Raw genomic sequence first — 252,469 nt, 5'->3', positions numbered from 1 at the left:
AGCCTAAATTAGATACATGAAAGGGATCGGAGCCAAAAGGACCAGATGGACTTTTACAAAAACACCGGTTAAAAGTATATATCATGACTTATGTGAGAGTTATTCATAAGAGGTTATCATAAATTTTAGATTTTGTCATCTCTTCACATAAGCTTATGAGTTTTCACAGCAAGAGACAGATGAGAGGAGCAGTTAATTCATTCCAAAAGACATATGAGAAATAGAAAAGGAGAATTGATCGTCTAAAAATAGTGTGCAGGTAATTGAATGAAGTTGGAAGAATGAGGTTACACCACTGCCACATGGGTACAGTCTGTCATTGCGTATGCATTAGAGAGGCTTGCTACGTTGCAATCATTTTGGGGGGGTTTTGGCGTTTTTGAATAAAGTCACATATCACTGCAAAATATACTGTCAACCAAAAACAAAATCAAAAATGTGTTCAGTGATCATTATTGAAAGGTATTGAAAGTGGTGTTTCAATTAGACTTCATGGACGCCGCTCTGTCCTGTGGTAATTTCTGGGAAAGCATTTTGTGGGGTGTACCTAAGATTTTCTCCATGCATGGAAAAGACTGGAATGTGCTCAGATTACTGAGCAGCAACAGTGCCAGGATGCCCACAGAGACATACAAAAGCACAACGCAACACACCACGGGGGACATTTCTCATCCACGACAGTGCCTGTTTGCAAGATCAACCCAAAGAATCCCAAAGAAGGACCATTTGCCATTTTCACTTAATTCCAATTATTTTTCCCCGCTCCTGTTCACTGAAAGTTCTCTATTTCTTCTATTTCCTGCACTTTATCCTCACCATTCTGAATGCAAATCCCTCCCTGCCGCTTTCTCCCCTCAGCTCACTTCTCTGTCATTTTCCCTAAGTCATCCATCATCATATTCTCTCCCCTCCTTATCTTGCCTCATAAGCTCACCCACCCCCCTTCACAGTTTCCTTCCCTATTTCTCATTTTTCTCTACAATATAATCTGTCTACCCTTTGCACTAACCATCAACATTTCTCCTTTTTCTGTCATCATCTGTCTTTGGCAACTGTGGAGGGCTCCGTGTTTGGAGATGGGCAAATCTAGGTTTTTCTGGAAGCTACATGTGCACAGACAGATGCTGGGTAAATGTGATCAAGGGGACAATAAAGTAGATCAAAATGGCAATGCAAAATGGCTAGCAAGAAGAAAAAACAAGCTTTAAAACAACTCAAACTTTTGTTTTTTAAAGTGTTTAAACGTGTAAGGATGTAGGTATGATCGTTTGGACTCGCCACACTCGTACAAGAGAGGAAAAAAATGGCAAAGCAGAGAGAAAATGTAAATGAAACTGACTGATGCAAAGAGGCAATGACTAAGAAACAAGAAAGGAGGGAGACAGATCAAGTGAGTGATGCGTACACACTTGAGCACTCCAGTGAATGTGCTGAACTCTGGCTAATGGTTGACATAAAAACCCAGAGAGGATGCAGAATCGATGCTATCTGCAAGAGCCTGGGATGAGACTGGTTTTAGGAAGAGGACACAATGATCTCTCTCTAAAGGCCGATTACATCTGTTGAAACAGCACACTTATATTTACATAAAAACCATGCTGAGGCCTGGCCGGGAGCCCTGTACACTGGCCACTGCTGCAGCTCCTTCACTACATCGCATTTTGTCAGGGGTGTGTGTTTGTGTCTGTCTGTGTGTGCCTTTTATCAGATCTGGCTTTAACCTGCTCTTTCTGTCTTTAATGTCTTCATAAAACTCTATTAGAGGGTGCGATGAGAGCGCCGGTAACATATGTAAGCTGACTTTCAGCAGAAGGACGATATTGCCTATTTGTGTATATACTTGAAAATATATGGAAATTGCATGCTGTAGAAGCGCAATATAACTATGGACACAGTCAGTAATACAAAGAAGCCATAAGAAATGAATAGGCAATACATAATAAGAGATTTTGCCACTGTTCGCCTCTTGCATCAGCGTCTGTTTTTTCTGTCTCTCAAGCAATGTTTTAACCCCTTTGAGACCCGAGTGCACTCACACTGTTGAAATCTAGATGTGGTTTCAAGAACAACTTTCCACTCCTTTAGTTTTCATTTTCAGAAGGTGCCACGCAATGGAGACATTCCAGTCAATGGGGAATTTCCCAGAAAACCTGACATTAACATGTGCAGGTTTCATAATTACGTTTCTTATACAAACAATGAAACTAAATTGGAAAACACAGAGGCCTTGCATTTGACAGCAATGAATTTCAGCACGCGCATTTCAGTCCAGTTATTAAGAGGCAGAAAGCAGAAACCTTGTACAGTAATCTAAAGGCTGCTGTGGGGAAATAAAATTACAATTTAAGTTTATTCCAAACCATTTTATATAAAATTCCTTTCCTAAATATTAATATTTATACAAGGCAAAGCCATTTTCTTTAATTACTGCAAATGAGTCAGTTTCAAAGTGATTTATTACCCAGTGTTTCCCTTCAAATTACAGTTCTGTTTATTGATCTTTTGTTAGGCAATGCAGTGAGAGAATGACTTGTTAAAGCCCCAGAGGTGAGCTTAATAATGCTTAGTATCACATTTCAACATGGCTATCCCTAACGAAAACAAACTGGTCCCACTGTAAATCTGTTGCAATGACAAAGTCAAAGGAGGAGAGGAAGTACTGACAACAGCGCTTCTGATAACCCTTGAGTTGGGGGTCAGGGTTACTGTTGCTGCAACTGGGTGGACAAAAAATGGATTAGTGGAGTCCCAATGAACTCTGTAATGGATCAACTGTCTTAAAAGTACAAACTACTGTGATTTATTCATACTCTTATAAACTGCAGTAACCTTTTAAATGGCCAATTTACTGATAACTATTAACAGTTTATTACACAGTATATGAACAAAAGTACTACAGGAGCTGCTTGCTGTGGAAATCCACACCATGCAGCTCCTGGTACTCAGTGTTCGTGCTGATGTTAAAGTGAAATGGGGCTTGGAACTATGCAGTTACTGAGCCAGAAGAGCGTTGGCAACGTTTATGCACTACGCGCTTCAGCAGCTGGCAACCCCCCCTTTGTAACTTTATGTGGTCTAAAATTTTGTGGCTGAGTTGATGTGGTTCCTAAATCCTTCCCGTTGCACTTACAGCTGATGGTGGAATGTCTAGAAAGGAAGAAACTTCACAAACTGTCTTGTTGCCACAATGGATGCCACAATCCTATTAACACACCGTGCTTGAATTCGGTAAGCTTCTTAGGGTGACTCATTCTTGCACGTGTGCTTGCAAAGACAGACTGCACGGCTAGGTGCTTGACTTTATAATCATGTGACAACAAGACCGAAAACACCTGAATTCAAAGATTAAGATATTTGGCCCAATACTTTTCTCCGCATAGTTTATTTATACTATGCTATGTCTTTTACACGAAAAGACATTTAATTTGCTGCAAGTTTTCTCTGAAGGAAAGCGTAAGAATTTCCCTTTAAAACTATCCAGTTTCGAACCAAGCGCGAGGGTTTTTTTCTCGGAAGATGTAGTCTAACAACTATAGTATTTCTGTAGAGACGCAATTGTAATTTTCACTATAAACCCCCTTTGCGCCCTGAAAATGCTCACCACATAATTACTGCACAAGTAGGCTAAAATGAGTGGCCTCTCACCCCATGCTCTCTTCTTTCTTTGCTACCATTCTGCCTCCCCTCATCTGCTCTCCCCAGTCTCCTCAACTTCCCCCAGCATCCTGCTCTTCATTAGGAGGCCTTTCATGGTCAGAGCCAATAAAACTTCAATGAGAGGCAGCCTGAAGAAAACATGGCTGTTCTGTGGCTTTACTGAGCATTAATTACATAATCTCGATGCCAGACAGTAGAGGGCCAATCAGTTCTCCGACAGCTCTGCCGACCTATGGCCACATGTGGGTCCCAGTCAGACACATAAACTCACATTACACACACCAACCGCCTTTGACACAGACACATATACACATAAAGGTCATGCATACACAAACCCATATATAATACTGGCTGACATATTATTGCTGACACACTTTGAGCCCACCAGACTTATTAACCTCTGGCCACATGTGCTTAGCGCTGCCTGCTTTTTCCCTTGGAGCAACAAGAAAAGTGAAGCAACATTATTACACATAATTAGCGAGTGGGTTCGGTCTGCTGTGTGGCACAGAGCTGCACATTCCTGAACTTCTAGCAGACTAACTGCAATAGTGATTTTCCAAAAAAAAAAAAAAAAAAAACTCCACACATGAGCAAATATGAGGAAGACACTTGACATTGCAGAGCGAAGGTGTAATTCATGCCCACTCACTTTAGAGCTGCAATAATGGGCAGCGAGCGCAGCCATTTGTCAGTCGGTGATATGCGAGATTCTGTCCTTTTTGTTTGGACTCATCCAGTGATGAGGAACAGACTAATTATAGAGTCACATTTCCTAATGGATTCATAAACATAGTCAGTCTACATAAATAGAATGATTTAGAGGCAGGAAATGACTGTGCATGCCATGTGGCTCTCTCTCATTCTTTCTCTCTCTGCCTTTCAGTTCGGTTTTTCTATCTGTCAAACGATGCCCACTTACTGCACGGACTGCACGGGAGTGTTTTTTTCCCCCATGTGTCGGTGAGATGATTTGCAGAGGCATCTTCTTGTGCAAACAAGCCTTTAAAAAGCATCTCCCACGGGACTGACACCATTAAACACTGTCTGATTCAGTTTCACGCACTGAAATGACTAATGGGATATTATTTTAAGTAAGGAAACTGCATATGTCTCTTAATTTATGTGACACAATGTAAATCCAGACATCCATATCCTTGACTAAGTTGAAGGCTTTTTGAAAAAGTTGTGTATTGCATTAAAACACCCCACAATGGGGTTTTTTTTTTCAAACTTCATCTTATGCCCACGTGCGTGGTTATTAGGTGTGGTATGAGGTTTGCACTCTTCTAACAGCCCTTTCTATTCCTGGCTCTCTGAAGGAAGGAAGGAAGGAAGGAAGGAAGGAAGGAAGGAAGGAAGAAACACTGCCTGCAGTGTTTGAAGTCACCGATCCTATTAAATCTAATGAATAAACTTAAAATGTAGATTATCTTTTCAACTTCTTTTTGTTATTTTGACATCTATGCTACCAATAGGGCGTGAAGGGTCATTACTTGACATATAATAAAGGCGTTGTTGATGCCCAAAAGGTCACATGAGGCTTAAAAGCAATTTAAAAACATTCTCGGGCTTGTTCATGGATATTAACACGTACAGAAAATGAAGTTAACGAAGGCATTCAGCGGGTGACAGGTAAGCCGGGAACGGCATCAAGGCAGGTAATGACTTGCTGGCGGAGTAATTGCACCTTGAGGAGTGATGTACACAGATGCTCTGCAGACTGGAGGAGACGCTTCTCAGGGTTGACCTGTATTGTGGGTGGGCACCTGGGCTCAAGGGCGGGCCCACAATTCATCTGTGACACCCGGTCGGTGGCTAACAAGCTGTCAGAGGCGTAGAGGACGTTCTTTAACTCACCTTATCGTGCACAGACTACCAGGATGCCCCGGAGGCTTCACGAAGCTAAACAAACCTGTTAAACTGTAAGTTTACTCTGAAACGTGTCCAAAAATAACTAATAGATACAACAGAATGAAACAAAAATTGGAAGAGTATCATGAAACCTATGCGCTCCCCCTCCTCTCTCTCTCTCTCTCTCTCCCTCGCTCTCTCCCCCTTTCTCCCTCTCTCCGCCTCCTTCTCATTCCACAGAGTGGCAGCGCTGGCACAGCATCGTCCAGAAACCCCTGAGCTGCGGTATTTGCCTCTGTACATCTCTTTACACAGCTCGTCACCGGTAGGTATGAATCAACACAACATAGCTGCGTGGTTTTTAACCAGCACGATGCAATTTTGACTATTTTTTTTGTTTGTTTCTTTGTTTTTAAAAGCTGCTAACGCGTAACCTGTTTTCTTTCGCCTCTCTCCGAGCAGGTAAGCCAAAAAAGAAAAAAAAATTAAAAAGAAAAGACAAGAAAATCATTGGATATACGAGAAAAGAGACCCGCGCTCATTTTGGCGATCTGCATGAGAAGATTAATTGAGGGGGAAAAAAAGAAAAAGCTCCTGCCCTCTTCACATCGGCCAGCTTTAGAAGTGAGAAGAGACGGGACCTCTGCGCTTGGAGGAATCGCTCCTGTGCCGGCAGCAGTGTGCGGAGTGCAGACACAGACTTAGCAGACGCACTGAAGGGGCAGAGGGAAGACAGGAAGGTGGAGGATATTTTACGCACAACAGGGCCAAGCAACCCCAATTTAAAGAAGCCGGGAGTCTGCTACTCGGAGTAGAACTCGGTGTTTGGTCGGATTTGCACTTGACTGAGTCCATAGACACAATTAGACTATGTGGTCGGCCGGCATGGATTCCTTCATTATAGCGGCGCTGGCAGTGTGCTCTCTAACGGCACCAGCTTATGGGGACAAAGGGACGAGCAAAGCCCGGAGTTGTTCTGATATCAAGGTGTTTTACAAAGGAAAGGGGTTCCTTGTGGAAGATGTCCCTCAGTTTGAAATATCAGGTAAGCTTTTGTTCGTGTTGTGCGCACTACACCTCATCTTTACCCCTAAAACTGTAAATGACACGCAAAAACACGTTAATTATACCCGTAAGAGCCACACAGCTGCTTTAAACAGTATCATATTCTCTTTGCAAAATCCCTCTAAGAATGGTAGACTGATTGGGACAAAGTCACCACTAGGTTGTCTATATCCAAGTTGTGTATAAATGACATTGGTTCACAAACTCTTAATTTTGTGCTCACAGAGGATCTACAGGAAATTGTAACTCAACGGTGCCTTCATCAAAAAGTTTTTCGTTTTTTTTCTGGTGTAACTGAAAGCAGAGAAGACATCCATCTTTCATGTCACATGGTAAAGCACAAGGGCTCTGTATCTCTTAAGATGAAACACCGCTTTGAAAAGATAGTAAGACAGCCCAGGCAATCTGTCTATTTGATTCCTGATCAAAACTATGAGAAATCATCCCACACTCAGCATTTTGGAAACACAGATATATGATATGCGCTTCACTTTCAGTTTTCCTTCATTAGAAAAACAAACAAAAAAAGCTGCTAACTCCTGAAGACACTCCCTAATTCTGCCTCTTCTTTAAACAGTGTCATCCTCTTGTGGGGAACTGCCAGCCTATAAATTGCCAGTCACTTGACCATGTGCTGTAACCATGCAAATATGATGCTGCTCACTGTGTCATTCAGGGGCTGATGTAAGGCAGTCACAAGCCTCTTTGCAGTTTAGATGATTGCATGTTTGCCTCCCCTGGAATTCAGTGCAATGCTTTCAAGCATATAAACACACGCACACACACACACACACACACACACACACTTTTCTGCTCTACAGTTACAGTATCACACATGCAAGGACAGGACATCTATGCTCATGGCCCCGTTTTTTATGCAGATTCAAATGGAACATCACTCACTTTTAAACTCTTTTTGAACTTTTTCCATTTCCGCAGACTCTGAATGCAGCGAGTGCCTTTCAAAAAAAAGTTTGTAAAAAAAAAAAAGAAGAAGTAGATGGCAACACATACAAAGCAATCTACTCAATTTACATTTGGATTTTGCAGAAACACACCTTTTCCTATCCCAGATTGACATACACTATATATTTTTTCCTCCACTGTCCAATTCCCCATCCTGAGAGCCAGCAGCAGCAGATAAACTCACCTCCCCTGTGAAGATTGAGAGGTTGGTCAGCACAGACTGAACAGTTCTGAGACAAGAGTGTCACACATCTCACACCATTGACCCTTGCACAAAACTGTGATCTGTTTTCCTGTTAAGTTCTAACACAACACAGTGTGGTTGCAGAAAAAAAAGGGGGTGATGTGATTTAGAGAACTCAGATATTCTTTTTAATCTCTCTTAGTTTTCTACTTAATGTTGAGCTCTCTCTGAGAGGCAACAGAATGAGTGTGAATGGGGAGCACGATAACGCAAAGTAGGTCCTTTCAAGTGATTACACTCTTAGGTAGGGTAGTTGAAATGATCAAATTTGACAGTGCTGTAGTAAGCAGATGAAACTGTAAAAAAAACATCATCACTCCATTTATCTTTAGTTAGCAGTGAAGGCCAAGTGGTAAGTGGACACTTCTCATTTACTTGACAGACACACTGAATAAATCAATTGACGGAATTAACACCAGCCCTGGTTCCTTAGAGATACCCCCTTCTTCTAAATGTCTGTAATCCATAATGCTTTAAAGAGGGAATCTGTCTTGTCATGACATTAACTGTATCACTTGTTTCAATCAATGACGTGGAGCTTACTTAAGTTTGGGGTCAATGCCTCCTCAGTGAGAGAGGAGAGGGAGACACAGAAGGATGAGAAAAAAGACAGATGAGACAATGGATAGGCTTTGCACATCAGCAATACTTTCCTTGTGTTTCTATGTCTTTGTTCTCTAGCATAAAATACACTTCAGATGCTCCATTGAGGCATTTTAAAAATCTTGTAAAAAAAAACCCCCCAAAAAGTAGGATTTAATTTATTCCTCCAAAACATGAGCCGCTCGAATGCTGCAGTTGATCTCTGACATTTGCAGAGTTTGTTTCCTGCTGTGACACCGGGGTTCGATCAGCGTAAAGTATTGGCTGGGCCTGACTCAAGGTCACATGCTGAGTGACTCAGTTTTGGGAGGAAGAGTTGCATTCCAACTCTGAAAATGATGTCCACTTTCAGTACTTTCAAATCGTTTTTTCATGGCCACTGCACAGTTTATGAAATAATTATTACTCAGGCACAGAAAGCAGCTCGTGGAGTTACGAGCCAAACACCAAATTTCTTTTTTAAGATGCATAAATCTTGAGCATGGAGTGTGGACATCTAAGTAAATCAAATTTGAACAAGATAGACAAGTTCATTTCTGTTAATTTGACTTTTTTAAGGCATTAAGTATACATGTGCAGTAAATCTGACCTCATATCACAGGCTCCATCTGATTATCCTCAGTCAGCAGTGAATAAAGATTCCTAGATATCACATGGATGTGCCTCCTTTAACATCTTGGATAGTCCCCTATTCTTAAGTAATTTGCCCTGCAGAAAAAGCCACGAGGAGGAGAGCTATTGAGTTAAGGGTGAGCTGTTTGTTATCACTGTGTTGACGTAATGCTTACTGGACCATGGGGGAACTATAATTTGAGCTCCTTAAACAAGTTCACAGGGGCTAAAGTGAGCTGATTGATGCTTTTAAATGAGCATGATGATGCTATTTCGGCTCTGTAGAGTGTAATCAGTTTTGGAAACAGCTTTTTTTTTTCATCCATGTTTACCAAAAATGGATGATTGATTTTTATGTCTCCTCGCTGCGCTGCCCCCTCCCTGTCCCACCCCATCATTACAGTCTTGATGACTTATCCTGTTGTCTTTCAGGGGATGACATTCTTCATCTCTCTGTGTTTCTCTCTCATCGGCTCTTAAAGAGAGAGGCGCCAGGCACTCTTTGAAAGCAGTTGGCAGCCACCGAGCGTTAGATCCTCAATGTCACATAAGCCTATACAAAGAGACAAGCTGTATGAGACATCTGCAGGAAGGCTGGTAACATTTTGGTATGCCATTGATTTTCCCATGCTGTATTTGTGTTGTTGGTTGCTGGTTGCTACACACTGACTGTGAGTTGCACAGTGCTCTGGAGTGTCATTATAACCAGTGTTTGGCTAATGATACAGTAGGACTGCTATTTACCAAGGCTGCTAGGAACTCTTCTTGACTAAAGACTGGCTTGTGGCTGGAAATATGGACTGGTCTGTATGGCAGCCCACCATGAGAAGTATGAGAATGTTTTGAACTCAACAGCTTCACTCAGAATTTAGGGGGAAAAAGTAGCACTGTAGTTAAAAGCTGGCCACTCCTCTCATCTCTTTGACTGAGGCTAATATTAAAATACTGGCTGCTAAGAGTGTTTGCTTCCCCTTACTCCTCTTTTCAGCCAGAGGTTAAATGTAGAAGAAGTCCATTGCCAGTAAAAAAAAAGAAAGAAGAAGAAGCTGGCAAGCCACAGAAAGGCTGCAAAATCAACTCCACAACAGCAAACGAATAGTAAATGGTGAAATTATGGGTGCTAGTATTGCTTACTATCTTGAGCAGCACTATTTTTTGTATGGCTATTGCAGAGGCCCATGTTCAAATCTGCTCTGGGGTTTTTATGATAGGACTTTAAATTGTCCTATCATAATAAAGCCTAAAAAGCCTCCCAAAGTAAATGGGTTTTTTATTAAAATATAGATTATATTTGGAAAGTTGCAGTAAGACGCTTGTGGTGGTGTATCATTTATGCACCCTCAGCAATGTACTCTCATGCCAGTAAGGATAATAAAAAAATAATTTGACAGTCTTACAGATTATTTGGACATCATTGTCCCACTGTGTTCTTATTAGCTTGCTCTCAAGTGGATGCATTATGTTATTGTAACAGCAAAGAGCTATACTATAATGAAAGTGCGTTTGCAGGAAATGAAGACAAGCTTTGTTAAGCACTTTTAGTACTTACTTCGCACTATTGAAATATTAGTTTTACATTTTACATTTTCTTTGTTAGTTTCCTTCGCTGTGAAGTTTATAATGAAACCACACTCAGCCAGAGCAGTTATAGGGACTCTGTTCTCAGTCTCTATACATATAGCCATCAAAATAATTGCACTGTGATTTCATTTTTACGGAGTGCAATCAGACCACATTTTGTTCAAGATATTTTTTGTTTTGTATGGTTAATATTTGTGGAAATAATTCTTTAAATGCAACATCTCAGCTTAAATACACGTGTTGCATAGATGTGGCTGCAGGTGGACGTATTCTTGTCACGTCCATGTCCACGCAGGATTGTCAAAAAAAATAAAAAAATCGGTACTCAGACACTGATGGATTCTAAAAAAAGGCAATCAGATTACATTAGTCATTTGCAAAAGTGTCAATACCAGCAGTGCAGCCTTTAGCGTTTCCAGTTTGCACACTTCACAAATGCACGCAGGCAGGCCTGTCTCTTCACTACCAGCTGAAGTAGTTGATGTTCACAACACTGAACAACACTTTATGTGGAAATTCTAGATTAAAGTCAGTAAAGCTTCGGTTTTAACAACACTGAAGTATTGAATAGTTCCCATAAATGTTAACTGAGCTGGCACACGGGTTTAACTGTTAGCTCTTTAACTGTTAGCAGTTACCCCATAGCCACATTAGCCATCTGTTATCATTAAGGCAGTGGCTAGCAGCTAAGGCTAATAATAAAATGGCAATGTTAATGTTGGTGCTAGGTACCAAATGTCTGTTCTGTCTGTCTGTTGATGGCAATTTAACACTATCACACTCGTCATTTTTTTCCCTTGGTACTGACAGTGGTATTAAATAGGTTGTATTGTTCTGAGTATCTGTATTGAGTTTGAAATTCTACTAATATGACAACCTAATATCTTAAGTTACATGTTTTTTAGGTGTATTTGGCTCATTTTTGCCTTAAGTATCCTTACGTAGTAGAAAAAGAAAAAAATATCGTTTTTTTCTTAAATTATTGATGGTAATCTCACTAGGTTGAATTTCATTACACTTTAACACTAACACATCCAACATTGCAAGTCTGCAATGCACAAGTTATACTAGCATGGAAGCCGGATGGATAAATGATCACATGTGTAGTCCCTTTTCTATAAAGGACTCTTTGTAGATAAAGGGACTCAGCAAACTTAAACATAAATAGAAAATACTGTGTGTGTTGAGATAAGTGTTAGCCCTATCTCTAGCCCTTATCCCCACTGATGTGGTGTTCTTATTCTCCTTATGCTGGATAACTAATTGATCACACAGAATTACATATGAATGGAACTCATTAACTGACTCGAAGATAAGAGAGCTGAAGCTTATTTGAAGGTTGATGTCAGCATAAAGCCCCATGCTTCTGTTGGTCTTCCTCTTCAAACAGATTAAAGCAAAAGCAACAGTTGTTTCAGTATCACAGCGTGCAGGCTCATAACTCTGCTGCAGTTTAAAGTCTGTCAATTCCTGCATCTGGGCTCCTGTCTGTGCTTGTTTGTGTGTAGCACTGGAGTGTTTGTGAGCGTGCATTTCTGTGTGTGTGTGTGTGTGTGTGTGTGTGTGCTAGTGTACCAACTGAAAACACCAAAGTTGTTAAATGCTGAAGTCAGTAAGAAGCCTCTTGAAGCATTAAGCCATAATGGGCTGCAGGGAGCATGAAACAGACCACAGCATGTTTGAAGTTCACAGAGGGAGAGAGAGAGAGAGAGAGATGGACTGCTGACTGCTGACTGACTTGGCCTGCCCTGGTTGGTCTGCTTGGTTTTTCTTGTCCTGCCCCGCCCTCTTAACTGACTGTAAGAAAACTAAATAAATAAATATAACACACAAAAAAAATGATAAATTATGACAAGGAAAACGGTTAAAGGAAAACAACCTCTTTTAAAAAAGTCCTTATGTAATCACTGTTTATTCTCAAAAAGCCTGTTAGAAACATGCAAATCTGCCGGAGGAAAGCATCAACTACTTAATTTGACTCATTTTTTTGGCAGACTGGTATAACAGCTGACCAACCTACCGTTATTTTTGCTTTCATTCCTATGACTAATGTCAGAAAATTACAACTATTTCCCACACCTTGTAAAAGGTAAGAAATTGAGGTGCTCTGAGAGACTGGCGGCTGGCTTTTAGAATGTGATGTACTACCTTGACAAGCATCATCTGCTTCCTCTCTGACCTACATGAGTTTCACTGACAGCCACCACTTCCTCTTCTCTCATCTTGGGCTCCCCTTGTCTTATGTTCACTGTCACATATCAAATGCGAGAGAAGGGCTTCACATGTAGAGCCCTCTATATGAAAGCACACACAGAAACAGCAGACACACAGATGACAGCACAGATAACAGGGGGTCTCTTTGCATCAGGCATGTGTGTGTGTGTGTGTGGAATCAGGGGCTTGTGTGTTGCTTCCCTCAGAGGGCTGCAGTGTGTCGGTGTATGATTCCTCGTTTGTCTTCAGAGGAATTGGTTGTGTCAAAAGGAGAATTATTCCCTCATCACAACAAGCTCCTTCAGTGTCTCTAGTTGTGTGTATGTGTGTGTGTTTCTGTGTGTGGAAGCGAGTGGGGGTTAGTGGAGCAGGGAAAGGGGAAGGTTGGTTGCAGATGTGTGTGCACATGTGTACCCGGTGTCTCCACGAGCCTAGAAGTGAATCTTCATTTGTGGGTGTGCCTTGAATGTGTGCACCGTGCACGGCTCCTAGAGTTTAAAAACTGCTTTCTTTTCATTTTCTGTCCTCATGTGCAGAACTGTGTTTGTTCATGACTGCAGACATTTTTATTTTGCTTTTTCTTCATTTGCGTTAATGCGCATGTGTACCATTGCCATGCTGCTGCGACTCATGTCCCCTCCAGCGGTGCTTTCTTTAGTTTAGGCGAGAATTTGAAGTGTCAAGGATCTTGCTCCGGCTGTATGAGAGCGTGCTTTCTGTTACTCCAGCTGCTTCAAACACAAACCAATGGCTACTGCCGTTTCAACTGAGGTCGTGCAGTATGATTTTCTTTCTTTTTTTTGCAATGTGACACACCCTAGAAAACACATATATTCCGTCTGCAGGTGTGAACCACAGGATATGCTGGGAGATCTTTGTACTTCAGCTAAGACACTCCTCAGAGGGGAAATCCTATGCCTATACAGCATTAGAGCAACAAATTTAGTAGATGCAAACGCATGTATGGAGTTGGAGTATTCATTTGACTGTTTGATTGTGATTACCAATTTATTTGTCCTGATGATACATTTATCTGTTTATTGGATATTTGGAGCAGATTTCTTCACAAATAGTGATTTCTGAAGAAAGAAAAATCTTCAGCTTGTATTTAATTTTATATTTTATTGATTGATTTGTTTTCCTGAGTTTAGAAATCTCACAGGCTGTGCATGAATCCCTGAAATAAATAATCAATGAAACCTATGAAAAAATGCAGATTCGAGATTACAACAGCCCAAGATGATGATCAAATTATTGTTTTTTCCTACAGACCATCCCACTCCCCAAGATGTTAGTTTTAAAGCAGAGAAAGAATGCACATGTGACTATCAGCTAAGTGTTGAGCCATATGACTAGGAAATGCTTTGTATTCCCCTGCTTGAAATGATTTGTGTGTGGCAGCTACATTTTCTCACTAATGCTTCTTGTGAAGCTTCGGCACACTCCTAAGCGCTTCCTTCACAGCAGATCCAGTTCTGTATACGCAGTATAATTAAAAGAATCCATGGAAACAGCTGTCAGGCTTATATCTACAAACATATTGAAAAAGCTGAAATGGGCGTTTAAGAGAGATTGTGCCAGTGAATAAAAAGAGAAAATAAAAAGTTGGTAAAAAAAAAAAGAAGAAAGAAGTGAATACCTAAAATCTGTCCAGTGACATCTGTCATGCACAGTAGAAACTGAATTAATATTGCGCACACACAGGTATAGCAGTATGCATATCCCACAACTGCACACCTCCTTTTTATTAGCGCACTGAGGAAAACATAGGCGACGTCTTTGTGGAATGAAAATAGGGAGAAACATGACTGCAAGTTATTAAACCTTCAGCAAGTGCACATGTTTCTGAATCAGTGTGTGTGAGACGCAGGCTTCCCAGGTGTTTCTCGAGTTGTGAATATCCTCTTTGTCTTCGTTTTCTCATCCTCTCCCCCGAGGTGTAAACATCATTCTCTGTAATCCCTTCCACGGAGCGTGTTTCCGTACTTTGGATGCAGACGCGTTGCCGCATTCTCTTCTGCTCTATCAAATCTCCAGCTCTGACCTTTTAAAAAAAATTTTAATTGGTCATTTGGAGGATTTTTTTTAGCTGCTATAGGCAACTGCCTGCACACAATAGCTATTACTGCTTTTTTTTTGGCATTCATAATTTCCTGAAGATTTTCTCTCAGCGAGATAAACTGTTTCACACTATTTTCTATTACTCTAATTATTTCCTCCCGCTGCATACTTCCTCTTTCCCAAAGTCTTTTCTGGCTTTGAGCTTTTATCGCTCTCATTCTTTCCATATCTGCTCCTGCAGAGGAAGTTGTGAATTCATTTATTTTTCATTGCAAATTTACTGCATGTTCGCAGATGCGCTGCAAAAACATCGCTGGTTTGCTTCTGTTGCTCGTTTGTGATTTTCATGGCTCCATATGGCTATATGGTTGGCTCTATAGAAAGTCAAGAGCTGCGTTTGAGTTGTCTGTCCTCCAAGCTTTAGTAGAGAGATGCATAAACAATGTGAGAAGAAGTACAACATGTACTTTCTTAAACATTTCATTTGAATCTTTTTATATTGAGGCGAAGATTTTACAATATTTTAGAGAGAAACCCAACAATCAAACCAGTTGTGAAAAAACAACAACAACTTTTTAACATCTTAAAGAGAACCCGGCCTGTGCTTCGACTGGTTGATGAGAGGAGAGTGGAGAGAGAAGAGACGTGTATTTAGAAGCAACAAACAGTAAACGGTGGACAGTGGGTTGGCCCAGTAATAACAGATTATTAGCATGCAGCTTAGCTGGCAAAGGCAGATGGACACATAAGAAAAATGACTAGATAGGAGTTAGGAAACCAGAAACTATGAGGGAGAGACAATAAGACTTATCACATGCAATAATGGCCTATAAATTCATAAAGAGCAGAAAAGTAGAGTGTCTCATTTTGAGTTCCTGGTAGTCAAATCTATAGAAGTGTAGCATTTATCAAAAGGTCAGTAATATAGTAACTGTCACACATAGCACGCATGCTGGGAAGATTTCAGCTCTGAAGGATGTATAGATTTTTCATGAGTTATTTCAAATTTTTGTCAATAATGTTGTAGGAGGGACTGCCACTACCATGGGTTCTGCAACACAGATAAAGGTTATTTGCCACTGTGCACACACACACACGCACACACACACACACACACTCACACACTCACAAATGTAAAAAAAAGCACAAAGAAACTGTGTGCTTGCCCTGCACACTGAACTTTAAACAACTCAAGGAAATTTGTCTTCTTAGCTCAGTGCACAGCACAGCGTCAGCCGTGAAGTCTCACTGTGTGTGCCATCCGGCCCCAGCACGCGACTGCATAAAAGGGAGAAGTTGATTAGCAAAGTCGCAGGAGGAGTGCCAATCACACCACAAGGTGCTGCTCCCCGCACTACTGTGGCCCAGTGCTCTTCCTGCACCTTAACTAAAAGGCACACCTGCAGTGTAAAAAACAGTCATGTGGTTTTCTTGCACATGATCAGATTTTTTTTTAAAGTGTGTGTAAATTTTTATTTATTTCCTTTTATTTCTTAAGGAATAGATAAATATATGGTGCAATATAAGTTCCTCCTTTTTTTAAAGTAAAAGTGGAAAGTGCAGAGGGCGTCTGTCTGCCCGACAGAGACTGGGAGCTGGTACTACAGAAGGGGAGAGCCTGATAACTAAAAGGCTCTGCTTCACATTCTACTTTTGGAAACTCTAACAACCACAAGTAAGCCTGAATTCTGAGAGCAAAGTGCTCTGTTGGGATAATATGGTACTAAGAGGTCTTTTTATATGATGGAGCTTGGCCATTAAGGGCTTTGAATGTAAGGAGGAGAATTTTAAAACCTTTTCAGACTGTTACTGGGAGCCACTGAGCAGAACTTAATATGGGAGAAAAATGATCTCTTTTTCTAATTTCTGTCAGTACTCCTGCAGTCGTGTTTTAGATCAGATGGAGGGCTTTTATAGGGCTATTGGAACATCCTGATAATAAGGAACCACAATGGTCCAACTTGGAAGTAACAAATGCATAGGCTAGATTTTCAGCATGGCTCTGACAAAGTGTGCTCCTAATGAATAAAGGCCATGCGATGATTTTTTAAAATAAACTAAAGATCTGGCTATGGCTGATCAACGACTTCTTTATTTAAAAAAAGTATTAATGCCATTTTGATTCTTCCTGTAAATCTATTTTCCCACATGCACTTTAAACATCTTCCTTTGCTCTTAGTTTGAACGTGTTTACAGTGGAAACTTTCAGTTTAGCAGTTTTAACAGACTTTCAAACTCCATGATCCCACAGCATGTCTGCCTCTCCATCTGGTACATTTTTGGAACCTCAACTTTCTAATTGCAATGAACTGCAAAGATCACTGGCCTTTCATGGCATTAGTTCTTGCAGCAAACAGGATACTCAACTAAGTTCTTCTAAATGTGCACTTCAGTCTTTTTAAGATCTTTGTCTTCTAGTTTCTGGTAAAGCAGTTTCTTCCATTAAAAAAAAAAAAAAAAATCAGAGTCCACTCCAACTCTCATCTTCTGTCAGATTTAGTGCTTTCTAAGCACATTCTTCTCCATTTAAATAGTGAGATCTGATTCCATGTGACATCATTTGTCAAGCATTATTTGTGGCCAAGAAAGGCCTGAGTAGTTCATGGTGGTTTGCTTATTTGGCTTGACCAGCCCTTGCGATTTAATTTTGGAGGTGGAGTGACTGTCTGAAGATGGAGGAGCGGGAAATGACCGGAGGATTACTAAGACCTTGTGAGAAGAGGGTCGCATAAAAAAGCTCATAATTACAGGGGGAAAATGTGCAATTACTGTCAATTGTCATCCTGGTTGCTAGTATAAGATTAGTTTTTATTACCCAAAGCTTTACCTCTATGGCTCCCCCTCCCCACACACACACATATCACCACCACCACCACTTTTCTGACTCACTATTCATTTCTTCTTCTTCTTCTCTTTCCCGTCTGTCCACTCCCTTTACCAGCCAATTTTACAAACTCTGGTCAGTTTCTCAGTGTGTCTCCCTTTTCTTTGCCTGTTTATGAGCATCGTAACCTCCAAATAGACATGCCATATGAACCACTTAATTGCTAGTAGTGCTCCTGTATATCTGTCTGCCTAAAAATAAGAGTAGGAGAAAGCCAGTTTGGAACACGTGTAAGGAAATACTGATATGTTTTCATGCTATGTTATAGCTGCTTGGCTCTATGCAACTTGGCAGCACATGACTGAACAAAATGCTGGAAAAGGGCTTCCTCTACTGTACCCTGTCAACACCCCCTTTTTACTCTTCTCTGCTTGTTTATTGAGGAGGGCAAGCAGTGAACAAATGAACTTGCCAATTACAATGACTGATTTAGCTTTCCCCAGCTTCTCTTCAGCTCTAACACCCAACATTATAGTTGGAATCACTCATTAGTGTTTCATTTGTCTTATTTCTTGTCCTTTGCAGTCTTCATCTCTTCTTCCCACCCTGCAGAGTATTCTTGCATAAATATTTTACATCTTCCCAGTGAACTCTGTCAACCCTTAGCGCATGCCTAAATCACCTATTATAACATATAAAATGTTGTTAAATCCGAGTGTATATCAATTTTATAAGCACTCATGTTAGACAACACATACTAAACTAATTTGTGGCAATAGAAAGTTTAAAAATAGCATTATTGACATGGCAGAAAGAAAATGCTTTACATATAAAATAACTGTACCGTCCGTATAAGTCAAGCTAAATCGGACATATTTCTAAATGATGGATGATGGAGCATGAGTACAAAGATAAAAAGTCAAACAAGTAAAGTAAAAAAAACATGTTAAAGCATGTATTAAAGACAGTTGTATATGGTACGTTCTCTTACCTTACGGTAGCATTCTGGACCACCTGAAGTTTGGAAAGGTTGTGTTGAAAGAAACAGGAACACAGCCAGTTTTAAAGCTGACTGGAATGTAATAAAGGCATGGCAGTAGGAGGCACGGATAGACACAGTCTTTCATCTTACGCTGTTCTCCTCTGCAGCCTGTCTGAAACTCTCAGCTGACTGAAAATATGCAGAACGTGATACAGTGAGTTCGGTATCTTGCAGCAGTGTATTTCGGCTGAAATCCCTGACTCATCAGTGTCGTATTTGACACCTTGAGGGAAGCTCAACTGTCTTGCACCATTTGTGTCCAGTGACTTTATTGGTGATTGTAACAGAAAGCTTTGTCAGAGATAGTCTAGCATCTCTGCTCTTCATTTTGTGCCTGAGTGTGCGTATTTAGTCCAGGATCTGGTTTAAACTAAAAGCCTTCTCTTTAAATCTTTCATGCTCCTGCTACCGTCCTACTGAGATAAAAAGAGAAGCTGAGAGATGATTCAAAGGACTTATAAATCATTACTTTTTCACACACGTTCAGTTTCATTATGTCATTCTTCATGTGTGCCATTTTTGCATTTTAACTAAGAATCACGTCTTTTATAGCCACTTGATCTTATTATCTGTCTTGTTACAAAGAAAAGTTGCATGCTGCATCATTTTTTCATCTTATATACGTGTGTATGTCTTTGTATTTGTCTGCTTTGTGTGTCCTCTTAAAAAAATGTTATGAACAGCAACACTGTGTTGGTAAATCTAGCTGTGAAGCAGCAGTAGTGGCAGCGCTCTGTCATACAGTCTGTCCTTTGCGTGTCCCTATACCGTGCACCCTACTTTCCCAGCAAGCCCTAGCAGACTCAGTCCCAGCCCTGAGGCCCAGGGCATCACTCAGTCAAATTGAATCACAAATCCTTTTGGGCAGAAGAGGCTGTGGCTCAGGATGAATGGTTTTGGTTTGTCATGTCATGTCTGCTGATGAATGGCCAGGGCCTAGAGGACTGAAAGGGCTGAACCAAGGTAAGTGGGACTTGTGTAGGTCATTTCCCAGGCAGATTTTGGTCATCATATATTCTCCTTCTACAGACTGAATTCTTTCATTCTTCAAAACTAACTTCTATATATCTATAATTACTAGTTATTATAGTAATATATATTTAATAACACAATTTTAGATTACTTTCCTGTTTAAAATGAACTCCTTGGAGAAAGTACATTAGGCTGGGGGAAAAGGCAACAAAAGAAAAAGCAATGTTCCTGTTTTTTTACTTTTCTTTGCAATAAGAGAAACACAAAGAGAAGTTCTGATGTTTCATATTGTGATGCTTTCTCAAGAGAGTTGTGCTTTTACTAGGATCAACTCTATTACTGTAGGAAGACACTTTCTTCTTAAAGCTTCCATTCATTTTTAGGCTCCTAGTGTTTTCAGATATGACTTTAGAAATTAAACTTACCTTTTTTTCACCCCTCGGGCTCTCACTTCCTCTTGTCAGCTTTCCTCGCCTTCTTTTACTCTTTGCTCTCTTCACATCTCTCTTGGTTAGCTTGCCATGATTAAGCACAGCTGTCACACTTATCCAGAAGTCACTCTTTTTTGAATTTTTATATAAATGTGGTCCGCTATCTTTCTCATTCCCTGGCCCTGCTCACTTTGAATGATGTCTAAATAAATGAAAAAATGAAGAAAAAAAAAAGAATAAATAAATGACTAAATTAAAAAAACAAAAACAGAAAAAACCCAGACTACAAAATAACTAATAATAACCTAACTCCTCTGTATTACTCTCTGAGGTAGTGATGTGTAGCCTCGGGTTACTGAGGCGGCTCAGACTATGGGAAACTGGGCTGTGACACTGAGCTGATAGAAACTTAAATTATTTGCCAATGTCTGTGTTTCACCTCAGCTAGCTGGGTAGGCAGTAAACTCACACACAGTACCTTGACGCATACAATTTGCCCTTTGCCTTCAGTTTTCCTTTCTGTAAATTCAGGAACCACACTGTATACTTTAATCACTCCATGGCTGATGAATAATAATACGAAACACTCTGCTAACATTAAATGAGTGGTTATCATACTGCTAATTAGCAGCTTTAGACTATAGCAGTATAAATGAGGGATACTTCAGGGTCACCTGATCCAGCCTTAACTATAATCTTTATCAAAAAAGGCTGTTTTAACTCTAATCTTAAAAGCAGAGAGGGTGTCTGTCTCCTGAATCCAAACTGGGAGCTGGTTCCAAAGGACAGGAGACTGAGAGCTGAAGGCTCTGCCTCCGATTCTACTTTAAGACACTCTAGGAGCCAAATGTAAGCCTGGAGTCTGAGAGCAACGTGCTCTTTGAGATTAATATGCTACTGGGAGGTCTTTAAGATGTGACAGAGTATGATTATAAAGACTATATGTGAAGAGAAGGAATTCTGGATTTACAGTAATAGGAAGCCAATTAAGAGAAGCTAATATTGGAGACATAAGGAGAAATATGATCTCTCTTTCTAGTCCCTGTCAGTACTTGCTGCACCATTTTTTTGATTAATTAAAGGCTTTTTAGGAAACAGTCTGATAAAAATGAATTACAGTAGTCTATCCTAGAAGCAGGGAATGCATGAACTAATGTTTCACCATCACTCTGGGACAAAATGCTATTCAGTCCTACTTATTTGTGTAAAATGCGTGTTGAAGGAAATATCCTGAGCAATGATGACTCCAAAAGTCCTCAAAGTGCTACTGTAGGTCAAGGTAATCTGGTTAGACACCATGTTTTTAACATTTTCAGGACCAAATGCAGTAACCTTGACTTTGTCTGAATTTAGAAGTAAGAAATTACAGGTCATCTAGGTATTACAGACATGCCTGTAGTTTAATGAATTTGTTATCTGGCTTCATAGATAAATGTAACTGGGTATCACTTATATAGAAATGAAAATGTATGCAGTGTTTTATAATAATATTACTTCAGGGAAATGCACATAATATAAAAAGTATTGGTTCCAGCACAGAACCCTGTGGAACTCCGTTTCATGTGTGATGATAATTTCCCATTTACATGCACAAAGTCTCTCATTGCATGTGCTCTTTGACATTACATAGACTTTGTTCTACTGAGTAGTGTGACAGTTAAAAGACCACATAATATGTGCTCTTACATAAAACTCAACAGGGTATTATCTGGAAAACAACTTAGCTGAAGAACAAAAATTTGTGTATATTACAAAATAATACCCACAATAACTTTTTAGAAAGTAAAACCATCAGCCTTTTTCTCTTAAATTTTGCATCTCTTAAATTCATGTAATTTGGAAGTAGTTATTACTAATTTTTAAAACACCACAGAATGACAAATGGGGCCAAAATCTGTGTTTGTATAGAACATTAATCTACATTCAAACTAAACTGATTGTGTTTAAAAATGCTATATTTCATATTAACCTAAATGACTTAATGATATTTTTGTGCATACTCTGTTGAAAGTTGTCCTTCAGTGATGAGAAACCTGCTGCCGCTTCTCTGTGATCATCAAATCAATATTTTAATCAGTCTAAGCTGTAGCACCTGTAATTCTTAATAGCCTTTCCTATCATGTCATTAACAGGAAAAACATTTGTATAATTATACCGCCATTCAGTCATCACCAATCACAAGTCGTTCCAGTATTAGGTTTTATAACTTGGTGTCTAAATTTGGGAGGTTTTTAGTGAGAACGGATCCTTGTCAGGATTTCCTGTTCAAATTTGCTGATGTAGCAAATGATGGATGGAAGAAAGCTTCTGCTCTTCTCTGACTGTTTACTCACAGATTAGATTCCAATCTCTTTCAATTAAGCTCCTTGGGAAACACACTCCTGGTCTCTCAGCATCCCCGTGAATTCTTGCCATCTGAACCCATCTGCCACCCAGTGAAACACATTCACAGCAGCAGGCTCAGATGGCTAACTGCCCCCTTAACTGCTGCAAAGTCTATCCACAGAGAAATTATCATTTCACTGCAGCACAGTTAATGAAACGCTTTAGGTCGGGGAAGAGGAAATGGATGGAAGCGATTTGAGCTTGTGCATGTGCCTCTGTTTGTCCTTGTAGAGATCCTTTCAAGGCGTGGCTGTCTTTTTTTGTCTGCAAGATAGCGCTTCATGCTTGTTTAGCAAACAGAGCCTTTTGTGATTTCGGATTTCCAGTGAACCTCTATGCATTTCTGTGGTGTGTTTGTTCTCTTGAACTGCATGTGTCTGTGTGGAACATTGTGGAGCAGATATGTGCTTTTATGAGCAGGTCTGTCCTTGTAGTTAAACCCTTGTGTGGCCCTTGTAAAGGCATTTGTTGAGCAGTGCAGCAGTATTAGGCGATATAGACATCTGCCCTGGCAGTCAAGTGGTGACTACCCCTGTAGACAGCCACCTTAATAACATTCTGTCAAGTTCATGTTCCTTTTTCTGAAGTAAAAAGACCTTCTCTTTGGCTTTGACTTTTCTCTTTTCTTTCCCTCTTTTTCAACCAGTCCATGTCCTTTTTTTTTTTTCCTTACCCAAGATTCTCAGTAGGGACCGCTGTCTGTGAGTTCTAACTTCCCTCCTCTTCTGTCTTCCCTCTTTCTAGCCCAGGGCCAGCTTTGATGTTCACTGTCTTTACTCTCTGAAGCGATGCTGCTTTGCTGCAATGGAAACACCCGCTCTCTCTCCCCTCTCTTCTGCTTTTCTTTTTTTGCACTGTAGGTGAAAAGAAACCAGCCTTCCATTGTGACAACACTCTCCAGCCAGCTGTTAGATAACTGCTAACTAGGAATAAAGCTGCAGTTCCCCTATTGCCACCAGTTACTTCGCCCTCCTAGTAGAAGATTTTGTATAACTGCTAATTAAACGTTAGCGACACACAGATTCAGGACTTTTTTAACAACTATTGCAGTGTTTTTTTTTATTTCTGGGTAATGAGCTCTTACAATTGTACTGTACAAATGATATATTGTTATGAAAATCAGGACATCTACATCAAAGGCTTACACGGGCGCACATAACACCTGCTCTATAAATGCACAAAAGTGCACATGCATCAGATCAAAGTGGAGTCCTATGTTTTATGTATGGCTGCAAATTTCTGTAAGGATTTTTTTCAGTTGCTGGATTATGTGTGTACCTTTCTCTCTTCTAATTTAAGGGGAAAAAATCCCCCATAAAGATCAAATGGGGCATGAACTTACATGCCTACTTTGGCGTAGCTCAGTGGTAGCTGACAGATCTGAAGTTAATTAAAACAGTTTTTTGTCCATTGACTGATGCCAGTTCAGTGGGATCTGGGTTGTTAGATGGGCGTGGGCGGAGGGCACAAGCTGGGCCACACAACGACGGGCTTTGTTAGAAGTTGTGATGCAGGAAAAGGCTGCAGATGTCAGGCAAGATCTGACTTCACTCAACACATTTATGTCCTGTGGACTTAAGAGCATTCACCTTCTCACAGCTGGATGGGAGGAACAGGTGGTGGCACTCTAATCCGAAAGAGGAATTACATTCCCTGTTAATAATATGGTGGGGGATAATTTGGAGTAAAGTATAGCTTATTATATTACCTCCTTAAACAGTCCTTCTTTCTCAGCCTACTCTGAAATGTTAATCAGTTTATCAATATAAAATGAATTACATTTTCCAAGAGCAGCATTTAAGTTTTTAGTCTTGCTTGATGTATATGAAGCATTTTTGTGCATTTTCTTAGTTAGTTTTTCAATGTGTGTGCGTGATTTCATGAAGTTGCGATAAGCTGCAGGGCCATCCTGATAAGAAAGTCAATATATGCAGTTCATAATGTTGAACAATTCCATTAGATTAAAAAATGAAAGTAAAATGTAGTTTTAGTCACAGTCTTCTTACTATTTAACAAAACTGTATAATATTTTGCCGATAGAAACCAATTATAATGCTTATAGAACAATATTGAAATAGAAAATGGGTCTGGGTTCCAGAGTATTAATAGCTATACGCACACAGAAGTTTAACAGTGATGCTGCCAAACACATCCTAACCCATGTCTACTTTTCAGTGTTGTCAAGACTTCTGATGCATCATGGCAGAAAATCATGAGCTATATAACAGAGAAGGATTTTAATTTCTTTTCTTTCCTCATTCTCTCCTTTCTTCCTGCCAACATTTCCCTTTCTGTAAATTTTTTTCTATCTCAGCCTTTTCTCCTCCTCCCTCTCTGGTTGGATGGTTAAACCATCCACCCTTTCAGCAAAAGCCTGTGGCCTGTCTGTCTCCCTGTGGCCTTCTTCCCAAATCTCTCTCCCACCCTCCTCCTCTGCCTTCATCTCACTCTGGGTGGATAACCATCTACCCTTTCAGCACAATCCAGCTCTTTTTTAATGACTGTTTCCACTGAAGGAGGACAGTGGACAAGCTTTGTCCCACTCACTGTGATGCATTGGAGCAGCTGAAGGAAAATGAAAAGTCTATGACATTTTGAAAGAAACCAACAATTTGATCTGTTGGTAAAATGTAATAAGATTCCTCTCTGTTTGTCCCTTAAAACATATATGTTAGCTAATATGTGTGCTGCAATTTTCCCACGAAGACCTACAGTACTACAAATGTTTTGGACAGCACAGACTTCAACCTCTTCTTCTTACACTTCTTCTACTATATTGTTTTTTTCCCAGGAATTTATTTCCTAGTTTCTGCTAAAACCATACATGCCCATGTATTACATGGCACCAACTGATTATTTGAACAGCTTACCCAACATAAGGTTGTTTGAAGGCAGAAGCCTCTCCCACCCTCAGTCTATCACACAGCTAATGCTAAGAAACAAGAAACAAGCATCTGTGTAATGATAGTAGTAAAATCGTCACTTAACTGAGTAGTAACATTTTTAAGAAAAAAAACAAATCCAACACTTTAAAAGCAATCTTTGGGAAAATCTGATGTCTTTAAAACTGATAAAGGAGCAACTTTACCATACCCTAAAGCAGCGGTCCTAAACCTTTTTTGCGCCACGGACCGGTTTATGCCCGACAATATTTTCACGGACCGGCCTTTAAGGTGTCGCGGATAAATACAACAAAATAAAACTGGTACCGGTACCGAAAAAAACAAGATTTATTCATAACACGCGTGAAAAGACCCAGGAAAACCTGAGTTAACGATAAAAACGATAACAAAATAATGCTGAAAACCGATAAAAACCCTGAAAACCATACATTTCACACCTGAGCCTCAACTCTCGCGGCCCGGTACCAAACAACTCACGGACCGGTACCGGTCCGAGGCCCGGGGGTTGGGGACCGCTGCCCTAAAGCACAAGCAAGACAGACCTTTAAGTGTAGTTGGAAAGAAAACCAAGAAATCAAGGCAAACAACAGAAGCACACCTGAAAATATGACGCCAACAGGCATAGGGGGCTTGTGGAGGAACACAATAAAAGAGTGTATGACAGAGCAAGGGACTCAAAAAAGAACTGAATGACAGAGGCAGGCAGAGCACAGAGCTGCTGCACTCCCAAGTTCACGAGTGCAGCTTTGACAAGCATTTAGGTTTTCTTGTTTCATAGATGAAACCATGAAAAGCTCTCTTTCAGGCCTGGACTGAAATGGGGATTAGACAGGGGAGTGACAGATAGAAACATTCCTTTACACATCTTCTACATTTACCTGTCAGAACATACAATGAAGCTGCTCCCATATGGGCAATATGCCAGAATTTTGAATTCTAGAGGCCTAATAGGCACCATGTGGAAATCTTAAACACATACATGCTCTCTGGCTTTGTTAAGGTGCCTTAAATTCTTTTAAGGCACCTTGCCTTTGGTGTCATATGCATATGTTTCCCATTTAAAAATATATACATATATATTCCAGATTTAGTTTTTAGCATCAGAGTTGCATATTAGTTTTAAATTCTCATGGATGTAATTTCCATTACAGCTATAGATAACAGCAATTTTCTGCAGTTCTCACTCATCAGTGACGAATGCTTGGATTTTTTTTTTTTTTAGCAGAACATAAATTCTCTAACTACACATAATCTGCCCACTGCCCCAGTAAGCAGTTAGGGAACTAATGATTTTTTCACATCATTAAGCTTGTGCCAACACTTAGAGGGTCATTGTGTTACCAGTCAGCCTTGCACTGTCTTGCTAACAAGTGCTACCCCCATGACAAAGTCAATAGTATTTGGAGCTTTTGGCCATTAGCAGAGGAATGTTGCTCCTTTATTTCTTAGTTTGGCAGAGATCAAGTGTCCAGGCCTGAGTCAGTTCTTCAGATTTAATTTATTATCAAGGTCTGGACACGGGTAAAACTTCGCCTTTATGTGCAAACGCTGCAGCTAGTGGTCAACATTCAACATATTTGTATTGAATTTACTGAAATCGCTTAGAGCAATGTTTAATTTAAAGCTATAGAGTGAAATCTATTGCGTTGTACTTGGTTACCTCATTTCAAGTACCTTGCTAAAATCTAAATCTAGTATTTGACTCACCGCTGACCACTCTTGCACAGGAAGGTTTAAATCTTAATCTAATTAAGTCTATGTTTAGGTTCTATAAAACAAGCTACTAGTAAACTAGACGGATCTTCTCAACATCTTTGTGTGCCACTAACATCCTGTAGATCCGATGAGTCAGTTTCCTAAAATCCCCTGTTTTTCCCAACAGGCACAAGCACAGCTGGAATGATTCTTCAGTCATTATGTGTAAATTATCAAGGCCCACGCTGCTTTGCAAAATGCAGGAGATGTGTGACATCACTGATGGTGGCCTACATAGAACAATGACTTGGTGGCCTGGTTCCTGATTGTGGAAAATGGAGTGACATGGTGGTTTGACAGATCAGCCCGTTTGGAGGCGAGGAGGAGAGTAGAAACCACAGGCTTAATAGCCCTGACATTCCCTAAACATCTTCATCTTTGCCTTGGAATTTGGTTGCTTTCCAGTGGTTTGTGTGCTGAATGTGAATCTTTCCCATCAGGCTTTGTTTGTGGTCTGCTTCCTGGCTCTTTTATTTGAAATTCTCTTATCGCTTCTTTCCTGCCATGTGACTTACATGTTTCTGTTTGTTTGCTTTTCAGTCGCTCTGTCTGGTCGTCAGTTAGCCGTGTCTATCCGTCTGTTGTCAAGACAATTTACTGACTCACAGTGACTAAGAGAGGCCTGAAGTGCTAGCCTGTCCTGACCTGACTTCAAAATAGACGGCTTGGCACGCACACCATGCACAGACAACATCGCCAAAACAGGGCTTTCCTTGTACAGCTTTGGTTCACATGTCAAACCCTCTTTCAGATCAGGCTTTTAATATGACTCACTGGTTAATAGATGTATGGGAACTTCATTGAAGCCCAGAGCCATCTTTATAATGTTTCTGAATGTCAGTTAACAGGAGCACATCAAAATTTAAATCTCTTCTCCTATGAAAATGTCCAGATGCTGTGAGTGTATGTGGAAGCGGCCTCACCACACAACCAATAGCTTGCGCTCTTTAAACCGGTTGACGTGACATTTTTACCAAAGGACAGATGATGATACCCTGATATCTTGATTTATATTGAATGTAGACAAATAACACAAAAAGATATAGACAGAGATACAACTCCAAGCTAACGACTCTTAGACAATATATGAAGCAAGCCAGTGTTTGAGTATCCAGGCAAGTATGGATCTGCTCTTTGGAAGCCCAGATTTGTTGGCCAGATTCCCAGCCAAAGGCAAAGCAAGGAAAGGGAAGAGTGTGTGAGGGAGGCATGGGGCAAGGAGAGAGGGAGAGAAAGATATGTGAGAACCAAAGGGAGGAACTGAGAGGCTTGTTTGTGCTTTGATCTGATGACTGAGGCAGAGAATGTCAGTCATATTCTTTCCAAGCAGAGATCTATAATCAGATCACGGAATATTTAATGTCTCATTGATGAGTCATTACTGGGGATTAAAGAAGACCTGATTGAGGCTTTGACAGCGTTTTTTATTAGGATTTAGAAAATGGTTAGGTGGGAGTCTCAGGGGTGTGTGCTTATAGGGCTTAAGCTAATGACTGATGTTTTTTGTGGAGGTCTTTGTATCATAGTAGCGGGAAGAAATGACCTGCATTAAATAAAAGAACAACAATTAAAGAGTTTCATCATATGTTACATTCAGCAATTTGTGTTACCTTTTCTACTAGTGTCATTGCTGCAGTATTTCACAGGATCGAAATGTAGAGTTGATGATTATGCATGAATGGATAAGGAAGGAAAACTTTATTGAGCCCAAAGGGAAAATTGTTCTCTTGCTTTAATCCATCCTAAGTGTGTTCAGTATAAGCTGTACAGGAGGAGACTGTAAGAACAAAGGTTGTACATTAGCTGACGGCAATGTCACTGCAATCTACTAATTGTAGGGTTGGTAGTTTGATGCCTGGCTGCTCCTTGGGCAAGATGCTGACTCTTGATGTGTTCATCACAGTGTGAACCTTAGAAAACACTTAGCTGTTGAAAAAAGTGCTTGTGTGAATGTGCTTGGAGTGCTCAACTAGAGTAATTCTTCTGCCAAAGATTTTGATGTGTAAATAGTCTCAAAACAAAAGTTATTTCAGGGCTTTTGGTTTTCTGTTTGGTTCCCAAACCTTTTGCTGGGGGGATTTTTTCATTATTGTTATTAAAATCTCTAATCACTATTAAAACTTAATAATAAATAATAAAAAGTAATAAAAACATTTTAAACATTTTAACATTTTTAAACTTTTCTAGCTGTCACTTTCACTTTCTTTCTTTACACATTGTTTCACCTTTCAAAAATGACTAGCCGAATAGTACTATATTGTGAAAATGAAAGTTTGTGAATACTAAAGGTGCTTTTCGGGGTTTACCAGATGCCTGTAAATTTTCTAGCCTTTCAAAACAAAAGTTGCCATTAAAATGAACAATACACACCCGTTTCTCTCTCTTTACCCAGTAGTTGTATTGTGGACAACTTACACTTTGCTCCAAATACTGCCTCCAAAAAGCTATTTGTAGCTTCTAATGCCTCTTCATATGCTTCATATGACATTTCAACTAGCAGCAGGTGCACTGGCTCATTTAAAATTTGCTTCTAAGCTTAAAGCTGCTATCTAATCATCAGCTCTTTTTTCACTTTTTTCTATTTTCAAGCACTCTTATTATTTTTAGTGAATCTCTGGTTTCTATTCATCCCTGCTTTCTGTTTTACTTTTGTGCGCTCACCATTCTTTATTTGCATACATTTTCTTAGCCGCATCGCTTACCACCATTCATGTATCTGACTCAGTCCTGGCTGGATATGTTCTAGCTCGTGTTGCTTTGACAGGGCCCAACAACAAAAAGTCAGCCTCTATCTGTCAGCTTCTCTGCCTCTAAGCAGCAAAGGCCAGAGGGGAACTGGCTGCTTTGTTTGTTCTTTCACCATCAAGAGACAGTCCTGCCACAAACAGAAGGCTGCAACTGTATAGTAGTCAAGCCATGAGCACTCTCTGGCACACAGGCACAAATACCTGTGCTCAAGTATGTTCGTGCTCCCCTTTTTTTGCCCATTTATTTTGAAGGTCTTTGCACCTTCAAAACAAATGGGCCTCCTTTTCCCTGTTTTGTGCATTTCTAAGCTAAATATAAAACTGATTGTATATGAACAGCATAACCACACAGGTTTTAGTCCTTTTCTCATATGTGAAAAATGTGAATAAAGCACACTCCTTTAGAGCTTGTGAACAAGATGCTATACAAAACTGACATCTTTTTACCTTAAAACGACATATGATAAGCAAACTATAAAACAGCTTATTTACACGTTCAAAGGTGATAGCTCTAAAAAATGTAGGTAAAGGAAAAAGGAAAAAACTTCTGTTCACAAAAGTGTACAAATGAAAATAGCTAATTAAAAGAAATATATACCATTTGGCATAAGTGTTAGTTTGCATATGCAATAGTGCAATAATGCAGTGCAGTAGATACTAATTTTTGATGTTTGAGTGGTGATTTGTGTTTTATGTTTGTTTAAGAGCTGGAAGAGAAAAACAGGTCTAGAAAACATTTGCACAAACTTTAGTTCTTGTAAAAATCTGTTTCCGTCTGTTTGTCCTGGATCTTATCACACGATCCTTCTTTCCAGACAAACAGATGATAGACTGGGTGTGTTAAGTCTCTGATGACGCTACTAGATTCATATTTAAGTTTGGGAAGTATGCCCTGGTGATATGATGGGCAAGCTTTACTACGTGGTGCACGTCTTTGCATTCCACGCAGTCTTGGGTCTAGGTGGCAACAGTGTTTATGGCGCTGATAAAACCAGCAACCCACTGAGGTAGATTGATCTAGCTCAACTTCCTGAGAAAGTTTGTTGATTGTATTGGATGTTTCAGTGCTTTGTCATCAAGTCTCCCAGAAACCTAATGTTCACATATTTAGCATCCTAATCCAACTGCAGTCATAATAGCTTTTATTTATATAAACATATGAAATATTGCAGCTGTAAAGTTCCAAAATACTCACCCAAGTAACCCCTGAAATATGCGTGTCTGATTGTTGAACTGCTTCCTCATTTCTGCCCCTGAACAGAGGCTGAAAGTAGGTGGATAATTGATTGAGAAGCTGTTTCATGGCCAGGGGAGAGATGCTCCCTGCTTTTTTTTATGACAAATAAATCGAATGAAAGATCTGGAGTTGATACAAACCTATCGAACCCGCATTTAGTAGCTGTTCACTGGAACTCTAAATATAACTAAGTGACCAAGACAGTCCGGTATGCTTTTAAAATGAAGGAATGTGCTGGCCAGCTCAGCAGCATCAAAGAGCATGGAAAACCGTGGTGAGGATAGCTTACGTGCATGATGGCAAAATTCTACTCACAAGAACGGGAAGGCTTGATTAGAATCTGCTAGAAAGCATCAAAAAGAGCCTGGAAAAATTCTTTGGACAGATGAAATCAACATGAACTTTTACCAGAATGGAAAGAGAACAACATGTACAAGGAAAGAATCAGCTCATGGTCCATAACATACTGCGCTGTCTGTCAAACGTGGTGAAGGCAATATGATGGGTATGTATGGCTGCCAGCTGAACCAGGTCACTTGTGTTTATTGATGATGTGAATGCTGATAGAAGTAGCAGGATGAATTATCTTTGCAGAGGATAATGACCCGAGCATACTGCAAAACAAACCCAAGAGTTTATCAAGGCAAGGAAACAGGATGTTCTTCAATGGCCAAGTTAGTCACCTGATCTCCACAGAGTGGAGCATGTTTAACAGTTACTGAACACAAAGCACAACACAAGGCAGACACACCTACAAAGAAGCAGCAGTTGAAAGTGACTTCAGGCAGTCAATATAGTATAAAAAAAAATGTCTTTATATTTATGATTATGCTAGTTTGGCTGCTTTCTTTTGAGCATCAAGTGCAGCACATTTTTAAACCCACTGAAGATTTGCACTTCAATTACATCTTAACTATTTGACTTAAAATTCACTGTGGGGGCGTATAGAGCTAAATGAAAAAATAAAAAAGGATCATTATCGAAGAACTTATGGACCCAACTGTTGCTTTATTCATCCCAGGAAAAAAATAAAAAATAAAGGTAAATCAGAAAAACATAATAAATAGGTAAAAAAGACAGAATGGTATAAAAAAAAACAAATATCTGAAGAATTTAGAAGCGAATCTGAAATATAAATAAATGCGATAAAGTAAAGTAATTGTACATTTAAATAAAAACAGTTTATAATTATATAATATTATTTGATTAGTACAATATTTCAAAATGAAAAAAGCCAATGCAGAATTTAAAACTATTAAGTGTGTGGATACCTGTGTTTAAAAACCCACATAGTCAAACATTTAGAACACTTGGGTCCAGCTCTGCAGTGCTGTGTGCATTTAAACACAGACACAGAAGCATCACTCTTTTTTTATCATCCGCATCATGTGACAAGATGTTCTGTGTGATTTGTGTCAACTGCAGACACTTGCTGTCAAAGACCTATGTTAGATCATCACCCACACATGCACACCCCAAAACAACACACAGTCCTTTATAGACGGAAATGAGGTCAGCTCCCTGTAGTGTAACTGCTACGTTTTTTTTTACTTTGAGATGGTCTGTGATATATTGTCTCTAAGATATCATGAGCACATTGAAATGATCCAGATAAAATTCCTGAGAATGACATCTTCATTTGATTTCTTCTACTTCTTGTCTCCCTTGTTTTTTCTGCAAACACATTTAGTAACTAAGGAAACACACAGATGAGGTCAAGTTACGGCATGTCTGTAACAAGCAGTACTTGGACATTGTGTGTAGTTCTTCTCTGTATAGTATAAGTTCAGTGTGGAAGTTTTTCTTCTTAACTTGAGTAAATTAGGTTGAAAAAATTGAGGGAATGGATGAAGAATGGAGATGATCTTGAAGAAGGCATGCTGAACAGCTAAAGCACCAATTATTGATAGCACATTGCCTGTACCTGCTAAGTGAATGCGACTGGTTGCTCCCCATCATTTAATGCTGCTGGCATTTACACTCTTGGGTTATTCACTGGCTCTGGGATTTGTGTTTTTCACTGTGAATGTGAGAGAGCAACAGAGAGAAAGACAGTGAAAGAAGGACCAGGACAAAGATTAAATGTTTGTGTAGTGTGTGTGTGTGTGTTCAATCAGGGACTGCCATCAAGAGTGTTTCTCAGGGCTACATCAACTTAATTACAAAACCTGTTATAATCCATCATGTTCCTTATAAATCACAGCTTTGCTAAGAAAACTGAAGCAGGATGTGAATCTTGTAAAATCTGTCCAAAACAGTGCAGATAAAGAAGGCATGCACTGTAGGGCTTAAAATTCATGTAATGCATTGGTGTTTGGAAAAAACTGAGGTTTGCTTAGTTTATCTCTCTTTTTCACCCACTTTCATTCTCTACCACTGTACAACATTGTGCTGCTAGATTGGCAGAGAAGCAGTAATGTCCACACTAAACAGTATCTAGTTTGCTACCATTATACAATTAGCACTTTTTTGACAATAAGACATTATTATCTTTGTCATATTTTTGTCTTGTCCTCTTCTGTATCATTGCACTTCCTGTTCCTTTACCCTGCGTCCTTAGTTCACTTCATTTCTTTTCCACCTTTTGTTAGCACAGCTTAGCCAGAGCAATTTAACTTTAACCCCCACACTCCACGTGATTATAATGTTACGTTATCCATTGAGTCTTTTGTGCCATCTGTAGCTATGATTAAAGGGTTAAACTTTTCACAGTCAGTTAAAATGACTCTCACTCAAGTCAAGTGAATGCAAGACCACCTGCCTGGATTGACGGGAGAGAGCAGTAGGAAAAAACAGCATGGAACTTCCATAACCCTAACCTTAGTAGTAATGCTTTCTGTGTGTGGCTGCCACCTTGTCTGGCTCGAGGAAGCTATTTATATAGCTACTGGTCTCACATTACCAGACTGGTGAATCTAGGGTCTAGGTGAAAGCCTGGGTCATACTCTATGTGTTAAGTATAGGAGTATGGACAAAGATGGACAAGCAGACTTATTTGACTCACAACAAGTAGACATGCAGGATGGTACCACCCTGTAATGACCATTTGTCAGGTTGGTATGTGAAATTTCATCGTGTACAGTTGGTGGGTCAGACATCATGTCAACCTTTAGTGCCAAATAGTCCTCTTGTACTTTATCTGTTTAATCTTAATCCACTGTTCAAGTGTGTTTGAGGGAGTGTGCACGCGCCCGTGTGATTCCTGGTGTTCCATGGATGTTTTTCCTCGGCACCGGCGACTTGCTGTCGACACACGCACACACACTCTCACTACCGGCGGGATTACGCTGCTAATCTCTCCGATCCCACAGCGTGTGTGCACACCCATGCGCGCGTGCAGATGCACTGACATTCTGCATTGTGGTCTGAAACGGTATCAGTTATGCAATGTCGGTCATTACTGGGAGCCATCAGTTATGTCAGTGTGTCGCAGTCACGCTAGTTTGTCAAATGTGCTTTGGCAGAAAAGTAGGGAGATTTAACAACTGCTGCATGTAATGCATCCTGAATTCCGATGATGCATGCATACTTCTCCAAAGTATCAGTGCAGACAGTTTAAGCCTGGAAGAAATAAAGCCAACACTTTTAGGTTCACTGTAAATTCTGCTTTTAGCTCCAGAGCTTTAATCTTTGGGTTGTTTAGTTTCAATACATTCACTGATTTGACTTCTCAACATGAATACATATTATGCTCAGACACTGACTTTACTACATTTTTCCAAAGCAAGAGCAGAAATGCAGCATTAGACAATGACATTCTATGTCATTCCAGGTATTTTCTTCATCCATCCATCCATCCATCCATCCATCCTATGCATCTTAGTGTTCCCTTTTATGGGAAAACTGTCTATACAGAGAAGAATGAACTGCCTTAACTGTGTTATTTTCTGTGAAAAAAAGATGGGCCTTTTTTAGTACCAGTTGACATCATTTGAAATGGCTTATTCACAGTACAAATAAAATGTTCAAAAACAGGCTCAGCAGGCAACAATGACAAAAAAACAAACTACCTTACATGATTATTTTTCTTACCAGTGTAAAGGACAAAGGACCCAAGGTTTGGAATGAAGTTTGCATCTGGGGGCATGCCCTAAATCTTCCATGAACATCATGAATTGTCTGAATGTACCAGCTGAAAACTGCATACAGTGTCTCAGTCAGCATAACAGCTGCAGGGGTTAGCACATTTTCAACTGGTGGGACAAATATAGCATCAAAACTTGTTGTGACTGTTCATCTGAAATACACTGCTACAAATGGCTGCGGTGGTGTTTATTTGTATTTGTATTTTTTTTTTCCATTAAGATGTTTTTAGTGGCTACGTGCTTAAGGAAACAAAGCATCACTGAAAACTGCCTCAGTTATGGTGACCTATCTGAACAAGAACAAAAAATTTGACCTCTGCTCCCCCGACTCCCAAACTAGTGGTGTTTTGAATCAATCTTAATTTCCTGTTGGCCTCTCTCTGTGTTTCTCATCATCTCTACAAACCTTTGACCGTCAGTCTCTCACATGCTTTATCTCAGTGTGCACAACCTTATTCTGCCTTCCAAGATTGCTGTTTAATAGGACCCTTCCCCCCTGGTGAACAATGATAAGCTAATGGGCAGGGAATTGCTCACTATTTAACAGACGTGTCTGTCAAACGAAAAGGGACAAAAAGGCACAGGGATTGCTGTGGAGTGAACACCTAGTTTATTTTTAAACAGATAAATTTGGTGGGCGGTGTATGCATGTGAGCCATTTTAAGCAGTGCCAGGTTATTGGCTTGCTATGTTTGTACTGATTGGCCTCGCAGAAGGTGGTCAATTATTGCAGAACACCTGCTTTGTAAACTCACATATGTTTGAAAATGCCATTTGAGGGTTGTTGTTTTTTTGCTTGTTTCTGTTTTTAAGATCTTATAGATGTTTGGTGTAATTTTATCTCAATGCAATAAACCAAGAGTGGTTTTGTGGTAGTAAAAAATGTTCTAAATCCAACAATAGGAAACAATCCATTCCAAGGATCGGGTTCCCGAGCACAAACAGAGCAATATAGTGTATGCGGTTAAGTGCCAAGAGGATTGCTGGAAATTAGACACTGGGGAAATCAAACAACCACTGGCTAAGTGGATAGCACCACACTGAACACTCTGCAGTCTATTTACACCTACCGTTCAGTGGCCAATCTTTCAGTGATGAGGATATGCACTTCGTCAGCAGGAGGAACACAGAGCAGCATTGTTTTTATTTTGTTTGTTTTATTAATAAAGTTAATAAAACATGGCCCCATCATTTTCCCTGTTCAGTATAAGTCTTACTTACTGTGTGAACACATGTATTTACTACCTAAATGCATCAATAAATACAGCATCAGTGAGTGCGTAACAGAAAATGGATGCTATGATTTTTTTTATAGCCATTTTAAACATTAGCATTATTTCTCCCTCTCTATTGTCGCCCTTTAGATGCTCTTCCCTCTACATGAGTGGGGCTTCCCACTTAGAAATGGCCCATCCTCCTCTGCTGATTACCCTAGTATCCTCTAGCTATGAGAGTGTGTGTGTGCATATGTGTGTAGCCTACATGTGAGGGTGTGTATGCATATGTGGATGCTTGTCGCTGTGTGTGAGTGCTTAAGCGACTTTAAAAAGCGAAGAGCAAAAACTTCCTGTCAAGTATATATTTCCTTTTGTACTTTGATGGAGAGTGGCTTAGCGTTGCTGGCACCCAAACAAACACACACACTCACACACTTCAGTTTATTGAGTCAAATGGAAGAGAGTGCTTTGTTTGTATTATTAGCTGACTATTAGGTTAGCCAACTGGAAACATAATGCTCTGTTACAGGTGACCTTTCTTGCTGTACAGTAGATGTGTCTCCAGGGCTGTGAGACTTTGACTCGGTCGGTTCCCACTGCGAGTGTTGTGGTTGTTACAGTGAAAATCCTCACAATGTTGTTTACACCACAGATGGTATCAAAAACTATACTCAAACCATTTGCTGTGATTAATCACAATTAACACTGAAGCTTTAAGCAAGTGAATATTTAAATGTGAAAACTCAAAATTAATGTATATGTCTGTCTGTATCTATAAGTATCTATCTATACAGCTAGATCAAGAGATGCACTTCCAGCATAGCTCAGCGACTAGAGAGAGATGCACTGCAAGTTAGAACTGAGTATTATGTGCTGACATTAAACTTCCTGCAATTCCTCCTCAAGTCTACTTTTTTGTCTGTTTTCATAACTAGAAGGACATCAGTTCATAGTGCATAAACAACTTTATGCTTTGTCATAATGAAATGCCTGACTCGCAGAGCCCTATAAAGCGCGCCTCCCACTTCTAGACAGCTTTCAAAGGGATTAAACAAATTTAACTGTGTCACTTGTATTTAAAAAAAGTACAATAAATATTTGAAATGAATTCCAAAATGACGTGTTAATTTAGACAGCACTAATTTATACATAAAAAATGGACCCTCTGAAGTGGCTGTAGCTGGAAGTTTCACACCTCCTGTTATATGTGTGTATGTGAGTGTTTTGTGCGTCAGCATCTATTTGTCTACAGTTTTTTTAGTGATGTGCTGGAAACAGCTTGCAGTGGAAGAAAAGCCCACAGTCTCTTAATACACATGTGCAATAAAGGCTTCCATTCGAAGGTGGTGGTAGATTGCATTCAATTTGACGCACAAAAGAACAGCATACATTTCCTGTCTGCTGTCTGCCCTTCTGTTTTCTCCTTTTCCTTTGTTAAACTTTACCTCTCGTTCATTTTCTATTTCTCGCACAAATCACGAAGACTATATCCAGGTCCTCCTATCCTATGGTCCGTGGGTGTGAGTCACATCATTATCAGTGAGAGGGTGCTGAGAGACGTTCAATGTCACCTTCTCTGGTCTGCAGAGCCTGTTCTCCACTTTGGCGTTTGAAGAGGACAATTGCCTTTAATTGCTTCACTTCAGCGCTGGACTGCATAAGCCACTTAAAAGACAGAGAACTTGGTTGCCACTTAATCAGTGAAATGCAAGAATTCTTGTTATACTCACAAACCCACTCCGCTGGCTGGAAAACACAACTGAGGTTGTGGACAGGATGGGGGTCCTCAGTGGGTGACTGAGAATACAGCTACAGTAAATGAAGGTGAATCACTTGCTTGTAACTGTTGAGGCAGTGTGCACAGAAATCACTGGCTCTGATGTTGAAATAGATGGCAGAGTCCATCTCATTGATTTCCACGTTCTGCCTATAGAGTTGCCCTGAGCTCAGAGTCTTCTAGATGCATGCTAATGACAGCCCGAGGGGCATTAATCATTAATACAACACCAGTATGTGTTTATTGAATTTGCCTTTGTGCACACCATGTAAAGCTCAGCCATGTGAGCTGACATAATACGCATTTCAAGACGTGTCAGAACCAGCAAAGCTTTGTTTGTCAGACTAAAGCTTAGACAACATATTTAATTCATGTTAATACCAAATACTAAGACGTAGTTGTTCATCGGCTTATATTAGACTTGTTATTGGATTCCAGTCTTTCACCGATGGATAGAGCAGATAAAAGATTTTCGAAAAGTGTTACTGTCATGCACACAATATTTTTGTGAAATATATAGTTCTTGTATTTTGTGTTGGACCTCAGTCACACAGGCTTAGGAATCACTTGAACCCCTGGTTGCTGAAGGTTGCTGGCAGATGCTAGTTGCAAAGAGGGTGCTGCACCAAACAAACCTACTTGTGATTGCTTTGGTTGCTTGCAGATTGCAGTGGTCACCCATAGTTTGCACGAACTAGCGAGTGTTTACCCTCTGAGCTGTAGTGAAATTTGAAGTAAACCAGAAACAGACGATGTTCACCTTGAAATTAAATGCTGTGTGTTATAGATGCAACCAACTTATTTCAAATTGCACAACTTCAACTTTGAAGGCAGACCGTTTCAGTTTTCTGGTTTTCACAGTTTTACTGCCAGTTGGCAAGTAGTTAGCAAGTGATTGCAGACAAGTCCGGCTTCCATGCAAACTGCTGTCGACCATGGCAACCAAAGCAATCACAAGGAACTTTTCCATACAGCACCTTGTCTTTATCACCAATGAAAAAAATAGCTTCATAACTATTTCACAATTTACTATTACCTCAGTTATAGTAATAGGTAAACATAACCTCTCTTTACTTTTATTTCCTCTACTTTGCAGAAATGTCTTAAATTGGATAAATGTATTATTGTTTTAAGTTGTGTCTCAGTTTGGGTTGATTTTCAGGACTTGTTATTGGTTTTATACATTTTAAGGTTAAGACAAGTTATTAGCTTAGGGTAGGGAGAGGTTAGGTTTAGGTTAAGGTTATCTTTAGGCCAGTAGATATATTTAGTTCTAGTTCTGCGCACTGAATGACTGTATGGGATAATGGATCGTTATGGGGTCAGTTTAAACAAGCAAGCATTTCCTGATGCTGTGTTGCTATTATTATGTTATTTCACTAAAATATCTTTTGTTAAACACTGATTAAAAGAAATGCAAAAATGTACGTAGGTGTGGATGTGTGGGGGTGTCAGAGGGTTTTTTTTTTTTCAGCAAACACAAAATATTTTATCCTATTTTCATCAAACATCACAAAAATTTCATTTGCCTTATGTCTGGTTACATTGACTGGATTGAAGGAATTTCCATCTTACATCATTTGTCCTGATTACAGCTCCAGCTTGACTGCAGCTTTAATCGCACTGACAGCCTCCTTGTTTACAGTAAATTCTCATATATGGCATTTGACTGTGTGTGTATGAACATCACAATGTCTGAAATAGTTTCTGCCTACTTCCCTGGTTTTCAGAGTTGTGCATTTGTGTGTACATGCACTTGTCTCCAAATGTATGCACAGGAATGCGTGTCAGGAGTGCTCATTAAAACTCAATGGCGATTGCCGCTGTACGACTGCCACACAGATCACCACATCTTGCCAGGAAATCAAGGGGGCGAATACACGCAGCTCTACCTCCTTGACTGCCAGCAGACCATAAAAAAGGCCATAAAAACAGCCACTGCAGTTAATTTAGTCCTGTCATGTTCATAGCGACTGTAGAGTTTTTTAACAGCGGAAACACAAAAGCTTTTAATCTCAGTTTTGTCATTCAGTGCTGATTCATGGAATCTGCTAATGACATCTTTCTTTTTTTTCTTGACTGTTCTTTGTCACCCCCTTTTATCCCCTTTTGTTCTTTCCTCCACCACCTCCCCACTTTCTTCTTTTCTGCCTCCACCTGTCCTTTGATAGGTGAGCACCTGCGCATCTGTCCTCAGGGTTACACCTGCTGTACCAGTAACGTGGAGGACAAACTGGCCTCGCAGAGCCGCACCGAAGTGGAGAACGTAATCAAAGATGCCGGGCGCTCCTTACAGATCTCGCTTACCGGACAGTACAGAATCTTCGATGGTGAGCTTTTTGTATTTATGATGCAGAACACATGTCTATGTATTTTGTGTTTTGTCATTTAAACATTCACTGACGCAACAGACAGACTGAAAAAAAGGAAATGAATAATAATTTATCTCAAAGTCTACAAAGTTTACAAAGATCTGCTGTCATGCTTCAAAAGGAGCAATTTGCAGTTAACTTTAATTAAAACTTTTTTCCTTTTGCTTAGATATCAGTAAAACAAAGCATGATTTAATGCAAAGAGTCAGAACCACAAAAAATGAACAAAGTCATTTAAACCTTTGGTGGCTCAGTGGTTTAAAATGCTTCGTAGTAACAGACTGAGCCCAAACAAAGGATAAAGCCAAACACATTTCATAGTGATTTTATAGTGTTCTACACTATTTAATGTGTGAAAAATGTTACTTTTTGTACAGCATGCAAATGGCATGCAAATGGTTCAATCAGTTGAAAATCATTAAGTGTCATATCATGTTGCCTGTTGAACACTCTTGCTTAGTCGCAGTATACCCCATCAACAGACTAAAATTAAGATACACAACTGTGTAAAACAGCTGAGCCAGCCTTCATTTCTTTATATTTTCTTTTCAAGGAGCCATACTTTCTTTTCATTTTTTGAATAACAGCTCTCCAGACTATCTGAAGGCTTTTCAATGTTTTTCTTTTGGCATTCACTCATTTTCAGTCTAGCCTTTGTACGTGACAATCATTATCAAAGTAATCACTTTTTTGTTTGTTTCTTAAGCCACTTAACACTGACCCGTGAATCATTCAGGCATTCAAGGACTTTACTTGCACCCTGTCATAAAAACACATAATTTATTGCCATTTCTTTAGTCAAATCTATTTAAAAACGCCAAAGACAACACTGTTTTACAGACATTTTTATATATATAATGTTTTTGCACCAACAGGGTGAATCCTGGAGCGCATTACCTGAAAAATGTATCTTAGCATTGTCCTTAAAAAAAAAGGGAAAAAATTAAAGACCTGACCTGAGAGATACCTGATCCCTCAGTTGATCCAGTTCAGCCCAGACTTCAACATTATTGAAGCATTGTGGGATCATCTTGACAGAGAAAGGAGTAAAAGCTGCCAATATACAAAGAAAAGCTTTGAATGTCCTTCAAAAAGTCTGGAGAACTAGTCCTGAAGACTACTTAAAGAAATTATAAGAACTCGTGCCCAAGAGAGTTCAAACCGAGTTGGAGAACAAAGGTGATTAACCCAATATATTGACTTTCAAATGCATTAAATTCGTATAGTCTCTGTATTTCCATTTATATTTGCACATTTCGATAACTCACTGCACCTAGACGTTTGGAAAGTACTATATAAGATTATTATTATAGTCTGAATCACTAAATCTGCTCTACACCTTGAAAAATGATACAATAAGATCATAATAATATAAAATGTATGAGACCTTAAGTATAAGTCTGAGGGATGGGAGGAGAGAGAGATTAAATGTTAGAACATTGGTACACCAAGGCAATTATTTGTGTATAATGACTTGCTCCATTTAATAGAAGGGTGTCTCTGTGCTCCACTTGTTCCCCTTGGTCAGACTGTGACAATGGATCTGTCAGCCGAGGCTCTGAGCTTGGCTAGTTAGCCTGACCTTTTCAGATCACGGTGATTAGTGGCTGAGAGACTTTTGTTTACTCTTTTTTTATTGCTCTGTGTCCTTCGTTCTCATGGACCCTCCTTTTCGCTCACGGCGCCCTTGCTGTGAGCCACCCCGCTCTGAAGCAAAAGTACACAAGCGCACAGAAAGCAATCCAAGACCTACAAAATTCTCTCCATTTTAGCTCGTCATCCTACAGTTCTTGAACTTTCCCATTCTTCGGGGAGACACTTCATTTAGCACAGCAGAGCCAGTAAACAACACAGTCTACAGACGCACACATTTAAGCAGCACTCAGCTACAGTCTCTAAACATTGTAATGATTTGCATCCAAAAACTTCTAAGATAAACACACACAGACGCACACATCCCGAACATGGTTGGTTGTGTTCTGTCACAATGAAGTAATTTGGAGCTTGTTTTGTGTTTGTGTATGCTTGCCAGACATGCTGTTATAAATGTTTGATAGCTGCTGTTGCTTGAGACAGTAAATTAATTAGACTGCTCTTTTTTTGTTGATCACAAATGTAAAAACATTTGTACACCCTCTGTTCCCCACCCTCCCCGCTCCCCCGACTCCTTTCAGTTTTGTTTTTCTGCCTGTTTTTCGTGTTCCCTTATCTTACCCCAGTGAGCATCATATGGCGATGCAGGGCTGACAGAGGGAGAAGTATATGTGTGTTGGGAGCTCGAGGCCTAAAAACCATCTGCTAAAGGCCGTCTTCTCAAAGAGAGCTGAACGATAGACTGGGGTTAATTGGACCATAATGTGTCACACTTGCAACCGCATGACCAGCAGTTTGGCAGGATAAAACAATTTTTCCTAAAGACATCCTGTTGTTAGCCTTCGCTGTTGTGAAGTGGAAAATAAGACACGTTACTTCTATTTCAGACTACGGTTAAAGCGCTACTGTTACATTTTCTTGTGCATTTGAGTGTTTTAAAAGTGGGGTGTCTGGACCAAGAGTCCTAAACATGAAGTATTTTTGCAAAGTTAAGGGAGATATGGTCAAACAGATGAGGAGAAGTAGATTTTAGCCATGTTGAGAGGAGCATTATTTGTTCAGTGACTTGACACGGTACCATGCTTCCAGCCTCTCCACATCTGGCTCTGTTTAGCAGGGTGTGGGCTAGCTTGCACCATGTGGCTAAATGTAGGGTGTTACTCTTCCAGCCCAGAGAAGTTAGGCCTTTTTAGATTCAGGGACTTTGGAAGAAGCACCAACCAAGCCGCAGATTAGAGGACTGCCATATTCACATCAGCTGACTCCGGGCTTGAGAGACTGTACACTGCATATATGCAACTATATGTTTAGATGTGTATGTTTGCAGGTTTCTGATTTATTCTGTGTCACTATAATTGGCTGTAAGGGATTGTATTAAGTAGCATTTGTATATGGTGTGTAGTATAATATATTTTACATTAAACGAGTAGCCAGTGTTGGGGGAAATGAAAAATAAAAGTCAAAGAAATACTTGTCAGCGAGGATAGAAATGAGGGCAGAAATGAAGCAATTTGAGGGATAAAAGAGAGAGAAGGAATGCAAAGGCTATGCCTTTGTGTGTGTGTGTGTGTGTGGAGGGGGGGGGTTAAGTAGAAATGGAGCGAGAGAACCAGAAAGAGACAGCAAGATGGGATTACATATGAAAGTGAGAGGGAGAAGGTCAAGAAGAACAAAGAGAGTGATGGCACCAAAGGGAGCTGTGTGTTAGATGGCAGCCAGGTGTGTTTAACAGATGGAAACCTTAAACCTGGCAGGCACTGTTTGGCCTAATAGTGTCATCAGTGACATCTGGATAATTGTGTGCACACACTGTGCATGTGCGTGTGTGTGTGTGTGTTATCGGCTGTATATCTCAAACATACAGCTTAATGCAGGAGTGTACTTTTACTTCATACGAAACTTGTTGGTACAGTATGAGACACACCCTGGCCCTACAACATTCTCTATACAATTACAAAATCCCTGTCATGATCCTGCTGCTTTGCAGACTAGAGATACTTTAAGACTTGGCTTGTCTGGACCGTGACCTAGGGAGTGTTTCTTTTTTCTTTCTTGCCAAAACTAATAGAACTCACATAGATCCTTCTATTTAATTTTCACGGTCATCTGATGAATTGTTATCTTATAACACTGTCATATGAGTTGATAGCTTAAGCATGTGTTTAAAGTAGTGAAGGGTGTATTTTCAAACCTATGCATGTGGATAAACTGGCCATGTGTATGAGGTATATAAAAGGTGTAGAAAAAAGCAGAATAAAGAATGTCGGGTTAAATAATCTCAAACACTTTGAGTGGTCAGTATGACTAAGAAAGTTCTATATAAACCCAAGTACGTGACAAACTAGGGTGCTTTTGGACCACAACCTCATTTACTTTCTTTTACTAGCTCAGGAGGTAGCAGGTCATTTACAAATCAGAAGGCTGGTGGTTTGATTCCTAGCTATTCCAGTCTGCATGCCAAATATTCCTGGGCAAGATAGATAAATGCAAGATACTAACCTCAAGTTGCTGTCTGATGCATCCATCGGAATATGAATGTGTGTGAATGTTAGATAGAAAGGTTCAGCATAGAAAAAAGTGCTTGTGTGAATGAGTAGTAAAAAAGGCAAGTTCTATGAAGTGCTTTGAGTGCTCAGGTAGAGTAGAAAAGTCAGACAGGCCTGCAGACCTGCTGGTGATCCCCTGGCAACGTAGGAAAGAAATGTGTGTTCCCCATCCGGCTGGAGTGTAGAAGACACCAATTTGTCTGTGAAAACTCATCATTTATTCTCTGAGCTGTGGTGAAACTTGAAAAAGTGCAACACAAAATGCAAACTAGTAACAACCGGGGTAACATGTTAGTGACCAAAGCAACCTCAACATGTGCAGCACCACATGTCTCTTTGTGATCAGTTTCACATTAGCTACTACCAGCAACCTCCAGCAACCACTCACAACCTGTCAGGAACCAGTGATTCCCCAAAGCATGTTCATTCATCTAATCACAAAATCCCTGAATTGTACACTTAAGTTGCAATGTTTCTATAATTAGCTAAGAGAGTCAATGAAGTTCCACCTCGTACTGAACCACAAAACCTTCTAATTTCCTGCTTTTAGGGTCACCTCTGATGATGTCATGAGAGACAAGGACATCTACTCCCATTGTGGTCCACAATTGGTTCATTTTATCTGCATGCAAATCATGTCAGTGGGGACCTGGAGTAGACTGGCCTAATTATGCCAAACACATTACTCACCAGGAGCGATGACGCCTTGGAATGATAAAATTAAAAAAAAGAGACAAAAGTGAGAAAGGGAGAGAGGAAGAGGAGTGCTGTGCGAGGAAGGATGGTCTTGAGGAATGCAGTGGAAAGTAAATTAAGGGAATAAAAGAGAACAAAGTGATAATGAAGATAAGCAACGGTATGGACTTTTGGTGGAAACAACCAAGGGAGAGAGGAAAAAAAGGTCTGAAAAAGAGAACCAGCTGGATAAAGAAGAAACAGCTTTGGGTAAATGGTGCATAATGCCAGCCAGGGAAATATAGAGGGGAGACAGAGAGAAAGTGGAAGGCTTTCGCAGAGGGCCTGTTGATAAACGACATGCATTATGTGATGTGTCGGCTTGTTTAATATAAGAGGCTTTTTAACAGCATCTAAATTCTGACTAAGGGGCTCGCGGTGTTCCTGGAGCACAATGTGTGTGATAAGTGTTGTTATTGATGGAGAGCCAGTCTGATTCATAAACAGTCTAATGGCTCCCAGACCATCATTTGTGCATTCACTGCGCCCAAGACAGCAGTTGTTTGTTTATGCATGTTTTATTTATTTATTTATTTATTTATTTATTATTATTAGTAGTAGTAGTATAAGTAGGAGAAAAGCAGTGAAAGCACCAGAGTACATCACTCAGGTGTGTCTTGCTGGTTATTTGGATATTTTTTAGCTAGCAGGCTATCACAGAACCATATATCTGTTTTTCATTTAGATTCATTTAGTGGAAATTAGGCTATCGGCCAAGGGAAACACATTTTTCCTCTTTTTTCCTCTATAATTTGAAAATAATGTTATCATTTAGAAACACTGTCAGTTGGAGGTCAGGATAGAAGACACCAAAACCTGGAGCAACTGTATCACTGCACCAGTGTTTAATACCCCAGGAAACTATTTGAATGCTCAGCCATCAACCAACCAAAATCAAAAGCATGGCCAATCAATTTATATTTTAATGTAGAGTGCATCAGCAGTAGAAACAGACTCAAATATTCCAGTATTAAAATATGTGTTCAGCGATAGCAGATGTACTGAATGTCCTCTGCTTTCTCATTTTATTTTTTTATTCTATCTCTGCCACCTGATTTCCTCCCTCCTTCTCTCTTGGCATATGCTTCATGGTTTGCTCCCCGTCTCTCTCTTCTCTGCCAAAGAACCATCAGCTAATTTGATTTTTCAGCACTTGTCAAACGGACAAACAGAATCAAGGCTGTCAAATGAGAGCAAAATATACAGGCAGCTCCGTTTTCTGCTTTTACTACCTTTTCATTCCTTCACTGATCTCCCATTTCTGTCCGATCGGCCCCTGTCAGTACGTGGTGCTCTGCCAAAACTCAGCTCATCCTTCACATCCTTGCGTTTGCTATTTACGACCATATACTAGCTATATGGGAGTGAGTGGATGAGCTGCTGTAAGTACAGTATGCGCAAATTAAAGCAGATGTGAATTAGAATTCACTTCTACTTTAATTATTTTTCCACTTTGTTTTGATTATAATGTTATTCTGTTGTAAACAATTCTGGAATTGGAAGTATTTGCAGTGTTCAAGCATGTTCACAAGGGCTTTGAAACATTTTCTGCACATGCCAGGAACTGTTACCTTCCAATTAGAGGAAACAAACGCTTAAGTTTTACTGGAGACTAGAGAGAGAGGAGGTGATAATAGGCACACAGCAAAAGAATTTGCACTTTTAAAATGAGCCTAATCACGAACGAATTTGTAATTTTGTTTTTGTTTGTTTTTGTTTTGCTTTTTTCATTCAGTGATATGGTTTCCATGAGATCCAGTTTTATTAGACTGTGGTAAATGTTCCCAGGCCCGTTAAGCCCATCGTATGAGTGACATAATCCTCAGTCAGTTAATACCCTGATGTGAGAAAACCATTTGAGATCAGTCCAAGCTCTAAGAAAGAGTGATTGGCAGCTGGGGGAACATCACTGGTACCTTTCTGTGAATCTCCTGTCAGTGACACAACTTGAGTAGTAGGGAGAGGATTAAAGCCAGACAGACGGTCACGTGAAGAGGGCACATGGAAGGTGAGGCGACTTGTCTGGTTTAAAGGACTGTATTAAATCATGAAAGAATACAGGGGGCTGTAGAATAACTGAGCGCAGATATACGAGGTGTTAAAGCGTGTGTGTGTGTGTATGTATTTAATGAGGTTTCAAAGCATCCAAATAAGAGAAAGTAGGAATAGACTTAAAATAAGCTTCTGACATGTCAAGGTGGCCTAGATGTGAAGCTCAGAGTGATTACAAATGAAATCATTAACTTCCCACTCAGCGCAGGAAGAAAGTCATTAAGACACACATGCTTCGCTTAGCTCACGCGTGCGTGTTAGAGAGTTAGAGATGAAAGAATGAAAGCAAGAATGTGACGGGTGTAGAGTGTCGCTTTGGTGGTGTTAGTGATTTTCTTGATCTGCTGTCACATTAAAGAAAGTTATAGCTGCTAATTATGAAGAAATGAAGAAATGCATTAAGTGTGCTTGGAGACCCGATATTATCATGACATCAAGTCACAAAATGCCACAATCAGTAGCAAGTACGAGCAGCTTACTTGAGGTTTTTGAGCTGTAATATGATTGTTGTTAAACTTGATGTGCACCACGTGGTGTATTTGTGGCTAGACCCACTCTGTTGGCCATGAAGTATTATGTATTGCTTATAGTTATGGACACAGACAGTTTCCTGTAGCTGAGAAACTCCTTTTCATGTATGTATTGACCTGTCAATCAAATTAGAGTTTGAGTTTATATACCAGGGTGGCTTGTTAGGTTCCCAGCAGATAAATGTTTATTTCTTGCCCGATAAATGTGTGAGTCTTGACAGCAACAGTTATTTTTTAAATAGATTAGAATATTTCTTCTGACTGGCTGCCTCTTGCAAATAGGGCTGCTGTGTTCTCACAGACAGAGCTGTGTGCCTGAGAAGACTGCATTAAGGATATCATACACATCGTACGCCAAACACTGTCAGAAACTTGGTGTTTAAAGCTGTCTGAAGCCTGAGCTTCTGGCTTATAGGGATTACTTGTAAATTTGCTGACCTCATTATTTGAATCCTTGTCCATTTTTAACATGAGCATTTGCCATATATGTATAGCTTTACTGTAAACGCATCTAATACCGTGCAGCCGTTTCTACTGTTATTCATCCAGTCTGTCCCCTCCACACCCGGTGTGCTGGGATATAGGCAATTAAGCATCCTTTCCCATCAGTCTTTCCCCCAGAGAGCAGACACCGGGGGAGAAAGCGTAGAGGTTAAGCTTTGAGGGATGGTGGAGGATTGTGGGTGAGAGTAAAAGAAAGGGCGTATATAGAGAGGGAAGTCATATGACTCCCTATGTCATGGAGATGCAAACTGATGAAGAATGAGAAAGGTCATTTTCACACACAATAGCCCAAGCGAGCGAGCGCGCACACACACATACACAGAGGGTTTGTGTCATACTAATGATGGCTATTACTCACTTGAGTTAAAGGGCAGAGGAGAACTGTACAGCACTGTACCATTTACCGAGATCTGCCCTGCACATGTGAGCACTTAAAACATGCCCCAAGCAAAAAACTGTAAACAGAAATGCAGATTGTGCATTGAATGGCGAAAACAACTTCTCCTCAGCAGCTGAACAACATCCTTTGCTATTCTGCTGAAACCCATTTCATCTGGCCAGACTTATTTACAGCGTGGCTGACAGTACACAGCAGGAATAATTTCTAATAGAGATTAAAAGTAAATCTGCACCTGTCAGAGCAGCTTCCCTTCTGTCTGTCTGACTGCTGCTGTGTACTCTGGATTGTGTGTGTGTGTGTGTGTGTGTTCGTGCGGGGGCTGTGATCCTTCACTGTGTACATATGAATGTGCTGTCACTTGGAAGTTGCTTTCTCTGTGTGCTGATTCGATTTATATATATATATGGTTTGAAAAAAGAATGTGAGTTCTCCTATTATGCATAAAGCTCTGCTGGTATGTGGAGTGTGGTCCAGTGCTGTGTTTGCAGATAGTTTGAGTGACAGGAGGCTGGGGAACTGGGGAGTGATGTGTCATGCAGCTGCTGTGTAATAAATACTAGATATACAGCTGCTACATTTCAGAAGCATTTATCTCGCCAAGCATTACAATATAAGAAGTGATTTGCATCACAAAGATGGCATTCGATGCGTTGACATTTTCTCTGTGCTATGAAGTCTGTAGCTATAATTAGAAGCTCGCTAGAAATGTCTTCTGTAACTTGCTGAAGCAGTTTGCACCAACCTTTTCAGCCTTTAATCATCACAGTGTTTTACTCAACCCCCCATTTATCTAAAGTATTATATATTACAAAGTTTAACCTGGCCTACCATTGTTGTCATCAGGGAGTAAGCTCTCAAATTAGATAATTACTTGACTTGCTTGCTTTCTGCCAGTTTTAAGAAATCATCATCGGGGTTTGAGCATGAAGTATACTATAAATAATCTGACCTGCTATTATTCTGGGTTTGAAGCAAGGGGCAACTTCTGGAGCTTAAAAATGAAGCCAAGGCAGATGTGGCGAAAACTGTAGTGCCTCTGGGACTAGCTGATGAGTTAGCATTAGATCCTTACATCCACATAAGGTAATTTCTGGCTTGGAAAAAAAATGGCAGAGACCAAAAACACTAATGTTGAAGCTTCAAAACGTGCAGTCCAAAACCACATTTTACACTGTCTTTCATTGCCAGTAGGCAATTAAATGTGGCAGAGAACAAGAATGTGATAATGTTCTCTATTGCGTCAGGGAATGGCGTTTTAGAAACCAAAACAAAGTAGAAAATCAGCTTGATTTAGACTGAAAAATATCCCGGCACGTTCCCAAGATAAAACCACTACCCAAAATAGGAAAATCAAGACTGGAAAAGTATAAGCCTCAGAGTGTTTGTGAGAAGAATGAAAGACAAAAAAAAAGGTTTAAAAAATGAGCAAATCTCTCACACTTTTATTTCTTTTACCAGAAAGCAGCAAAGATCAGCAGCTATGGAGCAAAGTCAGCTAGGGTTTATTAATGACTGGGAAGGCAGAACAGAGATACAGTATCCAACAAGGCCAGAGCTTAGATAATGCTACACAGATGGGTCAGGATGGACTTAGCATATTAACATGTTATGTAACACCAAGTGCTGTGATTGTCTTACTGTGCCGCGATTGGCTCTGCTCATGTGGGTGTTATAGCTTTGCTACCGTATCACTCGGAATGGTTTTTCCTACAAGGCAGGGTGTGTTTGTATTTTCTTTAAATATGCAAGAGAGTGTGGGAGATGGATGTTTGTGAGTGCTGTGATGTTGCTGTTTTTTTTTTTAAATAACTGCATCAGGGGACTAAGCTAACCCCAGGAAAGGGGTCCCATGTGGGGGCTGCAGCATCCCCCTTTTTTGCAGTGCCTCTCGACTGTGGGTGGTTGTTGCCAAAGATAAGACACCTATAATGCAAAGTAAATACTGCTGCAGACTACAGCCTCAATCTCCCTAGCACACAGACACTTACCATATCCACAAGGATGTACGCACACTCAAATTCACTAAGGTGCCAACCCCATTTGTAACTAAAGTCAACAAAGAAATGCAAATGTTGGCTGGAATGGATGGATGGTTCAGGCACACTGTTGTCGTGTTGAACTTTCTGTTGTCATAATCTTGCAGAAACAGGGCTGAATTTCTAAGCACGGTTCACACATAAAATGGATGTAAACTTGTTTATGCCACTGGCCACAGAAAATGTGGGATTTATGAAAGCAAACTGAAAATGTGCACACCTCTCAACAGAAGCCCAAGGACAGCAGTGAGCTACCCGTTACACCTGTCTTATCTGATACTCTTGTTTACTCCTGTCTATTGCTGTCTAAAAGCTTTACATTAAATCAGTCCTAAGCTTAACATTATGTACGTGTATACTACTAAGAGTTTTTGCAATGTTTTAGTCTGTAGTTATTGGTGAAGCTGTATTAGATTGTATTATGAAACAATACAACATTAGTGTTGGGTATGAATTTGTATGATTTTCTCCAAGTGTGACATCCTGCCTAGTTGACTCTCTTTCTGTTTATCTGCTTGTGCGCTTGAATGTGTGCATGTGCCTATTAACCATGTCTGTAAATCCTCACTTGGAGCAGTATATAACCAAACCCCCAAGCACTGGCAGTTCCCTGACATGCCCTAGAGAGGCATTCTCACATACTTTAGCTTAAGGTTCATTGACAGTGTGAGGCTGTTGGTATGCAGCACAAAGCATTTAAAAAATAAGTGGAAAATTGTGTTGGAATAAGTGATTTTTTTTGCAAAAGAGTACTGTATTGATGCATCTTGTAGTGATGGCTCTGACTTATTTTGAAACAGTGACATTAAGGTCTACATGGAGCAGCACATTGCAAAGTAAGAAAACACGAGAATACAAATATTTCACATTATAACAGCTGTTTAAATTTTTGTTGTTTTCAGGTCACTTTCTAGATTTGCTGAACCGCTCTGAATTGAACCTGCAAGAGACTTTCACTTCAACTTGGGGCTCTCTATACATCAAGAATTCGGATGTTTTCTCCGAGTTATACACAGAATTGAAGAAGTACTACCGAGGAGCCAACATCAACCTGGAAGAAACGCTTAATGAGTTCTGGACCAGGCTCCTGGAGAAGCTCTTTTTCCAGGCAAACGGGCAATATGTCATAGGTACATTTAGTTCATTTGTTGGACGCACATAACAGCTAAAAGCTTATCGCTGGCTCTCTGCTACAGTAAAAAAAAAAAAAAACCTGATTTTATTTGGCTTGGGATTATTTCATGTTCTGTTAGCCAGATCGGAAACTGGTTTATTACCTGGCACACTGCAGCAGCTAGCAGCTCTAGTTTCTTGAGAATTTGGTTTTAACTGTGATTACCCACATCTTTTGGAAAGTTCATTGAGCCATACCGATGACCTGCTTACTGTCAGACCTGTTGAATCAAGAAATCACTTAAGTACAACCTGTCTGACAAAGTGAAGCAGGCAAAAAGATATCAAAAGCAACACATGTAACACATCAGGTCTAAAGAAACTGCTAAAAGGTCTGATGCATGTGGAAGATTTTTTTGAGTAAAAAATAAAATAAATGATTTATTATTTACTTTTAAATAATTTTAGCTTCAGCCTTCAGGGGTTAACCCAAAACCTTGAGAGGTGGTGAGATTTTCTACTTGAAGATTTAGTTTGATGTGTTTGGTGATTACAGGTGAAGACTACCTGGAGTGTGTGTCTAAGCAGATAGACACACTGCGGCCCTTTGGAGACACACCCCGTCAAATGAAGATGAAAGTCACGCGCACGCTTGTGGCTGCACGTTCATTTGTTCAGGGCCTGGTGACTGCGGGCGAAGCCGTACGCAGAGTATCCCAGGTAAAACTATTTCTTCTCATCTTGCACGATCCTGAGCAGCAGAAAAGCAGCTCAGCTCTGTTTGCCTGCCCTCACCTCTGCAGTTCCAGTCCCAATGCATAATTTAAACAGCAAAATCTAGTTTTGTACATAATAACAGGCGTCTTAAAAAAATGTACCGACAGCTCTGGTGGAGCCCAGGATCCATCCAGAGAAGCTGACCTGTCAGCTGTGTGGAAGAACTCGGGGCATCTTCTCTGTCAGAGGCCTGACTGATATAATGTTAATGAAGTTAAAACCGCTGCCCCGTGTGCGGAAACGTGAACATCACGACAGATTTTCAGAAGCATTTATTATTTCTGTGCGGTGCAGCGCTGCAGGTATTGATGTAAGGAAAAAGAAAAAAAAAATGCTGCTGGCAACAAACAAACATCAGCAGCTCCACTAATGTTTCTGCAAAATAACAAGTAGCATTCAGTCACACCCGAACAACATTACTGTGAGACCCTGAAATTCATCGAGCACGTTTCAGATCTGCCTGAGTTACATTCACTGTATAATGACATAGTTATGTCATTGAAAAAAAAGGGGGGGTAAAGTGTGTAAATAAATCGAAGAAAAATTAAAAATACTTTTCCACAGGGTTCAGTTTTGATTTTTTTCCCCTCAGATCAGTGTTAGCAGAAGCAAGACACTCTGCGAAGCATGGCCTCGGGCTCAGCTTGCCCCTGCAACTACAGTTAATTCCCTCTCCACGCTGAAAAATGTCTCCCTAGGCTGTGAGGCAGGTTAATTTCCCCCAAGAGAAATGATCCCCTCTTTGTAAAAGGCAAGAGTAAGGTTAAGATGAGAGCGAGACTGAGAAATAATTTCAGGGAGGTGGCCGGTATTGATGCCCCTGTGAAAAATATCTGCTGTCAGACAGTGGGCAAGCAGAGTGGAGAGAGATGAGGTTCAGTGAAAAATGCTTTGAGGAAACAGATGCTGTTAAAAAGTATGAATATTACAGGTACTTCCTTGATAAGTTTGTGCTGTGAATGATCACGAAAGGGTAAAGGGCGAGAACTACTGTCCGACACATCTGGTTGCAAAGGAAACAAATATATGTGATGCTCTTCCCTGTCACTTTAATGTATGCGATCAGTTTGTGGGCGGTGTCAGACGTACAAAGACCCGAGTTCTCGAACTAACTTACCACATGCAGAAAAAAAATTTGACCTTTTCGCAAGTAAGCGGGGGAGTAAACATCAGAATACATGTGGGGAATGTTGCAATTGCTATTCATGATCCATCAATGCTATTTTAATGAGCATCCTTTTTTAGACAAACATATTCATATGCACACTGAACCCCAGCGCTGAAAGGTACTAAAAATGTGCGCACGCATTTCTCCCTATGTTACTACGCCTTTTTTAAGGCATGATCCTCGACCACTTTGCCAGTGCTGAAGAGCAGTGAGTGATGAGTTCACTGAACGAGGGTGGCTGGGGGAAAATGAGTAAATAATTAGCGCAGCTTTTAACAAAATTACAGAATGTCATTTCAGCGCTAATGCCAGGGTATTGGAGCTGCTGCGTTCTGAATGAGGTCATGGAGTGCCTTCTGTCCTATTTAGGGAAGAGCACTCTGTAGTGCAAGAATAGTCACGATGGGCACACTTGGTCAGTCTCGTTTTAAAAGAGAATTTTCGGCGTGTTCCCAAAAACACGCAAGGTCAATTCTCTTCTGAGTCAAGGCCTCTCTGATAGGATTCGACTGGACGAGGTGCAGAAATCAGCCAACTGTTCAACTTCACATATATAATTTGTGCGTTTGTCTGTGTCGCTGTCCTCCCAGCACACAGTCACAGTTGTGCTGTACTTATGCAGATTGGAACAGCACTGCGCTTGATAAGAACAAATTAAACAGTGAGAAAAATGTGTGTGTGTGTGTGTGTGTGGGGGGGGCTTTGACAAAATCCAGCTTCCTCTCTTATCCTTATCTTACTACTCTCTCATGTTTTGTGTGTGTGTTGTCTTTAAATTCTGCAGCTCTCCTTGTAAATTGTGAATAGTAGTTTCTGTTTCTGTTTCCCACAACCACACCCTGCTGTGTTCTCTGTCTGTGGCTGTATCCTGTATATAAATTAATCTTAGCTTTCCCCTCCATTCCAATGAAATTCTATTAGCAGTAGATTAATGCATGTGCATTAATGAGACAGCCTCTCCTTTAAAAAAAAATGTGCACTGTAACTTGCAAAGAGGTCAATAACTGAAGGTGTTTACTGTATGCTGCTGGAGGAGGTATTAAGGCAGGATAAGACAAAATTCCCTCTGTGTATGTGTGTGCCTCCAATCCTTGTAGTCCTCCACAGAAGTTTGTTTTCATAAGAAAGATGAAATGAATTCCCGATAAGCCTTAGCTGTGGTGGCAGGTGATGAAAGAGTATCCTTAAAGGATGCTGTGAACAGAGTAAAGCAGAGAGAGAGAGAGTGATAATTTTAGAGATGTTTTTATAAGACAGAAAAAAAAAAGGTGTCAGCAGGAAGGTCTGTCTGGCTTTCTGGTTGAGTATTAATTCCTCCCTTGCTTCGCTTTGGGCTGCACCAGTTGTTACGTGTGTCCTTAACTTTTTTTCCAGACTGTTTTATTCCCTCGGGTAAGGGGAGCGTAGGAAGTAGGCCACGCGAATTGCTCACTCTGGAGGCAAGGAGTCGGGATCAGCTTGCTCTGTAACACGAGGGAGGAGAGGCTGTCTATATATCCTTACTAATTACAGAGGAGAGAAACAGAAAGAAAGACAGTGTGTCTTCATGGACATTTGCTGTGGGCAATGTACAAACAGGTATGGGAAGCATGCAGTGAGGGTGAAGCGAGGACGACTTAGAGTATGAAAGAGACATTGAGGATCCGCATGTGCAAAAAATATCAAGGAATATATGTCGAACTTTATCAAACTGAGATGGGTTTTTGCACTCCAGTAGTAATAAGATATGGGTTGTATTACTACTTATAATTTGAAAGCCTTGACTTTCCTAGAGCCAGGTGTGCCAGCCTCAGGAAGTTGTCAACATTAACCTCTAACAAGCAACATAGCAGAATTGCACATTTCAAGTCTCTTGTGCTTTGCCAGTGATTCCCAGCATTAACACTGCCTGGATGATGTAGGAAACACTCGATTAATCGCTTTCCTGGAGTCTTTCATTAACATCTCCCAGTTTTTGTCTTTTTGTTGTTGTTTTTTAAATTCCCCTCAGTTAATCTAATAGCGTTTTAACATCTGTACCTCTCATTTTCAGTTATTCTCCCCAGTCCTCACTGCACACTCCATTCTTCTCTTTCACCAAAAAAGCAATTTTCTGACTCATCCCTGGTTAACAAGAACTAGAGTACGGACGGGAGGAAGGGAATAAAGGAGGGCAGGGACGAGGATCTGACTCATGTCTCAAATGACTTGAGATTAGGCCTGGGAACATGGTTATTCTTTTTCTGTGTCACTTGTTTCGCTTTAGGTTGCTGTCCGTGTGTAACTGAGACCAATTACCAAATTCTATTGATCCCTTTTTACACTCAAGTGTTAACTAATTTAGAGTGCTTGAATGTTTTTTTTTAAAAGTGGTTTAAGATTTTATGTAGAGTTGATAAAGTGTCAAAATAAAGTTTTGCAGGTCAAATCTTTGATTAAATTTCAATGATCTTTCTTGATATTATCATTAAAGTAGCTACAGACTACGTATAGTACTAAAATACACACCCATAAAGTTGCTCAGAAGCTGTTTTTAGGAAACAATGCTATGGACTTCAGAAATCAGTGCTAGCTTGAATAAGAACAGTTTCATTTCCCCTGATATCAATAAGCATCTGTAGAAAAATATCTATGAATTATTTTTACACCTGAACCCTATTGTTGTCCTATTTTCACTGTATATTTGTTAAAAGCCGGTTTTAACTATGACTTTGCTGTTGGAAGTGCAGTTTCCCGGAAAAGCATTAGGCTGGCCCAGATGTCAGCTTAGAGAAGCTTTGTATGCGAAGCTGGACTCGTTCCGTTGCTCTCTTTCTCTATTTCTCTCTCTCTTTCTCGCTTTCTCACACACAGACACACACCCAACACTTCCTTAGGTTTTGTATGCATAGCTGTACTCTCTTGTGAACAGAGCTTACTGGTATTAACCCAGTTTCACTTTTCACGCACGAAGGCCTTTTCCTGGGGGAACAGCCTTGTGGGATAGAGGGAAGAGTGCAAGAGACAGGAAGGATAGAGTGAGGGACTGAAAATACTTGTATGAATGTCAGGGCCTTTTCATCGCATTTGAAACAAAAAGCAAATTCTTGCTAAGCAGTTTCCAAGGAAACTGTGATGAAAGAGATCCTGGTGCAAACTAAAAAAAAAGGTCACCATGGGAGGTGACCTCCTACTGTTGCCACTGTCATTGTGTAGCTAAAAAAAATGTACATTTTCACATCTTATTAAAACAGATCATTTTTCTTCAAATCTATATTCACGTCTTCTGTACAAAAGCAGTTTAACAGTTTAAATAGTCAAACGGGCAAAGTTTTGTCTCTTATGTATGCTTAACCAAACAGTATTTGACTTGATTTTTTTTTTTTTTTATCAAAGTGGTGCATGTTTATTTATGTCTCTGTCTTACCCAGGTACCAATGAGCCAGGAGTGCATGCGAGCCATAATGAAGATGACTTACTGTCCCCACTGCCGTGGGATGCCGTCTGCTAGACCTTGTCTGAACTACTGCACCAACGTCATGAAGGGCTGTCTGGCCAACCAGGCTGACCTCGACACAGAGTGGAGGCACCTAGCAGGTGGGGCGCACACACACTCCCTCATATGAATCCAGTTTAACCGTATGCCCAGCTTAAACGTTCAACCCACACCTGATTCTAATAAAGGGGAGTCACTCTATCAACGCACTGAGGCCCTACATATGAAACACTTCGCACTTTCTTCACACTAACTGTATCTCCTGGTTCTTTAGATACGATGATCCAGGTGGCTGACCGTTTAGATGACCCTGCTGGTGTGGAAAGTGTGATCCTCTCCCTTCCCAGTTACATATCAGAAGCTATGAATACCATGATGGAGAATATAGCCAGCATCAACAGCAAGGTCAGAACACACACTGGTACAAGCATACAGGTCGAAACCATGTGATCAGCATTTACTGTGAACCTCAAAAGACATCAAACGATACTGTGAGCTGAGCCACAGTCTTAAAACCATCATCGTTGAAATTTCATGAAATCATATTATATGATTAGCACTGACAACTGAAATGAAGACTTAAGCTAACTTTCAGGTGGTCCTACTCATTTCTAGTTTCTGCTAACAATGTAATTACTAATTTGGAAAACTTTTGGAAACATAGATGTGAATTGAAGCATTGTTTGCTTTTTTTATATGTGTGAAAGTCAGTGAAGAAACACTGGTAGCTGACGTTTGGCATTTTAAAGATCCTTAGCACTTGGTAATGCCGTAAAAATAGTAGTTAGCAATCAAACGAATCTAAAATCTCTTAAAAAACACAAACTAATTGAAATCGGTTCACTCCAAAAGAACATTTGGACTTGAGTTCACATGCTGGGTCACTATGTGACTTCATTGCCCTGCTTTGTATATGCAGTTAACACATTTCCTCCCACTACATTAATGCTGTTATCATGCTCCACATACTTGATTTCAAATGAAGGGATGTGAGTCATGACAGAGCCTTTAGGCCAAGCAATTACTTAACTTTTTAATGGTGCTTGGGTAACAGTTTTATATGAGCCTTAAAAACAACTGGCAGCGCTGAAAAACTGACTGATTAGTTTGGTAAAGGTGGGAAACGGCGTGGATGTTGAGAGGAAAGACAAAGCTTCCTCTGTGCTGGTTAGCTGTTTAAGAGGCTGGCTCGCTTGAGGTTAGCAGTGGACTGGCGGTCTGCCTCTGACCTGGTCCTGTATGTAATCACACACAGCTTCAGCCTCTGATCTTCATGTAATGTGGCGCGCAGAGTTATAGTGTTGGATAGTTTATCTCCTATCATACATAATCGACTGATGTCAAAAGCCATATGTTGTGTTACAAGCTTTCCTGATGAATTATGCCAAATGCAGATATTAACTGAGTCAAAGCCAAACTCTTAAGCTGCTTACTCAAACCCCAAAACAAGGAGTTTATCAATTAATTTTTGATGTTGTGTGAGTCATAATAAAATTAATAGCAGCTCAAGATAGGATTTTCTTTTTAATAGTTACAGTATGTGTGAAGGTTCAAAGTCTTGAGGCTCCTCTAAGCAGGCCAGACTGGATGACAGATTGACTGCAGTTTTTACTGTATTCCCTGAGCAGCATTTATAAAATCCAAAGCCCCTAGGGACGAGTAATAGTTTCCGAGTTGTGAATCATTCTGCTAAAGTGATGCTGTCATTGACTCACGAGGTTATGCACATAAACAAAACAACTTATTATTCTTGGTTTATTTTTTTATTTTTTTCTAATATTAGGTGTAGTGCACAAAAAAAATAGAAAAATTAGAAACCCTCTTTTTGTTAGGACTGTTTCAGCCATTTATTAACGGCTCCTGTGCCATTTATCTTCTCATTCAACATTTCGATTTGCCTTTTCCTCCCCAGCTTTTCCAGACATGTGGCAAACCCAAAGAAGCAGGAACCAGCAGCACAGATGATGAAATCATGAAGCGAGGGAAGGCCACAGTGGAGGACAGGTTGGAAGCCAGCTCTAACAAAATCCAAACATTGGTTAGTATGTACCCAACTGAATTGGCACCTTGTTATTGCTCTCTGATGGCCTAATCTGTCCCATTCATAGTGATGTTTTATAAAGGAAGAGTCATTGCTCATCACGGCCAATTGAACCACTTCTGCTCTTCAATTTCACCTGCGCACAGATAACTATGCAGTGATTAGACGGGAATGAATGCTTGGATGGATAAATGCGTCAGATGACTGAACACTGCAGTTGGTTATTGAGGGACCCAGAGTGTTTCTTATTGTTGGTGTGTGTCATCATACTGTGACTTTAGGGGAAAAAAAGTATAAATGCTCATGAATGTGCTCTCAACAACTTTGCCTCAGGTGTCTGATGTAAGAATAATACTGGGGGACAATAGGCCATACTGGACTTCTCTCCCAAATCTCATCTGCAGTGACAGAGTGGCCACTGGATTAGGGTCCGAAGACAAGTGTTGGAATGGCAACAACCGTGCCAGGTAGGGAATATGAATTCATGAAGAAATTATTATGTTAACACAGAATTCCAGTGTTTTAAAAAAGTATTCCTTATTCCTTCCTGATTTCTTGTTGGTTTTTTTGCATATTTTTACATGTACATGTTTCAAATCATCAAACAAATTTTAATACTCAATACAATTAAAAATCAAAAAATACTATCCAAAACTCCAATTTCATTAACCACTGTCAGACCTGCTGAATCAAGAAATTACTTATACAGAATCTGTCTGACAAAGTGAATCAGGCTTAAATGTCTCAAAAATGATTCATCCAGGAGGTCACAGAAGAACAGCATCTAAAGACCTGCAGGCCTCACTTGCCTCACTTAAGGTCAGAGTTCATGATTCAGCAATAAAAAAAAGAGACTGGGCGGAAATGGCAGCCATGGGAGATTTCCAAGGAGAAAACCACTGTTAACCAAAAAGAATAGAAATTCTTGTCTCACATTTACCAAAAAAGATCTTGATTTGCTGCTTCAGGACCTGGATGACGTGCCATAACTGATGGAACCGTGAATTCTGCTCTCTACCAAAAAGTCCTGATGGAAAGTCAGTTCATACCCTGAAGCTCAAACAGACTTTCAGCAGGAGAGTGATTGGAAACACACCAACCCTACTTTTAATTAAAAAAAACAAAAATTTTGGCTTAGTGAATGTCTGGACTTAAATCTGATTATGACGCTTTGGCATGACCTTAAACAGGCCATTCATTCTCAAAAACCCTCCAATGTGGCTCAATTGAGATCATTTTGCAAAGGAGAGTAGGCCAAAATTTCCCCAAAGCCTCTTTCCCTTTTTTAAACAAAATCATCAGTTAAAAAATGCATTTTTATTTTCTTGGGTTATCTCTGTCTAATATTAAAAATTGTTTGATAATCTGAAACATGTAAGTGTGACAAAGATCCAAAAAGACTAAGAAATCAGGGAGGGGGTGAATACTTTTTCATAGTGCTATATGCTCAGTGGTCCTGTTGCATTAGCTTAAAGTATAGCTTTCTTCTTGTTTTGAAACATTTTGTCACAAGAGCTAATTGCATTACACTCATCTTGAGTCTGCTAAGCTAATGATGACATCTTTAAAGAAAGCGACTCTCCAGAATCTTGGAAAATCCAGAAAATGAATTGCTTGATTGTGCACACTTCCACCTGGTGCTGAGCACGTTGGCTGTTAACTGTTCACAGGTACCTTCCTGAGTTAATGAATGACGGCTTAGCCAGTCAGATCAACAACCCTGAAGTGGAAATTGACATCACCAAACCAGACATGACAATACGCCAACAAATAATGCAGCTGAAGATCATGACTCACCGCCTGAAGAATGCTCTAAATGGCCAGGATGTGGAATTTCAGGACACCAGTGAGTAATTTTTATTATCTCAGCCCACAGGTTTCTGAAGACCGTTCACAAGAAACCTCAAATCAGATGACCTACCCATGATTACATTATTGTTACTTCTCTCAAATTAAATTAAAAAAAATAAAGAAATAGACACACCTCACCTGCAACTCACCCTGTCTGTTCTGTTTTCTACTGCTACTATGCTTCCTATGTAGATTTTTTAACTCTTTTATGCTACTCACTCGGTTTAGACTGAAAATACCCATGATTGCATAAAATATCCTGTTACAACTTACATTTCCTGTTCACTGAAAGCAGAGCTGAAATGAGCTGCAGGTGTCTAGTTTCCCCTACAACAACTACACTATGCTGAAAGCTTTTTTTAGGGCATTTTTGTCCATTGACGATTAATCAAAAACATGTTTTCCAACTAAATGCCTTTTTTGAATATCTGGTTTCATTTTTCATTCCACGTAATGTAAGTAACTCATGATAATGCTGAATCATAGCCGTATTCTCTTTGCACTTTCTGTGCACTGTATGGTTAACAGGGTCAGTGACAGCTTTATTCCTGTTGGAAGAGTGAGCTCATGTCCTTACCCCGTGTCTATAGGTGATGACGCCAGCGGCTCAGGAAGTGGGTGCGCGGATGAGACGTGTTCCCGGGATCCACGCCTTGTTCCCCCCATCACTGACCGACCCGTGGCCATTCCCTACCCTGCAGAAAACGAGAGGGTGAAAGCCTCAGCCATGCAGAACCTTCCCTCCATCAGCATTTACCTGCTTACACTGCTCATTTTGCTGCTCCGGCGATAATTGACGAGGTGGAATCTGCCAACCAGGACTGAGTCTGGGGCACCGGGGGTTGGGGAGAGTTTAAAAGGGGAGGGAGGAGAAGTTGGGGGTTAGTTAGCTTGCCAAAACTAAAGAAATCTAAAGAAACAACAACAATAAATCACATGGATGGACTTCCTTTTGGTGTTGGATTGGAGCAAAATGGAAATATGAGTACTCATAAACGTTTTTGGTTTTTTTTGTTCTGCTCTCATCTTTTATTCTTCCTATATTATGACACCTTTAGAGCTGGTCTTTTTTTTTTTTTGCATCTTCTAATGTTTTGTTTTTGGTGTTTGGTTTTCTCTGAGGTTATATCTGCTCCTAAAGCGTGTGCGAGACTATATTGCTAACAGTATGTTGGTGTTGACACCACAGGGAGAGGGAGAGTCGAGCTTTTTGCAGTGGCATCCAGATACTACGTGTCTGCATTCCACTTGTGATGGCGGGAATTGTTTATTTATGATTATATTTGTCCCAAAATGATTTAATCACATTTAGATATTTATAGAAAAACGAAAAAAATATCTGCTGACTTTAAAAGGAGAATTATCTGGACAGCATGACCCATCAAACCTCTTAATGCATTAAGCCTCACAGTATCATTACTTGTATGCACTCGCTCACACAGTGAGGTTGAGAGCACTTAGCGTCAGCACTTTTGCCATTTCATCATGTAATCTGTAATAATAGTCATGATCACAGTCACACTGGCACGATCGCCCGGTGTAGGAGTAACACGGCCTGTCCTCTACTCCATCCATCCACTTATTCCTACACCCCCCACCCCACCCTCCTCCCCCGGCCCCACCGAGATTGTCTCCCTCCCTCCCTCTCTCCAGAACCTGCTGGCAGTGTAGCATCAACTCAACATTCTGGTCTAAGCAAAGCGCGTGCTCGGCTGGGACAGGTCTCAGATGGAAGCAGCTTTTCGCCATAGAGCGTGCTACGTGGAAAGGAGGTGTCGTGTTAAGCTCACCCCTGTGACAGAGGATTGAATGAAATGATCTTGGAATCTTGTAGCACAGCAGAAATGCTCACAGAAGCAGAGGCTCCGCTGTCCTGCTGCACTTCTTTTAGTATTCCTTTTACATTCACAGGAGAGCAAAAATGTAATATGCATAAAATTTTGTGGGTTCCCCGCAAAGGCCCAGTGTTCCTGTGATTAGCATCATAATTTCAGTATCATAGATTTTTTTTTTTTTCCATGAATGGTTGCCGCAGCGATCCATATAACAGTAAAAGCCACACCATGCACGTCTTTGAAAAGTACCGCTATATTTTTGATTGCTTCTTTGCCGTTTTGTAGAGGGGGAAATAGAAAAAAATAAAAAATTTTAAAAAGCACGCTTTTAGTTCCCAAAATTTGACAAAAGCAAGATCGTTGTGTGCTCTTACCGCTTATTTTTTCATCATCTGTCAGTATCCATGTCCGCCTTTCATTATCTGCAACATTTCTATATCAGTGCCTATTTTTTGCCAACCCTAACCTCCTCTGCCCTTTTCCCCACTCATCAGTTATAATGACCTTTAAAGCGTTCCTCGTGCTTCTGCGTTGTAGCAAGGCAATATGACAATGACACAGTGCTTCATTATGTGTCAACCTTACTGGGAATGTTATGGGAACACAGTTTAAGGCTTTTTTTCCCCCTGATTTGATGCTTGCTAGGGAGAAAACATGTACCACAATTTAGTTCAAAGAAATGCCAGCGCTCTCATTCAGGAGTGGTGCGTGCAGGATGATGGGACGATGCCCTCATATGTGTTTCGTTTGCGTGTGAATGCGTGTACTTGTCTTTGATTGAAAGCGCAGAAGAGGGATGGACGATAGCGCCTCTTTGAATCGACAGTAGTTCGGATGACACAGAAATGAGATTAACTAAAATGTGCTCCACTAACACGGTGTGACAGAGTGCTATTAAACTGACAGTAACAGGAGCTTAATACAACTCGTTTTTCAGAAATTGCATTTTCAAAACTTTCACTGTAATAAATGATCATATGTATTGATGGAATCTCATTTCATGGAACAGCGAGACAGGATGCAGAGGAGTCAGGTGGACATGATTTTTAAAGTACGTCATTACTTCACTTGTGCACTGGGACAATCCTCTATATAATTCATGTTGTGAAAAATCATTTTCAGTACATGCACTCCCTGCTGATAATACTCCAAATGCTTTAGGATAGCGTGGGGTGCTGTCAGTTTTAGAAGTACATCTGATATATACTTGGTTAGTTACTGCTCTGAAAAGGGGTTGTTGTTGTTGTTGCCCCATGTGTGACATGACAGGTTATTTTAATGGTAACTTCTTTTTTGATATGCTTTATTAATGAATGATTTGTTGCTGTGTGAATATGTGTGTGCGTGTGTGTCCGTCTGTCTTCCTGTTAGTCCCTGGTTAAGAAATCTGCCTGTGACTGCCTTTGATACTTTGAGATCAGTTTTAAGATTTAAGCAGAGAGATGCTATGATGCAAGATGTTGGTGGTGAGGAGAAAAACAACAACTTCAAAAGTACCGTTTAGCAAGCACGCCACATAGGTCCTCTTTTTGAGACTCTCTAGAAAAGATCTGAATATGAATGTGAAGGTGCGCATGCAGCCCTGTAATAATAAAAGGAAGTACTTCAACTGTGATGGTGACATTCCAGTTCAAAGATTATTTACAACTTTAGGCTCACATCTCCAGTTTCAATGACAGCCTCACAATGTCATTAGCTGAAATTTGCACAACCCCTCCCCATGCCCACTCCTTCTTGACCTTTTGATCTCATTAATTTGTTGTTCAAAGCCCCACGCCCCCCTCCCCTTTTATAAAACCTGCACTTTTATGAGGCCAATAAATGGCATTGTCTGCACAAAGACATCACAAGATGGTTGATCAATATGTGAGTCGACACCTTCCAGAAACAACTATCGATTGGGGGGGTGTGTGTATGTAGATATGGCCCGGCAAGATGTCTCCTGTCTGAGTATGGTGAAACAGTGTAAACATAATGCCCCGAGTGTGAGAGGAAGGAGAACAGATTGTCAAGGGCACTGATCTCAAATCGGTGTGTATGCCTCAATCCTGCCTTCGTTCATCACTGTAGGTGGCAATAATGCAAAGCTGATTATCCAGCCGTTAAAAAAACAAGAAAAACGAAACAGATTTACTCCACACTGAGCTGAGATTTGGAGGCACATCTGAAGGGTGCCAGTTTATGAGGACAAAAATACTTTGATTTTTCCTGTTTTGATTTACTTTGGTTTCATTGTTATCGACAGAGAGTTTGTTCTTGTGGTGAAGATAGAAGCCAGAAAGAGGTTGAAAAATATCTAAAATGTCTCATTTGCTGTTGTACCTGAAATCTTGTGTCAATTATATACATTGTAAGATTTTCAACAGTCTTGTGTCCTGTTTTTCTTTCGTGGTTGGTGTGTTTGAGTGCATGTTTTTGTAGGAAACAATGATTTTACACTCCTGTATAGTAGTCTAGATCTTTAAGCTTAAAGTTATATCTGCAAACCAGCTGCATAAGCAACAATCACAGTCATCACTCAGCTTGAGCTAGGAAAAAAGTGCCCGGTCTCCCAGTTGATCGAACCATCTACCTAAGTTGTCTTGTCAGAGTGCAGCGGGGCACACTGACACTTGAAAAGAGCCAATGGGCTCTGGCGATGATGTCAGAGGTGACAGCTGCTGTCTAGTGTTGCCACACAGGAAGAACTGTTCAGAGCACACTGAGTGCTTTGTCCTGTTTCTGTGTGTAGACGATAAACGACCAGCTCCCTCAGGATGATTTTAACACGTACTTGAGGGTTATCCTATGAGAGACTGTAAAGCTACCCTTTTTACATACACCAAAGTGCTTATAATAATATACGTACAGAAGGTAACAGCTTAGTGCAGTCGTGCAGTGTCTCCATGTCTTAAGCTCATTAAGTTACAAATTATATGTGTGAAACTGGAGAAACAGAAGAACTTGCCATCAGGTAGGAGCTGCAATATTTAAGTATATCTAAAGTGCTATCCAGTGTACACTCCCAAGTATGTTGGGATCATTTCACAAAAAGTATTAGTACTCTTTGCGGTTTCTTTTCAGTAGACAGAAACATTTACACTGTGATTCAAACACAAATCAGTATCTGACAATCGTTCACTCTACTTGCAGCGCACAAAAATGCCCAACTATACTTGCACTGTTCTCACTCTTCTGGCTTTCCGCTTGCCCTTCCCTGTACTTTTATGATTGTGTGCATCACCTTACATGCTCTCGATATTTTAAATATCAGCTTAATGGGACAAGTCTACTCAACTCAATACACGTACCTTTGCCTTCATGAAGCCACAGATGTATGGGTTCATGTGAGAACAGCTCGAGTGTTTATATTGTCCTCAAAAACCAAGTACACCCTAACTGCTAAGTACACTAACAGAATAAGTATCAGCCAGATGCTGCTAAACAAATGCACTTGTTTCATTGATCATCGGCGAGTGTGAGCACCTCTATAAAAGCTGAAGTCTTGACAGTTTGCTGGTCTGGAGCATTCAGATGTGTGTTAACACAATTTCAAGCAGGAAAGAAGTAATTGTTGCTGCCCATCGATCTGGGAAGGGTTATAAGGTCATTTCCAAACAATTTAAAATCCATCATTCAACAGTGGGAACGATTGTTTACAAGGGGAAAACATTCAAGACAGTTGCCAGTCTTCCCAGGAGTGGACGTCAGCAAATTCACCCCAAGGTCAGTCCGTGTAATGCTCAGAGAAACTGCAAAAAACCCAAGAACTACATCTGAGGGTCTACAGGCATCAGTTAGCATGTTAAATGTTAATGTTAAAGTTCATGACAGTACAATTAGAAAAAGACTAAATAAGTGCGGTTTGTTTGGAAGGGTTTCCAGGAGAAAGCCTCTACTATTTAAAAAAGAGCATGGCAACACAACTCAGCTTTGCAAAGCTGCATCTGAACAAACTACAAAACTTGTGGAAAAATGTCCTTTGGACAGGCAAGACCAAACTGATTCTCCATAATGCCCAGCGACAAGTTTGGAGAAAACCAAACACAGCACAAACTATCAGCTCAAACACCTCATACCAGCTGTCAAGAATAGTGGTGGAGGGGTGATGATTTGGGCTTGTTTTGCAGCCACAAGACCTGGGCCACCTTGCAGGCGTTGAGTCGACAATGAATTCCTCTGTATACCAAAGTGTTCTACAGTCAAATGTGAAGCCAACTGAATTCCTGCACAATAATGTGATAGGTAGAAGTCATGAAATAATTACTAAAATGAAATTAAATACTTCAAATTATTGTTGCTAAATGTGTTTTTACAAGCTACAAGCTACTGAATCATGGGACTACTTAGTTTTCCGCAGGAATCTCTGCAGTCCTGTGGAAAACTCTTTCCCTATGACTGTACTGGTATGTAAAAATAAAAATGCTCCCCATGGAGCCATGAAAGAAATACATTTCATGTAGCTTTTTTTTTTTTTTTTTTTGCTGTTAAACCAAAGAAACAAACAAACGCATATTTATATATATGTTTTCATGCCAACAAGTCATAAAATCATTGGAGAGAAACTCTTGTAACTTATAAACCTCATTATCCAGTCTGGAAGTTTGTCCAAAGACACAGGCAGTTTTCTATTTGTTTTTTGGGTTTGTTTTTCCTACATGACCTAAAATGCAGTGTCTGGCGAATGTTTTATGGCTTGTTAGTCAGATTTACTCATCTTTTTTCTCGGTTTGATCTCTTTTATGATTTAACTAAAGACGTCCGCTGTCCTACTTTTCCATGCGTCTCATACTTGGCTCTCTGAGTTATTATGTAATTTTTAAATCAGTACTTGTATTTAAGATCAAGGGCTTCCCCTCATCGCCTCTGTCAGACGACTTTATATGAGCTGAGCGAAACTAAATAAAGCTCACAAACACACCCGGCTCAGATTTTACAGTACAGCAGTATATACTGCCGCCAAGTGGAAGAAAGTGTTTATTACATTAAAAAAAATTATTTAAACAGGATGGAGAGATTAACCACTTTAAATTGTAAGTTATCACCAGAATAAGTGGAACTCTTTGAAAATCTTCCTCTCCAGTTTTATATTATGAGGAATGAGCTGTAGAGATGAAAAAAGCAGTTTCAGCTTTAAGTGGATGACAACCATGTTAGGTCACACTGTATACTCCTTATAGTATGACTCAGTATGAGTCATCCAGCTGCATTTGGGAGCAGTTTCTCCTTAGTTTCAAAATCTGTTCTACCACTCTACCTATTGCCAGCCTGATATCTTTATTTTTCATAACTCAAAATAATGTATCCCCATTTTTAATATCCATCAACTGTTATTCCCCCAAAGACTCTTGTGATATGTTATTGTTTGTAACATTTATGAGTCATTTTTGGACTATCATCTTCATCCACCCATCCAACAGACAGAATGTGTTTGGATAAAACCGATTTGTTTAAAAAAAAGTAAACAGTGTTTTATTTCATTGTATCTAAAGCATGAGATATATCCGCATTTTGTCATCTGCTTGAATGGCCTATGTGACTGATCCTGAAATAAATAGTTGGTTATGTGGAACATCTGTGGCACAATCAGAACTGAGCAATTCAGCTAATAGATTACTACATTTTTATGTGTGGAATCCTGTTTCTAACTTAGGTTACATAAGACTGGAGGGGTTTTTCTTGTTCTTGTTTCTGTGTTTGCTTTTTGAGATCATGTAAAAGGCAGAAGGTGAAAGTCATGTACAAGGAGTCAGACATTCTTGTACTCTTTTAAAGTACCGTTCAATAGTTTTCCAGGCTTTCTGAAGGTCTTTCAGAAAGTTCACTCTTTAGACATTCTCTGGCTTCTTTTGATTCATTTTCAGTTCACTCTTTGTACCTGACCATTTTCAGAGCGATATTTTTTTGTTTGTTAATCATAATCCCAATCCAAAGAACATATTTTAAAGCATGTTGTAAACATTTGTTTGTTTAATTGTCTTCGTTTAAATCTATGACCCAGTGTATTTGGGAATCTTGTCAAAATTGTTGAAATTAACAACACAGAAAAACACCATCAGATTTGAATAGACCATGTAACACCATCTAGTAAGCATATGACTGGCAACAGCTTAATTTGATCAGAATGACAATTATGTTAAGCACACTTCCAGTTGAGCAAAACCATACCTAGGTAGAAAAACACTCAACAGAACATTATCAGTCATAGATTGACCTCCTTAGAGCCCAATGTTCAACATTATTGAAGCAGTGTGGGATCATCTTGAGAGAGAATGGGGAAAAAAGGTATCCAGAGCTTTGAATGTCCTTCAGTAACAGAATGGATTGTGGTAATGTTTCTCACCAGTAAGGGGCACTGTTGCCTTATCACATCCAAGTGTTTGCTTGGTTTACTGGTTACTTTTCACAAGGCTTCTGTTCTTAATTACAGAAAGCATTTACAGGAAATCCAAGGCTAGAGTTATTTCAACAAATCTTGACAGTGCAGCATTGCATGCGTGCACACACACAAACATGTTTTCTAGAAAGGCATGAAAAATGAAATGATACATTTTCATAACAAATACTCATATTCAAAAACAAACCCACATGCAGATCAGTAACACTGCTTTTAATTATGATAAAAATCAAGGCATGTAACTAAATGTAACTGATACTATCAAACACAGAAACAACTACAGTGCCGCTCAAGTGGTAAAAGTAAGATACAATACATCAACAATCTGAATACAACCAAATGAATACATGCTTAATCTTTAATGTGCATTCCTTCTCTTTCTCTCTCTCTCCTTCACACACACAGAGAGAGAGAGAGGAGTGCACTGAAGTGTCTCAGTAAACAAGCTGTCACACTGATTCTGCTGCTGAGGAAGAAAAATGGAGGAAAGATTGTTAACAGCACATTAGATTCAGTGCAGATCTTTAGGCCTAAAACAAAAAAAACAAAACAAGTTTTATGGTCAAATGTGATAGCTGCGTTGCTGTTATAGAACAAAATAGACAAAATACAACGTTAGCCCTTTGGTTGTTTTGTTGAGCTTTCAAGATAAAATCCAGATAATCTACAAAGGACATATATATACATAAAATTTCTTTTTTGCGGGGTCTGCTTGTTTATTTTTAAATAACTGATGAATGTGTTCTTTCATACTGGACATTGCTGTTGGTCTGGCTACAGTATTTTGGATTGGAATGGATGGAAGTTTATTAAAGGTTGTTATCTGTCTGAGGCAAGGGTGGAGTGTCTACTGTTTCTTGGCTCTTTCCTGATAAAAAAAAAAAAATCAATTTCATAAACTGGGGGATAAAAATAAGATTGGAACAGAGATCAAGGAAAGTTGCACGTAAAACTGTCTCAGCCATATCCAAAGCACAACAAGGAAAGCCAAACTGACCATACCACCAGAAGATCGACAGATCATATGTTATTCAGGGTGAGATTTAAATCCAACTTCTTTAGTGATATAGAACTTGCTTCATAAAAAATACAAGACTCCAGTAAGCAAAAGTTCTGTCCGAAGAGTAAGAGCCTCAGAGAAATCAGAGGAGGAGTGTGGAGGGAAAAAAAAAAACCCTTCTATTTATTGATGAATTTAAGCTTTACACTTCTTTCAGGTATCAATGTGAGGAGACGGGACAGCAAGAGGTAAAAGGCATTGTGTCAAAGTGGCAAACTTTGTGGTGGAGGTAATATTTAAATTTCAAGCTTTGTCTACTCTAGAACTGCACCAAGCCAACTACAGCCTGACCAATGAGAAGTAACCACACATTCTGGTTTTCATCTTCATGGAAAACACTTCATGTGCTACTGTAGCAGGACAACAAGCCCAAACAGACCTCAAAGCTTTAAAAAAAAGATAAGGAACAAAAGGAAGGCTGATTAAATCTATAACAATAAACCCAGAAACAGAGGGAAACAGAGACCTAACCCAAAAGAAACATAAAACACCAGGAATCCAAGGAACAACTTGGGCAGTCACACAGGAACCACATCAGGAAAACAGAGCCAATAGATAGGACTACACAACAAAGAACTAAACCAAAGTGACGTCTTAAATACTCACGTGAGGTAATCAAGGGAAGTGGATGCAGAAGGCTAGAGTCACAGCTGAAACTAATTAAATGAGACAAGGAAGTAAAAGTGAATACAAGGCACAGGAGACAAATGACTATCAAAGTAAAACAGGAAGTGAGTAACTGAAAGACTATAGAGAACTTGATTCAATCTGTTGAAACAAGAGCTCATAGAAAACAAACTGTAACCAAGAACCGAGAGAATAGCAAATGAGAAAATACTAAAGAGAGAAAAATATGAAACTAAAGAGAAAATACTAAAAGATCAACACCTGGATCTAAGAAATCATAAAGACTAATTAATATAAGGAAATCAAACCCTGCAACCCTGAACACTAGAGATAAATACTGAGGAAAAATACAAAGATAAATTATAAACATGCTGCACTTTTTGAAAAAATTGTATATCTCTGGACCTCCAAAATAAATTTCCTAGTCTCGTATTTTTTTTTAATCTTCAGATTTTCCTGTTTATTTTACAAGAATGGCTGAGGAATGCTGACTGTATTAAATCTGCTGCATAGCCATCTAACCCCAATAAACATTTATGATCTTTATGCATCTCTGAACATCATAGGATATGTTTGATATTAAATTGGATTAAAGCCAAACCCATATCAGTGAAGTCACTATGCGACGAACAGAAATGCTTCTTGAATCTTCAGTCCTGAGCAAACAAAAGCAGAACGAGTCAGACCTTAAAGTCAGCCATTTGTCTATGTCACTTTATCACCACATAGAGTAGATGCTATTATTACATTTTCATCTCATTTTGTCAAGAAACCTGTGACTGTTTCAAATACTTCTCACTTCGCTGACTGAGAGTTTGTTGAACGTTAAAGATCAGCATGCGCAGCCATCAGTAACTGCAGTGGCATATCTTGGTAACTAGGTTGTGCTGTGGCCTCACCATATGGCTCAGCACTGCAGTACATCGTGTTGTGCAGCACCACAGGATGTGTTCTCGGTGCTGCGATATGGCAATGCTCTACCAACAGGCATGCTGTGTACACAGTGAACAAAGAAAAAACACACACAAATATATAATTAACACGAATGATACAGTGTCTACTCGGTTTTCCAGCAGCTTGGAGAAGTTCACAGTGACAGTTAATGAATCCAGTTGACATTTGAGCAACCAGTAAGATTTAGCCATATTCTGTGACCTGAAACAATCCGTAATAACCCCTGAGTTGTCATGGGGTTTTTTGTTTGTTTGTTTGTTTTGCTGGAGTTGGCTGTTCTGCCTTTATTCATGTGGCAGAAGTGCCGGCTAAACTGAAAAGGGCAAAACAGGAGTAAAAGATATGCAAAATGCTAAGGAGTAAGGGTGAGAGAGATGGAAATTGAACTCTTAATTGCTTTTCTCACCTGTGCTCAGTGCTTATAACTATATTATACACAACGCTGATTAACAATTAGTTATAGTCAAGAAGTCAATGCTGAGCAGTGCTGTGTGTTCCCAATGTGGGTACAATAATGGTTACAATAGTAATTACTGGTATCGCACACATTTCATATGCAGCACATGCTTTTGACATTTAGGAATTGTGTGCCTGTGTGCGTGCATGCGTGTGTGTGCGTGCGTGTGTGTGTGTGTGTGTGTGTGTGTGTGTGTGTGTGTGTGTGTGTGTGTGAGAGAGAGAGAGAGAGCATGCAACAGGCCAATATAACCCTGAACATGACCTAACAGCAATGATTATTGATCTGATGATCCATGCTGGGATGAAAATATTGCTTTCAAAAGGTCAGTGTTAATTTCAGAAGGTCATCGTGTTAATTCTATTGTTTGTTTGCATGTGTACTTGACTGCATATCTGCTGTATAGTGTGCATGTCTTAAATAAGGTCATTATCTAAATAATAAATGTGCAACGACTCTGTTGCCAGCTACCGATTTACACTTTCTCTAAGCAAAAAAAGCTACAAGGACTGCTGCCATGATATGCTTTCATGGCTTGAGTATCTTCTTGTGAATTGTTTTATTTCTCACTCGTGTCAAAGAGATCACACGCAGAGCGGCTGAGACTATGTGTGAACCTGCTTGTGTGAATACAGCCTATGCATACTAAGAAAGCATTTAACATGTGAATGTAGGTGCATCTGTTTTAATTAGAGTTTTGACCTTGTAGTGTGGCACAAAATCTCAAAGTAGCTCCAAAGGAAATGCGAAATCACAACAACAAATTCAAATGGTAAAATTCAATCACAAAATGCAACACTCGGCTGGCAGAGCAATTAATAAGAAAAGACAATGCAAAAATGTCGAAGCAAAACAATTGCACCTTTAATTAAATTGAATCTGTTTCAGATAATGACATTTGTTAGACTTAAAGTGATAGAACACTGAGGTTTCTAGTAAAAGGCTCAAAATGCCTAAAAAGCTCTTCTGTTTTGAATTTTTGGATCCAATTTCCATTTATAGCAGCTATTGGGTATTTAGTATTGAGTAACCAGATTATAATATGAACACTTAAATAGAGTTCAACTCTAAAAAGCCGTTCTAAAACTGTTTGGTTGGTAGTTAAGAAAAAATTTTCACATGAACAGTTTGTGTTTTACACAAGGCTGTTCATTTTTCATTATCATTCATTTTTCATTATATTGTCTTCAATTTGAGCTTGACAAGGACAACCATCCATTTTCCGCTGCTAATTCAGGTCATTGGGGCAGTCTAAGCAGATATACTCAGACTTTTCTTCTCCAGTCACCTTGTCTAGCTCTCTTGGAAGGACAGTGAGGTATTCCCAGCCAAGAAACAAGCCATGTTGTTTCCTTCTCAGGAAAGGAACATGTCTGAAACACCTCCCATTGGAGGAATCAAGGAAGCTTCTCAGATGTCCCAACCACCTCAACTGCTCCATTAGATGTGGAGGAATAGTGGCTCTATTCTCTCCACATCTAACTCTCCACTCTAAGCCAGGGGAAGCTCATTTCCAACTTTTGTATCCACAAACCAATTCTTTTGGTCACCACCCACAGCCTGTGGTCACAGATTAGAGGTGGAACATAAATTCATCATAAGTCAACAGTTTCACCTTCACGCTCAGCTCTCACATCATCTACAAGACACACTGCAGCTGCACTCTTAACAATTCCCAGTTTCTGAATAAAACTCCAAAATACTTGAATTCCCCAACCTGAAGGAGGATTCCAGTTTTTTCCAGCCAATAACCTTGTTGACGCTGAATGCCTGATTCAGTTCGATTCAGTTCAATTTTATTTATGCAATAGTGCCAATTTACAGCAACAATCACCTCAAGGTGTTTTATATTGTAAAGCCGAGAGAAAACCCCAACAATCAGATGAACCCCTGGTGGGAAAGAAGAACCCCAGACTATATTCTAGTGTGATCACAACAGCCATGACACCTTTGATTTCTTGGACCAGAACTACCATCCAACTTGCCCTTTGTTTCCCCCCTGTTTTTATGTCAACTACAACCTCTGCTGTATTGATCCATTTCTTTGTGCATAAGGTCATAAAATGGACTGAAACAATCTTGTCAACACTTTCCTGAGTTTTCAGGCCTTTCTCTCCATGACAACTAGGACAGGCTAGCCCCGACTCGACCCTGAGCTGGATAAATGGTTAAGAAAATAAAAGGACTCATAGGAAAGCAGGAAAGCTAAATCAAAACTAAAATATCAGATGTTTTTTTAGGATTTTTTTCTGAAAGATTGCACTGTAAAGTGCATGAAACAGGAGGTCTTCGATAGAATATCCATTAACAGCTTATAACACTAGAACCACTGAAAAGATTTCCCATTGGCTGTAAAACCTTATGTGTCATGTTGTTACTAAATGAGGTTTAGGCATCCAAAATACAAGAAAAAAAATCATAGCTTGGGGCAAAATTGACTCTTTCACAATATTTCGCCATGTTATGGTGACAAATCCCTCCCCATGCGATTTACTGCTAGGAATGGAGAGGTGGTATGAAAGCCAGAACATACAGGAAGAGATATGTTGAATACTAATGTATTTGGGAAACATTGTACTCAAACATAATTTTTTTTATCTTCTTTTTTTCACACCCTTTGCTCAGTACTTACGGCTCGCACTCCACCCATCTCAATTCCGGCATTTATTTTCCTCTCAACCACACATCTGTTTTGTGACTATAGTGTGCACTGCTGTTGTACTGGCAAACTCTTTCAAGAGACAGAGATCAAAACAGGCAGCTAAAGTACTCAAAACTGCCGCCGGAGTAGTTCTCCTCACCGCTCCTATTTGTAGGACAAGAGGACAACACATTCAGTCTGCAGGGCTGAGACTAACAAAAGAAAGTGAGAAAACTTAAAAAATAAATAAAAATTGGATGGCAGTGATTTGCAGAGTAACCCATCTTTAGCAGAAACAGCACATTTCCATTCATGCTGTTATCTCAGCATAAACCACATATTTAAAGCAAAGCCTGTTTTTTTGTCTTTGAAGGTGATGTTGTCGGTTTTACAATAATAAGGAGGTTTATTATATAATGAGCTTTTTGTATCAAAGTGTTTGTTGTTTTAATGGAGCATATAATTATTAAACTGAATTATAACCATTTCCATAGTACCTGTTCCAGCATACTGGGGGGGCAACACTTACTTAAGAAGCAGTAAATGATCATCTGACCAAAGACACACCAGCAATGATTTCATTCACTCCCATCTTCTGTGTTAAAGCCAGACTGAAGTGCTGCTGTCTTGGTATTCAAATGCATCACTGGAGTTTCATTTGTTGGAGAGGTCAGCCTATGACAGGGGATCAGTGTATGGCAGACGGAGGGCAGATTGATTTGACCTCTGTTTTTCTGTCTCTCTCCAACACTGGATGTTTATCCCATTTAGTGTGACAGACTCAGGGATGTGTATATATGTGTGTGTGTGGTGTGTGTGTGTCTGTTCTTCATGCTTAGCCTTACAAAGCACTGGCCCTGACCAAGGCAGACTGAGGTTGATAGATTGTACTCAACTATCTGTCACAGGCCAGGGAAGGGAGAAAAGGACAGGTCAGAGGAGACAGAGGGCTGCATTTTGATAGTGTCCTATTGAGAGAAACAATTCGACAAAAACAAGTGGGATGGCCTGTCACTGGGAGCTGACATGAAGCGATGAGCTGTCAGTCTAGTTTTGTTTTTCCTCATTAAGAAGTCCTTTTCCTAAATGCGGCATTTGTAGCCAGAAAACTACTTTATGATCCTCTCTGGCTGAGTGCCCCATGATAACATGTTCAGCGATACAAAACACAATCTACCATGTGTCAAATGTTGTTGTTGTCAAGGCGCCTCTTTTGACGGCAGTGGGAAAGGTTGGTGCATAAATTGAAAGGTGTATTACAACAGAAGGGGGCTGAGGCCGTACGGTTAATAGGAAAGCTTCTTAAATGCTGCAAGAGAAACAAAGTAGGGGAGTGAATGAAGAACCCCATTAACCTTATCTGTGATTAGAGACCCCTAATCACGAGCAAATGAATGCATCCTAATCACCAAGGCCATCAAGAAAAAAACAATTAATCAGCGAATCATTATCAAGCCTGTACATGATTTTAGATGGTACTGGATTTCACATGGGTTTTATTTTTTATGCTTCTGTGCTTGCATGTGTGTGTGCGCGCGCTTGCATGTGTGTGTGGTTTGGTGTGTTGCAATCAGCCACTCCACATGTGCAGATTTAAGTGTGCATACATATGGAGTTTCTTTTATCTGTGTTTTATGCAGCAATTAAAAAAAATAGAATTAAGGGCAAAACTATTGACACCGCGCTCCAAAAAAAAAAAAAAAAAAAAAGATTACATTTTCAACCCCAAACTTTGGTTTGCTAATCTGTGGCTTGCAGATGTCTGTTGGACTTCCAGTAAAAGCGAAAGAGCAGGTGAAACTTGTAATCTAATCACTACTTGTAAAAATATGAATCTTGGTTTTCATTTATGCATTTATTTATTTATATGCTTTAATTTTAAAAATCTGTTGTCTCTGAATGTATAAAGCATAACAGGTAAAACGCTCATTAACACATCCTCTTTAACACTGACTCATTGAATCTTGTATAAACACACACACACACACACACTTGAAAAATGTGATGATGCTCTTACTCATTTAATGCTGAGTACAATCTCCTCATAGTGTTATCTGGATTAATGGTAACAAAGTGCTTGAATCTTGAATAGACCTGATGTGAGCTAATGACTTATGAGTCAATCTACAGCAACACCGTCTTTGTAGACTCTCCAAGGAGGAGAAACGGATCTCTTGTATCTCTTTCACATTCTCACACGATAGCCTAAATATTTATTATGTCTATCTTGCATGTGTACACCGGTATTGTCGTGTCCATTTGCATTGGTTTGTTTGGCTGTTTCCACTTCTGCAGCCTGTCTGTGCGTCTGTGCTCTTTGTCAGCAAACTGTAATGAATATCTCTGAAGAGACTGTGTGCTGATAGCAGGGGACAGGTACCATCAGATTTGGCATCATGGGCAGATTAATGAGAGTGCTGTATTTAGATACAGTCCCGTGTCCTTGTCTGACCTACTGCCAGAGAGTCGTTCTACTAAAAAAAAAAAAAGATTTTTTTTTAACATATAAGTATATTATATTTTTTACAGTTCTATCTATAATTACCTCAGAAAAAACTGTTTGTTTGTATTTTTCAGTACATTTCCAAAGAGACTGAAGTTTGGCAGGGCAGCCTTTAAAAAAATACGTCTTTAGGCAAAACTAGCGGCCATCATATATCCCCTACAATGAGCTGATTTTCCATCTCCTCTCTTGAGCCGTGACCCAGAAAGTACAACTGTGCCTGGGACTCGCAGTGGGTCCTGACCCTCTATTTGGAGAACACTGGTCCAAAGCACATCTGTATTCAGCACCAGCGCTGTACTCATATTGTCAATGGCCAGCACACAGTCCCCTGAAGATGGATGAAGCTAAAGTCTGGCCTAATAACCAGTCTATACCCTCAGGGTGGGTGTAGCACTGCACTCCTCTGTCACCTGAGTCCCCGCGCTGTCTCCATATTGACTTAGGCATTTCATTTTCAGGCATTCATATTCATCACCGGACAAACCTTCCCAGCTTCTATTGTGTCTGGGAAACATCTCTCTTTCCTGCCTTTCTTGTTCTGGACCATTATCTTTTCTGGTACATGTCTGCTTGTCACCTGCTATACCTACTACAAATCCAAATAATGAGTGAGTATGAGCAAACACTGCTGTCCCCACTTATTTATTTTTTCATTCTAAAAAGTCTTTCTTGTGTATTCCTGCTTCCTTTTGTTCTTTTTAATGTCGTTGTCACGGTACAGAACTAACTACACACCACTTTTGTTGTTGTTGTTGTTTTTTTTTTCTTTCTGGGAACCGAATGGGAATAAACACATTGGGCTTAGAGTGGAAGACGCTGGCTGAATGTTGACAGATCAAAAACTCAATAAATTTAGGGTCAACTCACAGAGTGTAGAGCACAAAAAAGATTTAATCGCAGACAACTCAGAGAATACCCCTGTTGGTGCAGGTACCTTTTGATTTGACATGATTCTGGTGTTGGAACAGTGAAATGAAAATAGAACAGGGATGGTGCAATTGTAGGCTTAACCATGCTGAAAAAAAATCAGGCCAGCGAGAGAATGAGAGGCTCTCTACAATGCGTTCGGGCTCACTATTGGTATTGGGCCGGGGCTCTCAAGCTGAAGTAGGCAAGTACTTGTTCAGCTTTGCGTGGATCATTATCAGAGTGCTGTGTGGGAGAACGGGTGCACGCGCATTCGTGTTATTCTATGTGCTTGTTTGGCTGTGAGTGTAATGTAAGGGAGGATGTGCTACAGCAGCCGCTCTATTGTTCCTCCCTCTCCTACTCTTCCTTCCTTCCTCATCCCCAGGGTGTGCACAGCAAACAGGGACAGATTTCTCCTGTACTTGGAGATGACCTGTGGAGTCATAGGTGATGATGACTGGCCGGGTGAAAAATAAGGCCAGGTGGCTACGAAAGACTGAAAAACCAGCCAGTACCGGAGCCCGTGCTGCGCTGTGCCATGCCACATCGTAGCGCCACTCCTCACCACACCATTAAAAATGACAAATGCTCTCATCAGCTGCTTTCCCAGGTTAGCAACCGCTGCCTGATGCTCCTGAAGCCTTGTGTCTGCCCCAGTTCATCAGCTGGAGTTTGCCACAATTGGGACAACCATTTATTAAATGTGAGTCACCTTTCATTTTTGTTGTTGCAAAGGTTGGGAGCAGAATAAAAAAAAGAGATAGAAAGCAGTCAAAACAGCTCAAGTGTTGTTGGATAAATGCCGCACATATTTAAGTGTATTCCGTTATGCTATAAGACATATACATTAATTTTAGAAGCTGTGGACAATAATAAAAACCCCAAGATAAAAGTCATCCTTTATGTCCAGTAAAACTAAAGCAGGTGAAAAGTATCTGGGACAGTGTACTGTGAAGGGACAGCACTGAAGTATTAGGCCATCCAGTGGCCTGGGGTAAATTCAGACCTACTCAGGCTGCAGATTAACAACTCCATCCCAATTCTTCAGCTCCAGGGACACGGGTAGGGGGGACACATCTATCCCAAGACAGGTGTATGGTTCTGGGCTACAGGGCAGCAACTGTCCCTCCCTCCGCTGAAGCGGACCCTAGCCCTCTGTGTCCCTGCAGGGAGAAGCCCATTGTGTGCACCATCTGTTGCCTCACAGGCTCACACAAAAGGGGTGACGGGGACAACGGGACGGAGCTGATGTGAAACGCCTGTTTAATATCATTAGGAGGTACAGCTGAATTTGTCAAAGCTATTAAAGAGCATTTTCAGTGCAAATAGGGCTTGAACCTGTGGGCACAAGTGAAGCTGCCAAGCTATAAAATCAGCTTTATTTTTCATTCGCGTAAGTTCACTCAAAATGACTCAAAATGAAATCAGCTGTGATTTTTAAGAGACTGATGAAATGATACTTTGAACCAAAGGTGGATGGGCTGCAGAGCAAGTGGTTCTCACAGTCAGACTCAATCTCTTTATGGGGGTAAGCTCGACTCTAGGTTTACTTGACTTGTAGGTGCAGCTCTGAGCCGACTGGTGGCGTTATTTCCCTTCACTGTAGCGGATACCGCTTCAAATAGGTCAAGGAAAAGTTTTGTGTTTTGACAATGTGCGGTGGGAGGAGCGGCGGGTTACCGATTGGTTAGTGAGTTTCAGCTACCAGTCGGTGATTGGCCCCGGCCCTCTAATGGGGCTGTGAGCAGGCAATGTCGGGTCTCCCCCACCTACACCCCCTCCCTGCCTCGCACCCCCTTGCTCGCTACACTTCGCTCCTTCCTCGCACTGATTGTCACACATTGTTTACTACGGCTTGAAATGTGACACACAACAGAGGCTATCTGCTGGAGTACCGCTCTGACAACTGGGATTCTTTTTGACGCGCCCCGTGCGTCTTGGTTATTTGGGGGACAGGCTGTGGAGACTACCCTTCTGCCATGACAGTGGATTTGTTTGCGCTCTTATGCGTGCTGGTCATCACATCCTCTGCGATGGAAGGTAAATAAGAAATTGGGACTAATACTTGCCGTATACGTGGACATGACTCTCTCCGAGGGGCGCTTTGTAGTGTGGGGATGCATGCAAGGTTCTGTGTGAGGGAGCGCTGCGTCCGTGGCATGCAGAGCGATGCCATGCACGTGGGTCGCTGTGGGCATCCCGTTATTTCAGAGCAGCATCCGCCGGCTCCGCTCGTGTAACTCGTACTTGTGAAGAACGAGACGTTGTGTGATTAAAATACGTTCACAGCAGCGTGTGATAGTTTATCAGTGACTGTTTATCTTTATTCTATACATGAGCGCATGCCAGCAGAAGCCTCCGTTATTATTTATGTTATATCTTCTTATATTTCCTTTTTTCCCTAAGTAGTTTTTTTTTCTCAGGGGGATGCAAGCTCTCACATTTATTTTCCTTTTTTTAATTAACCTAAATTATTACGACGAAAATCCACCGTGCATTGTTCTGTGGCACTTTAAATTGGCGAGGCAAACTCTATTAGATTGTGTTGATGGGAAGTTTCCCAAGATGCACTTTATGCTGGATTGCATTACGTCTTTTTACAACTGGAAAACAACTCCAAAAAATAGCCTCTCCCTTTCTGCATCTCTTTTCCTCCTTCTCTATCTTTTTCCGCATCTGCTCCTGTTTCCTTTCTGTTCCCTCTCACAGTCATCTGGACAAGCGTTGGTGTCAGTAGAGTGGTAGCCAATATCACCTCAGTTAAACATGTTTTTCATTTCCGCTGTGGGACCCCAGGGACCGGACACTAGGCTGTTGCCTGCGACATTATCTGCTGCACGGATAGCCCAGAGGCATCGTGGATATATAGTGTCTTCTCTCGTGTTATTGTACAGTAGCAGCCTCTTTCTAATATAACATAGACTAAAGCACACCGGCTTCCCCGTGGCTGTCTGTATCCACTCCCACAAACAAGTAAATTAAAAGCACAGTTAAAATGTGTTTTCTCACACACAGAGTTTTCTCTTTAATCGTTTACAACTCTCCTCCTGGGCTGTCCCCAGCTCTGGCGGTGCTCTGTAATTTGGCGGTGGCTTTCTTGTTTGTGCTCATCAGATTTCGACACTGATATGGATACCAAGCCCAGGCCCAAATTGCTACCTCTGCAAGAATGGATATTCTGAGGTTCAGATGTTTACCCTGTGTGAAATGACAGCAAGAAATGTAATTTTGGAGAGATGAGTGGAGGATGAGAGGGAGGAAGAAAATTTCCCTGCTTGGAAAGAGGTGTGGGATTTCTGCTTTGAAAAACAAAAAACGGGATGGGACTGAAGCAGATGGGCAGGGAGATGGCCCCTGGGTTACCTCAGTAACAAGGATGAAAGTGATTTCCTTGTTTTTTGATGCTAATTGAAAGGAGGTTGCCCCATGGGAAGGTTAAAATCTTTGCTGATCTGAACTCCAATCTGTTGCTCTTTCATTTTTTTTGTGTCTGTGTGTGCGAGAGAGGGAAAGCGAGAGGGATTGAGCGGGGGCCATTGATCACATTATCCCCGCCTATCCTGTCACCCTTAATCTGATTAGTCCAAATCTGCTGATAATCACAAAGTGTCAGAGATCTGTTTGTATGCGGCGGGTGTCGGGGTATCCGTGTAACTTTAGAGCCACGACCATATAGAAGGTTGATTGTGATGAATTGAATGGTTTATTTGACCTTACACATGTGGTCGCAGTAAACAACAATTACATCATCGATTCAGACCCTCAAGACCACGTACTGATGAACTGTGGGATGAAAATTATAAGGAGGAAGTACTCCAAGTGTGATTGCATGGGCGGTAGGCTGTGGCTCAGGAGGACGAGTTGCTTGCGTCATCATATCAGATGGTCGGTGGTTCAATTCCTGTAGTGTACCCAATGAATCTGCCGCAGCGTGAATGTGTGAGCGTTAGTTTAAAGGGGGTGAATGAGGGTTGTAGTAAAAAAAGTGCTTTGAGTATTCAAATTGAGTACAAAAGTGCTATACAAGTACCAGTCTATTTGTCTCCAAGGTGGATTTAAACTCCAGCTGCAGCATAAATACTACACCACACATCAAGGCAAAGTATCAACTTACAGAAATACATTCACTGGCAAGCTATTGAAAAGGTGCAGAGAGGCAGTCAGACCCAGAGCAGAAGGTTACAGCAGTTAAGAGTGAAGACAGGGCTCTGTATGGAGGCAGTGAAAAAAGACTTCTCCTTATTATCTTCACTTTTCTTCACAGCTCTCCTCTTTTCCTCGTTTGTCTACCCTACTCTGTTGTACCTAGTTTTCTTCCCTCATCTCCCCGTTCCACTCTCATCTCTCTCATCGCTTCTTCAGCTCGCTGTCTCTCTGGTATGCATACACTACTTGCCAACAGCAGCAGTAATACTGCTTTGCTTAGAAAGCCACTGCTTATTTATGTTTGCCCTTAAACCAATTAGGCTCAGATAAGCCCGCTCATTTACCGGCCCAGAATGTGGTGGTGGAGAAAGCTGGAGTGGAGCGAAGGGGGGATGAAACGGCAGCGGGAGATAGACAGAGACCGAATGAGATAAAACGATGAGCGAGACAGAAAGAGAGAGGTCAGCGAGTTTCAGAAAAGATACCATATGCATGTTTTACAAATGAGATGACTGTAAATGAACCGGGCTAAGAAAGTAAACGAGCACCCCGCTATATCAGGGATCTGACATACAGTAGATGTCTGAGCCATGGCGCAGCATTGTAAAACAGCAGTTTTATTCAGTATGAGTATGATAAGAGAATGTTAGTAATGTGCTGTAACCAGTCCCTCAGGATGCTGTGCTAAGTAGCTGCGCTGCACTAAGGTGATGCATCATCCTCAAACGATGGAAGAAAATGTATTGTAGACTCCGGAATAAATAGCAATTATGATCGCTTAATCAATAGTTGTTAGTTATGCTGGTCAGTTGACTTAAGCAGCGGTGGTGTGGTTGATTAGACGTCAGAGGAGAGAGTAGAGAGCTTACATTGGTATGCTTGTCTCGGTGTAAGTAACCGCTCTGTTTAAGTGTCCTTGAGCAACACACTGACTCAGCTCCGGGGGTACCATACTGTGGATGACCTGTTGCTTCTCCCCTTGTTGTGCAGACAATTCAGCAAGCTTTTCTCTGTCGTTTCCCACCCTTCAAACCTTGCAGTTAAAACCGAGCTCATACTTTGTGACAGCAGAGTTAAAAATGTTCTACTGTTCAGTGTGTAAGTTGTGCGCGCTCACCAGCTGTGCAGAGGAGCCAGCCTGTAAAAAGGATCCTGTTGAGTCTCTAATGGATTTTAATGCAAGATTGCTCTTTTCCTCTGCTCTCTCATTTCATATTATTAGACAAAAATAACAAAGGAATTAAAGGCTCGTGGGTTGATGTGGTAAGTGTAAAAAGACATAAAGCATTATTTGTGTGAGGGCTCATGTGTGTATTTTAGCCGCAGGCGCTATTGCTGACCTGGGACCACCTGAAGTAGAATTCAATTTTTCCCTTGTTTTTTACAGCCATGTGTGTATTGTACGTTTGGGTCCCCATGTCGTGAGTATAGCTCTAAAACACATTATAGCTGGCAGGGGCAGCAGACATGGCCTCATCCCATAATAGAGGCTTTATTTTGCCCACAGTGAAAAGACTACTTGTTGTTAAGGTTCGCTTACATAGCTTAGTCAGCTATGACGACCCCCAGTGCAAACCCCCTACGTGCAGCTTGTGTACCTGCAGTTCTGCAAAAGTGCTTCTTTTCCTGTGAAACTACAACACTTCCAGTGCCCGCAGTGCGAGGAACATTCTGTGAAGGGTTTCCCACATTTTCAAAATGTGTTTCACTTCCTCCTCCTCATTCTCTCTCTGCGTCTCTGCTTCCTTTCTCACTGTCTTCCCTCAAACCTCACGTACACGTGACATCCACACATCCACAGAGAGCACCCCTCAGAGTTCACCTTACCCCAGAGACATCTGAGCCATGGGATGGCCAGATGGTGGATGCAGGTTGGGAGCTTATGCATGTGCACATTTTTTGTGCACCCCCCCCCAGTGTGAGAGTAAGTTCTGTCAAGGTAGAGCATAGAAAGAGAGAAATAAAGCACTATGCGCTGTATTGCAAGTGCAGGTCCATTTTAATTACTGAAATGGGACTTGCATTGTGGATATCACGTGTTCTTTACGACGCTGTTTTCCAGTGTCGTCCACGCATTTCCGAGCCCAGAGATGTACCGCGGCGATGCTATCAGCAGTGTTAGGTTCCTACCCGTCTTGCTTCGTGCTTGGCCCTTATCTGAGCAGGTGGCCGACTGTGGGACGAGAGCTACGGCCTTATCTGTGCAATCTTGGGGATAAGCAGACCCACTGCATCAGCAGCATACGAAACGCATTAGAGCACAGGAGTGAAAGCGGTGACGCTCGTGACACAGTTCAACCTCAAACTGTGTGAGTCATCTGTTTGCTGGTGAAGCCAGATCTCTCAAATGGTAAGCACACAACAGGGAGAGAAGCACGCAGCGCGCTCAGTGATTAGACTTGATGTGCACAAGAGCACAAACTTTGAGAGAACCCTCCAAGCCACACCTAGTATAGGAAAATGGCAATGCCGGTTATTGATTGGCTGCAGTGACCCAGCTTCTCCACCACTCAAGGATGGTAGTGTGAAAAATGTGCTTTTTCTAATTCTTTGTTTTCAGTCTCAGAGGCTTTTTTTCCTCTCCATTATCACCTGTCCTAGAGATTGGGTGACAGTTGTTCAGTCAGCAGGAAAAGCGAGCCTCTTCAATATCTGTTGAGTTGAGAGGTGAGAAGAAAAAGCATTGATTATCGAGTCTTATTTCCCAGTGTTCACGCAGCCTTGCTCCTGAGGCCGTTATACTTAAAGCACCATTTCAACCACCTCTCCTCCATCCCATGGTCCCTTAAGCTTGTCCATTTCAGCTTCTCCTCACCAACTCAGAGTCAACCCAGGACCAAAAAGCTTGTTACTGACTTTTTCAGAAGTTCTTCTTGCCTGTTAGATTGTTCTTATGAATTTAATATGAGAGTGCAACCTTTAAGAGCCTCTTAATAGTGCAAAAAAAAGACATATGGGACCATGTTTTTGTTGCTGATCAAATAAAGTTGTTAAGAAAGACTCTTTCTTTCTATTTCCCAGTAGACTTTGGGAAATATACTTTTTTAGACATAAATAACTGTGTAGTCCTGTTATATTAAACCTCTGTCTACAGACGAGCGGGACTGATACCATTTATCGCCTAGCTTCACCTTTCATGTCACCATTTTATCATTAGCCATAGCCACTCGCGCTACTTTCACGGTAACACATGGCTAATTTGGCTATCAGGTAAATGCTAATAGTTAAACAGGTAACGTTGACGCGTGCATCGGCCAGGTTAACATTTCTGATAACTCTTTAATACTTAGGTATTGTTGAAGTGAGCGCTTCACTGATCTCTTCAAAAAGGGTGAAGTGTGCGTCACTGTTGATATTGATACTGTTAAAAAAAGAAATTTATTATTAATTACGATATGAGTATTGTTTTTTAATTTTTTATTGGCAGCCACAGTGCAAAGTACAAAAGACACCATCTCTGGCTGTGGGAGTATTAATTCAGATGGCATGGGTATTTTAAGTAGAAATATATATTCCAGCATGTTTTGCAATGAAGTGTGCTACTTCCACCTGAATAATTTGCCAGTTATTTCACTCTGTTTTTATTTTACACAGCATTTTAGCTTTCTTAGTTGCATTTTGGCTGTAGATTTGTTTTTTGTGGTTGTAAGTGCAGGGTACACTCCCTTCTGTAAACTCTTATTTCCCAAACCTAAGAGCCTTTGAAAAACTGGCTGTTTCTCCCTTCTTCTCCCCAGTTTTTCCCCCCATCTTTCCCTCTACCCCCGCAGACGTTTTTGGTTAAAAACAGATGCATTTATAAAGCATTATAGGGAAAGTGAAACATGAGCCTGTCTTCCTAAAGATGTAACAGGCACAGCATTGGCAGAAAGAGAGGAGAGAGACTGTTAGGGTTGTAGGCGTGCAGGCACAAAGAGCTTCATTTATGATTGTTATAATGAGATCTATTTTTAAGTCTGGCCCAGAATGAATTAATATGACTTTTAAGCCTAAAATCTAAAGCTTCAGGGCCACAAGTAGGAAGGGAGTGGTGCAAGAACACGTAGTGAATCAGTGTTTTTGTGACTTCCAATGCGTGGGAAACTTGAAACGTCTCTTTTAAAGTCTACAATCAAACTGATAAGAATATCAGCTAAGAGTACATGCTTGATAACTACACACTGTGTTTATTCAGCAAATGCCTTGCTGCTGAAGTTTAGATGTACAATATATGAAGCTGCCACCATACAGGAATTTTACAAAACTCTGGGACTTTTGCATTTAAAGTGAATTAGCAGCCCAGAGGATGCTGTGTCTCCAGCGCTCAGAGGAATTAAAGGCAGAACGTTAATAGGGCTGAAATTACGGTTGGTGGTGGAAGCTGCTCCACTTCTGATTAAATAAAAGCCGGCTCCTCTACAGGCTGTTTCTCATAGGGACTGACAAGCTCTCACACACACACAAGTACAGTTGTAAATGTGCGAGAGCCTCGCCGCGCACACATACACAACGACACGCATAGCTTTGATGTGTGGAAAGGAAATGAGCAGAGACTGAGAGCTAAGGGCCTGGGCCTGAGGCCTGTCCCATTATTAATGAGTAAGTGCCAGAGCTTCTCCCAGGTTCAGGACATGTGGACATATTTCACTATTCGCCTGCCCTTCTCCTCACCATAAATGTAATCTCTTATTAAACATTGGCTTCGTGGCAAGAGAGTGTCAGAGAAATTGTGCACGAATATTTGTGTGTCTGCATTTGTGTCCCATTAGCAAGAGAAATGAAAATAGTGGTGGAGAAAAATGAAGTGCCTGCGCAGTGCAAAATGGAATGCCAGCTTCCAAGGGGGACACTGATGGGCCAATAAGTAGCAGTGGTGGGAGGACAGTTTTCACCCTGCATAACACTGAATCTCTCTGCCAGGCAAATTTCAGCCTGCCCTGTGCTGTCCACTTTTCTAGCTGGAGAAGAAAAGAGCATTTCTGGAGGTAATTAACTATTGATTTGAAGCATAGAGGGTAATGGGGAAATGAGCGGACAGTATCTCGATCTACCGGCAGCGGGCTGGCTGGCTAGAGTACAACTAAGAAAACTGACAGGGTGTGAGGAGCATTTCCTAAGTGAAACAAAGCCAAAGGTGGTTTGTTTGGGTGTGGAGTTCTGTTTTCATTTTGGCAGAGAGAAGAAGGAATCAGAAGCCTGTGACTGTCTGTTGATTGCTGCCTAACTTTCTACGTCACATGCAGCTGGTAAACTGTGGGGTCTTTGATCAGGACGGCATTCTTGACACTTATCTTCATTTGACATCATTTCTGAGAAAAAAAACACAATGACATCATCTATGGGGTCACAAATCCCTTGACATCACACCTCATCCAGATAACGTCACATTTAGGATTACATCTACTTGGATCCAAACCACTGCAGCCAAAAGACTGAAGAGACACACACACTGGGATTTCTTCATTTATTAGTGAGATTTTCCTTTCCTTAGCTTGCCATGTTTATGTTTGGTTTGAAGTGAATTCGAGTCTATATTGCTGACCTTCCAGGACCAAAGGGACTAATTTAAATGAGACGCATCCCGAGTTCAATTCACAACCGAACATCCTCAACTTACACTTTTAACCCTTGCAGGAGATGATATATATTTCACAGCGAGTGTTGCTGTGTTCCTTCCTCTGCGCTCTCCTTTGACAGCTCTGTGTGGTATTGTTTTTGTTAGCGGCGAGCTAGAGGACAAGGATTAGGACTCATTTGTGCAAGAGAACAGAGGCGACGAGGGACGAAGAGACAGAGAGGGAGCGAATGATAGGCCTGTATCTGCCTACAATCTTATTTGTGCTAATGAGGAGGCTGGTGGTTCTGGCTGCTAACCCTTAAGCACATCCAGCCTTTAGAGTGCGTATGGCTACATGTCATTTTTATGAGAGTACATCTCCTTAGATCTCTATGGGGATTGTGATTTGCCTGTATTTAAAAAAATGAAAAAAAAAAAAACCCTCTGATGTAGAGAGGTTTTATTGTTGCTGTTAGCCAGAGTAGTTTGTGTATTTGCTGTTAGTGCAAGCTTAGTTGTTACAATTGCAGTTGAAATTTCTGAAGAATGTCTTGATTCAGCTAGTTAGCAGACTCAGTAATTCACTCTTTTCCCAAACCTCTATTGGGGCTCAGTGAACGGTATAAAATTCATGCCCCTCTTCAATTGTTCTCTTCCTCCTCATTCCCTATTCTTAAGAAGTCTGTCCCCTCCCTGCTTTCTGCATTTAAAGCGGCATGGCTTTGATGTGAGCTTTACACACTGTTAGACACCCACTCAGCAGATTGACACTGATGTCTGGGCGGAGTCGGTCCATTTCTGAGAGCTGGGGAGATGAACTGCCTGAATATACTGTACACATATGGTACACAGTCAGGTAGTTTTAAATAACGTAAAGTGGGATGTGGACGTGAATGAACAGATGTGCTCATTTTTCCACTCCGGCCGTGCCGCACTCAGCTGATGACGTGTCAAGATGATAAACGTTCCTACTAAGCCAAGCTGAATGTAATTGTAGAGCGGTTTTCCTGTGTTTTACAACTATGTCACACCGGTTTTAGAGGAAGCTCAGTTAAAACCAAAAGATACATTCTTGACATTTAAGCGATTGGATATTATTTAAAAAAAAAAAAAAAAATCCCACCAAATTCCCTAAATACCCCACCAGCGCAGTGTTAGAGCTTTGCTCCAGAACAAGTTCAGTAATGCTGAATGATTTGTAAAGGCCTAATTAGGGAGGACGTGCATGATGTGCATGTGTGTGTTTGTGCTGTACAAATTGTCAGATGTAATTTGCGCGTCTGTTCTAAGAATCACTTAGTTAAGATCGTGTAATTAAAAAAAAAACATACACATGCAAACACACCAAAAAACAGTTTTTATCTATCAAAACATCCACAAAACAAAAAAAACATACATTTTAAGGCAGATGCAGTAATTGACTAAACCTAAGACAGACCCACAGTTACAAAAAACTGGGGCAGAGACTTAACAGTGAAAATTGAGGAAGGCTGATTAAGGTAATAACATAGTTATAATATAGTCAGCAGGCATATAAAAGTATTTTCAAGATTTTTCTTTCTTATTTTTCTTTCTTTTTTTTACCTAAGCCAATGTCAGTACCGTGAAAATGTCTTGCGTCACACCTCATTTCTTTAACTTTTGCAAGGAAAATAAGAGCTAGGTGGAGTAATTTATTGAAATGTGTGCAAACATCATCATGATTTACATTTCTTAAATGCATGACTTTCAGATGCTGTCCATCTGCTGTAGATGGTCTGACAGTCCTTCTTTTGTCCACCACTTGTCCAGTTTAATCAGTTTTTTAAGGACGCTGCACATATCTCTGCACGCCATGCAGAGACGTGCCAAGATTTCGACTAATAGCTCTTTGGGAATTGCCTTGTTGTTGCACAAATACTATTTTATGCCTGTCAAACTGTGTTATCGTTGGCATTTTCTATTGATTCAACTAAAGAAATGGGAAGAAATTATGTGTTTTTGTGACAGGCTGCTGGTAATAAAATGCCTAAAAATACAAGTTAAAATTGGTCTGCCTTGTTTAGACACCATACTTGTTCATCTATTGAGATTGGTGTATTTATTTATTCTTGAAAAATTCATAGGTCAGCGTTAAGAGGCTTAACAAACAAAACGTTCCTCTCAAAATGGTCAAGTGCGAGGACTGGACAGAGAAATGAGTGAAAAGGCAGCCAGTTTCCAAACATAAACCTTGAAAGAGCTTCAGAAAGTCTGCAGAACTATTGCTCAAGGCTGCTTTACAAGTTACAAGAATGCCCCAATCCTTGGAAGCAAACTATAAAGAAATGAGTTGTGGCCCAAGACTTTCTCAAGTATCTCTTTGGCATAGTGTTCCTGTGAATGGTTTAACAAATAGAAAAAAAAGCTTCGAAGACCTGAAAAAGAAAAAAAGAACCTATAAAATGTTATGAATTTATATAGTTCAGCTGTTACCACTTGTGTTTACTAATCAATAGGTTAAATGTGTTATTGTATATAAGCTTTTTAAGTAGTGCTTATAACAGCATTTGAAATTATAAATCTAAATCTGTGTCATTACTATATTTTCAGGGTTGATTTGCAGGTGCAAAATAGCAAAAATCTGCAGGTTGGGGAATTGCGTAGAGCATGCATCTGTTTTATGTATGGTTGCCTATTCTAATGCCAGCACCATCTGTAATATGACCCATCACACAACTTCATGGTGGAATGGTCAGTTTAAGAAAGTATGTGTGTATTTTAAAAAAAATCTAGTTTAATTTTTATGTCTTTGTGGGTGTATTTGTTAGTACATGTTAAACAGAAGGAGATTTTGCTTTGTGTGAGAAAAATTTTACCTGCGACTGGTATTGTTTCTTCATTAGAGTACTTGGGTTTGAATGAATCACGTTGCTGAGTTTGTCCCAACTTATTTCAAGTGGCTATATCATGTTCCAACGTGTCTTAATGACAATATTGACTAAGCAATACTGATTATAAAGCGGATGTCTAGACAAAAAGCAGTTAGCTTAGTAGAGTCATGCAGGGGTGTGTTACAGTGTTACAGTCTCCCAGGCTTTTGTTCTCCTCACGAAGGCTTTAGTCTTTCTTTCCTGAGACAACACTAAACAGGTTAGGGAAAATAAGGAAATGATTTCTTTTTTTTTTAAAGCAGTGCGTGAGTATCTTAGGCTGTTACGATTTGCAGACTCATATTCATAGTTCTTCTTTCCACCTGATCAAATCATTGCAAATGTTTTTTGTCTGTGTGTTTGTTGGTGAATATGTAACCGTTGATGACTCATCTCTTTGTAAAGAAAGCCAGGTTTAGTTTCTAAAGTTTGAAAAGAAAATGCCTGACCCTAGAAATTGCTTTCATGTCTCAAATAATCCAGCAACCCACCATTCATTTGGCACTTAAGGAAGCCACTTGATATGTGAACTTGCTTTACCCAAGGTGCAACAGAGAGGCACAGATGTGTATTGCTCTCTTCGCGTGATGGTTATAACTCCTGACAAGGTCACTGTGTGAGTCTTTGAGTGTGTCTTGTGTGCGTATTTGTGCGAGGAAATTCAAGCTCGTGTAAAAGGTTTTTCAGACACCTGCCAATGATTGGCCGAAGAGGGCACCTTTTTTCTGTTATTACTGATGGCTGAAAATTTAAAAGGAGCCTGGAGAGTGACTTACATTTCTGCACGTTCTGTTTTTTTGTAATCAATTTGTGGTTCATGCAATGCTCTGTGAATCTCTTTGAACTCTTTGATAAACATCCTTTAGCAGCTTCTAAAAGGAAGAGCGTGATGGATGGTCTGACAGACAGATAATGCATCTAAAAAATAAAAAAAGAAGAAGGAAAGAAAAAGGGAAAAAAAAGAAGCAGAAAAGATGAAGCGCAAGCAAGAAGCGTCCTTTCTCTTTCTGTTGTCTTGGCTGTACAGATTGATTGTGAATCGTCCAGGATGTATGAGCATTGCGATCATATCATGGATCAAAGCATGGGGAGGGAATGACAGATGTCGTAAGCGTCCTTTGTTTATTTGAGAGCCGAGTGGCTGTGTGATGGATTGGCTGTGTTTGTTGGATACTAGGATGATTTGTCATCTCCTATGTGTCCCTTTGTGTTTGTTTTAAACATTTAAAGGGGCAAACAAAAGGTTTGTCCCCTGCTGAAAAATGTCCTAAAGTTGGACATTTTGCCACCACACGGGCATTTATAGGTTAAATAGTACAAGCCATTAAAATTATAAGCCCACGGCCACTTTTAGGGAGTATTTTTGTTTAATATTACCTTCAATGGAACATTTGTCAAAATTCTAGAACATTATGTGAGTATTCCTGTTAGGCTAAATATGCCTCAAAGAAATGGGGCACCAGTGGTGGTAATTGGGCCGTAATTGGGCTGTTGAAGAAGGGGTTAAGTGGGTTTCAGTCAAGGTCATTTCGAGTGGTAGGCTATATGTACCCTAGAATTCCCCCCAAACTCCTGAGCATTGTAGACATGAAATTGTGCTGGCAAGCTGAAATCATGCTGTAATTGCTACAGCTACACTGGAGATTTGTAACACACATGGACGGTGTGCTCCCATCTCAGGTGGAGAGTAGATCGGGTCATTGATATGGAGGACCATTTCTATGCTAACAGCTCCTGATTGCGCTGCCTTTCACATCGCAGTGACATCAGCACATTGCTAATTGACAGATAATTGCCAATAATCACGACATGGATCAGTGTGAGTTCAATTAGCAGAGCCTGCTGCAGCGTGCCAGCTCTTTTAAGAAAAAAATGAACTGATCAGTTGGATCTTGTTTAGTAGCCTGGAGTAATCACATTTTTCAAGAACAATTTTGGAAATGGTTGTGCATTGTGGATATGTTCGGGATTTTCACGTTGCAATGTGTACAACAGTGTTTGCTGCTGCCTCCGAGAGAGATAAAAGCCAGGCACTTGTAATGGGATCCTGTCTGTTGGGAAAAGATGGAGGAAATCGCTGGGAGCAGGAATGTGCTTGACTTGTTCGTTTGGGTCAGTGAAGGAAGTACTGGTGTCTGTTTGTGTGTGTGTGCATGTGTGTGCGTTAGAGGGGGTTGTTATTGTCCAAAACTGTATTTGCTCAGCAATAGAAAAACTGAAATGTGATATGAATATCCGCTCCATTCTTCCATGAAAGTACCTGAAAATACCCCTGAAAAGGTCCCATTTCGGCTCGCTCGCAGACAATACAGTACAGTGCTCCTGATGACAGGCTAACTGGGGGAGGAAATAGCCCTGCTAGGGCCAACATAATAGCGGAATATTCTGGAAGCCATAGGAGGGATTTATGGAGGCAAATAGTCTTTTCTTAACATTCAGTAGAACAGTGTGTCTGAGTTATTTGTGTGTCTCTGTGTGTGTGTGACATGCTGACCTTCTTTGCTGCGTGTCCACCACGTTCTGTGATGAAGTGAGATGTGTGAATTGGAGTCTTGCCTAACCTGTCAATCAGATGAAGAGATCATTAGAGGTGTCACACTCAAATCTCTCGTCTCTCTAATCAGCTGTCATACTAACAACCCCAACTTCTCCGTGTGCCCGTGGCCGGCTGCCAAATGCAAGTTCATGAGTTGAAGCTGAATACACGGTGGAATTAAAGCCTTGGTTATTTTGCTCGTGAATTTTGTTCAAATGGCTCATATATCAAGGTGAACACCCCTTGGTTGTTCTCTCTTCCCACATTGCCAAGGAGATGACTCTATCTTGGGGTCCGCGTGTAGCTCATGTTGGATCCCTGTTGCTCTCTAACAGTGAGGAATGGCAATTAGCGCTGCATTTGCTGAGGGTGGCATGGAACCAGAGACCTGTCACCTCTGCTTCACAGCTCAGTCTTTGAAGACATGTATGCACATGCGTGTGCATGTGCCTGTGTGCCTGCATGTGTGCTGGCATGCGTGGGGAAAGGGAGCATAAAATCACGGCACCTGCTTCGCAGCAGGTGGTGAGACTGCCTCACCAAGACAATGTGTGTGTGGGAGGAAGGGCAAGATGCAGTGAAAGGCATATTGCATGTGATCAGAGACAGAACAGCATCTAAATGCAGGCAGTTATTTGTAATCAATGTTACCGCAGGTCCCTTTGTGTATGCTAATGTATTCTAAAATGTTAATGTATTTCAGTGCCAAACCCCTAAGTTGTATCATCTGAGTGAATGAGCGATGGCGCACACCATGACAATGAGATTGAAATCTGTTTTTGGAATGTCATACAGTATCTTGGGGGAAATGAATTCCTGCATACAGTTATTGAGAAACTGCATTGCACTCTTACTGACTGGACTCCTCAGGTAGCAAACATTGCAACTTGTTTATTAGAATTATTTGATCCAAGTTTGAAAGTCCCTTTGATGTTTCTGGCGAAGGGCTGATGTGACACAAAATGGTCAAAAGCTCATTGACGTGGACAGGGAATATGATAGGGTGGGCTGTAACTGACCCAAGAGACTGGCAATTGGATGTTCTAGCTGTGAAATCTCTCTTGATCATGGAGCACCTGGATATGAACATTTGAGAAATAAACCAGAGGAAAAAGAAATCATGTCTATTCCTTTGTCTGTTTCTCTCATTCGTGATACCTGGTGATTTGTTTGTGTGTTTGCATAATGATCAAAGCTACCAGATGACTTGTTTGCTTTTGACTGACATTAGACTCTTTTGTAGCTAAGATTTACATGTAGTCAATGTCGCAAATCAAAGGTCAATGGCGAAACTGAATTTGATAAACAAGTGAGAAATGTGGTGAAATCTCTGGTCCAAAGTGGGTGATCGTAACTGAGTGAACAGGAAAAAAACTCAAACGATCTCAGAAATGTAAAAAAATTTCACATGTTGACCACTTAAAGCTTTATAAAAAAATAACCAAATATGTATAACTAATTAGTTTTGCACACTGCCTATATTTTATTATTATTATTATTGTTACAGGGTCCACTTTAAGTAGACATTGACAACTTTTTTTGTTTGTTTTTCATCTTTCATATTGTTGCTAGTCAGCCAATCAATTTCTCTTGTGCTGCGTTTCTTTCTCCCATCATCCACACAGTAGACTGCCAGGTTGTGTAACATGTTGGTTGGCTTTGTACTCACAGATGATGACTTTTGACAGTTGCCTACATTTATGTAATTAGCTTTGTGTTGAGTCAAGTGCATGTGTGCACTATGAGTTTTATTTATTTCTTTATTTTTTGCATAAATGTGCCTACATGCGGGTTTGTGTGTGACAATGAGCGCGCATGCTAGTGACAGCTGACTGGGCCCACGCTTCTTAAATTAGCCTTGCTGTCTGGCCCCAAGGGAAGGCATGGATGTTCAGATCTGGAGAACGCTTTAAAGCTTCAATTCCTGCTTTCCTTCTCTGTAGAGGATACAGCCATCTGAGTCCCACTCCTGCACCTCAGGATCTGAGTGAACTTATCCCACAAGCAGTAATGACAAAAGGGAATCTGGGCCTGGGCCTAGTGCCAGGATGAATGTTTATCATGGAAAAGCTCGGGCCGAAGATGCTTGCTGCTAGGAAAAGCAAGAAAAAATATTTTATTCTTCTCCTTGAAGCTATCGAGTCTCTTGAAGAGTTTGTGCTGTTATTTAAAATATTTGCTTTCTTTATATTATAGTTATATTGAGCATGAATGTTTACAGCAGAGTCTTGATCTTGGAGTAAAGTATCGGAGAGGTTATTGTCAGAGCTGCACGATTTGCAGTAACACAGGTCGGGGACATGCCATCATTAATGAAGTTCTTTTAGGTTAGTGATTTTTAATGGAGCTGAGGTTATAATCACCACCTGAGTAGTAATCTGGAGGTGATCAATGTGGCAGTATAGTTTATTGTTTGGCTCGTGTGTGTGTGAGTGACTGGATAGATAAAGGAATAAAAGGGTCCCCGTGTGACTCGGGCTTTATTAAAGAGAAGTTAATGAGTTCCCATGTCTCATTTTTTCCTCCCCTCCCAATTTATTCTCGCCTCCATCTCGTCTTCATCCTATCTTTTTAATATCCCCGTTGTTCATACTGTTGCTCAAAGTGTGTTCATGTTTTTTAGGCACGCTGCCTTGTCCTGGTAAGTAAATTACAAAACTGAGCCACAGCAGCACTGGGAATACAAATATCAACATATCTGGTTACATCCCAATCTGCTGCCCTTTTCTCTTTCTCTTGTGGGCTGCCACTCTCATCTTTTTCTCGTGCACGAAGGAATCTCGCCTCTATCGCTGTCTGCTAGTTGGATTTTCATGCTAATTCAAGTAGATCTAATCTGACTGAGGCTGGTCTCAGATGTTGTGCGACGTCCCTGATGTTGACGTGTGTGAGCATGTTTGTTCATTTGCGTTCCTCGTATTATAGCGTTTTATTCTTTTCATGCGCGCATCCTTTGTTCCTTGAAATCACGTAGCTCTTGCGGCGCTGATATCAATGATGCTAATAGACTTCTACAGTGCTTTTGTCTCCACTGTTTACCTTGTGGCTTGATACAAAGCGCCCTTGCTGTCTGTCCTAGTCTGTGTTATGTTCGGAGAGGTTAGTCACAGGAGAAAACTCACCGAGTCTGCAGGCAGTAAAAAGTTAGTGATAACAGGTGGCACTTTGTAAAACTCAACTTGGGGGAGGAAGAAGAGCCAGCGGAGAAAAGAGGTGAAAGTGAATGAGGTAGACGAGGGCGTAGAAAAACAGAGAGCCGTGTTTGTGCGCTCTCTCCCGAGGCACAGAGTGCAACCAGTGACCTGACATGCCGGCAGAATAGTGTTCTGCTGCCGTAGCATCAATCTGCTTGTCCCTGCTGCAGAGGCAGGAAGGGAACAGCAGCATGAGCACACAATGCTTTGTCGCTGAACACTTTGTACAGTTTCTCCTCTGTCATGGTTGCTGGAGAAATTACACACAGCGAGCAGACATGGCAACAAGCGTGCACAGGCACACAATCACAGAGAAATGGCACCAGCGCGATGCTTCCTTATGGAAAAAAACAACAACTGTAACATGAGGATAGCAGGTATGGTTTGAAGGAAAACATGCTCTTAATTGCTCTGTTCTTTATGTGTTTTCTCACAATCTCCAGCTTTATCGGTTTGACAGAACAAATGCAGATCTGTGTTTTTGCAGCACAGTGAGATTTTAAACCCGGTATATTTCATGTCATCTGATTCCATTCCAGTTTTATTCTGGAGGCTTCCCCTCTCTGTCTCTCTCTCCTGCTGACTGTAGCCATCTGGGCTTTTGATCCAGTGGAAATACTCTGACAGGCCTGTTTGAGGGGAAGAGAGATGACATTGTATTGCCGCAAATCCATAGTAGGGACATGCAGGGGGCACTAGCGAAAAGTCTGTCTCGTGGAGTCTGTCTTCAAAAGGCAGAGGGGGATACTATAGCCTTCTGGAAGCTCTATGCCGTGTGATGTGACTGACATTCTCTGCTATTCGGTGGAACCCTGTTGGACACTGAGAGCTGACACATCTGTGGCACCAAGCCAAATCAACTCTGATTTACACCACACCACCATCTAGAGGGAGGGCCTGCCCAGTCACCCTGTCTTTCCCAAGATGTATGGCGAGGCGTTAGCGCAGCATCAAAAAACAATCACTCACAGAGACACACACATGCACGCGCGGACTCATAATAAAACATGATGAGCGCTTGGAAGTATCTCCACACAAGTTATGGCTGCTAATGTTTCACGTACATAAATTTCCCTTGTGCGCTGACAGAGACATCAGCAGCCGCTGCTGACAGATATTTTGTTAAGACAGAGCCATAATTGCAAATAAAACAAACGTGTTGGCCCGGTGCCCATCTGGAGTCATTGTGATTACATGTTAAAACATTTTGTGAGCGAGCAACATGTTCCCATCCTGTTACCCATCACTCTGCTGTGAGGCCCATAGAATGTGGAAGAGATTAAAATAGTGACGTGTTATGGGGAGGGGAAAGGAAGAGCGAAAGCTGGTTGGCAGAATTTAAGACTGATATGACAAAAGAACCGGGGGCAGTGATTTTGCAAAGAGGATATGAGGCATTGTTATTGTCAATTGCTGTTATAATGGCAGTAGGGGCAGCAGACTAGTTGAGTATATGAGCCACTTGATCGTCACGTCTTGATAAACCTCCACTTTCCGGGTGTTAAAAATAAAGGTTTCTTTGATTTTGCTTACTTTCTAAAACTGCGTCACCATGTTCATGATGTTTAAGGGGAGAAGTAAATGTGAATCATAGCGCTAAAATAGAATTGATAGTCACTCCAACCCTTTCTAGGAAGGACTAAGAATGTAGCTCAGCATCCTGTTTAGAAAAGGATGCCGTCATAGGCCTAAAACATGCAGACTGAGTACCATTATGGTAATTGCAAAGGTTCGGCAGAAGCAGGACGACTTCACTTATTCAAACTTTTTTTCTGCTCCTTTAGGAATCCTTTAAACTTGCACACGGACATATGTGGCCCCATGTAAACATTCTAATTAGTGGTGAAGTTGACAGAGAGGAAGCCTATTTGGCCTAGGCCATCTGGCTGGGCTTGGCTGTCTGATCTATAGGTCCCCAGTTTGCCAAGCTCGCATGTTTTAGAGCGTCTCAAAACGAAGGGCGCACGAGGCATTTTGAAACCTGTTGCTTTCGCTGCAACAAATCCCTACCTGTGTGGCCGTGTTTGGAAAAACACGTAATTTTGTTTGCATATATTCGCCCTTAATTCCATTTTTTTCTTTCCTTTTTTCATTCGCAGCCTCGCTCTCTTTCTTTCCCACTCTCTCACACGCAGAGGAAAATTAATTAGGGTTGGCACAGCAGCAGCAGCAGCCTCGTTCTAATAAATCTCTCCATTATCTAAAGTGATTGGTGGACGCTGCAGCTCATTTCCTCTCAGAGTTGAGACCTGAGACCTGATGTTTCCCATTTTTTCCAAGTGCCTCAGCCACGTCGGTGCATGTGTAGCGAGAGAGGTCATCGCGAGAAAAGGAATTAAGTGCTAATCACAAATTCTTTTGCATTAAAAACACTATGAAGATAATGGTATTGCACGGGAGTCTTTAATTATTTTGTTAATGAATAGCCTGCTTAATGTACTCAAATCATTTAGCAGACATTGATTTAAGGCTTGTCCTCCTCCTGACCACCCACTGATATTTAGTGGCCCTTTTGTGCACATCACTTGGTGCCATCACTATCAGCCTCTTGTGTTGTCAGCACTGTATTTGTTTTTGTGAGTGCACCTGCCTGGCAAAAAATAAAAAATAAAAAATTGTGTGTCTGTATATATATATATATATATATTTATGTATATTTATTTATTCAGTAACAGCTACCCTGGATTGGTCAGTCAATGAACTTTTGTGAAACAAACTCAGTCCCATGGCACGGATTGGTGACCCAGATCCTTGTTGGCCTAAACTTGTAAGCCGTTGTGGCAAAGATTAAGTATCCCTGCGTGCAAGAGGAATTTTAAGCGGAAACCATTTCTTCTTCCTGTTCCATGATGACATCACAGGTGTCTGGGGAGCCACTGAAACACCTGTGTCCCATCTCCATGGCAACTGGCTCAAGGCCTTTGGGTGATGGAAGACATAGATGAGGCAGACTTGCACATCCAGGCGTACACATGCACATACTTGCACACACCTAATTTTTTTTTTTCTTAAAGAAGGACTTTAAGGCCAAATAAATCACACAACATGAAGTCTAGGGTGAGAGCCTCTGATGAGATATAGAGCCTACAGAAATAGGCCATTGCAGACCCCATTCCTTCTAGCCACCACCAGAGTTAATGGCTTTCAGGTCTCTGGGTGACTCTCTGATTCTTTATGTGATTGCACATTTGTCTTTGCTCTACCAGTTCCATCTTCTCAACTGCACGGCCACTGTAAAAAGCTGCTTGGTGCTCTGTCCTAATGAACGCTTTCCCGTGTTGTAGACTATTTGAAATGCAGACCCCGATTGTACATTTCAGTTATTTCATTCGTACGGTTTTTCGAAGAAGAACTCAAACTGAAGAACTGTGAGAAAGATGGACCAAGGAAGGAAAAGGCAGGACCGCATAGTAGACAGAAGTAGGGAAAGGAGGGCAGTGACTTTTACAGTAATACTGGCAGAAAGTCAAGTGTGCTTGGTGAAGCAGAACAGCATTGCTTGAGTGTGGTGGGTTGAAATGTGCCTTTCCAAGTGTGCATTTTGACTGGTACTCAACCCTCGATTCTCTGTTTGAAAGGCTGTAGCTCAGTTTTCTCCAAATGAGAGGCTCAACAACTTTGTGGTATCTCTGTCTGTGGTATCTTTGTGCTATCTATCTAACAGAGCAGCAGAGTAACACACAAAGTCACTAACTAGCCTGTGACTTGCAGTATGACTCAGTGTACCATGGCAGTCTGGTGGAGGTTGTGATTTTAAATATAGCACAATTCCAAAGTACTTACTGACACCAAACTGCAGCTGAAGTTGTGCACAGCAACTCTAAAGGTGAATCATTGTCATAATGGAAAGATGTAAGTAGGCTGCACTAAATAGGTCATGTGGCTCTGTCAGGAGAACGTTATACCAAGATGTCCAAGTACACACACGGGCATTTGCAACTTAGGTCTGCTAATCACTGGGTTGGCAAGTGAGTACATGACCCCTTTGGGGCCTGAATGTGCTAGACACTAAACCCCAGGTTATTCCCAATGGCAGGAAAGCAAGTGCTTTGCCATCCACTGGTATGTGTGTGTGTGTGTGTGTGGCTGAGTGTGTGTGTGTGTCTAAGTGTGAACGAGAAACATGGTGTAAAACCTTCTCCAGAATGTAGCTAAAAGAACTATGCAAGATCATTTACCATTTACACGTTCATACGGACCCTACTCATTCACATGCGAATACGGGGTTACCAGTAGCAACGCAGGCCCTGCGGCATCCTCGTGTTTACTGTTTGCCAAGCAGCCAAATATCCAGCACCATTAACCTCATCATTGCAACATAATCAGCTGCGGATGAAGCTGCCACTAAATCGAGGCAGCCTTCAAGGCACAATTATAAATGTTAATTAAATGTTGCTCTGTCTTGCATTGGTTTGACACATGATGCAAAAAAAAAAAAACACAGAGAGAAAACTACCATTCGGTCTTACTCGTCTGAGGAAGTCATTCATCGAGGATTGTAGAACACACACATGCTATAGATCACCAGTAGGCAACCATCTAAGACAGCACCAGATGATTTCACTGAGCTGTGTAATTAGCAACAGTAACTAAGCGTTGTGTTGTAAATCAAACCAGACTTGCTGGCATTATAGTCTATTTGTGTTGTATTTCTAGTTGTAGTTCACTCTTTCTTTGGATATGTGGGTCATCTTCATGCCCAAATATTGATTGTCTTTTTTTTTTGTTGGGTGGGGGGCGGGGGATTTTTACCGTGGATGTTTTTATGACTGAAACCTTTGTTCCTTGTATTGCTCTGTGGCCACACACACTGAAGACCGAAAACATGTGCACCTTTCCTGTTTTGTCATGGTATGTGTGTCTGCAGATTTAAATGACAGGGTATACCTGTTATTCACAGGCCCTGTGAAAGCACTGAGGTAATCTTAGAAAAAAAGGCAGGAGGTGTACTGTGACAGGCCGGCCCTCCTGTTCTTCTTGTTGAGGGATGGAGCGGTATTATTATTAGCAGGAGAGCTTCTAATCCTCTGGCCAGAGCTAGCCTTCGTTGGTATTGTCAGCTTTTATTTCACTTACAGTCACGTAAGGAGTTGTTGTCAACCCGAGTAACACTATCTTTGCTTCACCTGTCTGCTGAGTGCAAAAACACTAATGGTTGGTAAAAATAGCACCAGCACCACTCAAGGGAAAAAAAGAAATGTCTGCACAAACTTGTGGACATCTGTAGCTGAACAAACATGTGAAAGTGACCAGAGAGAGAGAGTGGGCCACTGTCTTCTTGTGCAGTCCGTATCTCAAGCCATCTGCAATGCCAACGAATGCAGAGGGATTGGTCCTAAAATGATTGGACAGATTGGACAGTCTAATACCATTTTATTAGATGCTGCCAGTCTTTGCCCATCATCTGTGAAAGACTGCTTGCTTTGCTGTAGAAGTCCCATAAAGGCTCAGCAAGAGTAAAACTGCAGCTTGAGTGTGCGCGTGTGCGATTTTGTAGGTGGTCGGGTTTAGCTGTGCCCACAGATGAAGTAAGCACGATAATGACAGGGGAGAGTGAAAGGAATTAAAAGCTAACTCCATTAAGACTGTGTCAAAGACAAACAGGTCTGTTCTTAACAGGTGTCTCATATCCTTTTTGCAAACTCACAGAAAAAAGAAAAAACAAAGGCAAAGCTGTGGTGGCGTGTGTGTGTGTGTGTGTGTGTGTGTGTGTGTGAGGGAGAGAGCGAGAGATAAAACAGTGAGCAGGAGGGAGACGGAGAAGACAAAAGATTGTATGTATACAATACGTGTGTTTGATTGTGTGTGTACTGTTGACACAGTTACACTATTGAGATTAGCTTCTGTTGTCAAAGAAACAAAAGCCCCTCATAAATCTATAAATTACAGTTTATGATGTAGTTTAAGATTTTGTAAAATGATGGAAATACAAAGGTGCACATGTGTGTGTGTATATGTGTGTGTGTGTGTGTGTTGAGCATCTTCCCAGGTGAGTTTAAACAGGATCACAGGAAGTAGTGTAGGATCGTTCACTGTACATTTTTCTATGTTGCATCACCCACACACATCGGGCACCTACATGAAAATCCCATAGTGGCTCGCGTACATTGCAGACATCCTCACAGACGATTTCTGAGTGTAGGTTAGAGAGGGGGATAAATAGCAAGGGTGCAAAGGGTTTGCGTGTCGTGTGAATACTTTTCCAGCCTTAATCTGCCCATTCCTGTTGGCATGAAAGACAGGGATTAATAGACGAAAGGTGAACATGAAGAAAAGGCAGGACTGAAAAAGAACACAAGCAGAGAGAGAGATACTATTCCCGAACCTCGGCTGGATTCCGAGGCTCCTGCGGTGAATCCAGATGAGCAGTCTTTTGTGTGAAGTTAAATCCGCTTATTGATCAGCAGCAAAACTTCGGAAAGACGGCGTCTCACAGCAGTATCCGCGTGATTAGAATAACTGTAGTGATTGCTGAAATAATTATAAAATTGGTCATGAAGATTTGATTGAAGTGATTTAACATTAAAGGATAAACACTTACTACACAATAAACAGCTACGGTGTAAATATCATGTTTTAAATCAGTTGTCTGACAGTTGGAAAATGAGTCAAAAAACTCAGATATCTCTCGTTAAATGTGAGTTTGGAGCTAGCAGCTGTGTAGATTTGTTTAGCATGTAATACCCTGTTGTATGTAGTTACAAGTTAGCTGTAAAACACTCTGTAATTCCTACCCAATACAAATTTGTGCAAATTTTCCATCGGACATACACACCGGGACTTAAAAGTGAAATTGCCTCCTTGTCTCTAATGTAGCATTACACAGTCTGCTCAGATCTAGGAATGTATCTTAAAACGTGAAGCTGTGCTGTACGCCCACAGGAGGGGATCTCCCTCATTGTGAGATCAAAAAAATGTTTTGCATCATGAGAAGACTGTCGAGATAATTATATCCATAGCCATGGTGTTGCTGTTAGCGTATAGTTAGTTTTTTAAAAAAAAATTTGTAGTAAAAGTAGATCTCCAATTTTGCTCTTAAAAAAGATTATAAAACATGTCATAAGCTGCCAAACAAACCAAAAATAGGGCGATAGACCAGTAAGGTTTACAAAGATTTTAATTCTATATGATTGCAACCAGCAATAAAAACTAAAGATATTTATAGTATATTGTGCCTTGTACAGTCTTTTTTTGTGCTCTTCACTTTTCAAAATGCAAGGTGAAAACACCACCACGGGTGTCATCAGTGTTGGCTGATTTTGGAGCTGGCTCCTCCAGGATATGCATAACTCGAAGCTTTTAAAGAACAGCACCTTGCATCAGATGTCACTCAAGCAGCCTGTTTAATTTTTACTTTCTTTTTTTAAATGAGGAAAAAATATAACCCCTTTCCAGGGGAAAATGGCATCAAATTAGCACTTAGAAGTACAAACAGTGACTGTGCCGTATTACCCACACATATAGCCATGTATCAACTTTGGCATAGGTGTACGAAAAACTAGAAAGCTGGCATTACTATGACCTTAATGCTGTTTAGTGAACTGTTGTTCTTGCAAACCTTACAGATGTTGACATCAACATGATATAGGGTCACAGTTAAATACTAATAATCCGTCCATCCTTCGTCTGTGCCTCCATGCCTCTATGCATTTTCTGCCTCTTATCTGGATTTAGGTTGTGGGGGCAGCAGTCACCTCCTCCAGCTCTTCCGGTGGGGTTAAGATGCCTGAATCACCTTAACTGGGTCATTTCGATGACCCAGAGCCATAGCAAGCTCCTCCGGAAAGGCCAAACTCCTTCCCCGTCTCTGAGGTTGACCCCAGCCTTTCTTTGGAGGAAGCTGATTTCCACTACTTGTATCTACAATCTCATTCTTTTAGTGACTACCCAAAACCCGTGACCATGGGTGAAACATAAATGAGCTTGGCTTTCATGCTCATTTCTCTTTGTCCAGAGTCCAGTTGCTGAAGCAGCTTTGGGTACATTTTAACACTATAATGCTTAATTATTAAACTAAAAGAGCTTTAAAATACAGGCCAAATATCTAATGGTTAAACCTTTAAATGTGAAGTCCATCAGAGGGGTTAAAATGTTCCATATTGTACTGAAAGTGTAAAATAAATGCTAAAGGTTGTAACTTACACTTTACTGAATGCTGTTTTAGCTTGGACATCAAAAATGTTAATGTGCATTGACCTGTGGTTGCAACTACAGTCCTAAATGTTACGACTTGGTGTCCTCAGGACAAGAGACTCTAAACAGAAGCTACCGTGAGCAGCCAACCTCCACATACTACGGCATGAGACTATCCCTTCTTAGCTATGTAGCTTTGGCTGACCTTCCACAATGAAATGCTGCAATATAGCATCGTTTTCATGATTTTTTTGTCTGCTTGTTCACACTACACATAAAATGCGACATCAAACGCTCTCCAGTGTGAACGCTCAAAGCGGCCCGCATGCGCAAAAGAAGATGTCACACACAACTCGCTCTGTTTAGACCCAGAGCAAACAATATTGTTTGACTGATTGCCCTTAATATAAAGACTTCGGACTTTATGTTTCCAAATGTTTGCTTTAAGTTATTTTGTTATTTACATAATAATGCAAATAACCTAATAATGATCCTTTTTGCTGTTTTAGAGGAGCGGTGCTTCAAAGGATAGTTGCAGATTTCTGTCAGAATCTGCAGAAAATACAGTAAAAATAAAATGTTCACATTTCTCCAACGTGGTCTTCCTAACAGTTTCACCGGATGGCAAGAAATCGTTCGCGACGTCCTATCGGGCGCTTCTCTGGCGCTGATAATTGGCGTCTGTCTTGTGTCAGTGACGTAAAAGACGGATTTAATGCGACATGACCGTTCACACAGCAGTCGCTTTCTAAAACATCGGATATGTATCGGATTCAGGACCACATACGAAAGTGACCCAGATCGGATTTGAAAATATCAGATTTGTGCCGTTCAAACTGTCATACCATGATCGGATATGGGTCGCATAGGGTCAAAAAAATCGGATTTGATGCGCTTTCGCCTGCAGTGTGAACATAGCCTTTGTTTGAAACACCCAAAATGTTCTAAAAGTATAACTTTTCTCTTGCTAAGTGAATAATTGGACTGCACTCGATCCACTTGCTCCATTGCCCACGCAGCTATTCCCATCTCAGCAGGTGTACGGAAAAATTCACCCTGAAGACTGGGCAGTCATTTGTATTACTACATGAAAGACTGCAAGCTAGTTATCTGAGCGGCCATTGTTAAAGAAACAAAACAAAAAACCGAGGGGCGGATGCTTTTAGCTTGCTTTGTGCCCAAGACCTCATCTTTCTATTGGTACGGCGAGGTAGACACAAAAATAACACAAAAGAAAATGTGTTAACAAAGGAGTGAGAGGACCACCATCTGGTACGCTGTGGAAATGAGAGAGACAACACTGATTTTTTGGAATGCCTTTTAACAGTTTGTTAAATATTAATATGAATAGAAAGTCTGTTCTTGTCAGTTACTATACGTGCTGATTTTAGCATCTCAGCATTATATTTAGAAAAGTCTTAGAAGTATAAATAAAGGACCAACTGGAGCTGTAGCTGCGCCATCATCGAACACTTTAATGAAAGCACGCTGAGAGATGGCGTGCGTGTTTTGTGTTAGCGACTGTGAAGTGAGGGAGTATGTTTGTGCGTTCTTGCACGCGTGAGTGTCTAAACGGTTTCCTTTCCACAACAAAACAAAGTTAATTGCTTCAATTACTGATATTAATTGCAAATTATCCAGCACCGGTTGTCTGTGACTCTCAATTTGGATTCCTATAAATTCATACCTTAACACCGCATTGTGTTTTGTTGTGGTTGTTGTAACTGTTTAATAATGTTTATTCGAAATGCCCATAACTCTCTCTTGAGCGCACGCACAGAGACGCACTCAGTCTCTGGCTTCACAAATCTGTTGTTAAATTAACACTGAGAGCATTTGCTTTTGTCTCCTTAGTCCACATTTTGCCTTGAATGTATTTAATTTCACTTAATCCAACGTTTGAAATGTTGGATATTTGGATGCTTTGTCTTGCCGTCCCTGTCACTTAACCAAACATACTAAAAAGATGGATGCTTTGCAGGTCCACCTTGTGTCTGTGCTGACATTCATACGGAGAAAGAAAAGGGGAAAAAAAGAAGAAGCAGGAAACACAAGGATTTAAAATGTCAGGTTTTGGAGATTAACACAATTTGACATTGCTGCTGAAACTAGGAATTAATTTCCGCTGCTGTCTTTTGCTGGTATGTGGGCTGATTATTGAGTCAGTCTTGCATGTGTTTGTTTGCCTGTTGGGTCATCTTTGCTGTGAAGTAGGTGTCATGTCTGACAGGTTATTCTTAAGCATGCAGAAGAGTTAGGATTGCGAGGCCAGGCACACCGAAGAAACAACAAGATATATTTGCTTTTTTATTGTGCTAAACAAGCCTAACAGGCCAGATGGGGAACATGAATTTTGCACTTATTTTGGCTTTAGAACACCACTTATTTCTAAGTAGTGTGTTTTGGGTAAGTGGTGTTTATAATCTAGGGAGACACCAGGTAGTGTTACTGCAGGGTAGCACTTAGAAAATGTATGAATACACAGTATCATCTAGCTAATCACCTGAAATGAGCAGATGCAAGGCAGATGTGCATTGCTGCTGGCACAGGTGCTGCATAGTAAAGGCGTCCAAGGTTTGTCTTGGAATACCTGATAGCCTTGGTGCAATCTAGCATCCGTCTGTTTTCCAGTCTGCTCTTTCCTTTAGACGGAGAAAGGAATGTGTGTGTCTGTGAGACTGCGAAGGGCAAAAAGAAAAGCAAAACAGTAGGAAGAAAAAAAAGAGCATAGTGCAGCCGGAAGAGTTTAATTACTAAGGCATAAGTATTCATAAGCTTGTCTTTTGGGTTTTTTTCTTCTTTTTCCCACTGGCTCTTTTGTGAACTGAGTATGACTCTCAGCACTGGCTTTGGGCCACTGTGAAACCAAGTGGAGAAGTTTCAGCACAACACCCGAGCTGCATTGCTGGATTTAGACCCATCGCAGGTGGACTCCCCAAAAGCTGTGCTGCCTGGCTCAGAGTGACACCACAGGGGATCTATAAAGGAGACATATGGTAGCTTATGATTAAAAGTGGAAAGTCCCATGCCAGTGAGTGAGCGTGTGCTTGTGTGCGTATGTGTGCGCGCATCCCTTTGTACCGCTAGGATCACTAGAACTTTTCCAGCCGTGAAAAAGCCAAAATTTGTGCAAAAACATGGTTTCATCTGTTAATCATAGCCAAGTGTGTTAGTTCACCTTATTGCTCTTGTTTTGGCTTAAATCGCAGCTCAGTGGTTATAGTTGAGATTATAGTTGCACATGTTTATCCAAGTGAAGACATGCATATCTTCAGTTGCCTGCTAGCAGTTTCAACTAACAAATAAAGAAGTAGCTTCCCACTTTTTCATTTCACGTTAAATAAAAAAATAAGAATATTCAAACGATTACTTTTGTTACTTCATCACTTTTACGTTGACCTTCCGCTTCTACTTCCTTGTTTTTCAAGCTGTTCACTTAAAACTTGTTTTTTTCCTCTTCTTTACACTAGAGGATCTTTGAGCCTTGAGAGCTACAGTGAGCTTTTTGAGCCAGTAGCTGTTGAGATCACTTTGTGCCACTTATTTCTAGAGGGCTCCCTGGCTGCCTATATTGTGTACAATGTGCCACTGACTGGTTAATCTGCATGTAACAAAGCTAACTCCAAGGGGATATTGAGGCATATGAGCATAATTATGCCTCACGAGTGGCACTACTGTGATTGTGAAAGGCCAAAGGCCAATGGACAATATTTAAAGAAAGCTGGGTGACAGACTTGTATTATATTAGAGTGCCGAGTGATTCAAACATAAATGCGTTCATTCCCTGCTCTTAAAAGACATTTTGCAAAAAAAGTTTTGCTGATGCGGTTAGAGTTTTTTAAAGGACACATTTGATGGAATGCACCGGACAAGGCCACCACCCAGAGATTCACTTAATCCTGTTATCCATATCATGGTATTCAAATCTGCCACAACTCTGCATGCCCTTTCTTTGGAAGTGCAGCAACAAAATGTGACATCTTCCAATGTCAGAATCTCTGCAGTTGCTCACGATGTACTGCTGCTCATAAATGGAAAATACATCATCTGTGGCTATATATGACTAAGAGCAATATTGTGATGATTTTATTGAATAGACCATAAAAGATGCCATAACTCAAGAAGCATAATAAATATAATGTGCTTTGATTTTTCTATATTCTCTGTAATGGGGAAGAGTTATTGGGCACTAGTTTTGTCGTAATAAGCAGAACTTTTAATATGCTTTTTGGCTGCATGGCTGCATTTTACGTGAACATACAATACACTCCTACATATATCTGCCTATACCCACAGAGTAGTAAGTGTGTGTATATATAATGATATATTAATGTATTAAAATATAGGCTAGAAAATCAAACTGAACCACTTTTGTTCCTATATGAATAACATGTTAAACAATGTATGTCATGTTTATCTAGTCCAACTAAGGAGTGTAAGGATTACGTGGCCCTGCCGTGAACCAGCAGCGCGCAGCTCTTATCCCTGCCAGGCGTGTGTCTCCGCCTGGGCCTTGAGTTATTGCTGCCGGAGTCTGAGACCCATTCATCAGCGCTTCATTAAAACCCAAATCACTTTTTCACTCACAGCCTTCCAACTGCCAGGCCGACAAGTCCCACATCCTGCCTGCTCAATTTCTAGGCTGAGCCTGCTGTTACAAGCGGTTCAGCCCCAAACTGCTCTTAGTTGAGAATAAGGTGCTCTAAAGAGTACATTAGCCACTTGGGAACCTCACCGGCTAGAATGTCTTTTCACTGGTTAAGCAGCAGAGCAAAAAGCCTCACCTGTGTGACATGGTAGCGAGTAGAGGGTTGGGGCGGAACGAAAGAGACAAGGGTTGAAAGGAACTCTCAGTGGTCTTTTCCTGTTCTGCTTTTGTTTGGTACTATCTTGCCATTCTGTGTTATTCAAACCACACAATGAGGTACAAAGCTGCTGGCAGCTGCCCCCTGCTCCATCCCTCTGTTCCCTCAGCTGTATTATAAATCATTTTAACAAGGTTTTGGCAAATTGGAACCAACGCAGGTGAAACTGGAATGTTCACAGGCACCTGACCATCATTCGCTTTCAGGAAATTAGTTGTCCATTGTTCTGTTGCTGCTTTGCTAAAGACTGTGCCAGGAAAGGCCAAAATTTCCATCGAAACTGTGGCGCAGCACTTCAGGAAGTCTATCATGTTGTTTCTTTGTCGCACGCTTTCTCATTCTTATTGTCTCTCACTGCATCTTGCAATCATCTAACTGCTTTGTGAAGTCTCCTTTAGTCTATTAAGTTAAAAGATGTATTTGAAAGTCTAAACCATTCATTTCGTCATCGCTGCAGCACAACAGGTAATCATCTCACCCTAAGTGAGTGCTGTAAGTGAGAATGTAGACCATCGGAGAGCGTTGTAAGTGTATGCCATTGATTATGGTGAAGGCATTTAGCATTGATTTTTACAGCAAAACAAGTACATCACCTCCATTTGATTCTTTAGTTTCATTCACTACTTATTTCTGCTGCTCTACATGAGGGTCACTCTATTAGTTGATCCACAGATCTTAACTAAACTTGTTTACTGCACTTCTGTCCATGCCCAGACCTACAAAAATATGCAAAGAAGAAGAAAATTAATAATGGCTCAGTCACACTAGAGTCAAAATAGGATGGCAACCTCCTCGCGACTTGGAAAAATCAGTGGTTGACTGGTGATTGTATTTAATTTTTTTTTTTTTTAAATATTTACCAAATGGTTAAAAGTAGTTGTGGTGATCAACTGTTTGCCCAGAAGTTGAGCACACAACATCTTTAACCTGTGGGCAATCAGTTTTGGTTGCATGGTGAGTTTTCCTGGTGGCATGCAACCTGTCTCCAATCAATTCAAAAAGTCCAACACGTAGTGACTCCAACCACTGTCACACCAAATTCCAAAGGTTTACAAGTTAATGGCGTCTAACTTATAAATGCAAACAGATTGCCAACCTGTTCTTATTGATTTTGACTCAGTCTGCACCGATGAGTTCAACTTGTCTGCGATCTCTCTATATAATAAGTAGCCAGTGTGAATTTCTGTGTAATTTGAACTTTTGTGTTTGTAGCATGCAAGAGATTTGCAGCTTGTGCACCAGTCTTCTGTGACTGTGCATCATACAGCTAACCAACTAGCTAAGAGCTATCCAAGTTCTTTGTTTTTAAAGCTCCTAAGTAGTTGTTTCTGTTTAAGCTGTGCCGCTTGAGCCCCAGTGGCTGTATTTCTCCTGAACAGGCCCATTACATTCACTGTGACGTGACCTTTTCCTTTAAATAAATGCAACACAGACTACAGGGACACATAAGGAAAAACGTTTAGATATTATGCACTATATGCACTCTGTAAGCTCAAATGCAGAAAATATAGAAATATGCTAAAATACATACATTAAGTACCTACAACTTAAAATACTTAATTTTAGTTACCATCTGTGGCAACGACACAGCTAAAATTAGCTTCGCTTTTTTTTTTTATAAAGCCGTTTGAAACATTTAATGAAACATTTTCAAAATAACTTATGACTTAAAAAGGTTAACTTAATGAATATTATAACTGTCCATTGGGGCATTTTAAAAAAAATCAGTACCAGTAAAAGCCTTAGAGAGTTACCAGAATGTTGTTTAACTTTCTAATTTACTTCCTCAAACAAGCAAAACATAAACCACTATTGAGGTAATTTCCTGTCTTGCTATCATGTCTGCCATTGTTTGCTTCTGGAGTCTGAAAGGGCAAGAGTCAAGACTCAGGAAAGCTCACAGGACGCCTGCCGTAAGGTGGCCCTGCATTCACTGTATCACAGTAAGTATTCACATTTTTTTTAGGTTTCTCTCTTTTTTTAAGCCATTTCAGGAAGATGTCAGCAAAGCAGTTTTGATTTTAACGTTGCTGTTAGCTACAAGGTTCACAAAGCTAACAGGTTAACAAGCTAACAGCCTAACGAAGCCCTGACACAGGCTTACATTATTAAAATTAGGGAAATATTTTATTTGAAGATGTTTGAATGATTATTATTATTATTTTTACACAAGGAGAGAGATTATATTGAAGTACAATCTTTCAAATTTAAGGGCAAAGAGTTAGTGAAGAAGTGAGAGCTGATGAAAACCCCAGCAGAAAGTGGCATGAAACGGTTAAAGCAAAGAGAAGCTAGTCTGTATTTGGTAATATAACCATGTAAAGAAATGTATGAACTGTACTTCTGCTCAGTGGAAGCAAGGGATGGTATAAATTCAGAATTATGTAGGAAAAAATGGTCAGGCAAACATATTTTAAGCAGCTATTTTAAAAATGGGAATTCTTGTTTTTGACTTAGCCGTAACTATTACTTTATGTAGTACATATATTCAGATTTTCAATGTCATCAATATGACCAATTTATTTGTTATATTCATATGATTTGCCTGATTTCTTGATTAGTTTGAATTAGTTGAAGATATATACACACATATATACATTTATATGAGGTAACAACTACTGTCATAAGCCTTTCTGCAGTATTTAATTAAACTGGAGAGATGGTTTGTTAAAAAAATCATTTTGTGGATTAGTGGATTAGTTTGTGATCACTATCTCTCTCATTCATTTAGGATAGAACTGATGAACCAGATCTGAGATGTTGCAGTGGTCCCTGTTAGAATAATCCATGACTGTGACCCAGTTCATTACCAGCCTGTGAAAGCCTGTCATCACTGAAAGTGACATTGTGGACGGTCTCCCAAGAATTACTGATTAACTTCCTGGGAATGGTTTGACTGATTTATGCACTACACTTGCATTATCCCAAGTGACTGATCAACACTGCATTTTTTCAGAAGACTTAACTTGGTTGGGAAGATGGTAAACTGTTGCCAAACTGACAAGCTCAAGAGTCTGGATCACCATGTCAGAGCATAGTATTGTGTGTTTTTACAGCAATTACTGGCAATTATAGTCACTGTTTTTAATGTTAATGTTATAATAAACAATAAATTGTGATTTTTTTTTTTTTTTTTGCTAACCTGAAAAAGTGACTTGGACTTATTCCTTTTAAGTTATGTCAACTATTTATTTTACTTTTATTGTAGCCAGACGGTAAATGATGAATGTAGTCAAATCAATGATGTTCCAATAATCTTTTACTTTTAAATTCATCACCTTAAAAAAACTAAAATGACTCATTGCGCATTGTTTTTTATTTCCCTTCCTCTTGCCATGCATTTTATCACCAGCCAAAATCCACACTTGCTGAATCATAGAGAAGACATTTTCAGCGTGTGAGCTGTTTACGGGACAGCTCGCACACTCGCACACTCGCACTCCTCCACCCTTTCCCACATCCTGAGTGGAGAGGTCAGGTTAAGAGCTGTGTGGGGCAGTAGGTCTGTTTTTCCTCATGGCTGGCATCCTGCCCATGTCAACGGTCCCTTTCTTCAAAAGCTGCTAATGCAGGGCCCAGTGCTGACAGTGTTCTGACAATGAGTTAGTATCTGCCAGCCGTGGCCCCTGTCCGACTGCCGGTCCCTCTGAAAAACAGATCTGTGGCAAGAGCAAAGGTTAATCTACCAGTGAGGCTCCGCTGGTGACTGCCTCTACAGCCATGTGTGACTGAGAATAGGCTGAGAGGAATTAACACCACTGCCTCGGGGAGTGTTGACAGAGGTGTGTGTGTGTCTCTGTTGCTGCGAGTATGTTTGTGTCTGTTGATGATGGCAAGTAAAGAAAGGCGAGATGACGAGGTTTGAGGAGGAGGGTTTGTGTTCACAATCCATTATCTTCAGGGACGATAAAGGTTGCTTCGTGCCATTTCAAAGATGTAAGACAAATACCAGCAGACCGTATAAATATTGCGGTTAGACTATGCATGCATGCTGTCTCCCTTTTATCTACCTTATCAAACGTTCTGTCAGCTTGCCTGAGATTTTTTTTTTTTTAACACACCTGCATTGTTTTTTCTTACATCCTACTTGTCTGCCATTGTGTCACAGTTAATAGGCATGGTGAAACCAAAGGGCTCCTGCAGCCTGCTGCTTATTAACAACTCCCATGTTAGTATGTGTATCTGTCTACGCTGTCATTTTATATTGAAATGAAATAGAATTCTAGGGTATCATACTCACATCTGGTATGCGTTTTTAAAAAATGGAGAAAGGTTCTAATTAGCAACATTTGACTAAGTCTGTAGGGGTCAGCTCAGTTCATGGTGCCTCAAGAGGAGGCCATTTAACAGGACTCCCTGCTATGGTGTCAGCTGACTGTTTGTCATCCAAACAGCTCTGTTATCTAAGTCCTTGTTGCCACATCACAGCTCTGTGATGCCTTTTGGTATGATGCTGATTGTTAGGAGCTTACCACGGTTTAGAACTCATCCTTAGAGAATTAGTTGTACCTCAGATTTGAGCCTTTTTTTTTTTTCAATTTCACAGTTTCAGATGAAATATATTGTAGCGTGACAGTTATATACAAAGAGACTGTAAATAAAATTCCCCACCTTCCAGATTAGCATATTTGTGGAAGCAGTAAGTCTCACTTTTGCAGCAGGGGAGATATTGAAGGATTTGTGGCTTAGGACAAGACATGAAGAAATGCCCAGTTATGTGGAATTTTTCTTATTGCATTTGAGTAAATAAAGTGTAAATTAAGAGATAAATAAGAATACAAAAGATCAAAGCGTGCTAGCGCTGGTTCATCACAGTCAATTAGCTGTGTGAAGCACTTCTCTTCTGGAGAGTTTCACTTTGAGTAATGCCTCTTCTGTCATCAACCTGTGTGCGTTTGTTGAAATGTGTTTCTGCATGCCATTTCTTTCTGTGTGGGTATGAATGGATGTGGGTATGTGAATGTGGGATGCCTGAGCACACATCTGTCAAAATACTTTCATATAGCCCTCCTTGTGAGATGGAGCAGACTGGATTGCGTGTTTTCCCACTCACAGTGGGTGTGCATTTCTTTATCTCCTTTGCCTGTCGTGTTGACTGATGGGTAATATGCTAAATGGGGCCTGTGTTTACCTCACCTGTGCCACCGGCAGGCCTCTGTGTGAGCTGGGCTGTGACAGGGAGCACTAATAATGCTTTAAGTCCTCTGTCAAACTTCAATCACATTGACACAAGCTCTTGGTGTGGCACACTGTCCTACAGAGGTGCTGTCACTGGACAGATGTAAGTGAATTTTGTCTCAGTAGTTACATGGCAAATGGTGACTGCGCACTGGGGGTCAGGTAAATGGAGTGTGCAGTCACGGCACGATTGCAAGTGCGCACTTGCGCCAGTGTGTTAATTTGTATTCTCGTGTCTATGTATGCAAATACGCAATATGTGTTTGCATGTGTGCATGGGTGTGTGTTTGAGTAGATTTTCAGTTTATATTTGTGTATCTGTTGCGGGGTTAGTGGAGCAGTGAGGCCTTGCAGTGAGTCTCTCTACAGGAGTCTATGTGATTTACGAGCCTGGTGTGAGTGCTTCTCCCATCCTCTTGCATAATGTCCCTATTAGAGACAGCAGACACTGTGGTTCTGTTCATCATTTAGCCCCAGCGACCAGCACACCTGGGGAGAGAGAGAGAGAAAGAGGGACAGAGAACCAAAAGATAAAGAGAGGAAAAGAAGGAATAAAGGGGGGAAAAAAGGAGATAGTAGAGTGCACTTTCTTTCAATCAGTTATCACCCTATGCCTTTATAGAACTGCGTCTGAGTACAGCAGAGCATAAACAGGCAAAAAAGGAAATAAAGAATATGATAGGAAAACAGACGGGAAACAAAGAAGTGTTATGACTCATGCTCTATCACATCAAGCCACAGACACTACAGCAGTAGCCGTACATCTTGCCAGACATAGCAGGTTGCTCACCTCACCTCATTCCTCCATCTCCAATGACTTTACTTGATATTTTTTTGTCTGCCCCTGTTCTCCACCTGAGTTTGTTTAGGTCTGTCAGCCTCATTATGTCGAGTGAGCTGCCAGGGGACACGCGGGCTAACAACACCCCTGGGGAGGAGAAAAGAGGAGTACTAGTGTATGAAAACTCTCTGGGAGTCATTCCAGCACCCATCTACATTAATAGCTCCACGACCGCAGATAACAAACACTTTGTGAGATGGTAGTCATATTTGCTCAGCATACACTTAAGCCTTAGCAAAAGCATTTTATGAAATGTGTACTGGCAAACATTTGGAAAATTGCCTTTTAAAGTGGTGTGGTACTGACACCATCACGCAAAGTGTCTTAATCTTATCTTATTCATCCGACTGCTGTGTGTGCTGCTGCTTATCACTAAAGGCACATTGTTCTTTTGTTTTCCGTTATTCTTAAGTTGCAGGACACATATACGTGTCGCAGACTTGCTCCTACATGATCAGGAGTTAAGCCAGTGCAGTCGAAACCAGTAGACAGGTACATCTGTGTCAGCTATTTTGTTGTCATCATGTTCCTACCAGCCACCAGGACCCATTTAGAATTTGTTATGTACCTGTAACACCTTATAAAAGCGTCATGTCGGTTTAATTTCACAAGAATTTATATTCACAAAACTTTCATTATGCGTGATATATTATGCCGTCATCACGTTGCCTAGCAACCACCGTAGTGTCAGAGTGAAATCACAGACCAAACAATACTGTAGGTCGGGCACGTACTAGCTCTAGAAAATTTCAACAATACCTTTTAGGCACTAAATGAAGAGAAACTTTTTTTTTTCTGTTGTTACACAAATCCGGTGTTGGTTATATATTACAACAAACTGCACTGATAATTACTGGGAAAGCATTTAAAAGTAAAATGTTTTAGAGTCAGCTTCATTGCTCTAACCAGTTACTGCTTTCTTTTAGACTTTCTAAAAATGTAGCAGAACTATGATATCATTTATTAATTGAGCAGTAAAATAACTTCATTTTTGAGATAGTAATGTTTGCTGTTGAATAAGAAGCTTAAGTCAGCTTGCCTGGAAGAATTTATCATCCACTCATTTGTATGGATGTCAGTGGAAGGTTTTAGTGTTTATTGCTTGAAATGCTTTTCCACCCTATTCAAGATCCACGGGGGAAATAAGTGAATCATCATTATTGTTGGCATAACAGTGGTCGACTTTATATAAAATGTGTGTGTGTGAAAGAGAGGGAGAGAGTGAGCGAAAGAGAGCAGAAATATTGAAATACAACCTTAAAAAATCAGTTTCCTTTGGGCTGTGTATTCATTTCTTCAGGGTAACCGGCAACATTTTTGTTTAATGGAATGAAAACATACTCTTTCTACTTCTTCTGAAGCAAAATTCCAGAGACGACTAGAACACAGGCAGCCATCATTACTTAAAATCATCAATATATTGCCACTTATGATTAGGGCATTTATTTCCGTCTGCCAGGGCCCAATAATTTTAACCTCCTAGGACCTGGTGTCCACATATGTGGACGCCACATTTTGGGTTATTTAGGCCAAAGTACTCAATTTTGCTCTACAAGGGCCTGATATCCACTTATGAGGACATGATACTGCTGCTGTTCCATCAAAATATTAAACGAATATCCTCATATGTGGCTCTCATTTTTCTTAGAAACAAAAAATCAGGTAAAAAAAAAAAAATCTGGTAATTCTTTGTTTTTACATTCATCGGGCCCCAATATGTCCAAATATTAAGGAGAAATTAAAAATGCATGCCGAGGAAGAGTTTCGGGTCTTAGGAGGTTAAATGAGTACTCAAAGTAAAATGGCACAAGATGGATGGAGTTTATCGCGTTTTCTTGACTTCTCAACATCTGTTTTTGTACACAAATTAAATAAAATTCCAAATTCTACTTGTATAGACTTTCTCCTCTACACACAGCATACCCAAAATGTGTAGAATTTTTATGAATTTATCTAAAATACAGTAGGTCTTCAGTAAGTGCTGTTCACTCCAAACACCTGGAAACCACTTTGTGAATTTCCGCTACAAGCAGATAACCACATCTGCGCCCTGGACAGACACCTGCATATATTCTGACCCGGTGGCACTGAAGTGGTGAAACAATTTAACAGCTCGGATCAGCATTTACAGCTGTGCAATCTGTGTGTGCCGCCTGTATTTACATTTGCATGTGGCCATTAGTAAATCTGTGTTTTCGAGTGCACAAAGTGCACAGTTAGCAAGTTTCTGCTGCTGCCGCCTCTTACGTGTGAAGTAAAGGGAAGTGCTTAAAATGTGTCTGTGGCGAATACATATTTAACGAAGCATCTCGGCTCTTTAGCTGTGCGGTTGCAGCGCAGCGAGCAGAGTGTTGCACTTTGACTCCTGGAGCACAGCAGTAAACGGCCTCATCTGGTGGGAATGCCAAGTAAAGCTCAGCCTGGAAGCTCTTTTTTTTTTTTTCCTCTGGCAGGAAGATTTTAGGCTGCGATGGTAACCACAGTCTGTCATGCTACATTCTGAAGATCATCCAATGATCCACCCAATGTTGTCTCTGTTATATTAGCAATCAACAGAAGGCTTGGAAGATCCAAAATGGCGAGATTAAAATATTAAAAAAAAAAATGTTACTTTCAGCTAGTGCTGGCATTGCTACTATCGGGACTGCCAGAGGGATGGCTGATGTTTGCACTCCCCACTAGTGTCACTGGACAGCTGTGACATTTGAGGTTGCATTGTGGGCCAAAGCTCAAGCGTCCTGGATTCCAAGTGAGATGAGGTCAGATTCGGCGTATGCATGTATCTGTGTGTGTTTGTAGTACAAGATCAAAATTACCCACACTCTCCCCGTGGCATAACAGACTGAATGTAATGTGTATGAAATGACATTTTCTCTCCCAGAAGAGCTCAGTGTTTTACTGAGCTGTGGTTTAGCATTCAGAGTGACTCTGCGAAGAAAGAGTGAGAGAAGAGATAAAAAAAAAATACTTACTTACAACTGATTAAAAAAAAAACGGAAACAAAAGAAAAGAATGGGCACATTGATGGTGGACATAAAAACGGCAGCATCAAATGGAAGAACATCAAACGCATATTTCTCCTGGGAGCTAAGAGAATAAGCCTTTTCCTCTTTTTTTACGGTCTTCCCCACCTCTGGAGGAAAGCGAAGAGGGCACACGCCATTTTCCTCTGCAGTATGAGAGATCTTCAGACAAATATAGGCCTACTCAAAAAAGGTCTCTCTCACTTTCACTCCCCAAAGGTAAAAATTATCTCTTTTCCTCCCTCTCTCCATCCTTCTCTCTTGTTATAGATTCTCATTGGAGAATCTCAACCCACCTATGTCAGACTCATGCTGTAAGGTCAAGATCCTCTGCTGAAAGTTTTTCTTTTGGCCTTAGGACTATTTTCTTTCGTACACGCAGGCACTGCTGAATCCAAACTCCAGCAAAGCCCTGGAGGAAAAACAAAGCCCATCTCCAAAAATATATAGACGTCCTCAGGCATGCGAGCATATGCTGCAAGAAGGTGGATTTAGTGTTCGCTTTTAGTGGAAAGGATTGTGTTTGCTCGGAGGCATTGGATAGGCCACTGGCGTTTTTATGGGGATAGGCAGCAAGGGGGAGAACGAGAGGTGAACTCCACCTGCGGATGTCCACGGTCACCATCGCTAGTGGTTTAGCCCACTCCTGGGATGTATTCACTGCTTATGTATGTGTGTTGTTGGTGTTGAGACTGTGTGTGTATGTGTAGTAGAGCTGCACTAACGAGATCCCCAAAGAACACCTCACTCGCAGTTAAGGGAGTGAGATCACACCACGCGATTTCTCTCATTCACACCGTCTTAGCCAGCAATGTCCCCGTGGTGGAGAGCACATGGCTAGGGAATACCAAACTAAGGCATCAATTACCTGCATCTCACTACATCGGTCAAGGGAGAACAGATAAATTGAATAACCCGTTCCCGGTCGCATGTTGGCATATGTGCTTTCACACACATGTAAGTGCAGGTGATCTCACACACACATACCCCCCCCACACACACACACACACTTAGTCACATGGAAAACAATCAGTGATCCATCCCAGTGGCATCCTCTCCCGACAGGGTACAGTAACCACCGCTTACCGCTGAGACTCCTCAGTGTGAAAAAGAAGTGTGTCATATGATTGACTCACTCACACCTCCATATGACTGTTAAATCGTCTTATACGTGCAGTCGGTTCAAGCTTAGTGCTTTTCCCAAGCCCCATGGGCACGGGTGATAATTTGAGTTTTATTGAAATTCAGCTCCAGTGGGTTCAAGGTGGTTGAAGGTCGTTCTTTTACTGCCACAGATGAGATGGAGTGAGAGCACGACATCAAACCCTCAAGGTCCCTTCTCTGTCTGACTCCACCATTTTCTGAGTCTTTCCCTCTCTACCCATAGGGGAATTATCGAAGAGTCACAGGTCAATTTTGTGGCACATCCAAACACAGTTAACAACAGGATTTAATGAGGTATTGCTAGCTGGTATTTGGCTCCCCCCATTAAACACAGGCTGACAGAGGTGCATGGCCTCATTCGGAAAATTGGGGAGAAACTACCGGTGGCATAAGTGAATATGTACTAACCTAATCTTTAGGAAATAAAGGACTTCCTGTATTGTCTTAATTTGTGCTTCCTTTTAGAAAGCCCTGATATTGTCCCTTTGCTCTGACAGATGGCACCCACAGTTTTAGTTATATGCTAGAGGTTTAGCAGTGTCCTGACGGGAGGAGCAGCAGAGCTGTGCTGTTTTGGGTGTTGGGAGCATATTTTAGTGCGTGCATACGTGACTTTTTTCAGTAGGTTATGCGTGAACTTTTTTCGATGAGACAGTCTTGACTGTGTGTGTTTTATTGAATATGAATACTACGAGAACCACAAAGAGACAGAGCGTCTTTGTTTATGCTGGTTGCAAGACACAAACGGTGTGGTTTCCAAGAAATGAGCCAACTCCACTGTTCGGCTAAGGTTAGATCAATTTCTAGATAAGATAACACATGGCACTGCCTCATGACATGCTCTCCGTCACAGTGTCTCTCTGAGTATCTCTCTTTTTATGAATAGCACCCGCCTTCCTCCTTCCTCTTGCTCCTTCTCACTCTTGTCTTACTATCCACTTTATTTTTTTCTTCATCTCTGTATCTCTCAGTTTCTCTCTGCCCTTCATATTGGTTCTGCATATTACAGGATGGTTATCTCAGTTCAAGTGTATTACAGTGTGGCAGACGAGGACATTCATTTCTATCTCCTGCGTTGCCCTACTAGCCTCTGTGTTGTTATAAAAGGCAACTAGGTGACTCACATTTTAAAATCATTAGACCTTTGTAAACAATTGAAGTTTATTAATTCATGATTTCTCTCAGGTTAACAGTTTTACACTTTGTGATTCCTCTATCACAATAAAGATAAATGTATATACATTCATGTGAAAAAGAAACTTTTCATAGGGATCTGTAAAAAACTAAGTACAACCTGTGATTTGGTATCTTATAGAAAGATTTTTAGCAGCAATAACTTGGAGTAATCCTTTTCATTATGACTCAAGTCTTTTGCATCATTTTTGGAGGAATTTTGTCCCACTCTTATTTCCTGCATTGCTTCTGTTCATTTAGGTTTGTGGACATTTTTGTCATTTAAGGTCCCAACACAGCATTTCAATTACATTGAGATCTGGACTTTCGTTGCCGTTGGCGTGCTTGGGTTCATTGCCCTGTTACATGACCCTATTTGGGACAAACTTTACCTGTTAGACAGATAGCCTCACATTTAACTCAACAATACTTTGGTTTTGGAGTTTGTGGTCAACTCAATGCAAGGAGCACAGGTCCTGTGGCTGCAACACGAGCTCAAATAATCCCCCCCTCTCACCCCACCACTGGTGTAAAGTGTTTGGACTGGTGTATTTGGTTTTCTCCAAATGTGGTGCAGTGCATTATGGCCAGACATCTATACTTTGGTGTCATCTGTCTAAAGGACATTGTTCCAGAAACACTGTGGTTTGTTCAGGTGTGACTTTGCAAACCTTATCTGTGCTGCCATGTTCAGTTTGGAGAGAAGAGACTTTTCTTCAAGCCTTGTAAAAAAAAAAGAAAGAAAAAGAAAAAAAAAGACCATATTTGTCAGTCTTTGTACTGTCTAACATGCTTACTGAGGTCTGCAGAGGTCACTAGGTTACTTAGGTCTTGGGTTCTTTGTACATTTTCCAAATATTACACTGTGTGGCCTTCAGGTTAATTTGCTAGGGCGTCCACTTCTGGGAAGGCATTGTGTTCACACACCTGAATGTTCAAGATCAGCAAACTATAAAAAATGTTGCTTTTGTAGAAGTTAACCCAGTGAATTCAATTGCTAGAATAGCTTAGATTAGCTGGCAGCTACTTGCCCTGTTAATTTCCATATAAACAGTAAGGGTCTACTTATTTTTTTCTTTCATTTTCACATGACTGTATTCCAGCACATGCAGGACCTCACTAATGGGTAATTCTTACTGTCTTAATTAGAGTGAGGGGGACTGCACTGGGAGTTTCAGTGAATGACATAATTCTGTTCACTCAGCACTTCCTGGTCGACTTGAAAAACACAGATGATTTTACTCACTCTGAATAGCCCATTAGCTATAACTTATAGTGGTAAATGTCAGCCTCACGCAATCCCAGTGTGACCCGGGCATGGTACTTCTCTGTGGCTCATTGTGTCTCTAGGCAGGAGAAGTGATGACAGTAAGCTAGAGCCAACTTCTGACTTTCATGTGAAGGTTAGAAATGTCAAAACTATAGAGTAGAATCATTCTCCTTATGGGAAACTATTAAATTGCAATTTTCTCTATGCTAGCCCTCCAACATAGAGTTTTGCAGAATTTAATTTTCCATTTTGGTACTAGGAAGGAATCTCCTTGCGCAGTTCTTGTGCTGGAGAGTCATTTTCTTTGTGTCCTCGTGACTCACGTAAGCCTTATCAAAGTTTTAGTCTAGTGGGACTGACGGAGTAAATTTTTTCTAGCTGTGTCAATAAAGTGATCAAATTTCCACTTAAATGCTTTTATTGGAAACAACGGAGAGTGGGTAGGAGCAGGAGTTGCAAAGAGAATAAATGACAGTGAGTGGGTGTGGCTGAGTGATTGGGAAGCCAGCCAAAGCCTTGTTCCACAGCCAGTGAACCATCGGAGAGTAGTCTCCCTCTCTCTAAATGCTGTTTTGTGAGGTGAGGAGCTTGATAAGAGTTGTAATTACCTCATTTTACTGCAGCAAATTGCCAGGTTTCTTAAAAGCAGACAGGCTGGCTGAGGCAATATCAGCAGTAATGACTATTGTGATGATTGTGGGAGGGCAGTGCTGCTCCCATCTGGATTATTGCTTGGTCACTGCTGCTGGTCTGCTGCTATAGGAAATCTTAGCTGATCCTGGGCAGTTCTGTGAGGAATATAATGATTTAGGTTTAATCGTGTTATAAGTTATTAGTATTTAAGATTTTTTTCCCTTAATTATTACATTTAGGCATTAGATAATGCTGTGGATTTCATGCGTTTTTCATTTTTATGAGCTAGAACCCATAATCATGACAAGTAAAACAGAAATAGTTTGACATAATTTCACTTTACATGTGAAAAATATAGAATATGTAAAAGTGTAACTAATGTAGAATCATATTATTGAATTTTTTAAGATGCACTTGTACAGATACAAATACAAGCAGAGCTTGTTAGGAAGCTATTTTTGTATTTTTAGAATAAGCTCGGGTCATAAGGTTATGCCAAAGAACCCTGAATAAAGCCTAGAGATCATCAGCTCAGGCTTGTCTCCCAGACTGATGCTTATGATGTGTATATGGGTCTTTTTTGGGTGCGCCCCTTCTCCTTCCTATATTGAAAAAGCTTACGCAGGGGCAGGGTTCGAACCCCTCCCCCGTAGCCTGTCATTAACAGGAGGCAGAGCAAAATACAGACCGCTCTGTGGCAGTGTAAAGGTAAACAGAGATGGCTAAAGTGAAGGAGATGAAAGACGGTGTTAAATGGAGAGTGAAGAAAGTTGCAGGGATGAGGAGGATAAATGATGCACTGAGATTAAGGGACGAGAGGAACGAGGGAGAGATGGGTGGATGAAAAGGGAAGAAAAGAGAGAAGAAGGTGGAGGTAAAGAGAAAGCGGAAGGGTGGGTGGGTAGGTGGTGGGGTTATGATGAATTAAAGATGACACTCTCCGGCAGCCTGGTTTCTAAAGATCACTCTGTCTGCTAATGTAATGTTAATGAATGCAAATGATGTGCCTAACCTCTCTCCCCTGACCAAGCGAGGGAAGAGAAAAGAGTGAAAGAAAGGAAAAGAGGGAGAAGAATAGATGAAAAGGTGCAAAGTGGGGGCTTGTGTATAAATGTGCTGTTTCTACATTATGCAGGTAGCCGAGTGACTGACTGACCACTAAGATATGATCAGATGCATGAGACTTTGGTGTTGGTATAGCCTTTGTTTGGACATTGACCGTGTACCTGTCTGTATTTGCCAAGCCTGCCTCAGGGGGGGCTGTTGTGTTTTCCTGCTTCAATACCATAACAACTCTATTACAAACCGGTAATAGCAGGGAAAGAATGTGGCTGCTCACCAAGTGCCGCAAGGTTGAATCTTAAATTGTATACGACACAGCAGCCCAGATGTGCGAGGCCAAGGTAATGTCACCTTCCTGTGATGATAGGATAATTTCATCAGGTTCTTCAGATGCTGTGTGTTTATTAAATTTCTGCTCTTACAAGACATTCTTCTCAACAGCTGCTGCTGAGCACACTTTGCCTTGTGCTGCCCTGTTCATCTTTATCTTCTGGACTCTCTCTCTTTTGTCTTTCATACGTGTCTGCTCTTCTTCCACGGAGCGAAAATTATATTTTCACACAGCCGTCGTGAGTGACTGTTAGCCAGGCACACTATTACTAAATCTGTGTGTATGAGTGTGGGCAATCTGTAATTTGTGAGCCTGTTCGTTTAATGGAGTCTGTGGCTCAGAAGATGCAGGACTTGTGTATCCCATCACTCCGCGCTAATGTCTCGGAGGAGGCTGGCAGATTATTATTTTTTTTTTCCTTCAGTTTTCAGATTCAGTCACATTGTCATTTCTGTCTTCAGGGAGACATTGAAGTAACACATTTCTTTTGATGCATTTCAGTTGCCTGTTCTGTATCTTCTATTTAAAGTAAAAATCCTTCAGTATGACTGACAGAGCTTTAGTGTGGCACAGAGTAGAGAAGTCTCACATCTGTGTTTGTATGGATTGTCGTCTTTGTTGAACATGGTGACTCAATCAGATATTGCCTTTTTATATTCTTCTTCCCCCCGAAGCAGTACTGTGCCATAAATGCGGTTTCCAAATCTGCTAAATGGCCTTAACCACGCTGGACTTGAAGTGGTCTTTTCTTTCGAAATCAGGGATGCAGCGGGTGAGTGGTGTCTGTCTGCGTGAGACACTTCCACACGATTTGTTCGGAAAATACTTCACTCTGTCAAAATGTTCTTTTTATATTCATAAGTCCCCTGAGTGGACGGCTGATTAGTTTGGGAGATGCGGCATCTTTCGCTCGTGTTTGTTTGTCACTTTGTTTTCAGCCCTGTATTAAGATGCCAGGCTCAGCAGGCTACCATGGGGTTTCATCATTGTTAAGTGCTCATTCCAATCCCGCTGATTTCTCCACTTGGTTTTTCATCTCCGTCTTTCTGTCTGTTTGTCTTCTTTTTTTCCCTCTTTTTCATTCTTTATCCGACCATCTTGATTCCATCCCCCAAGAAAAGATAAACCCCACTTACATAATGTCATCCAAGGGCCTCAGATCTTCTTTCGCTTTGCTGCTACAGTCACAAAGAGAAGACCCTTAAAGCTTTGCATCCTGCATCTGGACGTGATTGTCTCATTGAATTACAAAGTATACCAGCATCCTTGAACAGGAGGACATTGAGGAGTGGGGGGAGGCTAAAGAATAGATGAATGTAAAAGATGGAAAGAGAATGGAAATCCGTGGAGAATGGCGTCCTGTATTGATTGAGGAGCCAGGAAGCTTCAGAGAGGCACTTCGGCACATGTTGTATCGACTAGTGGCCATACAGTCACAGATTGGCTGCAAAGGAGGGAATTACACAGACATGTTGGCATTCTGACTTTTAAAGCGTAGAATTAAAGTCGTGCATGACAGCTAAAAGAGGGCGGAGAGATTGGCCAGGTCATTTCTGCTGTTGTTCCTTCACTGAACTCCCGTTCTATAGATGTTCTTTAGTGTGTACAACTTCCACGTAATCATGCGTGTCTATTCGATGTATCATGCGACTGCTTGCTGACGTGTAATTGTGCGAAGAGAGCTGCCTTATCGATCTATAATGCAGGGCCCCATCAATGTTTAATGCAGTCTCTCTCACTCTTTCATTTCTCTCCCTCCCTTTCTCCAGCCCCAAATGGTAGGCTGCTTCCAGAGCCTACCATTTGGTATTGATCTATCACTTGCTGCTAATAAGAAGGAGCTGTGCTCTCGGGGATTGGGAGCTGCAAAGCCTCATCTGAGTCTTGGTTTTGGCTTGGCTTGCGACTTTTGGGTTTTGACTGGTACCCTTGGAGTGTTATCCAACCTACATCCATTGTATGATAAAGGGCAACTAATATTCTGTGATGCAGTCGCAATACAGCCTCGAGCCTTACGACTCCTTGAATTTATTTAAGGCTGGCGACGCCGACACCTACAAGCTATTGTTTTCCAATAGATTTATGAGCCATGGTTGCTTAGTTAACATTAAGCTCTCCGTGTTAACAATTTTCACAAAGACTCAACTACTGGTGAAACTGTCTGGTTTTAATTTAGTGGAGCTTGCAGGTGGAGCTGACATAGCAGAATATGAATACAGAAGAAAACACACTGGGCTACCTTCCAAACACTAGGGACATGGCAAGGTCCTTTCTTTGCCTTGCAAATGACTTGCTATAAACTTGGAGTGCATGGAGGACTAATTGCTTTTACAATGCTAAGGAGTAACCCAACATTAAGCTTCTAGACAGACAATAAACATCCCGGGTCCTTGAAACGCAGTTTTCAGTAACGTATTGTTTTTAAATGCACTCCATACTGTATTGTGTTTGGGGTAGGTGTTTGGGGTAGGTGGGTGGGCGGTGGGGGGGGTGTACACCCTGGACAGATCGCCAGTCCATTACAGGGGCAACAGAGAAACAGGCAATGAACTAAAACTAATTATAATAACCAATTAACCTAACAGATTAATTGTTTATTATTTACCTAATATTAAATAAATTTAAAAAATACCTATACCAAAATTTAATTAGTGTGTAACCTTAGGCTATTTAGATAACTTGTAATTTCAGCAATAAAAAAAAATGTTTCCTCTTTTTCCAAGAGATGTTTTGTGTAATTAAGTTGATTTTATAATGAAACTATTCAAATCCACTTATCATTTAATGGATGAACGGTTCACAGAAGTGCTCATTTAAAAGTCACACACATACACATACACATGCACATACACAAGGGACATTTTCAAAATCTCCAGTGCCAGTGGACAGGTGTGCGAGCTATGCCATGATGGCTGTTTGAGCCCCTCCCCGTTGCTAATCACCACTTAGCATACTCCATTTACTCATCTGCTACTTTGATATTCTGCTAATGGCAGGCATTAGACCACATGACTCTGCTCATCCACCCCTCCCTTGGGCCTTTGACCTTTTTTTTTTTTTTTTTTTCGTTTCCGCATCCTCAATATCTTAGACCGAATCCCCTCCAACCTCAACCCTCCCCCTTCCATTTAAAAAGGAAATAGAAAAAAAAATGGTCGACCAAGTGCCTGTGTGATTTGACTAAAGCTTCTGTGATTTCCCCTGAGAAAGGTTTGGCAGTCCCCACAATGCTGGCTGGCGCTGAGGGCTGTTTCATGCTCCTATCTCCCCAGCTGACAGCAAGTCGTACAAGCAGGCAGGCAGGCAGGCTGGAGCTGGCTGGCTGTGGAAACTAGACAAGGCAAGGCTGATCTTAGGGAAATTGAAATACTCTGATGGAAGCCGGGTGTGAACAAGGCTGTCACTGTAGGTGTACACAGAAAATTGCTCTCTAAGTTGGCTGGTGCATGAGCAGAACGGGTGTCCATCTGCGTGTGTCCTAACATGCATTGTGAATGCTTGTGTGTGCAGGGGCTAATTGGTTTCATGTCTGAGGACAGTTTCTCCCAGTAAGTAGAGATTGAGAATGAAAAGGCTCTTTTCTTCTTACAGGTGGCTTGTCACTCATCCTTACCACAATGTACTTGTTTTTAAATTTTTTTTAACCAAAGCTCTTGAACTACGGATGACGGGCTTTGAGTGTTCCGTCATTTGGAATGATTTCAAAATGCACAGCGACTTCAGTGAGACTCCAAATTAGCAGCAGCTGCGAGTGCGTGCTTCTTCTGGGGGAGTAGGTAAAGGGAGGGTGATGAGGGCTGGAACCTCTCCTGGAAATCTTGAAAGAGGGCATCGTTGTGTCTATGCATTTAATCAGAGTGAGATTTCTCCCTTATCAACAACACATGTGGGTTGTGCTAGCCAACCATTTGCTGTGAAAGTGGAAGAGCTCCAAGCCAAACACACAACAACCACAGTTCCTATGAAAATTGCACACACACACACTTTCTGCTTGTCTACTACAGAATGCAGATCATCACACAAGCATACCATTCACCCTTCTGTCTCCCAGTTTTTAATCTGTCTGGACACAACACAACAAACACAATGGAGTGTATGTCGTGGCAGGGGACATCGGAAAATGTGAAATATCCCTTGGTTCACTCTCTGTAAGATTAATGTTTTAGGACCGAGGATAAACTGTCTGTTACAGGGGAAATTATGAATCTATCATTACTCTGCTAAGGCCAGCATGTCAGTTAGTCCATCGCTCTATAAATCTGTATTGCAGGGAGAGGGGCAGGTGAGCGCTTTGTGAAAACTGCCATATTTCTCTCTTCTTTCCTTGAGCAACATATCATGTACCAGCAAGGCAGATATTAATCAAAAAAAGAGCTGATAAACTTCTGGTGCGAGCTGCCAGACTTATTTGTCTAAGCTATGTCCCTGAGGATTAGGAAGGGGGCAATCTGTGTTCTCATATTGCACTGATATGTGGCCAGATATGACATGTTGTATAATAAAAGTCCAAACAAAGATAAATCCAATCCTTGAACATTTCTCTGTACTTTTTTTCTTCCTTTTTCAGGCTGTATTGTGTTACTGTTTCATTTTGTGTACCCTAAAGTTATCCAACGTAGGTTGTCGTGGTTTTTGGCAAGCGTTTAGAAAATTAGCTAATTAATCTGAAATGAAAAAACATGTTATGGCTTGCAGATATATGCGTTTTCATAACTTTAGGTTAAGGAAAGCTGACACAAATACATCAGAGCCTCACCTTGGAGGGCTCCTTCTTCATATGTGAAGCCAACTCTTTTTGCCAAGCCATCTGCAAACCTCATACAGTGTATCCACATACCCACTTATCTTTCAACAAAATATCTGCCTTTCATGCAAATACTTGCACACATATAAGCAGGACAAAGGCAGGATGAAGTCTACGTACTGTATATAGCGAGAGAACACAATGCAAAGAGTTTTTTTTAGTCTCTCAGAGGTTCCTTCCAGCAAAGTGCCAAGGATTTGTTTCTCGTCTTAACAGAAGAGTAGCAGAGATGGATGAAACACTGTAGGGATTCTTTTACTTTCTGTTCATCAATGAGTGTCAAGCGATCACTGGGGCTTGAATATAATTTAGCTGTGTGGGATGGTACTCAAAATAGCTTCTGTGTGGCTAACCGCTGGATCTCTCTGTGTCTTTTTCTTTCTTTGCTGCAGAGACCTTGATGGACACTCGGGTGGCCACAGCTGAACTGGGGTGGACAGCATATCCTAATTCTGGGGTGAGCCCGTTGTTGCCAACACATGAATGTTTACATAATTAAATAAATCAGAAGTTTCACTTCACGCTGTTTTTCTGTTTTTCAGGTAAATGGCTTTGTTGGGTATGTGTAACATGACACAGAGCACGTACAGGTTTACAGGCAGACAGACAAATAGGCAGGAAAGCAGGCAGGATGGGAGTTATAGTTATAGACTTAAGCAGTGCCCAATGTAGCTCCCATTATGGGTATTATTTTCTCTGTGTCCCGGTTCATAATGACTTAATAACATAATGGGTCCACGTAAGTCCCAGAACACAGTACCTAAGTCCCTGTAAATGGAGGCTGAGGGGGATACCATAGACATAATGATACTGTAATGATACATTTATACAGGGAAGTGGAGGTATTAGGATGAAAGAGGGAGGAGGAGCTAAGAGGACAAAAAAATGCTCAGGGCTTTTCAGATTTAAAGGGAACTATCTGCAGCTTTTAGGTATTCTCACAGAAATGGAATGAGCCTAACTGGAACAAAGTGGAACAATATTCCTCTTTTCTCTTTTTTGATTGAAACTCAGTATTATTGCCCTGTTATGCTAATGGAGCGTTTTAAGACCTTGTTTTCTGTATTGTAATTCGATAATTCAATGAAAGGCTCCATAGCACAACAGTGATATGAATCTTACAGGAGCTATCCAGGATAGAAAAGGACTGTTTCCCGCATTTTCTGGGTCTTTAGGTTTTTATGAGGCATTTTACACACGTGTAAAAGGAGCTTTTATTGCTACCGAGCAGAGCTTTGACTCTGTTTAAGCATTAGAGTGTGGCAGGTTTTTTTTTTTTGTATTCCTCAAGGAATACAAGCTAAAATAACCTGTGATAACCTCGTGTGTGCAGTGTGTGTCTGCTGTGATAGTGTCATCTGCACAATATCTGGAGTTAGGCCTTCTCATTGTGGTCTCCACAGTTTCAGTGTTTTTCTCTTATGGCATGAGCCATGTCGCAACTTCCTTCATGATTAATCAAGAAAACCCCAGTGGCAGATGGAGCAAGTGGACTTGTACATTTTCTTGTACATTTCTGTACGAAAATCTTGATACATTTTTTCTTCAAAAATGTTTAGCTGATATCTAAAATTAGCTGATTGCAGGTATTAGCATGACCAGGATTTCCCCTAGCTTAACTGACTGACTTCCTATTGACTACCTACACATATTATGGGTTTAAATAAATGCAACTCTAGTCGTTCCAAGACTTAATAGACCAACTTGATCAAATGGTGAACAGCAGTGTTCGTCATTAAGAACATTTGTACCATGTGCAAGCTGTAGTAATGCCATCAAAGCGATCACGAAGCCAAGTGTTTTTCTTGTAATACGAGAATGCCCCACCAAAAACTGGCTTTTGCCACGGCACATAGAGCTGTGTCTCATGTGCAGCCTCAAATCAGCTGCTCACAGATACTGAGAGACCTACATACAAATGGCTGGTGACCATCGCAAAGACACAGCACATTTTCCACATGTAGAACAGATATATGTTTAAAAGTTATTCTTAATAAGATCTGACATGCATACCAAAGGTGCAGTACAACAACACTAACAGTTCAAAAATAATAATTGTTTTGACAGATTCATGTTAAATTGTTACATGTGTATTTGAATTGTATTTCTGCCTTTCTTAATGTTCCCTTCTACTGAACAGGCAGGCAGTGACCCAGCAACCAACACTTACCAGCTGTGAACAAAGAGTATTTATGGCTTTAAAGGATAATTAGTCCGGTTGTTTTGGACCAAAACTACAGAAAACAATGCATTAGATTTGAGATTCACTGATGCACCAAAACAATAATCAGCCAAACAGCCACAAAATGCTTCATTTTATTTTCCAAATAAAATAAATTATTAAGCTTTAACATTTTCTCTAAATAAAGATAGAGGGGTACAAATAATGAAGTTGCTGTACACCCCAAACAAAGCAGGAGCATTTGTACAACAAACCAAGTGTCAGGTGCTTATATGTCATTTTCCTTTAAATTATAAATTTACCAGCTAACAGGACATCAACCTTTTTCTCTTTTTCACTCATCTCCATAATTTTCCTTTTAACTGCTTTGATTCCTTTACTGCTCATACCGAGGCTCATACTGCCTCAGGTTGAGGTTGCTGACGTCTTGCTAGCTCTGAGCTCTGGTTAGCTTTAGCTTTAGCCACTTTCCCCTTCTTCAAGCTGGGCATGTTCAGCTGGGTGAAAGTGATTTAAGTGCCTCATTAGGTTTATTTCAAACATTTTTGTGGTGGTTCCCCTACGGTTTACCATGATGAATGATCACAGCCACATGCTAACATGTCATTAACATGTAGATGTGGGTGTGAAAGTGACTACTTGTTTGCGTCGCTGTGTGCTCTTTGAGCATGCACGAAATGGAGTATCTTGTAATCTGACACATGTGAGACTCATCCGCTGCTTTATGCTTTATGCCTGAGATTTGGAATTGCACACTTTGTCAAAAGAAAGCAAACAAACAAACAAAAGTATTTCTAACTGTTTGTAGACAGGAGCTATTGGTTTCATACTAAACTTATAACTCTGAATGCGCTAATGTGCAATAAAATATTTCTTTTTCAGCTTGACATTGTCACATCTTTATATCTGAAAAGAGAAAGAAAATCCAGTGAGACTTGTTGCGTTTAGACTTCTACAGTGCTGTTTCCATCGAAGCGGATTCAGTTTAGCCCCCAGGCATACAGAGACATATCTAACTTGTTGAGTTGAGCGTAGTTCAATCCTGCTCCTGTTGTAAAGGTTCAGGCAGGGAAGGGCCTGGTTTAGGACGGATGCACAAACTGTTTACTAGTAGAACTTATTACACTATGCAGCTACCGTGACCTTGAGCGTGAGAGATGCAGCATGACTGTGAGAAAATATTCATTATCACGCACACTCACACAATTAATGTAAATCCAGTTTTTAATAGATTTCTGTGCGAGCTGAGATGTAATAACTTAGTCAATATCAGATAAATTCCCAAGTGTACAACCCTCACCTCTGAGAGCTGCAGGCGAACCTCTTTATGTGTCATGCAGTTAATTTATCAAGAGCCTGAACCTTCAAAAACAATGTTTTATTGCAGCTTTTCATAGCTGAATCAATCATAGCTGCAGCTATAGATAAAGATTGCAAATGCCAATCTTAAAACCAAGACTGTAGCCTGAGGGGTGGGAAAAGTATTGTCATGTAGATACAGTATACTAAGTTTAGCTCTGTGTGTGCAGCCAGTAACTGGGCAGTCAATTTGCTACTCTTTATAACCTTAACAACTGCTTCTCTAACACCACACAACAAGAGTTAAAGTGCACACACTGCATGGTTCCTGTGCTATTTGATACAACTCATTAATTTTCTTTATTAACTTTCCCCTCAGGAGTTTTTAAGCAGTGTATTTGTGTTCCTGTGTGCGTTTGTGCGCTTGGCTGACTCAAAGGGTTAATTCAGAAGGACTCCAGAAGCAGTGCCATTAGTTCCAGTGGTGTAAATGCAAGAACATCAGAGCTAGGCATGCAGACATATAATGGAATAGCAGCAGTGTGGTATGGTAGCAGTTTTCTGGAGAAAGAAAGTTAGTGTGGAAGGTAGAAAAAGGTGGAGAGTAAACAATATAATATTCTTTCATCATGTGCCTTCCCGCTACAGTATATTTTTTTTTATTGTTTCAAATGTCTATTCTAAAGCTTTTTTTGCTCACTCTGTCTCACCTTCATCCTTATGTGTCACTCTCATGTGTTTCTCCTCTCCCTTTTCCTTCTGCTCTCTGTCATGCTCTTATGCACACTCCCTACAATAAATAAAATATGGAGTCCCTGAAAGGCAAGTATCCCCCAACCTTGCGGCCATGCGACAAAGAGCAGACATGAACAGCAATGACACACACCTGGACACACACACACATATACACACAGTGACTTAACCAAAGCACAGTTCCTGTTCCAGTTTTCAACAGCCTCTCGGTTTGACTGGGGTGGCTGTGGCTTGAGTGGTAGAGTGGGATGTACTACTAATTGGAAGGTTTGTGGTTTGATTACCCCAGCTCCTCCAGTACACATGATGTAGTGTCCTCGGACAATAAACTGTAACACAAATTACCGCCCGATGGATACTTTAGGGTGTGAGTTTGTGAAGATAGTAAAAAGAATAAGAGTGCTGTGTGAATGGGTGAATATAGCTTGTAGTAAAAAGTAGAATAGAAAATAATTTTTTAAGTAAATTTTTAAAAAATGTGTTAAGCCAATTAAATTTATGGTGAAGAGCGTAATCGGATGAAAAATGGTTGGGCACATTTAGACTCTGGTGAATGCAAAAAAGGCAACCATGTTGTAAAAATATATTAAAATGTGAGTATTTCTTCAACTCTGATTGCATTGCTACTTTTTGTCCATTAAACTAAATACAATTAAATAAAATTAAATCTAGGAAAAAAAGTTCCCTCTTGTAAAGTCTCAGAATGTCACTTAATCATTAAGCCGTAAATGACAAACTAAGAACGCTAAGTCAAGTACTGTTATTAGGTATTTTCAATTCAATTCAATTCAATTCAATTCAATTCAATTTTATTTATATAGCGCCAAATCACAACAAAAGTCGCCTCAAGGCGCTTTATATTCTACAGTAGATAGCACAATAATAAATACAGAGAAAAACCCAACAATCATATGACCCCCTATGAGCAAGCACTTTGGCGACAGTGGGAAGGAAAAACTCCCTTTTAACAGGAAGAATCATTCTGTTTCAACTGATTACAGCTTTAGAGGTTAAATTCTCTGGCTCAGACCTTGAGTTTGAAGAGCCAGCAGTCATGGGCTCCTCTAAGTAGATGGCTGACAATCTGAAAATAGAGCTAAGTGATGTTTACAAAGTAGGTAAAAGCTATGAAAAGCATTTTGCGCCTCCAAATTCTGCTGTCTAAAATGTCAAGAAGGGTCAGAAAAAATGTCGTGGAGTGGTCCAAGGCATACTTGAAGTTCTGCCGAGATGTACTTCAAGGAACACAAGCTTCATGTGAACTACTGACTCAGTAACTGTTGCATTTGCAGCTGTTACAAAGTCAATGACTTATGATTTAACTTAAAATAAATGTAAAACTGTACTGACATTTCAGCCAAGGCCAGTCTGCCAGTGTCCTACTGAAGTGCAGTAGGACTCCAAAAATATGTACTTGTATTAAAAATGGTCAATCCACGGCTCAGATAAAACTGATGAAAAGTGACCAAAACACCCCCAATGGATTAACTGGTTCATTCAGAAGAAATGCTGAAATAATGCTACTTGCTAATGCTAATATTTGTCCCTACTAATTTTGGAAATTTTGGAAAAGTAGCAGCAGGGAAACTGTATTAGAGTAAAGAGTTTCCCAAAGGCAGTGTTGGTTAAAAAAACATTGTAAGCAAGTAAAAAATGAATGTTGTTGAAAGAAAATGTTTTAGTCTGGTAACTTAAAAAAATGAAGTGAATGAAGGAGAATTCAAAGTTATGTGATATTAAACTTCATGCCATTTATTTTTGTTGTGTTTTTTAAAAATAATTTTGGTAAAACGGGAACCAGACATGCACGACTGTATTCATTTTGGATCGGGTGGATGAAACTAGAGGAGAGTGTATGGAGGGAGCGAGAGGGTAAAAGAAGAGAGACGGCTAAAAAAGAAATGTGATAGTGATGTTCGAGGGGCTCCGGGATCAGGAAGGGGTTTGGGGGAGGATTAGAAGAAGCTGGAGTGAGAGAGGGTGAGGGATCAACTGTGTGAATGGGGCAAAAAAGCCAAACCTTTGGCCCCTCAACATTCAGCTGTGTGTTTGTGTGTGTCTGTGTTAAAGAAAGCTCGGGTTAACTCATGTGAGTCAAGAAGGTCACAATCTGACTCCAAGCTTTAAGAGGAAGATCCTAGGAAGGGTGGGTGGGTGTTGGGGAGTTATGCGATCAGCGGGTGGCAGTGGCTGTACGGACGAAGGCTGAGTGCTGTAAACTGTTGTGAGGCAGGGCAGGTTGGTGGGGTTGTCAGAGGCTTAGGAAGGAGAGGGCTATGTGTGTCTGTGTGATTGCGTGGGTGGGTGGAGGTGGGGTTGGTGTGCAAGGGAACATGATAGACTGGAAAGCTGCAGCCAAAAACAGACAAACTGAAGTAAATGCTCTGAATGAAATTAATCATGCCATTACTGACATGAATCAGTAATAGCATGGTTAATATTGCTGCAAATATATGCCATTAATTAATTAATTAGTTAGCGTTCTGCTTATTATTAGCCCATTATTTGAAATGGGAAGATGCCTGTTTCATTTACCTTTAAATATCTGCCTAATCTGTGGAACATACTCAGATAATGGTAAATATTCAAGTTTGTTTACTAGTTAGTATTTAACCCAGATAATCTTACATATAATATGTATAAAATCCTCTGTGGGATACTTCAACTAGTTACTGTCGATAACTTTGACTAGCTGGTAATCATTTGCTGTGTGGATTTAACACTGTTCATTTATTTGCTGTTATGCCAACAGAAAATGCACACGTTTATTTACTTTTCACCTTCAGTGACTTAAAGAATCACTGAATGTAACAATGTCCCAGTTGTGTCCATTCGTTTTTATAGTTCCCCCGTGTGTCTGTGTTGTGAAATTGTAGAAAATGTAGTGAAAAACATTTAAATGTCTTTTCTCAAACTGTAGTGCATTGAGGATTCGGGACCACCAAGGCAGCGTAAAATGGGGCGTGAGACAGAAGGCGTAAGATAACGAGGAGAATTTGGAAGCGCCCCTCTCTGTTGTTGTGGCAGGTGCATAAGATGGTTTGGAGAAGCAGTGGAACTCACCATAATATGTTTGTTTGGATTTACTCTCTCTTGTTCTTCCACATGTGAGATTGTGTGTGCTCAGGCATAAATTTGAGTGGCTGAGAGTGTTGTATATCTGCACCTGCATATGTGAGCATGCACAAGCGCAGGTGCTGGAAGAGGAGTGCGATTTTTGGGCGTGCCCTATATGCTCCCCCCTGTTGTGTTCAGTGCTTCGGCAACGCTCCCGTGGACCTTAACTGCACAGGTGTCAGCATACACTCAGCATTTCCTAAAGAGCACAGATAGATCCATAACGGCCATTTCACCATCTGCTGACCAGACTCAATATACCTCAATTATTCATACCCTGAAAGACAGACAAACACTGGGTCAATGGAGATAAGGGAACACAGGAGGGAAAAGTAAAGTGAGGGAAATAAAAAAGAGAAAAGGGCAGAGAGAATGGAAAAGGGGGACGATTGAATATAGATGGTCAGAGAAATGGGGAGAATTCATGGAACGTAACACCAAAGCAGCACTGAAGGAGAAAGGATAAAAGTCATATCTATACCTATACTGAAAGTACTTACACTTGTATCCAGGGTCACCCTGTAAGCAGAATTTAAATGATTTAAAGTGCTAAGTCATTGGCTAATTTAGTTTTTTTCAAGGTTTCATAAAGTGTAAAAAAAGAAAAAAGGGGTCACATGTAGTTTAGGGTCTGGTGCTAATTCAGTGTGTGACATGTTAACTCAAAAAAATTAAAATACTGTGGTGGTTGACAGGAAGGACGTTTTGGAGATATTTTCCGATCCTGCTTCTATTATTGATTTATTCATACCTTAAAAGTCGGGTTCAAAGGGCATAAGGGAGAAATAAAACGTAAAAGTTAAATAAGGAAAGTGGGTGGGAAAAAACGGCAGAGAGGAATGGACAAAGGGGTTGCTTGAATGTAGATAATACTTGTCAGAAATGATGGAGAGAAAGGAGATCAAGGACGCGTGTGCAGGAATGAGAAATAGAGGGATGGAGGTGAACTCTGACCTTAGTGGGCTCGAGCTGAACTGGAATGAGAAGGAGGAAAAAAAATGACTGTGAGTCATGCTGGCTTCACTTCAGAGGCCAGGTGAGAAGAGTGCCTTCATTACATACACGGAGACCCACATACCTGTGCACACACTCACACAAACACACACACAAATACTAATGAAAATGCTGCACTATATCTATATATATATATATATATATATATATATGTATATATATATATATACATATATATATTTGTATATACATGCTGGATGTCAATTTAACCGGACATAAGCACATGCTCATCATTACACATTCACCCACATAACTCTTTATAAAGTCTTTGGGAATATGCTACGGTTGAAAAGAAATTGGATGCACATGCACATTTGTGCAAATGCGCACACATACATATAGTAGACATTGTCATACCAGTGGGAGACCTGTTTCATTTTACCTCCATGATTACGGAGTGTGATTTAGTTGTGAAGCCAGACATCTGAATTTGCTCTGAGCTCAGACGCGGGCATATCTGCCCAGCGTGAAGACTGGAATGGTAAGACAACGAATCACTCAGATCACAGTGCATCCATGGGTCTCTGTCGGAGGGTTTTGTGTGGATGTAAGTCTTTGCTTGGGCATTTGCGCGTTTGTGTTTTCTTAAAAGTCTTATCCAGCGTTACCTCTGAATATTTTCTGTACGCAAATGAGACTTGGTCAAGACAACAGCGTCTACGTTTGGTCACAGAAAGATAAAAACGATATGCGTGTCACATAGAAACACTATGCAGTAGTCACATGTTCGATCGGGCTGTTTTGGAACTGTATGCCGCAATTCCATAATATTTCTCCCTCTCATTATTATTTTTTCACCTTTCCACCATTATTTTTAAATATTCCCTTTTGGAGTGAAATAACATGTGGCTGCCTCAATTATTGATTTCCATCCTGTGGATTCCCTCTGCATAAATGTAGGAATTGACTTGGATGTTTTTTGGAAACCAAGGACATTTTTTTCTTTTGTCTAAGAATAAATAAAAGAACAAAGGAATAGAAGTGGGACAGAAAAGAAAGGAGAAATGACTCTTAAATCTTAAATTTGGTATGAATTTGGAGGAGTGTGCAGGAGCGCCTTGAGGCTGAGTTTGGCTTGTATGTGTGGGAGTGATTGTGTGTCTGCTCCAGTACCTGCAGTACCTGCTATTTCAGCCGTCCTACAGAGTTGGCAGAAATAGCAGTAAACCCTTCCATTCTTCTATTCCATCTTCTCACCCTGACTGCTTCTGACTTTTTTTTCCCGCTGCCTTTCTTCACTCCAGCTTGTCTGTCTCAAAGCGCCGATTCCGTCTTTTCACGATCTGCATCTAACCACGAACCGCAGAACGCAACTATCCCACCTTACCCTGCCCCACCCTCTCCATATCTTTTTGTATCTTTCTGTATGGATGATAGGGCTGGTAGGTGTTGTGCTATACACACAAACACACATGTGCACAATGTACATCTTAAATCATTAGGAGCCTTAAATTCATCGTTTAAGAGACAGTATTCTCTCATCTCATTCAAGGAATATTATGTTATCTGATTCTGCAGTCTTCAAGTGAAATATAATTTCAGTTTTCTTAACCTGGACAGTTTGATATTTGCTATGTTAGGTAGAAATGTCACATCCTATGGAAAGGCATCCATACATACTTCAGTGTACAAAAGAAAATTTAAAAAGGACAGCTCACCTGCCAAAAGTGAAATACATTTTCTGTCATTTGCTGTTAAATCATGGTTGATCCTGTCTATAAATGATCATTTTTTATAAGTAAGTAACACACATACGTGCTATATTTCATGCTTAAATACATGAAACTGCCTCACTTTGCAAAAGGCTCGTGGTGCTGTGTGATGCTGCAGGTGTGCGATAAAATTCAGGAGAAAAACTCAGAATAACACATTTATGAACACTTTATTCTTTAATAGCTGTAAAATTGTAGATCAAAGTGAGAACTTAACATACATGAAAGGCGCTTGGTGATTTTTGGAGAGGATGGCGTGATCCTCAGGCGAGTAAAGGAATGCAAATGTATGTTTTGCACTTGCTGTGATATTTATGGAGCAGTGCCGCTGCTGAAATGTTGAAAAAGCCCGATGTTCAGACTTTGTCCTGTGTGCCGTAAAGGAGGGGCTTTGAGGCTTCCATGAGTTACGATCGTGAGACATACTGAAAGCAGTGATTTAGGCCACAAAAAGGATGTTTTTGTCCTTCTTTTCCTGTCATATTTTTGCTCTTCACATTCTGTTGCAAATGTATTTTTCTGTCGCCCCAGTTTCATTACTTTTCGACTTTTCGTGTCTTTCTCTATGCATGCAAATATACATAGTAATAATTCATTATTTAGTGTTTTTTCGTATGATTCTCCAGAATAAATCCATAAGATTGCAGAGGCTGTCAGATTTCAGATAAACACTGCTTGAACCTTTTACACAGGGTGACTCAAGGTAATGTTGCTACTGGTAACCTAAAGTCGTGCTGAGGCAGTGTCAGCTTCATGGTTTCTCTCAAGGCACCTGAGTGGGTGTTACCAGGTGCACTGTGCTAGAAAAGTATTCAAAAAACAGTCTTATGCTTCAGCACAATAACCCTAACCTTCTTTTTGTGCTTTTACACATCTAGTTGAATTAATGAAGGTTTCCAGACCACTTGCTGATTTATCTCTGGGCTTATTAAATCTTTCCTATGTGAATAATTGCGTGAATATCTTAATCAAACAAATGTTTTGAGATTAAGCAATTTAATATTTATTACACACAAAGCTGCACTAATTACTGTTTTTTGGGTTTTGTTGTTTTTATCCATCAGTCAAAGTTGGAGCATTTGAAATTAAAAATATATAAAAAATGTTGATGTTGATTCCAAAATATAAAAATTTCCAGCGGAATACATATTATTAAAAGCATAAGGACAACAGAGTAAAAATAATTAACTTTTTTTAATGGGACACATAAAAATCTGTCATTATAAATCCTAATTTATTTATTTTTTTAATCTAAAACATTAATTGATGTCTCCTTTTCCACATCAAGCAGCTTGCTCTGCCTACCAGTCTTTATGAATTATACTTATTTTAATGATTAAATACAAAAAAAAAAAAGAGCCTTCTATATGAAGGGTGGTTATGGCCAAGGATATGCAGAAAGTCAGTTAATTGCAGGCTTGGCCACTGGATCCCAGACCATTTTAAGGACCAAAGTGCCCTTGAGAAAGACACTTGAACCCCAATTTGCATCCCTGAAAACAATGCAACCCTGTCTGGGAGAGTTCAGTTTACTGTTATAGCTAAAAACATCTGTATCCAAGCAGACAGACTGCTTAAAGCAACTGGCTCGTAATTGAAAATGCAAGCGTTAATAATTCTGTTTTAAAAGTTGGATGGAGAAACATGAGAGCGAGCAGTCTGTGTGAATTGTTCACTGAGTGGTGCAGAGTGCAGTCACGTTCTGTGCCTCTCTATAAGGAAATGAGACAAAAGACATACTAAAAGCATTTGGAGCAGAGAATGAAACCGAATGGTAACTAATATGTCAACAGAGCACAAATATCACACAGTCCAATTCACTAGCGCGGACCCTACATCCAAATATGAATAAAAAATATTTGTTGATAATGTAGCAAGAGACCTCGTTGAGGTCTGGCGGTGGTTCGTCGTCCTGACAGATCCCATCGATACCTTTGGAGGAAGCTAATAAAACAGGGGAATGAATGGTGGGTCAAAGAGGCCTTTACAGACTTACGGCCAAAAGGGAATGTTTGGGGCGCGGTCTCACTATCTCCAGTCGTTGAATTGTTTGGTTTAAACTCAGCAACTGCAACATGAACTTACTTGCCTAAAACCTCAAGTCCAGTAAATGTATTGATCAGGGTATGGGCGTGGTAAGGGAGCAGATTTTCAACGAGACTCATTTTGCTGCAGCCACCCAGACAGACCAAGTTCTGCTTGGGCTCAGTCAAACTGTGTGACTGTAATTATAGAGTGGCTGAGATCTGGCAGGACTGGGAGTGTTTCAGACATCACCATTTCCTCCCCATCCATCACATTCAGCCAAGCGGAACTAGGCCTCAGATGCCCCGCAAAATAATCATTCCTATGCAACTGCCCTGACAGCAGCATCCATTCAATAACACAGCTGATCAGAAATGATAATAGCAATCATGCCACTGCATATTTTAGAGGCTGCAGCCTGGTCGTGTGTGTGTGAGGTGGCGGATGAGGTAAAGCGTTCGAAATAAGTGATTTTACAGGAGATTATGAGCATGTGTCTCAAAGTTTGTGTAGGAAGGAGTGAATGAAGGTGCCAAGACAGACCACTGTTAGTTTATATGAAATGTCCATTCTATTGACTTCAAGGAAAAGACCCAAAGGTTGAAATGCAAATATCCTCATTAACTCAGAGGGATTTGAAACCGCCTTTGGGAAGAAAAAAATACTATCTGGATTGTGATTACTGTCGGCAGTGAGCTTTGCAAAACGAGAAGAGCGTCTTTCAGAAGGGGCATAAAGAGTTCAATCCCTATCTCAGCTTCTCATGTCCACCTATAATCCACTGTCCTTCTGAGACCTTGGCCTTTACAAACCTGTCAATGTGAATTTCACCCGCACGTGTACCATTTCTTTTTCCTTTCGCTCTCTCTTTTATCAAAAGCCAGGATGTATTCAGGGGTAATTATTAAAGAAAAATCTTTATAGGTACACTTTCCCTCCTTTAGTTCAATGTTGTGTTGTCATGAATAACAAATAGGCTCATTACTGAAATGCCCATCCCGAGCTTGTAGTAATAAAATCAGTCTCATGCTTGCCTCCACCCACACGTTTTAGCCCTGCAATGATAGATGAACGGACAACTCGTGGTTAGACAGTGCTCAAAAACATTTCAGCCTATAGGCGCTTGAGGGTGTAGACTTCAACAAAGCATCCTATCCAAGCATAATTTAGTCCTAGGATTATTTGGGCAACAGTTTAAAAAAAGGAACCTAAATTCCTTCAAATGCCTAAATTCAACACCAAAGGCATTAACTGAAAAGGGCTAAAACAAACAAACAAAAAAACCTGTTGTAAACTGCATCAACAAAGTGGAGTCGGGTTAAAAGTTTAGGGGAACACAGTGGTGTTGAAGTGGCTCCATTTGATTGTAGCTTTCTACATCTCTTGCCTTGGGTCCTGCTGTAAAAGCCCATCGGCAGACTGAGTAATGGCTGTTTTGATGGACATTCAAGAAATAGTTGCCAGACACTCATCTACTGTTTGCAGTGGCATTCTGTAGACCTTTCAAGGCTGTGGAGATATAAATGTGGAAATGCTCTGAGCTGCTCATCACCCATCTGTGTTCAGTATGTCTGAGCATGGAGCTGTATTAACTCGTGCTGATAGATTTGAAAAGCAGTTTGTGTGACTCCACTGAGAATCAGACAGCAGGCTGGAGGTTAAAGATCAGCTGAATATGTGCTTCTCTGCTCACGTCTTCTGCTCGTGTGAATTGACTGATGCTGAATGATGATCTAAAAGTAGTCAAGTTCTCCCTTTGTGCATGTGTGTCAGAGTCGCAACCCGACCTACTCATACCAAATGTCCAGTTTTAAAACTGAAGGTAGAGTTACGGCGGAGTCACGATAAAACCTGTGTGGGTTGTACATATTTTTTATGTGGAGCAAAGCTCCTGAAGCAAATAGGAGAATGATACTCAGTAAATCCTAAATCCACACATGAATTATAGACAACGTTGGGAAAATTAAGGTGGGGTACTGACCAAAGTTGGGCTTTATCACCTGTAGAACACAACTGGAAATTGCCCTTTTTTGTTTAGGGCAAGAGTGCTGTCTGGGCAGAGTGTGCAGGAGGCATAACACAGGATGGCCAGTCATTACGAATGGGTGCAATTGGAATTTCTATTACAAACCTGACGATCCCCCTGTCTGTGTTCTCACAACCACCTCTGTTGGTTTATGTAAAGGTCAGGGTCGCATTGTGTGTCTGAAAACAACTTTACATAGACTTGCTGAGAGTGAGGAAGAAGGTGAACACAGTAAAAGGGCTAAACACATGGCTCTCAATTAGAGATCAGATATTCTAATCTAGCTGGTCAATGTGTTTTCTCCGATATTTGCAACATTGGAATAATTACAAAATGAAGTTTACACCTGTTTTAATGCATCACCCAATCACAATTTGCTCACTGTCTGTCACATAAAAATTGCATTTCAATAACTGCTAATTATTTTTCAATATTGGCAGCATCACAAATGCTGAATTGTGCGGAAATAAAGTTCAGAGAATTCTGAGACTCTGTTCAACATTACAAAATTCCCGTCATGACCGGTGGTCCAGGAACTACATTAAGATATGGTTTCCATTCTATAAAAAAATAAGTTTCTCATTTCCTTAAGGTATCTTCTTATACTGCCCCAACCATGCCGCCTCCAAATGACTCATTACTCCAGCCCATTTGGCCCATTATTTTCCACAGATGTTACATCCTTGTTCTGATTGGTTATTCCTCCCATCTCTGCTTGTCCCCAGCCCAATATTGGATGCTGTAGTCCTCCAGAGCAAGACTGTGGCCATCTGAGCTGCTCTGTGTTATTTTAGTCTTTGAGGATAATGGCAAGAGATCAATGTGATGGATGGTTTTTATGAGGGCAGAGTATTGATGGCTTGATGGCAGTGAGCTGAGGCTGTGGGAAGGGGAACATCAGTCTGAATACATTACCCCCACCCTCTCAACCCTCCCCATTTTTCCTGATTCCTCCCCATTCCTGTTTTTTTCTTTTATTTATCACTCTGTATTTTTTTTCCTTTTCTCAACCCTCTCTTCTCCAGCTCAGCCAGCTGTGACTGGTCATTAACACAAACATTAAGAGCTCTATGAATCCATAGCTCCTCCATCTCCTTGCTACTGCCCATAAAACAGAGCAGCAATAATGACACACACAATAGCCACACTTGACAATCAGGGGCAGGGGACAAGTGTCTCCTATATTAATGGTAAAAGCAAAGCTATTAGAGGGGTGCCGGTGGGTACTTTAATTGGCTTACAAATAAGTGTTGAGTTAAAAGGCTCTTGGTATTTGACAGTTTTTCATCAGCAAAAAAAGTTTAAGTTCAGTTAGGTTGGTAATGATAAAATATGAATTAGGTGATGCAAAACTGTGTAAAATAAAACTAACTGAGAGTGAGCTCATTTTATAGAGGCACATAAACACGCTAGTAAGTGAAAATTGGCATGTGCATGCAAATACTCAGGATATAAAAACATCAGTGGACATTAACAGAATTAAACTCCATAAAGGACTGCATATGATGGCTGAATAGCCATCATATGCAGTCACAACTTCATACATTCCTCCTGATTACTGTGCAGGCTCCTTTTGTGACACCAGGGGTGGGGGGTATCCTCTGGTGTCTGGTATAGGGCTGCTAGCATTGGTGCTTCCTGTGGATTTTGGGATGCAGAAGGTATTACTTTTTTGCTCCCTGTAATAATAAATAAAGAGACAGACAATATAGTTTTCTTTTTACATTGTATACATAGATGTACACTCAGCCATTCATTAGTTACAACTGGCTACTCCTGGGTTGGACCCCAGTCTTCACAGACTTATTTCTTCATGGCATAGATTCAAGAAGGTCCTGAAAACATTCCTCAGAGTTTGACCCATATTGACATGATAGCATCACACAGTTGCTGCAGATTTGTCGGCTGCACTTCCATGATGCGACTTTCCTGTTGCACTACATCGCAAGTTGTTCTATTGGATTGAGATCTGGTGACTGTAAAGGCCATTTGAGTACAGTGAACTCATAGTCATGTTGAACAAAAAAAACAGACAGAGATGATTTGATGATGATTTGCGACGTGATGCCTTTTCTCCCCAGAAGCAGGCACCAGAACATGGGTACACTGTGGTCATAAAGGCATGGGCAGGGCGAGCAAGTGAACTCACTTTAGCTGCCAACAGCAACACCAGCATGAACTATTGATACAAGGCAAGATGAATCAATGCTTTTATGTTGTTTACACCAAATTCTCAACCTACCGACACAATGTTGCAGCGCAAATCAAGACTCATCAGGCCAGGCAACATTTTTCCATTGACCAGTGTGAATTGGACAAAGGTAATTTCTGTTCTTAGGTGACAGGAGTGGCACCTAGTGTGGTCTTCTTCTGCTGTAGATGTTCATTTTTGTTGTAACCAGTGGTTATTTTAATTACTGTCTCAACTTGGAAGCAGTCTGGCTATTCTAATTTGATCTCTGACATCAACAAATATCCACTTACTACTTTCTCTTTTTCTTTGTAAACTCTATAGATGGCTGTGTGGGAAAATCCCAGGAGATTTGCAGTTTATTAAATACTCACATATACTCAGGCCAACTGTTGTTGGAGGCCTCTGGCTTCAACAGCCATGCCACATTAAAAGTTGCTTAAATCAGCATTCCGCCTCATTTTGTTGCTAGGTTGCTAGGCCGTCTTGATCGTATCGACATACCTAAAAGCATTGATTGCTGTCATGTAATTGGTTAGTGAAATATTTGTGTTAAAGAGCAGATGAACAGGTAAGATGAGGTGTATTTTTATGTGCATGCTTAATTCTGATATGCATTTCTGTGACTAGAACAGGTGTTTAGATGTATGGGTTGTTTCTATTTGAAATAGTAAAATCTGTATTTATTGGTGGTCTGAGAAAGAGCCTCGGGCAAGGATACACAGATGCCACGAGACAGATACATTTGGTTTAAATGATTTAAAAAGCACAGAAAGCATAGGAATACCGTAACAGCGGGGGCCGAGACACCATATTAACATGACTTTGTTCCTGAGTGCACGCGTCACATCTCTGTAAATAGTGGGAAAATTATAGAGATGCCAAATATCAGTTATATATCAGTTTTAATGCTCAAAATAATCAAATGTTTTGGATCTATAGAAGTAGAAGAGTGCCTCAAGCCTCAAGCTTTGTGCAGCAAAACAACAGCTAGCAAATCAATATGTGGTTGCTAAACCATCAAATTATCAGCAGCACCTTTTCCAAGCACACATAAACACACAGGTATAACAAAGCACTGAAAAGAGCAAAGAGGGAACTGGGTCACAAAGTTTGATTTCGACTAACTAATGCACCTATTATTAGTTTTGGTTGTCTTTAGACAGCCGTGACAGCGCATATCTACTGAGGAGGAGAAACATATAGTTCATTATTATATGAGCCAATGAATTTCTGGACAGACTCTAGATGGGCATTATCGGAGATGCCTCAGGCTCCTCTCTGGCGTGAAAGATGGTGGTCATTTGGCTAGACAAGAGGTGGTGAGGACCCCCTCCTAGACTGGAGCAGACGGGTGCAGAGGAGCCTAGGGCTGGCTGTATTAATGAACAGGCAGCGCTGAAAGGGACAGGTTTCTGTAATGCTGATGAATGGTCATTACAGAGCAGAGACGGGAGAAGAGAGCACAAGGGGAAGAGAGGAGAGGGGGAGAAGAGTAGAGTGAAGTGGGCACACAGGGAGCAGCAGTGAAAAAAGGCTTTAATTTGCACCTCAGATTTCTGTAAACTCGTTTATCATGTCAGCAGTGCCACTGTTCCTCACGTGCCTTCCCACTCCATCCTCTACATGCCCTTACTAGACCCAACCCTTTTGTTTGTCGCCAGATGTTTCCACATATTCTTTGTGCCAAATGGTTTTATTACCTGCGCTGGTTTTCAAACAGCAAAATTCGACGGCTCACATTTATCAGCTCTATCTCGCCTTACATCATTTTATGGACTCTTTTCCATCATTTGACTGGATGTTGCGGCTGTGTGTGAAGAGCCAATATCTTCTCCTCTCCATTAAGCTTGATTGAGCAGCTGGAGTTTTAAAGGTCATAAGAAGGAGGAAGCACGGGGAGATATATGCACATAAGAAACATGAACTGACTTGAGGCCCACTCAGTCCACTATAGACCTCATTAACTTCTCGCCTACAGCTGTTTGGATCATTGGTGTTGGGAACTTTGGAGAAATAAATCTTTGTGCCAAGCAGTTGGTTCAAATGGAAGCAAAAAGGATTGTGTTATTATAAAGATTGAAATTGATCTAAGGAAAATAAAAAAATGAAAAATTGTTTCAGATCATTTTCTCAAAATATTCCACAAAATATTCATTTGAATTCACTGGTGCTTTTATGTAACTCTGTGGGCTCTGCTGCTGTATGCTAAAGAATAATACATGCCTCTTAAAAATACTGTAACTAATTAAAATATTGCACACTGAATATCAGTGGATTGCCACTAACGATTTTTGCAGGGCCAGCTTTTGCACAGCTGGACGGTTACTCAGATGATTTCAAAGCAAGCTTATTCTATTTTTTTTTTTCTGTGATTTCTCTGCCTGATTCTCGGTGAATCCAGCCAAATGTTAATGGCACGTTTTTATCATGATTTGGTGCACTGAGTTAATTCCCCAAGGGGCTTCTGATGCTCATCCAAGACCCTTTCTGGGTCACACCTGCAAGAAATGGCCTGCAGTGAAATTCAGTTCAGTATGCACTCAAATGGCTTTCCATCCATCCTTGGCTCTCGTGAAGTCCCTGCCTGTCTAATTGTAATTCAGCAGTGCATAATCTTGAATTTGTTACACACTATATTTTATAATGTATCGACTCGATGCCCAGCGAAACTTGGCATCGACGGAAAACGGTATTGCATCCAAAATCATGCCTTGGTTTGCGCTTATGCAGTGGGAGTGCACATCCTACAGCTGCGAGCCTACTTAATAAGACAATAAATTGTTGCTTTGCACTTGAGGAATTAATTTTTTTAAAGTAATACATTTGTGTGTCATCAGTGGATGAACAAGCCCCAATAAGCTGATGCATTTTTCTCAGTCCAGGAAGAGCACTCAAGTTAGTGCCTTAGGGAAATTACTGATATGTGTATGAATTCTCTGTGGCTCCGCCAATATTAGCATTCTCTATCAAAAAAGAGCGAGCACTGCAGCCTTATAGCAGATGATTACTTATCAGCCATGTGGACTTCTTTCTCTCTTCTCTATCTTTCTGTAGTGGGAGGAGGTGAGTGGCTATGACGAAAACCTCAACACCATCAGGACGTACCAGGTGTGCAATGTCTTCGAACCAAGTCAAAACAACTGGCTCCTCACAACCTTCATTGATCGCCGTGGAGCACAGCGCATCTATGTGGAGATACGATTCACCGTGCGCGACTGCAGCTCCATCCCAAATGTCCCCGGTTCCTGCAAGGAGACGTTTAATCTCTACTATTATGAAACCGATGCTGTCATTGCCACTAAAGGCACAGTCTTCTGGATGGAGGCCCCCTACCTCAAGGTGGACACCATTGCTGCCGATGAAAGCTTCTCACAGGTGGACTTTGGCGGACGCCTGATGAAAGTTAACACAGAGGTGCGAAGCTTTGGTCCGCTGTCTAAAAATGGCTTCTACCTGGCCTTTCAGGACTATGGGGCCTGCATGTCTCTTCTGTCAGTCAGGGTATTTTATAAGAAGTGTCCAAGTGTGGTCCAGAACTTTGCAGTCTTTCCAGAGACCATGACAGGGGCTGAAAGCACTTCCCTGGTCATTGCTAGAGGGACCTGCATCGCAAACTCAGAGGAAGTAGATGTCCCTATAAAGCTCTACTGTAACGGAGATGGAGAGTGGATGGTTCCTATTGGTAGCTGCACTTGCAAAGCCGGGTTTGAACCTGACAATGGCAATGTCTGCCGAGGTAAGTGGATTGATTTTTTTTCTGTAAAAAAACACCATGGTTGCTACGAGAGTGTATTATCAGTACTTGCTGGGCTCTACATACATGTTCTTTCTTTTTCATTCTCCACTCTTTTAAAGAGATGGACTCCTCAGAATAGAACAGATCAATTCACCTTAGTCTGTTGGCATTAATCTATTCTGTTTTGGTATCACGTACAACAGGGCATCATGTTACCTTTGGTCACAGGTCCTCCACTCTAGTGTAATGGCTGAATTGATTGTGTTTCATGTTTTGCAGCTCATGATACACCATACTTTTTCCTTAATCACATCTACCTCCAGGGAACTAAAAAGATACATTAGCATTGAGTTGTAATCTGCTGTGAATGTCAGCCTTTTGTCCATCCTACCTTTCAGATGACAAAAGGTTTGATTCTGCCTCAGTGTGATGTGCTGATGAATACATTCTGAGGAATAGATAATAGCTCATATCTAAAAGGAAGGTTGAATGGGCTTTTAGTTCAAGCTGTCACTTTCTGTTTTTGCGTGCCCTCTAATGCACCTTGTTTTTCTGACACGCACATATACAAACAGAAAATTTGCTCAAGGTGTCTGACGATAATGCGAGTGGCTTGAGGCTCTTGGTGTGGCACAGTATTGGTTGGCCTGCCTCTCGGGGTTAGTTGGAAAGTGTGTGGAGCTCAGATAAGATTGATTTACCCACATCTGGTCTGATCAATAAACAGATATAAGTGCCACATATCTACAAAGCACACTGTGTGTGACTGTGTCTACTGTATCCTTCTCACATTGCACCATGTCCTGCGCAAAACCCACCTACACACTAACGCACATCATAACAAACACACAAAGTCCTTGCCAAAGATTGGATGACTTTCGAATGAAAATAACAGGGCAGAAGTTAAAAGGCTGTGCTTAGGTTGATGTAAAGTCTTGATTTAGTTTCAAATTTTTACACCATTTGTCAATATTATAATTCTCTTTACAAATAAATTGTAATCTGTGTATTTAATGCTTTAAATGCACAAGATAGACTCTCTTGTTTATCTTGTAAATAATTAAAAGTGATCGGCTGATCAGCGACTTTGATTTATCCAATATTCACTTCTCTTAAGTACAATTATCAATAAATCAGGGGCTTAATTTGCTAACAGATCATGCAAATTTAGAATAAAATCCAGTTAGGCCAAAAAACATGGTCCACATTCTAATGTTGCATTAAAAGCTGATTCCTCTGATATCCAGCATGTACTTTCATATATTGGACAAAATCACTTAAATCAAATGCTAAGACTGCCCATTGTGATTGGTGCACGCAATATATTTAATGTTAAATTATTTCACTGAAAAAAAATGTCCTAAGTATGTTTTTTTTGTCTTTCTTTTTCTTTTCTTAAACTTATGTGTTTGTGATGTATTGGTCTCCAATATAAAAACAAACTACGCATTGTCAGTACCTTGAAGCCACATGGCCTTGATAGAGTACTTGGTTACAATACTACAGTCAGACTGAGCCATTTGTGCTGAATGTTCAGAAGTCCACTGAACATGCTCCTGGTTGTATATTGACCTAACAACCCTTCTTTGTTACTGGACTGCGGGCTCATGAACGTCTTGGTCTCAGAGTCTTATCGATAGACGAGTAGCTCTTGTCAGACTTCATCTTGATGCTAGTTTTGCTTCATGTTTACATTGATTATTTATTTATTCATGTGAAATCCTGACTCACTAATCACGCTGTTGGCATGTGTGGCATGTGCATGAGCATGCCATGCATTTGTGTTCCTATGCAGTGCAGGAATTTTAATTCAAATGAACCAAATAACCTTGCCTGTCCTCTAGCGCTGACAGTCTCATAGTCTTTAATGGATGCAAACTTACACTGATCCTTGTCAGTCTTTTCTCCGTGTAGCGTAACTTTGCCTCTTTCCCCATTATTTACCTCAGGCTTCTACACACTTACTGCAGAATAACTGGAATGTTAGTAAGAGGGTTATTGTGGCTTGTGTTAGTGGAAGTCACCACAAACACGCATGTACATGTACAGACAATGGTCTCACTGTAGAAATTGCTCTACAAAGACCACTAATTCCTACAATCCCGCTGACTTCCTTCTCTAGTACATTTCCAGCTAAGATAATCATCTCATCTCTCCCCGATGGAAATGCACTACTTAGCGGTGCAGGGACTTCGAAATTCTGGTCAATACTGATGTTTGAAATTTCATCCAGTGTTGGAGCCTGTTTTTGTTCTATTTGTGTTGTTTTTGTTTTCCCGATTTGTTTCATAGTGCACTGCCTAAACTCAGTGTCTAAATGTATGCCTAGTATTATTATGCTCCTATACTAAGAGGAAATTACTGGGGTCTGTAGCTTAACAAGAGTTGACAGTAGTATGAACCTGTAAGGCCTCGATCCCACAGGTCTCCAGACCAGTAGGTGACCCCTACAAAGAAAACCTACTAGTGTCCCCAAAAAATTTTTTGGACACTAGTAGGTTTGCTGTGTTTGCCCGCATTTTGTGTGGAAGATACAATTTCTCTGTGAACACTCGCATTGCGGGAGGAGGTTTCATTACCATGTGGCGAGTACTTTATGAGTGTTTGCAGATATATCAGCATATTCCATACAAAACACGGGCGCATGCAGTAATCTGCTAGTAAAGAGGTTTTAGGTGCAGCAAACTACTCACAAATCTTTGTGGAATATACATTTTTCCATCTGAATCAGTGGTTACCAGATGATCGCCAGTCGACTGTGTGACTGTGGCCTAAAATGTTGTGTTGGTTGACCATAGTCGTCAGCACAAACACAGAGTTGCACAAAAAAAAAGGCTGGAGTACAAATAGATGATCTAGCCCTTTCTAGCTCGAATAACTAGCCCGCTCTCTGGAGTCTTGTGTGGAGTCAGTTCCCCTCTCATCTCCACTGAGAGTCCCCTCCAATAACAGCAATCTCAACCTTTTTATTTTTTGTGCAGTTTCTTTTCATGGACTTGTAATCCATTATTTAAACAGGGAAATCTAACCTTAAAGTGCTTGTGGAAGCTCAGTTCTATGGGCAACCAATCAATTGGGGGGTTGGTGCAATAACACAGCCTCAGCATTGGGTCAGAATTAATTGCCCATTAGCGATGAAGGAACAGGAACAGGAACAAAAAGAATATAAGAGCATGTAGTTTCATGCTGGAATAATTCCCCTCATTGATACCAACAAAACAAAAAGGTATTGCTTAGAAAAAGGAACACAGTAGTACTGTGTACAGTCTGGTAAAGTGTGGAAAATTTTCAATTAGTGCCTTTATTATGTAGCTCTTGAGACACAAATTAATGTAATTTACCTAACTTGCAAGGTAAAAATGGGTTTCTGCTTATAGTGACATGAAAACGAAAATGCATTCATTCTAGCTATGCATCTGTATATTACATGTTATACCCACAATATCAAACTTCTATTAGCTGGATCATAGTTTTGAATATTTGTCCTTTTACATGGAAAGTCAACTTTTTTTAATTGATAAATGATGTTTTTAGGTGACAAATTAGCATTTTTTTTCTACTTTTTTTGGAAGTTCTTTGTCGTGGCAGCAGAAAAAATGCTTGTTTTTCTTGCAGGTTTAATGTGCGTTTCAGTGTTGTTTCAGGGCGTGTGCGAGCTTCCCAGCACCTGATTGCGCTTTCATTAATCTATATGTTTTAATTGTTGTCAGGTAGCGTGTTGTGTATGTGTTCGGTTGAGTAGAGAGACCATGTAGAGTTGTTGTGCTCTGTAACGATGATGCCAGCATGCCATCCTCATTACCAGCTCCCCAGCCACTACGCAAGCCATTTGGGTATCCCCCACTTTTCCTCTCCCTCTTTCTCTGTTCCTCACTCTCTTCCCCTTAGCTTTGTAAGCAATCTGCTAAATATTTTATCACCTCCCTGTTAAATCGAGCGAGACACTCCAAATAAGACCCCGCTACCTCTACCAATACAAAGCTTGTCTCGGCTGTGTGTCCTGCTTAACTCAAGTATCCTAAACAGGCTCGTATGATGGTTTCACTGACCCTTCTTAGAACTGGTGTCAAGGCCCACCTGAGGAGTAATTGATGGAATCACCTCGATTGTGCTGGCTTTGCGTCATGTGTTTTGTTTTGAGTCTGTCTAAGCCAGGGGTGGGCAATCTCAGTCCACGAGGGCCGGTGTCCCTGCAGGTTTTAGATCTCACCTTGGGTCAACACACCTGAATCACATGATTAGTTCGTTACCAGGCCTCTGGAGAACTTCAGGACATGTTGAGGAGCTAATTTAGCCATTTAAATCAGCTGTGTTGATTCGAGGACACATCTAAAACCTGCAGGGACACCGGCCCTCGTGGACTGAGATTGCCCACCCCTGCTCTAAGCATTGATCATTTTAATGTTCCGTATTCTTTTATGTGAAGTAATTAAAACTCCACAGAAACCTAATTATTCTGTTGTTTAAGCTCTTAAAAGTGGACGATGTGGCATAGTTGCAAATTATCCTCTATGAAAACCAATTCAAAACTTTCAAGTGCTTATTCTTAATTTTGGTGTTAAAACTTTATTTCCTGTGGGGAGCCAGATTTTCTTTGGGCTGACAAATGTCCTCTTCAGGTCTATAAGGCTAGCTATATTTTGTTTAATTTTGTAATTGGTTATTCTCAAAGTTTTGTCTGTTTTTTCTCTTTACGGACCAAATGCAACACACATAGCTGTTCAGACTCACCCCACCTGTGTGGATGTGGAGATTTGTGTGGGCTCAGGGAATAGCAAAAGGTCTGGAATTGAAGCATTGCTATTGCAGCTACTGATTGCTTTCAAATGGATGTGAACTGGCTATGAATGAAATGGGGAAAATGAGAATTTGACTGGTTAATTTCATTATCTGTGGTACTATATGAATTCCCAGAATTTTGCTCCATACTATCCATCCATCCCTCCATCCATCCTATATTCCAGTGCAGTGACCATAAGTATGTATTTATTTACTTAAGTATTTATGTCATTCCTCACCCCAGCAGCCCTATAGGCTGGCACGCCAATATGAGTTCTCTCATATTTTCTCTCACTGTTAGGCTCCAGCAGGCTTTTGACATGCTGCCACATTAATATTACAAATATTCAAATAACTTTATTTAACATTCAGCAGGCTGACAGTGGCAGCAGGAGATTCACAGCCCATTGAGCAAGAGCGCTTCCCTGGGCTAAGTGCCGATTCATCATGGCTGCCTTACTCCTGTCTAATGGCTGCCATCATGGGGCATGAGCACACACACTAAGAAAAACATATTACTTCTACCATGTGTGCATTTTTAAAAATGTTAAATGTAGTGATGTGGGCACATTTATCACATTATTAACCTTAGCCTAAAAGCTTATAAATCCCCATATATCCCAATAGGGTTCATTGTCACGGACATCAATTAGCAGGCTTATTTCTCTCTAGAGAATAAAGAGCTCTTGCTCAGAGTCTAGCAGTAGAAGCACATTCATAAACTGAATCCATCCGACCAGTATTTTAATCTTAAAGTTCGGTTTCGCAGGCTGTGCACTCTAAACTTTTGGTTTTACGTTTTTCTGCTCCAGTAAGTTTTTTATTACTTCTTTGTATGGCTTATCTGAGTGTAAAAGATCTGACAGACAAACCCGCAAAGACCTGGTAACCTATTAGAGCCCATTCCATCCCATTTGGCCGTGTCTGCTCCTGTTCCACAGAGTTTACTTCATTTGCAGAGAACCATCCATGTGTACTGAACAACACACACACAACGAAACACACACACACAGCAGCATTTACTAAGTCACCTTGAAGCCCAATTAAGTAAGCATCTGACTCTTCCTGTTCCTAATAGTCTTATTGCAGAGAGGGTCGGGGTGATGTGAGGAAAATGGAGTGGGAGGAAGAGACAGAGAAAAGATTTAAGAAAAAGAGAAGAGAGTGAAAGACATCTTGTTTCCATGGCTCTCAATAAGCTGAATGGCAGAGAGCACTGGTGAAAGAGCATGACCCAGACAAAGGCCTTTTGAATCTAGGGGCCAAACAGAGTGTTTATAATGACCCAAAGCACAGATGCGCAGCTCTCACTGCAACAACAGACCCAGTCTCTAATGATGCGAGGGGAATCCAAAGATTTTGTTCACACATAATTGAAATAGCCACCACAAACAGAGCTGTTCTTGTGGAGGGACACAAACTCCTCCTCATTATTAGTTTTTGCTCCCCTTTCAGGTGTTTTCCTCTCTGTGTCTGTCTCTAGTCTGACTGTCTAACCTTCAGTCACTTTTGGGTTATGGATTTGGCCACTGGGCTTTTACTGGGGCTCCTGCTGCCATCTCTCACTTGGTCGTTCTCCCAGATGTGGAACGGGGAACTTATTAGGCGGGCCTCCCTTTGACCCAGGATCCCTTCTAACCTACTTCGCCAAATTCTCATTCAGTTCTCCTCGTCTACTTCACAGTCAGCCCTCATACGTACATGTCTCCTCTCCTGCGCTCCACTCAGTGATTGACACCGGGAGCCGAGGCCAGCCAGTGGCACAAGGACACAGGAAGACAAAGAACCCCCAGCATTTATCAGATGGCTGGGGCCCTGCCTAATTTGCCTATGTCACCCCCATGACAAAACCCAAAAAGCTTTTGCTTTGAAGGGCTTCCCTTCACCCTCTCACCCAAACCATGAACCCCATCGATCAAATCTACTAGAATTTCCTTTTTTTTTTTCTTTTTTTTTTTTAAATGAATACACATTTAATAATGCAATGAAAAACAAAAAGATCACATTTCTATAAGTTTGTATTTTGGTGTCTGTGTTGTCTTCACAAGATACCCAAATGTTAAATGCCAAGAGACACTTCAGCTTGCACGGCATGTGCGAAACTGTATTCCCCCTCATTTTTGTTTCTTCTTCCACACCTCATCCCTCTGGAATATGCTCCAGCACACAGTAATGAGGCGACATGTTGAGCCTCTTCGCAGAGTACTACCTGCTTTGGAAAGCAGAAACACCAACCCCTCCCCCTTCCATCGTACCTTATTCTCCTTCTAACCTAATCAGTGTCCATCAATATTCACTGTCCTGCTAATAAAACTGTTTGTTTGTCTGTGTGGTGTGATGGCAGAGGGACACGTTTCAATTCCAGGAAATTGTCTCATGGCTTGCTGGAGGCTATCAGCTGCTCATTGATAGATGTGGATTAGTCAAATTTATGTTGTGGAACTTGTGGACTGACAATCTAATTAGAATTGAATTGCAATTATGGCGGGGCCGATATAGCTCTGTTCGTCCCACCTTCAATGACAACTCGACCACAAAACAACAAGTAATGTCAGGCAGGAAAACATTTTCCGTTTTTCAAGTATGTGAAAGTGTACTTAAAAAATTAGCATGTTCTCTAGGGCTGCACAGTGGTGCAGTAGTTAGCTCTGTCGCCTCACAGCAAGAAGGTCTTGGAGTGAAATCCAGTGGCTGGTGCTTGTCTTTGTGGCACTTGCATGTTGTCCCTGTGCCTGGGTGGGTTCTCTCCAGGTGCTCCGGCTTCCTACAGTGGACCAAAGACATGCGTGCTAGGTTAATTATACATGTTAGGTTCTAAATTGGCTGTAGGTGTGAATGGTTGTTTGCCTCTCTGTGTTGGCCGCGGATGGACTGGCAAGATGTCTGGGATACCCCACGTAGGCAGCTGGGGGAGACTTTGTGTCATGGCTCCCAAGCTATTCAGTCTCTTTTGTGGGATGCCTGTACACACATTGAGAACCCACGCATCTACACGGTTACTAACACTTAACACGCAATTTCTACCACCTCAAGCTGACCTCTGCGTGTCTAATTTCCTAACCTAATCATATTCGCCTTACTTCCTGCACACTTGAAGCAAACAACATTGCATATATACACTGTAAATGCTCCTATGTTTAATCTTTAATTAAACATATGCAAAGAATTATGTCTGTGTAATTTATGTTATGACACCCTGCATTATCCTAAAGTAATTCAGCTCCCCAGGTCGTAACTGAGCAGGCTGTATCAAACACAACCTCACAATGTGCAATTATACATCAATTAGACAACTCCTATAATCTGCATTGCTCTATATCATTGTGTGGATGTAATTACATGTTTTCCTTGACAGTTAAGTCAGCCTGTATTTTACAGGTTTAAGGCTTGTGGTTCTGCTACAGGAAAGGTATATTTTCAGACTGACAAATACAAAGAACACACACAGCTCAGGCTATCTAATAACTTCTAAGACAGGCTTTTTTTTTACCCAGTCAAAGATTATAACAACAACCAATTACACAACTATTATACTTTAGTTGTGACTGAGTCTGTGTCAACAGGTCTGGTGCTACATACAGGTTGCAGCAAATGATACAGTATATCAGAATTGATCTCTCCTCATACAGTTAACCTTTGCACGTTGTTGTGCAGTTTGTGTAGTTTTAGTGGTGTGCCTCTCACTTTCAGTTGTAACTTTTGACTAATATACAGTATCAGGAAATATGTTTTAATAAAGTAGCTGTATTATTAGGAAGATCAATCAGTGTACTCGGGGATAGCTTTACCACTTACCCTCTATCCCCATTTTATGATGTCTATGTGCAGTACTTACAAAATAGAAAGAGCCTGAAAGAACAGAGATGTTATCTCAGTGCTGGGCCAGCATTACTATAGTGCTAGTCCAGGCTGCACAGTGGTATTCTCAAAGAGAATGATATCTGATTAGTCCAGCTATAGCTGACAAACAAATGGATTTGCTGTGTCTAGAATGTTCTCTAGGGGTGCTACATGGGCTGAGATACAAAGACACTGCTTTTGTGATGGGGCCAGCGCGAGGCATAATAAGACCCTTTGGGGAATGAACCAAACACAGAGTGAAAGGGACACAAAAGCACACATGCTCGTACACTCAGTCAATTTCACAATGACTCTTCCTCTATCTCTCTTCCCTCTTTTTCCCTCTACACCTCTTTCTCTCTTGCGTTCCTATAAACTGACCTTTATATTATGGGCTACCGTAGTTGGACTGTCATTATGTGTTTTGGCTTTGTAGGCCGGTTGAGTTTCTTAACTCTCACATAAATTATTGTGTTGGCCAGGTTTCGTGTCGCCTCCCACAAACAGGACACACAACAAGTATTATTTGTGGATGTACATTCATTTATTTGTGCATGCACATACTATATAAGTATGGCTGTGAGGGCTTTACACCCACTGATTCTTATTCACTCCCTTCCTTGTTTTCTCTCTGTATCTCATCTTTTCTGCCTCTTTAATTCCCCATTTACCACTGTCCTGCTTCTCACTGCTAAGAGAGCAGTCATAGAAGGAGGGTGACAATAGAGGTATTAACCAAATGCATTCTGAGCTGGCCTGACTTGTGCAGTCAGTGTGAGGCTTTTACACCCCTAATGCCATGTGAATAGGGCTGCTGCTCCCCAAGAAATGCCTTTATGAGGATTCAGACCGAGGGGCCTTTTTCCTAGCTCTCGTGACCTGGGCCCACAGAGGCTGTGCAGTCCCTTTTTTTTCTCAACACGCAGTTCTTCATTTTCATAAGCACTTAATCTGGATTGGAAGCCTCTCCATTGTGGAAATGGTTTGAGAAGGGGACATCAGCCAGACAAAAGTACTTGTCTTTGGCGAAGGGTGAAGGCTCTCCTTGGCCCTTTTCCTCCCATTCCATTCTCTCATATAGAAAGTCAAAGCCCCCTGTGGAATATAGATGTGGCAAAGAGGTATGTGAATACAGACTTCAGGGGGAAAAAAGGCCTACCCTGCAAAAAAAAGGAAAAGAAAAAAAGATTTATCCACTTCTCGCACTATATTTATCATTTGATCCAAGCCAGAAGATATCCTGTGATGCTGGCTGATAGTAAAGTTTGAGTTTGATTCCTCTAGGTTACAGTGCATAAGACTTTGGAGCTGGAATGTGTAACAAACTCAGAATGAAGCTTTGAAGTGTAATACTGTTGCCCTGGGCTTCTTAGCTCCAGGGTGGAATGAGATTACACCCTTGATCTGTGTTAGCGCCCTCTGATCTGAAGGATTGCAACACAAAGGTGTGTGCATGTGTGTGTGCGTGTTTAAATTTGCAGACATATGTGCATTTTCTATGTGCCTGACTATGTCTCATTATATGTGTGTTATAGAAAATATATTGATTTGTACATCAGTGAAATTATTTGCCTATGTATGTGTATATGTACGTGTTTGAAACACCAGTAGATGGTGTGGATACATGGTCAAACCTGTCCTCCCCCAACCAATGACTTGTTAACTAATTGCTAATGTTGCTGACCTGATCTTATTGCTTTGTAGGTGAATCTCTCAGGATGCTAAGCCTATTCTTTCTCCCCCCTTTCTCTATGACTCTGTCTCTCTCCCTCTGTTTCTCTCTCCTTGCTCACTGCCCCGGAACACCTTAATCCAGTGTGAAAGCAATTGGCTCTCTCAGATCTAATCAATAGAGGGCCAGGGCAGCGAGCCAGGGGGAACATCTCTGGCCCCTGCTCAGCTACAATCAATTTAGAACCATCGATTCAGTGATTGAAATACAAAGAGGAGACGCGTTGGACCGTACAGGTGCTTTAGTGTTTGGGTGTGCCAACATGTTATATATCTCCTTGGTGAGCATTTCTCTGTATTTGTGTGTGTGTGTGTGTGTGTGTGTGTGTGTGTGTGTGTGTGCGCATGTGCGCGTGTATATATGTATGTGTATATGTGTGCGTATGGATTGTATGATTTGTTTTTGAGCCATCTGTAGTAAAGTGGGAATGGCATTTAATCTAGCACCTCTGAGACAGGGCTGAGGGAAAAAAAATCACTCCTAATCCAATATGTCCTGTTCAGGAAAGGTGTGCTTTAAATGTGTGTCTTTGTGTGCGTTCATGTGCGTGTGTGCATTGCATGCATTTCCTGTTCTTTTACGTTTCATTTTTTTATTGATTGATTGATTGATTTCTATGTGATCTTAACAAAACATGTGGTACTTTCCAAAAGAAAATACAAAGGGAAGAAAAACAACATTAAATAAAAATAAACTAGAGAAATATGGGTTCAACTATAGTTTTTAAAATACAAACCTATCTTTTGTGTGTACTCAAGGTTTTTTTGCCAAGTACCTTAATGGCCCAGTCCATATTTTTGATGTTCATATCTGAGTATATCCATTCAGTATTTGGGCGTTCCTTTGTATATTTGTATGCAACAGGTACTGTATGCATGCTTTGTCTCTGCAACAATGCGTGCCTTAACTGTTAGCATGCGATAGCACTCCTGACATTTTCAGATACGTGTATGACACTCATTGCGTGTATGTGTCTACCCATGTGTATATCAGTGCATATTCTATTTGTTTGGTCCTGTTTATTCAGCATTGCACTGTCATGCTTGTACCCTTATGTGCGTCTATGCATTTGTGCAGTTTGTTGTTATTATTTTACAGAGCTGTAGGGCAAATTGTATGTTATGATACTGTATATTGATTTGAGTTTGATGTAAGCTCCAGTTGTTATGAAACTGAGCATGCAAGATCAGTTACAGTTTAGCAATGGTAGCCTTGCATTACTAAATTACGCTTTCAATACTTGCTTTACAATTGCTGATTTTACAGAAATTGTGCCACAATATTATGTCTGTTTGTGTCATTTTTTTAAAGACATTGCTGCCGAGTTTTTTTTACAGTATGTTAACCTAATAAGGCAGTAGCAAAAAAAAAAAAAAAAAAAAATACTCACAAGAAGATGTGACTGTGGCAGAACAGAATTCGATAAGCTTTGGAAATGTACCTAATCCAACCTTACCTACTGTAAATGACCAAGTTTAAACTCTCTTTTGTTTAAGCAGACACAAAGTGCACTTGCTACTGGATCTTGTTCTACCTTTGGCTCATGTTAACTGCTTTCTGTCATTTATATGGATAATCTAGTTTCCCAATTGGTTATGTTGTATTACTTCTTGATTTTCACTTGGACAGTTTGTTGGTATGTATCTCACCACAATGTCAGGAAGTCAAATGAAGATTGGCAATTTCCAATTTGAAGTGCACTCAGTCTGTGTGTGTGTGTGTGTGTGTGTGTGTGTGTGTGTGTTTTCCTGACTTAATGACGTCTGTTGCCGATATTGTTCATTACCTCAGAACAGCCCAGCAAATCTCCTTTCTTGGTAAAGCTGATAGATTTCTGGAAAGTTAAATTTGCTTTCATCTTGATGAATTTAGCCCCGAACAACTTTACTGACAAATAAAGGTGGATGAGAGGAGAATGTTAGCCAAGCTAATGTCCATTATGAACAACACCCCTAACCCTCCAACACGAGACTGTAGAGGCCCTGAGCAGCTCCTTCAGTAGTTGACTGTTACAGCAACTGTGCAGGATGGACTGCAATCATCACCCAGTAGCAGTCAGACTCTTATAATCCACATATAAGATAAAAACCTGCTAAAGAAATGCACGTGTATATTTTATAATTTCCACTACACGTTGATTTCTGCATTTTTTTAGCATTTTTTCTACCTTTTGAATTTTTTTTTTTAGTCTTTTCTAATATTTCTATAATTCACATCATCTTTCTGACCCTTATGCTGCTTTAAAAAATGAAAAAGTGAATATCTTTCTAAATGTGTTTATGCCATTGAGACTTAAAAATTAAGTCAAAATAATAGAACGTCCCTCCATCCTCGTCCGCTTATCCATTTCAGAGTCTTGGGGGCTGGAGCCTATCCCAGCTACCATATGGATTAATATACAGAATACGCAGGTTGATATTTACAACCCCAATACCAAATATTCCAGCCAATGTTCGATAAAAACACATAAATAAAATGTAAATATAAATGAAAAATGTATTTGTGTTTCAGTATCTGTTCTGAAGACTATTTCAGTCCAATATCTTAGTGCTCCATGAGCACCAGCCTATGACGCAATTTTTATTCTTTATCTCCATTAAGCAAACAATGCACAGTTGTATCCGTGCAGGTACCATATGGATGTTCTCACTTTAAGCACATGCAAAAGCACATTCTACCCAGCTAACACATGTGTGCCCGGTTTATAGCTCTGGGCTTATTGACCAAGTCTGTTTGATAAAGGTCAGAACTGTCCGCGTTTTGACAGGTGGTGTGGGGGTGTCAGTTACCTATAACACACAACATTTCTGTGTGTTAGTGTGTATTTGTTTCTGCAGAAGGCGATACTGATAAGGTTGTGAAGAGGTCAGGCAGATGTAAATATGGCATGAATATAGATGTGCTCTGGGTCCGGTTACCTTTTGAGAGTTTCACAGCTGCAGGTGCACCGTGTGCCAGGAAATGGGGTCAGCCTCTTCTCATGCAAAATGATATTTGCTAAACATAACCATTTGGGTTTTTTAACATTCTGTGAAAAAAGAAAAATTTTATGCATGTCATTCGTCTGTTGAGTCACAGTCGCGCATGGACCTGATCGTTGCTGGACTGTATCGTGCAGAACATGTAGCTTAGTTAATTTAAAAAGTATTTGTCATGCAACCTTTTTTTTATTATTTCCTGGTGCCTCTTTGTCAGTTTTAGCAATAATAGCTTAGCTGTCACTTAGCATTCAATGAGAAGTGGCTGCTTCACACAGCACACATATTGTGGGACTCTGCCGCCACCAACTTGAGTGACAAGATGTACTCCTGAGTGCTTTCTCACTTTATTTAGCTCACACCTCCCCTTTCCGCTTTCTCTCCCTTTCTCACACCCTTATATGCTGCGCTTGGGTCTGTTTTGCTTACCTACGCTTCACACATAATTTGTGCTTTTTTTCTTATGGTGCAAAACATTTTGTCATTTCTTCCTATTACGCATAAAAGCAGCGAGGGCAGTGCGCAGCGGATGGAGGGATAGCTGGAGGAACATCTTACTAGTGAATGTAGAATTAATATAGCTATTTTTATAATAGTTGATGTCATCACAATCCAAGGGTTCAGAGCTCCTGATGAGCACGCCATCACTGTGTAGTTCACACCACCTCTCCCTTCTCATTTTCGCCACTCTCACCTGTCCATCTCTTGTCTTGTTAGTGATGTCTGGAGCCTAAGGGCTGGCTCTAAATTTTCTATTAGATTTTAAAAAGCCAGACTTCTTTTCTTTCTCGTTATCCAACTGACTCGTAGCCTGCTACCGTCTGATAGCATATTTGCCGTGTATGAAAATGTCAGCGTCAACATGAGCTGGTGCAGATGCTCGGTGCTGGTCAGACACATGTCACCGCTCTTTTATGTGGCGATGCTGTTGTGAACGGGAGAGCCTCTTCCTGAGATCATCAAAGGGATGAGCATAGCTGTGTTCAGCTGAGTGTTTCTGCCATGGCTGCTTGTCTTTGCCAGAAAATTTTGGTGTAAACATTGTGTTATGTACGCTCAATTAGGAATCAAATTAGGGAATGGTAAACAGTGAAGGGACCTTTGTTTTTCAGTTGTTTTATCACTCTACTCCACTTGTATGTTCATAATTGCTAATCCCTCTTGCCAGGCCTCTACACTCATTAGCGTGCCCCCTCAACCCCACCCTAAGATTACAGGCTGGGTATTTGAGAATAGATGAGTGTTGAAAGCTGACTTTTAGCCTTGCTAGAACAGTTTTTTTAACATTTGAACCAGTCGGGAGCTAATGTGCGTTTGAGATCAACGGTCTCCACTAGATAGTGACACTAGATAGATAGCAGAACTCTGATAGTGGTAATGTAAAAAAAAAATGTTTTCTGCTTGCTTGTATAATTTTAAGGCAAATACAAAAACATGCACAATAAAAACCCAATACTTGTCTTGCAGTATCAGTGCAACAGTTTTTGCGGTGATGCATGGCTTAATCAGTGATTATCCACACCTTACAAGATGTCTTTGTACTTTATCCCTAGAAATTTAATTAAACTCTTAATAAACTCTTTATAAACTCTGGTGTCACACTCCATTTTATTTGACACTCACCATAGAGACAAATCATACATTTGTCTTTTGCGAATGCGAATCATAAATCCGGAGTGGGTTTTTATTTGTTGTATTTGTTTAACAGAACAAGTCAGTGTTGTTTTGTAAAATTTGTATGTGTTAAAAAAAAAGACTACTTTCTATCAGCAAGCTATAAACATTTAGCTTTAAGAAACGTATTGAGGCTTCATCCACAATCATCGATTACACATATTTTTCAACAGAAAACGGAGCCATTTTTCTTTCATTGAATAAAGTTAATGAGACAAAGGTTCTCTGTGTTACCAAATGAGGCTAACTGATTAAAAATCCAACTGTTGCTGAAAATATGTCACCTTTTCTTTCCTTTTTTTTTTTTTTTTTTTTTTTTGTACTTGAATTGCTATTTTGGAGATTCGTATTTGTTCGTGTAAATTACATCCAATTTTTCAATTTTTTAAATCCAATTTTAAATCCAATTTTTCTGCAATCAAAAATTGCATACAATTTTTGATCAGACTGTCTCTGCATCTTATTATTCCCCAGCGTTTGTTTGTAGTGTTTAGTCTGTAATATAAGGTTTAAAGGCTGTAAATGGAATATGTCGAGCAAAGAAACAGCAATTTAGGAAAAGGAGCAAGAGTAGGCATCTTTGGCTAACTATTATAGATTAATTGATCTAGATCTGCTTAAAAGAGACAAGTGCTGAGAGGAAGCTAAAGGTTTCACTACTTTGAGTTTGATACTGTTTTTCTTGGAAACAACAATTAATCACAAAGTAATCATAACTGCTTCTGATGATTATTCTGATAAACTGATTAATCAGTTAAAGCACTTGATCCACATTTACCTATTCATGCCAGTTTTTTGAAATATATGTATTTATTTTTTTATTTTAAGACAAACACTAGTATATCTATCATATACACTCAGACCTTGATGATAGATCTGGAGAAGTTTTGGGCATTCAGTATTTTTTTAAATGGATACTAAAATAAAAAAACATAAATAAACACCCAGTTTTTGAGTTAATGGCTCCCTTCTCTGATTTTCAGCTACTGAAACAAGTAACATATCAACTAAATCAGATTTGAATTTCAATTAAAACTAAACTGAAATGGAAAAAAATCCACTGAGAAAACTAACTAAAGCTGAAAATATGAACCAATATATAAATAAATTAACAAAGCAAATTAATAAACCAGCAATCAATGTTCCCTCTAATTTTTCATGTGTCTGAGCGAACACACAAACTCCCTGAGCGGTCCCTTGGACCACTGTGAGCGACATCAGACGTGTGCACTGTGGTCACGCCAGCATCTAATCCATCCAAGTTACATGGTTTATTAAAATAATCAAATTACAGCATTTACATTTATGTTAGACTACTTTTAAACTGCTTTAGCCCACTTACAATGAAAATTTAAAAGATCTTGTTCATGACCTGTGTAGTATGTTAACACTATTGGAAGTAAAAATAACTTTAACTCCAATTTTGAAAACACAACTTTCTTTCTTTCTTTCTTTCTTTCTTTCTTTTTTCATAAAGCTCTGACTTGTATTATGAGTCTGTGGTCTGTGAGAGAGTCCTGTAACTCTGTCTGCCAAATACAGTATATAATGACCAATGCTGGGCAATTAATTATATAGTTACTACTTCAAAAAAGTAACTCAGTTTGGCAAACAACAAAGTTTTTTGCAGCTATTTATTTTTTTTAATGCAGCCAAGGCGTTTTTAAATAAACATTTCAAACTATTTACAGAACAATCAGCTGTTCTGCATCAAATCTGATGCCACACAAATTATTTGTGCCACTCCAAAAAATAATTTCTGTCCACTGTGAGATAAAGGAGAACAACAGCCTGATACCTGCAGGCCTGACAGCAGGAGATGTATCACTCCTGTAACACCTGTAACATTCAGCAGCCGCCTCATTGTTCTGACACACACAACAAAACTATTGACTACACTACACACTACACAAGATTTGCGCTAAACGTCTCAAATCTCTCGCATCTCAGAACACCGCCGTGGCTCCTAAAATTTCCCCCCGTTTCTTAACAACTAGATGCCACGTTGCCATACCATTTTTTGATTGGGCGACACGGTACTTTTTTCGACCAATAGGAAAGGGTGGGGGGTTTTTTGGTTTTGTTTTTGCTCACAGGCGGAGAGTGCTTTCGAGCGTTTTCCTTATAAAACGCTGTTTTTACCGTTTCTTCCCGCAGTAAATATAAACAACGATAGTATTCAGGAAGAAAACCAAACATTGCAGATATTTTTATCATAACTCTGGTTTTACGTGGCCTATCAACACAATTTAAAAACTGGTATAAAGTCCACACTTTTCCCGTCAATTGTTCGTCTATCCTGCTCACATCTCCAATGGTTGTACACGTTGTCATTAACGTGGCTTCACTCCACATCAGCCACGCTGCTTTGCTAGCTAAAACACCGGTGTCGGCACATAAGGACGCTGTCATAACCTGTCAATGACGTTGATTGGCTGCGTATATACGAATGTGAATCGCATTATTGGCTAGACTATGGGATAAGGTGGCATCGTTCTAATCCCATACAGGAGCAGCCAGTCACTTACTGACTAACACTGCAAAACAGAATTGTTAAAGTTTTAATTTTAATTTCAATTCAGGTTAGATTTTTTTTGTGCGCAACGCAGATTTTCTGTGCGCAGAGACCGTGCCAGCAGTGCGCAATTGCGCACGTGCGCAGCTTAGAGGGAACATTGCCAACAATGAAAAAAAAAACAATGAAAAAGTCACTAAATGAAAAATTAGTCACTCACAAACATCACAATAAAATAAATGTAAGTTACTAGTGGTGGTGGATTCAGTTTGTTACGTGAGTAATTTCAGATGAATCGTATCCTGCAGCCAGTCAAATGCTGAGCATACAGAATGCCTCTAGCTAATGTGAAATCCCTTATCCGTTTTCACCCCTCATCAAGAAACTCTCGATCCTTGCACCTCCTTGTGTGTTGTCTTTTTGTTTTTGTTCTTTCTCTATTAGTTCACAGCGGGCAATGAGCCTGGCCAGTCCCCTGTTAGGTTCTGATTACAGTGTAGATTGTAGTGCAAGCACATGTTACTGCCTGCTGAGTGGTGATATGAGGGCCGGTTTCTCTACTACCTTGCCAACCAGAAATAGACTGGCACAATGGAGTTTCCTGGAATTCCAGCGCCTCTGCGGCTTCTCTGTATCTTTCTTCTGCTCCTCTCTGACCACTTGTCCGCCTGAAATATAAGCCTGGAGCCCTGGCACAGAGTTGCATCTTCCTGGAAATAAAACTGACCTAAGCCAATGTGTCATGACATGATACAGAGAAGCCAATTGCCAGTGCGCCACTCGAGTCTATATGGAGCTAAAGCATCGTTTGGCTCCCTCGATCTGTATCGGGCTCGTATTATGCACACGCATACGCAAGCACGGCTGCACGTGCACATGAGGACACACAATTCATGCATGTGCTTTCAGTAAGCCAGATTTCCCAGTCAGCTGGTCTGTCATTGGCCGGCTGTTCAAAGGAAAAGTGTGGGCCAAAAAAATACTGGCTGTAAGGTTACTATGGTAACAGCCTGCCCAAGGGCGTGGGCTGTCTGCTAAATTGTTTGCTGGTTTGTTAAGGCTCGCACATGCACAGATACGTGCGCACACAAATTAATTTGGAGCAGAATGTGTTATCCTTTATTCATTGTCTGGGAGACACATGTTCTGTTCATTAGCATTAGCAGTGAAACTGTTGAATTTCATATCTGTATGTGAGGCAAACTGAATATTTTGGAGAAATCACACACAGGCCTATTTCTCTCCCTCCTTTTTTTTTAACTGGACACTGTCTCATCCTCTACTTATTTCACTGCTGCACTGCCATCTATTGAAACCAGTCAGACATGGCTTTCCTTCTCCGGACATGTTCACATTCAGGAGTGTGACAGGACTCAATTACTATAATTTTCTAAATATCAGGACCTCAGTGTCTACAACTAAAGTAGGATGCAAATTTCTTTTACTCTTCATGGTTTTTTTTTTCATTCCTTACAGAGATTTTGCCTCACACAGCAATATATAGCTCAGCGTTGAACCACAGCCCTAATTGGAAGACATCTTGCTTTCTCAAGGGGGTTTAGCTATTGTTCACTGAAGTTTCTGCAACATCAGGCATTGCCGTATTAGCTAGCTGAAAGAGTAGGTATGTCCAGATGAGCAGTGGCTGGGACTACGGCAGCAGAAAGTTCAGGATTGCTGTATGTGGGCAACGTTCATGGGCGTGTGAGTTTGTGTGTATGTGGGTGGTTGTCGGTTTAGCTGCCTGCTTTACCTTGGATGACAGGCTCTGACAGGGCCAGAATGGACAGATGATTAATGTTCAGAGGGAGTGTTCTTTGGGCGGAACTTTTCAGCACCACTGGTCTTAACAAAAGCAGACGAGGTATGCTTTAAGCACTGCACCCTTTTTTGACCATCCCTTTTATTCCTGAAAAACCTCTCTCTCCCTCTTATCCCTCCTACATTCTCTCTCCTTCTTTGAGATTAAAAGGCGATGACAGGGCATAGTGGAAACTCATACTGACCAGACTTGCCAAATGATGTCACCACTGTGAACGCCGAATGCCTTTAAAACAAGGGAAGGAATGGGATCACTTGTGAGAAGATGCATAAATTGTAGTTGCAGATCTTTGATGGCCAGTGTTGACCTGTGATGAGGAAAAAAAAAAAGCTCAATTATTCTTAAATCAGTTTCTATAAATTAATAAATCATAGCCCTGAGAGGACTTTAACCCTGACTTTTAATATCCTGCGGGCATTTTCGGATGATTTTGACAAGGCTTTGTTTCAGCCCATGTGTCGGTCTCAAATAATTGTATTGTGTTTTTCAATGACCTTGTGAAGAAATGGAACACCTGGGTTGGAAAAGCAGCTCATTACGTGGATTGTGGCTGGAAAATGAACAATGACAGAAGAGCAAGGCTGAATACCAATACACTGCACCGCTGATTGCCTTTTTGTTTTAAGGTGTTGGCTGTCCTGACACGTTTTGTGTCCCCTCTGTCAAACGAACCTGTTCATTTCACCACTCAATTGATATATTTTTTTTTTAGATATCGCATAAACATAAATACACAGGCACGCACTTGGCGCAACCACATCCTCTGCTTGTTTTAGTAGGAGAGTGTTGTTTTTCTCAGAGTCTCAGCAATAAAATCATAAAATAGGGGTCAACTGGAGTCTTGACCCAGACATACGTCTGTCTGCATGAGTGTCTGTGAGTGAGTAGGCGTATGCATGAATCCAAAGCCTCTAAAGACTGATCTGTCCCATGTGATGGATGAGGGTTGGGGTTAAGGGTGTACTGGGGGGCTAAGAGTGGTTCTTCAGGGTCGCTGGCAGGTCACACCCCCTCTTTGCATCAAAACCTCACACAGACACAGTCGGAATTCCTTTTTTTAAAGAGCTATATTGATTACATCAGGCCAAAAACTTTGATGAAACCAAACGTCTTTGATGTCGCTTACCTCAGTGCTGCCGGTCAATATTGGATTGCTGGATTTTCATTACATGAAATGGAAATTCCTTGAGAAATGATCAGACTTATTACATAACCTTCTCCATATCAACTACTCCATGTTTGATTGCATTTCCCACAATTATCTGTCAAGCAATTTACAGCGGTTTAAAACCTCGTGTGTGCCTTGGAGCCATTCCCATATAAAAGTCAGGGAAAGGATTTAGTACAGTATACTGTAACTTTGATTGGGTTTTTGCATAGGAGACCTGTTTCCAATCTTGTCTTGGTCATAATCCTTTGGCTTTCTTCAATTCCTGACTCGCGCATTTCCATTTTATCTTGCCGACACCTGGTGATGCTTCCCTGACAAGCTAATGTAATATTTATCGCTCTACCTCCATTAATCCCACGTCTCCAATTACCTCCGATTCTTATGGGTTATAGACATTTTGCAACTTCACATCCTAAACACATGCAGCTAATGCGAGACATTCCCAGTGTGCTCCCACGTTTGATGTATTGCCTGCAGTTCGCACTGTATTATGCGCTCACCGAGCATATTGCTTAGCCTAACCCCTGAGCAGCTCTGCACATCAACCATTCTTAAAGCTTGCTCTCAGAGATTGCCTCATATTGCTAATCTTCTCCTGTTTGTCCTGCCTAATCGATACACCAATGTTGTGTAGAAACATTTTCTCCAAATTAACTGTTTGGTGTATAATGGTGGTCTGCATGCTTCTTAACACCGGAGAGATTTAGGTTGTCGTCGTTATCAGTAATCTTGAACCAGGTGGGAAAATGACATTGAGGAGATCATCATCTCATCTCTGCTGCTCAGGCTCTGCTATGACATGAAGTCATCCCAGTTAGACTGTCATGAGTAGTGAGCAGTGATCCACAGCTGCCATACCTCCATCAACTAACTGCAGAGTGAGATAGAGAGAGAGGGAGGGAAAGAAAGACAGCCAGCCTTCGAATAGATTCAGAGCTGTCAATCAAGACGAGAAAGGAACAACGGGAGGAAAGGTACAAGAGGGGGGGGAAGCAATTCCAGGGAGACAGACAAAGAGAAGTCAGGAAAGAGAAGTGAGCAGGAGAATTGAACAATGCAAAGAGAGTCCTGAAGGGACCATTTCAGAGGAATGAATGTTTTGTTTCTGCATACAACCATTTCAAATGTGGGTTATTCCCCCACTGGGGAGACTAATTGCTTGTTGATATAATATTACAGCCTTCATGTCCCTGAAAACCAACACATCTGATGAGTTATGGCTCTGCGTGCTACATGTTTTCTTTTTTCTTCTCGTCCTTCTTCTTCTTCCTCCTCTCCTTCTTCACCTTGTTCCATCCCCCCTTCTGCGGCACAGGAACTCCTGACCTCCTGCAATCTAAATATTCACAAATCAGGAAGAAAGATTTTGGGCTCAGTTCCAATATCAATAAAGCATAACGATACATTCTAGGGGCTGCCTGCCCTCCGAATGAGACATTTGCGGTTTTGTGAGTTATTCACATAATAGTTCAAATCACTTTATCATTCTGACTTTCTCTCTTTGCCCATATCTGGCTATTCCTCCTCATGGTTTTGTGAGGCAGACTAGTAGGGAGTTAATTGATGAGTTTAATGGTAACATTCATGCACATACGATGTGTCAATTACAGGGAGAAGACAGAGGAAAAACAGCAAGTACGCCCAAGGCACAGGTTTTCAGGCACCAGAGCAAAAAAAACCCCAAAAAACATTATGGTGCAAAGAAATGAGGCAGTTTACCTGAAGAGATCCTATGGATCGAAATGTTACATTTGCATAATTGTTTTTTTTATGCTTTTGTGTTTTGCTTGTGCTTTCTTTTTTTATCTGTTGTAAGGATTAAGTTATTGCTCAGAGCAAGTAGTGTGCAAACCTTTCCTCAATTAAGGACGAAAACCAGAGCGGGGGTTCTAATCTAGACAGATATTAATCTTATGTTGTGTCTAAAGTGTTTGCTTGCGTCTTTGCAGGGCTGCTTTGTTTCTGCCAGGTTGTCACTTATCTCACCTCCTGTAATGCTGATTGTAGCGTCTTCGGTTTTCCCAAGGAGAGGTATTAAATTATCTCAGGTTCTGTCAAACATGTTTTAGTCCAGTGGAGGAAAATACGGGTGCGCCATCTCATTTAATCGGGTCAGCAGTAGTCATAGTAGGTGATATCACTGATGCCAGTATGGCAGCGTTTTCGTAGGATTATGGAGTGTGTGCATTTACATGAGTTGTGTACAGGAATCTAAGAGTGTGTGTGTGTGTGTATTCTTTTGCTCATAGGTTTGCTTAGAGACTCATTTGTAGCACCGCTATCTCAGACTGCTGAATCAGCACGGGCTCTCCTGCTTTTCTCCTCACTTTTTCCCATTTATGAGTGTCTAGCCCAGCTACTGTCTGTCTGTAAACACACAACCCGAGGGCAGAATCCAATGCACATATTCTGCTCACACCCCATTAAACACACGCTGAACAACCTATTGTGATCCCCTTTCAGAAGAGCCGAGCAATGCATTTGAAGCTTTTCGCTTGCTTTTGTGAGACGCCATCTGCATGCGTGCGGTGCTCTGCTCCCCCGATGTTTGAATTTTATGTTGCAAAGATGATGAGACATAAGATCTCTTCCCTTCTCCTGCTAAAAATGAATTTTTGATCTGTGTTTTATCGTCTTGTAATCTCTGATATTGTTGGTGGTTATTGCTTTATAAAATGGGTCTGCAGCTGGTATGTGCTCCCACATATGGCCAGGGAGAGCTTTATAGGGTCTCTATGTTCTTGTATTAGAAGAAGCTTGATCTCATCACACATGGAGTCAGTGTTACAAGTCAAGAGAGTTTGCAAACTATCAGTCCCACACTAAAAAAGAGCCCCCCCACATACCCATAGGAACATTATTGCCTATATGCAGTAACACTTTCACAACCCTTGCACATCTGCTGTATCAAGACAGGTCTTAAACATCCACAACATAGCAATAGCAATATGTTCTTCTTCTGTTTGGACTTGGTGCAGTTTGATCATGTATGTTTGATAAATATTGGTGCTCTGACTGTGTGTGGAAATTGCTGTGTGACTAGACATAAGGTCAGTCAGTTAGCCCACAGTGTGTCCGTCAGCCCAGCCAAAGGACATGTAAGAACCGCGGCTCGCTGGGAATCATCTTCACTTGTGTGCGTGTGTGTGTGTATATAAATCATCTCTCTTTTTAACCTGATTTGTTTCTCATTCTGTCTTTATCACTATCCATTCCCAACAGCTTATAAGAGGGGCTGGCCAAATCGTAGTCTATAAGTGTCAGAAAATAAGATCTATAAAATCTCCAGCATTTTTAAATTTTTAATTGTGTCTCAAAGACCTGTTTAATTAAGAGTGGAGGTTTCCCTTTCATGCAGTGCTATATTTTCTACTGTTTGACCTGGCAGTGAGGGAGAATGGGCCCAACAAGCTCTCTGTTTGGCAAAGTGTTCATATTAGAATTGAAGGCTCTTAGTCAGATTAAACCAAACCATTTTGTTGATGGACTGATTTAAGCAGTCTCTATTAATATTTGAAATACTTAGCCAAACCATTGGCCCGTCATTTTGATAAACTCTGTCATTGTTTTTCTTGATAAGCATCTTAGTGCTGGGTAGGTAGGTGTTTCACTTTGTGAGCAAAATGAATAAAATGCCTGTTTTTATCTGTCTATCGTTCAGGCAAATAGACACAGCCTTGCCCCATTAAATGTATAACTTATTCCCCTTTTGGCATGCAGCAGTGCCAGAGCGTCCTCCCTCATCAGTAAGCCTGCTAAGACAGAGGACATTGATCATAGTTATTTTACTCAGTAAGTCCCTCCACATCACGCAGAAACTCTTTGTATTCTTTTGGGATATTGGGGTGAGTGGATTAGGTTATTGCCTGCACTTAAGCACAATGCTATCAGCTACAATAATCTTCATAGTCCACCGTGGCCTTTAGAATTTGGGACTTTAACACGTCACACCAACATCCACAAACTAGTGCTGGCAGGACTGTTTTAGAAATCCTCGTTCTTCTTATCATTAAAGCCAGTCTGAGATTGTAGTCATGCTGCAGAATAACTTTTAAATGATCAGAGCCTGATCGCTCTGGTATCAAGCGATGAATAAAACATTTAAAGTGCCCGAAACTTTTGCACACTACTGTGCACAAGGAAAACGTAAATGAGTAAAAATTCAATACTGCGCTTAAATATGAACACCCATCAGCTGATTAGTCTGCATACAGTAAGGGGTCAAATTTACTAAGCAAAGCAAATGAAAACACAATGCAAAAATGTGCCAGTGGGTGTGGAGGCTTCTGCTAACAATGCCCTAATTTAGAAACAAAGACGCAGCCGGCTCATTTTAATATTGAACAAAAGCGTCTACCAACAGAAGAACAAACCAGCAGGTCAAAAGCAAACAGACCCAAAGAGGGAGCGAGTAATGCACTAACCAAAGTAATATGAGCTATGCACAGGTTTCAGGCATGGTCCTCTGTCTGGATATACTATAGTATTTCAGATCTATAGGTGGCATCGAATGTGGATCCAAATGTTTTTGATTTGAGGGCAAACTCTGTTTCCATTAGAAATTCCTGGGGACTTTGTGCTGTCTTGTAGGCTGAGGCAGCCGTTCACTGGATAAATCTGACAGCTCAGGTGGAGTGTGGGATTTATCTGGAGGAGGGATTACAAACTGTTATACTACCTGAAATCGCTGTGTCACACCTGTAGAATTTGCAGAAGAACACAAATCATTATTTACCGCAAGCTCTTCACCAAGCCTTTGTGTGCCTACAGATCTTAAGATTCAGACGTTAAAACACTTTCGGGCTTTTGTGCACTCTGCTGTTTTTCAGAAACCTGAAACCCATCGGTCACTGTTAAAAGAAAAAAATTAAATAAATACCTTGGGTGGCAGTAATCCAAGACACATCTATTTAGGTGTTGGGGTTTTCCCTCTCTCTACCACACTGAGTTCAGAGAGTTCAGTTAAGTTAAGTTGTGTTTAATCAATATGCCTGTATTATAGATATGCAGGGCTCGCCTGTAAACATTCAGGGCGAGGACTCAGTGGAGAACTACAGGATACAGCCAAAGCTGCAGCACCGTGTTCACATCCTTGAGCCATCCACCCATGCCAATTACCTCTCTTTCTGATAACATCTTCCACTGGTGTCCCACATAAATTAACCCTCCTAGCACCAGCGATGACAGCCACATTAGGAGCATAATAAGACATGCGATAAATATAGTGGAGTTTGGGGGGTAAGAGTAACTACAAATACATTGCAGAAAGGCAATTGACAAAAATAACTTAAAAATAGCTTAATCTTGTGCTTGCCTTAATTGGATTCATGCTTTATTTGTTGCATTTCACAGTTCTAACAGTGTTTCTTTTCTTGTCACAGCATGTCCACCGGGTACCTTCAAGCCGACCCAAGGTCCAAGTCTTTGTCTACAGTGCCCTCCTAACAGCCGCTCCACATCTGAGGCTGCCACCATCTGCGTGTGCCGCAACGGCTACTACCGTGGGGATGGTGATCAGCCAGATAAACCTTGCACCAGTAAGTATCCAATAAATTAGACTGGCTGCACACTGAAGCACTAATACATATTAAAAGCCACATATAAACAAAATGTCCAAAATGGCACTTTCTGGCATTTTCTCTGGACTGAGCTCATTCAAGACTGAGACAAACTGAAAAGGATCCAGTGGTCTATCACGGCTATCACAGGGTGAGACGCGGGGTTATCTATTTTAATTTAAATGCATTTGAATGTGCATTTATCCAGCGCCCATCTTGTCTTCTTACTGTCTTCTTCTTAGGATTGATGGAGCTCCTTGTGTTTCCTCTCAGCTATCTCTCTCTCTCCACATCCTTTCTCACTTCTCTCATTTTTGCTGTTGTTCTTTCTCCGTGTCTAGTATCATCCCCTGAAGTCCTAATTACTCAGGCAAATGCTGTGAAACTTCGACACTGTCCTGCCGTTATCCGCTGGAGATCCAATAAGGCCTCTCACAGCATCATAGTTATCTTAATATGATGTAAAAGCAATATGCTAAGCCTTCCTGTTATCCCTGCTGACACACAGTTATGCAGAAGGAGAGCATTGTTAGACCCCAAAAAGTTTGTTTACCTCACTTCCTTCAGTGTCACTGGGGAGTGTCTTAATGGTTTGTTCTCTTCACAACATCAGGCCTGGAAGCATTATTGGTGTGGTTATGTGTTCATTTAACCCAGATTTATTCACATAGACCTGATTAATTGGCCCAAATGGACTCAAAAGCACATAGAACTTTCCTAATCAGGTAGCAGCTGTATAGCCTTTGCTTCTAAACTCTGAGTTCATTGTTCTTATTTAGCCATGTATTCTTTTGTGAAAAAAATAAATGAGTAAACAAATAAATAAATGAAGAAAAGTGGCTTAAAGGTGCAGAGAAAGCCCAGCGGAGCATGGCTGTCTGTCTTTGAACGATTTGGCTATGTGAACGGCGTGCACAGCAGCGCTTAATCCACCGAGGAAGACGTTACGCGTAGGTAGAGTGCCGTTTGGTAAAAAAGTGGACCTGAACAGGTATGAGGGCAACAGCATTGTTCACCACAAAGATGATGGTATCACTAGGTTTCATTTCAGCTCTTGGTATGTCATAACTTCTGTCTTTTCTTCTGCAACAATAGCACAAACAGGATTAGCGCACAGGCTGGTTGTACCACATGTTTTTGAGTAGAAGTAAATGGCTACAACATGTAGACATGTAACATGGCTGCAAAGCAGTGCTTAGCTCTGCATAGCAATACAGCCGTGTATTGCATAGCCGTGCTGGTACCTTTTAGGCTTTAGATGTTCTCAGTTTTCTGTGCTCTCCAATAGTTTACGGCACTGCCTGACGAATTAGCAAGTGTTCCATCAGCTAAAGCCTCAGCCTTTATTTTGTGGCCTTGCATTTTCCCCCCAAGCAATCTCAGCTCAACAGCAGCTCCATCTTAGACATCTTAAATAGATCCGTATGCTCTGTGTTCCATTTCAAAATGTAACTGGCTCCTTTTTTTTCTGTTTTCAATCTCGTCTTATCTGCTCTGTCAGTTCTGTTATTTTTCCCTTTGCCCCACACTTCTCCTTCATTTTGTCCTCAGTCCTCTCTATAACTCTGTAACAGGAGTCCAGTTGCATTGCTGTTTGTATTCAGACAAAAAAAAAGAAACTGCTTACTAATACACTCACACTTAAGTAAAAAATTCCAAAAGGCTGTAGGCTAAATCTGTTGGAAATGGTCCCTTTTAGCAATATTATATTGATAATATTAAGCAAATGTTAGCAGCTTTTCAATTTGTATTAAAATAATTTGTCTGTAAATCTGTCTGCACAAAGCTTTTTCTGAAGGCTGAAACATACAGTAGCAGCTAAGCGTGATGCTCTAGTTGTCATAGATCTCAGCCAGGAGGGCTAGTGAGATGATCCTAGTAGCAATCTCTTTAATACTACGGGTCCTGATAAGAGCACTGCTAGAGTAGCTTAAATCAGACCAGCCTGTAGCTTGATGCTGTAGCTTAAGCACTTCTTGCCGTCATCAGGCACGTAGGGGCTGTATGCTCCTGATCAGTCTGATTAGCTCGCTGATGGATTGTCTGTTGCATGGCTCTGTCAGCTGAAGGCCGCATGCTAACCACCCCACCCCCCACAACCTTTTTTTTTTCCTCTGGGGGTATGAATATGCCAAGGCAGAGATGCACTTTTAAATACCAGCTCCTTGGATTTCCTTTATCTAAGACATTTTTTTTCTGACTTCAGTCTATGCCTGAGGAGAGGAATCAGCTACATCCCTGTTAATACGTTTTTGTATGAAGACATGCGAGTTTTACCTTTATGCCAGTGTCCATTCTGCTCTGGGTGGAACAAGATTTTGGAAACGCTCAACCAGTTTTAGTTTGAAAACCCAGGGATTGTGTTTTAGTCTGGAGAAGGAAATATAGAGACTTTTTTTTTAAACGCACATATCCTTCTTGATTGGGTTTCATCTGCCACAAAAATTAAGCTAGAACATTTAAGCTTATTCTCATTCCTTTTTGATTTCAACCTTTTTGTCTCGGTAGTCATTCCATTGGTGATGCGTTGGTACCTTTCTGTGTATTTTCAAGTATTGGTTCCATCTCAGCCTAAGCAAAGAAATCTCTGGTCATATGTTTTCTCATCATCTTTCTCCTTAACATTTTTGTGACCAACCCTCTGTTTCCTGTTGCTCCTCAGAGCATACATGGCCAGAGTCTGCGTTTGGTGGATGCGATGTGCATTTATAGGTTTGTTAATAAAAATGTTCCAACGCAGTTATCTGAATCGATATCATTTTCATTTTAAAGCAGTTTTAACAGTTTTTAAAATGAAAACATATTCAAATATTTTGAAGAGAAAACATTTGAATGTTGATAAAGCTTCAAAGATTGTGTGTGAAAACTTTTCATTCTGATTTGGACTTTTTTAGTGAGTGTTTTACGTTCACTCTGATCCCCAAGCTCAAGGCCCCAGTTTGACATTCCCCAACTACCCCACAGATGTGCGTGTGTTCAAAAAAATAAATAATGAAAATAAATAAATAATGTTTTCATGTTAGGATGGTTCAGCGGAGAGAGGCCGGTGTGATTGTGATCCAGCATGCTGGGACAATGGGTGTCTCAGTATGTGGAGTCAAAAGAATGACAAGCTGAGTGGTAACTGACGGGAGTCGAGCAGTGAAACCAGTTCTAATTGGTCCGGGGGGGCAGGGGAAAAGGTGATGGTGCATGAGGTCGGGGTGGGCTTGTGTCAAAGAAAGAAAAAAAAATCCCATCAACACACCAGGAGGTACTCCATGTGACAAAGCAAGATTTGAATATGCATTTTTTTAATGTATAGTCTATGCTGAAATTATTAAAGCAACCCTGCCAAATTCTAAATATGTTATTATGTTTATAATTTTTTTTAAAACACTGTAAATGCATGTATATGCAGCTGCTAACCGGTTCATGGGGAAAATCTTTGGACGGTAATTGAATCAGCATAGATATGAGAACTGACAAGGAAAGCAGTATGGTTCTGATGAATTTCAGTATGCGTAATCTGTACCATATTGGTTCTGAGTGTTATGGCTCTCACTCAATGCTCATATCTGTGGCCTGTCCCCTGAAAACTTCCTGGAGTCCTATCTAATGTCGTCTGTGCTTTGTAATCCAAACAAAACCCATAAAAATTTCTAACTGAAATGGTTTATCTGTTTTTCTTTCTTCATTTTCCTCATCATCCCATTTAGCTGTTTTCCTCTGATCTTATAGTCAATTCAAAGGGAAAAGAGAGCAAGCTGTCAAAGTGCATAAATCTCTGCTCTTTTCTCACCTTTTTTTTCTTAATCCACTTCTGGAGTCAGTTAAGGGTGCTTCCCACAACTCAGCCATCAGCTGGCCAGTTTCCTCTCCCAGTGACTGGTAATAAATGGAGCTAAGTCAAGGTAATTGTCTAGCCTGCTCTAATTCCTGTACTGACTTTGAAGACATAATGCTCTAGACTATCAGACACACGCATCCACTTATATTCAAAACTTTCCTAAGTCTCGATGACACATCTAAAGTATCGTGCACATTGAGTCAAGAAAGGTTCAAAGCTACTGTTGAGTGTTATGGATGTACTTTTATATTTTATTCCAGTTCTTCCTCACTCATCACTGTGAATACACTCAAATCTCACAAGCAGCACTGCTAACCCGAACACACTCAGACTCTGACTGCTTTAGTCTCTTACAAAGTCACTATTAGTCCTTATAACATGTTGTTTTTTTTCATCTCTCACCAGCCCACACAGCCCCTCTTTCTTTCTCCCGGCTCCTCTGGCTGTGATCACTATCTCCACACAGGGACCTTCTGTTGGCCCCCCAAGGCCTTTTTCACATCATAAAAACAAACAGTTTGAAAGAAGAGAAGCACTAGCCTCAGACCATTCAAAAGGTGGATGAGTACACAATATCTGGACGTTTTTATTTTGGGCACTGGGGCTCTCTTTATATCAGTAGCCAAGGAAGGAAACTGGGCCGTAGTGTTTTACAGTCCAGGTGGTATTTTAAAGCCCCCTTAGTAACAGGGCAGCTATGCATATCAGCCTGTGAGTGTGAGGAAACACATGAGGAGAGTAACACAGTAGGACTTTTGACATAATACTCATAACGATATTGATCAGACTTTCATTTTGTCTACTAACTCAGGGGTGGTTTTTTTGCTGCCGTGCATTTCTGCCTCGCTGCGTCTCTTCTTTCTAGGAAGCCATGTTCAGCTTGCATGCCCCTGTCGATTTATTTAGCCGTATCATAAAGTGTCATTTTGATTTCCACATCTGTTTAAAGGGTATGACACAAATACTGTGGCTGGCTGCACCAGTCTCATTCGCACAGACCCTTTTGCGCATATTGCACATGCCCATATTGTAGAAAAGCACATGTGTAATGATGTATCATTGCTGTTCCTATGCTAATGACCTGCTTTTTGTGTTGCTGTGTACACTGTCTTTACTTTGCAGAGTGGTGCAAAAAAGAAAAAAAATGTGTGTTTTTTTGGGAGGGGGATTGGAAAAGTTATCTGTTTCTGTAGTAGCAGTATGTATGTAAACACAACCAAATTATGTTGCGTGTGATGTAACTGAAGGAATGTCTGCCAAGAGCCACAAGTAAAACTGCCACCAAATTACTTCCTGTGGCAAATTAAAACAGCCAAGGTACAGGTCATCATACAGGTGGAAGTCCTGTGTGATTTCTTACAGCATCCCTGCATATGTAGAGTATTGTTGCAACTGGGACGTTAGATATATCATTCACACCATAGTCTGTCTGTGGGTTTGGGCATGCACTTTCCACATGAACAGATCTGCTTATGTTTTTTCCCAGCAAGTGCATTTATGTGACAGATGACATAAATGTATGCTGTGTGAGTAACATGAAGTGCAGTCCATAGTGCCTAACAGCGAAACTGCCTCCAGTCCCCTCAAGCAACCCTATGACATATTTTACACATTTTTATATGAATTTGCTGGTTTCTATGTGCCTTTGCCCATGTTGTCTGGAGCGTTAGCGGCCCTCTCATCTAGACCATAATAATCACGCTGTGTGGGTTACACCCTTTGTCTCTCTGACCTCTCTGCTGTTGACCCTGAGACGAGGTTGCAGAAGTAACACAGCCACTCTTGTGTGTTCTGTCATTTTTACTTAGCCTACCGAGTATATTCCATGTGGCTTTGCAGCAAGAATTAATTGTGTCTTTGTAGACTGAGGTAACTATTTCCTCATTTCCATGAACGTGTGCTGTATAAAATTCTTATTGTTGTATTTGCTCGTGGTCAAAAGCTAAAATACTTAACCTAAGGAGCACTGAGTAAGGGGTTTTGGAAAGCTTTGTCTGGTATCTGGGAGGGCTGCTTCTGAGCAGTCGAAGGGTCTCTCAGCTAAGAGTAATTCTCCACCGGCATTTAAACAGATTTTAACTCTTAAAGAATTGTGCTGCAATTGCAGAAGGCCAAACAAGGCACTTTTCTGCACCCTGATATTAAGCCACCACTCAAGCAAAACAATAGTTTCATTATTTCTTGATTTCTTTCTGAATATCGTTTTTGAAGTTCCGCTCCAGCTGCGGGCTATGAGGGAGTGAATGGGAGCGTGAATCTCCAGAGCCACTTGGATAAGAATACTCCATGCAACACTGCATTTTGCTAAATAACCAATGTTTGATAGACACAAACGTTTCGCTGTATGATCTCTCTGGGTGTGAATGGAATAAATTAGCATTCCAAATTGTGCTCGAGATGAAGAAAAATAAGAAAAAGACAAGTTGCTCTCAAAACCAGCATTTGTATTTATTAGACTGTTGTAAAATGACAAAAGTAAAAGGAGAGAAATGTACGAAACTGTTTTGTTTTCCTCTTTATAAGCAATGTGTTAATTTTCTTTCAGCCTGATGACATCTTTTACACCCTCAAGTTTTTCTTTCATAATTTTTTATATCTACAGGCGTGCCATCCAGCCCGAGAAATGTGATCTCCATCGTCAATGAAACCTCGGTGATCCTGGAGTGGCATGCACCCAGGGAGACGGGTGGTCGTGATGATGTCGTCTACAACATAGTGTGCAAGAAGTGCCAGGCCAACCGGCGTTCCTGTTCCCACTGTGATGACAACGTCGAGTTTGTTCCAAGACAGCTGGGCCTGACCGAGACCAGGGTGTTCATCAGCAACTTATTGGCTCATACCGTCTACAGCTTCGAGATACAGGCCGTCAATGGTGTCAGCAATAAGAGTCCATACCCTGCGCAGCATGTTTCCATAGATATCACCACCAACCAGGCTGGTAAGTACCTTTACTTCCATGATCATTCAAAAAGCTGTCCATATCAATGTTGTTTTTCATTGTTTTTCATTCTAACTGTTTACTTTTGGTAAGTGTTCTGTTACATAACAGACCATAAACGGCTTTAGTGAAGGTTACAAATGACCTTCTTCTCTGACAGTGGACTCATCTCCGTGCAGCGTTCGATACTGTTTACCATAATATTTTATTGCAACGATTAGAGCATGCTGTTGATATTAAATGTACTGCGCTGCAGTGGTTTGAACCATATCTATCTAGTATAGACTCCAATTTGTTCGTCTAAATGGAGAGTCCTCACACACTAAGGTTAATTATGGAGTTCCACAGGGTTCCGTGCTAAGACCAATTCTGTTTACATTATTCATGCTTCCTTTAGGCAGCAAGGGTACTGACAGATAGGGCTGGGCTATATCATACCGTTCACAGTAATACCGGTGTAATTTTGGGCAACGATAGGAAAATGAAATATCGCGATAGAATATGTGTAAAACGCGCATGCGCAGTGCCTTTGTTTACATACGCACATGGCGGCGACACAGAATGAGAAGAGCAAAAGTGGATCGTTAAATGAAACGGATGAACCAGAATGTGTTTGTAAAAATGCTGCAACTTCAGTGGTGTGGAACTGGTTTGGCTTTCGTCTGTCAGATACACAACAAAGCACTATTTTTGGTAGCGCATGCTAGCGGGCCGTCGTTATTACCGTGTTGTTTGGAAAATACGGCACACTTAAAATCAATCCTTTGATTTTTCTGAAAATCGACAGTGCCCCTTATAATCCCGTGTGCCTTATGTATGAATTCTGGTTGTGTTTACTGACCTCGAAACGATTTTATGTGATACACGGCGCTCAAAAATCTGTCAAATGTTTTAGTCCGACTTTGCTAAGCTACGAAGCCGCACCGCTGGATGGATTGTCGGAGCGTTACGGCTATCGTAGGCAGGCGCCTCGCGGAGTGATACGTACTGTGCTTCAACATAATATTACTGTATTGTGTGTGTATAACCTCTTTTTAAGTTTGGTGGATATTATACATGGTTATGCTGAGGATATGTCGGCCAGTTTACACTGGAAATGCCTTTTGGTTAAACTGTCAGCAAGGAATTTGCACTGTTACATTTTTATATAACTTTAATGGACATAAAAAACAGCTGCTTGTTTAAGTGAAAATACATTGATGGGGTTTTTTGCACTAATAAAGTTGTGGAGTTGTAAAGTATTTTGTCTAGTGTCAATTGTATCGTCAGTTATATCGTTATCGCAAATTTTCAACATTGACATTGAATCCTCCCTTAATTACGCTGCAATTGGTCTAGGCTGCTGGGGTATTCCCATGATGTATTGAGTATTTCATCTTTAGTCAGCTTTTTCACACACTATGTGTTTATACACTTCTCTTCATTTGAGAATAGTTTTTATTAATCTCTAGCTCTCTTCCACAGCATGTTTTTTGTCCTGTCTTGCTCCTCTTACCTCAACCGATCGCGGCAGATGGCCGCCCCTCCCTGAACCTGGTTCTGCTGGAGGTTTCTTCCTGTTAAAAGGGAGTTTTTCCTTCCCACTGTCGCCAAAGTGCTTGCTCATAGGAGGTCACATAATTGTTCTGGTTTTCTCTGTTTTCTTTGTATTATTGTAGGGTCTACCTTACAATATAAAGCACCTTGATGCAACTGTTGTTGTGCTTTGGCGCTGTGTAAATTAAATGAAATTGAAAAACTGAATTGAACATTCTGGTTACTCTGCATTCTGTTTCAGTTTAATTTGTGAAATGGCAAATACCCTATTATTGTAAATACTGTGAATCATTTCATCCTAATAGAGTATCATTTTTCACCTAATAGAGCATTATGAAGCCACACTTCATGGCTTAGGAATCTTCAGGGCTACTATGATTTCATATTTCTCCACTGTGAATAATCAGGCCTTGAAGAGAGAGGAAAATTGTTCAGGTGAGGTATGCATACATGATCTTTCTAGCCCTTCCTTTCCTTAACTGAGGAAATTGCCTGTTAAATGTTATATTGTGGGGCAAAAAGAGCACAGCTTGCTTTATAGGTATGTAGCAGCTAATGGAGATTCAAATCTCGTCCCTGTTCAACACTAAAGTGTCAGATTGGAGGACACTTTTTTTTAAGCTTGTGTTTCTATACATCCATGTGTATTCACATGGATGTACATGTGTCCATGCTATGGTTAGCTTCAGGGTGGCATTATTTCCTCTTATTCTCCCTGTCTGTGTCTCTGTACTTGCTTGTGTGAATTTGTGTGGTGGGATCCAAGCCCATCCAATGGAAATGACAGGTTGAGGATATTGACTTTGATGGTCCTCTTTGCTACAAGCGATTTTTTCATGCTTTTGTAGAGCTTTGACTTGTACACAAAAAAAACACCTATCAAGGGACAAATACTGACCATGTGAAACATTTAAATGAGGCTTTCTTCGTTTTTCTGTTTGTGGATGGGTCGAACTGTAAAAAGCAAAGCTTGGGGGAATTAAACAAACATAAAGTGGAGTTGCTTAGTGGGAAAAAAAGATTGTTGAGTCTCGAAAGGAAGAAAGTGACAAGTTTTTAGTAGCCTGGGTCCACGGATCCTTTCGTCAGTAGTGCACTTTGATAGCTCATGTCATGTTTCCTATCCTCTAAAGATGTGCAAATACATACTCTCATCCGCTGATAAAATATATAATGTCAAATGAAGTCTAGTTGAGCCCTGTCTTACTTTAATTGTAGAATGAACTTTACATTTATCTCAAAGACCAGTGACATAGTAATTGCTTCATCCAGATCTCCTTTGTGTGGGACTACATTTTGAAATTAAATTTGGCCCGCTTGGTTGAGGGCATACCACATTTGATTACAACGACTCTCTGAGGAACATAATGACCAACTGAACTTGTCTTTGTCTGAGAAAGAATCAGGAGATGAGTGGGAGGGAAGGCAAAGGCAGGACGGAGAAATGGAGTGCTTTTTTTCCCTACCAGACTGAAAGACTGTGACAGTGAAGAAGAGGAAAATGAGGGAGTAAATAGGTCTGATTATCAAGGTGGCCTAATGGTGCTGACTGTCCCCATTTGACAGACTAATAGTACACTTGACAGATAGATGTAGAAGAAGCAATGCCCAGGCCTATTGTTGAAGTCTGCTGCAGTAATGAGGTGTCTGCTAGTAATCTGCCAAGCCTATGTCCAGCTCTATATAGCCCCTTTGTAGACAGGTAATTGCACTGTTCCTGACTTCAATGGGGGGTTTTCGAGGTCAATAACGATGTAGAAGTATCCAGAAGGGATAAATGTTAATGCGCTCAAAAAAAGAAGAAAAAACACCCAACAACAACAAAGACATCCTTAAGATATAAGGTTCTAGATTCCCAAAGACTCTTCAATGCAGCAGTGAAGCACATTTATGCTTTCAGAAACACTGAATACTTACATCATCTTATACGTTCAATGAACAAATTCAGTGTAAAGTAAAGCACGATGGTCTGCGTAGTTTAAATGTTGCCATCAAAGTGTGTCCACAAGTCCCCTGCGGACTTCCAAGCATCCATGAAAAAGTCTGTTGTTCCCAGCTTCTCTACAATAAAATATATGAATATATGAAGTATAAAGTCAATCAAATGTGCAACAGTTTCTGTAGGCAAATTGCCCAGCTTCTGCGAAGGGAAAAGTAACTCCCTCTGATGGCGATCTCTAAATGAAATAGAAAACAATACCTAAACCTTATTTGTCTGCACAGCTGTTTATTTGTGCAGGGAGTGTGACTGAGTAATGTAAGAAGCATTTGTATCCTCTACATCTAAGCCTTGAGGAACATATAAAATCAGTTGTTGACCAGTTTATTTCAAGTTGGTATTTTTCTGTTTTATTGTGGTTGTTGTGGTTATATGACTGCACAAACTATGCGCTGACTTTCTGGAAACTAAGCAGCTAAATCTTCTATGAGTTAGGTAGCGAGTCACTTTGGCTTGAAGGTTGGCCATATTTATTTGAACCAGAGTGCACAGATGAGGATGTGGAAATTTACCTCAGCATCTTGATCGATGAGAGTATTCCCAGTTGTATGAATTTGTGGCTTTGCTAAACATTATCCATAAAGTAAAAGCTATTAGAACAAATGAAAAGCAAGAGGTTTATACTGATCAATGGACAAATCACCCTCCACTGGGTAGGCCAGAAGAGATCTGGCATGGAGATCCATAATGTAGTTAGCAGTTTTCATCAATAAGGTACTTTTGACTGATCTCTTATGTTCCCAAGGGGTCACCACAACAGATTTTACACCAGAAGCCCGGCATGATGCAGCCATTCCAGTTATTTGGGATTGGGACCTGATAGGGACTAGACTAGAAGCGGACTAGATGTCACAAGTTCCCAGAATATAACCAGTGAACCTCCACATTTAAGGCTTGCATGTTTTGCTACAGGTGGCTAATTTCCATGTTTGCCATGGAAGTGTACATATTGCTTACTTATTTATATAATCCATAGTTGTCATGAAGTCTTGTGGATTGAATCTAAGACTAAAGGATCAACTTCTTGAAGACCTTCCTAAACTATAGCTGTTATATCCATATACAGTATTGCACCTTAACATGACTCCAAAGCTTACGGCCAGTGATATGGTTTCAGGTCACGGAAAAGCAATAAAAAGACAGTTTTATCAGTTTCACACTCAATTTTAGTTCAGACATTGATAGCAAAAATGTACATTTCGCTGATTCTAAACTACAAATAACACCATAAAATATATAATTTAGAAGATAAGTAGAGCCTACCCATGAAATATAGGCTGTTTGTCAAGGGCAGTGTTATATTATTACCTTTCTGGTCTGATAACAACCTGTGAGGGGAAATGTGTTCAAATGATCATGATAAAAGTTTGCACTTGTGTTGGTGAAGTCTTTGCATTTTCGGCTCGACTTAGCTTTAGCGTAGATAGTCGTGTGATTACGGTAAACCAAGGCTATCCAGAAAACAGTAGGCAGCAGTATTTAGATGGCCGTAGCATGAACTGGCTATGAAAAGACAAGGTTGAGGGGAGCAAGGGGAGACTGGATGAGTAGAAGAAGAGGAGAGGATAGTGGGGGAGGGGGGTAAGGGGATTTAGTGTGAATCACCAAAGAGGCCATTTAACTGCCCTCGATCCCAGCGTGTGTCTGGGAGGAAGGGCTGATCAATAGTGTGATTTAGGAGTTCATTCACAGCCTTTGCTCTCCAGGAAACACACACACACACACACACACACACACACACACATATAATGATAAAGACACACAGGTTATATACTGCCCCCTTTAAGACCATCATTCAAGCCTGGCCTGAATTTAGTCATATTTATCTATCTTGGCCACTGGATAATAGCTTTTACTGTATGTTGTTTAATTTAAAGATTAAGAAACTCTCTCTCGGATTTAGTTAAATACGATATGGCCACAGAGTTAAAAATATATGGTTACACCGTTGGCAGTAAAAACATAAACGTGTGGTGAATACTACACTGTGCTAGCTGTGTTCCCTCATTTATTCCATCCTGGGCAGTTAACTTGTACAAAGTGCTGCTAGCAAAGTGTTTTTGTTGGGTTTTTTTATCACAACTTTTTCAAGTGTGGTAACTGTGTTCCCTGAATTGTTATGTGGGGCTGCTTTAGTGAACACTTCATGAAATAAATATCCAAAAGCCTCTTGACTGGTGCTATTTTATGGAGCTAATACCCAACATTTCTCTGATCTTACTAGCACAGCCTTCTTGACCTAGATTATGTGCCAACAATCCCTCAGACCACAGAACGCCAAGTATATCTACAAACAATCCTCCTCCACTTAGTTGCTGTTTGGAGAGCCATTCCCACAGAAATGCAAACACTACTATCCTAAGCCTTCTATGGGCAAGTCTGACTGGGCAAGTTGCATTTAAGATACTAAGATGTAGTGCAGTAGACTGAAATCCAAACAACCAGATGAATTAAAGAGAGCTGCCATCTGTGGGGTTCTAAAACCCAATGAGATGTTAGGCAAACATGTCCATGGAGACACTGCTCATTATGTCTTTTCAGTTTACAGCCTTTCCATTTGTTTTGGGGTGTTGCCTTATTTCTTGTTGCTTTACTCTCACTGTATAAGATTTAGGGTGTCTGAGAGCTTCATCATCTTAAACGGGTCTTGAGGCTCTCTCCAGTGTGCCATTTTTATTTCACTTAATGTCTGTTCCCATAACTGTTGGATCCTGTCCCTGGATCCAGAAAATGAGGTATTAGCTGCAGGCGGGAAAAAAATGAAAGTGTCGGTTCTGATGCCACTGAGCCACCTTGTCAGTTCTGATGTCTCTATGTGATGTTTTAAGTAAGCATACGTTTGTGTTTCTGTGTGCGCTTGTTCCTGTGTGAAAGTATGTGGTATTTTCTTTTTTTTTCTTGTGTGTGTGCTTCATTTTTTTTTCTATGTTTGGAATCGTCCACGTATAATGTGATTTTAAAAATAATTCAAACCATGGTTCCTTGACAGAAATCCTTGGCGCTGAACTGATCCCTCTTTAAGATGTTCAAGAGAGGCCCATTACCATGTAGTCATGGCTGGCTTGGCCCTCTGAGCCCCTGATAATAAGGTGGAAGGCAGTTGAACCTATGCCTTTGACAGAGGCACGGCAACATAGGCTGCTCCCCTCATCTGAGACACTGAGTCGCTATTAAGAGGCTGCACGGTTCGGTAGCGTGGCAGCGTCTTGAAAAACAAAACACGAGTGCACAAAGAACAACTTGTACATGTGGCAACGAATATGTTTATATGTATTTGTTTGCTTTTCCCCCCGTTTGCACAGAAGTGAATGGGGCTGCGGTACAAGATCTGCAGACGAATTCCAGTATAACTTTCTGTTCTGTCATATACTAACTGAGGCAGAGCAGGAATTTCTAGCCGGGAATTCAAATGTGAACATGAGGAAGTTGTATAGCCATCTCAGTCTGTTTCTAATGAGAAAAAGGCCACAGAGAAAGAAAGGAGACTGGAAACTTTTATTCTCATTTTGAGTTTGACCTTATAAAACAATTTGACTGCCTTCTACAAGATACAGAAAATAGCCTTTAACTAATAATTCAAAGGGAGCTTCACACTTTTTACACATTAACTTTACTTTGTTAGTCTGAGGCGGCATTTCTGACCTTGTGGAAACAGTTATGTAATCTCTACTATAGCCTTTGAGGGACTTTCCAAAGATGGATGATATACACCTTATTTGTGGAAATGTAAGATTTCAGATCTTTTTCCAAGAAGACTAAAAGTTGCGGTATCTCTGCAGTAGTTTCAACCATTCCTGTTTAATATTAGAGTTATACCAACTTGATGCTGGAGGAATCACTGCAAAACCACAGGCTCAGCTCTGTGGCACACATGCAAAGTGGTGCTTCACCTCATCTGTATTCTACAGTTGATTAATTGCACAAAAGTAAATAAGCTTTTCATTCTTTCATCACTTTGTCTCGTGCTTCTGTCCCGGCCCATCTCTGTCCCTCCTTCTTTTCTCTCTCTCTTTCTGTCTAAGTCAGAAGCTTGGAGGCTTTGACTTTGATTAATGGTGAGCCGAGCTCTGCATTAAAAGCCAGGGGCTGCGAGTGAGGCCAGATAAAAGTGGAGCACAGGAGCAAGGGATGGGAAGGATGGAGGGGGGAGGGAGGAGTGCAGGACACAGTCACCAATCACTGTCACCATCATCGTCCCATGGTGACAGTGGGGGACGCAGTTGGTGGGGACAGCGGTGCTTCATTGGGCTGAACCTCACCCTCATATAGGCACGACACATTGTCTGTGACAGGCTCTTCACACGTAGCCTGGTAGGACCCACATACATGTGCACATGATTTTTTTTTCCTGTTCTGCTTTTCTTCCCAGAGCACAGTCAGTATGTCCAGTGGGACACAGCTGTTTTAAAAAAAGGTTGTTTTTTTCTCCCCTTCTCTTCAGAGAGGGTAGTGGAAGTGTATGTTATAAGGGTACATGTTAATATCACAGTATTCCAGTTGAGCCGATGTTTGAGTTCACTGAGAGTCTGTGTTGTGCTTTTGGGAAACAAGAACTGCATTAGTTATGCCAAACTAAATTGGTTAAAGGAGTAATAACAAGAACATCTCAGCTCTGGTACTGTATGAGTTCCTCTGGCACTAGTTAATGAACATAAAAGGCTCTGATTGGATGTTGTTCCTCCAAATTGGCCATCAGTGACGCACAACACCTGAATCGCTGGGAAAAAAAAGAAAAAAGAATTTCATTGCCGAAAATTCATGTTTTTCTGTCTGAATTTAGTTGGGACAAGGACTCAGGGCTCCCCTCTTCAGCACCCCCCCTCTTTTTTTTCTTCTTTTTTTTTTTTTTGCTGCAGTAATTTCTGCGTGGAGTGCCCCTCCCTGGGGTCTGTCAGGAACAGTGTGTGCCTGTGGCCGGTAATTGATAATGCGGCCCAGGCAGCCCTAGCCCTGGTCAGTGGAGCGTGAACTAGCCTGAGAAGCAGAGAGGCTGAAGTGCACTGAGGTGAAGCTTAGCCCTTACACTCTCTGTCTAGGGTATAGGAGCAGGAAAGAGGGAGGGGGGGGCAGGAGGTGAGAGCCAAGAGAGGCAGACGGAACAGAATCCATTCACACTGACAGGATAAACAGAGCCTATTCATTTGTTCAACATTTACATTTTACAAAATTATCTGACATTCAAATCAAGAAATACTAACCCCAGTCGAAGCTGGAGAAGCTGAAGAATAACCTTGGCTCCCTTAGAAAACATGATTTACGTTCAAACACATGTAAAAAGGTCAGAGGGGTTTTTTTTCCCTACTATAACTTGAATGCTTATCCAAGAGTGAAGTACACAGAGAAGCAAAAGAAATGGAATAATCACTAAGGAGTGTGATAAAAAGATTACTTAGTTGAGAGAGGGTGCCATTTGCTGCCTTTTGAACAGAGGAGTTATTCAGCAAGATGTGAGTGGAGACCAGGTGGAGTGATGACTAGGCCTCAGCAGCAAGCAGGCCAAGAGCCAAGTGGCTGATAGGCGCAAAATGTAGAGCATGGGCTTGTGTGGGGCTGTATTTATGCCTGCAAACATGGGGGTGGGGATTTCTTTCCAGGACTATATGCAAACACCAAGGCTTTGAACTTATATGAGCAGCAGGCAGAATATATTTTTTAATCAAAGTCGCTTGTGTCTTCACAAATTGGTTTGATGAGTAACTCTGGTTTGATTCATCCTTTAACTTTTAATTAGAGTCCATTATAGCAGCTTGAAGGACTTTATGATGATGGAGTTAAATCTGGGGCTTATTTATATATGTCATTACAGAAATTGATTTGTGCATTAAAGCTAAGCAGTCTGAGTTTTTATTAAATAATTTGTGCTGCTTTTGTTTAACAAAAAAAAAAGTTTCCTCCTTGATCACAGATTGATGCATTGGTACTGAGTGCTATAAGAAAACACATCCTGGTGCAGCATTTATTAAGAGTCTGACACTCAGCAGCTCCAAAGTTGTGAAAGAGCAACTACATGTTTGGTCAAAATAAAGTTTTAAGTTGTGTCTTAACTTTCTGATCTTTTCTGTTATTTCTGTGCAAATGAATGCAACTTTACAGCTTAAACAGATTTACAGTATCTACAATATGATATATGGATGTGCAAAGTAAAATGCAGCATATGTTCTCTGTTTCACTTTGCAGCACAGGCTTCAGTTACTGCAGCCTTGTGATTTGTGCCGTAGTCCTTGCTGCACTCTCTGCAGCACAAAGACAGCTAAATAAAGAGGGCTTGGCTTCTTATTGCTGCTTTGATGCCAAATTCAGCTGAAAAAAATGTGATTATTACATATGTTATTATATTATAATTCTCCGCATATTACAAATTAAAATATTAAACTTCGTGGCCTCAGTGTCCCGGCACAGCCCTGATTGATCCTGTCACAGGTAATAGCCTATCAGCAGCTCCATTGCCACATGACTGATCTGTCCCATTACAGCACAAGTAATCAAATTTTTACCTTTTTCTTTTAATCCTCCCCTAATTTCTGATTCAGACTTCTGTGTGGAGCCTTTATAGAGCCTATGACATAGACATGGTTGTCCACATTTATGCGAGTGTGTGGTTACACGTTAATCGGCATGTAGTCGTGTCCTGATGTTTCGTATGCGCTGGAAGTGTATTGAAAAAACATGAAACGTTGGGACATATTTTCCCCCTTCTGGGTATCCGGTCTTAATAGGAGGATTCAATGGCGCTACACTGACCAATCACAACAGTTACAGGTCACATCGACCTGACGTGTAGTTGCATTTCTCGAGAGGTGCGTGTCAGGTTATGTCGAAGGTTAGTGTTAAAAAGGGTTTCTGCTTACGACATAGGTTTCCCGCAGAAGCCTAAATCAGACATATCTGGCATGAAAAGACATTGTGGTAGCCTTTGGCTTGATTCTTTCAGCTATTCTTTCCATCTGTTACCAAAAAGAAGCACAATGAGACATTGACCGGTAGGCTCTTCTCTTCTGTCCTGTCTTTCTTGAAACCTGAAGTAGTATTTCAGTTTGCTCTGGGCTCGTTTTTTTTTTTTTTTTCCACACAGAATTCCAGACATTTGGAAAGTAAGCTCCAGCCAGAGGAAGGCAAAATGGGTCCCATGTGGACCAAAAGAAAGAAAACCCCCAAAGCATACGGTCAATGTGACGCTGTTTGTGATATTTAAAGTCTTAATGGGATTACATACATTAATACTACAAACGGGAGTAAGAAAAATTAATGTCAAAGTAGCTTAGATACTGCGGTCAGCAACAACACGACACAGATTCGTTAAATAACAGCAGTGACAAAAATAGTAAAAAAAGGTAATACTAAGCAGTAAGACAGAGGGACACCGCATCAGCATGTGACACCTTTTTTTTTAAACGGTAAAAATAGGATTCAATTTAATTTCACTTCAATTCATTTTACTTCACACTTGTAGTCCATATAAATTAAAAACATGCTTGCAGCTGATCAGATCCCGCTCTGGTTCACACAGAGGTCTTATCTTGAATGAAAAAAAAAGTCTTCTTAGACTTTCATCTAACTTAAATTCAAATATATGACACAGAGTTGTAAGATATAACACAGCACGCAAACATAAGCGCAGGCACATCGGCATGCACACACGGCGCAAGTTTTATCAAGTTTTATTTATAATACAATCTCTGAGCAACATGTGAAGCATGAAGAGGAGCACAGATGATAGCGGTATGACAGTTGCAGAGGGCAAAAAAATATGAGGTGAGCAGGAAATTGCTTACTGTCGGGGTTAATTGACAGCCCGTGTGTGTGCGTTCAGGTGTACTTAGGCTGAAGGATGGAATATACGGTGGAGCTGGGTCAAAACAATCACGGTACTATAGTGATTTGATTTTAAAGGGTTTCATTACATGAAAAAGATGCAGTTCATATGCAAACAGGGGCATTGCTTGTATTGACTCTGTCTAGAATGTACTGGCTGGGTGCAGAGCTTGCTTTTTTCCCTTTCCGCTCTATAATTTGGTTCACTAGGATATCACTGATACTGATATCACTAATAATAGAGTATACTGTTGCAAGTGAAAAAACAACAAAAAAACCCCCAAATCTTTTGGAATTACCAAGATGTCTGCATTGATTAATCATAATATGAAATGTTTCGTATTTATTTACACAGTTGAGCAGAAGATACAAATACTGTTATGCATGATAGGAAAGAAGCCAATAAGGGTTTTACAGGCCTCACATTTTCAAATGCAACAAGCAAGTGTACAAGAAATCAAACAAACACAATCTATGTGTATATAACCCGACTAAATGAAAAAAGAGAAAACTCATAAATGGTCCCAAGACTTTGTCTTTAATAACACAAACACTGATTAAATAAATAACATAAAATGCAAAGCGATTTCTACTGGATCTATTTTCAGTGTGTACTATGTTGGATGTAACAGCTGCTTATGCAGAAAATCCACAGTTTCCCTCGAAGCTGATGGTTTTGTAATGACCAGATTTTGATCAGTCAATGTTTTTTACTCAAACCTGACTGAATGAAAACATCTGGCTTTAAATTCACTGCTGTGGGGTCACATACTTTACTACTCACTCATTTATAATAATGGGTCAATTTCCTGAATTTGAAAGTATGATATTTTTGTCTCATCAGTTTAATGATTTTAAGCCTTAAGTGCTTTTTTTAAAAAGAAAAAAAGGCAGTGTTATCACTGTAATACGCCTCTGTAGTCCTCACGATAACTTGTGATGCAAATTGTGAATTAATGTGGAAATATTTTTACAGCATTTAAGATTGATCAGTATAAAAATGTGCAATATTTTCATTTTTTGATGACCTAGAGGTAGCAAAGACAGTCAATGTCTGTTTCCTTTAGTTTTACTACCTATACTCTGACTGAATTTTTAGAAAAAAATACATGTTTATGAAATTTAATAATGACAGAAATGAAAACAAGTTTTTATTTAAGTTTTTAAGTCTAAGTTAACACAACTGTGTGAATGAGTAGTCGTGAAAGAAAAGGGAGAACTGATCCAGTGCATCCTGTAGAGGCTACACTCATGCTCCTGAATTCTCTGCCCATCAGCGGACAAAATCTAACACAATGGTAGCGGGACACTTGCCAGGCTCGTGGTGATGGACCATTCTGGTAGCCAGAGTCCTGCTCGCTAGAGCTTATACTCGGCCCAAGTCCACGCCCACAAATCTTGGCCAAAATTGGCAGATCTGCTTTGGCTAAAGCCAGTTTATATTTGGTCCTGCGGTGCCAGAATATGGCAGAGAGCAGGCCTAATCGCTCTAACTCAGCTGCTTACCTGCTTACTAATGAGAGAGGCAGTTGTACTGTTTAAGCCGCTCGGTCTCTGAGAAGCATACTGATGGCGAAATAGTTCAGTTTGTATTTGTGCAGCAGCGTGATGTTTTATTTGCACATGTACAGAATTCAAAAGTGCACTATTTTTTAAAACATAGACCATCATGTTTGAAAGTATTTGGATTGAATTATTGAACTAAATGCACTAAAGCAAATCACCTAACTTTAGAGAAAGCGCTCTGCATTTAAAGCCACATTTTCTAACTTCACTTCCAGGTTTCATGAAATTGAGCCTCGAGGACAGACAAACATGCACAGAACTGAGCAATTCAGCTGTTTAGTCAGACTTACAACCCAGAGTTGCTACCCTTGCTGACTGCTCTGTTTAATTATCTTGAATTTGAGTATTTTTGAATAACCACCTACAACCAACAAACATTTGTGGGCGAGACAAATGTGTAATTAAAGCCAGTTATTATAGAAATGCACTAATTTTGTGTTACTCGTTCTGTCTCCTCCAGCTCCTTCAATAGTTCCCATCATGCACCAAATCAGCTCCACCATGAATAGCTTCACACTCTCATGGCCTCAACCAGAACAGCCAAATGGCATCATCCTCGACTACGAGCTGCGCTACTATGAAAAGGTAAGTGTGTGTGTGTGTGTTTCTGTAATGGCTGAAGTTCTTTTACTCGTGTCGCCTACTCTGCATATTCAACTGCATATAAATCCGCCCAAAAACCAAAGCTCTCCTTGATATCTCTGAGCTGAGTCCCCCTGGGTTGATAATATGCTCTTTCGCTGTGTTCACTCTGCCTCTCCCACTGTTCTTTGGTTTCGGCTGCTGATGAAGTGAATAGTTTGACCTCTGCTCCAGGCCCACTCTGCGTAGTGCAGCAACCTGTCCCACTGTGAAAATGCATTGCATCTGGAGGGAGTCACATCGACCCGTCTGCTCACACACAATACGTCTGCTTTATTAAGTCGCCAGTCCTACCCCACGGAGCCTATGCTGCACAAGTATTGACCTGTAGGCTTTTCCCAAGGCCTTGAACATAATGATACTGAGAGATTGGAGACTTTAGCTTTTTTGTTTGGGTCCTTGTTTGTCCTCCTCAAGCTGATCGATAGGTATAGCAAAGTTGGTTGTGCAGTTTTTTTTCTTTGTTTTTTTTCTCTCCAGTCCTTGTCATCCTAAGCTAAGATTTGGTGCACCTTCACCCATGTTCTGCTTTTCAAATAAAAGATAAAAAATCAATATAGTTTTATCAATGTTTTTTTTTTTTATTCTTTTTGTGTTGAGTTATTTACTTCACACAAACTCATTTTGGCTAAGGCTCTGCGATCAATATTCACAATCCCACCTTAGAATAGTTTTGTCACATTTAGCATTTTCTATCAGAAAGAACAACAATCATGTTTTTAAATAGTGTTTGCAGTTGGAAACTCAGTTATCCAATATTAGCTGCAGCGCTTGCTGTTTTCCCCTCTGGCATTGCACAGGTCATGAAATTGAATCTGATTGCGATGGCCCTGAGAAACCTTATCTGCCAGACAGCTTAGTGTCGTGTAAATAACACTTATACAGCCCTCCCATTAGCTCATGAATATCAATGAAACCTAATCCTATTGATGTTTATGCAGTGCATCCTCGCGCAAATAGACGAGCACTGCGTAATCACAAATTAGTGAATTAACAAGGACAAGGTTGCTAATTGCACTGGGATAGCTCAGGTGACAGACAGGTTGTACTCGACCCTGTCTGGCTCAGTCTTAATGCACCTACATATCCCCCTATGTTTTTGTGTCTATCTGGAAAAATACTTCCCCGTGTGACTCTGAGTAAGACACAGAAGGAGAGTCAGAGTGATTGCTTTGTGACACACTGGGCTGTGAAGATGAGATTTCCACTACGGTGGTCCTCTTCTGACAAGCTGTATTTTGGATCTGACGCGGCTTTTTATAGGTTCTGAACAGACACTTCTTCAGCCAGCCGTGGCTGTCCAAAGTGTCAGTGTAGATGTGTTTTTATGCCTGATTAAGCACCAACCAACCAACCAAAAGTGCAGGTGGTTGAAGTTTTCGGCCAAAAGAATCAAATGAAGCTAAATGGATTGAAGTGTAATTTCCCAGCCTGTTAAATTTCCCTATGCACATAAGTGCGTAATGCCATGTAGATTCTCTCTGTCACAAACCTTGGCGTGGCTTTCTCCTGTGTTTATCGTCCTTGCTTTCTCGCCTGCTGTAAAGTGATGATGTGGCCTTTTGAATATGAGAGTAGTCACACTGTTATGGTTATGGAGTTGATTTTCTCAGTGTGCCTGCCACAGTCAGCTAGTCCTTAGCACAGCAAAGCGTGAGCTGTCTTTCTGCAAACTCCATCTCACCGGGAGCCACATATACTCACTGACAATGGCAACTTCTCTAACAGCATGGCATTGTCACATTTTGTGTTGAGTAATACTTCAGGTTGTTCATAAAGGAATGATCTACTTCTCTCACAACCTTGTCATAGTACTTGTTCGATGCAAGTTTAGTTCTTGTACGCAGGTTTAATTGTTTTTGTTTTTTTTCTGTGACAGTGCAATACAGAATGTCATTGCACTGTTTTAAAGGGGGATATACATGCAAGGAAAAGTACATGCTCTGTGATGTTGTCTGCTGAGCCACCAAGACACCCTCTGGGGCCATAAAAAACATTGGTTCATAAGGTTGTCAGCTAGAGCTACAGGACTCAGGCTTAAAGCATGTCTGCTTTAAGTCACTCGCTGGAACTGCTAAAAAAATGTAGTCATGCAGTCAGTGAAGCAGAATGTTTCCACAGATCTTTAGGTTAGTAAGATCGTATTTCCTTCTTTATTTTTATTTTAAAAATACTGCTTTTGGGAAAGAAATATCTCAATTGCACCCGTGTCCCATATACAATACTGTGAAAAAGTTTCGAGCCACATTATTCTAAATTTAAAATGGTTTTGAGCTTTAGAAATAAGTGGCAGCTTTTTCACTCGTTTCCAGTACTTGTACCTGACAATTTTCTGAGGAATGTTTTTGTTTGTTTGTTTAAGCCACTCGACACTGACCTATGAATCATTCAAGCATAAAAAAGGCAACTAACTCAAGGGATGAACCCGTGTTGTGTTTACACATAACAGACAACTTAGCAAAGAACCAATTTTTAAATTACTAGCAGCGTTTCGCCAAAAACATATAATTTGTTCCCGTTTCTTTAGTTCAATCTGCAAAAAGTGACAGTCTGACAGTGATAAAATAGTTTTCGCACCAACAGGGTGATTCCCAGAGGTATTAGCTGAAAAGTTGGCATATCTTGGCATGGTGCGCAGTTTATCTTTAAATATTCTGAGGAAAATGAACAAGTGGAGGACAAAAGAAGATGTAGCAGGCCTAAAAGCTGCAGCAGCTGAACAGTATCTGTAAATCACATTCTTAAGAACTAGGGAGGAAAATTCAGGTGAAAGATGCATCTGGTCCTTCAGTTGATCCTTCTACTGTTTGCCGAGGTCTCATTAAAAAAAGTCGGAGTGAGAGGGTGGCTGTCAAGAAGTCATTCTTAATGAAATGGGGAAAAAAAGGCTGAGGTGTGCCAGATTACACAAGAACTGGACTGAAAAACAGTGGCAACAGGTTTCATGGAGTGATGAAGCCAAAGAAAATGAGTAGAAAGCTTTGCTAAGAGAGTTCAGGCTGTGTTGAAGCAGAAAGGTGCTCAAAAACTCTTCTTTATGCCTTATGAACTGTTTTTCCGTGTTTGCACATTTCATTTAATGATAAGCAACATCACTAAATGAATAACTTAATATTTAAAATTTCTGAAAATGTACTGCTATATAAAATGTTAACAGTAATGATAAAGCTGCAGAATAAGTCCAAATTTTCCATATATAGTAGAACTGCAGTTTAAGCTGTAGCTGCATATATAAAGTTGTTGGAAATGACTGCATTTTGACAATTTCACTTGAAACCTCAAGAAAATGCTGGAGGCTGTTCTCTCAACAGGCTTCGCTCGCTTCTTCAACCTACCTTCTCATTCCAGAGTAAGCGGTCTCAGGACTCTGTAAATTGGGAAGCAAGATTAAATGAGTTGAAGATTTGTAGAGAAAAAGTACAATCGCATGCTCTCGTTCTCTCCATTTTTCTCAGACCCCTTTTCCTCTGGTTGCCTGAAAATTTGGGGAGGGTGGAAATAACGCAGCGTAGCGGAGGTCAGGCCCTCCATTAAGGCTGGAGCGGAGCAGCCACCGGCTCTGGTTACTGATTGCTCTGCTGGTGTCAGAGAGAGGGTGTGTGTGTGTGCCGGGATCTGTGTGTGAGCGAGTGTCAGTGTTTGCCTGTGTCGGCAGCAGTCCAGGTGTATCCATTCTGGATGACAGCAGTACTGTCATGCTACGGTGTGACAAATTCGAGAGCAAATGCAAGTTTTATGGCATGTCACTATGATCTGCAACATACTGACCATTAACACTTACAACTTTTTGGGGGGCAGTCTTACTGCAAATCTCACCTTACATATAATTAAAAGGTCCTCAGAAGAAATAATTGGGAATGCATGTTATTCCTTTGTCTCTACAACACTTTTATGGACACACACACTAAAGTTTTCTTTTTCCTTTATTTCCTCATTGGAACGTATGCAGCACTCCCTCAGTCCCTCAGCAAGAGCGCACTCTCTTCTTTTCTCCCTCTTTGTTTGTCTCCCTACTCACTTACCGAACCTTCTTGTAGGTCTCCAGGTGAATGGAATGCATACAAAGAGAAAAAGAAAAGGTGCCTACAAAGAACAAGAAAAAACTCAAAGAGCAAAAACAAATAGGTTTCCCTTGAAACTTACATTAGATAAATTGAATCTTCTTGCTTGTCTTTTACCATCCTCATTAGTGTTAAACATGCAGCTTTGCAGAATCGCAATGAAAAACAAATCCGAGACCCTTTTTGTGTGGGGATAGAATTTACTCTTACACTGGTTTAACTTCTTTACTTTACAAAATCATTAAGAGACCCTGGGGGTCTTTAATGTCGTATTTTTATCACTACTATTTTACAATTTAAAAATAATTACCACTTCCCTTTTAGATTAGAATTCATGAGGCAGTGGTAATTATTTGCATTTGGAAATAAAACCTATCTAGTCTGAGATTTAAATTGTTGCCCCCTACTAAACCGGTTTTTCCCAACCTTAGGCAATACGTTTTAATTGGGAACATTAATAGAAGAGGTTTTTTTTTTTTTTCAAATATCAAAATGTTGTCTTATATACTCCCCATCTTTCTCTTTATGTGCATGTGTGTGAGTGCACCCATGTGTGTGAGCTTTTCAGTAGGACACTTGGTACTACCAAGTTTGTCTCTGTGCCAAGGAGCCATGCTGTCCATTTTGGGTATTTTTTTGTTTTTGTTTTTTAAAAACAAACAACCTATGTGTACATAGAGAGGTGTCTGTGTACACATGGTTTGTTTGTTTTTGCAGACCAAGTGAAGTGAAGTCAAATCAGGCTTTTTTTAATAGTCTTATATGACTACCAGTCACCTATAACAGACCCACAAGAGGAATTGTTTCGATTCAAAAAGTCACACAAAAATACAAATTTCCAGAAGTAAAAGGGGGACAAGTGGCAGAGGAAAACTGGGACTACAAGAGCAACGGGGTGTATTGGAATTTGAAAAAAAAAGAAGTGACAGTCTTAAAGTCTGTTAATAACAATACAATTATAATTGCTCTGGTAGTAATACAATATTTCTAATAAATATAATAGATTCTCCATAATGACTTCAGTTAAAACACATCCAAATATATGCAATGTCACTACTTTATATTAGTCATGTAGGGGGTAGGTTATTGGTGAGTTTGCTTGCTAGCTAGGAAATAATTAATAGACGTGCTCTTGTATTAACAACAGTCCGGACAAGAAACATCAATAAAAATGAATCAATTAAATCTGTGAACAATATTCATGAGAGAGAGTTGCCTCACTAAGTGTGTTTCAGTGATTGTATTGCATGTCGTAGAGCCCAAACTCCCCATATTGCTTACTCTCTGTCACCCCTGGCAACGCTTTTGATTGGCTGCTCCGCCATCTGCCTTCCCACCTGCAACTTTGTCTTTATTTAGCAAGTATGGGTGTGGTCCTCCTAATCCCCATTTGACTGGCAGCAGGAGAGGACCTCTCATGGCTGGAAGTCCCTCCTGGCATGGGCTTTCATTGGTTATCTCCTAACCTGCTGGAGTGCCAAATGCCAGCTCATTTTAAGTAGCAGATGTGGGTGTGTGTGTGTGTGTGTCACATAATCCCCATTTGACAGGCAGCATGAAAGGGCCATTGCTAGCTGGGGCTCCCCCAAGGGATGCTTGCCCATTGGCGATTTGCCATCTGTCTGCTCACCTGTCCCCCATTCAAGCTCAGCAGATGGGGGTGTGATTCAGAGAAATTCACGATGACTGATAAGCAGGAATAGGCAAATCTTGACCCCAAGTGGTCCGCGTGTACTGAACCATATCTTGGACCAGATGAATAGGTGACAAGGGTTTCAGTCTCTCGTGGGGCTTCTTGTGTTTCGCACCTCGTTCAAATGCACAAGCTGCTCCTCTGAAGTCAAGTTCCACAAGTATTTGTATGCAGCACACTGGTGAAATGACAGTTTGTGTGATCTCATGTACAAAAGGTCTGCGGAATGATTAAACTCTCTAAACCAGTTACATCCAGCATTCCGTTTATAAATATCTCTTTCCTCTCAGAGATAGAACGAAAGCCTGTTGGTGTGATGCTCTCCCATCCCTAGCCCAAACATTTGTCTTCATCAAGCTCAGAGTGTCCAATAAGAGTTAATGTGATTGCTCACATTATTATGTGGGGGGGCAGATTTCATAGCTGTGTTTACCTCGTCTGCTCAATGACAGAGCAACTGGAATGATTCAATTACACCAATAAGATTGGATAATGATTTTGATGTGGGTTCCTTCTGCCTCGAGTTTCTTATCGCTTCCTACCATCTCCCCCCTCCCCCTCCCTCTCTACCTTTATTTTTTTTCTACTCCACGGTGTTGTCATTTTTTTTTTCTCACGTTTTCTCTGCATACGCGTACATGTCTTAGAAGTTTTTCTTTAGCGTTAAACATGAGTTTAGTCATTACACTTAAGAAAAAGTTGCCTATATTTACGCTGCACTACTAACTCAAGGGAAATTGGCCCCTTTGCGTTGAACTGCCCTTTTCCTTCTCTACCTCTGTCAGCATCTAGCTATCAGCAGCTTGCAGTGGTGGGGGTTGTGGAGGTGCAGTCTTATTTTCTGGCTGTCATATTCACTCTGGGTTATGGGAAGGTGACAGGCCCTACTCATTACTGATCCCCAATAGCAGATACCTAAAGCAAGTCCCAGACTACACTGCAGCAGACTGCAGACTGCCTCTGTAAGAGTGAAAGTAGAGTAATGTGCAAAAATCTTGAGCCACCCCTCATTTCTATATATTTTGCTCCCACTGACCAATGTGCTACACAATAAAAGTACACAGAATTAATAAATAAACAAACATAAAATAAACAGAATTGATATTACAACACAAAATAAAAGCATCAATAGAATACAAGGTAGGATTAAACATGAGTGAAACAAAAGGATAAAAACATAATAATATACAAACTGCGTTAAACGCCAAGCCAAAGAGGTGGATCTTAAGAACGAATTTTAAAGATTAGCTGTCTAATAAGTAACAGCAATGAATTCCACAATTTGAGAGCTGCTATGGCAAAAGCCCTGTCCCCTCTGAGCCTCCGCTCCTCGGCACATCCATGAGCAGTTGGTCAGCTGAGCGACGGGGAAGGGCAGTGCAAGTGCAGCAGCTCAGAGAGGGAGGGCGGGGCAAGGCCATTTAAGCACTTAAAAACAAATAAAAGAATTTTAAAATGAACTCCCAAATGGACAGGCGGCCCGTGCAGTGAGGATAAAACAGGGGTAATATGCTCTCTCTTCCGTGGTCCAGTTAAAAGTCGGGCTGCAGCATTTTGCACCAGCTGAATACGACACCAACATATAAAGAATTACGCTAATCCAACCGAGTTGTGATGAAAGCATGGATTCGTGTTTCAAAGCGACCTTTCAGCAGAATGTTTTTTATTTTTACCAGTTGTCTCAGCTGACAAAAGCTGGATTTCTATCCTAAATCGATATTCCAATTCAAAAATCAATACTTAAAATAGAGGGAAAACACCTTATATGGAATGTTGCATGGGACGTGCAAGAATTTTTAAGCCATTCCTTTTCATAAACAAGCAAAATACTCACTGCTGGAGGAATTGGATTGAAAAAAAATAAATAACTAAATAAATCAACAAACGCAAACTTCAAAGAACAAAACTGAGGATCAAATGTTCAAACTTCTTGCAGTAATTAAATTACCTCATAAAGCACATCAGAAGCGACAAACCACGCAGTGCCGTTTTTTATGTTCTGACGTAGCAATTTCTCTTTGTAAACCGCAAGAAACGATTGCCTTTAATTACAATATTGTGCATGCGTGTAACTGTGTAAATGCTTTCATATTTTACACAGTGTGTTTTAGACCGTGTACGCGCTCTGTTGTGGTTTGAAATTTTATTTGAAGTTCAAACTGGTTGAAGCCTTTTTAAAAACTGGAGTACAAACATATTACCACTGTCTGTTTAATACAGCATTCACACCGAAGCCTTAAGGAGAGCTTTTGCCTCGTCGCTCCTGTCTTTGTTGTTTGTCTACTCTTCTCTACTATCGACTTCTATTCTTTCTCTGTCACTGATGTTTATCGGAAGCACAGAGCATTTCCTGTAACATGCGACTTAAAATTTCCTTTAAATTCGGGACCATTTCTCCTTACTATTACCAGAATACGTGATTCCATGATAAACTTGGTTGTTGTTTCACTGACTTGTGCTACCAGGAAATTTTAACGTTTGTTAGCTTAAGTCAAACTTACCAACGCTGGACTTTTCTGAATTCTGAATGGTGTGATTTAATACTTTCCAACTGACATCTTCTCATTAAGTTATCTCTAACCTGCTACCTGTGATTGTTGCTCTTTTCAGGACCATGCAGAGATTAACTCCACTATCCTGCGGAGCCAAACTAACACAGCGCGTGTGGAGGCCCTCAGGCCGGGTACAGTCTATGTGGTACAGGTGCGGGCGCGGACTGTGGCTGGCTTTGGCAAATACAGCAGCAAGATGTGCTTCCAAACCCTCACAGATGGTAAGGATTGCAGAGCCAGGAGAAACAGCTCTCCTTCCCTCTCGCTCTATCCTTCTCTGCCTCGTTTGTTTCGTTTCATGCACAATAGCTCTTTTTTTTTTTTTTCAAACGTTCTTGTGTCTTTGTATTTGTTGTTGCATTATTATTAGTAAGTGAGATAGAGGAGAGGCATAATGTTTGATTGCGCTTCCTATTTCTACAGCTAAATTAATTTCCCTCACAGTCAGGTTTGAGTGTGTGTGGGTGCTTCGGATACGTTGAACACCGAGTGTCTTTTGTTTGTGCAACTAACTGTGCTTGATCCAAAATGCTTAGCTAATTGGTTTTTCACCCAGCCCTTCTGTTGCTGGAGAGTTGTCCCAGAATGCGTAGCTGTGATTAGTAGTTGATGAGAGAAATTTTCTGCCATGCATGGTGGGGGGTTGTTGGAGAGAGAAAGGGCTGAAGATGGGCGGTAACACCTGGTGAACTGGCAAGGCTGGGGTTCATTTGTGTATGTGCAGGAAGGTGTGCTTGCAAAGAGTTGATGCGTATCATTTCGTCATAGCACTGCCAGGAAGTCAAATTGTTGGAAAATCACATGGCTGAGTCAAGATGTATTCTGCTGGGTTTTCATAAGCGCAAGGCAACAAAAATAGCAACAAAAAGAAAGATATAAACTTACGTAAAAGTAGTTTTTATGTTCTGCATAAGATTTCCACTCTTCGTGCTGTCGTTGATGGCTAGCCTACAATGCTTATTTGGCCATAATTCAAAATACATTAAAGACAGGAGTGACATTTCCAGACTCGCTGTTAAACAGCAAAGATTACAATGAATGAGATGGTGATGATCTTGAGGGAGGGGAAGATGGGAAGCATGATGATGGTAATTAAGCCAATCATTGTGGCTATTTACCTGTGTGCAGAGCAGATGTGGCACAGTCACTGCCCCATTTACTCTCCCCAATAGTTCCACATCAGCTTTCCTTGCGTATGAAACCATACTAGTGAATCTGAGCACATACATGCGCATACTTGATGCTCGCTCACACCAGCACAGCTTACAGTTCATCTGTTGGCTGGCTGCCACAGCACGGCATTCGTCGAGGCAAGCAGCAACACACCAGAGGACTGCCGGCAACAACACCCACATCTCTGCCGCCTACGCCTCTACCAGCCCCCCATCAAACCTGCTTCATTGCCCCATGAAGACAATAGAGGCACTCCACGTCATTTTTCGCAAAACATATAATCTCCTGTCTCTTCCCGTCAGCGCGTTTTCATTCACCTCCACGAGGTGTCATTTTGCCACCAGTGGACGCGCAAACACACAATCAAACAAATCAAACGCGACGGCGCAAAGTAAGGTGTGACGGAAAACGAGGTGATTGGGGTATCGGTTATGTGATTGATGCCACAATTCTCTAATTGGCTGAGGCCTCGAGAGCTAACTGATTGTAATGGGAGCGTATTTGCTCTTAGAAGACTTGTCTGTGTGATTTTTGGCTGTCAAGAAAAGTCAACATTCTCGTATGGGCGCGTGGCGGACAGGTGGGGGGGATTTATGTGGACCTCTCACATCTAATATACATTGAAAGAGAACAGGAAGACTGCCCTAAAAGTTTGAGTAGCTGGAACAGCATTCTCACTCTTTCCTTGAAATGTATTTGATAAATGTGCGAGTTGAAAGAGTGAGCAATTCCTGTCACATCGAGTTTCCACATATACTGCAGCTTTCACACTGCTTCGAAGATGCATTAGTTCTCCCTTTATCACTTTAATCCAATGGGCCCATTCTACACGGGGGATTGGATTTAGAAGCTGCTGATTTGCCTGCAGCATGCTAAATCGTGCATTGCTTTAACTACAGTGTCTGCTGGTGCCAAAGTCACGGAAAGACATGCTCGCAAACAGATAACTAAAAGATTCTGCTGTGTGGTATTTTTAAGCAGGCATTTATTCTGTCCCCCTGAACTACCACAGTCAAACCCCAGCTAACGAAAAAACATGTTTGGGCTATATGTGTGTGATTGGCAGTGGATGACTTCCTTTCAACACCATAGAAACAACATTCCTAGGTGCATTTTCTTGTCCGCGCCTTTCAGACAGCTATAGCAACAGAGAAGGCGAGCTGCCCTCCTCGCTCTTTCTCACAACCAGCTTTATGATTTTTTCTCTCACTCTCTGTCTCTCTTCTGATTTATCAAACACCACCTGTCTGTCAGTCTTTCAAATGCTCACAGGATTCCAGTCAGCACATCTCAGCAGAGAGATCTCTGTGTTTCCTTTATCCACCAGTAAACTCAGTCTAACCATTCTGCTCTGCCTTTTCTTCTCCTGCCAAAACACATGCATAAGTACACAGCACCACATAAACACAGACATGCTTCTCATGCCTTACCTAAGCCTTTCTCACTGCTTGTCTGTCGTGTCTTTGTGCAACCCAGATGACTTCAAGTCTGAGCTGAGGGAACAGCTTCCTCTGATTGCGGGGTCAGCAGCAGCAGGAGTGGTCTTTATTGTTTCCCTTATTGCTATCTCCATTGTTTGCAGCAGGTAACCAGATTTTCCTTTATCTTGTCTCTTGTAATACACTAAGAAGATGTTGAAAAATGTGTCACGTCGTTCAAACTGTAGATTCTTTTCAAGCTCGCAGTTTGTTTTGAAGGAAGTTGGAACTGCAAAAAATATACACATAGGGCGTAAACCATTCGGTATGCCACGTTGTATGTCATTGTCGCTAATAATAAGTACTAAAAAAATCCAATAGGTGACAACATTGCAGGTAAAATTCCACCAGGCTCTCAGCATGTATGGTTTGTGTCATTTGCTCTATTAATTATGCAAAAATAAAATTCAGCGGTGTGTAAGATTCCTAAAATTACTGACATTTATTGTAATCTTTTGTAAAAATGTTTCTGAAACATAACTCTGGTGCTGTCACCTTACGCTTATGCTTTGGGACTTATCGTGTAACGTGCCCTACATGTAGTCACATACCATTTATTAGTGCAAGAAGACTATCACTTGATTCGATGACAGGCATACTGAATAGTAAAGGCACGCACAAATTTGATGGAACGGGAAAGCAAAATTGTCATTTGAAATGGAATACTCAATTCCTTAGAGAACTTAACATCTCCTACTTTGCCCCGTTAAGCCAATTTCATTTTGCAGCGGTTTGTCACATTGTCACATTCACGTCTTGCTCCACTTTAGATATATGAAAGTCAAATTTTCTGCAGGGCTGTGTGCAAGTTTGAGCAAGTAAAGTGTTCATCAAATGGGCCAGGCTCTTTTGATGCTGAGGCAGAGGAGACAGATGAAAAGGAGTGAGATCCTATCAAGGTCTAATTAAAAATCAGCTCATTTTCATAAACTTCATTTGCCATTTCTAACCCTTTGCAGCTGATTCAATTTCAGCCACGTCATTTTCAGCCCGTACACAAAAACACCAAAAGTAATAAGATCATGTTTACTTCTTTCATCTTGGCACCCCTCCCCCTCGCTATCTGTCTTACGCTCTCTGTCTTTCCTTTCCCAATACTCATTGCACCCTTATAGGAAAAGAGCGTATTCCAAGGAGGCGGTGTACAGTGACAAGCTGCAACATTACACAACAGGAAGAGGTGAGTCTACCCTATTACTTACAGCTGCTCTAAGTTACTGGTTAGTTACTATCTATCTATCTATCTATCTATCTATCTATCTATCTATCTATCTATCTATCTATCTATCTCTCTCTCTCTCTATCTCTCTATCTAGCTCCCTTTTCCTCTACTGTTAGACTATAATTAATAATGTAAGCCATTTAAAATGAATAATAATGCATTTAAGATATGGAAAATTTATGTAGCAAGTGTCTGTGGTTCAAAGGGAAAATTTTCCCTACTTTTCACCGTGACATTGACTGACATCTTTTAGGGCTCCATGATAGCCATGACTGAGTTGTGTTTTAAGCACTCCCTGGGCACTGACTGATCAGGGGAAGTAGCCTGCAGGGACACACATATAACCTCTGACAAACACTCAGTCACACATGCACAAAAGAAATGTGTGTAAATTGGTGCGTCAAAGAAAGCCTTATGTACTGCCAACCTAGCAGTCTGAGAAAGGGTTTACTCAAGGGGATTGAATTTTGTTGAGCCTGACACAGCAAATGGCTTCAACAGAGTTACTTTGTGTCAAAGCTACGAGAATGGTAGCTTGGGGCTTATTAAAACTGCTCTGGACAGAGGAGTCGGTTTTGCCACAGTCAGGGATGCACTGTAATTAACATAAGTCATGAAAATAAAAGATAACAGTTGTTTGTGGCCTTAATTATCAAATGAAGGATCCAAGGTGGATACAAAATCAAATGCTAATAAGGAAACCTTCACAATGCCATCGCACACAAGGTTTTTCCCCACCCTGTGATGCATTGTTTTTTTTGCTTTTCTGTCAAGATTTGACTGGCAGTTTTGTAATTGCAGTATTCAGTGCAGCAATAAAATAGACCAACTCAAACAATTGCTTTGGGTGATCCTCCAAAAAAATGTGCTTGCCAGCTTTCACCCAGCTGTCAGCTCCTCCAGATGTTGCCACGCGCGTCTCATAATATCGCCTCATTTGCAGCCCACCTCAAGAGAGACGTTGCTAATACTGTAAATTCAGTGGTGCAGCCTGATGGTCATGCTTATGCAAGAAATCAGACCTTTAACATTACACCAACTCCTGCATGTGATGTTCATGTGAACACAAGTCAAACGCTGCTGCTGTGGCTTAAAGCGATCGCCCCCATCAGATTCAGTGGTTTTTGTAATGTACAGTATCATTGCTGTGTACACTGTTTGAGTTTAATTAAGTGGATTAATTCAAGGATTAAAACTATTTTGCAGTTTTCTGTTTAAAAACAATCAAAAGATCATTCCTGATTAAGTTGCTAAAATATTTATTAACTCGTGTTTCTGGGCGGTTAGAAAGGTTGGCTTGCATCTGTGAACTGCCATCATCAGGCCTCTCCACAATGTTCTGTTTTGTCTAAGTATGACCTTTGGCTGGGCCACTCATTGTTTGCATTTTTTATTCTAACATCCAAACCACCAACTGACTCATTCTTCCTTTCTTCCATTCAGACCAGTGTTCCTATTACAGTGTCTAAGAAGCCCCCCCACAGCACCGTGTTGTTATCTCCATAGCCATAGAGATGTTATTAGACAGGAAATCATGCCATAGTGCTTGGAGTTCTACCCACTGAGTTCAATTTCTGTCTCATCAGATGAGATAAACTTATTCCTGATGCTGCTGGATGCATTTAACTGATGTTCAAAAATCTCAAAGCCACTGTCATATGGCTTAGACTCGGACTGGCTGCTTTTCAGCCCCCAAGACCTACAGACATGATTGAAGCAGTGCTTCTACTGAGATGATGATCCTACAGCAGGTTTCCCAGGTTTCTTATCTGCAGAAGACCTCCAAGCCTCTGCCTGATTGATCAGTGGGTTCTTTCTGAATAAGGCCCTTCTCCCTCTGTCTCAGTTTGGTCAGACATTTCTAAGAATAGTCTTGCTGGTTCCAAAATTATTCAATTTCATGATTATTAAGGCCACTGTGTTCCTTGGAGCACTCAGCTTTAAAAATGGGTTGATATTTGCCTCCACATGTGCCTAGCAACAGTTTTATCACAGGGGCCTACTGTGTTCCTGTGACTCCATGGTTCGGCTTCTGTCCTGACATTAAGTGTGATCCTAGGACTTCATGTACTCCTTTTGCACATATTCCTAAAAACATGTCTTCACAGCATTATTGGGAGTTACCAAGCGTAGAATAAACATTTGAATTCTATACTTTTATCTCCTAATTAAATATATAACATAATAAAGGATATAAAAAGTGAAGGAATCATAGAAGTTCATTACTGCACTGCTCTGCACTCAAGTCCATGCACTAAGCATTTGCAGTTTCTCTCAGGGAAACATTTCCTTTTAGCCTTTAACTCACACTGACAACCCGTCTAAACGAGTTAACAGACATTTCTAAGAACTAAATGTCTGTGTTGTGCCCTCATGCTTCCACATGACTACCAACAAATTCTAAATTACAAATGTTCAGACCGTACTTGTTGCCTTGTAGCTGCAGATGTTATTTGCGCTTCAACATCTGGTGCTCACACTCGATGAGAATGGAAACTCACTGAAAAGAACTAGTTAGTTATGGGTGGATGTAAAATATGCTTATACTCCTTTGTTTTTTCTTGCATATTTCCTTTATATGTGCAAGTTCACCCTTCAGCGTAAATATGTTAAAATATTATAATTAACAGGTTGAACCTTTCATCACTTTTATGAACTTTTCAAGGAAAACAAAAAGACTTGCAAAAGGCCTGAAAAAATCCCCACAAACATTTCACTTTCTTTTTTTAGTGACTCCATACAAAATGTAGATCCCTTATGTGCGTTCCATACTAATAAGCCGCAATAAATAATAAGTGTGTGTTTGACAAATACTTTTCTGACATCAAACGATGGATAATTAGTTAATATTTAGGACGGAAATGCAGCTCATTATATTTAGAGCCACAGAGTAGATTAGTGTGCATCTTAGACCTACATAAAACACTCTAGGGATGTATTGCCCTGCACATAAATCACATAAAGTATTTAAATGCTATATAGTGAAATCACAAATATTGTCAGGCAAAGGGAATTAGAAGAAATTATGTTTCCTTGGTGACAGGCTAATGTATGAAACATTCCCTTTTAACTTAAAAAGATGAGCATTTATGGAGCTACTATTTCATTCGCAGACATTTTTGTTTGTCTTTGGGCAATATATAAAGTGTTTGTAGTAAAACCAGTAATCCGATTGTAGCCATTGCCAGTAATAGATTAATGTAAGCATTACGGCTCTGCGGTTGATTTGTGGATACATTAGGACCATTACGTAAACGACCGGGGCAGACTAATAGCAGGCTAAATTTCGGACATTGGTGAAAATAACATGGTTAAGTGCATTGCAGTACACTGTAACTTATAATGCCTGCCAGCTAATAGAAATGAATAGAATCAACTTTATTGTCCACCAGAGTGGAAATTTGTCTGAGTACACTTAACCGTTTGGACAATTATGTCATAAACTTTGTTCTAATTTATTATATTAATCTAAGCTTTATATCTGTTGTGGTACGCACGTGTCCGTGAGCCACTGTGGCAGCCTTGGATTCTTTCCTGACAGAGTTGTTGTTTTATACGTTGGTCCAAAATAGAAATGACTTCTGGATACATTTGCTTCGTACTCTCAGATGAAGAGCCTATGAAATATTAAAGTAAGAATCTATTTTTTATCCAGTGGCCATAAAAAGATGAGTCCAGTTAACCAGGGCTGTGCCACAGGGAGGACGATAAACTGTTTGCATTTTAAATTATACATGAAAATGGGCTATGGACTGTGAATTAGATAGTAATGGCTGTACATTTATTTTGGAGGTATGTGCACAAGAGCTTGAGATTTTGAGTGTGAGCGTGCTGCCATAAGCTTGCTGTTGCATGCTCCCCACTGAGATTTTGAGTCCTACCCAGTGGTGCCGCTAAGTGAGCAGCTTGGCGACATTTGTAAATCGAATGACTTTATGGAATGCAAAGCTGTAAACCCTCTGATGGATTAACTTGAATCCACTCTGTATGGAATCTCTAATGAGCAATTACACTCACACAGACAGGGTTCAAAGCAATTAGTGTGGTAACTAGAATCAGCTTCTAGTCAAGAGCAAGGTGAGGCACCTTGATCCCAGGACTAGACCCTATTCTCTTTTTGTCTCCTGAGACTCCTCCCTCCTTCTCTGTGGCTTATGCAAAGGGCTAGGCACAAATTGACTTGATGGAGATGGGTTTATTCCAATCATGGCTGCAAAGATTTTGCCTAAACAGCTCTGAGAAAGAAGGCTGCCCTTGGGTGTAGCTGCAAAAATGATGATTTGAAGTCTACTTGCTCGCTGTCCGTCTTGTGGCAGCATATTGAATTTGTTTACAAGTGTTTTACTTAGCCTGTCGGCACAGAAAAGCTGTACTTCTTTTTTTGCAAACATCGCCAGTCTGTGAACTGGTCTCACCTACTGTAGAATGGCATAAAGAGCTAGTTGATAGCGTAGCGGCTTTATCTCTTTATGAGCTCCTATAGGGAAAGATTGCAGGAAAATTGGTTCTACCACTATCAAAGAGCAGATACTGCTAGGGTAAGGGATAAAGGGGTGAAAAAAAGTCTACATTTACTCTTTCTATATTCCCTCATCTGTTCCTTTATCCCTTAATCTCCCTCCCTCTCTTTGTCTCTCTGTCTCGTTCTCTCACTCTAGCTCTTTTCCTCTCGTAAGCACTGAATCACCACCATTTTGTTGTCTGCCTCTACATGTTTTTGAGCCAGTTCCTTTAATTCTCCACCTACACTCTTTGATGCGTTCAGTACACGTTCATTTTAATTTACACATTGCAGTGCTTTGGCCCCTCGCTAAGCATTGATAATAGAGCAAATGAAGGGATCATCATTTGCAGCGATCAAAAGTTTATAGTGATTATAAGTAATGCTGTGACTCTGTGATTTAAGCTAACACTTGGGGGTTATTTGAATTCGCCAACCTTTAACTCAAGACCCCAAAAGAATAGTTTCATCTTCTGGAAAGCTCACTGAGCACTTTGGTTGTTCTAGAACTCTCATTGCGAGCCGACATGTCTAACTGCCCCTCCCCACTGGGCTGCCCGACCCACTTCTCAGGCTCTCCGGGGATGAAGATCTACATTGACCCCTTCACCTACGAGGACCCAAACGAAGCTGTACGAGAATTTGCCAAGGAGATAGATGTTTCCACTGTCAAAATAGAGGAGGTCATTGGTGCAGGTACAGCAAAACATCGTGCGTGCATGCTTTTGTATTCTGTGTGTGTGTGTCAGATAAATGTGGATTGTTGAGTTGTTGTATGTCATATAAAAACCTGAATCTGTTCAAGGTCATGAAGAACAACCTTTCTGGCAGCCACTTCAGATGGGAACATGTCAAGGGCCTATGTCAAGTGTACTAGTGGTATATAGGCCACCTACCCAGGGACCTAATGTCATTAGAAATAACTCAACCCTCTCCGCCTTTTCTTTGTGCCTCTGCGTTTTTGGATCTTGTTGATTTTGCTTTTGATCATGTTCAGCCTTTGCATCATTTCTTCCCCATTTACTTTACATGTAAAAGTGCAGACATTCGTTTCCTGTCCTTGCTTTCTTGTTTTTTTTGTTTTTCTTTGCTTGAGAATGACCCTTTTTATGTATTATTAAACTGTATATTAAAATTACAACTACATAATTAGGTCCTGATTGCTTTCAAGTGAATTTTGATTAAATTTAAGTTTAGTATATCCACGTGTCTGGTACATGTTCCTTTTCTTTGGGATGGAACACATCTTTTCTACAGCCGAGAGGACACGCTGACATCATACATGCTGGTTCATACGGAGGCTAAAATACCCCTGGTAATGTTGCTGGGCCTGGAATAGCTTTTGAGCGCAGGCGGCCTCAGTAAGCTAGGTGTGAGGAAGTGACAGAGATACAATAGGGATAAGGATGCAGTGGGATCAGCTAATTAAAGGTTTTTGTTTTTGTTGATTTCACTGTGTGTTGTCTCTCCAGGACACCAAGGTGGTGATAATTAATCACATGGGTTCCAGAAATTTGCCAGATAGTGCTTGCCTGGTATTGTTTGATAGGGGGAATATAAAGGCACTTGCCAGCCTATGCTGTGTGTCAGAAGAGCCATACTGTATTATATGATAGCAAGATATAACAAGCTCTATAAAAGCACTTTAGGTAACTTTAAAAGCAAACATGAAAATTATGATCTGATTAACTCTGCTTTTGAAGGCTTTTTCTGCTAACAGAAGGAAATGAGGAAACTTCTTTCTCTTTCGAACTAGGTGAATTTGGGGAAGTCTACAAGGGCCGTTTGAAGCTACCTGGCAAGAGGGAAATCTATGTAGCCATCAAGACCTTGAAGGCGGGCTATGTGGAGAAGCAGAGGCGGGACTTCCTGTCTGAGGCATCAATCATGGGCCAGTTTGACCACCCGAACATCATCCGTCTCGAGGGTGTAGTCACAAAGAGCCGTCCAGTTATGATCGTTACTGAGTTTATGGAGAACGGTGCCCTTGACTCATTCCTCAGGGTGAGTGATTTTTTTTAATGCTTGTACTGTGTCACACAAAGTTGCAAACAGCTATATGGCGAGATCTGAAGCCATATGTGTGAGTTAAATAGAAGCTTGGCAATCTGAGACTGAGAAGCTAATTGGAAGTAAATTGTAAAGCAATCCCACTAAAGGAGTTCATGCTAAGAATCCCTCCTAATACAAATTGGAATGAGCCTTCTTAATCTGTCCAGTGCCAACAGAGAATATGTTTCATGACAGTGAACTTGATTTCAGTCATTCTTAATTTGAAAATTTCCACACTGGCTAGCTTTATCAGCCTTTAATTTAATGCCTGGAGCTATTAATGGACTCTTCACTCTTTCTTTTATAGTCAGGATTGAACGGACATACAGCTTAATCAATATTCAGCTCTCTTTTTTCCTGCTTCAATCTCATGGATTGGCGTTCTATTCCACTTTGATCTAGGGTGGGTTTAAATGGGTTCTTTGAAGTTGGCTTTGCTAACCGCCACATCCGACTTGTGTTTCCATCGATCTCTCTTACCCTCTTATTTGTTACTGTGTTTCTGGGGTTCAAAGCTTGCTCTTCAGAGCATTCACACAGGGGTAGGGGCACCATTCTTGGAGTTTAAAGAGATGGATGCCTGCATGCCTGAATGGAACAATGCTCTAACACCTACACTGAGTAAGATTGGCTGCAGGAATCCGATTTGCTTTTTTAATACAAGTATACTCTTCCTCTGGACATTAAAAGGATTTGAAAGGCAAGACAGGAACTCAGTGTGTTGATTTTGTAATTGCAAAGTGTAACCAACAAACAAGAAAAAAAAGGACGCACAAGAAAAAATAAACTCAAAGGTAACTCAAAATAAGGGTCTTGTATGTAGCTATAACAACATGACTCCTCTTGTTATCTGCCATGTGCATGTACCCCATGGCTGTGATAATAATGATCTGCTGCAAGACTTACCTCATGCTACAGAAGAAGATGAGAATCCAACTGAGCAGCCTTGACTCAAACCGAATTTGATTACGGTACACGTTGAATGAGGAAGTGGAGTGATGAATTTAAGTCAACATGTGTTAATGATTCAGTAAGAAGAAACAGCGTAATTATTTTTTTGCCTATTAAAAATGGGTATATTAGCCTTTGCTGCAATCTGCAACCTCCAGCTTTGCTCATTTACAGGATGGCAACGGCATGACGTAAGCTCTGCATTTTTATTTGTTTTCCTCTCTGTCCTCCAGCAAAATGATGGTCAGTTCACAGTGATCCAGTTGGTGGGAATGATGCGTGGGATTTCTGCAGGAATGAAATATCTCTCAGAAATGAACTACGTCCATCGTGACCTGGCCGCACGGAACATTCTCGTCAACAGCAACCTGGTGTGTAAAGTGTCCGACTTTGGTCTGTCACGCTACCTGCAGGACGACACGTCTGATCCCAGCTACACCAGCTCTCTGGTGAGTAATAATAGTGTTTTACTTTGTCTGAGTGTCACGGGGAAGCTGTTATTCGCGTAGCGCTTATCTAAATATAATTTAAAGTTTCCCAACGTCTTTTTGCTGACATATAAACCAATTGAAAAACACCACCTATCAGTCTAATAAGTTTTGCTACTGACAATGTCTCACTCTTTTTGAAGGTCTTGCAAACCTTTCACCTTTTCAGCGCCTTTCATTTTATATGAGCTGTCACTCTTTGCTTCCTCATCCTCCTTCCACTCTTCCCTATACCCTGCAAGTCACGGACCGGAGGTCTGTCACATCTTCATTAGTGTGGAGACAAGCCTCCTCTGGGAAGGCTCTCTTGTTGGCATGCCCAGAGTGCAGAGAAACCAAAGGGCATTGCAGCCTCTCAAACTGACATCTCCCACCCTTCTCTCTCTCTCTCTCTCTCTCCCCCTTTCCACTCTCTCACTCCTCATTCATTATTACTGGAGCATCATGGGAGGCTTTGGCTCCTCATTAACTCCTCCACGCTACAGATCTGTAATTATTAGCAGCCATCGTTAGTTCATCTTCTGCCTCTCCTCTTTCTAATTCATAACACACTTTTACACCCTTGCAAACACACGGCGTAGGTCATTAGGACTCCCGACATGCCTTAGGTTGTGTGCTGGGATTTAGCTGAGTGTGTGTGTGTGTGTGTGTGTGTGTGTGTAGGACCACATAAGGCACCGTGTGGACATCCACAAGCATGCACGTGTGTGTCTCTGTTTGCTACAGCTGATGTGCATGTTTCAAGGATCAACTCATTAAGTTATTAACACTCACACACACTCATACCTATATTTATATATAGGTATATACATGCAAGAAAAGGTATGGGTAGAGCAAGTCATCTATATATATACAAATATATATATATATATATATGTATTTGTGTGTGTGTGTGTATCTGCACTACCCATACCTCTTTTTTGCTGTACTTTTTATTTTACTTTGGATTTCAGTGAGCCGTGTCCTGTGTTTTACCTGTCTGTCGACGGCCTCAAGTGGCTCTGCACAGCCCATTTTAACTGTGTTACCTGTGAACAGGGATTTTAACTTGCTTCATAACACCGCCTTGGGGTTTCTTGCTGAAAGTGATTCATTGTATACAATCTGAATATAGAGCTTTGTGATACGGGGTGGGGGGGTGGGGGTGGGGGGGGGGTGTATATATTATGAATAAATATGAATGCAATCTGAATATATTACACTATCAAAAGGGGCATATTTTTAGGATCAGGTTCATAGGTATTTCAACACATGCAGAACTTGAGATCTAAAGCAACCAGTCAAATAGCCTGTGAGTCGGTGTAGGTATGAAAAGGAGAGTTCTCAAAATAATCTGCATTCATCTAAATATAGGTGAAGAAACAAAACAGTACTAGACAACACACAGTCCCCTGTTCATTTTTCTGTCTTCCTTAGTGCCTGCATTATGTCGAAGCTGCTTTTCTCGAGAATTATTGTTTATAAACAGGAAAAACATAAAAAGCAAGGCCGAGGTAAGCCATTGATTGGTTGGAGCATGGTTGCTGATTTGTGAGAGTGGCAATAAGAGTGATGTGGCAGATATAAGTGAAAGGAGATATGACCACACGTTGGTGTGACTGAGAGCTAATTGCTCCTCGGGAGTAACCTGCTTTGTATGCTTGACCCTATAGCTAAACCTTGCTGAATGGGTATTATTTAGCAACAAAGAGGAGCAGCACTTCTGTTGTCTGCGCTGCTGAGCTTTACTAATAAACCAGTGTGTAAAAGATGGGGACTGGATTATAGATTGTGGTCCGTATTTTGATGTTGTTTATTGCAAACTCTCCAAACTGTCCTTGAGGGCATTATCTGGAAAGCACATAGAGCAAGGTGAGTTTTGAAGTCTGAACCTGGGGAGATGTTGTGATGTTAACACACTCTGGTTTTTTTGATGGTGTGTTTTTAACTGATAGAGAGTTTGAAACAAGCATATCGAAGCTTTGGCTGTGCTTCACTTTTATACTGAGTCCTCATTTGTTATCATAGGGATTCAGATGAAATCTTGGGTTTTAGCTGATTTTTGTTTTTAAATCAAGAGTCAAGAGAGCAGTTTTATCCACATGTCTGGGAGGCGTATTCTGTTAATGTGCCAGTTAAATGATTAAATAAAAGCGAAAGTGCTTTCCCATCAGATTGCAGGCACTTCATAAGGCTAGCTGATGTTGCCACACTTTCATGTCCTCCTGATTCAGTTTAACCTGCGATTTAGGGGGCATCTATACATGCATGCTACAAGAAGGGGGGGTCCTACGTTGTAATTAAGGAAAGCATGGCTCATGCCCTTCACTCCATGACCTCTTAAGTTATGACCTGATGCTAAACAATCAGCGAGCAAGGCTGGCATCGCAGACAAGGCTGAAGGAAATTCGTAAATTAAATTGCACTGACAGGCAGTGATTTACATCGGCACCAACCTCCTCCTCTAGCAAATTAATCACCTCTTTCCCTCTGCTGCTTTTCTAATTTTTGCCTGCAATTCTAAGCACACCAATTACAGTGCCTGTGGTGTGATGTTGGATGTATGGTTGGGAGGACATGCTGGTAATTGTGTTAACCCTGGACGTGGGTTCAGTCTGGAGCAGTGTTGTGGAGTTTCAGACAGAAGGAGGCTGTCCTCCCTCTCTGTTGGCTGCTCACCAAAGTCATAATTAATTAGGCTCACAGGACAATACCTGAGCCACTCTGGTCTTACTAAGGTGATGCAGGCTAACTGATTTAAGGACTCTAAAAGATTGTGTGCTTCACTGCAGCTATGACTTTACTGTGTTTGTTTCACTGCAGATTTTATATACTCGACTGCACGAGTTTAAAAAAAAAACCCAACTGGCTCATCTTAAGTCGTGATGCAATATGAGTAACCCTGCTAACCTAGCAAACAAGCAAGGCGTTTAGTCACTATTCCAATTCATAAAATAAGTTTATCATTCCATGCATCACTTGTGTATTTGCAATTTTTTATCCGTGTGCAGCTTGTGCACACGGATATATTTTCTTAATTGGGCGTCACAAGTGCAGCTTGTGACGCCTATAACAGCTTAGGCAAGTGATGTTACCCTTTCTATTTAAAGTTCATGCCCATAGGGCAGCAGTGAGGAGGGTAGGTATGGGTCAGGAATTGTTTTGCTTGTGCCTCAGCTGACAATGTGGGAAGGCTGTCATTGGCTTGCATGTCACACGATGCGCACTGTATGTTGTGCCTAAGCAGGCAAGTATGTGTTTAGAGGTGTGTGTTTGTGCCATGTTCTTAGATATACATGTGTTCCTAAGGGTCTCTCTATCTCTCTCTCTCTGTGCATGTGTGTGCACATGGGTGCATTTTCTTGTGTCATTGAAGCTGAGAGAGGTTGAAAGGCGAGGTCACACAGAGCCAGTAACAAAGCTCATCCGTCAAATCCCTGTGACCTGAGTGACATTCTCTCAGCTCCACTCGAGCGCTCACACTATGTGGACAGCGCTGTTGTTTCTGTCATTTGTCTGTATTCTATTTGCATCCTTTGCCACTCTTGCTGGCCTCGGGCCCATGCACTCTTTTTTTTTTTTGGCTTGTCTATTCCACTTCTAGTGAAATATTTATGCGCTAGGAGTAAGGGGACAGGGTAAACAAACAGTAAAATGGGAACATATCCATATTGGCCGGGCCAAAAGTAAACAAATGCACTTTCGTTTAGATTTTTGTGTCATGCATCAAATGCATAAGCACCATTTTCCACTTTCCTTTCTGGTTTTATTTTCTGTACTTTGTCAAGTCCACTTCTATCCTTTAAGCATATACTGTACAGGTCTGTGAAAAAGTTTTGATTATTCCCTCATTTTTGTGTGTTTTGTTAGGAAATTGGGAAGTAGATGGGGTGATTTATTGAAACGTGCAAATATACATGGAAATACAATAATAAGTAATTGGCATACCTGAGCCTTTTCTTCCTTAAAAGTTGCTTTTTAACAGCCACCCTTCCACTGAGACCATTTCTGACGAGGCTCAGCAAACAGTAGATGGACCACTTGAAGGTCCAGGTACATCTCTCAGGTCCTGTGTCAGTTTGAGGTTGCTACTATTATTATTTTGACATTTTTCATGGATCCATCAAAAGAAATGGGGAGAAATTGTGGTTTAGTGACAGGATGCTGCTGTAAAAAAGTGTCTAAAGATACAATTTAAAGTTAGTAAGTTGTCTGTTATGTGTAGACGCAACACTGGTTTGTTCCTCAAGTGACTTTTTTAATGCTTGGCTGACTTGAATGAAGTCTGGCTCCCTGGAAAAAAAAATCAACAAATGAGACATGACTCAGGACTTTTGCACAGTACTGTACTTTGAGACGCCGGTTTCACTCATTGATTCCCTACCTCTACATTACCAGTGCAGTGACCAAGCAGATCCCCGACTCACTTCCCATTTAAGTCATCTGTCAGGCTGGAGACACTGCTAACGGGAACTGAGCCAGTGATGTGTCACAAAATCCTAAACATCCCACTTAATTCTGCTGGTTTGTTCATGTCTTATTTTGTATTTCATTAATTTAGCTATTTCATGGCTACTTTTATTCAGATGATAGAGCTGCATTTGCTCAGTCTTGGGACTAATTTAGCAGCAAAAGTATGTTAATGTTGAGCAGACCCTTTTTTTTTGGTAATTAGAAACATGATCCATACCAGGTCTCCACATCAAAGAGTGAGTGTGCATACAAAACACTCTGCTGTGATTTAGATCTTCTGTCATGTTTTCCAGAGTTAGTAAAAGATGGACACCATCTGACATTCGCCATCTGTGGCTGTTTGACTGTGTTTGCATCTGAGTAAAATTTTCTATTTTGAATCCTGAATCCTTTCGAATCAGTGAAAGTAACGCCATCTCTGCTGGTGTGCTCTAAAAGTAGTGATGTTGACTATAATTATTTGATATTGTCCTCATTAAATGCACTTTTTAAAAAAAATTCCCAGTAGCATTAAAATATGCTGTCATGCTCAGGATTTGGTACAATTTGATAAAACTGCAAGTGTATCTGAGGGTATAATTGTCTATTTTCTGCATCCTGCAAAAAGATTTCTGGGACAAAGGTTAATTTCTAATATGAGCATAGAGTAGTACAGGCAAAATGAGATACTTGCTCGGGTTAATTTGATCGTGTCAGTAGATGCTAGATATGCTGAGGCCTGTAAGTTTAGCATAATGCAAAATGCTACTGTTGCAGGGTGAACATTACCAATTAAAGGAGTAAAAAGTCAAAAGACATACAGTAGAAAATAAAACTACAGAAAGTACAGTTATTAATTATTTTTCTCTATAATGAAAGGATTTCCTCTACATTCTATTACAGTGGTTTGACTTGATCCCTTTCTGAATTTGCGAGCTTGCTCATTTATAAAGAAATGAACAGTTTTTATTTTTTATGGTAGTTTAATTTTAATGAAATGACCCAGAATACCCCCCCCCAAAAAAAATAATAAATCTGCATTGTGTAGAAGTTATAAATTGATTTGCATGTCATTGAATGAAATGACAAGCAGCGAAGTGGAATTCTGTCCCCCATAACCCACCCAGAACATTGAAGATGGGTCGAGAATGGGTATTCCCACATGACAGTGACCCAAAACATGCCGCCAAGACAACAAAGGAGTGGCACAGAAGAAGTTCGTTGAGTTCATGAACTAGCATAGCCAGCTTGCAGACCTCAGTCCTATAGAAAACCTGTGGAGGGAGGTTAAGCTTTGAGTTGCCAAATAATTTAGTGAGTGTCTGTAAAGGCGAGTGGGCCAAAATCCCTCCTGAGATGTGTGCAAACCCGGTGACCAACTACAAGAAATGCCTTCCCACCTTGCTTGGCCACAAGGGTTTCACCACCAAGTCATGTCTTGCTTGGGGATGAAATATTTATTTCGCTCAATGACATACATTCAAGTAATAACTTCTATGTAATTTGTTTTTTTCTGGATTTTTGGTTGATGTTCTGTCTCTCTCCATTAAAATGAAACTCCTATAAAAATTAGATAGTGTTCATTTCATTATAAGTGAGCAAACTAACAAATTCAGCTGGGGATCAGGTAATTATTTCCTCTGCTATACATGCAGATGCAATAAAGAAAGACAACTTGAATGCATTACACAGAAACAGATCCTATGGTTGTGTTACTAAGGCGCACACAAAGTTTCGTAGCACTGTAAGTGTATAGCTGGGGAAAAAAAAAACTTGCATCCTTTGGTAGTGAAGCTTCGACAGCCTAAACAGCTGTTTTAGGTCCATTCTAGAAAAGCCAAAGAATTGAGCAGCAAAGCAGATACATGTGTGCTAAGTTTATATTTAAAGACGTTTATATCCACCTTCAAGATAATTGAAGCATAAACACTCTTGATTACAAATGTTTTCCAACTGTTATGACTAGTTATAAAATTAAATTATTATGTTTGTTTTACATAAATGTATCGTGATAGCTTGAAAAATAAATAGGATACCTAGAGTTATAAATTCACTCTCTTAGAGTTTGAATAGATGTTATATTGGTTTATTTAGAGTTATACATTATTAAAATAGTACACTATCTGTTCTTTATTGCTTAATGGACACATTTTAAAATGTATTTGCTAAATTAAATCTGACAACAGAAGGAGATTGTTGTTGAATGCCAGCCTATCTGGGATCTTTAGAGAGTGCATTCTGAAATATGCTTCCCTCAAGATTTGCATTACCTCATTGTACGTAAAGACCTATGTGCTTCCCTCCATCAGACATTCCCATGGGGATCTGAGAAACCAACATCTGAGTCACCAACCCACTTTCCTTTCTTTCTTTTTTTTAATTTCTTGTTCTATTTTCTCTCCGTCTCTTTGTGTCACTCTTTCTTTCTGCCCCTTTCCTCTCCATTCCTTCGCTCTTCTTTCTTCATCTGTTTGGGCAGACATCCAGGGCAGATCGTTGCTCTCAGGATTTCATTAAAACGATGTTGATGGAGCACTCTCTCCAGCCTAAGTAAATGTGCTCAAGTCCATTTCAGTGTGCATTGTTTGGAAATGGATTAGCGAAGTTGGAGGAGTAAAGGCAAGGAAAAGAGGGAGTGGGGGAGAAAAGAAAACATGGAGAGGGAGCTCTACATATTTGTCTTCCACATGAAGGAGAAAGTTTATTTAGAATCTCTAAATAGCTTCTGTGAAGTGAAAAAAGATGAGTGAAAAAGGCAAAACACTGAGCTTTGTTTTTCTCTAAATTCCGGTAAGCTTATCTGTGATTTTGCTGCATATTAGTGGTGACTGTTGATTGTGCTGTGACAGGTATATGTGTTCTAGATTTTACTCCATTCTGCATCACCATGTCAGTGACAGTCTACATGAAGCTATCTGGCATGTTGGTGGATTCGTATCCTGAGCTGCTGCAAAGACATGACAGGTGTTTCATATCCTAGTATCTACACACACACACTGATATTGCTGAGCCAGGGGACCATAACAGACACCAATAAGTACACACATTACCTGACCACCAAATGTTTATCCTTTATCTTTAAGACCTAGCTGTCATAAGAACATGCTTGTCTCGCTATGATACCTCTCAGCTGACAGCCACGGCGCGTCTCCTTTACAGATGCACTTCAAACACATCACTAGCTTGTCAAAGCTGGTCACAACCTGTCACAGGCAGCCACAACCAGGTGGAAACCAGTCACATTACTTTAATCTTACTCTGGTGACATACTGCATGGCAAAGTCTGTTCGAGGTATGCTGGAGGGAATCGTGTGTCCAAAAATGGCTTGCTGCGTGAGCTACAATCGTTAAAATAACCAAAAGGAGGGGAGGAAAAAAACAAGAAAGACAGCAAAAATTCTGATGTGATCAAATTTAGTAAACAGAAGAAAAAACACAATACAAGGGCGGGTGTGAAAATCAAAAAAACAACAAAAACCAAAAGCAGCTTACTTATTTATTACAAGCTAGACTCAAACCTCCCAGGAATTCAGGCACTGAATGTCACCCAGTTTAGTTTTTTTTATTGTTGTTTTTTTTGGGGGGGGTTTTATTACCGAGGGAGTATCACTTGGTATCGTCAAGGCCTAGACGCTGTGCAGCTGCAAATCTTGCTGTGCATTTTGGCTCATCTACACACAGATTCTCAGTTAACTGTCCAAGATAATTGGAGTGTGTGAATTCTGCTTAAGGGGCAATATTTCACTTCAAGGCAAACAGAAAACAGCTTGTTCCTTTTTCAGTAGCCCACACAGTATTACAAACACCCCACACCCCACCCCCACCCCAATGCTTCAAGGCTACGCAAAAGCATTTGTACTTTTGTGTTGACATTAGGTCTGTTTTAATTCCCATCATCACTTCTGCTACCCCTCTAACTCGTCTCCCTCGGTATTAATGCTTTTTCTACTGGAAAAAAAATAAAAATAAATAAATACACCAGTGCTTTTTATTATGTTTTTGCCTCTCTCCCTGTATGCATGGACTCCTCAGCAATTCATGTTATTAAAGCAGGATTTTGGCAGAGTTATCATTGGCCCACAGCAGTAATTACTAAGGGTTTGCATAGCTGCATCTGACTCACCCGCCTTGGAAATGTTATTACTAACGTCTGTCTCATTGGAGGCGCACAGGAAGCTTCTTGTGAAGCCTGTGTCTTTGCTCAGGCCATTCCAACGACACTGAGCTCATATCCCAACAGGGTCCTGAGGCATGAGACCAAATGTACAAAGCGAGTAAGGGAGTAAGCAAGTAATGACAAAGCGAGGACGTAATAGACAGCTATTTTTTTTTGGTGCTTGGAGCAGCTGTTTTATTTTTGTGTTATTCTGCATTTATTGCTCATCTCATATATGTTCGTCCAGACAAAATAATTGACGTGAAGCATTGGCCCCGACAGTGTGACAAATGAAAAAGGAGAAAATTAGTCATTTTATATTTTTGCAGGGGGCGATGCTTTGCCTGTATCAGTGTAGTTCCATTGCCCTAAGAGAAAAGAAAGAGCAAGAGAAAGTGCCCTTGGGTCTCGGTTTAGATGAAACGATTCAGATATGAACTAGTCTTGAGATATGAGGAAAAGCGCTGAAGTCAGTGGGGCTTATATAGCCTTTATTCATCTATTGATCTCTTCCTCTCTTCCTTTCTTGCTTGTTCTCTCATTTTGTGCGTGTCACACACTCCCGCAACCACACACTGCAGCATTGTCTACTTTCTTCAGTGCTTTTCGTGTCTTTTTCTTCGCCGGCTGATGCTCTCACTCAGAGCGTTGTCTCTGCATCTAGCACCACTCAAGGTCAGATATTAAACCTCTTTTAAGGGTCAGCAACATCTCTAAGGTCAAAGAGGTGCTCGCTAATGAGGTCAGCCTCTCCACCTCTTGCAGCGCCATGTGACAGTGCTCTGTAATCCAAAATTAAACACAGACATTTATGCATGAATAAGCCTGTTTAGCATTAGTATTGTTCAACATTTCATGCGAGCCAGCATTATGAAAACACCCCAAATCACCATTTTTTCGGTGTCTTATTCATTTCCCTTTTTTTTCTGCCTCCACCCGCCTCTCCCTGTGCGTCTTCTCTTCTCCTGTCGTTCCTAGAAAGTCAGCAGGGAACAGGGTGGTCTGTGTAGGTTTCTCCTGGGTTTGTTTCCAACAGCAGCTTATCTGCAAATGCTCAGGTTCAGCTAATTGGCATTATTAAACTGGTGGCAAGCTCAACTCAGCTATAAGGGAAGGTGCAGTGGGAGGTGTATGTGTGTGTGTGTGTGTGTGTGTGTGTGTGTGTGTGTGTGTGTGTGTGTGTGTGGGTGGGTGTACAAGCACAATCCTCTCTGTGCCTGTGCATATGTTATCCCACTGCGTCTGTATGTCTGAATGTGTGCACGTGTGTGTGATGGGAAACAAGCAGCTGTCAATTTCAATCAACAGGGTGCATGGTTTGCCTGGGGGCTCAGGTAGCCCAATTACAGGCAGAGATGTTCGGTGTATGCACAGAAAACCGGTCCTATCTTCTTTTATTAAAACTGGAGTATAAGAAAGGATATACTAAATGGAAAGTTGGTTGATGAGTGTTGGATGCTGCTGATACTGAGGCAGAATCTTCCCTGTTTTTTGGCTGCACTTGCTGGATGAGAGAATAAAGAGTTAAAGGGATGGAGTAGAACAGCTGAGAGTACTGATGTGGTTTTCAGGAAAGTGACTTCAACATACTAAAGCTGAAAAGGATATTGTTTTGCAAGAGAGCGATCTCAGCCATAGACAGTATAAAGGATGGATGTAGCTACTGAGACATCACTGTTTTTTAGGCCTCCAGTTCAGAACTTTCAGCGTCACCGTCTTGACATGTTTAAACTGGATCTGATGGCGAGTGGCAGATCTGATTGTGAAACCACACGTTCGCTGACCTGTCAATCACAAGTCTGTAGCCAATGAGCATATACTGGATAATCCTCTTTTCTCAGCTTCGAATTGACCGAAATTTACTAAATAGTCTTAATGTTTTATATAGTATGACCTCAAATATGCCTATATAGTGCTTTTATACTCTGACTGAGCGCTCAAAATGCTTTTCATTTTAAGCCTCATTCATCCAAGTGCTTTTTTTCTGTATCCAAGCACCTTATCTAATATTTGCACACACTCACATGGTTGCATCCATCAGGGGATACTCGGGGTTCAGAATCAAAGGAACCTTTGATGTGCAGACTGCTGGGGATCGAACCACTGATCTTCTGATTCAGACAACCTCCTGAACCACACCCACCACAGACAAGTCAAATCACGTCAGAAAGCTATTTTCTCATAGACTTTTAGAGGAACAGAAGTCTTTTTGCAACCACACGTATTACCCCTGTTTGCCTTTTAAAAGAAGGGCGGTTTAAGGCTACGCTCATTTTTTTGTAATATGTATAATCTAAACTTAGAAATTAAACTCTATTTTTATTATTCTTTTAGGGTGGGAAGATCCCAGTGAGGTGGACAGCACCAGAGGCCATCGCTTACCGAAAATTTACCTCGGCCAGTGACGTGTGGAGTTACGGCATCGTCATGTGGGAGGTGATGTCATTTGGAGAGAGGCCTTACTGGGACATGTCCAACCAGGATGTAAGTGGTTAAAACTACACAAATACTTTCTTAAATATTATAATTTCATTTTGAAAAAGCGTATCAGGGCAGGATATTACACTGTAAATGGAGTTCAAGTCAGTTGGGACGAGCAGGTGTTTTAAAACATAAAGTCAGTTAAGTACTAATTAAACATAAAATCAGCACTAAAGATTTTAAGCGCTCATTTCATGAGATGTTCCCGAAACCTCAACATCTAAGTTAAGTTTTATCATGTCTCCGAGTTCCGATAGATCAAAGAATAAACCTGAATCTGAGTAAACAGCCTCATTAAATTGAACAGCCATTTCCGTACAGATGCGGTTATAGATACACAATCAAGGGTAACTCATAAGGGAGGAAGCTGTAATAAATCACACATTTTTATCAGCCTGCATCACAAAGCATCATTACTGAAGATGCCCTTGACTCTGACTTTGAAAGCAGACTTATTATGGGCACAGCCTCACATTATCCCCTTTCCTTCCTGGCCAGCTTTTGAGAGCAATGAATGATTGCTGAGAGCTCTGCTTTGTTCCCCATGTCCGCTTGGATAACGTCCACGCTCACAGGCACCAACACAAACACACACAACCATTGGATATAGTCCCATACTATGAGGTCTCTCTCCCTTAGCTCCCTTAGTGCGACAACTAGCCAACCATCAGGCCTCTATGGACCTCACTCCACAAGGACCGTCCAAACCAGCAGATGTTGCCTCAGTGGGCCAGCAGCAAACACTGCCTGGTGGGACTAGCACCACTCAGCATGTCCGGCTGCTCAGTCCACACTCTCTTACACACTTAAAACACACTCTAAAAATTTGCGCACACACACACACACACACTTTCTTTCTCCATCCTGCATCCTCTCATTTATCCACACAAACACCATAACCTCTGTTTCTCCTCTTCTCTTGAAATCCCCTTTGCTTAATATTGCATCAAAGCCCCTCTCTATACCCCCTCCTAACTCCTATCCCCTCACTTGTGCGTTCTCTTCTCTAATGCACCATTTGTCAAGATTCTGCTGAGGTGCACTCAACTCCAGGGTGGAGCTGGCAATATACAGAGCAGCACCTAACTTTTAATGACTATCTTTTACACACGATCTTTCATCAGACTTTCATCTTGCAAGTAAGCAAAAAAAAAAAAAAGATTAAATCTACAGACAATGTGGATAATGTGGATATTTGTGAGCACCGGTTCCATCAATTTGCAGCAATCTTGGTAATCATTAGTCTTTACAGCATCTGGTTTTGTAGCTACTGAATCAACATTGTATATTTCCATTAAATATATCTAAAGTGATCTCATTGTCTATGTGTTATTTAAAATAAAACCTTTTATAACTAACAAAGAAAACAAAACAAGGTGAAGATACTCCACTTCTGTCAAGTTCTGATCAAACTCCTATAATAGAAGTCTTTTACTCTAACTACCCTTAAATTCTTTGTCATAACGTCTTTTTAATGAGTCCTGATAGCCTGTGAAGCTTTTAAAAGTCATGTGTCAAGTGGCTGTACTTCGCAGTGTTAATTATATGCAATCTGCCCATCCCCCCCAGGGGCTCCTTTCTAGTGACACTGCCCCTGCTCTCTGTCCCCTCTCTTTCCTCAATCTGTCCTATAGGAGTGATATGTGATTGGATAGAGTCAAGAGGAAGGGCACATCATCCTGAATGCAAACTGTCACTTTATTGACCAGAGGGAGTGTCCATATGGCTAGGGTTGCAGTTGGGTTCTGGTAGCATTGTGATGAGGCAGGATTGAGTTTCAGCCATAAAATAAGTCAAATTATTAAAAAAACTGTAACCAGCTTGTAGAAAACACTCTTACTGACAGTAAGTGTTTGAGAGACATACTGCAAGTGCGGTATATATTGTGGAATTAGCAGCTATCTTCATTTGTAAGAGACAACATCCTGCCTTCTCTCTCATAGGTAATTAATGCTATTGAGCAGGACTACCGTTTGCCACCGCCCATGGACTGCCCCAGCGCCTTGCACCAGCTGATGCTGGACTGTTGGCAGAAAGACCGCAACGTGCGACCCCGCTTCACAGACATCGTCAGTACTCTGGATAAGATGATCCGTAACCCCGCCAGCCTCAAAGCTGTAGCCAATATTCCTGCAGTGTGAGTAAAAAAAAAAAAAAATCTGAACACGTAAGAAACAAATTAATCCAAAAACTGACATTAAGTACACACTGACGCTTCTCCTTATGCATGTAGTCTTTAACACACTGTTTATTTCAAATGAGCCTAGCATGCATATGTGTGCCGTTTTATCTTCTCATGAATTAAGCATGAATTTATTGCTATTGATTGCGTCAAACTGCACTTTTCCTTCCTCCTATCCAACCTAAACACTGGTTTCAGGAACTCTCACTTTTTTACCCTGTGAAGATGGAGCAAAACACGTTTTCAAAAAGATAAAAAATGGAATGAAACACCTCATTTACATATATATTCAGAACACATTCAGAGCACGTATTTTTTTTTTCTTACTTTTTTGTGAGATACTGGACTTGTTTTGTACAATCTCTGGCACCTGTCCACACAGTTTCTCTCAGCGTCAGCCAGATTGGATGTGGTCTGTCTGTCCGTGAACTGTGAGTTTCAGGTTCCTGCACTATTTTTTTTCCAGGCTTACACATATTTTAAAGCCAAGCAATTGCGACCAGTTACCCTTACCTGCAAAAAAAACCTTATTGTGTGCCATTCAAAGATCGAGTGGCAGATGTGCCTCATGATACTGAATCCCTTTACACTTAATATTTGGAATACAGTCCAATATTCACTAATAATAGTTTCCTTGCACCCTGTGGCATGCACCCATGAAAACACCAGTATCAACTTTACTCTCCTTCTCTTTAAGTCTGTGCTTAATATTGCATCAAAGCCCAACTATATCTCATCTTCCTCCCCGCCTTGCTCTTGGTGTTCTCCTCTGCACCAGGCCCTCTCAGCCACTGCTGGACAGATCCATACCCGACGTCAACACCTTCAGCTCAGTCGAGGACTGGCTCGCTGCCATCAAGATGAGCCAGTACAGAGACAACTTCCTCAACTCAGGCTTTACCTCCCTGCAGCTGGTGGCACAAATGACTTCAGAGTGAGTTCACCTGCTTATGTGCAAATGATGGGTTTTCAGACCCATATGGCTCTTGATGGGCACGCTTTTATAAAATGACTCAGTGTCAAGTGCATGTATTTTTAGCATAAATGCACCCAGTGACTCAAGTGATTGCATCAAAGTTAAAGCCTCGGTGGGAATTAAAAATACAACACATTGTAAGACGCAATAACGCACTCACTGTGGTAAGAAAATGTACATCTTTGCAAGCTATGTATTGCAACTCTTATCTGTACTAATAATTAAACATTTTGTGTTGACAGTGTTCTAAAAAAAAGAGGTGAATGTGTATCCTCTAAATACACATTTTAAAGATGCATATTTTCACTTCTGCTGCCGCTGCTGTGTCTGTGAAGTGCTTCAAAGCGCTGGTCATGACAGCATTTCTCAAAGCACTTGTGGTACCAACACACACAAATATTGCACTTCATCCATTTTAATTAACAATGTTGCTTGGTCTACAAAATTATGTTGAAAATGTAAATTCATTCCAACATTTTTTATTAAAAATATATGCTCGGGGCTTGGTAGCATTTCTGCAATGTCTTTGCAATTCAAAGCAACACGCACTGCTGCGTCTTCTCACAGAGATGGAATTAATTTGGTAAATTTGTGGGTTTTGTTCATTGCCACTAGCTTTCCATTCTGAAATTGTGCGTTCATTTATAGTGACGTTAAGTCCGTGTGAGCTCGTTGAGTTGTGATGGGTGATTTCTTGCAGGTGTTTTCACTTCATATTCAGATCATCTATCCTATCTCCAAATTATTGGAAATCCTGTGTTTTTCTACAAAAAAAAGGGAAAGAAACAAAAATACCTTGCTTTTCACTTTCTGTCTCCATGTTTCTTTCTCTGTAGAGACTTGCTGAGAATAGGAGTGACCCTGGCAGGCCACCAGAAGAAAATCCTTACTAATATCCAGTCCATGAGGGTGCAGATGAGCCAATCATCTACGCCGATGGCATGACTACCAGAGGCGCTGTGCCATGGAACAGGCAGCATTCGAAGGACCAACAAAAATAGCAGCCCTCGAATGACCCCCGATCCATCGGAACGCGCCAGAGTCGAAACTATTGTCTTAATCTAATCCACTATCATGACAACAGGAGACCAGGGTCTACACTACCACATGGTTAACAGCTGTCACACTTCATGCAATCCACGACAGGAGTTCAGGGTCCAGACTTGATACTGTTTATCCATTCATCACAAAAGGGAGATCGATGTCCGTTGTTGTGGTTATGAACTACCATTCATGCCATTTTGAACCAAAATAACCAACAATCAGACATCAACACAAAGAACTTCTCAGAGTTTCAGACTGTGGTAAAGTGAGTGATACTGTACTTCTGCTTCACGTGGACTAGAAGGTGTTAAAACTTTAAACTGAAACGTGAGGCATTTAGAAACATGTGACGTGTGATTTTACCCATCCTGTCTTCAGTCTGTGCAATGATGATGCCTCGACCTGGCGAGAAATAGGTTCCAGAAGAAGAAGAAAAAAAGAAGAAAAACAAAACAAAACACCTACCAGTGGAAATAATTAGAGGGAGAAGCATACAGGGATGTACAGCAGAGCACCATTTTCAACTTTCACATCATGTTGTACTTGTTTAAAAAATGTTTTAAAAAGTGTATTGTAAATGGACTGGTAACAAAAAAACAAAAAACAAAAAAAAGATCAGAGCTTAGTTATATTTTTATCCTTTACCATGTGTTTGTTTGTCTGTTTTATCATTATAGCAAGATGCAGTCCACTTGTATTTTATCTTTAACACTACCTGTGGAGTCTTGGGTGGAGGGCCTTGCTATAGGACTTCTTAACCCAAGCCACCCACTTTCAGAGAATATAAATATGTTTATCTCTTGCTAAATATGATTATATCTTTCATAATAAACCTTCATATTGAAGGTGATATAAATGCATATGTATGTACAGAACTCTATGCTTGCATTTTTGGCAAAGACATGTTGACTGAATTCTGACTGAGACACATGCAATGTTTGATTCCAGTTTCCTTTGGATAACTGAACAGTGGGCACTGGGTTGTATGTCTCGTTGCTCCAGGGTTTTAAGGACAATTTGGGCTGACTGGAGAAAATGTAAAAAGAATGGCTGAAGAATTGGTATTGTAGAATTGTATGAAAATTGCTGTAGGAGTTAAAATAACTGAGAAACTATCCATTAACTGGGGGTAATGTTAAATGTGGGTGTACACATGCTGTCTCTTGCTGGTGAGCACTTAGTTGTACAGATATGTTTTATGTTTCATCTTCTTTCTTGACCTGTTGTTTGTCTCGGGAGCGGTCAGCACCATCCACACGGGGAATCATCCTCCGTTTCCTGCCCCGGGACTGGCTCAAATTCACGGTGAGTGCCAGCTGATCGCGCAGGAAGGACACAACTTGGAGTCGAGTAGCTCTATATGTGGTACATTTTATTTCGGGCAAATCTAGTTAATGTTTCTCGTGGGTGCTGCAAATGTCTTGGCCGTGTTGAGAGTTTCTGTGAGTTTGAAACGCATAGGAGAGCGGGCTCTGGAAATCACTGCGAATCAGCATCATTTCTCTACACGGTGAAAAATGAACATCTGGGCTGAAGTTTGCCAACAGACACCCGATGCCATTTCGAGGAACACACAGACTTAAACAGCCCACATGGGCACACTGCTCACAGCGTACCACAGCCTCCAATCGACTGCTGTAGCTAAGCTGCTGAGTTCATCTGTGCACTCTCACTATATGCAGTTGCCAAATAGCTAGGCAAGTTGAAGGAAATTGCCACGGTACTTGTGGGAATATTTCTATAACTCTCGGCTGCATGAATTGTCACTTAGAAATGTACTAATCTTGTAAGGTCTCTACATTATTCCCAAAAGTCATTATATTGGGATATATTTAAGGGATAGTTCTGAGTTGTGCACAAGGATGATTCTCTTTCTTAGCATGGCAATGATGATGCTTGTGATTTTGCTGTTAGTCTTATTTTTCCTTTTGCTGGTCATTTGCCTCAGGGCCAGACTTTTGGAAACCAATAGCAATGTTGGTGTTTAAATAAAACCATTACAAACAATGGTCTTTAAAAATGAGAGTCAACAGTTTTTCAGTACAGGCTTGGTAGAACAGCCTTGTAGCTCGCAATTATGGACTATTTTGGTATCAATTCTTTGCAGTAGCTGTGACCCTGCTGAAATCCCTTTTGGCTCTATTTGAACAGACATGAGTGACGATGGTCCTAACCACCTTGCATCCAAAATTAGAAATTGATGGCAGGCCCATTAGCAGATTATTAAGTGTACTTAGCCCTCTCAAGTCATCCTCCTCCTCCTCCTCTGTCTGTCCTGCCCTCTCTCCCCGACTACTCCCGCTGGCTGGCAGATCTCCAGCTCGTTTATCCTGGGTGTAACCAAGCTGTCCTGGGCTGTGTCTGGAGCTGAGTTGGGCCAGAGCTGGCCTGAGAAATGGTTGGCTCCATGCTCTAGTGGGCCCAGGCAGGGGTGAAAACACCTGCTAAGGCCCCCTGTCTGACGGGCATCTGATCAGCCACGGGGAGGGAGATTGATGGGAGCATAAAAAACAAATACACTCACAAACACATGCGCGCGCACACACACACACACACACTGAGGAACCCTCAGCTAGTTTATTCTCACGTCTGGTTTCCAGGCTGATGCTTAATGAGAAGAAAGTGGGCTGAAACCCGACAGAGTGTGTGCATATGTGATAGAAAGAGGAGGATGATTCAGTTAATAGGAGGGCGGGGTTGCATGGCAGACATGGCATGAACAAAGGATGGTTTTGATGAAAGTAAGAAAGTTAGTTCATTGAAGTGAATCAAACTCTTTTATCTCGCAGTGTGGTTTATGTGGCAACATCTCTTTCATTATATAAATGTTAATTTGCTTTAGTTTGGTAATGGAAAATACTGTAATCAAGCAATTGGTTTGGCTCACGGGCAAAATCAATTGCTTTTTCTATTCAATTCTCCGAGTCATTGATTTACCGAGTATTCCTAAATATAATCACAAGCTCCTCAAGATTGGCATAAATCCCTTTCACTGAAGCCAGTGAATCAATTTGAATGCATTAGTCCTCTATTCAGCTCAGTCTCATGTATTTGCTTTTCAACCCAAGAGCCTGTGAATGAGATGATAGAATGTATTCATTATACAAAAGTGTAATTCTTTTTTTTTTCTCCATTTGCTCTGTTTGTCTTTCTAAATATCTGACTGTAATGACACTCCAGTGTGATGAATGGAGAGGCGGTTCGCCATCTTCCTCTGAAAGCTGTTTCATATGGGAGCCATTCATCACACACTGATAGAAAACACAAGAACTTGCTTGTTAAACGTTCCATGTGCTGCAACTGTCTGAAAAGTGACCAACGATGCTTTTAGCAGCAAAAATCATGCCTGTCATTTATGGATCAGAACGACGTGAGGCCGAAAATGATTTGGCGTGACTCCTTGCAAAACGAAACTCGTTAAACTTCTCCGTTCTCCTTTTTCTCCTCTGTTTCAGACTGGGAACTCAAAGATTTACACACTTATAAAAACGGCATACACCCGGCACTTCACAATTATATTCTCATGGATGCGCACAGTGAACACCAAGAAGAATCGCAGCGGGCCAGTGAGAACAGGTGAAGCCAAACGTTTTGAGTATACCAGTCACAACCTCTCTCTGTGATGAGCAGTGGATGGGGGGAGCTGACTGTGAGTGTGCACATGTCACAGTTTATTTGTTTGTGTGTTCAAGAGAGAATGGATGTATGCATATCAGGCACATTTGTGTGTACAGACATTGTGTGCACAGGTACATTGGTTTTCTTTTTCTTTTCTTTTTTTTAGTTTGTGTATAGCAGCCACTTGTAAATTGTGACAAGTATGTGTCAAGAGTTTGTAAGCTGTAACTTTCTGAGAACTATTGTACTAAAATGCACTCAATAAACGCCTTGGAAAACAAGTCAATCACATCAGAGTCTGTGACTCACTGAACGATAATTCTGTTTTCATTAATAGTGAGTCAAGAAAGGAGAGAGGAAGGTTATTATCCAGTATCCCTATCCCTGTCAGCACTGTGCTTGAGTGTGGTGTGACGTCTAATGCTTGGCTTCATAATGGCTAAGGAAATAAACAGCTTTTGTCACCACAGTCTGGCTGGCAGCACATGTTAAAAGCCATCAGCCACTAATAAACGGGCAGTCACTCGCATTACATGCAAACACAAAAAATGTCTCTCCAAAAAAAAAAAAAAAATAAGTGACAATATTATGACAAACTAGTGGAAATTATCCTCCCATCTGAAATCTTATATAGTATTTGTGTCTCAGCCACATGCATAAAAACCCCACCAGCAGTTTCACTACTCTCATAATTCCTAGTTGCCACAGAGACACTTCTAGGGCACTTCACACGCCGGAAAGCATGCTACACAGTAATGATATGGTTAATGAGGTGAGTCAAAAGATATAGGGATGTATCCAACTCACAGCATTGCTCCATAACTGTTTATTGACTCTAATTGATTGATAACATCCAGATTCATATTAGCAGAGAGACTGCTGTGCAGGGGCTGTGCCAAAAAAAGAGAGGAAGCCAACAAGATGAAACAGTCAGTTTTCTCACGTCTCATATTTGTTATATTAAATAAAGTGTTTCAGTCGTCACTTTGTCATTTTTATTGGAGTGTATGAAAGGATGAAACAGAATAGGTGGTGGAAGTTGTTTTGTAAGGAATTGGATAATTAAAAATGTGGACGTATTTACAAAAAGAAAGTCCGAAAAAAGCTGTGTAAGTTAGAAAAAACTTTATTAAATGTTTAAACAGAGAAAATGTACCATTTCAACAAAAGGCTGGAAAAGTAAGTGGTAGTAAAAAGAAAAACAAAACAAAAGCTAGAGGGAAGTTTTGCTTAGCTAGTAGCAAGTCAGTAACTTGAGTGGGTATAAAAAGAGCATCTTGGAGAGGCAGAGTTTCTCAGAGAAAGATGAGGAGAAGTTCATCAATCTGCATGTTCTTCAATGTAAAAGTGTGAACACACAGTGCGTAATATCATCAAATGTTTCTGGGAATCTCGAGTAATCTCTGTGCACAAGCGACAAATGAAAAAGTCTGTATCGGGTGCCCATGATCTTCAGGCCCTCAGGCTGATAAATAGGCCTGATTCTGGGATAGAAATCACTGCACTTCTCTCAGGAACACTACCAGAAATCCCAGTCTGTAAACACACTTCACAGTGCCATCCAAAAATGCAGGTTAAAGCTATATGTAAACACGATCCAGAAACACTGCCGCCTTATCTGAGCCAAAGCTCATTTAAACTGAGCTAAAAGGAAGAAAGAGGAGAGGGACTTACAGTTATCAGTGCTCAGTTCAAAAGCCCACAACTCTGATAGCATGAGGATGCTGAACTGCAGTCCAGACCTTTCGCCAACTAAAAACATTTGATGGACCATAAAATGAAAAGATGTAATAAAGTAGAGCCAGGACTGTTGAGCTGCTAAGATTCCTAGAACAGCAAAGAATGGGAAAACATCCCACTCCTAGCTGGTCTCCTCTGTTCCCAGAGATTTAATGTCTGTAGTTAAAAGAATAGGATATTACACAGTGGTAAAGATGGTCCTGTACATTTTCTCACTCTGTTGAAACATTTGATGTTGGGGTGCCAGTTTAGCTCAGTGGGTGAGTGGGCCATACACCGCATGGCCAGAAAGCAGCAGCCTGGGATGTTCCTTTGCTGCAGGTCTTCCTCTCTCTCTGCACTTTTCTGTCTGTCTCCACCTTTACTATCTGAAAAAAGCAAAATGCCAAAAAAATATATTTTTTAAAAAAAATTGATGTTTTCTATGTTCGTTTGTGAATAAAGTATGGGTTTGTGAGATTTGCAAATCAATCCTGGAATTTTTTTTTTTTTTTTTTGAAATTGGATTTATCACATATTACTTGGTGCTGACAGTGAATGACATATACAACATCTAATGAGCGGTAAAAGAAAAAAAAAATATGTCAGTGTAATAATTCTCTCTGTCATAACTTCTGTCTTCAAGAAATTATGCATGAATTCTTAGTCTCTGAAACTCCAGTGTTTGGAAGAAATGCAATACTTTCAGAAAATACTCTCTCTTTTGGTATTTTGTGATTGTAGGAGATTAAAAGAACATGTCCTCGCCCATTGGTTGGTGTTTGCTTGGAGATGTGTGTATAGAACAAACAATGACAATAGTAGTAAGAGTATATGTAGAAAAGCTAGGATTAAAATGAGGTAAATAAACTTTCATGAGCTTCAAAATCACGTTTCTGGGCCACACAAGAGTCTCTCTACTACAAACACCTAGAAAATATAGACTTCATGGAGATATAAGAGGCGAAACTCGAGGATGCTACTCATGCACAGAAGAGATAAGACGTGAGCCTTAGTCTCGTGGGAAAATGAAGATCAGGAAAAATGCAAGATCAGAATCCATGATGCCTTTAATGCACTGCACATTTATGGAAATTTCAGGCAGCGTCATTGCTGATGTGTTTATTGGCAATTTTTTTTCTTCTCCAGAGAATCAGGTATAAAGAAATAAACTGAAAATGGATCAAAAACCTCACTTTGTCTGCATTTCATCCAATTTGGATGTCAAATGGCCTTTAAATAGTCCAAAAATTACAATTTAGTGTAATGATAAAAATGAAAAAGTAAAACCTCCTTCAATATGTATCAGGACATTAAAAAATCATCTGGTCTTTAGCAGATGTTAAGATTATTTCTGTCCAACAACACGTGATACACGAGTTTGTAATTATTTATTTGCCAAAAACTGTTCCATAATGCAGAAACACCTTGTAGAATAAACAAAGTATACCCTTACTGCTTCCAATTATGAAGCTAAAGAGCAGCCAGGTGCTGCTAATAAAAAGCACTTGATTAACTGAGAATCATTAAGTGTGAGGACCTCTATAGGATCAGAAGTCTTGGCAGTTTCCTGGTCTGGAAGCTTTAAGTGTGTTTTAATGCAGTGGCAATGAGGAAAACATCAGCAGTGATCGTAAATAAGGAACTTTTGCTGTCCATCAATTTGGGAAGGATTGTAAGACCATTTCCAAAGATTATTCACAAATGGGAAACGTTCAAGACAGTTGCCAGTCTTCCCAAGAGTGGAGCCAAGTCAGCAAATTGAACCCAAAGTTAGACCGTGCAAAGCTCAAAGGAAGTGCAAAAACTCAGAGAGCTACGTCTCAAACTCCACAGGGCTAAGGCAGCAGGTTAGACGATAGAGTTCATAATAGTATAATTACACAACAACTGAGGTATGTCTTGTTTAGAAGGGTCACCAGAAGAAAACATCTTCTATCTAAAAAAACGAACATGTCAACACAACTTAGGTTTGCAAAATTGCATCTTACCAACCCACAAAACCTCAGAAATAATGCTTTTTCCTAAGTGGACATGGTTGGCCATAATGCACAGCACCACATTTGGTGAAAACCAAGCACAGCATAGTAGCACAATGACCTCATATCAACTGTCAAGCACAGTAGTGGAGGGGTGATGATTTGCAGCCACAGGACCTGGGCACTTACAGTCATTAAGTCAGACATAAACTCTATATATGTATAACCTATATAGAGTATACAAAGTCAAATGTGAGGCTGTCTGTGCGACAGCTAAAGCTCGGCTGAAACTGGATAACACAGCAGTACAATGATCACAAGCACAGCAACAAATCTACAACAAAACGGATGAAAAGAAGAGTCAAGGTGCTGCAATGATCCAGTTCAGACCTCAACCTGATTGAAATGCTGTGGCAGGACCTTAAGAAACCTGTGCATAAACAAAAACCCACAAACCTCAATGAACTGAAAGAATGTTTTGAAGAAGAGTGGGCTAAAGTTCCTCCACAAAAAAGTTATTGCTGTTGAAGGTGGTCTCTACAAGCTACTGAATTTAGGAGTGTACTTCGTTTTTCACACACTGCTTCTGCATTTTGGCTTCATTTCTCCTAAATAACACGTTGCTGTTTATCAGAGGTTGTATTGAAATAATTTCAAAACCTGCTAAGGGCCAGATGATTTTTTTATTAGTATGTCTTGATCATATGTCTTGTCTTATCACATATTAACCACTTGAAGATGTCTTGGAGAAATTAGGTCTTCAAAGAAATTAGGAAACAAGGAACTACAGTGATAAGAAAACCTGAATGCACTACTGAACTAATGAACTACTAAAAGCTATTTAAGTGTGAACAACCATTCGAAATAATCGATTCATTGCTGAGGTTATTTTAAAAAGAAGACTTGTTTTCTTTTCCTTTTTCGTTTCCTGCTTATCCAATATCCAATATAGAATTTATTTTTTTATTAAGCTAATCCATGTCCATAATTTGTATTAATGTGCATTGCCTTAAAATGTAGGGCAGCATTCTCTCATTTTCTTTTATGATGAATGCCCCATTGTATCCTATACCAAAGCAGATACAAAATGAAGCATCCTTTATTTAATCATGAGCTTTACTAAAATGATCAAAATGAGTTTAAGATTCTACTGTAACTCAACTTACATTAATTCTCATTTCTAGCATTGCTTCATGATGGTGAGAGTTAAACTGCATCGTCACTTCAGCCAGAAGGGTAAGCATTTCTTTATAGTGTCCATGGCCAAAACTTTAAGATGATTCTTTAGCTAAACCCACTTTAGCAACATAATAACTTTGTCCAGAGCCTTTGAGCAGCATTCTTTTCTTTTCCTAAGTCTTTTTGAACTGCCCGAAAACGACTGACGTTTTTTTTGCACATTCATATTTCTGCTAATGTTTCACCATAAAAACTCTGTTAGGAAATGAAATGCTTTTGGCTTTAAATTTGAAATTGATGAGCAGTGGATGTGTAGCATCCCAAAGAGGGTGTGAAGTTTCTCATGTGTAGCACAGTTTGGGGTTGTTGCTCCATAATGAGTTATTCTATGTTTGTCATTTTGCTACATGCACAGTTTGTGTTGTGTTTTATGTAACGTCATATTAGATTAGCATAGTGTTGACACAGGTGGAGAGAGACGTGGTTTGATAATCATACCTGTGTTTGTGTAGATGAGTATAAAAAGAGTGCTGTGAGTGAAATGAAGACAACCAGCCTAATTTGTTTTTTGTTTTTTTAAAAAAAGACATTTATCTGTCTGCTTAGTAATTTACTATTATGTTAAATAGTCAAAGCCTCAATACAAACAAATGGAAGCATATCAGACAGAAGCTTTGTCACACTGGTGTTATCACTTAATCCAAAATCAAAACCCAAAACAAAAAGCTCTGGAAGCCTGCTTCTGATATAGGTCAGATTCTTCCTGCAGTTAAACTAAATGAAGTCCCCAGTTACTATATCAGACAACACAGACTTTTAGCTTGTTTTTCATTCTTCAGAATAGAATGAGATTTTAGTGTTGCAGGAGAAATCCAAACCCATTTTTATCTGGTAACACTTTTTAATTGAGATAAATCTGTCTAGTATAGCGTAGTTACCACATTAGAATTACAAACAAAAAAAAAAACAGACATTCACTCACAAACACAAACCTGACTTTAAAATTGATGCTCAAGTACCAGCAGGTGAAACAGCAGCATGTCCTAGCTGGTTGGAAGTCTGAAGTTGTTTTCTACGTCTAATCACACCAACCATCACTATGTAGCGCAGATGGACTTGCTCCATGCAGTGTGAAGTAAGAAAAAAACATAACAATTTTCTAGGATTGATAAGTCGCTCTATGTGTTTACCTATCAACTGCTCCCCTAAAGGAAAAGTCAATTTTCTTTTTGAGTATAGTATGTCTTTTTTCTCTCTCTCTCTCTCTCTGTCTTCCAGTTTGGATGACCAAAACCAGACCAGATATCAGAGTCTGGCTAAGAACTGCATCCCTGGCTTCAACTATGTTGTTCCACTCTTTATATGCAGGAAAGGATTATCATTAACACAAAACAGGCATTCACTTTCGGTTTTTACCTAAGAACTAGATGGATAATCAAAATGAACATATTGTCTTGTTTACAACTTGCCAAGATCCCTTTTCCTCTGACCATATTGCAGTGAAGTTAGCATGCTTCCCAGCTCAGTGAGCAGTATGTTTTCATATCTTTTGGAGAAGACGGCTTTGACTAACCGAGGTTTGTTGAAACTGAAATTTGGTTGCTGTCTGTTGAATAAAATGTACGACAAATACAACCACACATTTCTAAGGAGATATAATTACAGCAGTTCATAACAGTTCAAGGTCATGTAAATGGTTTAATTGCAGGCTATTGTTCCCCTAATAGTTAAACAGATGTAATGACCATTGATATGGTGACATTCTTAATAGTATCCTTCCCTATATGCCTTTAGCTAAAATGAGCCTGTTTGTCACTTTAATCAGAGCAATTAGAAAGACAGAGGAAGATATTGCTGTCCTGACAAGAAGCACTACGTTATATTAGGTGTGAAAGCTGCCTGTGAGTGTATGTGTGTAAGACAAATGGGATGAGATAGACATATCGAGGCTGACAAAAAGCCAAATAGATGAAGACAGAGATTCGTACAGACAGTCTTCACTTTAAAGTACACTTCATCCATAACAGGGTGTTTATCACTGATGAGGGAGTCACATCACTTTATTTCACATTAAAGTCACAGGAAGTTTGAAAAGTGGCTTCTCAGCAGCAAATCTTTGCCTTAATCAATATTCCTTGAGCAATCACCTGCAAGAAAGGATTGGTGCGCAGCAGGGAACTCCTGCAGATAGAAAGGGAGAGAGTTGGAGAAAAAGCAATCCATCCAGCGGTGCAGATCCGAGTGTGAAGAGTAGAAATCTCGATGTGAATACTGAGTGAAGGACAGTGCAGGAACATAGTGAACTATGGGACAAAGACAGAGCCCTTGCAGTGGGGGAATGCTAGAACTGAAAGTAAGCATTTCACAAATCCTTCAAGTCGTACTTTTATTTACAGATACTTACCTGCGCGTGTCGATGCATTTTTAAAATAACATTTATTTAGCAAAACACAACAAAAGTAACATGACTTGAGTTAAAATATATATTTTTTAATCTCAAGTGGCTGCTTGCTCGCCTAGTGGGATTGTTCATAGCCTAAACTCTAATCTAAGCGCATGCTGCCTGCAGGACCTCAGTAAGCTCTTTCCATATTTGCAGTAATCTTAGCGGCCTCGGCAAAGTCCAGAGCACAAAATGCTTTGTGGAGGCTCGTGTTGTTTTCTGATGTGCATTGGTTTACAAAAACATACAAATTATGGGTGGCTGAGAAGTAACAAAAAAAAAAGATCCACCAGAGGAGACAAAAAGTTTTAGAACTTGACTCTTTTATATGATAGTTCCTCCTTTGGTGTAAAAAAATAAACATATTATTAAATTATTTTCATACTATGAAATCCCTCAGTAAACACATTTATCGATGTATGTGCAGAGTAGGCAGAAATGAATGATAAACAAGAAGCACTTTGAGAATACAAATCTCCACCAAGGCAGCTCATTCTCTGGGCCGTGATAGTATTGAATTTTGTATATGTTAATTTTATTTTCTTTTTTCTTTTTAAACACACTCTAAGAAGTTTGTATTGAAGTAAAACAAGTGCAATATGTTTCCCCTAAGAAAGGAAATACCCCTAAGAAACCCCCCAAAACATATGTGTTTTAAAATTGTATAACGTGTTACTGTAATGTACAAAAAAATAATAATATAATGTGATATTTATAATCCCCATGTATCATTCCCTTTATGCCTTCAAGTTACCAATGCAAACAATGGCAGTAAGAAACATAGTTAACATCATCATATTTTTGACCTATTAACCCTAGAGAAGAGGTCAGAGGTAAAGCGTGATATGATATATGAAATTTAAATTAAATGAATCTTGTAAATACGCACCAAACTTATAAGAATCACAGTTTTTAAGTTATGAGGCTTTTTGTCAATTTTTGTTCAATAAATCATTAAGTTGGTCTCGAAGACCTTGGTGAATGTAAGGCAGATTTTATTGAATTGTTAACATGACCCCACACTACACCCCTACAAAGTTTTATAAGATTTCATTTCAAACTTTTCGAGCTATCATGTTAATATACAGAATGATGGTAATTACCCAAATCACAATAAAATTAGAAAGAAAGGCTGCAGCTACATGTCAAAAGCATGGATAATATTGACACTGAAAGTCTCTGGATATCTGGTGAAGGGATCCGAACGATAGTGTTTTGGTGTCAGTTAAGCCAACTACTCAGTTACAGTACGGATCAGCAGCAGATTTGTTCTTCATCTGTATTTAAAAAAAAGAGGAAAAAAGGAAGAAAAATGGTAAAAACAAAAAGAGCATGGATCCTGGAAGATGTTAAAAAGCACTGCTAAAAGTAGTAGAGTCTGATCCACACATCTCTACAACAAAAAGCTATTCCTAAAAGAAAGGCATGCATTTAAAGGAACGACAGACAAGAGGTGAGGCAGAGTCTCCTGGGGCATGAAGAGCAGAACTCGAGAGGCTCTGAAATCATTTATAGCACTTCCTCTTCATGTGAATTTCATAGCCAATGTATCTACCACCCAGTTTCTCAGTGGGAAAAAAAGCAGGCGATTCATAGGTATGAAAAAACTGTAAATGAGTAGAATACTCTGCCTGCCTGCCTGCCTGCCTGCCTGCGTAAGGAGTGGCAAAGCACATCAAGGCCTCTGATGCAGGCAGCCATTTGTGGCTGAATGGGTATTGACTTTCAGCTTCTTTTTCTTCCTTCAAAAGAAAAGAGTTTGGCCATTACACAACAACATAGTTAATCCTTCTCAATTTATTCCATTGTAACAAAGGGCAATTTGCATTTCTCTTGTTCAGTAATTAAGTTATTGACGGAACCTAGTGAATTTGGTAAATGTGAAAATACCCCTTTGCTTAATCAAGATGTCAGATGCAAGACTCCGAGTATATCTCTCTTAATAGTAGAAGACATTTCTCCTTTTGTGTATAGGCAGAGAAATGCAGCACCTGGGTCAAATGAGATTTTATGTCTCAGAGGAGTTCATCAAATTTAATTATGATACATATAATTACCAAAAGCAATCTTCTGTGTGGTAGAAATAATCATTTCAGAGAGACGTTGGCACCTGCAGGGGTAAGGCATAATTTAGAGACAAGCTAGACTGACAGGAGGAAGTGAGTGAGGGGAAAAAAGAGACAGAAACAGGTGATTGCTGTATACTCCGCTGAGAGCAGCAGGCTTGCCGTGGTTTCTTTCTACTGTAAAGGTTTGTGAAAATGAATGAATAATTAAACCCCACATACACCGGTTTAGTGTCACTCCACTGCTTTGTATCTTACAGTACTGAAAAAGAACGTTCAACACTTACTTGATTTTGTTTGATTATAAAAATGTGGACATCTTTCATCAGACTTTTACTTGCGGGAACATAAACAAAAGCCTGGCAGAATCCAGATGTTTGCAAATGAGCTGGGTTTATCATAATAATAGACAGAGAGATCATCAGAAATTGTACAGCAGGTATAGATTGAGCAACAGGAGTTGAAGGAAGAAGGATGCTACGATGGGATCACAGCGGTAAAGTGTTGTTTCAGCGGGCGGGGAGGGGTAGTGGTTATGAGGTGGGACAGTGCACCTCTTCCACACGTACACATATGCAGAGCCTCGCCAGCTCCACACCCATCACAGAAGACCCCCGCGGAGTCTAATCCCACACAGAGCCCTTCTTGGCTCCTCCCGCCTTCGATTGCTGCAAAAAAAAAAGAAAAAAAAAATCAATGAAATATTTTCCCACCAAAATGAGGAGGAACAATGGATGAGATCCGCAAGTCAAGGTCTTCCTAATTAGAGAGTTAACACAAAGGGGCTCCTTTGCTTCATGGCTTGCAGAAGAAAGGCATTGATGATGGGAGACACGAATTGATGGTGAGTGATGAAGGTCATACTATTCCCACTTAATGTTCCCCTCTCTCTCTAATATCAACTTCATAACTCATAACCTTGGCTGCACGTCTGATCCTCTGACATCCCTCCATGTTTCCAGCGATAGCTGTGCACACAGCATGCCATGGCAGAAGCTACAAGGTTTTCCTCTCTTCGTCTCCTTGATGTGTAAAGAGACATGTCACTGTGATTTTATCACATCTAACCCTCAAAATGGAAGTGGAAACGCTACTATATTGTTTCATTATTAAAAGACCACCTGATGTCATTCCTCTTGGTAAGTGCAGCAGGGAAACTTTGTTGTTCTTGTGTAGAAATGTTTAAATGGCCTTAGCTAGACTGATGCAAGACAACAGATCAAGGCAGATAGTGGTCTAATAAGCATATAGTTTATTTCCTTGAATATAATACAAATATTTTATATTAGCTTACAATAAAAAAAAAAAGTAGTTCTTTACTGTTGGTCAACAGGTCCAGTAATTGCTCAGCACAGTAGTAATGCATGTGCAGAAGTATGTAGATCATTGAAACATTGGATAATACCTGTCATTACTGCTCTTAAACAGCACCTGCCATCTTAACAGATGCTCATAGCGCTGAGAGCTACGTTTCATAGATCCACTTCAGCTGGTATAATAGTATTCATGTTCAGTGAAGAGGGCTACATTGCACAGGCGTACTTTGAGGTACATTCAATTTTGTGATTTGCACGTGCAGAGTGTAACATATATTTTTGTTCTTTCATTTTGTTTAAAAAAATATAAAGTTATCAAAGATTTGTTAGTTAAAAAACATACCAAGGGGCTTCAATCAAGTAGCAATTGTAGCTACAATATAATAATATTAATACAGTTTGAATTCAATAGCTGCTTGGTTACGGCTATGCCATCGTCTGCTATTTAGGGATGTCACCAAATAGATACTTGTAATGCCAAAATTCCAAAAATGCAGCCGTAGTGTCATGAAGTGGAAGTGGGGGACTGAAATACAGATTTTGAGAGAGACTGAAAAACAAAAGGTCCAACAAAAGCAAAGCTACACCCTGAATCCAGAACAATCAGGAAATACCCTGTTGAGCTAAACAGAGACTGAACCATGGACTGAAAGGAAAACAGCACTATTTATACACATCAGGGTAATTAGGGTAATTGGACACAGGAGGGAGGAGAGGCAGGTGAAACCAATAATGACTAAAGGAAAGTCAAAACAAAATGCAAAAAATGACTACCAAAATAAAACAGGAACTACTTAACAAACACACATACAGACAGCATCTTTACACTAGGGCAAAAACACTGTGGATGCATACAAGGAACTCTAACAGCATGAAAATAACTAACAGAAAAATACTGGTACTTTTTTTTTTGTCTTTAGGACTGTAGGTATAGTAGGCGGAGGCTACAGTTCTTCAGGAGTTGACGGGGTCGGCATACGCCTACAAGTGTTCTCATCTGTCTTTACATGATGAAGAAAAAGAAGGACGCTCAGAAGCACAGGAAAAAGTGCAATGGGAAAACAGCAACCAAAGACAGTGTGAAAGATGCATATTGCTTCCAGGTCAGAAAAAAGAAGCCAGTGTCCTAAACATGGCCACCAGTTGGTAATACCTGTGGCTGCAAAGACTTCTGGTCCTTTTAAGGTCAACATTTTTCTGTCTTGACCTCTTTGGACATTTTCCTGATGAATTTATGGGCTCAGTTGCTCACTTTGGGTCACACTGAATAAAAAATTAAGCCTATTTTGTAAATCTTGAGTTGGCAGCATCATAAAGGCTCATCTCAAGTCCTCAAAACACCTCAGAAATCAGTGGTTAATGTAATACTAGCTACATCTATCTTTTATACTGTCTACACTGATTATTAGGTTGCTGCTGTGAAACCAACAGTGCTCCTTAGTCAAAAAATGCTTGAAATGTTATAAATGCTGTCTTACAAACAAAATGTAATGCTAACTATTTAAATAAACAGTCTGCCATCAGCATATCAGTGATTTAAGATGACTTTTAATGTTTAAATATATGCATTGGCTTGTTACCAAGTACAACAATTTTGGTATTACCATTATTATACCTTAAACAATGATTGCTATTACACCTTATTACCATTTCCCACCGACATGTTAAACTATGAAATGAAAAACACATTCTGGATAAAGAAAGCTGGTAACATTGTAACACCTTAAAATAGCGACCTGTTTCCCCAGAGCAAAGCACGTAACTGATACAAAAGCAATGATCATGTTATCAAGGAAAGTCACTAAAGGTCTAAACATCCCAGTCACGTTGTATTTAGCAAATGCCACTTGACTCTGGTTATTCTTTAATTAGTACATAGAGTTGGCATGGGAGATGCCGGTGCTGCAAAGTGCAATGTTGATGCATGAAGATATAAAAGTGTCCATTTTTTAGTGTTTCCTTGTGTCTCTGTTAGTGCTCATCTTTGTGTATGTACGCGTGCCCAGATGGCAGCTCCTCTGATGGGAGCATGTGTGTGGGTGAGCTGTAACTCAAGAGGCTAGATGGAGGACAGACTAAGTGGCTCTCAGGGGAGAGTCGATCGATTATTAAAGACAGTGGAGAGGGACACAACAGCCTAAGCTTACGGTAACAGCCAAAACAGACACACAGTCTTGGTTGGCGTAATTGCTATGGACAGGCATCGGTCTGAATGTCCTCGTCTCACTTCGTATCTCTCTGACATTTCTCAGAGGAGTTTCGTCTTCCTCTAGTCGCGTATACTGAAGAAAGTGGATAGATTCTAGTGACAGAAAAGTATGTATTAATTCTAAAAGAAGTCTACTCTGTTGTGTACCAGTGATGAAAATGAAAAAAATCAGGTGGTGGAACTGTTTCTGTTTTGACCTGATAGTATAATAAATGCATATTAACAATTAACCAGATGTAATTTAAAAAAATATATTTAAATGTATTCTCTGCTTTTTGACTTCTTGCAGTTGAGCGCTATAAATCAGTTTTTGGTATAGCTAAAAAATCCTGACAGTACAAGGGTACAGAGTAAGTAAGAGAAATGGGTGCCCTCAAAACTTCAATGCAATTCAGAAACCGCACCTACCAAGTATAACATCCCTGACAACCACGCCATCCTTTTGATACACGAGTATTCCCACTTTCCTCACATGTGAAGCTTTTTCTAAAGTGATGAAAGCAGAAGAGGAATTCCAAATGATAACAAAGTCCCTCTGGACATCTTCATCCCATTCCCAATCCTGACTGGCTCTCTACTGTCCTCTCCATTTACCGTCTCCACCACCACCACCACCATTCTCACAAGTATGGGAAATACAGCTGCTGTCAGCTGCTGAGGCCCTGCAGGCTGATCTCTCACTTTCTGGAATGCGCAGTGCCATAATGAGCTCTGCCCCCCTTCCCCATCTACCATGTTCTTGTTTCTGAGTGTTCTGCACTCTTCCTGAAGCACAGTGAGAAAACGACTAAAGAAAGAAGGTAGTAGCTATTTTTTTTCTAATTAGTGAAGTACACTGAAATGATTATATCTGTTAAATTAAGTTTTGATATTTATACCACAGGAGTCTAGCGCATTTTGCACTCATCAAAAGAATCGATCAAATGACGCCAGATAAAATCATATCAGCAGCTTTTTAGGTGGTTTCCATGCACGGCATCTGTGGTTTCTCCAAATGAAGGTAACTCTCACTAAATGCTGGAATCCTCAGGGAGCTCTGCGTATCAAAGGTTTGCATGCAGCTGTGTTTGGCCTCTGTGCTTATGTTGACTCGTAACCTCTGAACCCGAATCATTACTTACACCTGTCAGTCAGTGGAGGGCTTGGCCTCTGGTGACAGCTGAAGGGTGACTGAGATATGCCTGGCACCTTAAATCTAACACACTATACTCCCCTGTGGTTGCAGTAGTCATAATTCAAGAGCTGACCTCTGACATGTTACTTATTACACCAGGGAGATGTGTGCCTATAAAAAAAAACCATACAATGTAGGATATTATATCCAGCGAGAAACACTGTTGACATGTTTTAATAACATCTATTGTGATGTATTTTCTGGTCTGTGCGTGGACACTGCAGAGTGCAGCATATCCATTCTCAAAGTGAAGGCTTCTTAGTTCGGATTAGGTTAGATCGGTGTAACCTACAGGCGAGGAACACAACAGATCTAATATCATATGAAACAGGAACTGAAAGCCATGTGGCCCGAGTGTGGTCCCTGACTCATAAATTATAACAGGCTCCATTGTTCAGCAGAATAGAGCCTCCTCTAATATACAGTCAAAATGGGAAATTTGAATCTCAGTCATTGGTTAAGCTTCATTGATAACTTGCCAAATATGACGCAACGGGTCACTGGAAACCGCCGGCAATGTTTATTTTTTCTTTCTATGTTTGTTTATCTGTGTATGGAACTGTATGTATTTTCTGTGCATTACATTCTGTCATCCTATTAGCATATTTGTTCATTCCACTCGCAACCCATCGCTTGGTCCAATCTGTTGTCTATGGAAAATGATATTTGCTAAAATGAGCCCCTGAAGCGGCCACATAATGTTGATAATAATGATAGAAATCTAGTTTTCCCTTTGATGCATGAAGGCCTTTTAGATTTAATATCCATATGCTGGAGCTGTTGTTGTGGCTGCTGTTATTGTTGTTGATTGTTTCTACTCTTGCCGAGTGTTGGACATATCATATGGACTACCCAAGACTACCATGATTGGATGATGTAGAGGGTAAGAGCACCGACAGACTCATACGGCACTGTGTGTGTGTGCATGCACGTCAAAGAGTGCCGCTATTGTGGCTTTATTTTGAACATGTTAAAATAATACAAAACAACAAAAAAAAGAAAAAACCCACAATAACCAAAATTAAACATAAAGGGAAAACAAAACAATCATTAAAAAATATTTTCAAAAAGGAGTAAGAAACACATGGTTGTTTAATTCCTTATTTAACCCCACCCTCTTTCCATTATCTAGTAACTAATAGTCAATCCTGAGAAATGTAAGTATAATTTTTGGTTATAACTTTTAAAACGGGCAGCACGGTGGCACGGTGGTTAGCACTGTTGCCGCACAGCAAGAAGGTCCTGAGTTCAATTCCACCATCAGGCCAGGGTCTTTCTGTGTGGAGTTTGCATGTTCTCCCCGTGTTTGCGTGGGTTCCCTCCGGGTACTCCGGCTTCCTCCCACCGTCCAAAGACATGCAGTTTGAGGGGATAGGTTAATTGGATAATCCAAATTGTCACTAGGTGTGAGTGAATGTGAGCGTGAATGGTTGTCTGTCCCTGTGTGTTGGCCCTGCGACAGACTGGCGACCTGTCCAGGGTGTACCCCGCCTCTTGCCCTATGACAGCTGGGATAGGCTCCAGCGCCCCCCGCGACCCTGGAAAGGATAAGCGGATGGATGGATGGAACTTTTAAAACAATTATAATATACCAATCCTCTGGATAAAGTCTAATTGTGTTTGTGTGTTGCAGAAACCTCTATCAGGTGATAGGCAATCTGTGGCCTTGCTGGGTTAGGTCCTTCGAGAAAAGCTACCTATGGCAATCTGCAACCAAAGACCACAGCTCAGATAGGAGATTTCTCTCCGAGTTTCACCAGTTACCTCATTTCACAGTCATAAGGTTGGGAGAAGGTGCGCATACATATGGGTGTCATGTGTGACTGTTTATAGGCGTGCGCGTGTGACTTGCATTAGAAGCAAAAAAATATATATATATAAAAAATCACCACGGGTCCATCCTTCAATGACCTTGGAGCTTGCAATGAAGGTGGACACATTGCAAAAATCGTCTGATGTTGTTCGGTATGCTTGTAAGCTGAGCATCCTGGTTTTGCCTGAGGCATCTTCAAAACTGTGTTGTTATAGACAGCAGAGACTGTATTCAGTCTCTGCTGTGCTCAGATTGGTCTGCCTGTTTCTGAATGCTCTTCCTTCTAAAAGCCAGTACCTTGAAGCTGTGCACTGTTGTGCTGAACCTTAGCATTCATCAGTTTCCACTCGTGATAACAGACCTGATAAACCATAGGACAGCTAGAGCGGATGCTTTATCCTGTCTTTTATGAGCGTTTCCAGGTTTGTTTTTTGAGGGGACTCATAGCCCTTGTTTTGCTGCACACGTTCTACTTACTTCATTTATCAGATTTTTTTCTTTTCTTTTTTTATGCTTTCAGCATGGCTAGGAGTAGCTTTGTTAGAATCTCACAGTTACAGCGGGATTATCTCTGCTTTTTCCATACATGCAAGCTAACAGCATTGCATCAGGATATTTAATAATTTAAGAGCGTTCTCCTACTAATGTATTTTTGAGCTGCTAACACAAGATAAAAAAGACATGAGATGACTGTCAAACTAAGTCAACACATTTTCTCCCATTTACACTAACTCAAGTGACTAAGTGTTAGACTGTGATGTGTGAAGGGTAACTATCCTAACATTTCTCATCAAATTGTTTCACTTACCATCTTTACCACGGTGTAACACCTCTGTGAGCTAAAGGAATAGTATAATAAATAAAGAAATAATTTGAATGGAATAATATTAAATTAAATTAAAAAGTCATTACAGATGTCAGCAATTCCTTATTCAGCTTTAGGAAGCTGTGTTAATGGTTTCTGTGCCAAAGTATGGTAAAATAATACAGGTGTCGGAGAAAAAGAAACTAGTTAATGAAACTGTCAGATGCAGATGCATCAAATTACCTGAGACTCTTTTTAATTTAATGAGCAATTTGATCCGTGTAGCAGCAGGCCTTAAAAAAAGGATAGAGTTGTCAATTATTGTAATCTGTAATGTGGGAAAAATATTAATCTAATCACTTGAGTGTATGATCTGACTTGAAATGAGTGCATATAAAGTATAAAAGCGACTTTGAATTTGGACAGGAAGTATGAGCTATTTTGTTACTCTGAGCTATTTCAATCCAGGACATCATGTTCCACTGGAAAGATTTTCCTGGAACCAATCAGCGGGGCTGTGCATAATCATGCAGATGGTCCTGGTTGACTAGATTTTCTAGAACAAAATAAGACTTGATAGAAAAGGAGAATAGGTCAGTAGACTAGAGAAGAGAGGAGAGTACAGAGTAAGAAAAGAAGTGAAAACAGGACTAAATTGAGTGGAGGAAAACAAAGCACGCAACCAAATGGAATGTGGCAGAAAATACAG

At 40.6% G+C, this 252,469-nt stretch overlaps 2 protein-coding genes across 4 annotated transcripts; both read left to right on the top strand.

Annotated features, from left to right (window-relative positions):
• Positions 1–5,451: 5,451 nt before the first annotated feature.
• On the top strand, positions 5,452–65,604 carry gpc1b (glypican 1b). 2 transcript variants are annotated; one of them, XM_005476262.4, is made up of 12 exons: positions 5,452–5,582; positions 5,752–5,840; positions 5,974–6,556; positions 40,404–40,562; positions 51,903–52,130; positions 52,670–52,833; positions 57,448–57,613; positions 57,787–57,917; positions 59,425–59,550; positions 59,887–60,020; positions 61,224–61,399; positions 61,995–62,197. In XM_005476262.4, exons 3-12 carry the CDS (start codon positions 6,382–6,384, stop codon positions 62,195–62,197), a joined length of 1,662 nt encoding a protein of 553 aa, XP_005476319.1. In that variant the 5' UTR covers positions 5,452–5,582; positions 5,752–5,840; positions 5,974–6,381. The 2 variants fall into 2 exon arrangements, with proteins under 2 accessions (XP_005476319.1, XP_005476318.1); XM_005476261.4 differs by having other exon boundaries at positions 5,453–5,582; positions 5,752–5,836; positions 61,995–65,604.
• Positions 65,605–80,498: 14,894 nt separating this feature from the next.
• Positions 80,499–235,346, top strand: ephb1 (EPH receptor B1). Of its 2 annotated transcripts, none has more exons than XM_005476260.4 (17): positions 80,499–80,809; positions 129,942–130,006; positions 148,926–149,607; positions 175,500–175,655; positions 182,108–182,443; positions 195,817–195,941; positions 204,363–204,525; positions 206,954–207,062; positions 208,071–208,135; positions 213,252–213,374; positions 214,435–214,682; positions 215,915–216,130; positions 227,091–227,240; positions 229,181–229,374; positions 230,198–230,353; positions 231,232–232,744; positions 234,895–235,346. In XM_005476260.4, exons 1-16 carry the CDS (start codon positions 80,749–80,751, stop codon positions 231,338–231,340), a joined length of 2,958 nt encoding a protein of 985 aa, XP_005476317.1. In that variant the 5' UTR covers positions 80,499–80,748; the 3' UTR covers positions 231,341–232,744; positions 234,895–235,346. The 2 variants fall into 2 exon arrangements, with proteins under 2 accessions (XP_005476317.1, XP_013125375.1); XM_013269921.3 differs by having other exon boundaries at positions 80,500–80,809; positions 213,186–213,374.
• Positions 235,347–252,469: the final 17,123 nt, after the last annotated feature.

Source organism: Oreochromis niloticus, linkage group LG18 (genome assembly GCF_001858045.2).
Source record: "Oreochromis niloticus isolate F11D_XX linkage group LG18, O_niloticus_UMD_NMBU, whole genome shotgun sequence".
NCBI classification, from domain to species: domain Eukaryota; kingdom Metazoa; phylum Chordata; class Actinopteri; order Cichliformes; family Cichlidae; genus Oreochromis; species Oreochromis niloticus.
This window is presented reverse-complemented; position numbering and strand designations above follow the sequence as displayed.

What these genes read in the sequence shown, in the direction of transcription:
- gpc1b (XM_005476261.4), top strand. Translation starts at nt 6,382, where the DNA reads ATGTGGTCGGCCGGCATGGATTCCTTCATTATAGCGGCGCTGGCAGTG. An exon ending in TAGCCAGCATCAACAGCAAG is followed by an intron (nt 57,918 to 59,424) that starts GTCAGAACACAC and finishes TTTCCTCCCCAG; the next exon opens with CTTTTCCAGACATGTGGCAA. An exon ending in CTAACAAAATCCAAACATTG is followed by an intron (nt 59,551 to 59,886) that starts GTTAGTATGTAC and finishes ACTTTGCCTCAG; the next exon opens with GTGTCTGATGTAAGAATAAT.
- ephb1 (XM_013269921.3), top strand. Translation starts at nt 80,749, where the DNA reads ATGACAGTGGATTTGTTTGCGCTCTTATGCGTGCTGGTCATCACATCC. An exon ending in CAATGGCAATGTCTGCCGAG is followed by an intron (nt 149,608 to 175,499) that starts GTAAGTGGATTG and finishes TTCTTGTCACAG; the next exon opens with CATGTCCACCGGGTACCTTC. An exon ending in GCCAGATAAACCTTGCACCA is followed by an intron (nt 175,656 to 182,107) that starts GTAAGTATCCAA and finishes TTATATCTACAG; the next exon opens with GCGTGCCATCCAGCCCGAGA.